The 288358-nt window shown below is 35.1% G+C and overlaps 1 protein-coding gene across 2 annotated transcripts; it reads left to right on the top strand.

The window, feature by feature from the left end:
- The first annotated feature begins 59508 nt into the window (after positions 1-59508).
- Positions 59509-258734, top strand: SGCZ (sarcoglycan zeta). Of its 2 annotated transcripts, XM_035539589.1 has the most exons (7): positions 59509-59703; positions 140759-140860; positions 188522-188609; positions 207813-207935; positions 233254-233326; positions 246714-246837; positions 258540-258734. In XM_035539589.1, exons 1-7 carry the CDS (start codon positions 59509-59511, stop codon positions 258732-258734), a joined length of 900 nt encoding a protein of 299 aa, XP_035395482.1. The 2 variants fall into 2 exon arrangements, with proteins under 2 accessions (XP_035395482.1, XP_035395491.1); XM_035539598.1 differs by lacking the exon at positions 207813-207935.
- Positions 258735-288358: the final 29624 nt, after the last annotated feature.

The following is a 288358-nucleotide window of genomic DNA, read 5'->3' as shown; positions in this document are numbered from 1 at the left end:
TTTTAATTTTTTTCAGATGTTAGCCATTCCAGTAATCAATAGTTCAGATGTCATATCTTAGTGCTTACAATGCTGTTCCATCTGCCATCTCCTTTTGCTGATTTGATATCTAAAGATAAAAGTACTGACTGTTAACTTGCTTTTCTTACTGCTAAGATTTGTGTATCATAGGCTCTTAACAGGTGTTCTTCTGGGGTGACAAACGTAGTCTCTTCATGCTTCCTACTTGCGCCATCATTCCTTTGTGTTGTTTTCAACCGCAGAGGCGGAACATCTTTTTCATGAGCTTAGGCACTTCTCCAGGTCCCAGATTGATTTCATCTTGCCTGTCTTGTCATGTTTCTGAAAGTCCCCAGTGTTGTTGTTGTCAGTTTTTAACATTGCAAGCTTTTTTTTTTTCTTTTCAGTTTTATGTTGACAAAAATGTCAGTAGGTTAAAACCAGGTACTTCACTGATGTTCTTCTGTAATGTCAACCACTAAATACAATTCAGTCTTACTCTGCCATCTCCTTTCAAGAGACATTTATTATTTGGCACAATTCTGTAATATGTTTTAGACAGTAGCTGAATGATCAGTTGTACAAACCTGTACTGTAGATATGAATGTCTATATGTTATAATATCTGGTCTTAACTAATTAAGCTAATTAAGACTTCTTAGAGGTACGTATGCTTACTGTGGAGCAGCTGACCCCTGAAGGACTTCCTTTCCCAGGTGGTCAGCATTTTTACTGGATTTATGAAATCTTCACAGTTTCATCCCTTATGGAAAATGTCTTGATCCTAGCGTGCAGCTGGTCTGCCACACAAATATTTGTAGAAGATTGAGTTAAGCATTGCTCTGTTTTAGACAAAATGAAACAGACCTGATGACAGAGAGCACTTCTTAAAAGGAGTTACTTCTGTACATGAAACAAGTTGCAGAGACCAGTAAAATTGCTTGCAGCATCTAATCCCATGCCCTAACTATATTCTAGTCATTCTCAGCATTCTACTTTTATTTTCTTTTTTCTCAAAACAATGACGTTTCATCCACAGGGCACTGATGGGCTCAATGAGGGCTGAATATGAGGACTCACAATGATAAAAGTATAAATCTTTTTGATGTTTTCAGTTAGTTTGCATCTCCAGAATCTGTAGGATTTGGGGTCTGCTAGTCATAACACAAGGAAATGGTGATTTTAGGTTCCAGTCATCTCAGGATTGCTTATGTTATTTAATTTAAGAGTTTTCAGATAAATAATCAATACTCTTTGCCAGGTGATGATTTTACTACCTATGCCTTTTTTTCTCTTGTAGATTTTAAGCTGGGATTTAGAGAAATAAAAGTTACCTATGATAGTGGATTTTTTGAATTTGAGCAGTTATCAGAGATCCAATAATCTTTAACAAATATGTGGCCATCCTAGCTTCTTTAGTGTTTTAATCAGTTGATTAAACCTCTAGTCTTTCAAATGATAGATCACTTTGGAATATTACTGTGTTCTCTGGGGGAATAAAGACCTCAATCCCTGATAAAAGAGTTCAGAATACAAGTAAAGAATAAGTTGTTTTAACTGTGTTTCAAAGAGCGGTGACTTAGGTATGGAATTAATTCTTCAAAGGCTGTTTACGGCCAATTGTAACATTTGTTTCCTCATGGTTAATATCAAATATTCTTCTATTAGAGATTTTGGCTTAAATAAATTGGTAGGATTTTGACACAATCTGAGAGTGTCTGAGGTTGCTGATTAGTGCAGTACTCAAGGGATTCTTCCTTTCAAAAACAGACCAGAGTTCCCTTCAGCTTTTGTACTCAAAATGTACTCAAAGTCATCCACCACTGTGCTACATAGCCTGTTTTAGTTTTAGTTTTAACCTTTGCTTTCTTGTTTTGTTCATAAAAAGGCTTTAAAGAGTCTTATGATCTTAGTGGAGTCAGAGTTCCCACACCACCCAACCACAGTACTGGCAGTGCCGATGGGAGGGCAGTGGCTTGTTTAATCCATGGTCCTATCCTGAAAAGCAAACTCTGGAAGCAGGATACATGTGTTGTGTAAGTATTGGGGAGGCAGAAAAGGTAATGATAATGCTTATTTCATATAGAGGGGAGTATATAACTAAAAGTAACCTGTTTGTCACAAAATGAAGGGGTTGTTTTGCTTCCTTGATCTTTGCAAAATGTCAGTCTTTCTGCAAGATGGAACTGGGGCTTGTAGTACCAACTGTTCATATGTAAAAGTTCATAACTTTTATCAGACAGTTCATAGTGGCTATAAGAGACATTGGAAGACTTTGGTGGTTTTTTTTTCTGGACTTTGGTTGTTGTTTTTTGTTTGTTTTTGTTTTGTTTGTTTATGCTTAGGAGAGTGTTTTTTACAGTCATAAAGTAGATTTCCTGTGCCTGGAAAAAGAAAGCAGAATATGCTAAGAAAGCTGTCAACATTTCTGTCTTCATTGGATTCCATGGTAAATTGTAACTTTTTTTTTAGTATCTATAATGATTGTTAATGTGAACCTTGAAGGCCAAATTTCATTCTCTATTCTGATGAGTTACAAGTGCAATGGAGGTGATGGAGTGTTGCCTGCTTACATTAGAGATGAAATTTGGCCCAGAATATGATGGAAGATAATTTTGAATATCATTTACCCAACAGCTGGTACTTAGCCTTCTCTGATTAAAATACAAACAGCAAGATTTGGTCTTCACCAAAGTCAACTGCAGTATATCTTACTCTAGTATGATTCAGAGTGGAAAGTGGTAATGCCAAATGAAAATATCCACAAAATATCTGCTAAGAAGAGTGACTAATGAAGAACACAAAATCTGCTTTTTCTCCAGAATGGTGAACACTTATTAAGTATGGATATGATGTTTAAATCAAAGCATATAAATGCTTGTTTAGGAGCTCATTTCCACAAGGTTGTGTCTTAAGTCCTTTTCATGATATACATTTGTACAGAGAAACTGTAAGCCCTGAAAATTTCACACTCATAGTATGAATTTATTTCTTTAAATACTTGGATTATAAAAGTCTGTATGTATCTGGTTCATCCTCCTCCTTCTGCAGTCAGCCCTTGTACTCTGACTAAGATTTAGGTGCTGTGACAAAGACTTGGTAACAATGTTCAGGTAATACTTGGAGTTCTTAAAAGAAATTTAAATTGTTCAAAACCAAAGGTGTACCTAAATATTTTATATAAACCACCTATTTTTCCTAAAGCTAAGTTGAAAAGCAAAGAAACAGCAGATAAAACCTAAACTGAGTAAGGATCCATTGAGAAAGGCAAAGAACATTCAGTCCCAGCCATATGCAGTTCTACATACGTGGATGAGATTAAGTTGCTCCATAAACATCACTTTTTAGATGTTCATTTTCATATGAAAATAAACCTCACTTGTTCATTTTCACTGACAGGTCTGGCTTGTTTGAGAAGCTTGTTTCCAGTGCTCAGCATATGAGCACTAAATTTATGAGTAATTGGGGCTACAGAGAGAGAAATTACTGTCTTTATTTAAAAGCAAAAATGAGAAAACATCTTATTGGGAGTAAACCAAATGAAAGCAGTAATGAAACAACCAATCATACTTCTAAAGAGGCATACTGGGTGCTGTCACATGCAGTACATTGCAAACTGGAAATGCAAAGCAGGCTTTTATATGTATCCTCATTATTTAAGGTGTGAATCATGTACATTGCCACTTCTCAGACTGAGGGTTTGAAAGTAGTAATGTGTAATTTGTTATCAGGTAGTATTCATTTTGCCATAACTGGGTGGTATTCCCAGTCTGAGAATCTTTTTATTAATACTGTGATCTTTTTCTGTATGTTTGAAGTTCCCATCTTTGCTATTTAATTACCTTCTAATTAAAATACCCATTTGAAAAGTTTATTAGGTTAAGCAGAGACAGTTAGTGAAAGGTGTATATTGTAGATTAAAACAGTGAGTCAGATGTGATGTAGAATTTAACCTGATCTATTTTGGAAGTCACTAATCAAAAGGCAGGAGTGTGAAGTGTGTTATAACCTCAATAATGACAGCCTGAATATGTATCAAACTTACAATGCAATCAGTATTTTTCAGGCTTTCCTCTGAGATTGCTTTAGGAATGGGAAGACCTAATTAGAAGGCTGCCATAGTCCTACAAAATTCCACTGATGGACTGTCAATAGGGAATACAGGGTTATCTTTTCATCAGAATGTATAAACACATTTTCAGGTTTTTTCTTTTCCTCCTGCTGCAACTGAACTTCCACCAGGACCTGGGATACCAGAAGGAATTTCTCTGTAATTTTCTTCTGTGTTGCACTCCTCTTGATATACAAATCAGTGAAAAGACACCTCAAAATATATCATTTAGCATAGAGAATGCTGCAACCACATTATTAGTGACATTAATCTTTTCTATGTTAATTAAAGATTGGTAGTTCTGTGTACGTGTGACATAGAAAATCAATAAAATGCATTATTGCTTTTTTTTCCTTTTTTTGTGGAGCCATTTTTCCTTACTTGCCAACTTCCTTACTTGCCTTACTTCCTTACTGTTTCTATGCTGAGAAGCTGATCTGTGTCTGTATGCTTACCAGGGAGCATTCATTATTTGCGAACATATTGGAGTTGAGTATTCCGGGTGTTACCACATACTGTTACAATCTTTCACATCCTGCTGAACCCAAAAGTCTAATGAATTAGGCAGGAAAGAAGCCAAAATCTAATTCAAATTTTAATGTAGTTAGTGTAGTTAAGTTATGCAAAATGGTTTTTGTTCAGTAATGAGGAATAAATAAATGGGTACCTGTGTCCTGGTCAAGTATCTTCAGTAATCTAAGAACAGTTATCGAAAACTCTTGAAATTTAAAAGTCTTGACCGTGGCATAATATCAAGTGACAATTAGTTCCGCCTTCACTTGTGGATGGAATTGTCAATGTGGTTAGCTCTCTTTACCAGCACTAACAAGAACAAAGGGAATCTACATGTGTGATTTCAGTGATATCTCAAAGAAGGCTGATCTCTGAAGAGACATCATATAAAACTCCGTAGGTCTGGTATTTTATGAAGACATCTTTTTGCCAACTGATAATCTAGCAGATGGCATGCAGACTACTTTATCTAAATGCATCATTTTTATTTGGCATGAATATCAATGTAATAATACTTTCTATTGAGTAAAAGGCACATTTCATTTAGATGGAATGTAAATCGGACATCTTTTTTTCTATATAACAGTGATAAAACACAAAAATAATGTACCGTTTTCTCTACAGAATAACGCATTGATGAAAAGTAGCCCATCTCTGGGTGGAAAGGAGATGGAACTGAAAACAAAGATCAATGAAATTAATTTGCTTTAAATTATATATTTAAAGATAAACTAAGGAAGAAGGCTGGTTATATTACAGCACATCGCTACAATGTGTGCAGAATTGTCCTTTTTTTTCAAGTCATTTAATTCATAAAGAGAAGCCTAGTTATGCTAGCACTAAATACAAGCTTACTGAAGGGCAAAACAGTTATGCAGTTTATGTTCTGAGCTATTTGGTGCCACAGTGAGAATGCTAGCAGCTGTTTTAGATTTATCTGTAGTCTAGTACAGTCACGTTGTGATGACGTCGTCGACATATGCCATCTGAGACTATTGGCTACTAACAGGGTACACTTGAAGAAATGGATATCCATAACATTTTCTTCATTTTTTTCACAGGACAAAATTTCCTCTGCTAGAATTTCAATTCTCTATACTGAGGTTAGATCGAAGACAAAGGAAACCAGTAAAATGGAAGTCTTTTACATGCTTTTTTTTCCCCCCTAATTTTTCCTTACTGTTTCTTTCAAAAGTGTGTCTCAATGATTTGTTGATCTGTGTTTGCTTGCATTCTAGTGAAAATTTTTGTGCTGACTTGTTTGTTATATTTTCTTAGAACCCATATGTGGTGTCACCTTCTGTTATATTGTTTCTGTAATCATGTAGGGCAAAATACCTTTAAGATTCCTGCTGCCAGGATAAAGTAGATCTTTTCTGAGCTAAAATCTATGCTACTGACAGTTACTTTTAAGCAACATTACTATGGTTCAAGGCTCTCCATGTTAATGTTGACTCTGCAGTTAGAGAATTCATTAGATATGCTTTATGAAATGGCATGGACTGCTTTTGTGATTCCATGCTCAGCTCTAGAGCAGAGAACAAAGTAATGTTAGCAACAAGTTTAAACAAAGCCTCATGGAGTAGATTCAAACTGAAAAGACCCTTTCAAAACAGATAGTGCATTAGGGAAGGGCTAGGTTATATGTGGAGTTTGGGTCTAAACCTGTGGTCCAGTTCAAACTTCCAGTCTTCTGCCCAAACATCTGGACATGAGTTGATGTTTGCCTCTTTGGCAAGATGTTCATTTATGATCCTGACTTTTTTTTTTTTTTAAAAAAGGACTAGGCAGTGATTTTTAATGGATTGCTTAAGGTAAAATAAGGGATTTTGTTTTCCAAATTACTGAGTCAGAGCTTTCAAAAATATTAATCCAGCAAAGTGATGCATGGACATAATTTCAAGGACATCATTGAAATGTGGTATAGGTGAACTAGTCTTGGTGTGAACATTCATCTGTAGGAAGTGTATTTAACAACTGCTAATGCTTATGTTTCCTGATAATCTCATGGCCACAACTGTGCTTGCTATTTGTGGATAAATCTTTTGGGTAACAAACCAGACTGTTTTTATCAGTGGTGGTTTAAGTGTAATGAAGAAGACTTCTGCAAAGTATCTGTATTATATACATACATGCATGTATCCATCCATATTATAGACATATATTTGTTACCTTTATGAACTATACATATAAATATATGCAAACTACATAAAACAAATACCTCTGTATGTTTTTGTTTACAACTTCAAGCTTCTTACTGAGAAGTTTCATCAGTATTTCTCAGGGTACATAAAACATTCTGTGGAATTAAAATTCTGAGACTAATAAATGGGAATATACATGTTAAACAGTGACAGTTTGGATAATGATGCTTTCTGGTCTTTAAAGTACATTTTAGTTCTGCAGCTGTCCCTAATTTCAGAACAAAACACCAAGTATCTTTACCTTTATTTTTTTTCTATATAGATTAATCATTAAGTTCAAAAGCTTCTAAAAATGTTGAGCATAAGTGTTGGTCAAACACTGTTCAGATTCATTTAAACATTGGTCTATGTTACTTGATCTTGTCTTCAGGATTGTTGTCTTCCACCTTCATGTTCGGTAATACCAGTGGGGTGCCTCAAATTCAGTTAGTTTTTATTTAATTATTTTTTGTCTTGCATACAAAATGCTCTTATGATTCATTCCAGTCTTAGTATTATATCCAAACCACTTCAAAGAGTTCATTTATTTTATGATTCTCAGATATGTGAAATAATAAGTAATTGTGTCATTGTGTCCCAGTACATTGTGTCTTTCTTATTGTTGTCAGTTTGCAAGGTCTTCAGAATATGATTTTGTCTTCAGAGTTTGTGTTACTCTGCTTTAAGTGTACTTGCAGTCAGTTGTAGTCAAGAGAATAACAGACATCAATTTTCTGCCACTAAGTTTAGACTAGTAATAGTTTGGCCTTTTAAAGAGCACAGAGAAGCAATAGATGGTTAGGAACATATGTAAGTCAGAGAGGTTTGTGGAAGTGAAAGCTGTTTCCTGCTTTGAAAATCTAGTAATTGCCTTAATGGCTAGGTGGAAAATTAGGGATGATTCAATGGAGAAGAAAAGGTGCTAAAGTGGGTAAGAAGACAGTAATAACAAAGTACAACAGGTATGGAATTGGGGATAGGCGAAGAAATTCTATGGGAATGTGTCTGTAGTTTGTTTGTTCTTTTTTTTTCCCTCCTCTACTCCAAGATAGAACCCTTTCGCATATAACACTAGTTTTTACAATGTTGAAATGGTTGCATTCAGCCATCCAGCACAATTGCTTTGTCAGTGCTAGTCACAAGTTTGTGGGAAGTAAAATATAGCACTTCTTCATCCTACTTCCATCCCTATTGGCTTGGCAGAACAACGAGCTAAACTCTTGTTCCACTATGAGTGCCCTTCAGGTGGCTAAAAAATGCTGAGTTTGATAAATGTATTTCTGCTTAAAGAGAAAAATTATAGAATAGAAATTGAGGAAGGGAAGAAGAGGATAGATGGAGAAGATAGGAATTAAAATGTACTTTTTGGAAATGCATGTATTTTGGAATATCAAAGGTGGAAACTGAAACTAGATTCATAAAGATTTTAAGTCTTCACTTACAAGCAACATATATCACTTCATAAAAGTGATGGGAGCGTGGCAGGGAGATGTGCCTTGAGCATCATTCAGTGTAATACTCTGGATCTGTACTAAGTGCATTTAATGTGTACATTAAGGCTTTATGTATTCATTTTTTTTTGTATTCATATTTTTTTAATATGTACGTTAAGGTTTTAGTCATTCACTGTGAGAATGAAATAAACTGTAAGTTTTATAGTTATGACCAACATTGTTCACACAGATGACAAATACCAAACAAACAATGAGAGGTCATGATAATCTTGGGGTGGGGGAAGGTTCTCCCTTGCCACCTACTACTGCTTTGATGTAATAGTAATATGATGACATAAAAGCATTTTTTTTGCTAAACTTCATAAAATTAAAATTTATAAGCAAATACGAATTCAGCTTTTCATGTAATTGATTTCATAGCCGTATTTCTTTCACCCCTCTCCAAATTGTTTCAATCAACACAGTGTGTTTTCCTGACTAAATTTTGAAGGTATATTGCAAGTCAGTTTTTGAAAGTAAATGCTCTAAATTTTCTCTCTATTATTTAAGTTACATGAAATACTAGATTGCTTATGGAAACCTTGTATGAAATCAAAAACTGAAAGAATTTTTAATTACTTGGTAAAGTTCAGATTGGCAGGCCACTATATACATGACTTCATCTATATTTAGATGCCATTCATGGAAAGTCAGCATAAAAAAATATATGGTTTGCTTTATGTTGTCATATAGTTACCTAATTTTGCTGTTTCATTTTCTAATGGAAACAGGTACAGGGTTACTATAAAATGGTATCTTTCATCTGGATGAAAGCTTGTATCATTCTCTGAATAACACTTAGATCTTAACTAACAGTTTGAGGAGGTTTTTTGGTATTTTGTTAAGGTGGTAAATATTTTCTTGATGGAAAAATTGAAAAATTTTAGAGCCCCCTTTTCTAAGTCCAATTAACTGCAAATATATCTGGAAAAAGTGTTCACAAGTAGTTTTATTTATTTGCATACATTTTAATGCATAGATACACACCAGACATTTAAAAATACTTTGCATTTAGATATCTATAATTACAGTCTATTTACTGGAAGACATCTTAATATTAATAAAAGTAATAGCTTCAGTGCTTCAGTCTAAAGTTTCTAAAGAGTATTTAAGCAGTTAACTTACGTTAATACTCAATTCAGTAAAAGAAAAGGTGAGGTTTTCAAATGGCAGGTATATTTGAAGAAAGCCACTGTTTTTTTGCATGCGTTGAGTGCTGTTTTATTGAAATAGTTTAGTGGTCTAATGCAACACACACACCAAAAAAAAAGTTTTCTCCACTGCTAAAGGCCTGTCAGAATAAGGACCCAGCTCTCTGACTGTGCGAGTCTTTGCGTGAGTGGTGCTGAAGCTATTAATAGCAACTGAATGATTGCATAAAAGCACTTTCTAAAAGAAAAGAGTGGAAAAATGTTTTGTGTCCTCAAACCTGTTAATATAACTGTACCTTATTACCTTCTTGCTCATTAGTGCTGATATGGCACCTTCTGATAGGCTCTCCATTCCAAAAAAAACAATAGATTTTATAGCTTAAATGAAGCCAGCAGGAGTCAATGATACCTAGCTGTTACTGTTGCTAAATGTAAAACATTAACTACACTGCCAATGATTCTTTTCTTTAAAAAAAAAAAAATCTCTGAAATATATGTTCTTTTTATTTTTTCTGGATGTAGATTTTTTTTTCTTCATAAGTGGAATTTATAGATTTTCTTACACAAAGGATGTGTTTTATTTAGCCATCACTTTGTAATTAGATTGTTGCAAAAAGGTTCTTAAAAACTGAGAGCAAAAATTCATAACCAAACCTTTTGGTAACTGCCACCAATATGAGCCTGTTCTAACCATATAGCTTATCTTTAAAAAATCTGGAATAGATTTTTCTTTAAAGAAAATATATTTCTACAAATGAAATGGTAATGATAATAGAAACATTAAAAAATATACTGAACAGTTAAATGCAAGAGCAAAATACTATAAAGAATAAGATATCCAACACCATGCTTTTGCTTTTTCTATTTTATTTTTTATTTTATAGCAAATAAAGATTCTTATATATTTACAGAGTTAGAAATAAATTTCAGAATTTTGAATGAACAATATTATCCACTTCATTTGAACACGGTGTCCAGGCTTTTTAGAGAAGTATTACTGTTCTCAAATTGGAGGTGAAGAGAAGGAAAAGTACAAACTCAAAGTCTGGAAAAGATGTTGAAGAAACAATGCACTCATTATATCAATCTTGTACTGTATCTGTCTGAAGGACCCATCTAAAAAATCAGCAAGGAAGCAGAAAAAGCTTTATGCATAAGATTAAAGATTTTATTTATCTGTTCATTTTTATGTGAACTTTTGGAGCAAAATTGTAGCTGAGTGCATGGAGGATATTTCCCTTATGATAGAAATGGATTTCCTTGTGAAAATCCAAAATAGGATTTCTACCATTTTATTTTATAAGAGGACATGGGAAGGCAAATCCTGGCTTTTGCAAGGACATAAGGCTGCAGATCTCTGGCTGGCTTCCCACAGAATCCATAGCTTGCTGGATACAGATTTTGCAGAAGTAACATTTTGGTACAGAGAGTTGTCAGTGATTTGTTTACTGTTACAGGGCAATTTAGGGTGGTCCCAGTATGTTGAAGTGTTTATAACAATGTATAGGACTGGAATTTTAATAAGAAAATTTACTTTAAATTGTAGGTCTGTTCTTGCATGTAATTAACACAATACTCAAACTGTAATCCTCATTTGTCATACAGCATTGTAGAATTAGTAATTAGGTAAATGGCAAAATAAAAAATACGGTAAACAGCTAAGAAAACAACTATAGTGGAAATGTTGAATTTCCTTTTTGTCTTACAACTTGTCAGTCCTTAAAAGAAAACAAAACAATATCTTATAACACTATTGCAGAAAATATCAATTTCATCTTCAACCAACCAACCAACCTTTGAATTGTATAGCTGTAGAAATCTTTAACACCTGAAAAACATAAAACACGTAGTCTAGGTTAGGCTTATAGAACAACATTTATTTTTAAGACAAGTCTCATTTTTGTGATTTTGTTAGCTATTTTTTGAAATTTGAGACTGGACATATCATCAGTATTTTGAAATGGGTAGGATCCAATAATCATTTTCCACATCTAGGTCATCCACAAAAGAAAATGAATCTAATGTTTGTGACAGCTGTGATGTGAATCACAGTTTTCTGACATAAGTGGTACTTTCAGATAGTTGAAAATAGTATTTTCAGTAAGTTGGTCTCAGAACTAATCTCTTTTTATGTTAATGTGTTTTAAATGAGAAACATCTATAAAACTTCAGTCTCAAAATATTAATGCTTCTGAAGGCCCAGGTATCATCATCACTAGCTTGTATTAAAATCTCTAACTTACAGGAATAGTAAGGTGTTTACACTTACAAATACTTTCTCTTTGCAACTTATAGCACATATACACAAGAGTAGGAGAAAAATTAATTGTGCTTTCTGAGAGTTCTGTAAACATTTTATTTACTGAGTCCAAAAAGCGGAAGTACTTTCTCATCTCTGCTGAATTAAAGAAAAGATTGGCTTTCATTTAGTCCCTGTCTCTAATTCTAGACAAAATGGGATCTACAATAATATTTGTTATTTTCACACACTGTCTTTTCTAAACAGATAATGCACCTATTTTTAACTGATTATTTTTTAAAAATATAAATTAAAGTAGAACTGATTTTGTGGTTTTTGATGGCGCCATCCCTAACTGTCATTGCTTTTTATTAACTTGTTATGGTACAGTTCGACGTTATGTTTTTTTGTTGCTTTTTTTTTTTTTTAGCATAGGGCTTTTGGAAAAGGTATGAGTCACATTTGATTAAAAAAGGACTCTTAAAACTATTCAGGAAAGATAATAGGTTTTAACTTTTACAAATTATTTAAATGATAGATTGGGTACATGCCTCTGAGTAATTCATAAATGAAATATTTCTGTGCTCATAGCAAACTTTATAAAGTTAATCTTTTTAAAAAATTATTCTTATTTTCATATATTGGTTTTGGATTGGAAACTACTTCAGTTTCAAAAGTAGGAGAGCATTTAATTTTTACATTAGAACTAACTTTAAAAAGTAAGACCTTGAACATGAGATTTCTTACTAAGAATTTTTGAAGTGTACTTAATAAAAGATGCAAAGCTTATGCTACCTGAATAAAACAGAATTAATGTCACCGGAAACCTTGTAGTATTAATGAGATGGTGCTTGATTTGGGTCAAATTGTGTATAATGAAACATTAAATATTGTCCTTTTTTGTCTTTAAAACAAAAGTTGATACCATTCACATCTGTCTGCAGCTTTGAAAGTACCAATTAAAACCCTTACACATGAATTATGATTTTGTTTGTTTTTCTGTTTCTCTTGAAATCATAATGTCCAGTGTCTTGATACACATAAACAAAAATTCAACAAGCAAACGGGATAGTTGTTTTTGTTGGTTATGATGATAAAAAGCATTTGAGGGAATGTAATTTGTTCATCTACAGATACAGATCTGTAGTTCTGCTTCTGCAAGTGAGAATGTATATGGAAATGGTTGATGGTTGTTCCACTGAACATCTTCTGAACCCTTGCATAAACAGTCCCAAGTAATTCTTGTCATAGTACTTGCTGTAAAATATATATATATATATAAATATATATATATATTTCCTGCAGAAATGTCATCTTTAGCTACTCAGACTCAGTTTAGGATTTGCATTTATTATGTATTATGTTTTAAATTGATCAAAGCATTTTGGCTTCTGTGTAAATTATGAATAAAGGTTAGAAGCTACAGATTGTGATCATACGAAAACAGCTGGAAGGACTAGCACAGAGAAAGTCTCCTGCATATGCTGTCAGCATGGGGACCTCTACCAGCATGCTTAGGGCCATGGAAAGATTCGTAGGAAAGTTGCTGTTTATGCAACTCAGGCTTGTTTTTTGCTATATATAGGTTTTTCATTTTGTAACAGTTTGGGTCTGTGTTTTTGATGTGGTGTCCCTGGTAACCTGAGAATTATCCCACAGTGTGGCGATGTTGTGTGTCAAAATGGTGTTTCTGCCTTTGATTTAAATTTTTCAGTGTAGTTTACTTCTCTGGATTGAGTGATGCCAAGAGAAGTCGAGCTATGTCTAGTTTAAAAGCCGTTTCCTGGTTTAAGTTAGACCCATCCTGACCTACTATATCAAGATGAGATCTCTGTAAACTAGGTAAATGCATAGATGTAGTCTTAGGCGATATAAACTCAATTTACTTCTCTAGTTCAGGCATGTGGGCTTACTATTAAACAAGTGTTTTATATTTTCCTTGCATGTATTCATTGCATTGCTGATGTTCGAGCAGATAACTGTGAAGGGTGGGAGGTAGGTGGCAGCTGAAAACTGGCAACGGCGTGATTCCCATATGAAGCGTGATGCCAGTGGTGGAGGAAGGAGCAGAGATGTGGGTAAACAGAGATCTCACCTCAGATCCACGTAATCTGTCCAGACAACTTCTGTGAAGCTGCTGGCTCTTTCAGATGTATTGGTGATTGTTTCTGTGATTTTCTTGTTCTGCTGAAAAAATGGGCTGGCTTTTTCAAGGGAAATGTAGAGTTGACATCTGCTCTGTCCTGTGACTTACAGTTCCTTTTTGTGTGGTGTTAGCATGAATTAGAAAATGTACTGTCTGATCAACACATTCAGGAAGAAAACCACAGAAAAACTATGAGAAATGTTAGTGGGTTTTGTGCAGCTGGTTCATTTTGACTCTGTAATGCAAATCAGAACCAAGTAGCAGGCTTAAAAAATGTTTTGCTTGAGAAATGTGTTCTGGAAGACTATATGCAATGCACTGTTATTGACAACAGCTCAGCTTAATAAAATATTCGATTCATTATTGATAGAGCAAATGGCATCTATTTCAGTTTCAAGCCAGTGGAAGAAATTTATCTTTCAGTAGCATCTGCATGAGTCTTATATGCAGATATCACAGGGTGGCTCGCATACACGGTCTGTTTCTCTAGAAGGTGCTAGCAACACTAAGCAACGTATAAAAGGCCATGATCAAAGACATGGATGGTAAATCCTTAAATGAGGAATATTTTCATATGTTAAGCAATAATCCTCTACCAAGTTGTGGAGAGTTGTTGGACTTGTTTTCTTCAAAATTTTCAGCTGTTGCATTGATGTCTTAAATGGAATTTATTGCAGACTCAGAAGCAAAGCAAATTTGATTTCTACTTGAATGCTTTTGAAAATATGGAAAGTTTAACGTATAATACTCCCATGCACACAGACTTTTACACTTTAATATATAAATATATATATTATATATTACTATAAATGCTGTTGTGGTCTATCTGAAGCTCTTTGCTGTACTGAAGCCTGCATAAGAAGGCTAGTCTTCTGGGAAAGCTCTTCTGTGCTCAAGACTAGTGCTATTAATTGTGAGGTTTATGCCAGTGTAGAACGAAATCTGGAATTGAGTCTTTTTTAAATCTTTATGCTCTATATTAGGGGCATTTGTAGAACTCTGGGAGAAACTGTAACAGTGAGCAGTTCCTTGAACATGATAGCTTCATGTCTTGCTACAGAAACAGATGTGTACTACTATGAAGGTCCCAAAGTATTGAAGCTAAAGTTAATGGTATTTAAGTTCAAGTTACTGAGTTCAATTTAAATGTTGGAGATAGAATTTAACTATGATATGGGAAATTAGTCAGAGTAGGAGTTAGATGGAATTGCTCGGATGAGCTCTAGTGAGGAAATTAATGATCAGAGAAAAAATGGACTTTCCTGAGAATAAAATTGGTGGTGTACAGATGTGCAAAAAAAAAAAAAAAAGATGGCCTTAACACTAAGTTAGTAGGCTTTCACTAGATGAACAGGCATGATTCTCCCTTTTTGTGCTAAAATAAGGACCATATTGTTATATAGTTGAGTGAAGACCAGGAATTATACACTGATTATTAATATGTATCTGAACTGATTCTTATAATTCTGATTTACTTGGTGAATGTGTTCCATCAGACTTTCCTGTTGAAATATCAGCTGTACTCTGAATGTCATATTATTCTTATACAAAACACAGGATTTAACAGCAAGCAATTTTGCACCCAATCACAATCATATGATCAGCTTTAAATAGTGGCAACATGTATGCTCAAGTTTGAAGAACGTTCCTAGTTTATATCCTGTTTATCAGTTTTAAAATTACTTAGGCAGCTGAAAGTTGCTACTTATTACTTCAGCATTTCTCATCATCTCAGTTGTGAAAATTTAAAAACCTCTAGTAGCATGATTTACTCTTTGCTTCTACTTGTGAACTTGGCCACTGACGTAAGTCATTTGAGTGAAGAAAAAATTACTCCAAGATTCTTAGACAGGCTAAGAATTGGGGTGCAAAAGGAATAAGAAAAATAGGGGCCTTTGTGGTCAAAAAAAGCAAAGTTTTCTGCTTTAATTAGGTTCTTATAGCTTTGCATTTCTGTGACTAAGTTTCATAGGGAGCCTGTGTTGTTATTTAAGTTTAAAAATATCTTTATTATGCAAACACTCTCATTCATGGGTGTGATTTATACAAGTTGTATAATTTGCATGGAAGTAAATTTCTAGTAATCGTATTCTTAATTATACTTTACTCTTGCCTCAGTAACTAATGATTTAATGTCCTATTGTAGTATAATTAAGTGAATTTTAAGCTTTCCTTTTAGTTTCATCAGCTGTGATATGTGTTAGTCTCCTTGTATTCATAGGTAGGTTTTCTTCAAAGTTTTCCTCTTAAAGGAGGCTTCTGAGCAAATAGTTTTGTATATGTCAATGTTTGGTTAGTCTAGTCCAAAAGTGTCTGCCTCTTTTATTTCCTAACATCCAATAGAGTTTATAACATATGGTTTTGCTGTGTCACCTATTTGTATTCTAAGAGAATTTCAGTTTAATAAGGGAGCGCAGCCTGATCATGGGCAGAATAAAAACAGATAAAATTATGCTGCTGAGTGCCACTTCAGTAGTTCAGCGTTTTTGATGGAATGCTATATATAGCAAACAGAAAAAGCAAGTCAACGTGAGTGCTAATGCATGCACTCTTACAGTAGTTTAGATAGAGAATTTTATCATCAAAACATTTGAATTAAAGGGGATAATTCTTGTACAGAAATACAATAATTCATGTCCTTGCTGCATTACTCATAGAAATTCTTCACTGTTAAGTCTGATAATATACACAGTTAAATTACAATACCTGCTTTTTTTTTTTAATTATTATTATTATTTCTGATGTTGCTGGAATAGCCCATCTGTAAATGTAGCTGAAAGAAGTTTTGCTCATCACAGAATCAATTCAGGCTACTGTTTTCTCATTCTTTAGCAGATGAACGTGAAAACCAGAAGGGAAACTTGTGCTAGCCTGTACGTTCTGTTAGTTTTAGTCTGATAGTTTTGAAATAGTAGATCAGCTAGTATGGGATATACTGGTTTTGTATGGTTATTTTTAGTGTCGTGTGTGACCAAGAGCTAGATCTACCCAATTGTCCTGCAGCAAGGTGTAATGCTAACAGTTTTGCCACTGACATTGGAAATCAAAGCCCAAATTTACCTGCTATGCCCCCTGTAGTGAGAAGGTGAGGAAAGCAGCTCAGACTGGAGCCCCAGTGTATGCACTGCTGGGCCCTGAACACAGAGTGGGAGGGTTGCCCTACCTAAATATCTATGTTTTTGTGGGAGGGTAGGGTTTCCTTTGGACCTGCTGCTTAATATGTAGCTGTAAGAGAGCCTAAATATATTTCATATTGATTCAATTTATATAGGATAAATTCATCAGAATGAAATATCAGCTCTTTGTTGTAACAAATTATGTGGTTATGTTATATTACACTTTAATGATTTCTTGATTACTCTGCTAGCTGCTTTTCCACATATTTTTCTTATTGATGTCAATCTTACCTCATTTACCCCACCATTTTCATAGAGTTTGGGCTTCTTTCCCGCTTTTGTTTTGGAATTCCCAAACCTTTCACAACTGCATCATATTACCTCTGTGTTACACCTTCGCAATCTGTATTAATGTTTTATTGTTAGTGTTTGGTACCCAGCAGCATTAATAGTATCAGTGCACATGATATTTTTTAAATTTTGTTCAATAGTGAAACGTTAAACACCTTTGCATTAACTCCTGATGTTCATATTTTCATCCTATTACCATTTTAGTAGAGGTATGTCATGCTACTGTTTTTTAAATACTTTATCATCTATATCATAGTTAACGATCTTATGCTTTCAGTCTAGTTTCAGACAAGACAGTTATGTTTTTTTTACACTTTTTCTCATAAAGATATTTAACTTATATTACAGTTTTTTTGTTCATTTGTTTGTTTTCCAAAATGGACTGTGAGTAGTTTTATCTGTATTTATAAATGTTAATAAATATGTGAATTTTCTGGACTACAACAACTTTCTGTTCATATGTGCTTAAGTAAGCGAGATAGAACATGATTGCTTGCAACTAGAAAGCAGGTAGCAGATTATATTTCCTTGATCAGTTCACCTTTGAAATAAATTATAAAATAATTTAAAAGTTTGTAAAACATGTAGTATTCCAAATTCAGTTCTGGATGATGAAGTCACATACCTGAGGACAGAATCATGAAATGCCTATATGAAAGGTTTTGAAAGGTAGTAGAACAACATTGTCTGACTCCTATGACTCATTCTTTTATTTGATGTTATAGTATGTAGCTTACAATGAAGGGTATATGGTTGTGATTCAGTTTTCTATTTAGCTTTCTTATGTTCAGATATGATTCTTCAGTTCTGCTTATGTGAGACAGGGAGACTCCGTCACAGCAGAATAACAAATTACAGCTCATACCTGCTTTCTTCAATTGCAGTAATATAATTCTGTTCTTACTGCTTGAAGTCTAGGAACAAAGTATATACCGTCGTATCAGGAAAACCTCAGAGAGTTTTAACTTGTACTCAAATGTGTAATGAAAATCTTCCAGAAGTCAACAGAAAGTCTTTTGGATAAGCCTCTGTTTTAATACCTTCATCTGCTCATGCACTTCAGGGTGCTTTTCTAGTAGGAAGCTACATCTCAGATTGACTTTTTTTTCCCCCTCTTGTCTTTAAACTGCAACAGTTGACACACTTTTGTTGGTGGATTGCACTGCTGAGTTTCTGTGGGCTTTCATCTGGTTTTGGAAAGTAAATACTTAAGGACAGTCAATTCCCACCAAATACCTATTTGCTAGAAGAACTTGGCAAGACTTACTGGTTGTCATCGTGCTGTAGTTGTTATGGGCCAAAGTAATGTTATGGCACTGGAATTAGTAAAACTGGTTGCATAATCTGGATGTCAGTAATGTTCTTAAGCTTGCATTGGTTTGCTTTCCTTTGGCATTCATGTTTGTCAGTGTAGTACCGGTCAGTAGTACGTTTTATGCAGGTATGCAACTGCTCTACCAGCATGTAAATAGCCATAGCTGTTTACATGCTCTTACCGTACCTATAAACCAGCAATGGAGATGTTCTCTGAAGAAGCATAAATTTAAACACAAGCCCCGTCATAGGCAATGAAAAACTTTAAAGGTTTCCTGCATTCGTAATGTCTGGGTTACTGAGTGAGAGCTGATGAAAACCAGGATGTACTGTGATTGCTATGGAGAGTAAGCCATGTAGTCCATGGGTCCTGCTACAGTCTTTTATAGCATCTTCTATCTTAGCTGCATTGTTCCTCACTTCTGTTTCTCAGTTCAGCAAAGCAGCATTTAGCTGGTAAAATCAGCCTCGGGCCCTTTCTGCTCCAAAACAGAGCCTGGAGGGGAAGGTGAGAGGGAAGTACTTCTCAATAAATATCTGAAATTGCATTCATCTAAGCTTAGCAGATTCATGGAAAAATTTGTATGTGAAGACCTGGATAGAATTTGCATTGTAATGCATCAGGTAATAAAAAAAGGTATTTCTACATTGCAAGATGCAATGCAGTTTCATGTTGAATTATAGCTGGCTTGATTGATAGGTGATTCAAAACTGGTGTGTTCTGAAAAAAAAATGTTTGAATGAGGAGTAACTGCAGCACAACTTCAATCAGTGATAAAGAGTTTGAAATAATAAAAATGAAAGCTTAAAGCAGGACTTGAAAAGTTTGTATGGAACATAAAGAAAAATATTCAGAACACAAATACAGTTAAAAGGACAGGAAAAATAATCATGGTGGAAAGATGACAGCTACAAGGATCTAAGAAAAACTGTCTTTAGAATCTGACAGTCTGTTCTTTTGAGATTTCCAGCACATTGTGAAAGTAAATAGCTTTGGATAGGTCTAGAAAGAATTCAGGGAAGTACCCCAACTTGTAAGAACATATAGGAACCTTTCTGGTTTTCCTGTTATTGACTCTCAGTCTGCATTATGATGGAAGAAATAAAGTAGGACAGATGTGGAAAAGGAACTTTTTCTTTATATAAGATATTTTATCCAACTATAAAAGGTTTGTAAAGGACTGAAATGTGAAGATCTCAGATATGATTAAAATGAAAAGTAGATGGCAAGTTTTTAAATAAGAATTCAAAGTCACAGCTACATTTATTCATTTATGTCTATATTCTGTATATACATTATATATACATTATATATATATACATAGTATAATATACATATTATACTATACAGTATATTATATTACAGTATATACTATTATACATATACAGTATAATATACATAGTATAATATACATTATATTGTATATACGATAGCTTTATAGGCAGTTAATGTGTACGTTATATTCATGTGTTCCTTCAGTATCCAGGAAATTCTCATTTACTAAATATATTCTGAGGTACACTGGGGCTAATCATGGCCCTTTCTGCTGTTTCAGTTAAGTCCAGTGTTCACATTCATTGCTGTAATGTCAGGCGTTTATCACCAGGTGCCTGTGCTGAGAGAAGCTTAGTTTCTCTGGACTGTTCTGTTCATATCATGGTGCTGGACAGTGAGTGGCTCTTCTAGAGGGCAGCTCATCCCAACTTAGAGCTGAATTACTGTGTCAAGGTGCTTATCTTCTGCTACTGTAATAGAAAAAGCTTTAGATAAATAGGCTGTCAATCTGGGAACTCATTTAAATGACTGAATTCCACTGCTGGGTTAGATGCGAGTGCATTTGATGTGTGTGGGAGGATTTGGGTTTGTTTGTTCACAGTAGTGCCCCCTCCCCACCACGCCAAAATATTCTGAAAAGGTCTGGCTATTCAAATGGCTGCCTGCTTATTGCATATTGTACTTAGTGTACAGTGTACTTACGCTACTTGTTGATTAGCACAAGTCCAGAATAATGGGTGAGAGGAAAAAATAAATCCTTTACCCTTTAAATTCCCATGAGAACTAAGCTCTCCTGTGCTGGTCAGGGAGCAGCTAACTGCAATACAAAGCAACAAGAATTTCAGCAGTAATTGACATATTTTCAGCTAGATAGCTGGCGATTAGTATTATTTACTTATGAGTTATAAATTTGCCTATTAATTATGTACGCAGAGAAAGCTGGATAATATTACAAGTAGGTAAAGGAAACGAATACTGAATGAAGAGTTGCCAGCTTTTAATTATGCAAATGAGCAGCACTGCGGAAGAATTATTTAGTAATCTTTTTGTGCTTAGAATTGCAAATCTATCTCTATGATTGTGCTTAGAACAAATGAAACTGGATTTGTGTAACCTCTTCTCTGTAGATCTTTTCAATTAATGAGATTGAGCAAAAGTATCAGCAGTCTTAAGAGACCATGCGGAATGTGCAGTGGGTCAGGAGAGGAGAACTGAGATACTACTGCCAATTTTCTTCTTGTAGGGGATCCTCTTATGTTGTACTATATTATTCAGGAATCAACTACTTGTTTTTTTCTGATTTGTTTGTTATATTTTTATTAAATGTTTTATTAACTTTTTATAGCTGTATGTTGTTTTTATTTTTTATTTTTATTTTATTTTTATTTTTTTCCTGCTGTAGAGCCCAGTTGGGTATCTAAGCTCTGACACTTCCCAAGCAGCAGATTCTCTTAGACTCTCTCCTGCTTTTCCAGTACTCTGAATTATTTTCCTGGGGTGCCGCTTGTTTTGCCTCATGTGTATTCTGCAGTCTGGTGCCACTCTTGCTGGCAGAGTACTTAGCACTCTGGCACTGGCTTGATGAGTAAAGAGCACTGAAAGAGCAGGCGAATTTGTAATCTCTTCACATCGCCCTAAAAATGTATTTAAGCTTCAGTAATGCCAGCAGGCGGTAGGAAATGTGTTTTTAAAATTCATTGGGGGGAAAAAAAAAAAAGAATAAAAAGCTCTGCAAAATAGTATTAAAATAGTATTATGGTATAGGGATACACAATGTATTACATGTATTTAGGAGATTGTACGCTAAATGATGACTAAATTGATCCTTCTTTCCTAACTGGGGAAAGAAATGGGAGTTAGGTGAGAGAGCGCTGTTATCCATCAGTGTCTAGTTTAATTGAGTTTTCCTGTTTTGAGTGAAAGACAACACTTAACTTTTTAAGTATAAAAAGTTACACAAAATCCTATGCAGGGGTATGTGTCTTCCCCTATATATATATATATATATATATATATATATATATATATATGTAGGTATATATATATATATATATGTATATAGGTGTATATATATATACGCCTGAGAAATAAAGGGAATCTACCAGCCACCCATAGCCAGAAATACTACTGCTTACATTTCAGTGATATATCTGTGTTACGCAAACAGGACTAATATGAGACTTTGCATAACATTGTGCAGTATTAACTTTGTGTAAGAACTTTTTTAGCTTTTTTTTTTTTTTTTTTGCTGTCTGTGGGTGGCTTAGAAATAACATCTGGAAAAGAAAAATGCATACTTCTAGAAGTGGGAAACCTGAAACTCTGAATGTGATCAGAACTGACCCTTGCCTATGGGCACTGTGCATGAGATCTGCCAAAATCTAGAAATATCTCTTCTGAATGGTAGCATTCCCCAGAATATCTTTAAAGTATCACCATTTGATATATTTTGCATTTGCGTTTTTTTGACAGTGCCGTTATATGAACAGTGATAGAAAGCACCAAGTTACAGGCTAGCCGTTGTTTTATTTGTCTTGAGCATCCAAGAAGTCTGGCTATTGAGTTGAAGTAAATAAATGAAGCTAGGTATGAAATAACATTCTAAAAGAATAGCTGTTACTGTTTTGTCTCTTGTCATTTTATTTATTTATTTATTTATTTATTTATTTTACCTAGGGTTAGAGCTAAAGGATTCCAAAATTATTAGTTCTTTAAATATTAAAGAGTTACACATCATTATATGTGGAGCTCAGTGGCAAGGTTTAGCTAATACTTACTTTTTATAAAATTATTTATCTTCAATTAGCATGGATATGAAATTTTAGATATCAAATTTCAAGTGCTAGTAGGAGAACAAGCCGTTAAGAAAAAGGGGAAAACATTTTAATAATAATAATAATAAAGTGATTCCAGGAAATAAGCAAATCTAATACCCAAACAAACCCTTTCTCAAAATAAGAGGAATTTGCAATAAAATTTCATGGAAGTCAGTATCCAACATACACTGAGCAAAATGCAACAGAAGAGACCATACATGTAGACTCACCAGATGAACTCCTTTGGTGAAGTGTTGTGTAATCTGTGTTCTTTGCTCTGAATAGTGAAGTTGTGGTGAGATAATGTTCAAAATTTCACAACTTCTAGGAATTTTTATACTCCTCAAGTAAGTTTTTTTTGTTTGTTTCAGTTAAACATTCTGCTCAGTACAAAATCATAAGGCAGATCTCATTCTTAATTCAGTTGTTTATAAGCACTACTCATTTGTTCAATAAACATGAATCAGACAGTGCAAAACACCAAAGTCTGTTTGTCTAAATTGAAAAAAAAAAACAACAAAAAAAGCATGCAAGCATTTGTTTGTATTTGCTTGCATATCCTTCTCAGAAGTTTAAGGCACTCAGTTGCTGTGGACAGCAATAAACTTATATATATTATATTTGCTATGTAAATAAATCTTTCTTGTTTGGAATATTGTTTTGTTTTGCTTCCCTGCCCTTTATTTCTCCTATCTCCTCTATACATAAATTTTGTTGCCTTAGCACTTTACACATTTAACCATTACATTTTTTCAGTCTGATGTATTTACTTCTATGTTTAAGTGCATTTACCACCTTCTGTTATTAGTGGCTTTATGGTATGCTTTTCACTGTTATCAAAGTAGTCTGAAAGTATTCCAACTTTGATTTCTACATAAGTCAAAAGTTAAAGTAAAGAAGAAAGATTGTGGTGTCTCCGTTGCGCTCCCTGGAAGCTTTGAAGGGATCTTATTCGTTTTATGGTTGGGCCACATTCAGAAACTATTCTTGCAAATGATCACTGTAACCTTGGTCTTACTCCTTTTTTTTACCCCCATTATCTAATATAACTGATTTGAGTCTCTGCTAAGTGGGAATGGCTAGTATAAATCTGAATCTGAGGTCTTGGCACCACAAACATCATCAAAAACTCTCCAACCCAAGTAGCTTGAAATTTAGATATAAGTTTTTAATTGGAGCATATATAATATAAAATTGTTTCTAATAAAAGCTATGAAACATTATAGTATTTGTAGAAACAAGAGATAGGGAAACAGACTTATCAGTTATTATAGCAGACTATCAGAAAAATCAAACATTGTTCTGAACAGGAAAGTTTATGAATACAGCAAACAGAAGATAGAGAAGTTTATTGTTGTCCACTGTTAATTTCGAATGGTTCTGCTGAGATTCTTACTAACGTAAAAGTATACGTGACTATTCACTCATTCAAGATATCTTCTGAAAACAGATTCTACTTGCTGAACAAGTAAACTGTAATGTGTTATGGGAGATTTTAATTCCTTGGTATTTTATTCATCTTTCAACATGTCTAGAAACATAAATTACGGTTTTCTTTGTGCTTTTCCTGTCAGGGCTCTAAAACCTGTCCCAAATTATTTATGTGTGCAGGCATCAACACAAACCAATAGCAAAAGTCCTGCTTGTGTTTAGCTCTGGACATGTGAGTTGAGTCTAGTGATTGGAAAAAGAATTTACCATGTTGCTAGCTCTTGCGTCCATGAAGAAATGAATATTTTTCATTGTCCCAAATACTGATAAATTTTCAATTTCATCTTCAATAGTCATTATCATTTGTTCTTGTAAATTCCAAGAAATGAAATGCTCAAGGCTGGAAAAAAACTCATTGTAATATTGATTCTGCTATATTCAGATTTAACAACTAATAAGGGCAAATTCACAGCAAATATTACTAGATTCTACATTGCTCTTGCTCTGAGGTTATTCAGCAGCAGCAGCATGTGTTTCTCTCCTTAGACTTTTGCAACAGAGGCATTGCTAGAAAAAGGCTGGTATAGCAGCAGTGTGTTCTGCTAGTTACGTGTTGATATATCTTGTTAGGATAAAGAAATGTAAGTTGGTAAAGGGTGAAGAAATAATGATTATTTGTGCTACTAAAAAGAGAAAATAGTTCTCGGTCATTAAAAATAAATTTGGGTATGTATGTTGGTATAATTCTGTCACTTCTGCTTCCCTGACTTATAGTTGGAGATACTAATTTGGAGTCAAAACAGTGAGCAATTTGGGGCATTCTTTATAATTTAGAAAGACTTTGGAAAGATGGAAAGCGCTTTTAGAAATTGTCTTTTATAATGGAGAAGTTAAAATAAGAAACTAGAATAGTTAGTGCTATTAATTAGTGCTAATAGTACAAGGAAAAATGAAGAGAGTTTCTAGGTTCAAAGGGATAGCTCTTTTTTTTATATGTACAATATGTTTTTTTCCCCAAGTGATTAAGGGCATTCTTAAAGGATACTTGTTTTGCTGCCTATCAAAGCTGTGCTTGCAGATAGTTTAAAAAGTTTCTGCTTGCCTTTGTTCATTTGGCATTTATGAATTTCTCATCTAAGCAGAAATGTATGCTTTTTTAATGAAAAGCAACAGAAATATGCCATTTTTAGAAGCTTAGCTTGAAGACCAAAACCCAAATTAAAAGTATCTCTGAATGACATAAAAAGACTTACACATAGAAATCAGCTGAAAAACACATTTCCCACAGGACTTTCAATTACACATAATCTTATCATCATGACTTTAGTGTTTATTTCACTATGCATATGCAGCTTAGCTTCGGGAATTTTTTTTCAAATATGTAAAATAAAAACCATGACTGTCTCTTATCTTTTTTTTTTCCAAAAAAATTAATGTGAATAGCATTCCAAAAAGGGTGCTGTTTATGTAGCGTTAACTGTTCCTTTCAAAGCCTTATGGCAAAAGGTAACAACTGTGGAACTTCTGAATAAATGCTAGTAGTTGTAGTTAGTAGGTGAGAAGATTGCCAAAAATAACTGAATGGATTCCTTTTCTCCCTTTCAAATTTCTATGCCTAATTTTTATCAGTTTAGTAGTCAGTATGGTAAAATCTCACATTATTTACCAGCTCCAGATATAAATAAAAATATAATGCTTTTCTTTTCTTTTTTTTTTTTTTTAATATGTGCTTGTTATTTCTGCATCTAGTCTGCAATGTATTTCAGTAAGATCTAGAACTCAGAACTCAGGCAATCCTCTTTAATTGATGTTTCTACCGGAATAATTCAAGGCTGCAGGTAATGCTAAGGAGTACAACTACAGGATCAGACCTGAATACCTTAATATGTCCTTGGCTTGCAGGTGAATTTCACTTAAAGTTCTCTCAAATTCCTTTTCAAAGTAGAGCTTGATTTTGTGGATATGGTTGAATTACTTGTCGCTGCTGTGTTGCTATTACATTTCTGAAATTTTCCAGCATGCTATTTTATAAATTTAGTTTCATATTCAACTCTTCACCACGTATTTGAGGAGCTTTAAAATGCTTTAATAATTTTGTAATTGCTAGGCTGTAATCTTCTAGAAAACATTGCTATTTCTAAGATTGTAATGAAGTAATCACTGACTTAATTGAGTAAAGATATATGTAATGCAAGTCTGTTAACTTTTTATTGCAAAAATAAACACGGACATTTGTACTTATAAGTGCTCCTGCTTATATAATTGCTTGGTCACTTCTCAAAAAAATAGTAGTGTTATAGCTGAATATCATGTTCTTTATTTAGTCAGCTAAGGTTGTGATTCATGGCTCTAAATGCCTTAAAGTGGTTTTGCTGTTCTAAAGAAACAGCAAGTTCGTGTTTTGTGTATTGTATCCTGAAACGTCTAAACAATTTTTACAACATGTGGAAACGCATGCAGTTTTCTTTTCTTGCCTGTATTATTTGCCTTTTATTCTCCTTATTGCCGTAGCAATTAGATAATAAAATGTCATGCAAAAAAAAAAATTTAATATATATATAATTTCAGGATTGGATTTTTAAGGTTTAAGAGCTCCAGTCATAATTTGCCTTGAGGAAAAGCTTGACAATTAAGAAGCAATTGCAAGCATGTTTTGTGGGTTTTGTTTTGTTTTGTTGATTTTATTTTTTTTTATTTGAAGGATTGTGGCTATTCTTAATTAAGAAAATATCAGTATTTCAAACTTCTTATTCTTCTACAAAGAAGCATAACTAAAATAAAATAAACGAGATGTAACAGATAGGTGCTTTCTTTGTTGCATGTCTACATTCTAGTCAAGAAAGCGGGGAGGGGGGGGTGGAGGGGGAGAAGGCGATTTAACTTAAAAAAAAAAAAAGCTGTCTGCTGTTGCAGGAGAGAACCCCATGGCCAGCCTATGCATCAATTCAGTTCTGAGATAGTTTAAAAAGATAGCTGTACAGGCCATTCTCCTCAGACAGTTATGAAAAGTTGTGTTAAACTAGGGAGGTATATAGCTATTTCTCTATGAGTATCTTCATAGTAATGTTATTGCAAAAATAGATATTTCTTACAGTAGGACTCTATCTAAATCTTGGATTTTGCATTCTGTTATTTGGAAAACAGTAAGCCTGCAAGAAAAATGCTCTGGAGATCTTATCAGCTGAAATAAATGAATAATACAAACATACTCTTTATAGGAACAGTCCTAAAGGTGACTTCTGGAATCTAGGGTGTTCTGAAATCATATTAATTCTGGGAAGACTTTAATAAACTCTTAAAAAGATATATTCTCCCAAAATGTTTAATTTGTCATTATATCTTATGGCATGGTTTCAGTAAATTCTGACTTTCCATATGTACATATTGTAGTGGATTAAAATAATATGTCAGTAATCTAAATTGTAATGATTTCACAGTATTTCTTTTGGTTATTTTTGACTTTTCTAAACATTTCGGAGAAATAATCCCACACGTAGAAAGATGTGCATGTTTTTATTCTGTATGTGGCAAGCTTCATAAGATTTCATAGAATAATTAAGGTTGGAAAAGACCTTCAAGTTCATCTGGTCCAACTGTCCCCCCTACCACCAATATCACCCACTAAACCATGTCCCTAAGCACCACGTCCAACCTGTCCTTAAACACCCCCAGGGACAACAACTCCACCACCTCCCTGGGCATCCCATTCCAATGCCTAGCCACTCTTTCTGAGAAGAAATGTCTCCTAATTTCCAACCTGAACCTCCTCTGATGCAACTCCAGGCCATTCCCTCTTGTCATAAAAGGAGATGTTACAAAATGATGTGGAGGATCAAAGGGCCAACTATTCTCTGGACATGAGAAAAGATGGAGAGCAGTTCAAGAAGGAAGTTTTGGCCAGGAGATAGACAGAGGAAGACAGGCTTATTATAGTGGTTGTCTGGAAGTGTTCTTAATATTGGATGGAGGGTCAAAGTCTGACAGTGTATGGCTAACAAGATAGTGCAGGACAGAGGGGTTCACACACACTGGGCACTGCCTTAACTCGTGAAACTGAGGAAGCTCCTGCAGTAATGGGAAGCATTGTCAAAAGCCAAATGGAAGAGGTTTATCACTTAGGTAAATTGGACTGAATTCCATTAAAGTCAATTTAACTGTTATTTAGAGGGCTTCTTCATGAGAGCAGTAGGAAATGGATAATACACATGTAACATCAAGTGTTTGAGGATAACGTTCTAGGAATTAACTCATTTAAGATCCCAGTCTTCAACCAATGGCTAGGTAGTGATAAAATTAAAGTATGAAATGGCACGGAACAACCAGGAGGGAGACCCAAACAGGCTGGAGATAGAGACAAAAAGAAAAAAAAAATGTGTTTCAATTTCAAGTGTTGACAAAATTGATGAGGGAAGAGGAATACCCTGTCTTTTTCGAGGATAATGACTCAACTGGCATTTGGAGGGAAGGTAGTTGGGGAAAACTAATGAAGTACAGAATATATAGGAAAGCTTAAGCCAGGAGGGTTGGTGGTGATGCATATTTAAAAATAAATGATAGAAGCTTATATAAATCCTTGTGCTTTTCCAATGGTATCATAAATAGAAACTATTCAGATATTGTAGGATCAATGCACAATCAAGAAGGCAAAGCCTAGGAAAGATAAGGTCATGGAAACAAGATACTTCTTCATCCATCTTCTCTGTGGAGAGATAGGTACTAGTGTTCAAGTTCTCCTTTATTCTCCTTTACTGACAGCAAATTAGAAAGTCTCTATCAAATCAAACTGTTTATATAAGAGTTTGTAGAACAAACTGACAAAATCAGCTATAGTGAATTAGTTACTCCTAAGAGTTATTAAGAAACACAACAGTGGAACAGATAAGTGCTAGCCAGGGTGTGTTGCCTCTTCCTTGAAACTGTGTTTGTATTAGGGGATGAGAAAGTGGCAAGTGTAATGCAGATTTTTTGAAACAGTCAAACCCCTCCAAGCAATGAGATTGAGAAATGAGGTTCTCTAGTTCAGAGAAGCTGTGGATGCGCCATCCCTGGAAGTGTTCAAGGCCAGGCTGGATGGGGCTTTGGACAACCTGGTCCGGTGGGAGGTGTCCCTGTTCGGGTAGTTGGAATTAGATGATTTTTAAGGTTCCCTCCAACCCAAACCATTCTGTGACTCTATGACTATTACTGTAACATTTCAAATAATTTCCTTTAAAACTTTAGATACATTAGTAGAAATTATAATTGAGAATGGAATTAGTGGCCTAATGTCAGGAAAAAAAAATGGTAGCATTTGTAAAAGGAGCTGATGGATACAACCTATTATAATTTTCTGAACAATTCAGTGAATATGTAGTTATGGGAGAATTTATTGACAGTTTTTGATTGACCTGGATTGCCAAAGGCTGTGCAACAATGGCTTTTGCGAGATGGAGGGACTGAAGTAAATTAGCATCCACAGGATGAGAAGAAGGGTCCTGATGTAAATTAAGACCTATTTAGAAAATGGAAAACAAAGGGATATAACAGTAAGAATAATGATAAGGTTTAAAACTGAACTAATCTGCTGATTTGTGCTGTTATTCTTTACATGTGTTTATGTTAAAGTACAGAAAATGAATTTGTGTGTGTGAAATAAGTATGTTGAGGATGCTTTTCAGGAGAGTCAGTATCTTTAGATACTGTGATATTCTTTAAATAGTATAGGACTGTTCCCCCTGTTTCATAAGTGATATACAAGAGTAAGTAAATGTAATGTCAGTGTCATCTTGAGGTTAAATAACCGATTTAAGCAAATTTTTGTTTGGGGAGGGAATGGAGTTCCATTTCAGCATACCAATCTAAAACTGTTTTCCCATAAAATATTTCACTGTTAATGTGGTGTGTGTGTGTAAAATACCTTTTTTCTCTTCAAATTTTTCTCCTCATAATCAATAATACAATATCTTTAACATTTATCTCAAGAAGTCTATGCAAAACTTAACAGTATCAAGATAGTTCCAATATAAAATTAATGGATATTAATGATTCTTATATCACTTGTTAGTATGAGTCACTTTTTCACTTGTTTCATCTGGCAATAACTTTTCCACTATTTTAGAAGGTTTTATGCCATGTGTACAGAATTTATCTCTTTCGTTAGTCCTATCCTTGTAATATTGCCACTCATCCTGATTATCACAGTAGTTCTGTTCCTTTAAGTGGCTTTTTAGGTATTTCAGAAAATTGGATAGCAGTTACGATTTTTCACTTTTTCTTTTTCCTAATGGAAATGACTTCTTCAGGCATGTTAAATCATGTCAACATTATTTTCTCTGAACATATCTAACACTGTAATTCTTGCAATTTTATGTTAGTTAAATCCATTACCAAATATTGGACTATTGGCACTTTTTGGGCAAAAGATGGAAACTGAAAAGGATTAGTTATAAGCAGAAACTTACTTTAAGGAAGGAGTAGATATATTATTCAGTCTAGCTTATTGTTGGAGAGTTGACAGATTTATTTTAAAGCTGTGATGAATATGTTTTTTTGAACTTACTGTTCTATTTGTGGAATCGACCTAAATAACTTAATGTGGAAGTATCTTATGATTTACTTCAAAACAGCTGTTGTTTATACTTTAATACCACATCTTCAGTAAAAAGCAAGTTGTAGAAAAACGTTCATGAAGGTTTTCTACAGTGTCAGAATGACACTTCCGCCTCAATATCCTTGCTAAACAATTCCCAGCATTTTTTGGCTTGTTTTGTTGTACACTGTTTTACATTAACCTGATGATTTCAGAGAAATACTGCTAATGATACCTAGATCCATTTAATTCATTTTAGCTCTTGGTTGTGAGTTCACAGTTGTGTAGGCATAGTTTAGATTGCTTTCCCTAGCTACCTTACATATATTTATCAACTCTGATGGTCATCTGAAACCATATTGCCCACACACTTGATTTGGAAAAGCTTTAAGAGTTTCCCCACAACCCAGAAGATCTTACTATCATTTGCAGATACCAACCACACAGAATACTGCCATCTCCGGATCACCGGTGAAGTCACTGAATGAAACTTATGCCAGTCCTAATCAAAAACTTGGCCTCCATCTAATGGCAGCTTAGTTTTTCTGACTCTGCTGTGGAAATTTGTTAGTGCCTTTCTGAAAATCCGAGTAGGTTTTCCCCACTGGTTCCCCTTGCGCCTGTGCTTACACATCCCTTCCTAGACATTCCATGGGTCTCTTAGCTAGGACTTCCCTCTGTAGAAGTAGTGCTGTCTCTTTCCAACATATGATGCTTGTCCATGTACCCAATGACATTTTGTGTTACAGACTATGAAGAACTTGCCAGGAATGGAAGCCATGCTCAATGGGCTGAAGTTCCTCAAATAACTTTTCAGGAAAGAAGTGAGACTCCTTTGTAGGTGGAGGTTGTACTGACAACCTGCCACAGCCATGCTGCCTCAGCTTTTAGCAATGATGCTGCAGAGCTTTGCTGGCAGTTCCATAAGTTCTGATTGGTACTCTTGGGTGAATACTACTCAGATACTTACTGACATTTAATTTATTGACCTAACAGTCTGCTTGGACTGTTAAACACCTTTTTTGAGTGGTGAGGTTGTGGAAATCTGCCTGAAATTTACTATTTTCTCTATTTATTTGCTTGTTAGGATTCTGTGAGCAGTTACTGCTTGTTTTCATCAAAATGCCAATCACACTCTTACTTAGATGTTTTCACAGAAAGGAATTAAGAAATATTAGATAAAATTGAGGACGTAATCTTACCTCAGTATATTGGAGGATATCAATAAAAATGGTGTCAGTGTGTGTACATATGTATAACAGGTTGAATAATAAAAGGAAAAATACTAGCAATAGTGAGATGTGAGATGCAGTCTTAAATATCTAAAATATAAGATGCAAGTAAGAGAGTGAACTGAATTGAAAGTATTTTCAAAAAGAGTGTCCTATGATTTTTATTTATTTTTTTTGCCGCCAAACTGCATTAGTGTTAGGACTATATGTAGTACTATGTTATGTTCCAGGTCATTGATTAGGTGGTATTAATCCAAAAACAATTCCATCTGAGGCGTGCTAGGATGAAATACCTGTGATTCATCGGATGTACAAATATTAACCAGTTCTGAACGTTGTGGAGAGAGATTTTCTTCCTACTATTATGATAAGCCAGTAATTCTCTGCTTAATGATGATTCTATTTTACTAATCCTTTCAGTGTTTGTAAGATATTACAGTTATCTGTAATGTCTGTAATTTGTAAAAAGCTTCAAACACAATCTAGTCATGCTGATCATCAAAAATAGTCTTAGTTACTCAAATCGCAGAATGCTTACCAGGATGAAGGTGCTCCACATACATTTTAATATGTTTTAAAATAGTTTTTAACTGTTTCTCTCGTATTAAGTCCTGGTTGATAATGGATGTGAATGTCCAGCTGTGTGTTTGTTTGTTTGTTGTTGTTGTTGCTTTGTTTGTTTTTAATATCATGTTCATAAGTATAGTTATGACTATAACTAGCCTTGCTAGGATTCTTCGCTAGGTAATTCTTCACTGGCAGATATTTTACCTTAAGTACGAAAATGCTGTGAACAAGTTTCCTTTTTGTGAAAGTGTGTGTGTGTGTATGTATGCATATCTTAATAGATTGTGCCTGGATGTCAGACACATGTATTCATGTTTCAGTATCAAATTTTTCACTTCACAGTGGATTTAATGTCCACTTCATCTTTTCTGTTGTTTTTCTAATTCAGATACATCAATGAGTGTTGTCTGTTTAGGAAAGCATGAAGAACAGACTGATTTGTTTATAGAAAGTGCCATGGAACTTCTGTCATTTTATGAAAATTGGAAAGCAATTTTTAAATTTTAAAATATATTTTCTCATAGTAGTTGTTTAATGAAGGAAAAAATGCAAATATTTTTCCTTTTGATGATTAATTCATTTTAATTCTATATTGCATTGAAGTTTCAAAGCTTTTTAAGATCAATGATAGGTAAAATAATCATAATTCTGAAGTTAATAATAGCAAAATTATTTAATGCTTGTTTAATAAGTGTATTTTAATCTCTGTAGCTTTTGGAAGCTCTTTGGATAAGTGCTATTCTTTCAGTCTTTCAGACATTTAAAAACATCTCATATAGGCCTAATCTTTCAGGTTATAGCCTGCACATGTGCTGTGGTTCTGTCCAGGACAAGCTTTTGCTTTTGCAAGGAGTATTATTATATCCCTGATTAAAACTTCAGTATGTTGACGTGTGTGCTAATTAGCTTAACACTCCCATTGACAAATTACAGTTTTGTAGGACCATAGGGATTTATTATGGGGAAAACCAGAGACATATGCTGTTGTTTTTTTTTTTAAATTGTGGTGATCATACTAAGGAGAAAATAGGTACAGGGCATAATGATCTACAATGCTTATTAATATGTTTTTATCTTTCTATTTAAAGTTGCAGGTTGTACAAAAAATGAAGTGGGAGAAATCATAAATTATTTCATTTTCCTTTATAGAACACCTGCTGTGTATCTTCATAAAATCTTGTACATGTCTGAAATATTAGCAGAATGAAAGTGGAACATAAATTAAAAGTTTGTCATAGCTAATGACAAGAGGTAATTTGGCTGTCAAATGCAACACAACACAATAATTCAAGCAAGCAAATACTAACCTGTCTAGAAAGAAATACATTCCCTTCCAAGTCTCTTTTCTAAGTTTACTTCAGAAGACTTATGAAGAGGAAACCTTTGGAATGCACTGAGTACCCCATGACAGAAAAATGGATGCAGCACTAAAAATACTGCTTGAAATTCTGAAGTCCCTTAATCAGGCCAGCATGTGACACACAACATCAGTCTTTGGAAAAAAAAAATCTAACCAACTGTATTAGATTTCATAGTCATTATTTAAAAACAAATGAACATGTCATCAGCAATCTGTGTGGTTTAGGGTAACTATGCATTCTTTTGTGGCTTCAGACACTAGATGACTGTTCTCACACTTACTTAAGAAAATGATTTCAAAATGCAGTCTAATTTAGAAACAACCAAAGCTCCCACTTTGGAATCTTCCTTCAAGAAGGAAATAGAGACAGGAATTATCTTCCTGAAACATTATCTTCCAGACATGGTGAAATGCAGCATTTACCAGAAATTTCTTCTAGTGATGTCTGTGTGTTTAACCTAATCTTTTACCTTCAAACATTTGAAAGCCATCTATCAGGACTTAATATATAGAATTTTAATGCAGCATGTTTATTTTGATATGATGTTTCCAGATGTTGCAGAAGGAAGAAAACTTCCAAAATATGTGATGCTCTCTTGTACCAAACATAGGGAAGATTGTGCTGCTATTTGAACAGTTTTACCAGAGGAATGAAAAGCTGTCTTGAGATTCCTCCTTTAAAATAAGGAGTGGAGGCTACTATTGCAATACGACTTATGGGATTAGGGTCACGTTTCTTCTCTTTTTTCCCACCTTGTCTTCACTTATTTTGGGCAGCATAAAGCACTCTGTCACCATGTCAGGAAGGTGATAGCAATACCTATGTAAAAAAGAATACTGTGTGAACAAAGCCCAGTTTAATGAGGAGCTTTTTAAAAGCTTCATCCACTACTATTGAGATTTCTATCCATTTTTCCCCAGTTGGTGGTTGTTGTATCTGCTATATGAAAGAGCAGGTGATAGAAAGTGAAGATTAATTGTTGTGCTATATTTCTAATGATCAACTTATATTCAGGGTAATTCTGACATACTGTGTATTTTAGAAAAAAAGATTAATAATGGAACTTGTTTTATTATGTGTCCTACAGATGGTAGTTTCAAAAGTAGCTATTAATAAAGTTCCACCATTTCTTCAGTTCAACTTGGTTTATCAGAAATTTTGGTTTTTATTTCCTCACTGGAGGGTAAATGTGTTCTCTGGGAAGCACAAGTGACATTCCATTATGACAAAAGAGTCAAATATTTTTATTTAACTACTTGAACTTACGTATATATATATATTTACATAATATATAAAATCTGTTTATAATTATTATATATAACACAGTACAGTTATAATTATATATATATAAGTTCAAGTAGTTAAATAACTATAATAAATATATACATATTAATAAATAGCATTTCTGAAAACATACAAGTGCATGTTAGAGTCCTGATCACTTAATTTGGAAGTTTTCTTGCAAAATCAAATTTTTTGAAAAACTAGAGATGGCTAATGTCTCTGAAACAGGTCTACAGATGAAGATTAGATTTTCACTTCCAGACCATTTTGAACTTTATATTTGGTTGGCAGAGCTTATTAGGGTTATAGGTATAGTAAACCAAATCTGACAAGTAATTAATTAATTTGGGGCACATTGTTCTCTTCTATTCTTCTCCTTGCTTGTTTTCACTGTTTTGGTTGTTTGTTTGTTTCTGGAAATAAGTAGGATTTTTCAGTCCAAATGACAAAAGCAATCAGAACAGCAATGTGAATAAGAAGGGATGGAGTGGGTATGTGGTGTTTAGGAGTTTAAGGAACCTCCTTTCCTCCTGCCAGTAATATGTGTTGAGATTGATCTAGTCCTTGCCTAACTGATGTCTTTCTGATCCAGAGACAGTTAGAAAATAATTGTTTGCTCTTACCCTGGGAGTCTTTATATCAAACTTGGATAGAGACTTGTAGAGACTTGCCATTTTCCTACCAAGTAAATGTAAGCTATACATTCAGATAACAAATTTTAAAATATATAGATAGATAGATAGATCATATGTATTAAAATAAAAATAATATCTATTGCAATACTATGATAATATTCAAAGGTGTTATAATAAAATAGTTACTGCACAAAAATATTGATACCTGATTTTCAAACAGCTATTGCTCATTAGTTACAAGCTCAGAAGAAATGCTTACAAAGTGTTTTTTAAATGGTGTAGAATGGTGACACATCCGTAACAATACCATTATAGTCATGTTTTTGAGATACATCTCTGAATTCAGAATTTATGTGGAGAAGATAGAAATCCATAGGTTGTAAGCTAATTAACTTCAGAAATAATAAGCTTCTTAGGAATATTTTACTCCTTTCACTTTCTTTTTTATTAGTGTTGTTACTTTTATTGCATATGTGACTCATTTTATAGCACAATAATTGAAATACAGCTGAGGTGTATTTTCCTTTTTCGACTTGTGGAGTGTCGAAAATAGACAGTGGAGGTTTTCTGTGTATGTAATGTTACAGGTAGAGTTGTGCAGATTAAGCAACTCATATGGTTTCTTTCTTTTCTGCATGGAAGCATGCTTTCCTTCCCTTCTTCCCTCCTTCCATTTTGAGTGGCAAACTGTGCATCCACAGCAATGTTTGGCCATTTAATTTCAGTCCCCTAACTGTCCTTTCTGCTGCATGGGGAAATGCAATTCTTTATTCCAAATCATCGTAAGCAGCATATGCTTTTAGTACCTTTCAGTTCTTTTCCATAGCAAGGCTCTGTCACCTGTTTTGAAAGAATAATATATGACTCAGATGAACAAATAGTACAGTGAATGAAGTTGCAGCATGAAGTCCGTGCCAACATATATAACGCCATATATTTGCAGATAATCTAACTCATTGAAGAATCTGCCTCATCATGAAGGCACTAGAAAAGAAAATAACTTTTTCAAAAAAGGGAGATTTTTAGATCAGAATATGTTATGCTTCGTCCTTACACAGAACTTGGTTTCCTAGGAGTCAAGTAGTCAGAGCATGCTGATACGTGTGACCTAGAAATGTAAATTGCAATATTAAATTCATTCCTTCTCCTGGACAGACACCCCACTTTCAGATGTATACTTGCCAGATTGCCTTCAAAGCCTGTACAGATTCCCATGGATCTCATGAAATGGTGTCATAAAAGCTTGACTATTAAAGCAAGAATGACTCTTTTTCTGTAGGTGGAATCCATTAGATATAACACAGAGGTAAAAGTTACTTGCTAACCAGTGTTGTCAGTGTTTCAGAGAGCAGAGTATTTCAGTGGTATTTTCCAATATGTTAACAGTATTTCTCATTGTTTTTTGTCTTGGCCATAGATAATTGGTAATTGAATCTAATTAGAATTAAAGGGAGAAATAAATGTTCACTTTAAGGAAAAATATTTTTAAAACTTTTTTCCGATGAAGTCAGATTGGCTCCAGACCTGGAAAGATACTATCCATCATTGAATGGATGTAAGCTTAAATTGTACTGCTTGAGATTCTCCTATACTATATAACAATAAAGACAACGAAGAAACCGGAAAGAAATAAAAAATGTATACACTGTATGAAATATATTTCTGTACAGAGGGCTCAGGGAAAAGATAACAGGTTTTTGTTGTTGTTTTTTTTTTTTTGTCTGTCTGAAATTTAAGAGCCTGCATGATAAAGTGAGAGGCTTCTTACATAAACAAGAAGATCAATCTAGACTTTCTGAGGAAAAAGAATAATGAATGATTGTGATAACTCTTCCTCTTTTTTTTTCTTTTTTTTTTGTCTGCTGGATTGATTTATGCACTATAAATGTTTGATTTCAGTCTAGATATATGAAAATGGGAGTGGCATAACATAGTATGTGTAGATTTTATTTAATTTAGCAGGAATAACATCACTAAAATTTTAGGCTGAATTATTTACAGACTGTAAAGGCCAGGAATATTGTTCTAAAACAAAGCAGTAAGCCCATCCCTGAAGTTAAATAAATAAATAAAGTCAATTTTGGATGTCTCTAGATATTATAAACAACTTGCTTACCTTTTACATGTTATAATTCCAATAGGGGTTGATTACCTATTTCTTGTAGTGTTTCAAGTAAATAAAGAAAAATTCTTATCCACTCACAGAGTCCTAAAGAAATGGGCATTACTTTTCCAGACGTCTTGCACATTTATTAAGTTCACATATGAAAAGCACAGTAATACCTTTCTGATAATGTAGATTGTAGTCTCAGGGAAAAAACAGTATGCAGATCTGACATTTCTTGGTTATATGTGCATTTGCAGTACTTATTGTCAATAAGTACTTTGTACTTATTGTACTTATTGTCAATAAGTATCATTCCAGAATGGCTCAGGTCTCCAACATAAGAAAGACAAGGACCTCTTGGAGCATGTCCAAAGGAGGGCCATCAGGCACCTCTCTTATGAAAACAGGCTGAGGAAGTTGGGTTTGTTCAGCCTGGAGACAAGAAGACTCCAGGGAGACCTTATAGTAGCTTTCTAGTACCTAAAGGGGTCCTTCTAGTACCTAAACAGATCCTACAGGAAAGCTGTGAAGGGACTCTTTACAAGGGATTGTAGTGATACAACAAGCGGTAATAGCTTTAAACTGAAAGTGGGTAGGTTTAGATTAGATATTACGAAGAAATTCTTCACTCAGAGGGTGGTGAGGCACTGGCACAGGTTGCTCAGAGGAGCTGTGGATGCCCCATCCCTGGAAGTGCTCAAGGCCAGGCTGGATGGGGCTTTGGGCAACCTGATCTCTAGTGAGAGGCATCTCTGCCCAGAACAGAGGTGTTGGAATTAGATGATCTTTAAGGTCCCTTCCACCCCAATGTGCTTGGTGTGCGAATGTGTAAGAGTTGACTGAAGATTTTCTACCTGGGTTACAGGGTTGGAGGCTTGAGATGGAAAGAAGTTTATACTTCTCAGTCAGAGTCCAAAGCACATTTTGTGCAAGGTAAGAAAGTTTGAGGAGGAAGTGCATATCATCAGACAGACATCCTAAAAAGTAGCTCTGCAATGCTTCACTACTTCAGTAGCAATTTCCAGTATGTAAAGTGAAGCTCCTCTAGCGAATTTAAAAGCAGAGTATAATAAATCACTGTTCTTCCACTAGTTAGAATCTGTGTGCAGAAGTGTTCATTGACTCTTAATACCCATTTTAGAAGCCAAAGATAATTCACATCTTATCCTTGTCCTCTTCGTCAGTCCAGTTTTCTTATTTTCTTTTTTTCTTTTTTTTTTTTAAAGAGGTATCAGAAATGCAGTAACAAAATTCCATGTTCTCTAAGGTGTAGAAATAGCGTTATTCTAAAATACTCATCTAAAATATGATGGTTTTGACTGAATTCTGAAAGTAATTGCCATTCTTGACTGTGCCAGACCCTCTTATCTCTTACATTTTGGTGTTCACCACCAGCTTTGCTTGTAATTCCACTGGTGATTTCTAAATTTTTTCCCATTAAGAACTGACTTATTGTGTCTTTTTATTTCTAAAATCCATCTTTCATTTTGAAATAAAGAATTGCTTTATGATTATTTTAGCATTCATAACACCAGGATTTGTAAAGTTCTGTAAATGCAATTTCTTTGTCTTGACTGGTATTTCTGTAAATAAATGATTGTGTACCTATTCTCTGAAGTTTTTATTGAAAATATTCAGTAAAAACAGACCCAGCAGCCTTCCATCAGGTGAGTCATATCCTTATTTAATGTTGTAACTAATCCACCCACTGTAAATTAATTTTACAAAACATTTATCAGTGCTAATGTAAATGAATCCATGCTTGCATATTGGTCTTTGTTCTGTTGTTAATTTTTAGGTTGCTATTTTCTATTTTGCATTTCATTAGAAAGGCAGCTATTCTTTGAGGCAGAGCTGAAACATGTGAAGTGTTTACATTTTACCTCTTTTTTTTCTTCAGTTATAAATACTTTCTAAACCACCCCTCTAAATTAATCAAGTATTTGCTGGTTGCCACTTCCTTACATAGGCATACTCATACATACTGTTCTTCATCAAAAGCAAAGTATATATGTAAGCTAATTTCCATAATTCCCTGAGATACATATTTCCAATGCTTGATTTGTATTTCTTCAAACTCTTAACTGTTCTTTTACCTGACTTCATAGGTTCTATTTTTCGTGATCTCTCATGAGTTATAAATTTAAAAAAAAAAAAAAAAAAAAAAAAAAAAGGCGGGAATTCAGAATCAGTGAATATTGCATTGATTACTCATTTGGACTCTTAGAGTTGCGTAAGATTGCACAATAGGTTCTTGTTCACCAAACAGATTCCTGTCTCAAATGATGTATTTATGACATGCATCGAAAAAAGTCCAACCAAATAATACCAAGGCTTAAAGAAAACATTCTATCATTGATTATTTTAGTGAGATTTTTCTTGCCAACTCTGTTTCTGTATTTATATAATACTACTTTTTTAAAATGATCCATCCTGACTAATTTTTAAAAACGTTTTTTAAAACAAGCTTATTACCTCTTATTCCAAAACTGTAGCAATATTTTAATTATTTGTTCAGGCAATTTGAGTTTACTGCAGTATAAAAATAATATATATTAATTATTAGCAGTTAGCTATTGTACAAAGGACAGCAATTTTCAGAGCACCAGCAAAGTGATGAGATTAGAGTAATGCTTCTGCATGTTCCAGTTTGTCTTCGTTAATTACCATCTTTAGTTCAGGAAATTAAATTAGCTTATTAAGAACTTTGATATATATAGAATGCTATAGTGCATATTTAAAACTTTTTGACTGTGTTTTTCACAGTTACCAGTGGCCCTTCCAGTAATGTGTTATTAGGCTAGAGCTTTTCATCTTACTCTTTCTGCAAGAAGAATAGTGAAATGTCTTAAAATATTTAATAAATTCTATTTTTGTTATTGAATCATGCTAGAAAATTCAAGATTGAAGAGATGTGTCTTAAGCTGGCAGTATGGTATGGTTTGTGATAGCCTCCAGTAGTTTATGCGGTTAGATAGTGAGGATGCTGATTCTCTAGTTGCATGTCATCCTGCTTGACAAAATACTGATTACGTCTACAGCAAAATTAGTCTTCTCAAATCTGAATGCTAGAAGTAAATAATGACCAGAATGGCTTTTAAGCTTGATTATGGGTTAGTTGAAGAGATGAGAGGTTGAAAAAAGAAAGCAATTTCAGTAGCCAGTTTATAAATGAAGCAGAAGAAAATTGTTTTCAGAAACAGTACTGCGTTAAGTCATGTTGCATGGAACTCAGACCATGGGTGATTTAGAAATGACTGTCATAATCTACCAGCAAATTATAGGCTCACCAAATATTCTGTAAGGAGATTTCTCTCATTAAACCGTTAAATTCTGAATATTTTATGGAATGCCTAAAGAAGACAAATATTTGTATTTCTGTAGCTCCCAAATGCTATTTCAGGTGCCCAAGAAAGTGGTCTCTTAACTACACAGGAAAAAGTGTGCTGGATGCATGACATTTGTCAAACACCCTATACAGTTAACCTGGACAGATGTACACTGGAGTCTTTGTGTTTCACTAAGTATACGTAGAATTGGTAAGACATGGAGGTTTATTTACCAACAACATAACGTAATTGCCAACTGCTTGTTCCAGTAGAAAACTCCTGTTTGCGTGGATTTTCTGCCTAAGAATCATGTCTGCAGTTGGCATTGCCTGTAAAATGCCTGTAATGAATCTATGTTGAAGAAAAAGATTGCTCTGAAAGAGAAGTCGCAGTTTGGAGGAGAGGGACAAAGAGCAGGATATTTAGTTTCTAAGAGGATTCTGATCAGAATCCCTAAAATATTGGGTATGACTAATGAAACCGAGTCAAGAAAGTAATTATAAGCATTTATTATTTCCAGTGTGTTTATTATGTTGTTGCAAGTATTGGCGAGCTTTGGAACCCTGAAAATGCCAGTTTCCCTGTTGCTTTTGCAGATGGGAGAAACCTTGACAGAGAAGGGAGGAGTGGAAGGTATGCATAGTGTTCCTGGTGTGTTGAGATCATTTTTTATAAAGGGATAACAGTGTCAGTAATATGCTAAAATTAGCAAGAAATTAGCTTTCCATAGACCTGGAGCTTGCTGTGGAATGTCTTTAGACCATCTAAGACCAACCATTAAATATCCCGAAGCAGGAGGTGTTCAAAGTTTGCATCATCAGAAGTTTCTGTAGAATAGGCCAATATATAGGATCTATCCACAGACAAACTGTGTTGCTCATGAAAAATGCATCAATGCAGTATGAATTTTCGTAAATGTTAGGGGCTCTATTTTTAGACTTCAGTATAAATCAGCAGCAATTCTCTTAATCCTAAATACAAAATCTAGAAATTCGTTGTAGACTATAGTCAATATTGGAAATATAGAGAAATAATTTCAGTATGCAGAATTGATTTTTTGCAAACTGACTTTATACATTGTTTATTGTTACAAGTAAGAGAGGAACTATCCTGAACATTTCTGATCAAAGGGTTGATTCACTGATGAAGGCATAGGCAAACCATAGGAAATTGTTGAAATTAGAGGTTCTTTTCTGGTCCCACCATACTACCATCATCTTGTTTCTGCCACACCTACAAAGTTTATCATTCCTATTGAGATGCTGGTGAGAATGCTCATGACTGATTTTTAATTACTGTCAAACTTAAACAAGATAAATTATCTCTGAATAAACATAAATTGTTTATTAATCTGACAGACTATCTAAAGGAAACTGGGGAGGCTTTTGCTTGTTGATAAGGCAAGTGCAATAGGGTGATAAAGGCAAACTGTTGAAGAAATAGTCTCCTCTTTATTTATTTATTTTGTATTTCCATTGTGTTGCTGCTGATTTTTGCTGACTTTGGAAGTTTCACAAATTTCCTAGATTGTGCTCTGTAAGAATTGCTTTTTGCTTTTTGACAGTCACAGCCAGTTCCTAGGGTATGCAAAGGTGTTTTGTGCTGATGCACTAGCTGGTTCCCCAGAATACACAGAGAATTAGCTTACTCTTGCCAGTTTTAATGGTGAATGTTTGGCTTCTCTCCCAGTTGCTTGTTTACTGCAAAATCTGTTGCTTCTTGATTCTCAGTTCTGTCCCTTCTCCTATTTTACTATTTGTCTTCTTTCCATGCATTCTTCCTTCACATAACTGCACTGAATGGATCATGCCAATCTTCCCTGCTGTTTGTTAAGTAGGTTTCCCCCCTCCCCTTGTTCCTTCTACCTAATTACTTACAAATTCCAGTATGAGTCACTTGTAGGGCTAGAACAGACTGCTTGAGGACATCTGCATGTTGTTCTTTTTATAGCAGTTAGTTGTCTTCCACACTAGCATCTTCAAATTTTTTCTTTTATTCCCAGTCTTTCTCTTCTTCCATCATTAAGGAATTTATCTGACATTTTGCTGTGCCTAGTCTCCCTTGAATATCCTGTTCGCGTGAACCATACTGACTAATGACATCTGAGTCCGCAGTCTCCAGCTAATCAGCGTTTCATGTTTGTCAGTTTTCCATTTTGCTGACCCTAGCTTCTTGGTGTGACAGGCAGCTGCACACTGGCTATTCATAGAGCTGGCTCAGTATATTTCCAGAGGTTTTCTCCCTTCTTTCAGTAGTGTTTGTAAGTATCTTACAAGATCAAATAGAATAGGCATTAGATGCTCCTTCAGTATCTTCTCAATACTAAAAAAAAACAACAACAAAAAACCCTTTTATTCAATCAGTCTTCTCTTCATCAAGCTATATTGAGTGGTTGTCTTTTCATGGCAGAGAGAACACATCGTATGTAGGCTGAGGCTCATTTAATCTTACTAATTTACAGGAAAGTCAGGAAAAATCTCCACCTGCATTAGACTATTAAAGGACCTAGCCCTGTTCCCTCCTGAAGAAATGAAGATGGTCAAGTGCAGTAAAGATGAGATATCTCATAAATCTCTCTCTGTATCTCTCAAAGTGCTTGAAAGAGCTAGAGGTTTTTGCCCACAGAAATTATTTGAGTTCAGTTCTGTTGTTTAGCCTGTGATGTTGTTTGCATCCTTTGGAGATTGTTTTGAAATAATAATAATAATAAAGTTTTTATTGCCATCTTCACCTGTTAATGTGCCTGGCAGATATGTGACAATGAATTACTAAATATTAAATGTCTTCATTATTTACTAAGTTTTTGGAACCCCTGTTCAATAAGGGAACAACTCTTGCATGGTTGATCTTCCATCCTCAGTACTTCAGGTGCTGTTTCACGCTAAATATGAACAGACTGTCAGGGAAAGAGTGTTTTTCTGCGTGCATTTTATGGGAGGAGAAAACACAGACAGAAAGGGAATGGACAAACTGAAAAAGTAATTAAATATAAGAATAACTAATTATAAGAATAAAATGTGAGGGGGGATCTTAAAGCATGGAAGGAAATTCTGAAGGCAAAAATGGAAATAAATTAGGGACGCTGTCATATATCATATAAATTAAAAACAGATATTTAAGTGATGAAGCAGTAATTTCATATCAGATTTCTGGTGTCTACCAAACGAGTCATCTGTTCTCTTTTGCTTTATGGTATCATCTGGAATACATGATAAAATTATAAACTCGTAACTGAAATCTGTTTTTATTTTCTGGTTGTTTCTCCAACCATTTGCATCAATGTAATTTCATTAAAATACTGTTAGAGTATTTTGAGTACCAGGTTATGTATGAGGGTTATTTCAGCACAATAGCGGTAACCAAAATATTAACATTTCTGCCGTGGTAAAACACACCCATTGGGTGCTTAAATGTTTATATTTTGTTCTTTCAGACTGGACCAGCCCCATGTTGGTAGAGGCTATAAAATAAGAGATTGATATATGTATCATATGATATATATGTATATTATCTAATTCTGGCAGCGTGATTCATCTTCTTCTATTAAGATAAATTATGCTATTCTTCTGGCAGTACTCCATCAGACAGGTGAAATGTGGCTTATATTTTTAGAGCTCTGGGTAGAGGTAAGATTTGATCCATGTTTATGTCATGTTTATGTTCTTGTAAGATTTTTGTGTATTGATATTATAATTACTATCAATTAAGAAATCTTCTGAAAGGACAGGAAATCTAATTCATATTGAATATGAGGTCACCAAATTCACATTAAGAAGAAATTGGTAAATTAAAAGCTCACGGTAACTTCAGGACACGGTATTGATGTCTTTCACCAACTTAAGTCACAGAAGAAGCTCAATAAGTACAAGTCAGACCTTAAATTCATCATCTTTTAAGGTAGTCTTATTTATCCTGCTGAGTATTTGAAAGTACAGAAAATTGACCTGGGATATTATGTGGGTTATGTGACAATGTAAACTGAAAGAGAGATTGCTCTGCATGGTACTTTGATGGTACTTTTGAAATTGATCCATTCTGGATCAAAATTATTATTGAGCATGTGTTTTAGCTGTTCTGTGGGTAAAGACAGCAGATTGGCAAAACTTGATTTTGCAATTGCCCAATAAGTTGAATGTTTCTGATGTGATATTTCGGTAGCAAAAACTATTCTTGTGATTCAAAATGATTCCGTATTTACTGGAAGATCCATAATCAAGGTATCATTCAAACCATACATCATTTGACAGTATTTCTTATTTGCTCAATTGAAGTCAGTAAAGAAGTCGTGACTTAACTGTTGGTGTTGGTGTTCACAGGAAGGGAATATTGTTTGTTCTCTTCATTTAGAAATTTGACTGTTTTGAAATGTAGTTAAGAAATAACTTTGCTCTCAGGAGACTGCAGTTTTATGTTGGACTCCTAAGAAATGCATGAAAATTTCACAGGTAAAATGGCAGGAATCTTTGGAGATACCTACCTGAATTGGCTAGAGTTGGAAAACAGACTGATAGTAATAACGATGACACCTTGCCAAGAGGAGCAGTATTAGCACTAGCATCTGCACGCAATGCCAGTTTTTACATATCACTGACATTTGGGCCATTTGTTTAGACCCTACTACACTTGCATTGCACATAGTATTCTCCTGACAAATTTCAACGATTTCAGAAGGTTGTTTGCCTCCCTGTTTTTTAACAGAAGCAGACGTGTGTTTACATGTTCTGACCTAATGGCTCTACTTCCAGAGCAAAATGGGCATACACTGCCTCAAATAGTAAGGGTTGCAGTGAATGCAAATTGAATGGTTTCTTTCTTCTGGAGTGAGACCTACTCCGTAGGATAATGTTCTCTGGAGTCTTCCCATCTATTGAGTCAAGCATGAAGTGGGCACTCGTGGAATGTTTTAATGTTTTGTCATGTGTTAGCATAATGCAAGTTTCCCTCATTCTGTATTCTTTATATGGATTTAAAATGTTTTCTTCATTTTTCCACTGTCCCCTCTTCTTGTGCTCCTGTGGTGTACCTGTTTCTTTCAGTGGTAATGCCGAGGTTAAAACTCTCTCATTGACCTTGTCTTCTCTGCTGCCTTGTTAACACTTCCACTGGCTCTTGCTTTACACCTTCAGTCCTGCCAGCACAGCTATTGCTGGAGCGCACTGTGAACCAAATCAATGAATTTAATTGGCTAAAAATGCCTCTCCAAAAAACATCAACTGTTTTTTGCTCAGAACACTTCAGTGGCATAATTGATTAGGTATGAGTAACCAAGGGAAGGAAAAAGGTCAGAAACTCCACAAACTGAAATAGGCATAAAAATCAAATGTAATGTCAAGTTTTGGCCTTGTTCCCTTCTGCTCATCTTTTCCTACTACTTCTTCAGTCTTCTTTTTATTGAAATAAATCTAAATTCTTAGGTGTGTAAACCATATTTTATCTTGTGTGGAATGAGATAAATTTACACTACTTGATATGTTCTGTATGAGCCATATTGTATCTTTATAAGGATGTTCTTTTTGATTTAATTGAAAGTACCATCTACCTGAGTAATCAGTCGTCAGGTATGCCAAAGTATAGATGCTGAGGAAGAACTATAAGAATACAGAAAATATGTTGAATATTTGTCTTAGTTGTTTCTCAGACAAATTCGGTACAGCATGTTACTATTTAAAAACATTTCAAATCACAGAGTAGTGGGAAAAATATGATTCTAATCATTACAGATTACTTATTCTTGTTAACATGCTGTGAACTTCATTGTGCAATGAATATTGCAATTAAATGTGTTAAACACAGAACAGCTGTAAATGTTCCTACTAAGTAATAGTGGTAATAGGAACAGCTCATTTGTATCCATTTTTTTGAAGTGTTAATCTTATTGGAGAATGATATTCAAGATGGAAACATTTATTGTCCTTTTATAGACAATCGTTCCAATAACTGTTTACTGAGGACTAGCATCACAGGGAGAAAATTGTGTACCTCAGCTGCTGTCCTGCCTGTGGCTGTAATGAAGTCTCTGTAGTAATCTAATTCTATCAACTTAGCAAAAAAATGGAATTTTAATTGACAAAATAAAGCAAAGCAAATTGTCAGTAAAGACATGTGGACTTAAGCTTTGTTGATGATGATGTCAAAACTTTGTTCTGGCCTAGAAGAAAAAAACAGATTCTTCTGAATTATTAAACTTCAAAAGACATAAATTATGTAATCGACTGACTTTGCGTACAGCTTTATAGAATCATAGAATATCCTGAGTTGGAAGGGACCCACAAGGATCATCAAGTCCAACTCCTATGGTGAGTTCTGTGTTATTTGCATGTTCATTCCTCTAGATTTTCTGGAGAGTGAAGGGGTTTGTTATTGTTGCTTAAGGAGCATGCTCTGAGTGTTTAGAGAAACAGAAACTCAGAGCTTTGAGTGTTTTGAGAAAATTTTAGAAACCGCACCACCATTTCTGAAAGTGGGCAGGCCAAAAATCTATGGCTGAATCAAAAAGCATCGAACTCTCAAATTAGAATCTTTAAGTCCCTCAGATTTGGCACCGTGTTCTTGCAGAATTAATCAGGTCTCCCAATGTAGTCAGTCTGGAAGTAAGTTTTTCTTGTTGGACTCTGAAGACTGAGTGACTGAAACCTCTCTTGAATCATCTTTCACTGTAATGCAGTGCTAACCTAAAAAGGTGGCCTTGTCCTAGTCAATATAGAATATGGAGTATAAAATATTTCTGAAATACTATTAGTGGCACATGAACCTTAACTGAGGGCCATACATAATGTTAGGACTTTCTACTCAGTAATCAGCACCTGAAGAAATTCATTCTAGGATTAAGGTGTTTTTTGGTGGTGTGGTTTTGTGGTGTGTTTTCTTTTTGTTGTTTTTATTTTCTGCTTGTTTATTTGTTTTTTTGGAAAGAAGTAGTCTGTGTATAAATGGACTGTATATAAATGGACACTGGACTTCATCTGGATCTGTGGATATTTGTGCGTCGTCTAGGTCCTTATAAATTACTTCCCGTACGGCTAATTCCCTCAGGTACTGAATTCCCTTCTCCATGGTGGTCCACTTGCCTGGTAGACATACAAGTTCTTCCTTGAAGGGATACCTTTCCATCACAGCTGACAGGAGACGCCTCCAGAGGCTGTGAGATCGTGCTCCATCTCCAATTGCTTTGTCAATGCTTGCATCTCTAGCAAGGGATCCCAGCTGCCTGGCTTCCCTGCCCTCTAATTCCACACCATTGGCTCCAGTGTCCCAGCACCGGAGCAGCCAGGTGACAAGCTGCTCACCTATACAGCGACCAAAATCTTTTCGCACATCTCGTAGCTCACGCTGGTATAGGGTTCGGGTAGTTACTGTTGATTTTTCGACATCCTCATCCTCCTGCACATTTGATGGCCCAGCCCCGTCTTCTCCATACCTAGACCTAGCAGAAGACTGTCTGCGTTCTAAACGACCTGAGTCTCTATACCATTTTTTCACCTTGTCTACAGGGGCAACTTGCACTGCTACAGCTCGCCTCTCCGACCCAGCTACAGGGTCTGCCACAGGGGTTGGAATATCCTCTGCAGGGGCAACTTGCACTGCTACAGCTCGTTTCTCTGACCCAGCCACAGGGTCTGCCACGGGGGTTGGAATACCCTCTGCAGGGGCAACTTGCACTGCTACGGCTTGTTTCTCTGACCCAGCCACAGGGTCTGCCACAGGGGTTGGAATACCCTCTGCAGGGACAACTTGCACTGCTACAGTTCGTTTCTCTGACCCAGCCACAGGAGTGGGAGCGGCTGCAGGAGCTGGAGCAGCTGCAGGGGCTGGAGTGGCTGCAGGAGCTGGAACCGGAACGGCTGCGGGAGCTGGAGCTGGAACGGCCACAGGGTCTGTCACTAGGTTGATAGTAGCATCAATTGCAGCTCGATAGGCACAAGCCAGACCCCAGCACGCCACAGTGATTTGTGTCACTTTGGAACTGGCAGAGTCATGACACCTTTTTTCAAGCATTCTACCAGTTTTTTTAGGATTTTGCAGTTGTTCAGGGGTGAATGTCCAAAACACTGGAGGTGCCCACTGCCCTAGAAACCTGCCCATATCCTCCCACACTCCCTGCCACTCGCAAATATCCCGCCTCAAGACAGATCTCCGGATGAGGTTCCTAAGTAGTTGTTTAACCTTAAACAAAACCTGAAGCGCATTCAGGAGATGTAACAACAAGAACATGCTGGTCTGAGTATCCCAAGGATATTCAACATCTTGGAGAGCTACCGTAACTATCTCGGGGGATAAGAGGGTGGTGAAGGAGGAAGGGAGAGTGAACAGGTAGGAAAAAATATCTTCCCCTGTCCCCTCCAGAGATTGACTCCCTGATGAAAAAAGGCAATAGGTGTAATTGCTAATAGTTTCTGAGATATGGTTTCCGAAGTATAGAGTCGACGACAGTGCTGAGTACAAATACCAGGTTAGAGTCATGACCAGATATCTCATCATTTCATAAGCCATCGTTACACCGCACAGTACCATAACAATCTTAAACCAGGGCCCGGAAAGGATAAACAGCACGACAGGGAGCACATACAGAAAGTAACTTGCTATAAAACTCAATTTGGGAAACAGGTACAGCAGACTTGAGATTAAGGCAATCAACATTGTTACTAGCAACTATTAAGCAGGTCGAATACTTATACCAATTTTGGTTTAACACACTCTGGTCAAATCTGTCGATATCTCAACCCTTTGAGCCCCACGTTGGGCACCAAATGGACTGTTGTGGTTTAGCCCGGCTGGCAGCCAAACACCACACAGCCGTTCGCTCACCCTCCCCCCTCCCTCTCCGGGATGGGGGAGAGAAACGGGAAAGTGAAGTCTGTGAGTTGAGATAAAGACAGTTTATTAAGACAGGGAAAAGAATAACAATAACAATAATAATAATAATAATAGTATTAATAGTAATAATGTGTATGAAATAAGTGATGCACAATGCAATTGCTCACCACCCGTTGACCGATGCCCAGCCTATCCCCGAGCAGCCGGCCCCCCCTCCACCCCGGCTAGCCACCCCTATATATTGTTCAGCATGACGTCAGATGGTATGGAATACCCCTTTGGCCAGTTTGGGTCAGCTGTCCTGGGTCTGTCCCCTCCCAGCTCCTGCGGCATCCCTAGCCTGCTCGCTAGCAGGACAGAGCGAGAAGCTGAAAAGTCCTTGGCTTGGTGTAAGCACTGCTCTACAACAATTAAAACATCAGCATGTTATCAGCGCTCTTCTCATCCTAATCGAAAACATAGCACCCTGCCAGCTACTAGGAGGAAAATTAACTCTGTCCTAGCTGAAACCAGGACACTCAACTAGGAGTATTATTGAACAGAAGACAGGGCATGAGCCAGCAATGTGCCCTTGCCACAAAGGCTAATGCTATCCTGGGCTGCATTAGGCAAAGTATTGCCAGCCCATTGCAGGAGGTGATTGTTCCTCTGTAGTCAGCCCTGGTGAGACCACACCTGGAGTGCTTTGTCAGCCCAGTTCTGGGCTCCTCAGTACAAGGAAGACATGGAGCTACTAGAGAAAGTCCAACAAAAGGCAATGAAAAGGATGAAGTGCATGGAGCATCTCTCATGTGAGGAAAGACTGAGAGAGCTCTGTGACTTTCTAGCCTAGAAGAGAAGGCTCAGGAGGGAACTCATCTTTCAAGTATATAAATACCTAAAGGGAGGGTGCAAGAGAACCTAGCCAGACTCTTCTCATTGGTGCCCAGGGACAGAACACGGTGCAGTGGGCACAAACTGAAACACAGGAGGTTCTGTCTGGACATCAGGAAACGCTTTTTGACCATGAGGGTGACTGAGCAATGGAACAGGTGACCAAGAGAGGTTGTAAAATCTCTGTCCTTGGAGACATTTAAAAGCTTTCTGGATGTGGTCCTGGACAGCCAGATCTAGGTGTCCCTGCTTTAGCAGTGGGGTTGACCTGATGACCTTCCTTCCAACTGTAGTGTGTCTACATGGCAAGGTTTTGGTAGCAGAGGGATATAGGGGTGGCTTCTGTGAGAAGAATCTAGAAGCTGCCCCATGTTAGGTAAGGGCCCCACTGCTGACCAGAGCCGAGCCAATAAGCGATGTTGTTTTGCGCCTCTGTGAGAGCGTATTTAAGACAGGGAAAAAAAAAAAACACTGCGCCACGCAGCAGCTGGGAGAATGAGAGGAGTGAGAAACAGCCTTGCAGGCGCCAAGGTCAGTGAGGAAGGAGGGGGAGAGGTGCTCCAGGCGCTGCAGCAGAAGTCCCCAGCGGCCTGTGGTCAGGACCATGGTGAAGCAGGCTGTCCCCCTGCAGCCCATGGAGTACCACAGTGGAGCAGGGTTCCATGCTGCAGCCCATGGAGGAGGCCACGGTGGAGCAGGTGGACCTGCACTGACAGAGGCTGTGGCCTGTGGAAGACCCCTGCCGGAGCAGATTCCGGGCCAGACCTGTAGCCCGTGGAGAGGAGACCACGCAGGAGCAGGTGACCTGGCAGGAGCTGCTGCCAGTAGGGGATCCAGGTTGGAGCAGTTTGCTCCTGAGGGATGGACCCCATGGTACGGACCCATATCTGGAGCAGTTCTTGAAGAGCTGCTGCCTGTGGGCAGCCCACGCCGGATCAGTCCAGCAAGGACTGCATCCCGTGGGAGGGACCCCACAGCACAGGGGACGAGAGTGACCGAGAAGGAGCGGCGAAGCAGTGCTATAGACTGACCATAATCCCCATTCCCCTGTTCCTCTGCGCCGCTTGGGGGGAAGAGGTGGAAGAGGGTGGATGGGGGGGAAGGTGCTTTTGGTTTCTTTCCTTTGTTCCTCGCTTCTCTAGCTTGTTAGTAATAGGCAATAAATCTTACTATCTCCCTATGCTGAGTCTGTTTTGCCCGTCACAATAATTACTGCGCGATCTCCCTGTCCTTATCTCAAACCTTGAGCCCTTTTCATCATATATTCTCCCCATTCTTCTTTGAGGAGGGGGAGTGAGAGAGCGGTTGTGGTGGAGCTCGGCTGCCGACCCAAGTAAAAGCACCACACCAACCTCAACCATTATGTGAAACTGGGACATACCCTATTGTGGGTCTCAGAAGAACCATACTCTTCAAATGCTTTTGGGTTATTTTAGCAGTTTTGGTAGTGATTGATCCTGAAGATACTAAACAGAGGGGAGGAAAAAAATGACATAGCAAAATAAAAAAACAAATGCTGACAAATGTAAAATTGTCCATCAAGGGCAATAATTACACGATTATGTTTTTCCAGTAATGTGTAAAGTAGTGATGTGGCTCTTATCATATCTAGCCAACAATTTGTGTCCCAGATGGACCATTTATACCTGGCTCAGTTGCTGACATGCTTTTGGTTGCCTTTGGAAACTCTTGAATGGCTAATATCATAAGGGTAAGACCCTGCAGGTCTTGTGTAGCCCACATACGGATGTTTTCAAAGGAAACATCTCTCCCTCCAATATTTATTTCTCTAAGAATGCAGCTGTATTACCTTGTCAGTCTATTCATAGTAGTTAGTTTGATCCCTTTTAACCCAAGATGGTTATCATCTTCTTCTATTATTTTTAGAAACCAGTTGTCGAGTACCAAACTCTTGCAGAATAGAAGAAACAAATTGGCTGCTTCATCACATTCTGGAAGTGACAGCAAGAGCTTTGTATATAGCCATTAGACATTTTAAAAGCTTTCCGAGAAAATCCATCCTTTGATTAGTAAAGCCTTTTCAAGAGATACAAGCCACTTGCTTACCACCTTCTTCTTTATTGTTATAATAAACTTCTTATTGATTATATCCTGACTCTCGATTTTAGTGTCAAGGTTCGGGTGTACACATACGAAGTACTTGAGTATTTGCTGCATAAGAAATATTGCAGTACATTTTTCACTACATACAATAAACTTCCAGATAAAATCCGTAAAGAAAAAATGGAGTAATATTTTAACTGTAAGCTTAATTAATGCTACATATTGTGTAGAAAGGAAACAAAATGCTGTAGTGTCGCACAAAAGAAGAAGTGTCTAAAGCTGGCCAGGAGCTATGTTGCTGTCAGGGTGAGTGAAAAGAGCCAGCTGGTTCTGGTAAATTTACCTATAAGATATCCTGAGCTATAGCAAGTTATGAGCACTCTGCATTTGGTACCCCTTTTTTTTTTTTCCCCCTAAATGCTGATGTGAGGAATATTCCCTGCCAGCTATATATATATTTTTTTTCTCTTCCTTAATTTGTACACATCATCTGATTGCTAATATGTTCCTTATCAGCCCACATTATGACTTGATCCAGACACTGTCAAACGATATTGGTATATTTTAAAATTTCTATATATGTTTTTCATCCTGTCTGTGAATTAAGAAAATAATGCACGGAGAATTAATCAGCAATGAAAATGTCTAGAAGTTGTGTCATGCATGTGATTGGCTACGATTAAAATAACTGAGGTAACACCAATCATACTGTTTTTTGGCTTAACTTTTCCACTATATGAGTAGTAAACAGTTTCAGACTTGTATCTGTGAAATTAGATGTTTATTTCTTAGGTTATTTTGAATATAGCTAAATCTTTGCTGTGATAATATTTTGTCAGGCTTGAAAAATGCTTGTAGCTTTAGATAAACGTTGCCATTTATAATACAAAATATATATATATATATTAAATCATTCCAAGACATTTATTTCTACAGTTATTAAGGTTATTTTATTAAATCTTGATATGCCTGTACTGGTAATTTCTGCTAATAAGACATATCAGGCCAACAAAATGGAATTCTCAAAACAATAATCATGTAAGAGAAATAATGTTTTTATTTTTTGTTTCAAATATAAATATAGTAAATAAAACATCATGTTAAAATTCTAAATATTGAATATTCTAAAAAATGTTAGAAGTTCTAAACAAAAAAAAAGAATGGAAAAGGGAAGGGAAAGTTTTGTCATTCACCGAAGTTACCTGTGAGTGTCTGATGGCATCCTGTCTCCCGTTTTAGTGGGAGTTTGTTCAAATGCCTGAATATCAATGAGCAAGTAATCAAGCTTTCAATAAAAGCAGTCTTCAATGAAAATTTCAAACCAGTTTTAATCATTGTACTGATGTTTCAAATATATTCAGTTTGGTTGTTATTTCAGTTCTACACCCTTGAGAATGCAGGCAGGCTTTATTAATCACTTTTTTTTTTAATCTGGTACTGAATAATTCTTTTCTCAAAGGTAGGAGTATGAAAGCTTTGTTAATAGGAAGGACTGTCAATTGAAATGTATTAATTGAAGCTAGCAAAAAATCTGGGTCAGATTAGAGAGAACTGTGTGTCTCTAAGCAATCTGAATTACAACATTTGCTTCAGGGATCGTGAAACGAGACCTTCAGCTTGGGCTTCTCAGAAAACTAAAAACAAGTTGGTAGAGAACAGGATCTAGAAAAACTAACTTTGGACCAGCTCTGATTGTAATGTCTCCAAATTTTCATTGCCTGAAAAGAAAAAGCACTGAAAGTAATGCCAAATGGAAGGGCAGTGGGATGAGTCTTCTTCAGTTTTTCACTGGTTTGCTTATTGTCTGTACAAGAGTTTCTTCCTCTCCTTCCTGAGCTCTTGTTTCTCTTATGTGCAATGATGCTGACAAAGATCTTGTTGATAAAGAGATTTGCCTGCTTGACACATAGATTTGGGATAGGAAAAACACAGGAGTCCCAGTCCAGTGGGACGTATGTGTATGAAAGAATTTCAGATCTGAAAAACATTGTAGTTATCCTGGCAAATCATTTATGAAGTTTCTTTCTTCTCCCATCCCCACTGAAATACCGGTCTTTTATTAGACTGCCTGACTTTCAAACAGACATAAGTCATATCAACCTCTGTATATTCTCTCTGATAACTTCTGCTGTGTCTGTTAAGTATAATCATAATCTTCTGTAGTCATCTATGTTTCTTAAAGCATGTTGTGCTTTGATCAAAGGTATTGCTCCCAGTTTGGATTTCCACCTATTTTAGCAGCTGGATGCACATGCAGAGAGGTGATCTTCCTAAGAGCTCCTCACTGTGTCATGAGGAAGCTACTGCATTAAGTTTATTTTTGTTTCTTTGTTTGTGTTTTTTTGTTTTTATTTGTCAACCACACTTGGGAAGAATTTTTTAATTGCCTTCTTATGGGGATGGTATTACCATTTGGCAACCCCATCCCTACCATTTCAGATTATCAAATCTAAATCTATCTTCTACTACTACTACTACTACTACAGCTACTACTACTGCCTATTTTTTGCTTGCTGAGCAAAATGGCAAAAAACACCTTTCAAAACATATATTTATATTCTTGGGTAACTTTTTAAAAAATTTGGGATGAATGGAATCAACAATGATTTAGTAGTTGTTGAGCTGATCCAGAAAATATATAGACAAAATGATTATATAACTTTTTTATCTTTAAAAAAAAATATTATTTTCAGAAAATTAATAAGCCAGAAGTCAAATACCCTGCCTGCATTAACAGCAAATATTGGACTGTTTCTTCGGTTAGACTAACAATCTTTTAATTAAGAACAATGATCCTTTTATTTCTTTTGCTGGTTTTGAATCTTCTTATGTGACATTTAGAAAAGAGCTGTTAGCCATTAAGACAAACTTGTGCTTGCCTAGAGGGTTATTTGCAAGTCATAATCAAGTTCTAAATGGGTTTTATAAACACTAGTTAAGTAGGTTGCTACTGTAACATTAGGAATTATTCCAACAATCTCATCCTCTGGATTTAGATTATTTGCTCATTATCCTCTCCACATCTTTTGCTATTTTTTTTGCTTTCAAAGTTTACCTCTGTAAGACGTTATGATTTTTCAAAAGACTAAAGTAAAGTTTGAAAATGTAAAATGTCTCTGCTTCATTCATTAATTGTTTTTAGGTATGAGGTATCTGTTTCTGTAGTACATAGTGGCCCCAAAATATCAATAGTGTGATCTTTTTATGTTCTAATACTGAAGAGGATCAAAAAGTATAGGAGTAGCTGGAGATTAAAATTAAAAATTCAGTTGTGACATGACTAAATAGTTTACAATGCTGTGATAATTTCCTTTGCACTGTTTATGATACTCATTCAATGTACTGTAAGAATTGATTTAATTTCTTTGTAGGTACTGAATAATGCATCCCATATTACTTTTGATTTGAATTAGAGCTCTCATTAGTTATGATACTACTGGAATTATTTTTTGTTTCTTTTAGTGTGTGTCTCTGGGTTGCTTATGATATTGTGTATATATGCATATGTGCACTATGCAGTTTACCAGTTTCAGACGCTAAGACTGAAACCTTTGTTTAATGAAGCAATTCTTTAATTATTTTTGTTTAGTTGAGATCCTCAGGCATTGTCAAAAATCCAAGTAAACAATGAACCCATGGTTCTTTTGTCATCTTGAAATAGTCGCTGGTCATTTCATATTTACTATATCTGAATAATGGGATAGCATTAAGTTTAGTACTGCAATCAGTTTTCTTAAATATTCATCTAATAATGATACCTCTTCAATAAAATCTGTCAGTCAGCCTGTTTAAAATGTGTATTTTCATAATCTATTTTGAAAATTCGATAGGATGAAATAGTCGGTTGTCAAAAGTGTGTATGTTTATATGCATTTATTTGAATGCATGTATACGTATTATTAAAGAAGTGTGTGCGTGTATATATATATATATAAAGTATATATGCACTTTATCAATCAGAACTCTAGGCTAAAACTCGTCAGATTTATTAGGTGTGACCAGTTTTTGAAAGATATTCTGTCATACTGTGTGGTTTGGCAAGGCTCATGGAGTTCGTGTTTTAAAAATATTGTAGTAACTTAACTTGCTCTTCCAGTGATCTAGAATTTCTGAAGTAAATATGATCTAATAATTTTTCAGTTACTGTGATAAAAGCGTGATACTGAATGGAAGTATTCATCAAACTTTTTGTGTGTCTGTGTCTTAGTACCTTAAACATTCCCAAGTGCTAATTCCCAGACCAAGTAGGACTTTTTTTCTCAATAATTTAAAAATTAGCTGATGAATTTTTACCTGAGTATACAATACATAGTGAGAATGCTGCCGATAATTGTGACATGGCCAGACTAATAACCCTAAAAGATAAAGCAAAAATTGCAATAATATATTTATAGTTATAGCATATGGCATATTCTTTGGGACTGCCTGTTTATTATTTAGGTATGTATTTATAGTTCTTAGAAAAAATGAAATCTTGATCCTTGGTGGTGGTAGGGATGAACTGATGTTACATGAGTTTGGACTGACAAAATAGGAAATATATTGACTTGCCTGAAGTTGGATGACAGCTAGTTGGGTGTGGTTTTATGTTGAACAGTTCTGGAAGTAAAATGTTTATTTATTTATTTATTTGTTTGTTTATTTATTGGAAAAAATATTCAACAGATTTAACAACAACAACAAAAAATGCTCGTATATGATATCAAAAGAAAAAAAAAGTTATTTCAATAGAACATGTGGACTGTATATGAATTAACCTTTATAGAAGATTTGCTCTTGTATAAAGTATCTGAGAAGAAGTTAATGGTATTCATAAGAATGGTCAGCTTCAGTTTGGGGAATTAAATTAGGGATTTAGCAGGGTTTTATTAATGTTGTTGAAACATTCTGTTTTAGGGGCAGTCCTACTTCTGGCATTCTCACAATTTGGAATTTGATTTTTTGGCTAATTTCAATGGTGTTAATCACTTTGTAAGTTACATATAAAGTTGGGTGGCAAGACAAGAAATGAAATGGTGTAAAAAAAAGGATGAATACTGTCATGATAAAGGGTAACAAGATTTTGAAGTCTGGTACCATTTTGCCTTGGGAGGACTGAGGAACGTAACTGACAAAATTCCTGTTTACTAGCTTATTTAAAACCACCTTTGTAAACTTGGTGTTCCTGGTTTGACTTACTGATGCGTATTAGTGTTATTATATGGATGTGTATTCATGACTTCTGGTTGTAAATATTCACAGGGAGTTAATTTTTGCAGTTTGTGTCTCGTTCATTAACAAGTGCGTGGGAAAACCTCTAGCAGTTGAGATGGTTACCTAAACATCTTTTAGCTTTACATTTTAAATATATACATATATACACATGTATATTTATGAAACCAACAGTTGTTTGATCCTACAAAGGGATTTAATCTTGTTCTTACTTCTTATTGAATCAATTGACTGAGTTTTGCTCAGGCTGTTCTATGATCTTTTAGTAAAATGAAAGGCAGTCTTTAAATGTAAAACTGATCATTTTATCTGATTTATTTTGTGCACGTAAGCTTATAAACCCAATGAGAGAATTTTTTTGTTGGTTTGTTTGTTGATTTTTTTCCACCCCCTGTGCACAAAGCCTATTAAATCAATGCTGTTATGGGCATATGTTTAATTTCATTTTTAATTCATGGAGAAAAGGTAATACCTCCCAGTCTAAAGGCAATGTGATATCTGAATATGAATATAAATACCTGTAAAAGAAAGTTAAGAATGTTAAAAAAAAGTCTAAAAATGTAAGATGGTTTCTTCTGAAATGCTTTAAGCATTTTTGCTCTAAATATTTAATTGTAACCTCTCTAAGAACTTTGTAAACAGTTTCTTGTTGTTCATTTGCTAGAATAACTTAAAATAGTTCAGTATAAAAACAGAAGTTATGGCCAAAATTAAAGCTTAGAAGAGTTTTCTTTTTTCTGTTTCTGTAAAATATGGTACAAATAATGGCATACTTTTGTATAAAATATAAGTGTACATATAATGGCATAAATTATTAATTTAATTTACCAAGTACAATAAAAGAGTGATAACTTCATTTTTGACATGCATTTCTAGAAACAATAGATTTTTTTTCTATTTGTATGAAATTGTTCCATGACTTATTTCTCCAAGACTTTTTTTTGTTTGTTTTTGTTAGTTTGTTTTTTCTGAATGACCTCCCCTCACAAAGAACAGTAAAATGGTTTTGGAAGTAAAATGCAGGATATGTACATGAATTACTTTATTATCTTTTAGAATTTCTTGCTGATACATTTGAAACACAAATCCAATTTGAAATATCAAACAAAAGCTTTAATTAAAAATAATACAATGAAAACCACCAGATTCTTACTAAAAGCCTAGTTAAAATAGTAATTATATGGTTTTCCCTGAATTTATGCATCCCTTCTCTGCCCATAGAAATTGATTTCTTTATGTTCTCAGATAATCTTTACATGATAAAATCTATAAGATATAGGCCTTTCAGTTTTTCGTTACTTACCCTTACATCTTTCTTTTTCAGATGACACGAGAGCAGTATATATTAGCAACACAACAGAACAGCCTTCCAAGAACTGAAAATCCTCAGTTTTACCCAGTAGGGATTTATGGATGGCGAAAGAGGTGCTTATACTTCTTTGTACTTCTCCTGTTGGTTACCATGATTGTTAACTTAGCAATGACAATATGGATTTTGAAGGTTATGAATTTCACAGTGGTAAGTATCTCAGCGGCTTTATCCTATTTCTTATACTAATAACTTGTAGTTTCAGTTCTCTTTCCTTTATCATATTATATACAAATTCTATAACTTTGGATTAGAAATGGCATATACTTCTTTGAGTGTTGCTTCATATATTTATGCTCTTTGTATATATTCTGATGTGAGTGGCCTGTGCCCTGTTTTTGTTAATATCTGCTGAAAATATACCTGTATCTTAGATTTATTTGTTTGCCCAGCTGAAAGCATAACGGCCCCAAGTGTCTCTTGGTTGCTTTTCAGCACTGATAGCAAACAGTAGGAGTATGCTATGCCTGTTTTGTATGGTATGTTTCCTCTAAAGGAGAAAACCAGGTTAGTTGGGTTCAACTTGGGATGGCTTTTTTAGTACCTGCTGTTACTGTTTCTCTAAAGCTTACTGGCCTTGATGGCCAGTAAAACTCTGTGTTTCACGTAGAACAAACAGTGCCTGTTTTGATGTTGATAAGATCAGGTAGGTGGGTATAAAATCCACAGACATTTATGAGACAGCCTCCATCTGGAAACTTTAATAGCAGCAAAGTGTTACTGAGTGTATTCCCAATGTACACGTACCTGAAAAATGTCTGTGTTCAGTAGAGGTTGTATTATCTGCCCAGCTGTTCCCAAAGCTTTGCTTGTGTAAAGGTGATTGGTGTGCTCACTAGTTGGCTGTGGTGTAGTATCTTTTTGTATATCAAAAGACAGAACACTCCTCGGATTAAAATAACAGTGGTTCTGCTCCAGTGTAATAGCACTGTAGTCTTTCTGGGTTTTGATGTATTTAATAGGGTATTTCTAATTACTAGGGTCATGGCACATTTCAATTCTCCATTAGTTTCTTGGAAATAAAAAGCAGCCAATAAAAACAGCCTTAAACACATCTGAAACTGTTCTATACTTGCCAATGCTCTCTAATACATAGTGTTACCTGAGATCATTGTCTGGTGAGACGTATTGTAGAAATACATTGCAACTTTTGAGTTGCCAACAGTGGGTAAATGTGGTATATTTGTATTTTTACAACTATATGACAATTTCATGTATTGAAGAGCTTGACAGAAGTTTTTTGTTGTTTTGTTTTTATTTTTTAGCATAATGTGCTTGCAAAATAGGACACACACACTTTTGATACTCATATTAGAAGCATATTTAGGATATCATATCTGTTGACTTGAGTAAAATGGTCTGATATTTATCCAGAAGGGAATTAACCATGGAAAATTAAAAATATTGAGAAGATGTTTAACTAGCACAGCACTTTTCTCTGGGCAAAAGATTACATTCCAATAAAATATTTGAATCTACTGCTAACAAATTTTATTTGTGTATCTCAGCAGTGGTAAGAAATCGGAAGTACAGCTTGAAATCTTTTGAATGGGAAAATACATTTGTCAAACTGTTTAAAGAGCACAAAGGAGGAATCTAGCCGTGATAAAAATAATTGTTGAAATTGAACTGCTTGACATTTTGATATTATTTTAAATTCTTTGCCATTTTTGCACCAGCCAATATTGAGCTCTTTATGAAAATAACAGTAATTGTATGAAGGGGTCATGAAAAGCCAGGTCATGGGTTTTGTCATTGCTGGCTGACAGTTGCAATGATGTTAATGTGTGAGCTGTTGACTTTCTATTTTTAACTGTACAGCTGTAGCCACTGGCCAATTGGCACAATAAAAGCCTTTCTGAGTTCAGTTCATAGATTCTCCAGTAGGGAAGTTTTCTGAATATACTGACCTTGCTTGTAAAGGTCATATTCTGAATCTGAGCTCATTATCTCACATTCTTTTTATGCACACAGAGAAATATGGTCTCCCATAAGGCCACTGATTTCATAGTAAGGCAGTCAACTAAAGTGAAACTGTCCTTAAGATATGCATATTGAAAAGCCAATCAAACAAGCAAATTAAAAAAGAAAACGATTTATTTGCAATTAGGTAAAAACATAGTACAGGCAGGTTTTGTGCAAGTCTCTTTTTCTGAGATTAGCTGGTGTAACTGGAAATAGTAGATAAACTTTTGGGCATACAGTCTCTTCTTTTAATGTACAATGGAAGAAAGAAACTTGCAGGATAAATACAAGTTAAGAGTAATTTCCCGAGTTTAATATGTATCAGTTAAACAAGCAAAACCAAAAGTAATTAGTATCAGTGTAGCAGAGGGAATATTACATGTAGGAATCAGAGATAAAGTAATCATTTTTTGAAACATATTCCCCAGCTGATCGCGTAGTGGTGCTGTCCCTTAATGTCTGGTTGAGATCTGTTCCCTCACTGTTCAGTCATCTATTTAAAAAGATGCAGTGTGAGAACTTCAATACAGAGAAGTCCCCAAACAATTCCACTGATAGATATATCTGTCTCTAACATACTATCCTATCCTGGGTTTATGCGGAAAGTAATTATTCAATTGTAGGTTATATTAGAGAAAGGTCTGACCTTGAACAAAATGTTCTGCAAATAACAGCCGTGAAACAATCCTCAGGCTAAACTCAGCATTGGAATAAAGCTCTTTCTTGTCTAACGTGCATCAAGTGGATCTACTCTGAAGTGAGTGGTAAATTTTCAACCACTATGATATATCCTTCACTAGTGGAACCATCAAAATCTCTGAATTACATGCTTGAACTTTGGACTTCATCTATTGTATTAAATTATTTCCTGAAAAATAAACAACTGCTACCCTCAAGAATGAGCTCAACTTTCCTCACAGCTCGTAAGCCTAATCTTCAAAGGAGACCTGATTCTTAGAAGAATCAAGCCAGAAACGAAAATTCATAGCTTTTCTGAGAATCAAAATCACAGACTCGAGGGATGAGAGTTTTATGGAACATTTATTATTTCCCTTCCTTGTACTAACATTGCCATGGTCCACAGGCTCCCCATGGAAATGTCTGTCTTTCACCTTCCCTCAGATTATAGTATCCTACCTCTCACTTAGTATAGGCCATGTGTGTTATTAGGTGTTTCAAGAAAGATGGGACATTCAAGTAATTATTTGGTGACAATTTACCCAGGGTAAATTATGGATATTAGGAGACATTTATTCTCAGAAAGAGTAGTCAGGCATTGGAACAGGCTGACCAGGGAAGTGGTGGAGTCACCATCCCTGGGGGTGTTCAAGGAAAGGTTGGATGTGGTGCTTGGGGACATGGTTTAGTGGGTGACATTGGTAGTAGGGTGGTGGTTGGACCAGATGATCTTAGAGGTCTTTTCCAACCCTAATGATTCTGTGATTCTAGTATGTATTAATATCCTGATTATTTCACTTATGCAGTATATATGAATTTTAAATGATAGCAATGAAATAAATATTTTTACTGTGCCTTCATTCTTGTCATATTGTCTGGTCCATAGCATAGGTAATTAGCTTATTTTTCTTAAAATATTTAATCACTTGAACATATTGTCTGATAACATTTTTTTTATTATTTTATAGAGTCTTCAAGTTACTCCAACCTCAATAGAACTATAATCTTATATTATTTACTCTTTATATAGTTGCCAGTGAATAATGTATATTGACATTCTGTCAATCTTATTTTATAAACGAGATTTTTTTCACATTTTTGTCACTAAATACCAGTGTACAAACAAGTGACTGAAAATTTTCTGTGAATATTTCAAATTACAGTTTAAAAGAGAAAGTTCAAAGTAGTCCTCTTACTGCTGTGAAGTAGCACTGTGAAATGATATTGTGACGTGGGGCAATCAGTATAGGAACTTGAGATCTTTTGGTGGGGAGTCATTTAATATGAGTGCATTTATACATTTTCTAGTATTCATGCAATTGGCATTGATATGGGTGTTTACATGATACTGGGTTATTCCATTACATGTTACATTACATGGATGTTGGGGTTTATTAAAGTTGAAAAAAGTGTAATAGTAGGAATCTCTGTTGGGTTGGCCTGTGATTCAGCCACATATGCTAGGAAATACTAGCACCAAATTGTATACTGGTTTCAGTTGTACAACTGTTTGCTTTTGTGTCTCTGTATTCTGCTTTCCTGCTAGAAATAGACGTATGAAAATATTGTTTGTTATGTTACCCATCTAAGAATGGAATCACGCAGTTCAGGTATTTTTTACTGCTGTAGTTATAGCAATGTTGTAGTCAATTTTGTCTGATGTCATGGCACACTATTTTCTATATTGTTACATGTTAAACTCCTCTTGCCAGTAGTACTGACTTCTTTTTACAATCAGGAATGAGACAACTCATCATTTGGGTTGGGAATGAGAAAACTCATCATTTGGGTTGAAATGTAAGCTATTCCTCGTGGAAACTTGAACTTCAATTTAGCTGCGAACATAAGCAGCTATTTGAATTTCCTGTCTGGAATTCATGTGCTTCATGCTCCCAGTTGATCATACTCTTCTTGTTGGCTGCCTAGCTCCAGCCCTGTGTATTTTGACAGCAGCTAGTTTGCAAGGTGGTTGAGTGCTTGCCCTACGGTACACATGCCAACACAACAAACTCTTTTTGTGTGGCGGCATATATAATAATGCAGATACATGCAACTATTAACTTGTCTCTGTTTGTATCTTTATAGATCGTCCCTATATTCTTCTAGGAATTTGACTTTTAGAGTCTTCTGGTGATACAAAAATCTATATCTGAATATTCTAATACATTTATTTCTCTAGACCAATGAACACAAGTTCATTTTCTTGTTTTTTTGGTTGCTGTGGAAGAGCAAGTTTTTAACTGCTTATGCTGTTGGGGCACATACACCCATGAACAATTTGTCCATGGCAGCTTAGCACACTTCTCTAGAATGAAAAAGCAGCTCTTAGCTAATTTTCACTGAGGTGTCACATTTGTATCAGATTGGCATTTAAAATTTATGAAGTTGTTTAATAGCTGTACTTATCTCAAAAATAATTTGTTTGGCAAATAGACAACTTCTTTCATTTTCAAAGGCAGCAGTTTGTTATTAGGTTTTGAATGAGTATTATTATGATTTAATAATATCAGTTGCTGCATATTTAATAAAAATGTTGTCATATCTGCATATTTCATTTATTTCAGTGGCAATCATTTATTGCCATTAATTTATACTGGAAGTAATCAAATTTTCAGAGGAATAAAATTTGATATCTCTTAACTGGATTGAAAACTGTTACTCTACATCTTTCAACCTTTTAGTTTTTGAGAACCTCATGTCCCATCTGGGGATGAATGCAAGAAAGCTTTTGTTTCCTTTTTGTTTGCTCTTTTTTTGTAGTGAGAATGATCCAGTCCAAAGCAGGCAATATCATTAATTATTAATGATTAAGAAACTTAGTCTAGATATCAGAGACCAATGTTCAAATTCATGCAATCTCCCATATAGATCATGTGCCAGGTAAGTGTCCTACTCAAAGGCTATTATTCCTTTTGATTGGATTCTTAATATTACTTTTTAATAGGTATATGAGCTCTGTCTTATTACCTTTTAATCTCAAACTTTAGATATCATCCCTATAAAAAGTTTTATTGAAAATTCCTATGAAATATCTATGTACTCATTAAAATATTTTCTGCTCAGAAAATATTAAAAATATTAAAAATATTTTCAACTCATATATTCAGAATATATTTTCTTATAATGCCTTTTAAGAAAAGTTCAGGAAATTGTCAGCTAGCTAAAATAAGTATCAGTTAAAAAAAAATACACGTGCACTCATTCACACAGATTCTTATTTATATAATTGACTGTTTTCATCTCCTTTTTATGTTGCACTGGAAGACAGAAACTTAAGATTCTTGAATGAACCTGTCAGCTCCATGCATGATCCAAGCACTTGCTAATAGCACGTCAGCTAAGGAATCTTGCTAGTAGTTAATTTCACTAGTACTTTTTTCACAATCCTACATTTTATTTTATTTTATTTTTAACATTTGTGTAGTAGCACACCTCTATGGAACTGGAGGCTATTTGGAAAAACTTGCATCCTCTTTTATTTGGAATGCAGTGGGTAGGAATGAATTGATTTATTTTTATCCTGTGTCACATAGTGTTTCACATAGTTGCTGTTCTGAGTACAATGATGAATTTGTTTTCAGTTGTTTCCAACCCCATTTTTCTAAATCACTTTGTATCTCATTTAGTATTTGTACCTCCTGTATTATATATCTCCTTCTGTTGATCTTATGGGGGAAAAAAATAACATTCCAGGGGCTTTGAGCAACCTGGTCTAGTGGAAGGTGTCCCTGCCCATGGTGGGGGGTTGGAACTAGATGATCTTTAAGGTCCCTTCCAACCCAAACCACCCTATGATTCTGTGGTTCTATGATCTCTTATTTGTAACATATATGCATGGCAACAGACGGCACAAACAGCCAAATGTCACATATTTGGTTAGGTATTTTACAGTGCAAGGCATCTTGCACAAAGGCAACTTCCTGTAAAAATTAGGAAGGTATTGTTTAAAACAGTACTATTTAACAGCATTTCTTATCAAATGTGAATTGCCTTGGTTTGATGTGCAGGTTTCCTTATTTATTTTGGTTGGATGAATGAAGCTTTTAAATATTTTGTCTTGTTCCTGAGATGTAGATATGTGCTCTTTAGTGTTTATTATTACAAATGATCTCTGATGGAGAACACATAGATTTCTCATTTTTATACTTGTTCAGTCATGCAGATTTAACGGCAGAAGATTAGTAAATCAAAGAATAACTACTTTGCACCCTACTTAACCGTGTAAAAATGTAATTTCTGTGTATACACAATCTACGAATGCAATAGTTTAAACAATTTCAGCATGACCTTGTATTTGCAGTTTTGGAAAATTGTAGTATCCAGAACCTTGAAAGCTTGGGGAAAACAATGGAGGGTATAAATAATGTTTACTTTCCAAAGAAGCACTGAGAATGAAAGGAGGTATTTGGGTTTACAAGGTCACTGTTTGCTCATTTGTCTCACTGCTTCAGATTTGTTTCATGAAGCGTCAGGACAGATTTGGAATATACGCATAAGAGGCATAGATTCATAATTTGTGTCTCAAACCATGTTAGCCATCTAGCGTGCCACAGGTAACTTGCCACATGTTTCAAAAAAAAGGGTGGTTGGCTACGTCTTCCTTTACTACTCACGCAGTGATTCTGATATGCATTAAACTAAGACTCATGTAACTTCTTGTAAGAGTTTTAACATCTGAAGAGAATACTGAGGGTGGCAACGGAAGGTAAAAAACAAGGCAACAGCAACTCTAAGTCTTCTGATAAGTTAGATGAGTATGAATGTTATATTTATTATATTTATTTATTTGTATTTTCAGTTTGTGGAGGTCTGCCTTATATTAAATAATAATAATTTGTTTTAGCTGAGTAAACAATGTTTACTAGACAACTTATTATTAGTCATTCACTACGTAAATAGACCAGAACAAGTATTTCAGATTTTTTTAGAAATATTTGCTTTCATGAAAATTGAATTAACTTCATTTCCATTATTGGCTTTTAGCGGTGTTCCCTTTCCACACATAATCTGGCATGACATAAATGTCTGTGGAAAGTGAGACTTTCAAGAAAATATTATACAAAGATAATTTTGAATTCTTAAAGGTTTATCCAAGAAACCAGTTTCAAGAGTTAATTAGTCCAATTCTGTTGCTTGAATAGCAGATATTTTGAAGAGAGATGTTGAAGTGTTGTGTTTATTTTTAATTGGAATAAAAAGAAAAATATATATATATATTAGGGTTCAGGAAAATTACCAACACAAAGTCATTATATGAAAAGAAATATAATCTAATGCATCAGTAATTGTGTTTGTCACAAATAGGGCAAATGTCTAGTTAGCAGTCTAGTTAATTTTATAGTTCAGGCCAAACAGTAATGTTTTGTAGTGTTATTTAGCAGTAATTAGAAAGATATGAAACCACTTGAACAAACTTTAGTTACTTAAAGACAGCAACAATCTGTATGAATAATGAAATGTGTCATGGTATCTTCTTTCTCTTGCATTATTGTTATGATTTATGTGGGTATGCAGTACAATAATAAATTACAGTCTGTGCCTGGAATCCTGTATTTATTCGTACACATCTTCCATCCTGAAATCAATAGAAATCCATATACAGAAGCAGCCTGTACTCATATCAGTGTAGCCTAAATTAGACCTAGCACATCTATAAGTTATAATAAATAAGAAATAGGAAGATAGAATATGTAGTGATATATATCTTACATGGCAGAGTATTTCCTTTTCTTTCTTATTAGTCAGGATATTGGATGTGTGGTTAGAGTCCCAGGCAGGATTAAATGATGAAATCAATTTTTTTTTAAGCAGGAGTAATACAGCAGTATGAACATTTTATCAAAAATGTGAATAATATATTTGTGTGGCCTTCAGGGGACCAATAGAAAAATTGAAAAGACCTTTACCCAAAAGATGCAATACTATTGGGGTCTGGTCATATTTTACTGTAGTGATAGATACAATCTAGAAATAAAAATCAAGAAATCTCACAAAGGCAGAATAAAAATAATATTGCCAGAGAGAACACAGAAATAGTGGAACCACAAAAAAATAGAAGTCACTGTTATTACACCATCCAAAAGGCCTAGATTGCAATAGAAATTTGGCTGACCCTTCTTGAAAAGTCCAATGATTTATTATTGCATGCAACATATTGCATACCCAGTCTGTGACATCATGCCATCATTCCAAATCAATCAGTCCAGCATCAACCATAAGAGACACAGTGCAGATTTCTTTTTACTTCGCCATGCAATTAAGTATAACAAGTTGTTCAGGATTCCTCAAAGATCTTGAGAGTTTCAAGTCTATTTATTACATCTGAAAAAAAAAAATCAGATCCACATTTTAACATATGTAATATCAGATGTGTATTTTTTATGCTAAACAGGGCCTTTTTTATTTTCTTTGTTGTCTTCAGTATACATCTCACTTAAGCCATGTTTGGAGGTCTGGGCATTCTACATAGGAATAGTAGAGGAGATGAAAATCTATTAGCTCTGTTGGATGAACATGCAATCCAAAAGATGTTTTTGCTTGAACTAATTGTTGTCAAATTATAGGTTAAGACATGCACTGTAATGCTTTACTTTATTTACCAAATGATGATGATAATTAGTGCTGAACTTGGTCTTTTACATTAGTCAATTTAAAGGAAAAATATATGATGCAAATAGTTAATAAGAAATTTGTCGGTGGATTTGTGCTCAGGGCAGATTGATGTAGGCTTATGTGTATATTCAGATCCAAAACTTATTTTTTTCTCAGGACAGACAGTTTACATTTTGAATTTCCCGGTGGTTTCATAGTTGTGGGATTTTTTTGTTGTGTTCTTTTTGCTCTTCCATAATTAAAATGCTAACTATTAAGGGAAAGAGTTGCTTTATATGCTTAGCTCTATATTATCTTACTCTGAGTTTGGGATTTTATAAATGATTTGCAAAGTGATTTCAATTACTTTATGATTTAATAACTACTTTTAGAATGATTTTATTATTATCACTACCTTGAATGTAATTTTTAATATGAATATATTAGAATGCTTATGGAGAAACAAAATGATTAGTAAAAGAGCCAGATGATTTTAAAATTAAAAAGATTAAAATTAAAAGATGCCGTAGAATTACTCAAGCTACAGTTTAGTTAGAGTTAGGGGGCACTTTTTCATGGCAACTCCAAAGTTTCAGTGGAAAGAACCTGAAAGACAGATAGCTCTTGCTTTGCTATTTTCTATTTCAGTCATTATGATCAGAGATCTAATTCTTACATGTGTTGGAAAGATAACTTCTGTAAAAATTAATTGTAGTGGGTATTGTCATTACTTCAGTTAAGAAGTAATCCTACTCTGTAACAATTAAAATTAACTGTTTCCATTGTTGCCATTTCCTGAACAGATCAATAGTGATTAATAGGGGTTGGAGACGGTAAGAATTAAAGCATAAAAGACCAGGACAGAGATCAAGCTTTCATTCTGAGCCTTTCTTACTGCTTTTAGAAATAAAGGCAATGTTAGTGTGGAAACATACAGACATTTTTACACAGTACAAGTGTAAAAAATAACCATTATCTTTTCATTTTTTTCTGGATATACTGAAAAATCCTAATAACAGGAAATAGAATGATTCTGCAAAGTCTCTTAAAAAGAATGCAGATGGATCTTCTTGCAGATGTAGATTTGTTGCTCGTCTTGAGAAATAATTTATTATGGCCTCTTAATTTGTTTTTATCAGGCCCATAAGTTAAGACCCTTGTAGGAAATATCAAAATGGGAGCACCATCCATGTCTGAGTAAACATGTAATCTCTGTCTGGTCTTTTTTGTTTGTTTTGATTCGGGGTTAATGATGTAATGGTATGTAAGCAAACTCATCTGTTTCCAGATGTCAAAGTATGCAAACCATTTCTAAATTAGGTAAACAAACTTTAGCTTTTTTTGTTGTCATCCTCTACTTAAACTATTGCCTCAGCCATTTAAAATGTAGAGTCTCCCTTCTGTCTAAAGAAATCCTATCTACAGGTCGCTGCTGGGGAAACCCCTTTGCTGTGGTTACAAAAGGGTCACACTCTTTTTGGGAGACCTAGACAGGATCTGATGGACAGACAAAAAGAGCAGAGTATGGAAACAAAGAGTCCATGGCAGATATGAAAGTTTTGGGGAATATGCCTTCTGTAAACTCCTGTCTCTTCTGATTTTTAACAGGCGTGTTCTGATCTCTAATTCTTAATATGAACTGTGGAAAAATAAACATCCTATTATGAATTGTTATCTGAGCTTTGGCCTAACTGTCAAAGGACTGCTACACTCTTGTCTTAAGATTTAATAAAGCTATAATCTATAGCTCACTGAAGGTTAACAAAGCATTTACTTTCAAGAAAATAAAATTCAATGGCAGATGAAGGGCTTTATTACTATGCAAATTAAAAAATCATTTTCACAGTCTGAAGGGAAATATTTATGGATTTCTGATTCATGCTGTGTGTGAATAAAATTATTCCAGCTACCCTAAAGTTCAAGTGAAAACTGAGTTATTTATGTAAAGCAAGAGTACAACGGAATACATGATAAGAATTTTTGACTAAATAGGCTTATAAAGGGGAAGCTGTTTAAGAATTTCAAACATTCTTAAACCATTGTTTCAATGAAAATTAAAATACAGATGTATTATACCATAGGATACAGTATCATCAGAGATTTTCAAAAGATATGAACTGAGCTGAAATATTCTAGCAGCATCCTAGTACTCATTGACAGAAAATCTGAGTTTATCTGAGTAATCCAGTCACAAATATTTCACAATACTTTGTCCTAGTGAACTGAAATTGTTTGTTGGAGCACTGCTTCAAAATTTAATAAGCTCACAATGTACAAATCATTTCTAAACACAGAAGAGGTTTCCCAAAATAATAAGTTTACATCATGTGGTCTGTCTGTCTAAAGTTTTTATTCAATAACCTTATGACTTACTGGACTTCAGAACCACTGAATACATGTAGAACACTCTGATAAAAGTTATTAGAGGTATTTCAGGAAATTTGTTCACACTTCTAAGGATATTTTTGTATGCTATAAGTGTTTTTGTTTGTGTTTTTGGATACGCAGAATCTAGGACTGTCAAGTTTCAGGTTATCAGTTAATGGCTTGGTTTACAAAAAGTGATTGTAAATCAATCTTGATGATATGTATGCTGGTTTAAAACACTGTCCTTGCAGAGCTTTGCCTGTTGTTCTTGTAAAAACATCCTCCTGTAGATATTGAATGTGACTTAAATCCTTTTTGAGCATTAGGATCTTCACAACAATTTTTTATGTTATCTATAACAGGGTAGGCTCTGCTAAATAACAGATACATGATAGATGAGTACTATCTTATAGAGGGTGTTTAAGAGCAGTATGTGATGACTCCATCTCTAAAGCTTTGAAGCTTGATTGTGAAAGTATTCATTCTCTTGAAAGTGGAGTGGTAGTAGTGCAAAGTGCAAATACATAATTTCTGTGCATGATAGTGAAGATCAGTAACTGTGCATTGGTGGTGTACTTGAGTGACAGGAATATGCCAGCTTCCTTTTTATTTACTGACAGTGTGATTGTTCTAGGTACTAATTTCAGGGGAGTCCAGTAAACTAATGTAGTCAGAAGAAAGTGTCCATAAAGTGAAGAAGCAGGTTAAATATCAGGAACAGAGACAGACATTTAGCCTGCACAAGGAATGTTCTGGGGTGGTCATTCAGGTGGCTGGAGAGAGGTTGTGAAAAATAGAAGAAAGGAATAATGTTATTCTGACAACAACATCTGTGGTTAATCTGTGGAGCACTTCAACACATGATGTAGATGCTAGAAGTTTATAAATGTTTAAGAAGTGTTTGGAAAATGCAAAGAAGAAAAATATACCAAAGGCTATCAAAGACAAAGTTAAAATCTCAGAATGGTGACAGATTTCTCAAAAATGCCATTATCTGAATATCCTGTTCTTCTGATTGGCTGTCATCTGCTTACTGCTGTCAGAAATGAAATAATGAACTAGGTAGACTTTTTGTCTCACCTAGAATGGCTGTTCTTAAATTTTTCTGAAAGCCACACTGAGGTAGTTCTCAGCTTATGCAGTGTACTGATAAAGCAAAGATTTGTATTGTGCAGTGCAATACGTTATGGCGTGAAAAAAATTAATAATTTAATGGTCACATTTTGGCAAGAGTACTGCGTGGTTTAGTCCCTATCCCTGATCTGGCATGGAATTATTTGGGATCTTTACTTTCTGCCATAGAGAGGAAAAAAAAAAAAATTAAATGACAGGCTGGGGTGCACAGCCAAACAAAGCTAAATCAAAGTGTTAGATTTGGATCCCTAACTTAAAGTACCATAAAAATGTGACTGTGCTTATGAATTACACCCAATCTATGTCTGGCTTGTTATCATTCTGTAAAAAGGTAAATAAGATAAATTCTGAAGGACTGATAAAAACAATACCAGTTTTTGGAATAACTGTATATGAATCAGTTTGGGGTATTTTCATAGTTTAAATTTTGAGTTTTTTTTTCACCTCAGATTTATAAATGTAAGTATGTTTCTATTGGATGTATAATTTTTGAAAAATAGTTCAAAATCTATAATGTACTGTCTTGACTAGAAAGCATCAGTCAGTTGTTTAGCAATTTTTGCCTTTGGCTTCAGATACCTTAGGCAACGCATTGTACACTTGTTCATTTTTCATTTGAGGTTTTATAGATGTTCTTTTATAAATAAGTGTTATAAATGTTTTAATTTTACGAAATTGGATTTAAAAATCCCATTCAAATTTACCATTGTTTGTTTGTTTTTTGTTCCTCTATCTCTATATATTATAACACGTTAGAGAAGCAAAAGCACAGTTCAGATATCTCTCTATCTTTTAAGAATTAATTATGGGTCTGTTACTTTCTGGTGTATAAACTCTTATAAGTGTATAAAATTATATATTTTCTGGTATATAACCTCTCTATGTGTGTGCATGCCCTTTCTGTTTTCATGAGTGTATGAAACATACATGTGTACATATAGATATATATACACACACATATGTGAATCATAATCTTTCTTTCCTGGCTGCATTTTAAAATGTATCTGTTGATGACAAGAAAAGAAAGGACTAACCTAATGTTAAGAGTTATGAGATCAAAAAGTTGCATTAAAGGAAAAAAAAATTATTTCTGATGTTTAAACAAAGGGGGGCTCTTAGCTAATAGCTAATAGAAATAGCCCCAGGCAGACATATATCCTGTAATGCAAAACAAGACTTATTTTTAAAACTACTAAAATTAAAATCATGACAGGTCTAGAGAATATGGTATACTGAAGTGTTCTAGTCTAGCTGGAATACTTAGCTGTGAATGTTAATGATTTATTTTTTCAAAATGAATGTGATTGGAAAACTCGTGAATATTTAAAAACTAGATAATGAAATAACATTAATATATTTAGTAAAATTTTAGAGCATTTTAGTCCACTGAAAAAGTAACATGAACCAATGGGTCAATTAAAGTACCTAGAAAGTGGTATGAACCTAGAGAGGTTCATTTCATTCTCATCCACATTAAATCATTGTTTTCTCTTTCATACTATTTAAGTAAAAAAAAAAAAAAAAAAAAGAATGTCCTTTGAGTGGTGAGGTAAAATAAGTATTTTTTGTTAATTACGAAGTTGTATTATAGAACAGTGAAAAGCTGATTTTGAATTTTGGTAACAAGCAGCTTTGCTGGCTTTCTAGAAACACCTGATTCTTGGTTATTTTTTATGGATTTTGTCATACTCTTTAGTTATACTCTGTCTTTAAAGGAATAAATATTGTAACTTTTTTTTTTCTGGTAGTAATGAACATTATGGAAACAAACTTTTCTTAATAAGAAGTCTTGGAAAGGAAAAGAAAGAAAAATGGTACAAGAAATGAGGAAAAAAAACTGGGGGAGAGAACAAACAATAAGATAGGAAAAAAATAGAAAAGGAAGGCGCTAAAAGGAGAGCGAACTCTGTAACTGTATTTCTTGTTCTTTCAAAAGCTCTCATGTAGGACTATGCCTCGTTATGTTGTCACCTGAAATAAAAATAAAACTGGGTTTTTGAAATGGTTCTGGCATTTTATTCATACAGAATTATACCAAATATACTTTATTATGTTTCATTAGAAATAGCCACTTGTTTAAACTCTCTCTGAAAGCCTCTCCTATAGGAAATAAAAGTATATTCTTAGCAGTTATGATTACCCTTCATGTCACTATCAGATAAATTTGAATATGCTTAGCAATGCCAGTACTGCATTGTATGAGTTTTCACAATGCCTGCATGTTTTAACAAAGAAGCATGAAATGTATGATGCATTCATTTTTATACAATTTATAGGTTTAAATATATCTTGAAATATTTAAGTATGCTAAAAGAGCTTGAAATATCTAGAAGCCATTCGTTAGTTGTTCCTTTATTACTTTGTCCAATTAATGAAGGGCTATAAATTTTACATTAATTTAGAAATGCATTTGGCCTCTAACCATTATGATCTTTCAAGATGTGATGGTGACATAAAATAAAAACAATTGCTGGATGCTTGAACGATTTTAGAAATATTTATTACTCACTATAAAACTGTCTCTAAACTCTATAATGATGCTATAAAAATTACACTACCAAGGGAGAAAGGTCTTTAGTAAGGACTGGATTCAGGCTGATAGCAAGGCAGAAAAAAAGAAGGAGAATGCAATGTGAGTCTCGAAAGTGAGCAGATTTAAAAGGAAAACGGAGAAAAGAGAAAATAAAATAAAATGATCTCTTCAATATAAATTAAGTTGAAAGTTTCTAGGGGTTGATCTGAGGTTCATTAGCTGGGTATAGCTAGCTAAACAGACTCTAAGGAGAATAATTGGTGAGACAAAACACAGGTAAAGGTTGATAGATTAGCACAGAATTATTGAAGCTGACAGCCCTCTGTTTTCCTGAGAAATGTTTGTGCGAAGTTAGGAACAGATGTTGAACAATATGGCACATGTGATTTCATGCTGTTTATGCAAGCTGACCCCTGGCATTCTGTCTGAGGTCAAAAGATTTCCAAAATCTCAGTCAGCAGGAACAACAAACACATAGGTTGATGGCTGAAATCAGATGTATGTCTTGCCTTTCAGCACACGTCTGACGATTACGTATTTCAAATAAAATCTAAGGCTCACTAGAGAACACCTGAAATGCTAGGTGTTGTATGATTTTTCTGGGTTCTAAGGGTATGCTGGGTTTGCTGGGTATACATTGTATAATCTGTACTTATTTATCACTCTCCTTATTTGATTATTCAGAGTAGAAACTATTATTGCAAGTTATTCTTATTATGGAGAATTCATTTCAACAACACAATTTGTAATGCGCAGTTTAGGTGAGGACATACTGAAATAAATTGGTAGAGTTAGCTAGAAATGCATTTGTTACCTGAAGCGCTATAATTTTTTTTTTTTATATTAAGTAGGGAATATAATTCATACAAATAAAGATGCAATTTTAATTTAAATCATAAATAATTGTTTTCTTTGTCCAAATAATTTACATACATATTTTTAACGTTTAAATGTTTAAGTACTGTTATTCAACCAATCCCAGTGTGTTCTAGTATCTGGCAGTTAACAGAGACATTTGTCTGTAGCTACTTTATTGAATGTACTTTTGTTACAAGTATTGAGGAAGACAGCAGAGAACTATTCAAAACCCCTGTTCCTTGCTGGCCTTCACTAAAGCTAACATTGCCGGGATAAATTACTGTATAACATATTTCTCACCTTTGGATCAGACAAAAGTGCAGCATCTTCTGCCAACAGCAAATAGTGGATGGGTAGGAAAGAATGGAGAACAGGACAAGCTTATAGTCGTGCTTCCCCAGTGCTCTCCATGTTACAGATGGGAGGTTCAGAGATTTTAAGTGAAAGGTGATAACATTGTGTTAAGAAGCAGTAGATGAAGTTGGGGAAGAATTACAAGGGTTTAAGATCATCATCCTTAGTGAAGTAGAAGGCAGAAAAATTTGGCTCTAGTCCCTTTCTTCACAAAATTTAGCATTTTTGGATCCTAAAATACCAAGAAAAATACAAGAGCAAAAAGGGAAAAATAACATGCCTTGAAAAATGATGTCATTTGTGTAATGGCAGACAGATAATGTGATGGTAGATGATGGTGAAACTGGGAAAGTCATTTGCAGAGTTGTAGAATGACTGCTTTAATCCTCAACTTTCCTTAAAAGGGTGATTTATTCATACAGTGCATTATGTTAAAGGACATACAGTATTTATTATGCTATAAAGCATCACAGAGAGGAAACAATAGAAGTTGTCAACAAAGCTGTGCTTGTTCTTAATATTGTGACATTCCAGTTAACCCTATGAGCTACATAAAAAGCTCTCTTGGGCTGCTGGTCTGGTTAACCAGACCAGCAGCCTAGCATGCAAGACAGGTGCTAGAAAGCAGGCCACCAGGAGAATGAGAACTCTTAAGAAGCAAAGGAGGTAGCAGATGAAGCTTTACCAGGTGAAGCAATGACATTACCTTTTGATTTTTTGTTGTTGCTTGTTTTGTTTTCCCATTTTAATGACATTGTGTAAATAGACCTAAGCAATATTATTGTCATGGGAAATGTTTTTCTTGGGCTTTCTCAGCCAATCATATATTAAGCAAGCAAGGGAAGTCTGTGAAATAGAGCAATTATGAAATAATTATGAAATGATTATGAAATATTTGATGTATTTTTATTTACAGTGTATGTTTGTCCATATTTGCAGTACTGATTCCTAAGAAACAAAGACTCTGATCATATATTCTAGGGATTATACATCTGTTTCTTTAACAGTGGAACTGATTGACCGGTTCCAAGGAGTAGTCACAAAAATTATTCAGTTCCTAAAGATTCTGTGAAAATAAGGAGGCCTACAGACAAGAGACCCTATAAATATCTCAAGTAAAGGGGCAGATTTTAAAATCAGATCTTCAGTGACAGAGCTCACTTTAATAGTTGTGGAAAAAATCACTTTGGAGAGAGCCCTTCCATATGCTTGAACAACATGGAAGAGCTCCAGTCACTTGGATTTGTTTAACACCAAAATAAAGCATCAGTGAGACACCGGCTGCAGGATACCTGGAATTACGAGTCCAGTACTTACAGAGTTACTTTGCTCTATATCTTCCTCATTACCATTGTTTCCTCATCACTATGTATCATGATGAACTACCTTTATAATACAGTCTTTATTAAGCAGGGAGAAATAAAGGGTTGTATGTAAAAGATACTGTAAATTGGCCAGACTAAATTTGAATTGATTGTTAAACACAGGTTGACAGAGGATGTCTGAGAGTGAAAGAAGAAGAGGCAGGCCCAGGTTTACATCCTTCAGACTTTCCCAGGAGAGTATAGGAACTGAAAGTAATGATGGTGATTTGCCTCAGAATCCGAAAGTTAGAGAAGAGAGGTGAGATGGCATCAAGGTTCTGTGATTTTGTTGGGATGATATCCATGGCAGTTTTGGTTTTTTGTTTGCTTGTTTTTAAAAATATTTATTGGTTTCCCTAGCGGAAGAAAGGAAGTTTTCAGAAAGGAAAATATATTTCCCCGTTATGCAGGTAGAATACTGTATAATTAATGCCATTCTTATGCACACAATAGACTATGTAAAATACATTTTACAGTTATCACAGGGAAGGTATGCTTGTCACATAATCTCCATGTTTCAAAACAAATTGATATAGACAATAAAGAGCAGAAATTTTCAGTTATTGGTTGGACAACATTTGTCACAAAATAGTGTTCCATTTCAGACCTTGTTTCAGATCTGTAATTCTGAAGGGAAACTCACATAATGAATTCAGCAAACAATTCTTGGAACTAAAACTGGCAGCAACAAAAGATGCAGAAAGAATGAGATCAGTTTAAATACTGGGTTTATGACATTAGAATTTTTCTCACACCTCTCTCTCAGATCACCCATAATTTCCATAGATAATAACTATCCTTCTCTTTCTTGCAGTTCCTCCAAAGCAAATGACTCTTATTCCCTTGCTAATATCTCTTCTGCTCCACAGGTACTAACCATGCTTGTCTGTCACATTATCTAGCTGATCAACATCATTATGGTTCAGTCAAAGCCAACTGAATTTCTGTTTCCTTGTGCTTCAGGTCTGAGTAAGCGTGTGAATTTATCCCTTTAACTATACCAGTTGGGCGAATAAGTGATATTATTTTTTCCTATAAACTTTGTTTTCTGCTTTCCAGCTATTTACTTCTGGTATTTCTTTTATGCCATGGGGGAAAGAACTACATTCCCACTACATGGTTCTGTCCCTTCAACACTGTAGGCTGCCTGCCTGTGCAGTTCTGACTTCAGAGTCTGTTCATTACATAGGTGAGCAGAACAAGGAACTGCAAGGAACTATAAAAAAAAATTAAATCTTTTAATTGTTGTACATGTATAAATCTATTTTTCTCCTGTCAGTTCATTTTCCCCATGGCAAAGGGCTGGGTAGCAGAAATAGCAGGAACCAGTAGAGCTGCTGCTGCAGATTTCATGGCATTGAGACCACATCTTGACCCAGGACAAGTCAGTGCTGCATGCAGCTCCCATCGCCCAGGCTGTGGGCTGCTATTGCCATCTCCTGGCTTTCATGTTTTCCCCTTTCACTCTCCTCCCCCCCTCTGTTTTTTGTTTGTTTGTTTGTTTGTTTTTCTGTTTGCTTTCTACAACTTCCTGAAGAGGGGAAGCAGAGAGGGAGGTGCTGGCCGCTGCTCCCTGGGAACCAGTAAGGACATGCAAGAACAGCAGAGCATTGCACCAGGGAAGGTTCAGACTGGACATCAGGAAACATTTCTTTACTGTGAGGGTGGTCAAATCTTTGAACAGGCTTCTTGGAGAGGTACGGATGTCCCTGCTTGTCAGTGTTCAAGACTTTTGGACAATGCCCTCATGAATATGCTCTAATTTTTGGTCATCCCCGCAGAGGTCCGGCAGTTGGAGTGGCTGTTCACTTTGACCTTCCAGCCAAACTATTCTATTTTGTAGGGTCTGACAGAAACCTTGACTGGTGTTTTGGTGCTCCCTCAGTTCAAGTAATAATACAGAATTCTGGACGAGTTATGGGCTTTGTCTGTGGCCATCACAATGAACAGATTTCATGATTACAGTCAGCATTGTATAGCACTGTTTATGTCTTTGATTAGAGGATATATATTTTAAAAGTTTGGGGTCAAATAAGCTATTTCAGACTTAATATAAGCTTTGCAGAAAGGCCACGGCCTCAGCTTTTATTCATTCCCTTCGTCAGTAAGGACTGAGTGCACATTCAGAAGGGCAGAACTGAACACCATGTATTTCATTAGGCACATCACCTTCCCTAAGGTGTGTTAAAGAGTTCTCATTTATGTTAAATCACCACAAAAATCTGTTCCATAGGAACCTATTGGCAGCTCCTTGTGAACTCAGCAACTACAGGATTCTCTTTGCAAAAGAAGTAACTTTTTACTGTAGACAAATAAGGGCAAATCAAATGCACTGACTCTTCATTTATCTCTCTTCTGGATCTGAGAAGACATTACATAGTCTTTATTATCTGCTTTAGAAGTGAAGTAGTAGAGATTTAAAGAAATCTTGCAATAACTGCATAATGCAGTTAAACCTAGGTAGGGCAGGCTTTCTACAATGAAGTCTAAGATATGTTGAAAAATAGTGCCATAATATTAGATCTATTTGGTACTCTCATATGAGAAGATAAATTCAAATAGTGAAATATATCATAATAGCATAAACTATTACAGAGATAAGTGTGGTAGTTTCAGTGGTTGTTCCATAAAACAACTTCTGAGACAGAGTCAGGTCTAATTGTGCCAAAACCTCCAGCAGCTCAATTGGTATCATATAGGCGTAGTGCAACTTAGTTTTGCCAAATATTATTTGTATAGGGATACACATGAATTACATTTCTTGAAAAAGAGCCAAGTGTAATGTATGGACTAAACATTCATGGCACTTAACACACAGGCTCTAGAAATGAAATATAGTACTTCTTGATTTGTTGAATTCTTCGTTATTTGTGCCACAACTATTCAGTAGGTATGAAAGCAATAAGGAATGAATGGGCTTGTTGTTTGTTAGCAGCAAAGTTTCAAAGCCACCATGTTACCACTCTGCAGTTTCCTTTTTAGGCTATTTTGTGAAATTAAGCTGCTCATTTGCAACTCTGAAAGCTGCTTTGGGACACTAATTCTGCTGCAGAAGGAGCAGTATTCTTTTTATAGGATTTATTTTGAAGAAGCTTTTTCATAGGATTCTGCCATATCTGTATTTTTCTTTCCACACAGGCCTGCTCGTTCACTTGCAATTAACCCTTAATAAGATGTGGGGTGCTCCATTTCTCTATAAACTGCAAGGAATTATGAGTCTGCAAAAGGAATTGTGTGATGTGGGGTTCTCTTCAAATGCCTTCAGCTTGGCACTACCCTGAAATGGAATATGTGAGGCAGGATCTGTAGCTTTGTATAGAACATGTTTGTATTCAAAACACCGTATGGCTTCAGTGAAAAGCCATAGAAAAGGTGAAAAGTCAAAAAGCCAAAAAAAAAAAAAAAAGAGGAATCTACAAAACCATGTAATATGCATTTTTTCAGTCAATCATTAATAGGCAATAGAACACAATCAGGAACTTGCTTCAGAAGTTATAAACAATACAATGATATTGCATGGCTTGAAAATGATTTATTTACATTTCTTGATAAAGCATTGCATTTTGGTATGGCAACAGTGGTTTCCCTAAAAATAATTTGTAAAGTTACCTTGAATAACAAATTAGTGACTTCAATATACGTGGTGGTGGTAGGATTTATTTCTTTGAGCACTGCAGAGTTACCTTGATGTAGATTTATAGAACTGTGCTTTTGTGCTTTCTGGAAGCTTTGCAAAAATCTATACTGAATTAAAGAACATGTTCTGAAACTTTCTGTGGAATGAGAAATTTACTCTGATGCCTTTCATGGAATTATTTCAGCTTTTATAAAGTTAGAATTCAGAATAATTAAACTACAAATGTAGGTGAAGTTGGAAGATGAAAAGAAAGGGACTTTTAGTTAATTGTTTTAGTTGAAATTCTTTTATTCGGTCCAATGGGAACTTTGCTTCAGTTTTTTACGATTTTGCAGTAATGGCTTTTCAGCTTAAGCAATTTATATAGCAATTGTCTAATAATGGTGGAGAATTAACTCCTAATTAAACAGTCAAAAATAGTGATGCAAGATGTGGTAAAATAATAAGGGTCTTAAGGAGAAATAACACCGTCCTTTGTTTTAGAGTGCTGTTCAATTACTTCTTTTGTTGTAAAAATACCTAACATTTCCGGTGCTATTTTACTGTTTAACAGGCCACGTCCATGTCCATTTGGCAGTAATTGCATGATTTATTGAGAACTCTGCACTTTAAAACCCTAAAATTTAAAAGCATATGTGAATGAACAGAACTTGCACTTAGAGTTTTACACTGTGCCTAAACAGCAGCTGATTGGAAAATATTAAATATCATTCACTCAGTGAATATATGCTATGTATTTGAGTATCAAATATGTATTTGTATGTATTTGAGTATCAAATTTTGTTTCAAATTGCGTTCTTCTTTGCTCTGATTGACCCTTTCTCCACTTACATTTAAACCATGACATGGAATAGGATTAAGTATTAAAAAGTCGGAAGATTTTCTATACTTACAGAGCACTGCAATTTTTCAAGTGCATTAACCAGTGTGTGAGCAATCTGTGGACATTCTTCATGAATATCCTTGATGATTTTTTCTGAACATTCACAAAATGCTAATTAATATTAACCAAAATTCATCAGGATGTAAAATCCAACGAGGTAAGATGGCCTCTTTCACCACATTAAAATTGAATGATTATTTTTTGTTTTGTTGTAGTTTTGAGAGAGTTCTTGTTCATTGAAAAAGTTCAATGACATTTGTCACTGGTATTTCCCTTTCAGAAGGATTAAATCTCTACTCATTAGATTAATAATTATGTACAGGTCATAAATGGCATGTAATAGCAAACATATAATAATTTACAAATCTCTACCACTACTTTATATACACTCAAATACATGTTTAGATACACCTAAAGTAATAAATTAGTAGACTTGTTTATACTGTCTGAATTAATAGTATGCCTGTACAACTCTGCAGGTACACCAGCACAGTACAGACCTAAGAAAAGGAAAACTATAGAACATCCCTGCATGTCTGTTCAGGCAATGTTTATTACTGGACTCTCAGATGTAATTATGCACCACTTCATGAGTCTATTGATAGGACAAGGAGTAACGTTTTTAAAGTAAAAGAGGTGAGATTTAGATGAGATGTTAGGAGGAAATTCTTCACTCAGAGGGTGGTGAGGCACTGGAGCAGGTTTACAGGTTGCCCAGAGAAGCTGTGGATGCCCCATCCAAGTGTTCAAGGCCAGGCCAGATGGGGCTTTGGGCAACCTGGTGTAGTGGGAGGTGTCCCTGCTCATGGCAGGGAGACTAGAACTAGGTCCCTTCCAACCCAAACCATTCTGTGATTCTATGATTCATCAACAACAGTGACTCCAAACAGGTTTGGGCTCAATGGACTCAATTTGTTTAGTCCATTATATTGTGTTGTCTCTCAAACTATGAGCTGTTGGGATAATCTTGACTGTGAGAGAAATATAATCTAAGAAAACAACTGCATGCATGTTTTAGATGTAAACCATGTGTTTTAGGCAATACATGAGCTCATGCTGTCACAATGTGAATAACAGAAGATTGTTAGAGTTTCAGTGTAACTGCTATCAGACAAAAAGTTTGGGATTAGTTGATTTTGATATTGAGTGAAACAATGTGCTCTTTAGTCATACCGTATTGCTTGTCAGAGTCTTTCTTTCACTTGTCTGTATGTTTCCTCCCTGATTGTTCCTGTGATATTGGTGGTTTGGCCAATTTCCCATCCATTTTCCAGTTCATACAGTCAACACATCCTTACTTTGGCTACCACGATACAATGGGAGACAGTATCCAAAAGCTTTGCTAAGATCGAGATAAATGACATCAACTACAGAACAAGTCATTTGATTATAGAAACAGTTGCTTTGGTAAAGTGTGATTTGTCAAAAATCATGTTTTTGTTCTCTTTGTCCGTTAGCTGGAATATTTAATATAGTGTCAGTTATAAATGAGTTTAACACATTATTAACACAAATTCAAAATATATTAAAAAAAAAAACAAAACAGATTTAAGATTAAATCTTTCAACAGATAGAACACTTTGCTTTGCAGTGAAATAAATTGTTCTTACTGTTGCTTTTGACATTTTAATGAGCTACATTTATATTCACCCTCTGCAGGAGCTGGGATTGGAGGAATAGATTACAAGCAAATGAGAAGGAAAGTAATGTGTTAATTATTAATGTCTCTATGATGCTTGGTAATTCTTAAATTAATAAAGTAGCCTCAGGGAAGCCCCTTGATACTAAATTTTAAACTCAGTTTGAGAGGAATAATAGAGTGGACCATGGAAGCACTTGAAATGAATTACCAGAAAGATAGCAGATTAGCAGCCTCTAAACTTTTCCCTATATAGATTCAATCATTTGTTAAGCAACAAGTACAATACATCTTCAGAGTGATTGATATATCACATGATATAGCCCATACACTAAGGAAATACATAGGAGGTCAAAGGATTACTGTGTTATATTCAAAGTGCAAAGAAATTCAGGGAAATGGAAGTCTCCTGATCTGCTGAAAAAAGAATAATCAACTATAGTCTTAAATTTCTACCTCTGGAAACATTTCATTATGAGCTTTTACAGCACTCTGGATTTCTCTGGAGTCATTTTACTTTGGATAAATCAGAGACTAGTCAACCATTCAGAAAAAAAAAATGAAGTAAATGGCTGGTCATATTCTTTTTACTTGGAAAATGTCAGCAATACTGGTTTCAGATGTCATTACAGCATTAAAGTAAGAGAAAAAAAAAGGGGGTGGGGAGTTATCTGCCTCCCTCCCCTGCCCCTCCCAGTTGTTACAAATTAGATGTTAATGGTAATAAAGGAAAGGCTTTAAGGCTTTTCAACCTCTGGTTATAAATATTTCTACCAATAATATAAGAAAATACATATTTTCTTTAAAAGTGGCTGAAGTGACTGTGTGAATTTACATATAAAGAGAGCATAAAACTTACAAAACAAATTTGGGACTTTTTTTTTGTCATAAAACAAATGTGAAAGGTCAAAAGAAACAGTGAATGCAACTTAAGTATTGTTAGTATTTATTAATTAGCTGTAAGTGAAGCCTGTGGTCACTTACTTTGGTAATACCTTACTCTGAAATTTAGGGAAAAAAGATGCAGGACACTATATATGACTAGATCATAGAAGAAAGCACGTCACACAAAATAACTCTGTATTTTAGGAACATAAATTTCTATAAGTGCCTTAGCTAAGACTTCTGCAGTGGACAATGTAAGTAACTGCCTGTGCCTGGTTTCTGTAACTATTTCCTTGCAAATTATTTTCATTTCAGACAGATTTGTTTCCATTCAACATCATCTATGTTGTTTTGTTGTTAGTATTTTAACAATGTGCATCATAAAACCAAAATTAGAAAAGGTATTTCTTGCTTTAAAAGAAATCACAAGCTTAACTGCTTGTGCAGCTCAAAAGCTTGATGACGTAAACCAAACTTGTCTTACACACAGATATGGCATACTTGTCTTCTATGAAGATACGAGTATATTTTAAAATTTGATCGTTATCTGCTGAGATATTACCATACTTTAAAAATACTGTAGCAGACAATAGTCCTATTTCAGGATAATCTTCCAGTGATGCAGATCTCTGTTAGTAGAGCTGCAGTTTTCTGCTAAGATAGTGGTACATTCAATAACTCTGCTAGAGAAATTAATCTTAATTTATATTTCATGGGCCAGATTTCAGAAATTGATAATATAAACTTAGTGTTATTTAAGTGGCATATCAGCTGTGTGCTTTTGTGGCTTAATTCTGTAGCGGCCTCTATCTTTACAGAATACTGGTATGGTGTAATACTAACACAGAGGTAAATACACTGGAGAATGGGTAACCGAAGCTGTAAGGGCACTGTGAGATGCAGTGCATGCTCGCCAGGTTATGTGACTGGGAGATCTGCCATGCTGCTGCATGCTGCTTCTCCACTCTCGATCCCAGTGCAGCTGCGTCTGGCATGAATTGTTATTAGACTAGTCTACTTTTGTACGTGTCTTTTGTTGTTTGCTAGAAACATCTGAAAAACAGAGCATGAGTAGTGACAGAGTTATTTAGAACAGTTTAGGGGGAGGGAGGAAATTGCCAAGTGGCTTCCTCCCTCTGAGGGAGGAAGAAAGGTCATGAAGAGATTTGGAATAGGCTCCTGTTTTGGTCCTAACCTTAAATCTAACCAGTCTTGTTTTCTTATGAATAAGTAAATAAATCCTATTAATCAGTGCCGTGGCTTTGTCATCAGGTAAAATCTTCTTCTCCTTCTTTCACTTAACCTCTTCCATTGCTGCAGTGTAGAGGGGACACTTGAATGTGTGTATTTATGTGTTTGTGGGAGATCTAACCTTGCTGTAACCTCTTTTGCCTAAAAGCAGCAGGGGCAGCTTGTCAGTCCTCCAGCCAGTCTCAGGGACAATCTACACCTCTCCGTTCCTCTCCTGGACTTTCTCCTTCTTGGAATAAGTAAGCTACCTTTTTCCCTTCTGTATTTAAGGGGAACTATCTGAGAGGAATTAGATGGACCATAAGGAGAGGGAATGAAGTGTAACTGCAGAGCGGGAGAGCAAAGGTGTCTATGGACACAAGGGAGTTGATAGGTAGCGCAGAGATCTGTGGAGCTGGAAGGGAAGGTAAAACGGTAGTGGGTGGGGACAAAGAGTCACTAACTACCCACCTAGGCCCCCAGTAGACTTCACAGTTCCCACAAACTCCATTTTTTTCTCCATTGGTTTCACCACCCATGAGTAACTGATAGAACCTTTTTTCTCTGGTTACTACTGCATTTCAAAGCTGTGAAGATGATACTGCTTTACTGCTTGTTATATTTTCTAACATGAATTGTTATTAAAGGTTATTAAAAGTATTTTAAAGGTTATTAAAATGTTAAGATAGTTCTTCCTATTATATTTTGTGCCACAAAAGGTTATTGTACTGGTACAGGATTTTCCTCTGTTTTCAGAGTAATGAGTTCATTATTTTCTGCCTCAGAATAGAAGTACCTCTCATTTGGTAACTTGTACAAAACAACTAAATATCTAGAAGTATTTGGGTTAAAATGCCATCTGTAAATTAGAAGCAAGCACAGTCTTTGTCAGTGAGTTGTGAAGAATATCACTGCTGTCCCCTTCCCCCTCCCCCCCCCCCCCCCCCCCCAAAAAAAAAGATATACAGGTGAGATTGAAACTTAATTATACAAAAAAGGTGAAATTATATAGGGTGATTAGAGAGTGCTAAATATAGTATAATCAATTACATCAGTCAATTACTAGTAAGTTTCCAACAAAAATTGGAAAATAAAATAACATTTCTAGCTAGTATTGTTAAAAGAAAAAAAAAATTTTTAAAATATATAAAAGCAAAAAAAATGGGAAGGCTAGAAATGAGTGATATTTCCAGTTTCAATTCTTCCTTATTCTTTTAGAAATATATAAATAGCCATCCTGCCTCTTCTTTACCTTGGCAGATGCTACAGTAGCAACATATGATTCTAGTGCAATTGCTAAGGGAAAAAAAAAAAAAAAGATAGTTACAGACCAACTGTATCTTGAAGTGTTAAATTCTGCCCTAAATAAGACCCTTTTCTCTTCCTTATGGGTTTGTCTGTCACTAATCCTAAAAGTGAAATGTATTAGTTTAAAATGCAGTGCTATTTTAATGTTAAGTCAAATATTCATTAAGTTCTAGTTGACCTGAACAGGAGACAGAAAGTGCTATCCACCACTGGAAACAAACAATATTTAATCTAGCAGTTGCAGAATCATTATGATAGTTTCTCAGGTGACAGCAGTAGAAATAAGTTAAATTGGAATTGCAGCATTATAAAATGGTGTTTTAGCTGTTATTGTGTAGATTATTGTAGTTCAGATTGCTGATCAAAGAATGAAGAATTAAGAATAGACTGTATAATAAGGAAATGTGCATATTGTTAAGGTTGCTTTAGCATGAACGAGTGACCAAGGTTTCATTAACGCTGCGGTTTCAATCATTGGGTTAACATTGGGCAGTAACATAATGCAGTGCAATTCACCTCATTACTCCCGGGTAAGCCACACTAGTTAAAATCATGGAAAAACTAATCTATGTAAGTGGGAGACAATACTAGTGGCAATTACTGCATCAAGAACCTAAGAGAAATTTTAAAAACAAATTGCAGGGAAAGATTGGTTTAGATTTCAGGTAGAATAAAGGTATCTTGTGTTCAGAATAGATGAGGAAAAGTGGATAGAACAAATACTTAATCTTGAATGAATGACCTTAACAGATTTTTTTTTCTGTCATCAAATAAATTTTGAATACAGCCACCAATTTACAGTATCACCCTACAGAGATTCGTGTAGCTACAAAAGGATCATAAATGGTAGGATGAAATATTTGGCGACTGTATAGCATTCATTAGTCTTTGAGCTGAACAAATCCAGGCTGAGTGCAAGAAAACAAGAGATAGAAGTTATGACACGAACCAGGTTCTCTGGTATTTTATAGAAATTAATGGAAATACTGTAAATATTTCAGTCTTTAAGCACACTTGCACTGCACTAAAGATTGGTGTAGGAGGTAGTTTGCTATATCATTGCAAAATAAATATAACTTCCATGAATTAGATAGCTTTAGACATTAAAGCCACGCAAATGTATCTGTTACTTAGAAATTCTCGTTAAATGAAAAATGAAAAAATATTCAGTATTCTTATGGAAGAATATACATTGTCACAATGTTGCTTTAGGCAGAAATTCTCCATAATTTTCCAAGGCAACATTGGTGTTAACGGGCTGATTGTAAAAATTCTGATGGAGACCTTCTTAGAATAGTAATTTTCTCTATCATTTAGATTTCATCAGGAATTTTTTAATGTTTGTATGTGTGTGAGAGAGTGAAAAATCAATGTTTTTGAAGAAATGCATCAGTTTTGACTGTTCCCTCATGTTAAGAGCTGAATTTCTAGATTCTCATTTTCAAAACTAGTTGGAGTCCAGTGGTCCTAAGTACCCTTTAGAGCAGCTACTGCAGAGCTCACCTGGGATGTGCTAGAGAATAGCTGTAGTGTTTTTTTTCCACAGGTGTGTGGAGTATGGATCTGTGTGGCCCACCACCAGCATTACTACCACGGTATGCAGGTGGAGAGCAGTGTGCAGACATCCCTGGTTATGTTGGTGGCATGCGGGTGATGCAACTCAGTAATTTTTCCTTTAAACTGTACTCATATGTACTCTTTATTAGTACTGGTGTTAGACAATTATTCTGGTGTTACCTACAGGCATTTTGCAGCGTATGTGTGAGTCTCTTTAGAACACTTTTTGATGAATTTACGAGGTTTTGATAGTACTAACACATATCAACGTGAACTGATATCATATTCACAGAACTGTTTTCGAAGGGACTGCATTTCAATTCAATAGCAGTAAGTAGATGTTGCACGTGTACGTAGATTTTGTGATACCCAGTGCACTCACTTCCTTGATAGCTCTTAATCATTGCTAAATAGCTTTGGAATTTCATTGGTTTACAGAATAGTTAGATGTAATTCAGGTATGTAACCAAACTAAATATGTTTATTTAGTTTATTTGATATTATTTATAACCATCTAACTTGTTTTGCTTTTGCTTTAATTAATGCTTTGTTATTTTTTTCCCAAATTTTCCATTTTTTCCTCCAGTGCCCTCAAATTAAATGGTTAGAAACTGTGTGTTCTGTTTCCTATAAAAATATAGATAACTCACAATATACATATGCGTGTTTGCTGTATTTGCTGTGATTATGGAAATAGTTTGCATACATATTTGCTGAACTTAAAGATCAAAAAATATATGAATATGGAAGGGTAAGAAAGAAAGATGATTATAATTAAAAAAAAAAAACATTTATTTTTTAAAGCAAAAGTGTTGACGTTTACTCTGGTAGTTTTAAATGATGTAATAAATTATAAACTAGCAACAGATTTTTTCTTTAATTTTATTTCATGAATACTTTTCCTGAATCATGTTAGCATATTTTTAAAAAATAAGAAACTCACACATCTTTTACAGTGATTATTGCAAAAACTGTAGAGAAATATAAAAAGCCATGCAGTGTGTCTAGCGTTTTCATTAATGTGCCTGGTCCCGTTCTGTTATATATAACCTGGTTCTTTATTCTGCTGATCAGCATTGAAGATGTACATCATAAAACTGTTATGATAATACACTTGTTAGTGTCAGCATTTCTGCCTCATGTCGCTCAGTTCGGTCATCTAGGATAATCATATGTCATTGTGTACTATGTCTATAGGAATAGAAAGAGTATGTCCAAAAATTATAATCAAATTTTCAAAGGCTTATTGAAGTAACAGTGTTCTTGTGCACTTCCCATTTGGATCTTAATTTAGGATAGTGCTTTAGTGCCTCAGTTTAAGTTTGGGAAAGCTTGTATTGTCGTGTCTTTTTTTTTTCACAATTTAACAATTTATTTTTTGCTGAATTGGAAATGTATTTTAAAAATTTTGTCTTTAATTTACACCACTCTCAAAAGTATGAGAGTACACTATAGGTCAGTTTATGACCACAGTTATATTCACCATATTTTGAAAGACACATTTAAGCATAAGCTTTATTTTAAACAAGAAAGTATATCTGCTGAACCTATTGATTTCGAAGATTTGGTGCCTGAATTTTCTAATAAAACAGGTTGTGTTCAGCATTATGGTTCCTGTTCACTTAGTGGGTCTCTTTTATGAAACAGCACGGTAGTTTTAAAATCTCTGAATATTTTTCTGTAGTTACAAAATCAAGTGTCGTCTAAAAATAAAAAGTTGTGGTCCATTGTGTCACATACTATGTTTCACTGTTTTTCTGCCCCCTTGAGAAACTTGTATATCAATTCAAATAAACTTTTAGAAGGTTCAGACTTTTTTGCTGATCTTACAACAAACTTATTTTCTTATTTTCAGTATTCTGTTTAGTAAAAGAAAATTAAATTAAATAAATAAATTCACAGGGACCTACTTTATGTGCCTGTGGTATTCCTAAAGGAACATAGTGCAGGTTTCACAAAACAGTCTGGACTGTTTCTGTACATGGATTACTGATATTAGGGAAAAAATTTGTAACTTAAAGGCTTAATAACCTTGAACAAATTTGTCTGAGTCAGGAAGTCCCAATTTTGGATGTTCAATAATCAGCAACAAAATGACCAAGCTGGGACATGGTATCTTGAAAACGTGGTAAAACCTAATAGTGCCATGCCTTCTGTGAAACAGCAACACCTTGAAGAATTTTGTTAAGTCCAATACAAATGACTACAGAAGTCTACAGTCTCTGAATCATTTCAATATGAAATGCAACAAATATCAGTATTTATCTTAAACACATAGATCACGGTTTTCTGCCACACAACTACTTGCTAAAACAAAATCTCAAAGCTAATGCATTACTGAACAGTCTGTATTTGGCTATGTAGTTACCTCATATACTCTTGGTCCCAGAACTATTTAGTCATGCCAACATTCGTTCTCTTCCTGGTATGAAAGTTTCTGGAACATTTGGATTTACTAATATTCACAGCATCAGAGGTTTGAGCACCATACTTCTAGGTTGTTATCTCAAACTGTTATCTGTCCACTGTGCTTTTTTGTTTGCAAGACTTTTTTTTTTTCCCTAAAAAGTCTCATAATGTGTTGGTGAATTTATACCCTTGAGATACACTCCAGATGTTTTACAGGAGCAAAATTATGCTACCTGAGGTTCCTCCATGTTGGCATCCCAGAAGTCCACCTCAATCAGCTAACGCATCTGCTCTCTCAAGTTATGTATGACAGGATGCATGTGAAGAATGAATACAGATTTTACTCTGTTCCTATGATGAACTGGAAGTTGATCAGGTTCTACCCCTAGGCTCAATATAATTATCCCAGTGGTCCCAAAATACTTGCATTACCTCAATGCAAACTCACCTTAATCCACCAAGACATAGTTTCCGCTCCCTTTTCATAGCAGATTTTTCCTTATTTTTATCAATAAAAGAAAACCAATTTTAGTCTATGTGTCTGACTCTGGCCATATATGGCCCTTTAGAAAGGAGCCTATTTTATAGCAAAGGATCTATAATTAACTGAGCATCTATTTCTATTTGTTGTTAGATGTCTTTATGCCCCACGGTTTCAAAGCTCATTGCAGGAGAATGCAGACATCTTCTGCCCCTTTTAGTAACATGCTAGTAACAGTCTGCAAGACAGCAGTGTGTCAAGCATTTTATCTAAGCTTTGTGGTTAGATCAGATATTTTCATTTGATTACTGTGTTGAAACCTGCCTCCCACCAAGTATATTTCTCAGCTGTCACCTAAGTGGGGATTAACAATGACATATCAGGAAAAAAAAAAACATATCCTGCAAGACATGATTTCTGAGTATCATTGAGTAAAGCCTCTGACTCATTTTCTGAGTTCTTCCTCTTCCAAATCCTCATCATCAATGTGCTTAGAGTTGTGAAGACACGGGTAGAATCTGAGTAAAAAACTTTTTTATGCCTTCTTGTAGGGCACATTCACATCCCCAGCAAATTCCGGTATTCTGTAACTCAATATAGATTCACATATACAGTTGGACTTACCTTTTAACCTACATTTTCTTTCTAAAGCTTGCTAGAAGTCTAACAGCCTCAACAATGAACTATTAAAAAATCAATATTTCCCCATCTTGCAGCATACAGATGTGCTGTGATGAGCTCTGCAGCATTCATTAGAAGACCTTTTCGTGAAGGGATACAATGACATTTTGTACACAGCTATGTAGAAGTCTGTCTGGATGAAGTAACCTTTGCTTTCTTTGAAATGAATAATGATGGTTATTTTAAGAGGTCTGGAAAAGGGTATAATACCTGCTTGGGTTCTTGTCTAATAACCTTTGTACAATGCTGTGTTCTTTCCATCATGAAAGACACTGGTGATTGATACAGTCATACAAGAAAGAAAAATAACCCCCATCCTTCCTAGCACAGGCAAACTGTATCAAGGAGCTTAATGAGTTTTAACTTCATAGCTTTATTTGCGAGAAAGCAAAGCCAATCCCAAGCTATATTATTACTGAGATAAAGAACCATGTTTAAATTGTTGCAGGTTAATCTAGTGTAAAGCTATCTTAGATGAAAAAGTAGTAGTTCTAAACCTATTTTGAAAATGATGTTATGATAGTAGCGTATGGAAATTTTCATTTAGTATGGGTGTACAGAAAGCCTTAGAAAATGTTGATTATGTTTTCTCAATTCACTATGGAAAATTTGGCATAATATTTTAATTCCCTAGTAGCTTACACCAGTAACAATGTCTTTCAAGTTTTTCTCATCTGTATTTCAAGTTTTTCTCAGCTCTGTGGTCACTGCTGATGGTGCTGCCCCTTCCTACATTCCTAATATATCAAAATATCAATAATGTTCTGAATTATTTGTAGAGCTATGATAAATATCCCCACTGAATTCAGAAAAAAAAAATCTTAATCTGAAATAAAAAGTTTGATGTCATTAGAAGGTTTACTTAGGTTCAAAATGGAAGACATAAATGCTGATCTTTCAGCCTCTTTCATCTTTCAATGATGCACAGCTGATGAAATCGTTTGGCCTTTCCTTAAATTCCAGAGATTTATACGTTGTCAGTTAAGGTTAATAATTATATAAATTAGAGGGAAACATTTTCTCAAAAATGTTCTATGACCATTTTTTTGAAGGATACCACTATACGGGAATTAAAGAATAAACTGCATCATTTATTTTCAGAAAAGGGAAAAAAAAAAAAAGTTTGCAGGGTTTTTAACCTTTTGTGCATCAAACCTGCATTTTGTGCATCAGTGAAAAGAAATGTTTTTGAATTTACTTAGGAAATTAATACAGCCCAGATTATATGTTTGGGTACACTGGGAATTAAAATTGTGTCTGTAGAAAAAACAAAAAGACTGATGGACATATCAAAAGAAAGGAAACTCAGAAACCTGGCAAGCAGTTGCTGTACATAATCAACAAAAAGTAAGCTGCTCTTGTTGTGGTCTGGTAGATAAAGCCAGCACATAGCGACATACCATATAAAAAAAAATGAATAAATTCTGGAATATGGTCTTTGCTATACAAGCTACCAAAACTAGATATAATTATGTAAGTCTGAAATAGAATATATAAAGTTCAGGAAATGTGTTCTGATCTTATTAAGGGTACTTTTCCCAGCCACCACCAGCACTTTATCTTTGAGAGCTTGTACTTAAGAACAAGTCATCTCTAAAACGGAAAAGTTAAAGACCACATTTCTATTTTGGAGATAGTTGGTGATATGATAAATTAAGGGGATTCCAAGGTAATAGAGATGTATTTAATTTACATTGGTTTTTATTTCAGTGTATTCAGGGCTGTTACATTATTTTGTGGACATAACTGCACTCACACATCAAAATCCACTACAGAAAATAACTGTTTAAATGCATTAGTCACACCACACTGATGCACAGACCTTCAGTTTCTGAAAGACTTCATTTTTTTGCTACGGTTTAACTACAAATGGCCTTACATGATGAGGTGCTATAGGAATCTGACTGGGGATGGAGTCTTACAAGACTGTCTGCTTCTTTTTTGTGATCAGACAGGGATGAGGGAAGAGAGTGAGTGGAGTCTTGTTATTAGCCCACTGAATGTGTCAGACATTGCTAGGCAGGAAGAGGTCTGGAAGGGAATGCTGTGTGCCCTTTGCTGGAGATTTCAGTGCATGGTTATGTGGCCATGAAGTATCCAGAACAGCAAAACCTAGACCAAATTGATAGGTTGTGTCTATTCCATCCTGTAACTTATGCATTGCAGTTTAAGATTACACTGGAGAAGCAATCTTGATTCTTAACAGAAAATAGCAATCCATTACTGTCTAAATCCAAATCTGTCTGTCCTTGGAGAGAGTAAACACACACTGCCCCTTATGACAAGGATATATTCATTTACAATTTAGGAAAATAATAACTATTTCCTGCTGCCAAGAATACTTTAGTTATTTATTTATTTACTTACTAACTGCACTCTAGTGTAGATGTGATTTTCCACACTGCCCTTCAGTCATTATTCCCACAGCATGTGTGTGAATATTCATGATTCTACTCTTTTCTAGATGTTCTTTGATAAAACCAGTGTCTGGCATTGAAAGGATGATAAAATCAGCAACCTTCCTGAGTGGGTAATGTTACTGCCCAGCAAAAGCTGAGGGACTGGACTTTGTCAGCAGGGATACTTCTTCTAGTCATATATCCAACCAAATCCACAACCCAAAGAGTTGTGGTGAATGGAGTCAAATCCAGTTGGAGGCCGGTCACTAGTGGAGTCCCCCAGGGCTCAGTACTGGGGCCAGTCCTCTTCAATATCTTTATCGATGATCTGGATGAGGGGATTGAGTGCACCCTCAGTAAGTTTGCAGACGACACCAAGTTAGGTGCGTGTGTCGACCTGTTCGAGGGTAGGAAGGCTCTGCAGGAGGATCTGGATAGGCTGGACCGATGGGCTGAGGCCAACCGTATGAAGTTCAACAAGGCCAAGTGCCGGGTCCTGCACCTGAGGCGTAACAACCCCAAGCAGAGCTACAGGCTGGGAGATGAGTGGTTGGAAAACTGCCTGGCAGAGAAGGACCCGGGAGTGCTGGTTGATAGTTGGCTGAATATGAGCCAGCAGTGTGCTCAGATGGCCAAGAAGGCCAACAGCATCCTGGCTTGTATAAGAAGCAGCGTGGCCAGTAGGTCTAGGGAAGTGATTGTCCCCCTGTACTCGGCTCTGGTGAGGCCGTACCTTGAGTACTGTGTTCAGTTTTGGGCCCCTCACTACAAGAAGGACATCGAGGTGCTCGAGAGAGTCCAGAGGAGGGCAATGAGGCTGGTGAGGGGTCTAGAGAACAAGTCTTATGAAGAGCGGCTGAGGGAGCTGGGATTGTTCAGCCTGGAGAAGAGGAGGCTCAGGGGCGACCTTATCGCTCTCTACAGGTACCTTAAAGGAGGCTTTAGCGGGGTGGGGTTTGGTCTATTCTCCCACGTGCCTGGTGACAGGACAAGGGGGAATGGGCTAAAGTTGCGCCGGGGGAGGTTTAGGTTGGATATTAGGAAGAACTTCTTTACTGAAAGGGTTGTTAGGCATTGGAATAGGCTGCCCAGGGAAGTGGTTGAGTCACCATCCCTGGAGGTCTTTAAGAGATGTTTAGATGTTGAGCTTAGTGATATGGTTTAGTGGAGGACTTGTTAGTATTAGGTAAGAGGTTGGACTAGGTGATCTTGGAGGTCTCTTCCAACCCAGACGATTCTGTGATTCTGTAATTCTGTGATCCTGTAATTCTGTGATCCCTGTTTTGAGTCACGACTCATGTTCTGTCAGCAGGTAACAGTATTCAGGTTAAAATAAATAAAAATTTGATTAGAACAGAATACTGTTATTGTATGTGTCTATCCTCAGATGGTGATTTAAGGATTAAATACTGGGCTTTTACAATCCTCTCTGATTGTGGCATCTACATTGTTTTGATAATGATCATGTTTGTGAAGTCTTAAGATTTTTACAGATAAGATTTTGAATATAGTAGAATTACAACTATTGGAATAGTCTGATGACTGTATGAGTTATATTTTATTTTCTTTTGATGATTGACTCAATTCACACAGATTAGTGCTTGTGTAAACTAGAAATGTAACAGCAAAAGAGAACAGAATACAGACACTATGGTATAATTTGCCTCTGCTGTTTTATTTGCATCCCCTTTATATTCTAAAACATTAGCATCTGGTATGTGACCACATACCGAAGTTGTGTATTGATAATGTAAGTAGGCCATACTTGAAAGGAAAATAAAAAATGAAAAACAAAAAACACAACTGACAAATATATTTCATTGTTCACCCGAGTACTATTATATCCTATTATATCCCAAACTTTAAAGCATAGGCTGCACTTGTGTGTATGGAAAGCTGTTTTCTGACTTTTCCGGAATGACACAGATGATAATTTCAGCTAGTCTTTCCTGCTGGTACTAGAGAATTGGCATTGTATAGTCCTTTGCTATCTTAGGTAATATGCCTCAGCAATGGATTCAGTACTAGTGACTACTCACAAGATGTGCTTGGCAGCCATATACTCCAGATGGTGAACTAAAAAAAATCTGCCTTTCTACAGCAGCAGTAGCATCTGGGTTTGTGGCTGCCTTTCTTGTTGATCTCTGCTCAACCTACTGGGCTCATTTTCTTCTTTTATAACATCACAGATATCAAATTGCTCGTAAGAAAGGCTCCTTTTAGGATGCATTTTCTTTTAATGAGAAAAGATTAACTTTTCTGATCACCTTGATAAAGTTACAAGTTTGCTTCTGGAAGAAGCAGAATATGAGCCCTGTTTTTACTGTCATGAATCATATTTACCATGGACTAAATATCCATTAGTGGTTAGAGTACAGTAGATGCTTCATTAGAAAAGACTCCAGTTTTCATGTGGTTTGAGAATTAAGCAGTGTAAGTGGGAATGATCTGGAGATAATCTTCAGCAGATTCACACCTGAAATAAAACTGTAAATTTAAATCTACACATTTACTTGTTATAGAGGCCTGCAAGAAGTTTAGAAAATCAGTATCAAGCTAGTTAAGGAATCTAAAAGGCAAAAGTTCTGTAGAGAAACTTGAAGTGCACGAATTTAGAGTGAAGAACACTTGTCAAATGTACTGATAGGTCCACTCTATAACAGAAGAGATTGATTGGGATGAAAATAAAGCAACTTTCTCTGTGATAACGAGATGAACCTCTGACACTAGTCATTGTTTCACATCAGAGTGAAACCTAGTTCTGTCATCACTGTTTTTTGTAGGAGAAAAAAAAATTTGTTGGTGTTTGACAATGTCTAGAAGGATGGAACATGTTGGTCATTCCTTTATCTTTGGTAAAAATCATGTGTGGAAAATACGCTCATTTGTCTCTGAACTTGAGGTAATCCCTGCTGCTTTAGTATTCCCCCCTAAAATGTTTGTTCGAACAGGAATGTAGATTCCAATAAATGCCTAGTATTTACAGGTTTAATGGCTATAGTGTGCCTTCATGAGTGAGTTTGGAGGAGTTTGGAGTTTTGAGTTAAGGACTAAAACAGTGGGCTTAACTTAAAAAGTTAAGGCTGTCTACAGCCTTACATGTATGCACCAGGTCAGTTCTCCCCTAAGACTAATTGTGTAACTGATGCTGGTTTGGTGTAACTGTAAGATGAGAACAGGATATAGCCTGACGGTAGGGTCATACACCATGCAGATGTGTATGTGAACCCATGCAAAGAGGCAATGAGGACTTCTATCTTCCACTCCTGAACACTTCATTGGTAGTTTAGATGTGTCCATGGTTTAAGAAAATATTACAGGCAAAAGACATTTCAAGCAAGCAGGATATTCAAACTTTTTTTTTTTTCTTTATTAAAGCAAGCATGATATCTTATTATCAATTTAACCAATCATCAACTCTGGAGGTTTGAGTATAAAATTCTCCTTTCATTAGAGAAAGTGAGAGTCTTGCCATTAGTCTCACTGGAACAAGAGTTTTACTGACAAATTTTTATGAAAGGAGCCTGACAAATCAAGGTCCTAGGATCCCTAGTTTAAATTAAAGCCCAAATTGAACTTTGAAGTAGGATTTCTCCTGCCTGTTTCATAGACAGAACTGATTGGTTGAGATTAGTTGTTTACGTGCTCCTCTATAATAACTCATGGAAAAAGGTCCAACCATAAATGTCATTATTTGTAATACTTCCAAAGTGATAACTTTTGCAGCCTCATTTGTCAGGTAGAAGCTCACATTTTTTATGTGTGATTGGTTTGAAAATCCTGTCTTTGATAATGGCTCTCTGAAAAAACATAAACCATTTCTGTTAACAAACATCCTAGATTGCCTTGGTCTTGTCCAACTGTTTGCTTATTGTAGGTTTAAGTAATTGTGCATTCTGCAAGCAACAGAAGAATAATTCCTGTAAGTATTTGACTTCACAGTAAATTTATCTGTTTCTCATTTATGTTATGTATTGTATGTATTGTAGTGGCTCAAATACTCTTTTTTTTGAAAAAAAAAGTGGTTTTGTTTGTTTGTTTTTTAGTTTTGTCCATGAGATTATATCTCACCGACTAAGGTAGAACAATAGGAGTTTCTTAATTTTATTGAAAAGTAACACATATAGCTTACATAAATTGATGCTGAAGTAATAATAAATGCTTCAGAACCTTTGCAACCCACAATATAATTATAATTATTTAAAAGCCAGTCCCTAAAGATTGTGCTTTATGGCCACCTGTAATTTAAAATATTCAGTTGTACTAAAGAACTCTTTATGTGGTAACAACTTCATATCTTCGAACAATGAAGGCAAGATTTTTTAAGATATTTTTCTCCTCCAAATGATCCATGTTAATACTAACATGATCACTACGTAACATGGATGACCCTGTCTCCATCCTGTCCTAATATTCTTCTTCAGCATTTCATCAGTGTAAAAGGGAATAATGCACAATATGCATACTTGCTCTGCTGAATAATGCTTCTAGAAACTACAAAAACAGGTAAAATGGGAAATGAATAATGTTACACCATTCTGTTTGTAATGGCACATGACCCTCAGGAAATCTACTCACCTCCCATATGTACAGATATAAATTGGGGTAAGACCTGCTATTTCAATCTGACAAATAAATTGGTGACGGTAAGATAGCCCAATTCAGGACTGGAAAATGGGAGTCATGATACAGAAACATGGAAGTGGTGTATATGCATTTCAAGTTTGTATATGGATTTCCATACTTAGGCTGCAGAAAAGAGAAGAACAAATGGGGTGCTAAGAGGAGAGTATGTATCTGTGTGTTTGTATCTGGTTTGCCATGACAGGGTTTTTCAGTGTAACACAGATGAACATACTTACCCTAAATAAACACAACTGTGTTTAGCACAAAAGATATATGTATATATACGTGTGTGTTGCAATGCCTCACATTTTGCCCATTCAATAGAACAAAGAAAGCTGGGGTTATTACAAAAAAGGGCAGGATGACTTCTGGAATAATATATATTGAAATGCAGGTTGTGTGTTTATAATTGCTGTTATTGTTGAAGGCCCCCATGTCTCTCCCAGAGAGCTGGTAGTCTTTGTCAAAAGCAATATGTCTCCTAACAAAAGAAAGATAATGGAGGAAATACCCTCTTCATTTTATATATGAAATGAGACACAAGAAAATGTTGGTCTACCTAATCTTACAGTAGCAGCCTGAGGCACAGCTGGGAAGAGCAGGTGAAGACTTTGTCCTATGTTACTTATTTGCCTCATCAGGAAAAACGTCAGGGTTTCCCGAAGGGAACCTGAAATTATCAACAGTACCACCAAACCTCTGTGAATGTTTCTGAGAAACATGCATGCCACTTGGCAGCAGAAATGCAGTTAAGGTCATTTTCTTATTTCTCCAATAGCTGTTTATACATGTTATTTGTATAAACTTGATAGCACTGGTTAATATGCTGGTGCAAACTTTTTTATTGCATTGCTGAAACCTATCAAACATTGCTATGTAATATAGACAAACTTACTGAAACCGCTTTCTCAGTGGAAGACTGTGTCCAGTCACACAGAAAGAAAGTTTTATTTTCAACCAGAGTAGTCCCCTAATCTAGCTCAGACACAGCCTACAGAAGTGCTAGCATGGCACAAGGAGGAAGCCAGGTACCCATTGCCTAGAGGAAGGGTGAACAGATGCCCTTCTCAGCAGCAGCCTACAATTAAATTGGCTTAAACTGGTTTTTTTTTCAACACAATTTCACAAAAGGAGAAAGAAATAGCAACAGCAAGTAAAACATCAAGAAAGGAAATAAAATGCTCATGTTAACCCCCCAGAGAAAAGAAACTGGGACCTCTTGTATCACCAGTAAGACAGAAGTGGTAGATTTATTTCCATGTTAACTCCGTTCCCATTCATATTAATTCCTTTTGTGCAGCACGAACTAGTCTTAAAATGAATTTTGGCTAAACCGAGATCAGAATTGCATCCAAATATACTATTTTACTCAGAGGATTTGACAACCAATAGGGAGCAGAAAAACTCTGCAGGCTGTAGAAGAAAGCAAGAAAGTGCAGTCTATGACTGTGCTCCTTGACTTTCTACCCCTGCTTTGGGAAGGGTCTTCTTCACAGATAGTTTTCTCACATTCTGCCCATGCTGATTTGCTTTGCTTAATGTCTGCATGTACAGGTTTTGTAAGCTGATCCTTCAATTTGCATTCCAATTGTCCAATTTAACTGTGGTAAGGGGAGATATGGCAAAAAGCACTGAGCAGTGCAACAATTCAATTAGTCATGAGTTTGGTTTTAGTGCTTCATTTTTGCGGATAGTTAGTAGATTATCGTAAGCACCATGTTATTATTGATTTCATTTTAAATTTGATTTTTGTAGTCTTTTTTTGCTTTTTACTTTTAATTTAATTTTTAGGATAGTAGAATAATGCATCTCTAAACAGGGCTCCACCATTTAAGATTCTCAGATTTTCACTGAATCTATTTAAAAGGAGTAGCCACAGCCACATCTACTTACAAATCCCCTCCAAAGGACTTATCTTTGTTGACCACAATAGAATTCACCAAGTACTGTTTAAATTAAATTCAGCTTCATAAAAATTCAAGTGCAATTAGCTGTCTTACTAGTTTCTGACAACATAAACTTTTTTTGTTACGAGCATCAGCCATGCTTTTTAGGGTGGAATACTTTTTTTTCGATTATGGGTTCAGAGTATCTCATGTTTTATACAATATCAGTCCTTCGCAAAAGAGTCACTTGGAAAATAACCAAAAATATTAGCAGATGTATATTCTATGGATATTTTGAACTTAGTATTTTATGAGTTTAGATGCTGGTTGTTAATTTTTCTGTGATGCTTTTTTAGGGCGCCCTGAACTTAGGGGAGGGTAAAAGTACACATTTTCTAAAGCTGCACTCAAGTTGTCATTGTGAAATACTGTTTGCACCTGTAATAAATGTTCACAGAGAAAATATTTTATTGTCTGGAGGAAGAAAAAGGAAAAAGAATTACTGTCATATCTTCATATTGTCCGTGATTCTTTATCATTTTTTTCATGGCTTTTGTTTTGTTTTGTTTTTATATGGCAAAAATCACGAGAAAACTATGCTAACTGAACCTGATTTTGTATATTGAGAGGGAGTCAAACTACTGTAACTATCACTTGCCAGATGTAATCATAAAAAAGGTGAGGGTTGCTTTGAGACATTTTTACCAGAGCATCATCGCTGAAGAAATGATATTGCCTGAACAAGTGTGCAGATCAAGGAGATTCAGCTCATGCTGTGACTGTAGGGAAGGAGTTATATATATTCTCCTTCTTCTTTGAGTTACAGAACAAAGCTACATTTTGCCATTGTCTCAAGGAGTTAACGATGTACTGGTGTCTTAAAATGACATAAATACTGCAACATCTTGAAGTAACAAATGTTAATATCACTGTCGGCTGTGTGTATATTGCTAAGTTTAAGAGGATCATAGAACCACCACTGTCCTAGAGGACAAGTAGCATAGATTAACTACATCTGTAGTGCCTAGTGTTTGACTTGCCTCTGATTTGGATCCCATATGGTCCCTCTTGGTCAAAAATATTATCACTGTTTTTAGTTTTCAGTTCTAATGTTCTGAAATAATGTACTCCATTGATAAGTTTTGCATAGTACAGAAATGAAGCAATTGCATATCTTGAGATTTAACAAAAAAGCATGTTGAGTTTGAGGTTGCAGGGTTTGTTTGACTGTGCTGAAGTACTGTGAGTAAAATGAGGACACAAACGTGATTCAGCCTTGTCCGTGCTGCCTACAGCAATGGCCCATGATGTGTGTGCTTCTGTTCTGTCACCCTGCTTTTGTAGTTGTATGAAAAACTTCAGAAAAATTGCCAGGAGGCATTGACATTTCTGCCTTTTTTTTTTTTTTTTTTTTTTGTCTTATAGTATATCTGTCTTAACATTTCACAGTCTTACTGCTATTACCAGGACTCATTGAAGACCCGTCTTCAGGATTTTAATTCAAGATATAGTTGGAAGTTTTAAAATAGTATTTTTCTTACCTCTACACAGGTGTGTTTCATATAGCTTGGAATCTCAGCTTCAATTGTGAGTTACATTGATTTGTTGGGTTTAATTAGAAATGGGTATTTTATGGTACAAAAATCATATTTTCTTTCAATTTCTTTCTTTGTGTACCATGATGAATCTCCTCAACCCAACAAATGATTAAAGAATTATGTACAAAGTATGCTGTAGTGAGTATTCTGGATTAATTTAACTGACCGGTTTGTAGGCTATTCATCGGTTTAGCATTGTGTGGATCAGAAAATAGTGGCTAAACAATTTATTTTATGTGCATACACAATATATGTACAAAATAGACGTAGGCCCTGTTTCTAAAATTGCACCCAGTCAATATTATTTTTTGCAATTTATTGCCATGAAACCACACCTTCTTTCTCACTCTATTTCTTCTACAATGTCTTTTCTGTCTTCTGTTTTTAAAACCTCATAGCTTAGAATTGGTGACTGCATGGAGCTTCCATTTTGGTCAACAAAATCTTTGCTGACCAAAAAGTGTGTCTCTTTTGTAAACCTGTTCTTCAATGCATCCATTAGAATATAAATATCCAATTTTACACACTATTCTGTGAATATAGTTATTTTATATCATTCTTCCTACAAATGAACCTACAAAAAATGGGATTATTGCTTAGAAAGGTGTGGTTCTTCTCAGCTCCTAAAATGGCCATCAGCCAATATATCTCCACTGAAAACAATGAAGAGGTATTTCACGGCTACGTCTTTTTAATCTTTGTCTTTCCTGTTGTGTTCATTTGCAAACACCAAAAATAGTGTTACTTTCTGTGTATGTGCAGCAACTATCAGAATCATTCTAACGTGATTGTTAACATGTTACTCTCTAAGGAGTATTAAAAGAAAAAAATATGCATGGGGAAATTAATTCATCACACAGCTGGTAAAAGAACCACTGTGCTCATTTAGTCTTAATTCTTTTGTAATATGAACCAAGAAAGTACATAGATATTTTCTGTATTGTATCTTGCTTTTATATTTATTTCCTAGGTACTAAAATTTCTACACTGAACAACATTGTTATAGAATTTTTCTTCCACATACTGGGAGTTATTTTTCAGATTGTGCCTTCTTAACTTTGAATCCTGTCTGTAACTTTAAAGATGGAGCTCCTTGAATCTTTAAAAGTAAAGTTTTGCAGTATTTTTCCAGTCATTTAATAGTTTGTGTCACTTCTATAAACTTTTCTTCAATTTAGCAATGTATTTCATGTGTTTCTATTGACCTTTATTCTTTGAATTTCATATAAAGAAAAAAAAAAAACATACTCTAGCTCTCAGAATGTGGCAGGTACCTATCTTTTATTCCACCATGACTCAGATGAAAGTTTTCATTTTTGAGGTGAAAGTTTTGCAGAAACTTTTATTTCACTATAAAGACATATTTTGTTGGAAATAATATCAGATATGAAAAATTCTGTAATATCATTTGTTTCCCTAACACTCCCTTACTAGTGAAATACTCTTAATTTGAAACCTGTAGTCAAATACTCAGTTCTAAAAAGTGGTTAGTATAATCAAAATAGTGAAAGCCTAATATGCTATAATTTATTCTGATAAATTAATTGCTGATTAATTATCAATTACATTACCAGCATTTACAGAAGTCTTATTTTAAATGCCCCCAATTCCTACTTACTCCTCTTGTATTTTGCTTCATGTAAAAATTAAAACTTGTAAATTAAGTAGTTTTCATCAAACTACATCTGCATAAGAGCTTGCAGAAATTACTTATGTCATTGATTTCTCCCTTAAGATGGATCAGATTAATTTTATCTCATTGAAATATCTTGATATCCCATCTCTGTTGCCTCCTCCAAATCATTGGTAAAGATACTAAACACATGAGTTCCCTGTCGTACTCCAGTAGCCACTAGCCTCTTGTTAGAGGACAACGACCATTGACCACAGTTAAAGTGAATCCAATCATCCAACCAACTTTTATTCATATAGTTATCCACCCATCCAGACCATAATGTCCTCATTTGGTTACAGGAATATTCTGGAAGAAAGTTTCAAAAGCCTTGCTAAAGTCAAGGTAAATGTTACCCACTGTTCTCTCCTTGTCCACAAATCCAATAATTTTATCACAGAAAGCAGTTGGGCTGGTTATGCAATCTTTGATAAATCCAAGATGACTTTTCCAGTCATGTTCTTTTTCATTATTTGTCCAGAAGTGTATTTAAAGGGGATTTGTAAAAAGGTTTCTTCAGGGATCAAAGTGAGGCTGTCTGGTCAGCAGGTCCTTGGATTGTCCTTTTGACTCTTTTTAAAGATGATTGCAACGTGTCTTTCTCCAGTTGTTGAGCTCCTTCCCCATGGAGGGAGGTCTTACAGGTACATCAGCCAGTTTTCTCAACACCCTCAGATTCAGCCCATTGGGTCCTACTGATTGGGTCCTGTTGACTTGTAAGATTTGAATTCCCTCAGTTGGTCCCTGCATCAGTCCTCATTCACTGCTGGTATCTCTCTTCTTAAAACACTTTGTTCAAGCATGGAGGCCTGGGAGACCTAGCAGGTGAGGATCAGGTCTCCCCTTTGTGTAACACTTACTTGATGTTAACATGGAATATGCAGCATCACATTATATGTAATATTTAATATATCTAAGATCTCAGGTAAAATGAATTGTCTTCTATCACATCTTTTTTTCATTCTTTCTTTTTTTTTCTCTTTCTCTGTATTGCCAGTATTTGTAAAACAGCATCAATCTTCTGTTTAACATTTACTGTTAAAATCTGGCATTCTGCAACAATGAGAAATCCCAGTTTTAGTGGTTGGATTCTTTGAAATTTTGATGTAGCTGATGGGTAAATAACTTGACGAGTAGAATTTAAGCTAAATTGGAATACACTAGTATTATTTGTAGGATTGGGCTTTGAGAAATAAAAGAAGAAAATGTGTTCCTGTTTTATTTCTTTTTTTCTTCTCCTTTCTTTCCCCTATGTTAACAAAGTAAATTCTCATTGGAACCCTACTGTTAGTGATTGCCAATTACCTGCAACTGCAGGAGCACTGGTAAAGCATTGCCTTAATTAGGGAGGCCTAAAAATGCCCTTGAGAACTAAGCAAGCATAAATGTAGCTGAAAGGTTTTGTTCCTTCTTGACAGGCATCAAACTGTGTGCAGAAACCACTGATGGGTGTTCTTAGAAATACCTTTGCTAGGTTGCTGTCAATGTGCTGTTATTCAAGTTAGGTAAATTCACCATCTTGATATCAAGAAAAAATGTTTATGATATATCTATATACTATTACTGTTTTTGTAGCGCTAGGCAGATATGCAAGGAATCATTCAGAATTACTTGCTGCAGTTTGTTTATTATTCTGTGTCTCTCAAACTCACGGTAAGACTTCTCAAAATATAAGTTTTAGAAAATATTTTTTGATTTCTGAAAATTGAATTTGTTTCTATATGTGTAAGAATTCTGTGGTTCTAGGAGGAGTGAAGTGAAGTGGTTTTGGAGCAGTGGAGGGTGCCAGCCAGATTTTAGGGGGGAAAAAAAAAAAAACAGTGCCTTACTCACTATATCATAAAATAAGAGTCTCCAACTCTGGTCAGAAACAACAACAAAAAAAAATCTAAGAAAAAACATGAGGACAGAAACATCTGCAGAAATTCCATTTCATCAAAACAGTACGTATTGCCATCTCATTTGTTTAGAATTAACTCTAACAAAAAAGCTACCTGGTGAGCTTTTTTCCTAAGACTTCTGTGGACGTTCTGTATGAGCTGAGATAAATAACTACGGACTAAATTATTCCTGCTGCTTGTCAAGGAGTTAGGAACAATTAATGCTCTTTGTTCTCTTATACAGTACAATATGTGTTATTTGTATTTTAGTAGGTCGTCTGAGCAACCAAGGTTTACCTCCTCTACTAAATTCTGAAAGAAGTCATACATATAAGAAGAGGGCCTGGATGCCATCTTGTTTCTTGGGGATAGGAGGAGTATTTTCCTCATGAGGACATCTTAATTTGTAGTTCTGGATTTTTTCTTTTGAAGTGAATTCATAACTGGGAATTCCTATTGAAATAATGATGGCTTTTCACATGCAGATGAATGACAGAAGAGCAACCTTCCCTAGAAGTAAGAATACAAGGGATTAGTTTCAGACTAAAAATTTCTAATTGGTCATTTTGATGAGGTTTCAAGTTTAAACAAAACTTTCCGTGTCAATATTAGTGGTATATTTTTATTGTTTTCAGACTGTAATGTTAATATTTTTATTTTTTCACCCTTGGTTTGGTCTTGATTACAGTGTATGAATCTAAACTTTCCTTGAAGTTGACCATTATTGTGACAAAACATTACAGCAAAACGTTTCCAAGCCTTTGTTTTTCTTCTTAGTTTTATCCAACCCTTCCAAGGTATCCCCCCCCATTTATGGTAGTCTTTCATTTTTTAAAGAATTCTGTATGCAGCTTCAACATTGTTGTGAAAAGTTCACTAGGGCAATATTTTTGAATTTCATGTCATCTTTGGAAGAAATGTACTTTTACTACATTTTTGGAGAAATAAGAGGAAAGTTGAAGTCTTGACATCTGGGTTTACTCGTACTCGATGGCTTCATGGCCACTGTGGACAGCAATGTTGTGAAGGGATAGAAAAGTCACTTCTTGTGGTGTTTTTTCATCGTTGTTTTGTTTTCCATATCTACCTATGAAATTATGTGAAGTATTGCTTTATGCAAATGTCTGTACTTTGCAAGTAGTTGAGTGGTGACTGAATTGGAGGGAAATCTGGTAAAGATCCTCATAAGGCTCATTTTCTTGGGGGGAAGGTGTGTTCTCATGCATGCAGTTCTTCTTTACTTTATTCTGCAAGAGGATTGTATTTGAAAATTTGTATATATCATGATAACTATGGGAAATAGTAATGTTTTTGTAGTAAGCTTTGGGAAGTGAAGCTGGGATAAAACAAAGAGCTGTAAAAGAGAACCGTTCGTACAGATTGCTCACGGGAAGAATAGGTATATGGTCTTGGTGTAAATTTTGCATAATGCAGTTGAATGTAATCAGGAAATGTTCACACTGAGTATTTAATTAGACTCTAGGTGATCAATCTTGGTAGGGACTTTGTTAATTATCAAGTGGTGGAGTTGCTGAGAAAGTCAAAGTAATGTTTCAGAGGACTGTACTTTACTGAGGATTTTGGATGTGTGAGGAGAAGTGTTTGAAGTGATAAATGTTAAAGAAGGGGGATGGAATAGGAAAAGGTCTAATAAATTGTTTGAAGTTAATAATGATTCCTTCCCAGGTACCAGAAATAATGGATGGAGGTACAGAGGTAAGAATGACTGGAGCCACAGCCTACAGTAATCTCTATAAACTGTAATTGATTATCTAAGAATATAATATATTTCCATGAGGGCAAGAATATAGAGGTTAAAGCTAAATATACAACTTAATACAAGAAAGGCTTTCAGTGAGCAGAAGCAGTGTCAAAAAAAGCCCCAGCTCTCCTTAAGAGGCAATGTTAGTTCTGAATTAAAACAGTAGGAATATTCTTTTCCAATTTTTCTTTCCCTATAGTACTCACTGCTGTGTTAAGTTTGAATTTTATAGATCTGCAAATACTCATGTAGATCAAAATGTGTGTAAACTTTCTCCCAAAAAGCGTTATGTTGTACTCACTGCAAGAGGGGGGTGGAAGAAAGGCTGTAAAACCAGCATCTCTGTGTCTGTTTCTCTCTCTATCCAAAGATGTATGGCATGTCTTTAATTTATATTCTTTCTCTGGGAAAATTCTGTTAACTTCTGGCATTTCTCTGCCATTCCAGCATTTTCTGGGATTTGTTATTTATAGCATCTATGATTCGTCCGTTTCCTGTTCTCATAGGTAATATGCTTAATCAGACCTCCTCTCATTTCTGAAACAAAAGAACTATATCTTCCTGGACTCTGACAGAAAAACCTTCCTATCCACTGAAATCTCTTCCTAATCAACTACAGTTATTATGGCATCCTACTTGTTGTTATTCCATTGGATCTTTTCTTTATTTCCTCAAATACCGAATTCTGGCCCTTTCAGTCCTTCGCAAGTCATCCTTTCCTTTCTGTGTCAGCAGTAGCACATTATCACCTTAATAACTGCTAGTTTTATCAGCACTTCTAACAAATGTCTGAGTGTATTTCCTCCTGCTCCCTGTGATCCTCCTTCTGAAAGGAACGCGATCCTGAAATTCAGTGGGAAACCCATTATTCTGTTGGATGGCCTGCTCTCTGCTACAATGCATAAGGGGAAAAGGACACAACTGGATGATGCTGAGTACAGAAACTTAAGGGATTGTTGTTAAAGCGGCTTTGTAATCAGATATATTTGAATATCTAAATTAATGTATTTTAAACAATCTATAATTCTTGTGTATATGTAAACTCAAGCTTTTATTAATGCTTCTGTAGTTTTCTTACTCATTTCTTGTAGTTATACTCGTTATCCAATGTCTACTACTTATTATATTACAAACTTTTTTGTTATGTATCCCACGGGGTTTGTACAACACTAAGCACAGTTGGACTTCTAGCAGGTAACACAAGTAACATACCAAACATTGTAGTATATTAATACAGACATGGGAGTAAGATCTTTTCTTTGAAGCACTTATGCAGATAATCTGTTTTAAAGAGTCCATGCTTTGGCATATATTCTTCTAATCTCAGAATACTTAGGCTATAACTCAAATTATTTTAATTGATGTTTAATATGTATGTGTTTTTGAATGCATTATGTATTACACATTTCGTTGGGAAAAAAGGATATCAATTTCATTAAGAAAAGCCAAAGTTAATACAAAAATATCTAATGTGGAATGTATGGTTTAACTTCAGTGGCTCTTTTCAGAAGATGGGGGTCCACACGTTCTGATCTACACACAACAGAGACAGCTGTGTACTCTGCGGAATGGAAATATATCAGTGTGTAGATTATCCATAGACATGATGGACCTGCACTATCTGCTTTGTGAAAGAAAAATATTGTCATGGAGCTGTGAGTGGGAAACTGCCTTCTTAAATGCTGAAGTTTTTCTTTCTTTGAATGGCATCTGCAAGACTTCATCTCCTTACCGTCCTGCTTCCTAAGCCATTATTTTACAAGGATTAATCTAATTGATAGTCACAGTGCAAGAGAGAAATCACCTTCAGGAATGTTTAAATGAGGGTTATAAAGTTCTGGTGGGGATGGACTTCACTGTTCCTAAGTCAAGAGCTGCCTGTAATTTCCATGAACTCTGACATGAAGTGTGGTACGTTTTAGCTGACAACATAGACAAGTATGTTGTATAGCTTTTGGTTTGGTGGTTTTTATGTAGGTGGTTTTTATAACTTAGGTATTTGAGATACAGATTCTAAAAACAACAACAAAAACTCTCAAGAATAATTAAACAAAACAATATTTTCTGTATCTCAGAAAAATCATTATCAGGTTATCTGCTGTTTTAGTCTGTACCATCCCACTTGCTTACTGTGATGAGCCAGTTTGTTCTCATTTTTTTGTGTGTGTGATGGCTTTTTTTTGTTCGGTTGGTTGGTTTTTGAGGTTTTGGTGAAGAAAAGGAGAAAATAGTTGCTAAGTGTCTCTTGGGCAAAGTTCTGGTTGTGTTTTCTAGTGTTGTGTTGAATGAGAAGGAGAGGAGGGTAACTCAAAGGTTGCATTTGGTATGTCTGACTTGTTTCTGTTAATGACATCCAAGGGTTCAAAAATAAGCAGTGGCAGTCAGCTTTTTGTTTTTGTTTGATAGTTTCCACTATTTAAATTTAAAACAACAACAACTAAACAACATGATTCAATCTATTTTTAATGAGAAAGCAGAGGTAACTCGTTCTAAGAGTTACCATCACTCAATAATACGCATCCATATGTCAAATTTACCATTTAATTTCTCACATTTATATACATAATCCCCAGTTCTACTGAAAATAAGGAATGTAAGCAGTGCCTCTGATCAGAGCCTTACAATGGAAGTTCTTTGTAACTGCACCTTCTGTCAAAAACACAGGGCCTAGAAATTATTTAGAGTATTGAATGCCTTTATAGGATGAAGGGTTACAAAGAAGCTCAGTAGTCACTTCTCAAAAATTTTGCGTGTTGCTAATATTTCACATTGTAATGATCTGGCTCAGGAATGTTTGAACGTTGGGAGACATTAAAAACAAAACAGAAAATAGATCATCAGTTCTCACTTAAATATGTTTGAAGTTGCTAGTTCAGTGGCAATTCTTTTCAAGCTTTTACTATTTTTCACAGCCAAGAAACCAGTGCTCTCTGAAAGCCAGTGGAAATGTTGCACAGAGGGAGTGTGAAGCTCACTGTAGTGGGAGAACTTAAAATGTCCTAGCAAAGGAGCAATGCCAAAATATTATAGAAAGCTTATAACTATTACAGAAAAATAGAATTGGGGGTGGGAGGGGTGTGTAACTGTTTGAAATGTAACCAATAAATAACTAATAATTAAAACTGGTTTGCTAAATCAAAATTACTGCTAGGCTATAGTGAAGAAAAACCTATTTGCATCCAAAGCAAAATGCTTCAAATAACTTCAGTGGTGCCCTAACTCACATAATTTCTTATGAGAACTTGATCTTCCCGGGTTTGTAAGGATTGCTTTAGGAAAGATTTTGCTAAACTGTCATACCATCTGTCCTCAAGGGCTCTGCATATATGGCTAATATTTTTTCTGCTGTTTGTCTGAGAAAACATTCTGTTCCTCTTTGAGGCTGTGATGAAAGAAACTTGTTAGGGTGTTTGTTGTTGTTTTTTTTCCCCTGCAAATTGATTTTTCAACTTTCCAGAGTGATGTTCTTTTGTGGTACATTGGTGACATAAGCTATGATGATTTTATGTATATGATACTCAACATTCCCAATGTTTTTCCATACCAAGATCAATTGAAAGGTAGACCAGCAACAGCCCTAGAGGGGAGGCAAGCCACAGGGAGTGACAATTAAACCAAGAAGAACTCTTAAGAATGAAACCAAAAAATAATAATAATATGAAGGGCAGTATGGAGAATAGAAGGAAGGAAGAAAAAAAAATAGCCAAAAGAACAGTCTATTTTTATTTATTTTAATGAGATTTAGACTTCTCAGCTCCAGAGTAATTCTGAAAGTGAAACCCAGCACTTCCAGGTCATCCAGACACACTGGCTGTAGTTTCTTTTACTTACAAGCATTTTATAAGTAAACATTTTTTCTTAATGTCTTTTTTTTTTTTTTCACCTCTTGGTGTACTGGATACTTCACTCCCTCTGAATTTTGAAATGGCTGTTAAATGTCATTTTATGAAATTAAATTATGAAAAACCTAAGCATTGAGATTTTTTTTCCTAGCTATTTCAGTGTCATAATGACAAACATTTTTTGAAGATTATCAGGTGAACTCGGGAACAGAAAAGACTTTCCCTTTGAAGTATTTTGGTAACCAGAAGTAACATTCTCAGTCGCTGTCTCCAAAACCGGCATAACTGTAGTTTGCAGATATCGTTCCCACTTTCCCTAGCAGTAATTTTTAATTATATTTTTTAATTATATTTACTAGGTTATTGAATGAGAATTTTAAATAGAGTAGAATGAGTTTTTTTTGCAATTGCAAGCACATTTATTGAGATGAAATTTATTTTAATACCTTGAATAATTTTTCCACTTTTATGAAGTGACCCCAGTGTCATGACCTCATATGTTTGCAAATGAAGCAGTGTATCCAGAGGGTAAGAATGATGTTTATTGTGTTTCAGCAAGTTTATAAGGGGATATTTAAAATTGAAACCTGGTATCTGTAATTTCTTTGAAGTTGACCTAAGTGTAAAATTTCTAGTGGTTCTTAGATGCCAGCCTCAGCAGCTGAGTAAAGTAGTGGAAATGAGAGCGCAGTATCATCTAACAGTTAATCTAATTTAGCAGACTGTCAATAACAGAGATGATCCTATTTTCTCCTTATCCTAAACTGTGTCTTCCAACAGCTATATATCAGATGTAGTTATAGCAGCTTGCAGGATCTACTCATTCATCCAGTGAAAAACTTTGGGGCAGATTGGGAAGGGAACAGAGGGAAGGATGCTTAACACACCTTTTTTAATTTTTATATCCAGAAGAAAAAAAAAGTTGGTAATGAATGAGCTAAATTAAAATATAACTAGTTTAATATATAATCTAGTTTAACTGTTTACTGTTATGCACTAAATGCACTGCTCTAGAGGATCTGAACAATCATTTGATGACCTAAAGTCTAAGGAGGAGATGAGAAAGTGCAGTCTTTACTTCATTCTATATGGACACAGACCAGCTAACTGCAGTGGGAGCTCTGATCTATGAGACAGAGGATATTAGACAGATCCACTTTAAGCTTCAAACTTGCAAGTGCTCCTGGATTGTGTGGTGGTCAGGTTACTTTGCAGAACTCCTCGGATAATGGCAAAGATAGGAAAATATTCCCAAGTTCCACATGTGCAGAAAAAATGAGGGCTTTAAGTCCTTTCAGAGCTTTAAATGTTTCTTTAGAATATGAAGAAAAAGATTCAAAGTTATCTTTATATATTCTGAAATTTTTTATTGTCTAACTATGGTAATTGATAAAGTAATGTTTCAGATACTACTTCCATAATCTGACTAAAGTTACTATTTTTTAAGAATGAAAACAAACCAGTGGAAGTTCTTTTGTTTTCCATTCCCCATTCTTTTGGTGAAGGTATCCTTTTATGTGTATTATCTATATTCATAACATGTTAGATGTTGTGAACTTCTGAAAACTTGAGGCCAGCACTTAGTCATTAAGAAGCTATGGTTTTAGAATTTATCAGGAAGGTTTTGAAAATCTGGAGAATGCTATTATCCTACTCCAACCATCTGTACCCTGCAAATATTCCATGAAGCTATTTCCACTACATCTTAAAAGTAAATTATTGGAGAAATAGATCATATCATGGAATAGCTTCCTTATGAGGAATGGCTCTCAAACTTGGAAAAAGAAATAACAAGCTATAAAGTTAGGAGGGGAAACGTTAAACACATTACTCCAAATTGCTTTTAAACACACTTGAACTGTGAAGATCTCAGTTGGGCGAATCTAATGTATAGATACATCACAGAAAGGCTATACCAAGTAATGAAAGATATATCCATCAGAGATCATTAAATGCAGTGATCAAGATCTCACCTCAGAGTCTTTAGAGCCGGGAAAATAGCATTCTGTACTTGTCCTATTTTATTCTTTCCCTAATCAAGTGGTACTGACAGCTGGCAGGACAGGATGTGCTGCTTGACAGACCTTTGGTCTGTCTCGGTACAGCAGTTCTTGAATTCTTAAAATTTATTGATGAGAGCATTATAATGGTAACGCTGTCTTTCTGTGTTTCCAGAGTTGATTGAGTCCTTTGAGGGGACTTCTACTTTGGTTTGATAAATCCATGCTTTTAAACGAAGCCCATGCACCCGTAACTGAATGTGTCCCTTTTGCTGGGGGTGTTACCCAGAAATGTTTCTAGCTTTCAGGTTGTGAGTTTGTTTTAATCTTTCTGAAGCTTTTTGTCTCTGGTACGTCTTAGAGTGTATCAAAGAAATACATGCAGCCTGCAATACTTGCCAGTGACCTTCTTTATGGACATTTTGGAAGAAGCTACAAACCAAATTGCTCTGGCCATATAAGGCCACTTCTGCCACATACATTTATTAAGGATTGACAGAAAACAGTGTCTGAGAACAGTTTTCAGCCACCCAAACAATTTCTGCAACTTGCAGCTCTGTCTATCCCCCACCCTCTCACCAAGGATTGGATCTTCTGTCTATATTGAATCTTCTGTACTGCGTATGTACCATAGACCTGTAATGTGAGCAAAGGAGTCCTTGTGTTCAGATTTTTCTCTGTGCTTGTAGCAAGCTGTTTGGGCTATTCATCTGGAAGTACTGGAGATCACTGGAACACACAGATTATATTTTTAGCTTAGCTGTTATGACACATTATTTTTAACTATTGGGGTGTGAGATAATGTCAGAACAGGATTCTACCCTCCAGGGTATCATGTATCACATTACTGATAAGCCCTTCACCTACAGAAATATCAGCTATTTGAGAGTGACGTGATCTTTCTCCTTAGTCCCTGGCACAAAAAAGTAAAACTAGTGTTTATAATAATAATAGAACTATCAAAAATGGGGGGTGGTGGAAGGCGTGAGGTGAACCTTTTAAAAACCTCTTGATTTTTGTTTCAGATGAGAGAATATTCTGAAATGACACATTTCCATTTGTTAGGTATGCCTGGTTTCCATCCAACTTTTTATTTATATAAATATATATCATACAGTTGTTTGGAGCTTTTGCTTCTTAATTTTGTTATAGTTATATGCATTAGGCATTGAAGAGAAAACATTGGAAAGTAGTGTAAGTATGCAGTGTTTGTGTTTTCCAGACTTTAGGAAAGTTACAGCGATGTAATACAAACAGAACAGTGTAATTGGTTTACCAAATCAAAATACTTTTTATTTTTCAATCTTTTTTTTACTGCAATGAAAACTTCATCAAATTCTATTTCACCATTTTTTCCTACTTTTGAGAAGATAGAAGTGGAAATATTGTGTTAGTCTAATTTAAAGTAGCTTCAATAGAAAAAGGGAGACTTTTTTTTTTTTTTTGAGTTATGATCTGTACATATTTGTGCATGAGAGCATTAACATTCTGTTCTCTTTTGTTTGGGTCACAGTAATGATCCCTGAACTCAGCCAAGCACAGGATCTTCTCCTCCCCTACATCTATGGTTGGCCTTGTGCTGTAGGGAAAACTGAAAAGAGGCTTTGCCAAGGCATTACCACAGTTATTCTCTGGCCATGCATCTAGAATTCATAACAGAGACCGGATAAATGTGAGGGCTCTGCTTCCATGTGCTTGGGCACTTAAATTTTATCAAGAGAATGCTCTTTAAAGCTTTGTGTTGCATCTTTGCTGCATCCACAGATCTAAGCTACCTTCTGACCATAGGGTTTCAGAACATTGTTTCTCTGTTGGAATAGATATTTGAGACAAAATTTCATCTGCATTTGCATCCTTCTTAGAACCTTTTTCAATTAGGTTACATACTGTTTGATAACGTAATATTAGTGGTTAATGTACTTTAAAGCTTTTGACATAATTTTATGTCATCCTTTCTATTTCAATATATTTTGAAATAGTAAGGAACATTTACAAGTTTAAAAACTGGCTTACTACTTGAGGAGCATAAATGGGTGTTATCACCTCTCAGCTGATTTCATAATCAATGTTTTTTATCAGTGATCTGACATTGATACCAGAGGTTATTATTCAAAGGTTGATAGCTGCACACAGAGCATAATAAAAATATTGGAGTATGACAAATACCGAGGATGACAAATCACTAATAGTAAATTACAACACAATATAGATCAAATGTATTAAAAAAAAAAAAAAGTCATAAAAAGTACTTAAACTAATTTAGCTAGGGATAGAAACCATTGTCCATGCAGCAGTGTGAGGGATGTTATCTTGAAGGAAAGCCTTTAGAAAAGAGTTACAAATCATAATGGATAACCTGAGCTAGCAGATTAAGACAATACATGCTATCCTGGGATATATTTAAAACAAACAAACAAAATCCCTGACTTTCATTTGGGATAGGTGTCCTGACAGGAATACTGTGGCTTTTATTGCACTTCTACTCCTAAAAGAAGAACAATAAGTTGAAAAGAACTTTAAAGTGCAACTGTGTACACGCACAGTGGTTTGAAAATGTGTTTTAAAATGAATTTCTTAAGGAGCTCAATTTGTTTCTTGTATTAAAGGGGGACACTTCTTTGCTCTTTAGATCTACCTTCAAACTTACTGAAGTTTGTGAGATAATTCTCCATCTTGTCAAGAAAGAAAATGCCCTTAGAAGTCCTTATGCGAGACTGATGCAAGTTCTTTCAACAAGGAAAAGACTTCCTATACGTCTGTAAATACACTGGCTATGCCAACCCTGAAAGTTTTATTTTTCAATTGAGAAGCTTGCCATTTAAAATTCTTTGAGCTCTCAGTCTGTGTCAAAAGTTTTTATTGCAAAAAAACTTTCCTGTCTTTGTTTTTAATTGCCTCAATTTTCTCTTAACCATGACCCCATTTAAAAAACAGTGTCAGTTATGAAAATTGTTTACCTTTCCTTCGGGTGCAAAGGAGTAAGTTTCTCCAGATCTGAAATGCAGGTACCGCTCCCCAGCTGAAATCATTGCCGTGAACTCCTTAGCTTGTAGTGCTCTATTAAGTGACATAATTTAAGCACATGCTTTACATGGCACAACTCCTTAAAATGCATAATATTGAAGAATCAGACATTATTTTAAAATGAATCTACAGCCATCATGTTGTACTGCCTATGCAGTTGCAGCCCCTACTCTTCTGCCTACAACGTCCTGTAAATCTATGAAATAACATACTTTTCTATAAGCATAGTTCGTGATCAGTTTATTTCCTAATTTGTGTTCCGCTTACCACTAAACCTGCTGTGTTACATTATGTGCAGTGCTACCATTAGATTTTATAGGACGCTTAGGTGCAACTATTCACCCAGATTCAGTCTCCTCACATATTTTTCTCTTCGCAGTTATTTCTATACAGGAAATAAAATGGAAATAAAGGAAATAAAAAATAAAGGAAATAAAAAGTTAATTTAAAAAAATTAAGATCAGGTATACTTATAGAAATAAGCAAAACGTGGTAATAATGTAATAACTGTGATGAGTTCTTTGGACTACTACTACTTTTTTTTTTTTTTTACAACTATCTTTTCCCAGGATTTCTAGGTTTAAAAATAAAATCTAGATTATAAATTCTGCTAAAGCTAAATGTTACTTGATAGTTTTTTGGGTTTTTTTGTCTGATTATACTTCTGCTTATTTAAAGAGAAGAACACCCTCTAAAATTATTTAAACTTTAACCTGACACCTGGCCTAATGTACATACCAGACTGATTTTTTTTTTTTCAGTCTCTACCTATACTGGTTTAGAATGTCAAATAGCTTAGGAAACCATTAATTTTATTTAAAGTAACATCATTCCTTTATCTATAAAAATAATTCTGATGCCTTGTCATCTTGATGGAAAAGGTTTGGGTTTTGTTCATTTTTTTTCCCTGTTTTTGTGGGGTAGTGTTGTTTTTATGTCTTGACTATACTTTGAAGCATGCTGTGTGTTTCAGTGCAAAAAGTTCCAAAACAGTTGGTGGTGATTCCTGTTTGCTACAAAATGTACTCCAAAATTACGACTGTAAAGTTGCTCATAAAAGATGCTCTCTGTAAATTGCAAATATCTAATCTTGATGCAAAGCTTGTTGAATTACCTAGTGAATAGGTAGCATACTTAAACTGAACAGCACAAAGCATTTCTAGTAAGCTCATATAATGCGATGGGTTTAAACTGGAAAAATACCCAACTGGAAGATTTATGACACATTAAGTTTCAAAGGATATACATCAAAGGAGACTTTGGGTCCTTATTTTACATTTTAAGAATTGAGTTGGCTTTACTCTCTAAATAATTAATACCACTAAGAATTTAACATCTAAAATGTTAAATAACACTTGGCGGTAGTAATGTATTGTTTTGGAGCTAAAAGCATGTTATTCTAGCAACTGGACTTCAAAAGGCATAGTAGAATAAATTGTATCATCACTCGGTCTATTATTATGGGAAAAAGTGACAGATCAAACTCCGGGGTCTCATCACATAGGTGCTTCTGTGTTGTCAGCCTTCTAAAAGGTAAAGGCTGCTTCACACCTGCCTTCTGTTTGTGTGAGTCTTCCCAATGTTCAAAGCCTGATCCAGGTACACCAATGAACTGCCTTGCCCTGCAGACTGGCAAGTGGCCAGTACCAAATGCTTCACAGGATGCATTCAGGAAGCCTGTTAATGAATACTCAGTTATTGAAATCCTAACTCTGACTTTTTTTCTTCAAATCTCTGTTACTTAATGACTGGCTTTTCTTCTGAATCACAGGGATTTAGTACTGTATTGTGGCATTTTGTTGTGCAGATAAAATTAAAGCTTGAAGAAAAATGTTTGCTTTTGCTTCTGACTTTCATTTTCATATCAGGAGACAGCTATTTGTGGCTCTTACTTTTTTTATGCTCTAGTTCTAGCTTTCATCTCTGCCATGTTTCACCTTACTCATGTCATCGCTAAATATTTTTTTCAACCTTTCTTTACATGCAAGGTTTTCATTTCTTTAGTCATTCTTTGTCCGGTTTCTGAACTTGTTCCACTTCTGCATTATTTTAATCTCACAGGGAGCAACGCTTTTCAAAAGGTTATACCTCTTCTGTAGTAGTAAATGGATACAGATACTTCCAATGGAATTCTTGGTTACAAGGACACAGAAATATTGGTAGAAGGGACCTCTGGAAGTCCTGTAGCCCAGCCGCTGCGTAAAGTGTCATGAACACCAGACAGGTTCAGCTGGTGTCCTGACAACCTCCAAGGGTGAAGCTGCTGTAGTCACTCAGTATCACATTTCCACATTGTCCTCCTCTCATAGAAAAATACATTTTTGTGATGTTCAGCCTGGGGCTCACAGGTTGTAATTTGTGGTGATGAATGTTTGTTATGCTGCTATTGCTGAAGCTCCACATCTTCATAACTGCTCCCTGGGGAGTTAAAATCTGTGTTATATCTCTCCTTAGCCATCTCTTCACCAGACTGAACAGTTTCAGCTCCCTCAACATTATTTTATAAATCCTATGCTCTGGGCTCCTGACCATGTTAGCAGCCCTATACAGGATTTTATTTGGTTTTAAGCATCAGTCTTGATCTGGTGCAAATATACAGAACAAAACTGACCATATATTCCAGATGTGGGTTTGTCAGGACCAAATAGAGGGGACTAGGAGATTCCTTCAGTCTGCTGGTGGCCTTCTTGCTATTATCGCACCATGTGCATTTGCTTTATCCACAGAGAGAGCATGCTGTTTGCTCATACTCAACCTGCTGTAACCCCCAGTCCTTTTCAGCACAGCTGGTAGGTACTCATAGGTAAACACCTAAGGTGTAGGAGCACCAGCCTGTGCTCATGCATTGTTATTCTTACCCAGGGCATAACTACATGTGTCTCAGCATGAACTGTGAGATTTATGTTGTCCCCATCAACAAGTTTCCTAAGTAAGCCCTGCTGTTCAGTATTATAAACTTCTCCTCCTCATTTAGCATCATCTGCAGATTTGCTGTGGGTGTGTTCTGTCTTCTCATCCAGCTCTTGACCAAAACTTTGAGCAGTATGGGACTCAACAGTGCCTGGGGCACTCTGTTTGGAGCTGGCTACAATCTGTACAGCAAACTTCTGCCTACTTCCCAGGTGGCCCAACTAACAGCATCTTCTTGTTGTTCGTGCTTTCTCTGTTCATACAGGAGAGCACTGTGGGAAACAGTGTCAAAAGTAGTTTCCAACATTATCTTTGTCTCCCCACGTTAAGGGTTTTTCTTTCTTAATTCAAAGTAGATGTCCTAATTGCAAAACTGTTAACTTCAAGTAGAGATCTTAGTGTTTTCTTCTCTTTTTCTGAAGTTAAACTCTCAGTTTCTAAATAGTTTCAGTCAGGGCTTAATTTTTTCAGTCAGAATAGGGATGAACCAGGTAAGCATATATCTTTAGCAAAATGCATTGAAGGTGATAAATGCATATGTGTGTATTAGAATTTAATGCTTTAGACAAGCTTGTCAAAATTTTGATATCAAAAGTGATGAAGCAGTGGAGGGGAAATAATTCTGAATGAAGCTGAGTTCTGAAGCTGGAGGCAGCATACACTGCAAGAAAAAGAGGGCTGTGTTATCAAAGCTTTATTCTGTAACATACACATTTCCTTATAAAAGTCTCTTGCTGACCACTTTGAGCATAGAGACTTCTAATACCCAGGCAGTTGCATTTACTGAACTATTTCTGCAAGTATATATGTCTCAGAGGTATTATTAGCCACCCTGAAATTACCTTCTGCTCTTACTGTTTGTGTAAAGTTGACTGAAGTGTTTTCCTCGGGAGTATGGAGATTGAGTATAGCTCATTATTATAACAGACTTCATGTTAATTGTTACATTAGGCTCTATAAGCTAGGTAATTGTTGTAGAGTGCTCTATGTTTTAAGCTGCTATTAACATCAACCAAAAATAATCTAACAAAATATTCCAAACATGCATTAATATAAAAGAAAGTGTTATGATGGAATTAATAATGACTACTGTGTAACATATAGGATTTATTTAATTATTGTTTTCATAAGAGGCATAATATGAGCCTCATTTCTGGTACAGATAGGGATAAGGACTATTTCAAAGCAAAATAAAAAACCCTTTGCTTAAAATTCCATTGATTATCTTCAAAGATAGTAAGGAGAAACACAAGCATAAGGTCTCCTGGAGACCCTTACATGTAAGAGGCCTCGAATATAACCAAAGTCAATCCAACCAGAGTTTGGAAACCTGATAAGTTTAATCAGTATCAAGATCATTGCTAAACAAGAATGAGGGATGAAAATCGTATCATATAGTGCAGGAACAAGTGGTGTGTCTTCCAAGTTACAGCTCAATGAAAAGAGTTACAGTAATGAAGCTACAATATTGAGAGGACATGCACTAGCATCAGAAAATCATGCTGAGATAAATATGGGTAAGAATCAGAGACCTAACAGGTTGGACTCCATCTTATATACTCATTTCTAGGATCTAAGGATCTATTTTTTGGTATCGGCCACTTCCTAATCACATCTATTATAAAGCTATGGAGATGCATTGTAACTTGCTTGATAAAACTAAATATCATGACTGTGTGGCATTACATAATTTGCACATAAATACAATAACAGGCATTGGCAGAAACTGGGGAAGGCAACTGCTTTCCGATCCCATTGCTTTAAGCATCTTAAAAAATACCCTTAGTTTTTTCCCCCATTTCTATTTCAATGGATTTTTCAATCAGGTTTTGAAGCTTCAGACACAAATGACTTAAGGCTTTCCCTTTTTGCAGGTACTATTTTAAAACCACAAAGAATATAAGGAAAATATTTAAACTATTTTTTACAATTCTTTTTATCTCATATTCTTTGCTTTTTGAAGTCAGAGGGTGGGGAATGGAATATGCTTCTGTCCTGCTTTGCAGCTAGAATTTGGAGAAGTGTCACAACCCTGGGTCAGGAAGAAAATTGGTGTGTGCTTGTTTTGTGTCATCATGATATTATATCTACAAATGCAGTATTCACTCCTATTATTTTTTTCCAGTTTGTTCTAGTTTTGGCTGGGATAGAGTTAATTTTTTTCCTACTAGCTGGTATGGTGCTGTGTTTTGGATTTGGGATGAGAACAATGCTGATGACACACCAATGGTTCAGTTGTTGCAGAGCAGTGCTTACACCAAGGCAGGAACTTTTCAGCCTCCCTTGTTTCCCTGACAGCGAGGAGGCTGGGGGTGTACCAGGAGCTGGGAGGGGACACAGCCAGGACAGCTGGCCCAGGCTGGCCAGAGGGATGTCCCACACTGCACAGCCTCATGGTGAACAATAACCTGGGGGGGTTGGCTGGGGAGCAGCTGCTGCTGCTGCTCAGGGATGGTCTTGGCATTGGTCAGAGAGTGGTGAGCAGTTGCATTGTGCATCACTTGTTTTGTATATCCGTTTATCATCGTTATTATTGTTGTTATTTTCCATTCCTTTTCTGTCCTATTAAACAATCTTTATCTCAACCCAGGAGTTTTACCCTTTTTTATGATTCTCTCCCCCATCCCACTGAGGGGGAGTGAGAAAACTGCTATGTGGTCCTTAGCTGCCAGCTGGGTTGAACCTGAACACAGTTTCAGTTTTATTTTCAGGGAAATATATTTTAAGAACAGCAGGGCTATGCCGACTCCTTACAGATTTGATGTAATATATAAGCAAATAATAACTCTGAACCATACTGTTCTCCTTTTATTCCCAGAATGGGAGGAAGAGGGAGACAAAGCTATTTTTATTCTTTTGTGTGTGCCAGTGTTATGTATAGTAATATTTATGACCTTGTCATATTAATCATTCCTAAAACCATACCTTCACCCCCTTCTCGGTATTTCTAGTTAATCATTAGCATGTAGTGCCATTAAAAAGCCATTAATTTTGACGTATGCTGATGCCAATACGCAATTAAATTAATCTAATAAAACAACATATAATCTATTTCAAACGTATGTGATAAATTTAGCTTGTACCAAGAGGAATAATAAAACAGATGAACTTGACAAAAATTTTTAGTTATTTAAAGCTGGAGGCTGTCTGGTATACCAATGTAGAAGAAAGCAAGTTTGGCATACAATGTATAGGTTAACACCCTTTTTTATTATTCTTGTTTTGGTCAAATTTCTTAGACGTGTAAACATAGATTCTAATCTCAGAATGCTAACGCACATATTTCAACTCTGACTCTAAAGATAAAACATCGGATTTATTTTATTTTTTTTTTTCTGAGAAATGTGGTAAAACTGTACATGTTAGAGATCAGAGGACAAAAGAGCAGTCAGGTTTCTGGTAGCTTGTTGTTTGTTTTAACATAGTGTTTTATTTACTACAGAAATACATTAATATTTTGGGTTTTGTTTTGCTGGGTAATTTGATTTCTATCCCCCCCCCCCCCTCAGTGCAGTCTAGTGATGAATTAATTCATCACATAATTGCTAAATACATTCTTGAAATCTACTGTGGATTCTTGGTTACAAGAAAACTTTTGCCTATATAGGGCACTTCAGCTAATGCAGCTGTCTTCCTACAGCGGGTGTTGTGTTATAATGCAGATACTCAGCACTTGGTGATTGTATCTGTCAGAGTTATGCTTATGAGACTAGCTAATGAAAAATGCAATTAAAATCTGAAAATACCTTCTGGAAAGGGTGAATGGGATTTGCCTTTCTGAAACTCTGTCTTCTTGATATAACTGAGTTCATTTAACCCTGTATGGCATCAAAAGTTAGGAGCTTGGAGATAAAATACTTTGGTTGTGAGATTTAGGTTTAACGATGTTTCATTTTTCTCCTCCTTCTCATTGTTACAGAAATTGTTTATGCTGGAGATAGGGATTAATGTGGTACTGAATGTTTGAAAAATCTGGATTTGTAAAGGTACATTTAGGAGCATAAGGTTAGGATACTTTTAAGTCTGCATATGGTGTCTTATCAGACCAGATAGGATATAATGTTTACAGCCTTTACACCCATATTTTGGAAAATAAGTTTGCATTAATTTTTTTATCATTGTTTGTTTATTTTGATACACTGGAAAATACTACCAACAGCAATAATGGGTTGTCATTATATGGCTCTTGTTCACTGGATGGGGAAAAAAAAAAAAAAAAAAAAAGACCAAGCGTTAGATTTTGTCCTTTGTTGTGTTTGTTCAACTTTATTGTAAATCTGGAGCTTTATTAGTATATTAAAACTCAGGGATGAGGAAATGTATTATGTATACATGCTAAAATGCTGTGTACAGTAGACCTGTTGGCAAAAATCTCAATACCTTTCATCTGACCCAAGATTTCCCTTATCTTAGGTGATAGAAGACTCAATTTCTTTGTATGCACTTCATGCTAGTCCAGTATATTTCAACTCTGAGTCCTTGTAAAGATGTTCTGTTCTGTTTTTTTAATATAAGAAATTGAGAGAAATGTCTTAGCTTTTGAAGTTATGAAAAGAGTATGTAGAAAACATCTTATGTCTGTCAGGGTGATGAGACAATGGCAGAGTTTGCCCAGGAATCCCCTTCCTTGGAGACAGTCAGTGCCCAACTGAATGCAGCCCTGAGTTTGCCTTGTCCAGGAGCAAGACAAACTCCAGAGGTGCTTTCCAACTGCAATGACTGTGTGTTTCTGTTGCTTTCTTAATTGATTGAAAGAAATCTTAGATACAGTTTTCAAGATGGATTTCAAAAAAATAAGGTAGAGGTTAGAAATAAAATTTAAGATTTAGGGATTAAATTTAAGAGAAAGAAATGCTATAATAATTATGATCTCTTTCAATCTAAAATGGACCTCAGTTAAAGGAGAATAACTTGTAGTTTAGGTTGGATTTGTACTATAGGAATATTTTTACTACTTTAATAATGAATCTCACAGTATTCACTGTCACAATAGTGCATGAGGAAGTTATTTTATCACTGGTGATGATTCAAAACACCAAGTAAGGAAAATCAGACAGCAGAGGGAAGTAAAAGTTACTCAGTTTGTCTATACTCTTTCCTTGTAGTACATTCTTTTTTACTTTTGAAAAAAAAAAATATATATATATATATTTGCTGTAGTTTTACATGTGTTTTTCGGTGTAAAACACATCACAGCAAGGGAAGAATAATGTTTGTGTAGAGATGGTTTATATAATTATTCTTCTATATTTTTTCCCTGCTTTCTACTGACTCTTAACTTTGAGGAAATGTTTGTTGCTAGTTACTTAAAATTCCTGGAAAAATTGACTCTCTAAGTGCACTTACTTTGGAAGTAGAAGAGAACGTCTGTACTGAGATTTCCTTCTCTCCCCTCCATTTTTTTTTCCTTTTTCTTTTCCCATCAACCTATTTCTGATGTTGCGAGTGTATTTCCATATGGATTGCAAATACATCAGTCCAAAAACTTGTACATCCCAAAAAATGGGTTGTTTCATCTTCACTAAAACCAGAAATTTTTGATACTCCGTATACATGCAGATAGGTTTGAAATATAAATATAATCAACAAAAAGATTACAGATCTGATTTCTGCCTATGAAGTGAATTTAGAGAGAATTTATCATTTGTTCTGTTCTAAAATGTGATGCAGTAATTGCGAAGAAGTTCTTCCTTTAACTTACTATTTTTTAACTTGGTATTATTTTTTTTCCTCTTGCTACATTGTTCTGCCCTACCAAAATTTGTATTACCAAAATGTGGGTATTAAATCACGGAATAATTGTATGATCTGAGATCAGTCTTTCTTACCTGTGGACATAAAGAATGCTACTAGTAGTGAAATTGAGAAATTTCATGAGACTTGTAAGTGAAAAGAAACAACCCAATAAATGAATATATTTCTTTAACATTTCAAAGCCATACAGATTGTTTAGTGTTAAGGATCTTCTCTTTATGGTTAGTCTGTGCCTGTTACACTGAAGTATTTTTCCTTGGAAGCAACTAAGATACTCAGCCTTGACAAATATACCTGTGAGTGCTTTTTCTTTTAAATTAAGATACATCTGGGATGATATGCCTTGGAAAATAGGTATGAAAGGGTGAGGTTTAGACACTTGAGAAGTAAAAGTGACTTGATATATGTTTCTCTCCGTTTTGTATTTTTCTTTAGTGAATCATTAGACGCAGAATGCTTGCCTAGAGTTTCAGGAAGTGATAAGGGTGATAGGTTCATTGTAAAATATTTTTTATATTTCTTTATTTCACTAGAGCAAAATTCCCTCATGTTACATATAGTGAAGATCATATATTTAAGACTTGAAAGATTTGGGATTACTTTATTGTACTATAGCACTCTTTTTTTTTAATTTATTTTTTCCCCTCATACCTTTCATTTTCTTAGTGTATCTTCTCAGTACGTTGAGGAAACCTCTGTACACAGAAAATACAGTTAGAAATGACCACAAGAGCACATAGTCTGACCTCCTTGTAAACAGCTGAGTTTCTTTGACAGTGGTTTTAAAAAAAATAAATAAAAATGACAAGACAGATGACTGAACTGTCACTGTAGTGAAGGATAATGACAGATCAAAGGAAATATGTGATGGTTCACATTGAAGAGCGAGTATGCAAAGAATAAAATTTCTCAAATATTTTTCTCAAAAAAAATGTGGAGAAAAATCAGTGTTTTTTTTTTTTAACTTCCCCTGCCCAACCCAACCTTCTCTTTCTTCATTCCCAAGCCCCATTCAACATCTGGAATTGAATATATTTTTGTTAAGGTGAAGAGGGCAATACCTTCACTATTTTCCTTCCTCAAATGCTATAGTACATCCTATCTCTGCTGGTGGGAGGGGCTTTCCAGTAAAAATCTCCTTTAACTCTCTCCTGGTTTCTTACTGTTTTGGCTTAGCACCAGCAGGCAGCTCAGCACCACACCGCTGCTCACTCACTCTCCCCAGGTGGAAGGGGAAGAGAATCAGAAGGGTAAAAGTGCAAGAACTTGTGGGCTGAGATAAGGACAGTTCACTAGGGAAAGCAAAAACCATACGCAAAAGCAAAGCAAGAGAGGGAATCCATTCACTGCTTCCCATCAGCAGGCAGGCGTTCAGCCACTTCCAGGACAGCAGGGCTCATCACATGTAATGGTTTCTTGGGAAGACAAATGCCATCACTACCAATGTCCCCCCTTTCTCCTTTACCCCAGCTATTATTTCTGAGCATAATGCCATATGGCATGGGATGTCCATTTGGCCAGTTTGGGTCACCTGTCCTGTTTCTGTCCCCTCCCAGTTGCATCCCCAGCCCCCTCGCTGACTGGTCAGCACGAGAAGCTGAAAAGTCCTTGATTTAGTGTAAACACACTGCTCTGCAACAAGTGAAACATCAGTGTGTTATCATTAAAAATATGAAACACAGCACTGTGTCAGCCTCTATGAAGAAAATGAACTCTACCCAGCCAAAATCACAACACTTCTTTTGATCTCTCTAATGGTCTGTGCTTATATGCATTTTTCTAATTGGTGGATCGTCATTAAAGAATCCAATTTTCTTGCTAAAACTTGCATTTGTCCTGAATCTGTGTTCTCTGGATAGACTGTGCTGTGTTTGCTTAGCAGAACTCATCTGTCAAAACCTGTCACTACTCTCAGGAGAGTAGTACATCTCAACTCTTTTTAGTTTTCGCTCTGCGGTCTGTTGTTAGCCCAGTTTTTCAGGACCTTCTTTCCTGTATCTTCCATCCTCTATATAAACAAGGATCATGCTCACCCTTCTGTGCATCATGAAGAATATGAGTGAATGAATTTATTACAGTTTTGATCTGAATAATCAATCGCATGTGTAATTGCTCTACAGAATACCTTATGTATGTATTCTCAAATTGCCTGTTTGCACAATATTAATCACATTGATTCCAGTACTCAACTAATTCTTCAACAAAAGGGGAAAAAACAAACAAAAAAAAAATATGGGTAATGTTAGTTATGCAGACAAAGAACAAGTACTTTGTGTTTTTGCAATTTTGTCAGTGTTTCACCGCTCGTTGAGACAGTGATTTTATTATATTACTGAAACAGTTTAGGCAAAACATTTGTGTAGGGTCTTAAACCAACTAAGTGTACATGCATTTTGGTGATCAATGAAATAGGCAATAAATGTGGAAACTGACATCATATAATAAATACAATAATACTGTTTGTATTCAAAGGCTATGTTAGGACAAATTATGATTCTTAACGTAGCTAAAAGGGCAATCACTGAAATTTAACTCAGAGATACTATACTCTTCATCCCTTAAAAGCTTCCTTTGTTGTCATTGTTTTTAATTTTTTCTTATTTTTTTTTTTAGTTAAAAGCTGTCTGGGAAAATATGCAGAGATATGCAAAAATATGCACTTTGATTTTTGTAAGATAGTGTTTGAAAACAATTTCCAATTCTCTAGAAATAAGCTCAGTAAAACATAAACATGATTTTTTTTTTCTGCAGAAAAATATCATAATGCCAATCGATTCTACTGGGTCATTTATTTATTTTTAGTATGTGTGTCTTAGATACTTGCACCATGGGCTTAAAAGAGGCTTCAATGCATTTTGTACAAAGGTTTCAACAAAAAAGGCACAAATCCAGTTCTGCAGCTTGTGAAGATATGTACTTTTTTTAATAGTCTTTGCATGGAAATCTTAAAATAATTGTAGACAATGACAGGAAGAGATTTCCAAAAGCTACTTGTTTTGCCTCTGCTACAATATGGCTTTAACTGTTCATCATTCTTCAGAGATGTGTATCCAAAAAGTTCATAAAAATCTTCATGGATAGGTATTACAAAACCATGCAAAATCTTTCTGTTCTAGTTCTTAGAGTCAAAATGCTCTACTAATAACAACCTGATTCTCAGTTTCCTCAGTTTAGGTTCATTGTTTATTATCTAATTATCAGTGGACACAAAGAAAGTGTTTTCATATTTTAAGATTATTATTGTGTGTGCCTCTTTAATTTCTCTTCTCGAGTGTGAACAACACCATCAAGTTTTAACATGTTTAACATGTAACTGCATTTTCCATTGTTGTGTCTCTTTCATTGCTTTGCACCTCACTGATCTCATGGGCATCTTCTAGCTGCCTACAAATTATTTTATTATCTACTCTGGTATAGATTTCACGGTATTTTAAGAGTTCAAAGTAAGTTGATCCTTTTGCCATTATTTTGTCTTCTAAAAGATAGATACCAATTCTGCCTTTCTAGTTTTCACCTTTGCAGTTTGCTCTCATCCATCCTTTACAAAGACTTTGTGCATGTATACTGCGTAACTGGGAGACACAGTAAAAACTAATGTGGTAAAATATGACTGGCTCAGTAGAAAATAGCAATTTGTGCAAGGGACCCAACAGCTACAATATAGGTATGCATATTTGTTTATTATTAATTTGGTCTCCTGAACCAAACATCCCTGATACACATGTAGTTCAAAGATAGTCAAAAGAAAGCTATCTTACAAACTCTTCCTTTTAGGATTGTAGGCTGCTCGATGTTGATTCAGCAAGCTCCAGAGCATCTGCTCATCCATTTTGTGGAGATGATAGTAGCACAACGGTGTTCTCATGCCTTCAGTGATTCTGGCATCTCAGATCTTTATTTCTATGAAGAAGAGGCAAGGTAGATGAGAGAGGATATTGCACGGTTTGGATGGATGGAAATGAAAATTCCTGGGGAAGACTGTCAGGAGATGGAGAATTTACAGAAGCAAGAGAGCATAGCTGAAACCCTTGACTATGAGCTGTCACTATGGCTGCTGATGCGATGAAGTTGAATCTTCTGTGAGACTAAATAAGTTGATTCTGCCATTGGGAAGGAAAGATGGAAAATGGTGTCAGTATTTATTTAAAAAAAAAAAAAAAAAGATGAGAATTCAGAAAAGTACTGATGAAAGGATATAGTAGTAGAAAGAGGAAAAAGAAAAGTATATTGAACTATAGCTGGTCTTTGTGTAATACAAAGGAATTAAATCAGTGAGGAGCTGGGAGCATCTACGTGAGCTGTCTACTGAGCTCGAGACCTTTGGTATTTCAAGTAGTACGAGAAGCAGAAGAACATGCGAGTTCTCTGTGGTTTGAGAGTATTCTGATGGTGCATGTGCACTTGTTACTTGCTGTGGGACTTGCTTGTGCTGCAGATCACGCATTGATTGGGACCTTTCTGTTCCTTTTAGAGACTGTTGCTGCACTTTGAACAGAACTTCTGGTTTAATTTCGTCCAAAAGGAATTCCCTTCACATGCAGAAAAACTGTCCCACAGTCTGAGCCAACATGGAGTAAGTGGGGAAATGAGGGATTGCCGCACTCGACTGCTTTGAGCTATGTCAGTATTGTAGACACGTTAGCTAATCATTTATGGCTTGCAGATTTTGGCTACCACAGGATAAAATTCAGTTTACTCAGCTCATTTGAAAATACCTAGCTTATACAAGTATTCTTAAACACTTTCATCCCTTCAGCCCTTCCCCTGCAGGATCTTAATCTTTATCGTTTTATCAAAGGTGCTCCAATTAAAACAGGGAACCAATTATGTTGACCTTTTGACAGAAGGAGAAAATTGAAAAAGAAAAGGGAAAAAAAATCAAAAATGTTGATATTCTTGGGTATTTATAAGGAGCTTTTCTTCTCGTTTGGGTAAATGGGTTCATTAAGGAGCTACCATTCTAATTCCTTTTTCCCCTTAGGCAAGTCTCCCAGGAGATCTTCTGAGAGTTCTCTTACTGAAGTTTGCCTTCTTGAAATAGATTGCCTTTAGTTTGAGTTATTTTCTACCTAATCTAACTTCCAAGAATTCTGTCCTTTTGTGAGCAATCTCAAATACATTACCTCTTAATCTTCACTTTCTTAGCTGTTTCTTTTCTATTAATTAGGGACTGGTTCAGTACCTCGTTGTTCTTTTCATGGAAGTGTTTCAGGAGTTTCTTGATCAGGCTGTCTACTGCTTTATTTGGAAACAGTGTCAATATCCTATATTGTCACTGAGGACAATAGTGCTCTGGACTACTTTTCACATATATTTATCATCCATTTGGTCCTTCCGGTCTGGGAGGGAAATTATAAAGTCACACTAAAATTGACATATTTTTTTTTATAATTATTATTATTTATAACCATTTGCAGTCTTTTAAAGGCAGGAAGACGGAACTTATGATCTGAACCTCAGAACAAAGGCATTCATCCAAGCTCCCTTACTGCTTGTTCTCAACAAGATGAATAATATGAATTTGAATTCTTGAATCTACTTCTCTCCATAGATTTTTTTATTATTTCTGTTATTAAAAATGAGGTGCATTAATTAATAATCAGATGGCTGGTGAATATTAATATAGTTGAGTTTTAAATATAGTTAGACTTCAGAGAAGGACAGTAGGTAGTTGTGGTTCTCATTATTCATGGTGTGGCTGCTTTTTCGCCAGTGCTGGGGTAGGTTCCTCATTTGTTTTTAGTGACAGGCTGCTTCCCTAATCAGCTGCTTCTCTGGAGGGTGTCCAGTTTGTTCTCCGTGACTGGTACCTCTGCATTCCCTTCCAGCTGGCTGCGTTCTTTTTCACTGGAGATCTTCGTGCCTGGCACATTACTGATGTCCTTTTGATCATTTGGGATTCTTGGCTTCATCATTTTGCTTATAGATCTCCTACCAGTTTCCTAAAGTATATTTGCAGGGATTGTTTCATTCCTGGTATCTGTTTTTAGGAGTGCATAGGTCTATGTTCCTTCAGAGCATAGACTGTGGGTTCAGTCTGGCTTCCAGGTTCCTGTATGGACACAGCTTCAGATAGTCACTCTGTATCCACCCAGTGTCCTTATAGCTAACCACTGAGAAAGATATAATGACAGTGATAACTCTGATGCTGTGCTTTTAAAGGACTGAATTGTGGTACTAAACTATGCTTCTTACTATGCTTCTTATGCCTTCTCCAGTCATTCTCTTAAATTGCCCTGTTACAAAAGTCAGTGGGATGCTGAACTGTTAATTCACAGATACGTAGCTTTCATGGTCCTTCAGTGATCAGGAGTTTAGCCATACCACAGGAAGTTTGTGATGCATGAGAATGCACTATAATCCCTCAAAATGAGGCAGTAATTTATGTATTTATTTATTGACTTGTCTTGAAATTATTTTCTTTACAGGACTTCCCCCACTTGGCACCAGAGTTGATAGCTCAGCATGGCAAAAAACTTTGAGAAGCTATTTGCAAGGATATGTGGTAGATCTGTTGATTGTTGTGGGTATAATACATTTCAAAAAAAAAAAAAAAAGGTAGCGTTAGTTGTGATTTTTAATACTTTTGTATTAAAGAGAAGAACTTGAAGCTATCAGTTATGAGTGTTCTCATGAGCAGGCGGTTAGATAAAAGGAAAGTTATTTTCAAGCAACTTTGTGGCATTTATTGCACTTTCATTTCCTTTGCCCTGATAGCAAGAGATGGATCTCTGCAGCAAGCTACTTTGCTCTTAGTCTCATTTATTTTATTGAGCGTATCAGTAGAGCAAGGTGTTGCGTGTTGAAAGATGTGTGGTAGATGTTTTGGAAAATATGCAGTATTTGTATTGGAATACAAAGTATTGTTTATAAACTTAGACACTACGAAGATTGCAATGTTAGATAGTTATATTTCTTGAAAAGTAAAATTCTGAAACTGCCAAATTTATGCAACATTTTTTTTCTCACTGAAAAATAAATTCTGCAATGATAGTAAAAGGTTGTTTAGCCTGACTTGAAAATTGATTACTTCTGATTGCTTTTTTCTATATTGTGAGTGAAGAAGCAGTATAATAGCTACTACTTACTGATTTTTTTTTTACTTTTTTTTTTTTCCAACAAGAAAAGCATACTTGATGAACATAAGTGCCAGTCCAGGGAATTACTGAAGGATGTGCTGGACTATAGGCACTTTGATACCTTAGCTGTATTTGCACATAAGTTCATTGTAATTTAGGCTTATGCTTAAGTAGTTTCTGAAGAAAAAGAATACAGAGTAACAGTACAAGAAAATTATCTAAGATAACACAGGGTAAGAAAGGACCTTTTGGATCATTTCACCTAGCTGATACCTTAAGGAATGCTGAGATGAATGCATCCTCTTAACATTGTTAAATTGTATCTTAAAATTTCTGAGGTGGCTTACCTAGCTATTCTCAACAGATGGATTTCTTTGGGTTCTACAATCTGAATCAGAGAATATTTTAAATCTAGGTCTAAGATCTACAGACAAGACTCCTAACTTGAAAGGTTTATCTTAAAATAGTACTCAGTCTCTTCTGCTGAAGCCACATGGATTTTCTGGTAAAATTGAAAGTTCTGTTGAGATTAAAAAAAAAAAAAAAAATCATGGTATTAATGGTATGGACTTGTGAAATTACTTCTTTATTTTCCAATAAAATTGTCATTATTTATGCAAGCTGGATTGTCAGCTGAGAAGAAGGCAATCATTAGATTAATGTGGTATCTACATTTATCGTTTCTAGTTGAGTCAAGCTAAGGAGAAAAAACAAGTTGGCCTTATGAGATACAGGGTAAATACTCTGAGTACAAAAAGGAGTTGTTTTCCAGTGGGTTTGTGAAATACAATCTTCCAATTCATTCATTCTGATAGAAGGTATCTGATTCCAAAAACATCATAAATCAATAATAGAACAATATTGCAAAAAAAAACAGGTATGCTGGAATAAATATGTGAGGTAATGGTTCTCTGCTTAGCTACATTAAGTTCCTATGTTCATATGCTGTGGTTGTTCTGGTTGTTTTATTCTACTAAAACGTGGATGAACTAAAGGCAGATGGAGCAACAGGAGGCATTAAGGCTGAAAAGGACATACAAGGAGCTGCAATGGACCTTGATTATTTAGTCTAAGCAATAATCTGAAGGGTTAAATAGAAGTAAAGTGGTTGCATTACAGCATTGGAGGCTCAGGTTATGGGTTAAGAAAATATTTCAAAACGCAAAGATAGCTTAGAAAGTACAATATACCTAATATATATATATATATATAAATATATATATAAATATATAAAAATATACCTAAAATACCTAAAGAAGGTATACAATCTGTCTTTAAGGAAAAGAAAAAAAGAAAACCCAAGCCATTATTTCAGGAGTAGTTAAGGTATAGTTGATTTTTCAGTAGTGCAAGACAGTAATAGCCTTTTGCAAAACCTTTCAGCTAAGTCCACTACTTAATTCAGTACATGATTTGTAATGTTCTGAATGGGAATAAATGCTGCTGAAAAGGTTACTGAATGTCCTTTCTTTCTTTGCTGCCCCAATTCTTCCAGTTCTGTGATGCACAGTCCAGAATTGTTTGGAAGCTACGTAAGTGGAAGTGAAACGAACTAAACATGTACTAGGGATGGGTGAATATTTTGTCATAGCTTTGTTTCATAGAAAACAAGGTTGAAATACTTAGTTTAAAAAAAAAAAATCTTTGCAAGAAACAGTATTCTTTAGTTATAAATCAAAATATATAGATGTTGAGGAACTGGCTCATTCTCTAAGTTCAGTTGCCTTGAATGATTATTCTTTTCTTCTGATTAGCCAGTCTCTTTTGAAACAGTTCTGAAGTATTTTTAGGTTTAAATGAGCATGAGCACATTTGAGTTTGAGTAAACATGAGTTTAGTGGCACAAATGTTGAAAGTTTGCTTGTGTCAGACGGCGAAAGGGCAAGTGCAAAAATAAGAAACCCATGAGATTCCATCAATACACAATCTGTTTTGTGTATGTGACTGAATTGTAATGCATTTCCACCCAAACCATACATTATATTTTTAGTTCTCAAGTTATCATTAGTTTACTATCAGTCTAGCATTAGCTTAGTGTAAGGTCTGGAATATAAGAGAAGAGTAAGTGCTAAAAATCCTTTGTAGAGACTCCTAGAGAAGTGCAAGAGCCTCTGGTCTAGCATTTTAATTGTAAGCCTCATGCATACAAACAAACTTTAGGAGTGTACAAATTTCAAATTGTTTCATAAAAGTAAATGTTTGTCAACAAAGATGACCTCTATTATGCAAATAGCACATTTGTTTATTGTCCTCCAATGTCAGCATGCTAGGCAATGTGTAGCTTTTCATTGCTGTTTCTGAAGTCAAGCAACCACTTAGTTGAGAGAAAAAAAGGAAGAAAAAAAAAAGGATAATATGTGATTACACTTTCAGTATGACTAAATTAGCTTCTTCAGGATATGGTGTTGAAATTACAACCAAGCCTCAAAGGCATGGAAGGAGGCTGAATAACTGTGCAATTTATGTAGACTAAATAAACACATGCATACACACACATCCAATAATTTATTATTAGTCTAATTAAACCATTAGCAGTCTTGTCAAAACAGTATTAGTCCAGCTAGAGTAATACCCAAAACATGCAATTATTAAAGCTTGTTCACAGTAATACAATTAAAACTGACACCCACTTCTGCTATCCAGTCCTTATGCTGGTGTTTGGTTCACCCTTCCTGTGTATAGTAATGAGTCATTCTCATTCTTCAGCAGAAGCAGTATGGTGTTGGTGGTGGGGCTTTCTTCCACCTTGCCCTTGGGTCCATCTTCTATTTCTACATTTGCTGACATAATTCAATTGCTTCATTATTTTTGGTTTTATTTTTTTCTATAGTGCTCAATAAACTGTGTTTTAGCCAAGTGATGAACTACTCAGCTCACTGGGATTGGTACAGTTTAAATATGTTTTCCAGATTGGAAGTTAGTTTAAAATGATTTATAGTATATATATTACTTGAACAACTTCATACGTAGAAAGGAAGAGGGAAAAGATGACAAGTAGAGGAAATAATGCTTCCGGATTTACCACATCTCAGTGTTTACCTCTGGAAGAAAGACAGACCTTCTTCATCTGTTTTATGTTCCCAGCCCATTTGCCTACCTTTACCTAGTTTCTGGTGTTCTGTAACCAACTCTACATAGTCCTGAAACCTTTCTAGCTCTTACTTGCTAATTTTGCCAGTGATTACAGTGGGAAAACAAACAACCAAACAAAAATGCCATTCCCTGACCCTATTTTATGCTTCTATTCTATCTACATAATTTTAAGGAGTGCACAGCGTTTTCCGACTTGTTAAAGATTGATGCTATGAGTTTGAGTTGGGATGGAAATGGCTTTATGTTAGTCTGACTACAGATTAGCTCAATCATAGAATTTTCATTTTGGTGACAGAGCTGTGCTGGCTACGGGAGTCATTGAGAAAATTGTTTCATTTCACTGCTGTCTTCATGGGTTTGCAGCAGTGTGTGGGAACACCACAAAACACCAGACCCTTCGTGTTACTTTTCACTTCAGCGGTATTACTTCACTTCAGCTGCAAGTGAAGATAAAAGGGTTAGGAGTTTCAAAGCCAAAAGAGCTGCAAAATGAGATGACATTCCATGTCAGCCTTAGATGATTAAAAGGTTTTGGGTGATTTGGGGCTTTTTAATACTTTGCCTATTTTGGAAAATAGTTTAGATGGCATAAAAATCTTGGTAGACTCATTCTGGCACGTTGACGTAACAAAACATTAAAGAAAATAATAAAACAGAGAATATGCTTCCAAATAAAGAAAAGAATGTTTCATGTCCAAAAGTTTTAGCGATGTTGGCTTTCTGCTTTGCTTTTTGTTTGTTTGTCTTTTATACTGATCGGTCTAGACTTCACATCCTTCTCACCACATAGTTTCTATCAAAACTATTAGATTCTACTTGATTTTCAACAGGCCTGAAAATCTTAAATACTCGAAATGTTGGATGCATAGAGGGAGAAAAATGGCATCATTAGATCCTATATTTCTCTGTATTCTTTAAGAACATACAGTTCATAATGTATTGTTAAAAAAAAAATGTAGGAAGATTGTACCTTAATCTGGAATACACTGTGAGGACAGATCATGGGGATTTCTGTCTTTTTCATATGATATCAAAGGACACATTAATGTACAAAAGAAAAGTGACATAGCTATCCAGGCCAGAGAATAAAATCAACTTTTTTAGCAAGTGAGATGCATTTGATCCTATTAACTGGTCTAGAGAGGTGTTTTCTATTCGTATAAGCACATATAGACTTTTATTTTCAAGTTTACTTTCATAACTGAAGAATCCAGGCTGTGCTTTACATGGTTAAAAATCATAAGGGCACCATCTATTCAGGATATTCTATTTCCACTTAGGTTGCATAGTAGTCTGACTTTTATTCCTTTTTAACAGCTTTTCCAGTTAAAATCTCATTGTCAGTACTGCCTTCCCACAGATTGTATAGGTTTTTTTCCTCAGTCAATATGTATCCCTCAAACATTGTTGCACTGTACTGTAGTAATTTCTTCCTCAACTCTTCCTGGATGATATCTACTCCTGGCTGTCATTTACACAGTCTTGGTTATTATTTTCAGCAGATGGATGAAGACAGATATTTCCATCAATCCAGGTTTTTGCCATTCCAGTGTTTTTTCCCGGATATTTTGCTATCAGTTTACAGTTACTGACATTCACAGTTACCTTTCCTTGCAAGCTAGGAAAATCCCCTCTGTTTTCACTGCTGATGCCTCCACCCTTTTTCTGTTTGTTTTTTTGTTTGTTTGTTACAGGAATGTAGCTGACTATATTTTTTCTTTATACATCCATGTCCATGCCCAAACAGCAAATTTACTCCAGCTGGAATTGTGCTCCAGCTCTGTTTATGGAATACAGCCTTTTGTGTGTGTGTGAACACAATACAAATAATTTTCTTTGTCATCTTCCTCCTAATCTTTCATGTTTCTCTTCCGTTTTATCCACAACGTGTCTGCTAGTGTCCTTATCTTCCCAGTTATCCCCATCATGCTGTCTGCCCCTCCACATTATCTGTTTTTTGCACCATCACAGCAAATCCAGTTTTCTTTTTCCCCTTTCAGTATCTCACTGTTTACAATGTTTCAGCCACCTTTCTTATAATCTCACCCTCTTTTTTTTCTTTTTCCTATTTGCATAACACATTCATACACTTAATGTTCATCTGTGCTATTTCATAGCACTGCAACCATAACATCTAGATTCCTTCTCAAATTTAGCCTCCTCCTGCAAGCATTGAACATGTATTAATTTGTTAGGACTTTGGGTTTAAGTACTTTGTTTAAATACTATACCTTTTTTTACCCTTTCTCCATGTTTTGTGCAGTGCTTCCCTCTTTAGACTGTGAGCTTTTGGAGACAGAATCTGGATTTAAAAGATCTCTACATTATGAGAGTCCTTTGGTGCCTACTGACTATCCGTTTCATTTGAGATGCATGATAAATTACTACCGGAGGGTCTATCAGAACTCTGTTCTTGACTCAATGAGAGTTTTAATTCCTTAACTGCAGTATCACACTCTCCTACTTGTTCTCTCCAAGCCAGGAATATTGAATTCTCTGATCTTTAGTAGTAGTATTTTGTGCCTGGCAGTTACAGACATTCTACATAACCAGATGTAGTAACATATTGAATTTGACTTTTACGTTATAAAATGTGTTTATATCTGAATCAATAAATCGGTATCTATTTCATTCTGAGTATATATTCACTGCCAAACATGTAACATGATTGTTGTCTTTTCTCAGGTTACTTTATCCTATTACTATTTTGTATGCTATTCCTATAGCACATATAAAAAAAATGGGATTGTTGAAATTTGGAATTAATGGGCATTAGTGCGGATTGTGCATGGAAAAGCAATGTATGATATCTTTACCTTACTTTCTTCTCAGAAAAAGCCACCACTGTTTCATATCCCACTCTGTTATAAAAACTCAGGTATTTGTAAGCTTCCTACATAAAATCATTTTTATAGAGATCTCTTATTTTATTTTATTTTTTTAAGCCAAAAAAGCATCTTTTTTTTTTTTAACTATCATTTCTTTAAGGAGCATTATTTGATAATTTAGTTGTCATAGTTTGATACAATAGCATTTTTGCCAACAAAAGTAAAGCAGTTCTTGGCTTAACATAATCTTTAGCAAAGCTTATAATTGATTATACGGACTCTTGGAGCTAAATTTCTGCTAAGTTTAAATTTTTCTGCTAAACATTTGCTAAATTTCTCTTGGTACCACAACAGTTTAACAAGTACATTCTGTAGCCTTAGCAGTAGCTTTTGTTATTCTATATTTTGTTTACTTTGGAAAGTTCTATTTATTTTATTACTCGGCTAGTTTCTGGCTGTGTAGTCGGACATATAGGCTCATGCTTTCATAACTGACATGTGAAGGCATGATTTCTGAAAGTATGTTCTTTACATATCTATCATAGCTTGCAAAATAGTCTCACGCTCTGTCCTCATTGTGTTTGGGAAATTATATCAGCTGAATTGCATTGCATAAAATGCAAATTATTTCTTCTCTTAAAGTACTAACATCAGAGTTCTACTTCAGATACTGTGGTATCTATCAAATACCTGCCATGTTGGCATCATTATTTGCTTTAGACAGGGAATAGCTATAGTGGCTACAGTATCTTTGAAAAGTATAAATGTGTTTAATTCAGTGCCCTCTTACAGCTTCAGCTATAGCAGCTGGGGACACTGCCATCCGTCTGCGTAGGACCACCCAGCAGGTGGAGGTTACTAGTTTCGCAATTCAGCCAGCAGTGCAGAAATGCAAGTTCTCACTGTTCTGCTGCAATAGAGCTAGTAATTTCTTCTAAGCATTTAATCAGCAATTAGGTTACTTTTGCTAATTTTGCACTTAAGTAGATCAAGTTGAATTCCACTGGCTGCACATCTTCTGTCAGGAATATAGTAATAGACCTCTAGAGATAATAAGTTTTGAATCTCTCAGTGTGCAAAGTGATCCTGTCCCTAAGTACCAAGCAAGTTTCATTGCTTGTCCAGTAAGAATATGCTATTCTTATATGTATATATTTTAGTAAGCGTTGGATCATTTAGTTGCCTTGTTTCATCCAGCCTTTTGCAGTAGCCCTTTTTTAATTTCCATCTAGATCAAAACAAACAGCATTTTGAAGTTCTTTTCACCAGCAACACACTTTTAGTAATCATGTTTACTAAATAAAAGCTACTAATAAAAAGAAACCTTTTTCTTTCTTCCTCCAGGATATTTTCTTGTGTACATTTTTTCAAAGTATAGCAACGACATAGTGTTTTTCTAATACTACACTACATATAATCAATTGCTTTAGGAAATACTACATTCAGTCTTAAAAATAATCAATTGCTTTGCTTAGAAGATGTAATTCAAAATCTAGCTTAACCTCCACAATAAAGGTCACTTATGATCTACTTTTGTACCCTTGCATTAGGTCCAGCCAAGGAATAATGTGTGCAGTTCACCGCCAGGGTGCACAGTTAAATACCACAGTACTAGGTGAAGCTTTGCCAGTAAGTCATTTTGTCTTGCTCCTGTCAAAATGAACAGGAGGACTGGGGACAGTGGAAACTTGAGCAGAAACTGACTTCACGTGAACTTTTTCATAGGCCCATTGAAATTCCGTTCCTAGACACAGGATGGTAGTGTTTCAGAAAAGCAAAAGAAATACATTGTAGAGAGAGAGTTCAGAGTATTTTTGTACGGCAAATCTTCAGAGGTCCAAAAACATAATAATAAAGGGGTAATCTTATATTGGACTAGACTTTTGTGTATAATTGTATCTGTCTCCATTTTACTCAAAACTGGTTGCCTGGACTCTCTAGGTGTCTTCAGTCATACTTGAGTTTGCCAGCATCACAACCCTTGCTATGCTTTGGCTATTAATCATGAAAAAGCATTTATTTTCATGAAAAATGTGCTTCTGGGTCATTGTTTGATGATAAAATAAAACTTAGACCTTTCATTATTGTTTTTTCCATTTTTGTAAATCTGACAGTCCTTCCTGTTATCATATGGCTGTACAAGTTTACTCTTCTGTATTTTGTGGGAGTTCCCTTTCACTTCACCATTTGTATTCTAGCACTCATTACTTTATATTAGGTCAGATACTGTATTCCTTTTACCTTGTTCTGGATAAGGTTATTTCATAAAGTGAAATGTATATATATTATTGATTGTAGGATGGAATGGGAAATTTGAGAGTCACTAAAAAAGGAATACGACTTGAAGGAATATCTGAATTTCTACTTCCACTATACGTGAAAGAAATCAATTCCCGAAAGGTAGGTGGTTTTTTTTTTTTCTTTTTTCCCCCCTTAATTTACAACTAATATAAATGAGTCTCTTCAGCCGCAAACTACAAAGTTTCACTCTTACACCTCCTAAATTAGTGATCAGTAGATGTTTGCTTTGAGAATACCTTAACAGTGAAAACTTCCTTCATGTCAAAACCATTTTTTCCCCTGTAACCTTGCCTGCCTGAATAAAAGAAATGCCTTATCCTTAAGAAATGAGACTTAAAGACTGTATATGTTATACTTGAAATGACCATGGCATTGTGAATGGAGCATTTGACTCTTCATCTGACGTGAAGTCAAGAAATACAAGATTGCTTGTGTGCGCAAAATATAGTGAAATAATGAAGGATTAGCTAGGGTGATTTTCCCTCCCTCCCCAGTTAAGTACAAGCAATCTTGTTAAGCTGTATAACATCTCTATCATATAATTTTTCAAAGCAAACCATTTTTAATATTGTTTAAATGCAATTGTTTTATCATTTAGCACCAGGGTATTACAGAGGAAAAAAGAGAATCAAAATATTATGCATTCAGAAATTCAGTGTAGTTCATTTTGACTGAGTAGTTTGGACTCATTTGTGCTGTATATATAACATCTCCAATGCAGTAAAAGTAATTTTGAAATAATCAAAATCTCTTAAATTCTTTTTACCATACAAATGTTAATCTGTGATCAGAGAGGAATGTTACAATGGTTTTCAGTCAACCAGGTGCAAAGAACTTTAATATGCATAGAGCAAAAGTTGACAAGAATGAAAACATATTTACCCTAAGTGTCTTTATGGAAAATTCTTCCTTTAGAATTTGTTGATATCTGTCTTCTGTGTGTATAAGAAATGTCTCAAGTACATTCATAAATGAGATCATGAGTTTCCCATCTCTCTTAATTAGTTCATTCTCACGTTAATAGATGTGTGAGATGAATGGCAAGTCTCTTGGTCCTTTTTTTTTCTATAAAACTACTATCTTTCAATATTTAACAGAGAAGCAATATTGTTCTAGGTAATGAAAAAATCTTTAATATTTAATTAGTGTATTCCCCAATGATGTTGAATTTTGATCGCTTTTTAAACATATGTTCTTTGACTTTTCAACTCACCATACATCCAATCTGTTGCAAAATCTTGTGTATAATGTTTATATTACAGTAGCAGCTAAAAATATTCATTACTAGCTAAGGTAAATCTATATTTAAAAAAAAATTCAATACATTTATTTCTAAATAGATGCAAATATCATACCTTTGATATTGACTAGAATGCTGCAAAAACAAATCTACTATTACCAAAACCCAACAACCAACAAAACAGTCAATGCATAAGTGCATAAATGACTTTTTAAGTAGCAAACACTTCTGCCAGGTCAATCAATAAGACCAGATTCTGCCTCCTGAAATAGGAAAGGCATCTACAAAGGGGAACTTTAGCCGTATTATTTTTTCCTAGACCACTTTGCCATGAAAAGGCACTAGTACCTCTAAAGTAATTTATATAATCTTCTAATATTTCCTTTATAGTTTTGAAGTTATAGGATTCTTTAAATCAACTAGAATATTTTGTGTCTTATCTATTTCTAAATAAATAAAATACTTTAAGGTTGCTGTTAGAGCTTCATATCAAGTACAACAGATCCTTTTAAAAGCAGGCCTAAAGCATGAGCTTGTTTAATATGAATATTCCAATCTGTAGACTTTGTGAAATCTCTGTAAAATTCCCAGGCTGTATAACCTGTATCCGCACCCTTCAGGGAAGCATACCATTTTCCTGGAGATTGCAGAATATTATTCATGGTTTGTGCTTTTTTCCTAGTTCCTTTCTACAAGTGGATGGTGTCTATTATTGTTCCATGTCCAGGACGTGAGAGTTATGATTTGGGATGTTTGCTTGCACAGGGCTTCATATTGTAGAACATTGGTTCTTAAGAAATAAAGGTGAAAATTTCTGTTTCACACAGATTCAAGTAGGGTCCTAGCTTCACTCAGAACTGCTAAAAAAATATATATATATATATATAAGAAAAATGCATGCAAATGTAAGTACTATAAAGGAGCAGAACCCAAGGTGTAACAGTAACCTAACACAAGGTCACTTTAGTCCTGTGAGGCTCATGAAAACAGATTTTAAGTGCCCTCAAAGCAACAGAGTAGATCATTAGCTAGACAAAATATTTTAACTAAAACATTTTTGGTTTTGCAGATCTACTGATACCTATCTACTAACATTAAAGCATTCATTATCTAGCTAAAAAAGTAGTATGTATGTGGACTTGGCTCTCATCTCGCAGCACTCCCAGATGCACATCCCAGCCCTTTGCAAGCTTGTTCAGTAATTCTTGTGCTAACGTTTCATTAACTTGTGGTGTATGTTAATGTGAATGGCACGAGGGAATGATGAAAACAACCCTGGAGCTCTGTTAAGCTTTAAGGCAGGGGTTTGCAGCATCTCTGCATGGCGTGTCCCCAGGTATATGGCATCTGCATGTGACATTAGCTCTTTTGTCACTTACAGAATTGAACTTGGTGCTGTAGAAATCTAAGTGTGAGCCACGTTTCTGAGCTCTCATTATAGTCAGTAGAGACCTGGTCAATACAGACAGTGGGCTCTGAAGAAAGCACCAGCTGTTAGTACTTAATTTGGGTGTGGTACGAGGGTGGGGATTGCTTCCTCTCTTCCCCCTCTTTCCATAGAAGTACTAATGATTGAAGTTTGATGCATACAGGAATTAAAATGTACCATGCAATCCAAAACACATTTAAAACTCTATATTTGCTGTCTTTTACATGCATATTTTATTTATTTTCTGAAAGGAGAATTTGCTCTTTAAGTAAATTTACTTATTTCCCTTTAAAAGAGTGGAGACAATGAACTGACATCACTCGATTAAATCCTGAGACAAGCTGTAGTGTGTTTAATAAGGTTTTTGTGGAACAGGTGTATTTCCTCTGCATCAGCAGCATGGTTTGTTGAATGCCCCACCCGAGAGCTTTGTGTAGGGCTGTCAGCCCTACAGGTCAAGGCTTCACCACTTTCCCATCACACAGTACATAGCAGAGCTAGGTGGGAAGACCAGTGATGTTATCAGCAGGATGCAGCAGAAGATGCACTACGTTGTGACTAAGAGGTATGAGCAGAGTTTTTGTGCTTATACAGGAGCTGATAAAATTTTAGTTAGCTAGATTTGGAGTTGATAAAACATGTTTACTGATAGCACAGGGTTCACTTCTGATTCTGATAGTGAACTACTTCTGATACGAGACCTGGAGCAGTCTGTTGGGTAGCTAGGCTGAACTGAGCTCTTGGTTGCCACAGTTTCGATATTAAGGGTGACTAGGTATAATACCGTAAAGCTCGCATGTGCCTACACATGTTGAAATCAGTGCTTTTGTCTGCGGCATGCCTGGATCCTGAAATAGGATTGTTTATGCAAGGTTGAATGCAAACCTGAAAGTCCTCTTTAACAAAAGAGCTGTATTGAACTTTGTATATAGGTTGAACAATTGCCTTTTGTCTCGTGAATGTTTCATTGTGTTCTGGTTTAACCCTGTCAGGCAGCTGAACTCTGCCACAACCACTCTCTCACTCCCACTCCTCAAAGGGAAAGAAAGGGAGAGAAAATATGATGAAAAGGTCTCAGGGGTTGAGGTTAGGACAGGGAGATCACTCAACAGTTATCATCATGGGCAAAACAGACTCAGCATAGGGAGAATAATATAATTTACTGCTTCTCACTAGCAGACTAGAACGCTGAGAAACTAAAAGCAAATTAAAACATGTTCCCCCATATACCTTCTTCTACCTCTTCCTCGCAAGCAGCACAGGGGAATGGGGGCTGCGGTCAGTCCCTGACGCTTCGTCTCTGCCACTTCTTCATGATCACTCTGCCCCTGCCCCACATGGGGTCCCTCCCACCTTGGGGGTCTGCAGGGCTGGTTCTCACTCCCCTCTTCCAGCTGCTCTTCTGCAGCATTTATTTTTTTTTTCCTTTCTGAAATCAGCTCTCCTGGAGGCCCAACCAGCATCAGTCACTGGCTCGGCTCTGGCCAGCAGCGGGTCCCTTTGGAGCTGGCTGGAGCTGGCTCTGATCTGACATGGGGTAGCTGCTGGGCTCTGCTCACAGAGGCCACCCCTGCAGCCCTCTGCTTCCAAACCCCTGCCAAGTAAAGTCAATGCACATTGAAATCCTGAATATTAAAGATAGATGCTAAAATAGTTGGAGTTAAGTCAACTGGAAAACAGATATGTATGAATTCTTAAAAATAAATCAATCAAAACGTATAATTTATAATATTTCTAACTTTGTGATATTATCTCCCACCATTATACAACTTTTGATTGAGAAGTAGTAATGACAACTTCATGTCTGTGGTTAACCGAATATACATTCAGGTTTTGGCTGTAGAATTTATACAGATTAGAAGACTGCTCAGAGCATGCTGTTTCCCTAACCTTGGTCCTTTTGGTTAGCCATTTCCGCTACATTTTACCACTGTGCTTTCTATGGACACCAAGAGTGTGTTTGTGTATGTCGGGTCATGAAAAAGAAAGACTGAAATATTCTACACAAAATTTCATGTTTTCACCAAAATAAATCTGTAGCTTCAAAAAATTACTTAACTGCATGTCAGAACCTGAGTTGTTAAGGGCTCATTTGATCCTGAGATGACTTCTTTATAACCCTGGAACAAGAGTACACATACTCTGTTGTTGAATTTTACTGGTTCTAGACTTCTGGTCAAATTACCAGGCTGAAAGCAGACATTAAGGCAGTGTTGTATTTTCCATTTTTATGTCTCTTGCATTGGTTTGGTGCAAAGAAACAACGCAAACTAAGTTCTAAGGTAATTAATTAGATGTATGATGTCAAATAACACACAATGCAATAACCTGAATTACTACAATATTTCTGTTCTTCAGTATTGAATTTCTTTATCATCCTGCTAATGTATCCATGCTACTGCATTTGTGAACGGAAACAATAAAAGCAGTTCATGGTGCACTCTTCAGAATGCATTCTTGGCTTCACTGATCTTTTTCATTCACACATACGGTACTTAAATGTTGAAGAAAATCAAATTTTCTCTTCATTAAATAGTCTCCCTTACAAATAAGGCAAGTAATTTATTGCCCATCAAACTAGGGGCGTACTAGTGGAGTACTGTTTGTTGGTTTGTTTTTTTTTTTTTCAATACAATTAACAAGGTTAAAAGTTGTTTCCTGAGTTTGTTTTCAACATATACCCCTAGAGAACACAATTTAATGATTTAGTTAAAAGTCATTAGAAAAAAATCTATTAAATGAGAAACATGAAATGAATATAAACTAACCAAACACACAAAACTCTGAGAACTCCCTGTATGTCTTATATTTTTAAATATTTGATTTCCTTGTAACTAAGAAAAACAAATGTTTCAACAGATATGTTGAAATTTTAGGGAGACTTCAAAGCAAAACTTTAAGGTATTCATTCTCTAGATTTTCACTCATGAATCTGAAGATCCCTATAAATATTTAGAGATTTTAATTTATTTTTTTTAAACCTGAAGCAATCTTAACAAGAGCTATTTTAATGTATCTTCATATTTTTTCCACTCTCCCTCAGTGCATAACCATTAACATTGAACTAACATTTTTGACTTCCAGCCAGCACAGAACACATACTTAAGTTTGTTTTGGGGCCTTAGATGCCTTTGCAAGAACCCTGAATTCTCTTTCTGATGTGAGAGTTAATTTCGGGTCTTTGGGCTGACGTCCTAATGGCCTCTCTTGTCCACTGAATGATGATTTTGCAACTCACATAGTGATGATGAGTACTGTAGTCACAGTAAAAGTTCCCCTTCCATATTTTGTCCAGACCTTTTATTTGACTTGAAATATTTTAACACTTATTTTCTAAGTTTTTCTTTGCTTTAGGGTACCCTGAAGGCAGTTCATTCTGGCTGTACAGAAATGCTGTTTCAGGTTAGTTTAAGAGCAAAATACTTGGTTATCAAAGGAAACCTTTCTCCTTTCAGCAGCTGGTTTTAGGCTCTCACTAATAGCTAAGTTGTTGACCTGTAGAAACCATGAATTTTCTTCCAGAGTATCCATATGCATCTTAAATGGGTGTATGTCCTGAACTGTCTTAACAGGCTATAACTAGATTTATACATACAGAAACAGTCAAGTATTTCTGATGACTGTGACTAATGAGGTGATGGCTTTATTTCAAAATGCCATATCCTAGATGAATATTTAGCAAGACATCCAGCATTTGTAAAACTTAGCTGAAATTCCATCCAGTGTGTGTCGAAGTTGAATATCAGCAAAATGATTATGAACAGGCGATCAATGTAGTTTGTAGACTAAGTACTGCTTTCCAAAAGTGTAACACATACGTGACTTATCTAAGATTCTTTAAAGTTACACAGTTGTTAGCTTCTTTCTCATTCTTTTTTATCTATGTAATTACACTAGTCATGAGTTAATATGTCCGAGTTACTGAACTTGACTGTGCTGATAGCTCAATTAGAAATACATTTTTAACTTAATTTTTTTGGCTTTACTGCAGTTGGGTTCATAGAAATCCCAAGTAAAGTGATATTTTAATAATTTTGGGGGGTATTAGAAATGCTAGAAGCCTTCTGTTCTCCAGGCTGAACAACCCCGTCTCCCTCAGCCTGTCTTCATAGGAGAGGTGCTCCAGCATTCTTTTTCTTTCCAGATTGTACAAGCCTAGACTGAAGGGAGCTCCAGATACTTTCTCACAAAAATCATGTAGAGGAGAATAATCACTTCCCTCTACCTGCTGGCTATGCTGTGTCTAATGTAGCTCAAAATGCCATTAATCTTCATTGCCACAGGTGTTCCACTAATGGTTTGTATTTAATTCGTTCACCAGCACTCCCACCCCATCTTCTCTTCAAGATCCTTTGCTATAAAGCTGCTTTGGTCCCCAGCCTGTATACATACATAAGTTATTCTATCCCCGGTACAGGACTTTGCATTTGACTCTGAGCTTCTCTCTCCAATGTGGTTACAAAGAAGCATTTTAGGAGATCGCATCAAAAGCCTTGCTGAAGCTGAGGAAAGACAATGGTCTATTGAGCCAGTCATCTTGTTACACATTTGTTTTTTCCCAAACACCTTATTTTCCTTTGCTTTGTAGTGATTTTCAGGGATCTTCTCCATAGTCTTTCCCTTAACTGAGATGAGGCTGTCTGGGCTATAGTTACCCAAGTCACCCATCTTGTTCTTCCTGAATAGGAGTCTGATATTTCTGGTTTTGCAGTCATCAGAATTATCTGCAAAACTTCAAAGATAATAGCATGTTAAACATTGATGACAAGCACCATGAGATATGCGCCTTCTGGTCTAGAGGACTAGCTAGTGTTAAGTTCAGTTTGGTTAAATTGTCAAGCTGGAAAAGATGTTCATAATCTGTTGTGAAGTCCTGCAAGGATCTTGTATTTGTTGATTTGGGGTTTCAAGAGGAGGAACAGGTTCCCCCAGCCTGTGCCCGAGCATGTTCTTCTGAAAAATCAAGGCTTTTTTTTTTTTTTTTTTTTTAAACTATATATAGCCTCTTTTCTGCTCTATCAGATGCTCTGTTGCCATGCAGTAAAAGTAGTTTGAGTCCTGCAGCCCTACTACTACTGAGATATATAGATATCAGGGAAACCCCAATTATGAGATGTTGCTGACCACCATCAAAAAACCAGAAAGATACCTAAGAATCTGCCACCAGTATGAAGTGCAATGCTTGTTTCTGCAGTTAAATGTCACATATCTCTGATAAAATCTGAAATCCTCACCCTTTCTTTTTTTTTTTTTTTTGATACCTACTCTTAAGCATTGCCCTTGGGATCACGCACCTGTCACTGAAAATAAAGTCATTATTATGGCATAAAGGGCTCCTTAACTCATTTTGGCTCTCAACATGATGTAGTTCCAATGTACTGAAAACGCAGTGTCAGTTTATTGGCTATGAACAAGATATAAGGGTTTCTTTAATCACAAGCTTTGCCAAGGGACAAGTCACTCATATTTGTTGGTGGTCTCTGTAGGGACTGCCACTCTGAAATTAAGTTGGCTGTACTCACTCTTCACTGACAGCTGGTAAGACCTTCATGATTCATGATTTTGCCCTTGATTTGCTATACTTCACTGAAACCTGTCTGGGGGTCATCCAATTGTGCAAGTCTGTCTTTTGAACACATCATTCTTTCATGTCAGCCTGGACTCCTCTTTTTATTACTGTGATTTGTTGTTCATTGAAGGAGAATGTCTGCTTGTTATACTGAAAATTCTGATTTAATATTACCCGAGCTCTTTATTTTCATTGATTACAACTCATGAATAAAGTCAAGAGTGACTGTATCTACCAAATTGTATACCACCTTGAAGAACTGAGTTTGATTTGGGAGCAATTCTTCAGACAGAAGTGGGAAGTTAATTAAGTAGAAACTGTTGCTTTTTGTTTGTTTGTTTTTCTTGGTGGTGTTATTGTTTTCGGTATCAATTGCATCTTCAGTTTTAAAGTACTTCCTTGGTGTAATGAATCTATGTTCCACTGGGGAAAATTTCACTGAAACTGCGATATTTCAGTTTGGTGATCATCATATCCTGTATCTGATCCTAACAGTCATTCAAACTGATTTTGCTTTGAGCTGTTTTAACTCTGTAGGGCTTCTGAAACTGAGAAATGACTTCTTGGTTGTTTTTTGTTGTTGTTGTCATGTGTTTCCCCCCTCTACCACCCCCCCCCCCAAAAAAAAAAAAAACTTCAAAGTAATAACATTGGAATTTACAGAGGCTAAGCAATTCCTTAAAAATAATTCATATTTAAAATAAAGTACAATTAGTATTTCCATAGACAGTATTATCCAAACTAGGAATATAAAAAGCAGATGTCTTGTAAAAGACTGGAAAAGAAGAAAAAATACATCTTTATCTCTTTATGCAAGTATTTATGCATGTTTCTAGGGGGACACAATATTTATCCTTCCCATGTAATTTTGTAAACTTCAGGTAAGCCTTTTTTTGCTCCTCTGCAGAAACCCTAGAGCTATAGATGCCCAGATGATTTAAAAAAATAAAAAATAAAAAAATAAAAGGCGGGGGGGAAATAGATGTTAGGGGAAAAAACATCCTTGTAAGCCATTAAGTACAAAGTACATAATTTATTTCCCTCAAAATACTGCCATCTGTTAGCCCTGGTGTGGGGACTACTGAATTTCTTACAAGTCATGCTGTGCCCTTATTTGTAGTCTTTTGGTATGCAAAGACAAATTTTTTCCAAAGATCATTGTAAGCAGTGTGCTTTTAAAGTTAGGAGGAGACTTAACTCACATTCAAAGACTTGGTGTGTTAACAACAAAGCGCTCTGAAATAAAACTGTGCATCTAATACTGTTGGGAGCTGTCAGCATGGAGTTATGAAGGAGAAATCATACCTGACCAACCTGACAGCTTCCTACAACAAGCTTTCTACAGCAATGAGTGTGGTGGATGAGAACAGTTAATGTTGATTATATTGCCTTTAACAAGGCTTTTGACCCTGTCTCCTATCACATCCTCTAGGGATGAAGTACACATCAAATAAGAGGACAGCGAGGGAGGCTGGAAACTGAATTGCTGAGCTTGAAATGTTGTGCTTAGTGGCACAAAGCTCAAATGGAGGCCAGTCACTTGTGGTGTACTCCTGGCGTTGATACTGGGGCCAGCAGTGTTTAACGTCTTCATTAATGACCTGGACCTGGAACATTTTCTGTTGAGAAATACAATGTATTCTGCTATACTGCCCACTACATGATAATAGAGAAAATTAATGAGTATTCAGAAGTTTAAGATGGAGGAAATGAGAATGTGTCTTACCTTGACTACTTGTAGTGAAATTCTGAGTACAAGTTATAGTATAATCATCACATCTACTTTGACATTCCCTGATTAGGACACTGTTCCTCTCTTACAGGAATGAAGTGCTTTTTCCTCCGCAGCCTCTGATAGCTGACTACTACTGGCAGACATCACAAGAATGGTGTTTATAATACTGTCTATCTCCTGGAGAGAGCTTTTTGTTTTCTCACTATTCAGTGAGAACCAAGTTGTTTTTTACTGCTTTCAAAATCTACAAGATTCATTCATTTTCCTGTTTTGTTTTTTTTTTCTTTTTTTTCCCCTACATATGAGTGGGCACATCTTATATATTTATGCGCAATGCTTTAAAATTACTGGTCAGTCTTAAGAATTGGAGCCTTTATTCAAGATACTAAGTGTGCTTTTTGAGTTTATACTATACAATCTTTTCTTGTAATAAGAAACAGATCATGGTATAAACCTCCAGTTTCTGAAACAACTTGTCACCAGCAATGAAATTTTCTGCTTTGAGAATGCTCTTACAGAGTATATTTGTTTATTTTTTACTATTCCATGAAGGAGGTTCCCATCCATCTCATACTGTGATTTAAACTTCAGACTCCTTCTATATTTCTGAAATCCCTACCTCGATGACTTGTTTTTTTTTGTTTTGTGTTTTAACGTTGCCAAATCAATTTCTCAGAAAAACTGTTAAGCTGCCATCCATTTTAGGAAGCAGTGTGACTGCAGCATTACCTATAAAGAGGGAGTATCAAATTAAAATAATGTATGGAAGATAAATAAGTACAAGTACTACTTTTTTTTTTTTTTTTTAAAAAAAGTAATAAAGAATTACTAAAATATTTGCAGGTACAACTAACATTTTAAATCAAAAATTATTGTTTCCCGTTTTCCTTATGGTAGGCAGTGCAAGAAATATAGCAGTAATAGCAGTATGTTGTTAATTCAATCCATCTTTAAAAAAAAAAAAAAGTTGATGGAGTAATAATTTTTCTTTTTAGATGTAAAATATGTATGTCCCACTTTTCACCATCTTATGCGTTATGCCTTGAAATCTTTTCTAAGATTGTTACTCAAAAGCAGTTCTGAATTTATTATTTAAGTAAAATGGAAGCGCTGGTTACTTCAGAAGAGGTATAGTGTTTTGACAGTGCCCTGCATCCAGAAGAGATAACAAATAGTACTAAGATTACTTGAAAATATTACTGGCTTGAAGAGCATTTTCATGATACTAACTGGACAAACCAAAACAATTTTACATCTTTTCATTACAAACGTTGTGCTCTAGAAAAGCAAGCATAATGTTGTTACCTGTATTACATTTTAAAAGTCAGCTATAGCAGGAATATACACACTAGCCCATATATGTATGATCCCTTTTTATAATAAAATAGACTTTAAAAACTCAGCAGTGATCAGACTGTGCTTTATTTGAAAAAGCTTAGAATTAAACCTAACCAATAAATAAATAAATAAAATAGGGTTGTAACTAGGTATGTTTCAAGGATATATCTCAAGTTATAGAAAAGATCTCAAACTAAACAAGCAAACAAAAACTAGTGCATTGACATATGAGATAAACTAAGGGCAAGAATTTTTTTTTAGAAATTCAGTAATAAATACTGGAAAGAACTTTAGAAAATAGATGTTAGAATTTTATAATTTATGAGTGGGATTGGGGTAAAGAAAACTCACAAGGAAAGCAGAAGTCTTATAACAGAAGCAGCTGAGCAAGTTAGCATCCTGTACTGGAATTGGTAATTACAGTTTCAGCATTAAAATTGTACAAAAAACATCTGGGGATTTACAGTAAAGTTGGCTCTTGGGCTTCAGCCAGAGGCTCATTTGTTTCTTCAGCTGAATTCAAATCAGTCATTCTGCTAAGAAAGTAACTGCAGTTCACAAGGTTTGTTAATTTAGGGTGGCAATCTGTCGTGCACAATTCTGCCAACAGCTACTACAGTATGCTCCTGCGGAAGTCTTTGCAAGTATGAATGATAATTGCAGTAGCATGGGTGTAGGCTAGTGATGGTGAAATGTTTGCTGGTCTGGAGCCTAATTAATTTTTAAAAACACGAAGTTATTATATGTCATTTTCGTTAGTAAAAGTGAAATCTCCATTGGTACTAAACTTGGCACTCCAATAGTGATCTACATGAAAACTGCCACAGTAATTTTTAGCAGAAAGGAAAACTGAAGTTTATACTAAGAGGATAGAATGAGTAGAAAAATATTTTTTTTCTCTTGCTAGAATCAAGGTATAAATAAAAGATCTCTTAAAATGGTTTGGGCAAAGTTTATTTTTGTCTCTGAGTTTCTCCATTGGTATCCATCAGCTCGGAATCTTCCTGTAAATCAAATCTGTGGTGTCTCTGAGTAAGATAAATAACTACAGAATCCCTAAAGACAAGTCCTTGATACTTGTCTTGTCATTTTAATAAAATGTAGGCACTTTGGAATGCCTGCTCCTGGCAGGCTGATCCAAAACACTTGACACAGAAAACCTGGAAAGGGGATCTTTTTCTTTTTCTTTTTCTTTTTTTTTTTTTGTGGGAGCATGTACTGTATGTTCTACAAGTAGAAAATCGGGTTTTAGAAATATTTTAGCAAAAATATCACTACGACTATCTAAATCCGGGATACTACAGCACATTCTTTTAGGATGCAGGTGCTCTTCTGTTGGTAAGATATACTCTGGTAGCACGTGCCAGTGTTTTGCAACACTGATTTGCATTGAATTAGGATACTAATTTTTGGAGTAGCTTGATTAATTAACATCAATAAGGGCAATATAATGTTGTTTTTGGTGAGGAAAATTGTATGTCAGTGTACAAATTGGTAGAACTCCTGTATTGCACAGGTGAGGCAGAGGGACTACCTGAAAGCTGCTGATACAAGGACAAAGTGTATCTTCTTTGTCTTACATTAATGGGTGTTGATTGAGTAGTAGGAAGAAATGAAGTTAAGTGCATGGAAAAAAAATAAACAGTATGTTAGGGGTAAGTAGTGTTTGTCCTTAACTGTGGAACTTGCTGTTCATTTCTTTTTCTCCAAGTTTTCCTCCCATTAGTTGAAAAAGAATAGCTTGAAATGCTTCAGAAGTTTTTACGTACGCAAAACAAACAGAAAATTAATATGAACATCTGAACTGTTTTCAGTAGAGTATGCTAAAGGACATGTTTATACCCTCCCAAATGGAAAACTACATTTTTTCTTAGCTTTGTACTTTTTTCTTAGTTTCAAGGCCTTTATCAACTACTCTTTGCAGTAGTAGAGGAGCATTAAGAAAACTATTTCAGTCTACAAATACAATCAGTGCTAGTATCTCTGTATTTCTGGCTTATTTTTTCTGTACCTTTCTAAGGTTTCTGCTGTTTATTTGTCTGGGATTTTAACTGTGGATTTCAGCAATTTGGTGTAATTGCCAGTCGAAATATTGGAAGAGACACCTGGTGAGCATGGCATAGATGCTTTGTGTGAATTCAGTAGCCTAAATCAATAACTACTACTATGTAGAACTTTTTGTCATGTGCATAAGTAACAGGAACAATAACAGGAATAAATCTGATTTTCACCTATAGTTTACCATTCAGATGACAGTATCTGTGTACAACCATATTAATGGATCTCTACAGTCTTCAGTTTAGAGGCTGTGTGTTTCATCCATATCCCTCTCTCTTAGTGCAGTCAGAACCAGGTGGGCACCAACCACCTCCTTATCTCCCATGTATCTCAATTTCTACACAAGAAACACCTTAGGACAGAGAACAGCTATCTGATATGCATGACAGTTGGGTCAGGATCACAAGGTATGCTGCATATTTCAAAAGGAGTTGCAGATACATCCAGCATAATATACCCTTGCTTCTAAAATTCCTCCTATTTAATAAACTGAGTACTAACTTGGAACAAACACAGGAACTGAAGTAAATAAACACAAACCAAGCCTTACCTGTGTGTGATTCCAAACTGGAATCTAAAATATGCCTCAACTCTAGCCTAAAAAGACCTTCCTGTCTGGGAAGAGTCCAAAAGCCCTTCAGTTCTCTTATGGCAATGATGGAGGTTATTCTTTATGAGACACTTGTTACAAACCATCTGAGATTATCAATTTCTTCTGTGTGGATTTCTGTCTAAAAAAATAAGAGACATTCAGTTGCACACTTGGGTCAAATTTCAATTCGTTAACAAAACTTTTGCTTTCACATCAATTTTAGCAGACTAATCCTAGATTAAATAATTAAAAGTATTAAGCATATGAATGTTTCCCATTTTAGTTATATGAAGGTCAGTAGACACTTCCACCCTTATTTTGATGTTCTGCCATCTGTGATTTTTATAGTTTTGTTGTAGTATTTTAATAATAATTTAAAAATGAAATAGAAGATTTTATTTTTTTTAATTATTTTTAACAGGTCAGGTAAACATTTACTCTTGAATATAAATGGCAGTGAATTACTACTTTCCTGTAGCAGGGCACATATAGTATCTCAAAATTTAGTGTTTATCTTGCAGTTCTTTTCAAGTGTGATTCTAGCTCTTTAAAACAGAATATTATCTAATCCATATCATCCCATATAGCATTTCAGTTTGCATCAAGAGGTGTACTTTTGAAATGCATCTCCTGAGGCTCTTCTATTACTGTCCTTTGGTACACATTATGGCATGGTCTGGCACATGCAAACTCTACTCCATTTGTGCAAAAGTTAACTGGAATATGCTGACCTACCCCACCTCAGAAAACATAAGTAGTATGAACATTAGGTCCTCAGCAGCAAAAGTTTCATTCTAGAAGCCTGTTCTAATTGCATCCTGCTCACATAGGTATAAAAAAATTCTTTCTTTGCTAAGTTATTACTGTAGTCTTAAGCAGAAGACCAGAAGACTTGATTAATATTTTCAGCTGCGACCTGGACTACGCACTCCCTCACAGACACTTTGGATAGTTATCTGTGATTTAAAAAAAAAAAAAAAAAAAAGGTAACTGTTAAAGAAATCTCTGAAGACTGAAATTTCCAAACTAGAAACGTTACTGGTTTACTTATCCTGAGAATAAATAATAAAAATAATAAAAACTTTTCAGTTTTGACTTCTAAAAGTTCATTAGTTTCTTAAAGCTCTTAATTACAGTAGACTTTGAGCATCTGTTCTTCTTGCTTGTAATCCTATTTTGCTTGTCTGTACAAATAAGAAACTATTTTAAGTAAGGTTCAGTGGGCAGAGAATTTGCATAGAATTAGAATCTATTTATCCATATGTGTATGGTTGTTCACAAATTTCCACAGAAATACCTTTTCTTTGTTGTTCAGCTTTCTAAAGAATTTTGTCCTTTGGGTTTTTTTTTTGTTACATGGTGTGGGTTGTTTTTTGTTGTTGTTGTTATTGTTGTTATTCAGCCCTTTTAGGATCTTCAGGTGTCTAACATCTCTTTAAGAAATAAGCTTTAGAGTTTATTTTACAATTCAATGTTGACCCAGCCATTCAAAAGTGGTGATTTTCCCACTCTATTTAGCATTGGTGTGGCCTCATCTTTAATATTGTGTGCAATTCTGGGCTCCACAAAGGATGGGAAAGTCCTTGAAAGCATCCAGAGGAGGGCCACAAAGCTGGCAGAAGGGCTGGAAGGCACATCGTGTGAGAGGCTGAGGACACTTGGATTGTCCTTTCTGGATAAAAGGATTCTGAGAGGTGACCTCACAGTTCTCTGCAACGTCCTGAGGAAGGGAAGGGGAGAGGGAGGTGCTGGCCTCTGATCCCTGGGAACTGATGACAGGATGCATGGGAATGGCACAAAGCTGAGCCAGGGGAGGGTCAGACTGGACATTAGGAACAATTTCTTCACTGTGAGGGTGGTCAGACACTGGAACAGGCTTCGTAGAGAGGTGGTTGATGCTCCACGCCTGTCAGTGTTCAAGAGATTTTTGGATAATGCCTTCATGAATATGCTTTAACTTTTGCTTAGCTGTGAAGAAGTGAGGGACTTGGACTAGATCTTAGTAGGTCCTTTCCAACTGAATTATTCTATTTTGTTCTGTTCTAATGTCTCAGGATCAGAATATCTTGGGAAATTTTTATTATTTTCACTGTACTTACAAGATAAACATTTGTTTCAGTGATGAATACAATTGTCTTTTTCAATCAACTTAGTGGTTTTCCTTGAGTAAACTATTTACTACATGGTTCATCTTACACAATAGACCGTAGACACAAGACCTTACTGCCTATTATACGTTTAACCAATCTTCATTCAATATCTTGGAAGAATCTTTGGTAATTTAATGCTGTACTAAAATGTTTTTATATTTAACACACAAAATTGCCATTCTAAACAGCATGTTACTTTGTCATAAATTGTGAATGAAATTGTGTTAATAAAAATAAATCATTATTGAACAAAGCTGGGGATTTCAACAATTATCTGCCTAGCCTTTTGCATGTTTTGGTCTTCCAATCTAAGGAAAGAGTAAAGGGTAAGGTTGTTAAGACTCTTTGACAGTAAACAAATTAATCTTATTTAGACTGAGGTAAGCCCTTAAAGATAAGAGATTTCTCAGAAGAATATTGTGCACCTACAGCCTTTGTGTTTCCTGCTGCTTTTGAGACCAGGGGGTACTATTTCTATGAGTTATGTGAATGCTTAGAATTTAGACTTTTATTATCTTTATACTATTTGGGTTTGTATTAAGATGGATACAAAGGTTAGGAAAAGCAGAACCAGAATTGTGTTTTTTTTTTTATTTCTGAAAGTTGATAGCTTTTTTCAGGATTTCAGACAAGACAGCTTCTGCACATTAATTTCTTGCCTGTAAAACAGGGATAACATCTTTCCCATCTAGGAAGGTTGTAAGGCTAGATACTTCAAGATTTTGTGTGCTGTTAGATGATGTGAGCAAATAAGAACATCAGGCACAGTAGTATTAGTACAATGTACAGAAGTCTCGTATTAGTATGGAGTATTTATATCAAGCATACTGAGTTTATCTATTAATGTTCAATGCCATCAGTTACTGTTATTATTTTGTTTCCTGTCTAGAAGATCAAACTTATAAACACCATCCTAAGCTTATCCTTCTATTATAATTTATTTCCTGTCTGTTTTGAGACTGATGATCTATAAATTGCTTGTGAGAAGTGATTTGGTTTTTTTTCTAATCACAAGCTATAAAGAGTAGAATCTAGCATTATTTTGTTGTCTTACTAAAACAATTTTGCTAATGAGACTACCAATACAGTTTCCCTACTAAGAAATGAAACCAATAATGATGTTACTCCTGATTGGGAAAGAAAGATAAACAGCTTTGTTAAAAGTTGTTTCTAGCAAACGTCTTCATCTTTTGAGATGCTTCACAAGCAGGAGCACTAACACTAGTAATAGAGCAAATGAAAGTAAACAGCAGCTCTGTCAAGGTAAGATAGAAAAACAGGAAGATTCAATCCATCCTGCTTGTCTTAAATGTGTCATTCCACTGCAGTACAAGTGAATTTTGACTCTCAGTGAATATATTTATAGCATCTTAAATACCATACTTTTTACAAAAAAATATATTAGAAATGCAATGTTATCACATCTATTAACATTTCATAGGTGTGATGTTTCCAACAGCTTTTGTTTGCTGTGTTTTCCTTTCAAAAGTGAAAAAAAGTCTGGGCAAGACAACAGTATTCAAAGGGTAGCATTTTCTGAACAATTGAAGGTGTCATTGATTTAGTGGAGCTAAGTCATTGACTTTTGAATTGCCTTCCCCTCTCTGTAGAATATTATTTTTTCTTCATCCTCTGTGAGAATTAATCTTTATCCTCCACAAAGATTAACATAAAACTTTTTGAATCTCTGTGTGCCTGTACTTGTGTTTTTGTTTAAAAGAGGGAGAAGAACATGAGTCTCATCGAGTACATAAAGCTGTGGGAGGTTAATATTCAAGTCTCTGATCTTAGTCAAGGTGAACTAAGTCAAGAGGACTTCATTTACTAAGCTGATGGGTTTGTTTGTTTGTTTGTTTCTGGAAAAGATTTTCTGGTTTTGATTTTAAACTTTGTCTTGCAAAATTTCATCTAATTTCATGTAATAGTTCCTAACTAGTTTGTTTCCACACATCTCTGATATTTCCAGAATTAGTGAGGAAGACCTTCTTGGTCTGCATGCTTTTAAAGCACAGCAAAAGCTAGCAAGCAGTTTCTAAGAGAGCTTGTGAAGTTTAGAAATGGTCATTTTGGAAATATTTCCTGCTTAAAGTGTTTGAACTTCGACCTGTTTGCTTGGCAGCAGATGCAGCAGGCAAGGCTCAGGTAAAAATTCTATACACTGGAAAAGTACTTGCACCTTTGAGCTTTATTTTGCCTTTTGGAATTGCAGAACTTGGCAAATAGTGCTTTATGGTGTAGGTGAAAATCTTGGTCTGAAAGATACAGGACTACAGGCTGCTGGCTGGCCTTTGGATCCAGACTCATCTTGAGGATGGCCACCTTTTTTCTGGCTCTAGGATCCCAAGATGTCTAGAGTGTTTTAGATTTAGCTCTTTTACATTTGCTGGACCACCATTGCAAATATTTTATTTCTTCAAAAATTTTAATGTTTTTGAAGATGAGCCAATTTGTAGTATAGGCATATTGTTCCTTAGCCAGAGGGGAAGACCGGGTCCAGGAAATTATTTTCATTTATTATTCTCAACAAAAAGAAGCATACATAATGTAATGGCATACAGGCCAAGGATGCAATTAAATAATATCCACACAATTTCAAGCAGATACAGGGTTGGACATGAAACATTCAACATAACTTGTGTTTTAAAAGAGGGCTCATTCAGAGGCAGAAGTATCTTAGCTCTGATTCCACAGTGTGCATGCAGACACAAGTGTAAGTGGTATAAAACCATCAATATAAATGTATGTATATATTTTTGAGTGACTTTTGTGGCTCAAGTCAAGCAAATGAGTGATTACTTCAAAGAAATCTGTAAAGATAAATTTCCCATAAGGGATCAGCTGAGATATTTAATTGCAATAGCAATGCATGTTGTTTTGTTTGTTTTTTCATGCAAAATTAATTATTTGTGCCCAATGTTCCATCTCTTTCAACAGCCACAGTACTGTATGGTCATCTCTCAGACTTCAGATAGTTTTCACTCCCCCTCTCTTCTTATGTAAATTATAAATTATTCTCAGAAGCTCCTGCCTTTACTGTCTTACAGGAAATTCTAGTCATGACTCTTAGTAATTTCCCCCCTTCCCTGCTCCATTAGGACATATTAAAGAGGCAGTTAAAAGAAAAGGAAATCATATGCAAAGCCTGAGCTATTAGTTTTACACCAGCTGAATGACGTTAATTGAATTGAAATAGCCCAGAAAATCGGCCAAATTTAAGTAAAAATATTTTAGAAAAACTGTACCAAACCTGAGCTGTTACTATCATTGGGCAGATGAATACACTGAAAATATTGCTAAATAGAGACCTGGCCATTTTCTGTATCAAAAATATAAAGTAGGTAAACCTACTTTTGTGAAATCTCTGGGAGCTTGATTTCTCTTGAACCAAATAATTCCATTTAAATAGATAAAATGACAATATTTACACGTCGTTAAGTCCCGATGTGAATTCTGAGAGATCTGTGGTAAATGTTGTCAGTTTAAGACTACAGAAATGCATTTATTACTAGGATGTATCATGTTGCAAGCAAGACCGGTGAGATTTTCTAAATTACAAGGGTCTGCAGAAGTTAACTGTAGTTGTGTTTGCATTCCCAATATACAAGAGATTGGAATTAAAAATCAGTTTTTTAGAAGGTAAATCCTAAACAAGAATCTTTTCTATCATATACGTTTTTCAGCTCGGAGTAAAAAATAAAAATAATAATAAAAAAATGGAAAAAGACATTCTTGGTGGCATTTGTGAGGTGTTAATTGGTTGTTTGCTTGCTTTTGGTGAAGAGTAGAACTGCAGTATTCTTTATCAGTAGAGTTGTTAACTCCATAATTTTTCATGGATTTTAGGAAAAGGACACCTCTGTGAAGAAAGCACGAAATAATGGATAAGGCTTATAGAGTTTTGCCAAAATACAAAGGCTGTTAAGTAATTAGTTTTTGAGCTAATTGCATTACAGATTAGCATTGCTTCTTCATCAGTAAATGTAAATTAGTAATTTTCCCTAGATGTAAGGTAAGACTAGCGTATATTAATCTTTTTAGACTTAACTTTTTAAAAGTATCAGATGGAAGATGCCAAATTAATGCTCATTATAATATTCACTGGCAATGCCCTTGAGCAGAACAATTACCATTGTAGTTAATGCTAGTAACTGGATCAGCTGTTGTAGTTTTCTGTTTCTGGAATTGTCCAACACAGAAACCTTGAGAATGAACCACAAAAGTATGCATGATATTTAATTATTATGCTCCTTCAGTCCTCCCAATTTCTTCCACTTAATGACTGATTCAGAACCCACAATAAAAAGATTTAGATAGCTTGGGATTTTGTTGTTGTTGTGGGTTTGTTTGTTTGTTTGTTTGTTTGTTAAATGCATTATCTATTGTAGCAGTAGGTGTTCTGTTTCTTTGTGATAATGTCTAATCCCCTCTTAAACTACGTAGTCTTCTCTGTATCCATCAGGTCAATTATTTTACTTGTTTTTAAAAAAAGGTTCAAATTTGTTGATATTATGCTTTATTAGTTATCTCTAGTGAATTTATTAGGACAGAAAGGAAAGAGAAGTCCTAATTTTCAATATATTATGCATTACAGCCGTGGTCTTGTTTTCAGTTAAATCAACATCTAAACTCTCAATGGTCTATCTGAATTTAGCTCCTGTCAGAAGAACGTACATTCAAATCACCAGTTTAATTTTTACATGTTCTTAGCTAATATCCTTGTTTTGAAATTTCGTGATTCCTGTATAAGCCTGTGTTTTTATCAGAGTTTTCACACAATGCAACTGAAGAGGTATCAACTCCAAAGCCTACAAACAGCAATACAAACATTTAAATTTTCACTTATCTTTTCTGTTGTTGGTTTATTTTGGACAAATGTTTCTGTTGAAGCATTCCAAATGTATCTCCAACAGTACAGATAAAAAACACAATTATCAGTTAGCCAGCAGGTCCAATCTCCAACTTTTTGGTGTTTTACATCAGTGACGTAAGTAATTTGACATAAAAGTTTATAAACTGAAAAGTTGAAAGGCCATTGACACCCTAAAATACTTTTTATTTATCAGCCTAATAACTCAAAAGAACACTTAGTTGAGTTTAATGTAAATGGAATTCATAACAAGGTCGTTTTTAATTATACGATAAATGCAGTGAGATTTCACCTGTTGTGCAAAAGTGCGTTTGTAACCAGGAGCCTTTACTAATAGCACAGGTTCATCAGACTATGTTGGGCTCTACTTAGATTCTTAGTAATTTTATGTTGAATGTTATCTGAAACAAAATCAATAGCTACTAGACTTTTAAAGATTTAATGAACTGTAAAAGCAGTGCCCTTTAGACATGCTAGTCCTTTCGGGACACATTTGTGCATGGTTTTTACCTAAACTGCAGACAAACTTTGATTTGAAATACATTTAAGCTGGTATTTTGAGAAGGGTTGAAATATGTGTCTAGACCTGTCTCTGATTTACATAACTTAAGTCCACTATCTCTGCTATCTTATTCAATTACTCTGTATTTATGCAAATATATTTTAGTATAGCAGTGAGTAAATTAGTGAGTCACTGTATTCACAGCAGTCTGCACATTGCATACCTAGTCTTTAGAGCTTCTTCTATTATTTTTTATCTGTGTTTATGAAGGGTAAGGGAAGCAATCAAACAGCTGTGAAGATAAATTGGTCTATTTGACATGGAAGAAATGCTTTGAAACATTTTGTGGTATTTCAAAGCTGGCGCAAATAGTGTTTTAATATAGGTATCTTGTAGATCCTCAACACCTTACTCCTGATTGTCTTAATGGAATCAGAAAACATCACATTCTGTTGTGAAAACTGTAGTCTATTAACATTTACCTGCAGGTAATTAAAGTTGTGTGCCTTTGGTTCACTTGTAAAAGTCTTTATAGTATTTTATTAATATGACTGATAACAGTGGAAGTCTGGATTTTTGTACTCAAAGAGTATGTTTTTTTCAGACAAAATTTCCCAGAAATACTTATCTTCAATTGATGTTATGAGATATTTTCAACTTCTAATATCTCTCAACAGCATATAGTACTGTGCAACTTAGGCACTTTATTTTTCTACCCACATCTGCTACTGCTTCTGCCTTACCTGTCCAACAACCAATAATAACTTGAGTTTGTGTAATTTATGATCTGTGTAACAACATTTTTCTTTCTTTACTGGCTTTCACATATAATAATTAGTGTGAAACACATGGTGTGTGTGTTTTTTGCTGTTGTTGTTATTTTGTTGTTTGTTTTTTTTCAACTGACGTATCTATAGTATTTTTCTGGTACTGCTTAGTTTATCCTTTTGAGTTCAGTCCTGCCCCTGTTACACTAAGCCTTTTTCTTTTAAGGTTGTCCTATATACGAATCTCTTTTAAAGAATTAAAAGAAGAAAAGGAAATTTAACTGTGATAGATATGGTATTACACAGTATTAATGGTAGTGACAGATTTAGTTGCTTGGTGACTATCTGTTTCCTCTTTGAGTTGTTTACTTGTTTTGAAGTTCTTCTAAAACTCATAATTGAAACACATTTTTCTTCACACTGGAAAAAATCCAACTTCTCTGTGGTTAAAATATGCTTGTTCTGAAGAGCAAAGGAAACCTTGTTTGTGTTCTCAATTTGTTTTAATTGAGAAACCCTAACACCCCACCACCCCATGGCTGGGTCTGTTTAACTTTGTGTATGTACTTAGATATTCCTGGGGAACAGGAGGAACAGTGATTAAGAGCCCATGAACGTAATATTAGGACCAATGATTGGAGTTCTCGCCTGGAAGAGTAGTACCTCAGTTCCAGGTCACAATCCCATTAAGATTTTGTAGATTTATCATAGAATTTGAAATGTTTTTAGCCACCTTAACATTTCCTAAGGTAAAATTGCCCAACTCTTACTCAGTACGTTAGAGTAAATGCCTTTCTGTACATTTCATTCATCAAAACTTGATTCTTAATCCCTGGATTATGAAGGATGTATAGGGCTGACTCATTCTTACTTCAGACACAGTTCCCAGATTATTTAAAGTGCTTCTTCACATCATTAAAAATCATTTCCACTTTCTCATCTGCATGGTGTACTCTTTCTTTATATAGCGTGTGCTCCGAATGATGCTAAACCTCTCTAGTCTCAGAAACTGCTACCAAGCGCAGAGTGCTGCTGTGTTTCAGGCTGGAGAGACTTGGTTTATATTTGTTCTCCTGACTGTGGAAAACAGTAGTTTAACTGAGTCAGGCTGTCTCTCCATTTTTCCCAAATCAGGGGTGTGGAGGGAAGGCAGAGAGGAAAATACAGGGTGGGAAGAGGCTTTGCCCTTTTTCTCTAAGAGTTCATACAAACCCTTATGTTGCCATTGAAATTATCAAGTACAGTTTCCAGTCTTTGCTAGGGAAGAAAAATAATCAAGAATGTCTAATCATAACCTTAAACTAACATAATAGAAGCCCCCCAATGGGATATTCTTACCACAGGAAAATATTGCTTTCTCTTAAAACCCTGCAAAGAGTGTTAGTCTGTCTCAAGCAGTATTGCTTTGTGACTGCATCAGTTGCTCACAACAGTATGGTATCCTCTGAAGTAAAAGGAAGGTATACCTTTCAACATTTACCAAAAAAAAAAGAAACATGGATCCTAAATGCAACAGTCTTCTAGTGCAGTTTTCATATATTATATTCATATACTTCCTAATAATGATACCAATAAGTATTATGTAAGAAATGATTATTTTAGTGGACTGCAAAAGTAAAAAGGAAGTTGGTTTAAACTTGAACAAGGCATGCTAATTTGGTGATATCATAATTTCCTGACTTTACAATGTTATCAGTATTTCATTTCTTTAGTTCCATTTCCAAGTTAAAAGAAGCAAAATGAGCAAAGAGCTTTGTACATTTCATTATACAAAGACATACTTATCTTAGCAAGGTCACTGTGAGGGGTAGAGCTCAGGTTCCAAGTTCAATTCCTACCACATGAGCAAAATGATTAAATGATAGATTTAATAAGCTTTTTACATCTCTATAGGCCTGCCAGTAGACACAGGTAGCAAGAGTTGTATGTCAGTGTGTTTTCTAGTAGTTTGATGAGAGCGGTAGCATCACTGCTATCTAGGCTCTAGAATACCTGGTTCTATTTCACATTTTGGAGGGAATGTGTTCCAGAGGTCCGAGATCAGTCTTCTCTTATCTCACTTCTTTGAAACACCAGCTTGCTTTTCAGGTCTGGTTTATCATCCATCCTTGCAGCAGAATTCATCCCCAGCCAGGGCAGCCTCTACAGTTGATGCTAGTTTTGTATTCAAGTTCTGTACTTCTATTATATCTAGTTCTTACTAATTTTTAAAAGGAGTTGTGTATTTTCTCTCATTAAGCAACCAAACAATAATGCTTCTTTTGTAATCTTGATTTGAGCAGCAGCTTTTTTCTTGACCTGTACTCATGGACAATTTTAACAGAGGCAGACATGTTTAGAGTGGTCCCTTCTCTTACTGCTTATGAGCATCTTTCAAAACTGGAAAAACTGTCTATCCCTTCCCAACTGTCTGCTAATACCATCAAAATATATGATCAATGCACAGGCAATTTAGGTACCTTGTGTTCACATCCTTCACAGAAGAACATCTGTGAATGGCAGTGCTTCTCTTCCTCCAGGGATCATAGAAAATTTTCTAGTCAACACTGGCTAGATGTGTCGGTGTTTTGTGCTCACAATGAAAAGGGTATATGTTTAACAAACACTGCTAAGCTTAAAAGCTTTTTTGGGTGTTTGTGTACACCCCAGAACTGGAAGTGCATGTGCCTGGTTTGCTACAATTTTAATCAAAACTTTTTATCTAGCTGCTTCTCAAAAAGAGGATATTCAGTGGTGACTAAGTGTAGGGATGTTACTGTTACATATCTTACATGTTGATCACAGTTTTCAAATTTGTCTGGGTAAAACAGACTGTAGACTGTGTTACTCAAAAACATATGGACACTGAGCCATAATAGTTTGGAAAATGTACATTGATTTAGATAGAAATCTGCTGAGAATTGAAATATGCTTTCCTAGATACAGTAACTAAGAAGAAATGATTATGTAGACTAAGGCTGCAGCCTTTAAATAAAATTCTTTATAAAAAGAAAACTATGAGGTTAATCATTTGAAGCTTGAAATCAGACCTAAGGAGAGAGAATGATGTAATGCCCATGGTGGTCTTTATCATTTCAGCTTCTTCCGTTTTCTTTTCTGATTCTCTTCTGTGCTTGCAGAGTGAAGACTTAGAAGTCTACTAAACTGACTTCTTTCAGGGAGTTCTAGTGACCTCTGTGAAGCCAGCTTTTTGTACTCTGTGGTGCTCCATGATCATTAATCACTTAAGCAGCTTTCAAGAGACCTGCTTTGTTCTATATACAGGTTCCATCTGGCTGCACATAACAAAAATCTTCATAGAAGTCCTCTGAGACAATTCTTCTGAGAAGCCAAAGGATTGGAATCTTCACTATTTCAATCCTATATTGTTCCTAATCCATATTTTATGCACTGTAACTCAAGCTTGTCTTGGAAGTAAAGATAAAGACTGAACAGGCATCACAATGACATATTTTGCAAAATGCCATTCCTCCAGGTTAGTGCACACATCTATTGGAGGAGATCCCAAGCCATAGAGCAAACCCACAAATGCCCTCAATGGGGCATTAATTCTTTCTGAATAGATACTGAGAAAGAATAACATGAAACTAGTTCATCTATGCTTTCCCCCTGGTTTTGGCCATTTATTTGATTAAATAAAATAAAGAGAAAAGAAAACTTGCCTATTGTATTGATCACAACAGTATCTGAAGTTTACTGGATCCTTGCAGTGTAAGCTTGTTTACTCTTTCTTACACATCAGTGCTGTCACATATTTATAACTACAGTGCTTTTACCAAAGGAAGAAGTTTATGCAGTCCATGGCCACAAAAGTGCCTCCTTGTTGCTTCTTAAGAGCATCTACCCATGATTGCCCTGATTTTCACAATGCAACCAAACAGTAAATCCATAGCAGACCACACTTCTTTGTTTCCAGGACCATAGAATCATGGATTCTAGACAAGTAAAGCTTCTCAGTTTTCTTCAACAGAAACTTTGTGAGTACGACTGATAACTGGATTACTTTTTTTCTCAAAAAAAAAAAAAAAAAAGAAAGAAAAAGTAATCTGTAATGGAATAAATAAATAATATATTAATTAATACACTGAATGGCACTGGAACAAAATAAATGCTTTCTTAGTTATGTTGAAGAGGTGAAAAAGATGAGTAAAGCTTGTTCAATCCTGGACTTTCTCATATTTCAGATTAATGAATTCAATTGTTGGTTGTGCAGTCCTCAACTATGATTTTATAATATTGAGAGTAGTGATCTTTGATTCTGCTAGAATATACTAAAGCAATCAGGTTTCTTCCATTGGTCTGGGGTTTTGTTTATTTTGTTTTGTTCTGTTACTTTTTTTTTTTACTATGATCAAATTTCTGAAATGCATACATACATACATCTATGTTGCCAGACAAAGTAACAGGAGCAGAAAACCAAATGCTTTGAATCTTCATGGCTTTATTTTATAATCTGAATTGCTGTGTCTTTTTTTCCAGAGAGCAGAACCCTAAGCGTTAGGTAGAACAATTATGGTAGAACCACACTTGGTATTTGTAGCTACAACCTTTAAATCTTACAGTCACTTTGAAAACCAAGCTTGATGAAAACCAAAGTTCATGATAGCATGTGGCCATGACTTTCAAAGAGACTATTTGGTCTTTGCTATTTTTTAATCAATATTAGTATTGTAGTTAATAGGCATACTAATTAACATTACTGATACTAATTATAATTTTGTAAGCATGGTTTAGAACACTAAATTAAATAGCAAGATGATTAGGTATGAAGAACAATAAAAAGGGACTCCTCTGAATGTCAGACCTTAAATTGTTACTGTTAGGCTTACACCAATTAACTAGGAATTAACTCAAATCTCTATGTTATACATACATTCATTCTTTGTGATTATTTAATGTAAGAAAGCAAGAAAAAATGGAATTAGTGAACCTTTAAAAATCTTGTTTTGTTTTTTTTTTCAAATGGAGTTAGAAAGCCAGTCTTAAGCATGTGCAACAGCCATGTATCTAGTGGAAACTTGTAGTGCACTGCAGGTTTGGTCTTGGAAGGAGAGAGGAATTTTGTGTTTTCTGTAGTATGCAGTGCTTAAATACAGTTTGTCTGCGTAGTATCTTTATGAGATTATATGAGATTATGTTGCACTTGTCATAGATATTACCAGCTGGAGGCCTGGGGACATGACACAGTGAAACTTAGAAATAACTCTGATTCTTGTATTATGGAATTACAGTTCCTGTCCTTCCACAAGGAAGTGTTGTTTTATTTTATTTTTGAGTTGCACAGCATCGTCATTATCTTCCTGTTTGTAGCCTGGATAGTATGGGTGATGGGAAGTGAGAGAGACATATAAATTCCTTCGAGCTAAAAAGTTAATTAGATCATATCTCCTACTTGGTTCTAGCTATGAAGAAACTACAAAAAACTGTGGCAGTATTGACACAATCAACACATCTGCATGTTGATTTTACTGTTATTGTGGGTTGGTGTTAGGAATCATCACAAGTTAACAAATACCATTTTAACATTTTTTTTTTTTTTGGTCAGGACAGAGGTGCCTAGATGTTCAGTTCAGATAAGATAGTATCACTTTTCCATACAGAAAAGATTAAAACTTTCAATATCTAAATAATTTTTGGCAAAAAACAAAAAAAAAACAAACAAACAAAAAAAAAAACAAAGCACTAAAGATCTGTGAGGTACCGGGGGGATCAGTTACCAGGGGTTAAATATATTTCAAATTAAACTTCATATAAGACTTCTTGGTGTTTTTTCTTGCACCTCACCTTTAAATTATTAGATGAGTTTGAATACAGATTGTCAAGGCTTGCATGTTTTAATCTGTTTGTTACCAGTTTAAGAATAGAACTGTATTTTATGTGCTAACCATTCCAATAGAAACCCAACTTGGCTACTTTAGAACAAATGACTTTTCCCTCAGTTTCTTCTAGTTCTTGTTTTCCTGGTAATTCATGGTGGTTTATCCCCGCTTACAGCAGCACATCAATAAATCAGGTGGAAGAAAAAAAAGTCTGAACATAACCAGTCTTGCAGACCCTGTTATCTTTCCTCACTCTCTGTGGTGCCTTCAGCTTTGGTTCCAGTCTTTCTTCTTTTGTTATCTTTCTCTGTTCTAAAAATCATGGACATTTCACAGCAAGAGGAAAAGCCCATTTAAATCTCAGTTGGAGGTTCACTGCTGGAAAACTAGTTGCAACAAATCCCTGTATAGCCTTTTTTTTTTTTTTCAAAGATGACTCGAAGAAGTTTGTGTGAAACTTTCTATATTTTAATTAAGTTTATACTTTGTGCACTTTTTTTATTTTAATCAATTTGTGAGAAAGATATATAAAGCAAAATTCTGTGCTTTACTACTTGCACAAAAAAAAAAAAAAACACTATATAGTGTGTATAAATATGTTTTGGAGCTACCTTAGTACCCCAGTGTTTTTGGTAAGTCTGCACAGATCATGTCTCTCAGTACTGACTTTAAGATTTAAGCTTTAACATTAATACAATTTGTTTGCTGTAGGTCACTCTTTAATACATTCTAAATATTTGGGTGGTGGTAGTGGTGATATTTATTCCAAGTGGTCTAAGTGGAAGAAAACAGATTTTAAAAATACTGTTCAGAAGTTTTTACTTTGTTGGATTGTTACATGCTTTGTTTTCACAGCAGAAAGATCATGAGAAATTGATAATATTCTTCATCAATCAAATAAGATTAAATTGAACACTAATATACGGTGCATTAATGAACTTTACCACATTAGATAGTATTTTGAAATAAATAAAGTAAGAATATGACTCGAGATTTTCACAGAATTTCCCTTCAAGCACATTTGTAATGTAACATCAGCAGGGAAGAAGGCCATCTGTCCATGAGTTTTTCTGTAAGGATATTCAGATTTATTTGGAAAACAATCAAAACATTGTAGACCTCCTTGTAGAGGCTGGCAAATATGTGGTATAAAATGGAGTCATTTAACAGATTTAAGGATTTTGTGCAATTCAAGAGACTGAAATAATGGGGAAGGCAACTGCCTCAGCAGTTAAATTGAGTCTATGCCCTGTCCTCATCAAATAATAATAATGGTAATACTTGATAGCTCTTTAAATGTTAATATGTACAGTAAACACTAAACTAAGGTAATATCAGCTGCTGCAATTACTTCTGGAGTTCTTCATTTGCATAGTCTGAAATGCCGAGAAAGGATGCAGAATTTTTTTCTTCTATGCGTTACCTTGATGCTTTCTGTCCTGTATTTCCTGAAATGTGTAATGTGCTCTCTCCCTAAAGACTTGTATAAGTGGTACCTGTAGTTAGTATATTGAAACTTGAAGTTACATTAAGGATGAATTTGGACTGTAAAACAGATTCAGATACCTTGCGTAGTTACTGTGAATACAACAATCTTATTAAATGCACAAAGAGATTTTTCCTTAAGTAAGAATTTCACAATCAATTTATTTATGTGATGAAGAGGTATTCAACTTGACAGCCATAGATTCTCTCATCTGATGGCCTCTTGGAGTTTATCACTAACTCACCAATCCTTGAAAGTATAAAAGAATGTTACACATTGCTGCTAATATAACTAAGGTCACTATATGTAAGGAAATCTTACAGATTTTGATTCTGCATATACTTTATTTTCATATATTTGAAATTAGTTCTATCAGAAGTCTGTGCCTATATTGATATTTTAATAAATATTATTTTTGTTAGTGGGTAGAGCATGGTATTTTACCTAAAGGATGGATGAGGGAGAGAAACCAATCCAGAAATTACTGTCTTAGGGCTTTGTGGTCTACATTATGTTGGAAGACAGATTAATTATTGTTCTGATCTGAAATTCTACGAATATAGCAATTCAAATTTTTCATCTCTTGTCAAAGAGATGAGATATTCATTTCATGAATATGATTGGACTGCAGCATTTCTCAGACTGTTGAGTGAAATTGCTTTCCCTCCTTAATTATTTCTGGCTTACAAATGCAGTGTTTTTCTTGGATAGCCTTGGTGATATGAACTGTCATGACATACAGGAAGAAAGGCTACATTATGTAAGATTTAATTTTCATCTCTGGATTATATAGAACTTCATAGTTTGACAACAATGTTATGTATTGTGCTCAAAAGGTGAGGATAAACCAATTTAAAATTAATGCAATATGTTCCTTGAGGATAAAAGGAAGGGAAGCTGCAATCTGTTGCTGTGGTTTCAAATGCAAGACCCTGTAGGGCAAATTCAATTCATCAACAATATCATAAAATCCAAAATTGTTTTGGAAAGGTCTGGGCCTAACAGAAGAGTTTTCAAACAATAAGCACATGAATAAGTTACCTTTAGCTGGTGATACATTAGAGATGTATCACACTGAACGCAAGTTGAAGAATACCTCTTAAAAAGGAACAACTCTAGATGAAGACTAAACCAGATTTTTCAAGGAGAGAAATTTTAAGAAAATGTATTTTTCAGATTGTGTTTAACCTCTCACGATGTCACACACTATAAAAGAAAAGAAAAAACAACAACAAAAAAAATGGACTACAAATGAGGAATTCTTAACATTTCAGTTATATTTATTGCATAACCCAAAGATACATTCAAAGTATGGCATATACAAGAAACATGAGTACTAAAGCGCTGTGAAATAGCCTTAACACATGCACTTTAAGCTATAATGGCATGTAAGCTCAGTGATTCATAGTTGAAGGGACAGGACCACCTATGTGGATTCAAGGTACTCAGTGCAACAGAAAGTAGCAGTTTGTTTACCTTAGGAATTTTGTTTGTTTGTTTGTTTTGGGGTTTTGTGTATGTGTGCATGTATGTTTTGTTTTGTTTTTCTCTAAGAGAAGAGAAGCAAGGCAGGAGGGTCAGGAGACAATTCAACACTTACAATAAATTTTTAAACAGATCGGTCATACAGAAAATTATTTCCATTTTTAAATGATAAAAAAATTGAATTTCCACATAACTTTGTTGTTTCTGATAATGTTTCATGTTGTAAAAAATCAGTTTTGAGTCCCATATTAGATGATCCTATGTGTTACAGATGAAATACATGTATTACTTCATTACAATAGGTATAGAAAGAAACAAGCTCTTGAATGCTATAAAAGATATCAATCATAGGAATTGGTGCATTTAGTATTAATCTTGGTTTTGCTTTGCTGAATAGATCAGCTCTTACACTGACAATGACATTTGGGTTTTTATACATCCAAAGTTTGTATCTTTAAAAAACAATTCCTGACAGCTAGCCGTGTGATAAAGCCTGGATTTGTCTTGAGAAAGAATGCTTGAAAGTGATTTATTGGCCAAAGTAATTTTCTACTAAATTGTAGCAATTAGAATAAATAAGAATTGTCAGTATGCCATACAATTTTGTCTTAGCTTTTGAAATCCATGTACAGGTGGGCATACAGAACAGCTGAAGCAATGGCAGCTCAGGGACACTTGTCTGAAATGAGTTTCATTATTATCTCCCTATCAATGATGAAATGATTTTAATAATTCAGAAATGTTTCTGTGAGCCCTGACACTTAGTAAATTGTAAACAAATGTGAGCAATTTTCAGTACTACAAGAGTGAGGCGGAGTTCCTTATACGTGACCATTACATTTTATACATGTGCTAGATTAGTCAGTAGCTGGACAAATGGAGAAAGAGCTGTCCTCAGTAGGTCCAAAGGGACCCTGTGCACCTATGCCTCTGGGAACTGTGGGAGCCTGAAATGCTGCCAGAATAGGTGGACACTTTTGTGTGTCCTTGGAATGATTCTTAAAGGCAGCATAGATCTAGCCCAAAAGACCGTTGGAGAAGTTACCAGAAATTCTGGAATTTGTTCAGATTTCCATTAAGTCCACGTATCTGTGTCTGCAGCCTTATCCACTCTGTCTTTTTTCTCAAATGCAAGAGGCTTCTGATTTTAAAGACAAATATGTGTTCTCTGGTATCATTACCTAAAAGTTCTAAATGAGCTAAACACAGTCATTCGTCAAATCACTGAAGTGTCAGTCATGCTTTGAGGTAATATTTGGTTGCAGTTTTAACTCTTCTGCTGTTTTAAAGTGGGCATGAATTCCTTTATCCCTAACATCAACAAAGCAATCAGTGTTTTTTTCTTCCACTTTCAGAGATGATAAATTATATTCTAATTATAATCTATGTCACAGAACTGAATGAAACATTTTAAGTTATAAGCAGTCAATCTCTTGGCATTTCTCATTCAAGCAGTCTGAGCTCACTAAATTAACTTAAACTTTAGTAATCCATTGTTACTGTTACTGTTAAACTGATGACTTACGTTTTCTGAATGGGAACTGTAAAATTCATTATGTGATTTGGGACTTTATTTCTAAATTCTTTGAAATTTCCATACCATTTATCATCATGCTACAACACTTGAAGAAAGTTTACATCTAATTCATTCAGTCCTGATGAGTTATGGCTTTGGAAAAGCTTCCAGATACAAGGAATCACTGGTAGTATGGTAGAATTGAATAAATCCAGATCAATCTCTATTCATAAAAGAATACCAGTAGACATTTAATACAATACATTAAGAAAAAGATATGAGACAATAAAAGATAGATGTTTCATCCTTAAAAGGATAATATGGCATTTCTGGCATCTTCTTACAAAGTTAAAGTAAAGCTGAAATAGTTGATAAAAGACAATTGTGTAAAAGAAGGTAAACTAGCTACACGGTTTAGATTTCAATCCTCTTCCCTGTGGAAATCTGTTTTAAAATCATTTCAGATAAAACCTCTTGCATTAATATCTAATAAAATCTGTGTTAGGTCCTGGCTACACTGGAAGTGAATTCTTTTGAGTGTAGCACCTCAGCAATTGAAAAAAATGTTGAAAGTAACATCTGAAAAGTCTGAAAACCTTCAATTTTCTGTGTAAAAAAAACCACCACCAAGAAACACCTAGGTAATAAGTTTGTTGGTGTTTTGGATGGCATTTGGGATTGGGTGCTCTGTTTTTTCTCTCCTGCAGCAAACTTCATCTAGAAGATGAGTTTGTTTTTTGTTTCTTTGCCTTTACTTTACAATAACGTTTCCTAAGTGCTGGTACTGAACTGACAGTAGAGGACATTGATTTAAATGGTGAATGAACTAGAGAGGGTCACTGTAGACAATGCATCATTTTCCGCAAAGAAGCAGCAGACTTCCATGACTACAAAGGCCCTCACCTTGACAGTGAAGTTTCTTGGCAAGTTCTCTGCCCACCTCATGGGAACCGATAGCTTAGTCACCAGGATGAGTGATTAAGGGGGTAAAAAGGGACAAAGTATTTGACATATTTAACCTGTTTTAGGACTCTTCAGCAAAGGGTGCTCGATTGTGTAAATCATATTAAACCAGGAAAAAAATTCCTGGGAGACTGAAATAAATATGGGAACCTACCCTGGAAATATGCAGTGTGACCTTGTAGCTTAGCTTTTCAAGAGAAAATGCTGATAGAGAAATGTATGTGGGACTTAGAGTGTTTCCCAGGTTCTGGGTTTTGGTCTTATCCATTCTTGATTTTACACTGGCATGAAAGCCAGATACACTGCATCTGCCCCTCGTTGGTCTTCCTTCAGTTGAGCAGATTCAGATGCCTGGGCTAGGGAAGATTTGGCTGCCTCTAATGGTTCCTTGCAAAAAGAAACAAGGCTATGATGCCTTCTTCCATGTAAATCACCTGCCATATTGTGTATACATAACATAAGAAAGGTTCGTACTCCCAAACAGGATGCTAAAAGATGGCAAGATTGAAATCTATAACCTTGTCTCTGACTGCTTGTTCAGGAATTAGCTGGGGCATTGGTTAAAAGCAGGATGGTATCAAAACATCTGAAGAGAGGATTATACAGGAGAGCATTTAACTTCTTTATGTTTTGATTTGTGTCAACTTTCTATTTTGGAAACCTTTGTTGACAGGATGTTGTTCTGAAAATACAACCTTCCTGGTTTTGAAATTATCATTTCATTATTCATTATCATGTATAGATACACCATACAAAAATAAAACAGAAATATTAATAACAATAATGAAATTGAAACTCTCCTCCCTACTTCTATATTAAAATGAAAACAATATGAAAGTCTGTTTCATGTGATGCAGTGGGAAGAACATGAGTTTTGAAAATTTCCATTTTCCTCTGTGTAAACTTTGATTAGTGTTGTTGTGTTTCCACTGCCAGCAGTCATTTTGCATGATGTATGATACATGGGGATGATAATGTAGGTTGTGGTTAGGTCTACCTTGCCTTTTGCATACTTGAAAAAATAAAATAATTGAACTTTTCTCACAATAAGCTACACAAATGCTGACTCAGGGTAAAAATGTTCCAAGCTAGAATTCTTCCTTTCCCCTAAGGACATTTAGTACTTCGGAAGTACTGACCTAGAAAGAGCACAATGTTAAAACGTAGTTTTATGACATACCCAGTAAAGAGAAACTGATGGATGGCTGACATTCAAAGACTTTGGCTAAGGTAGGACTATTTGCTGATGACTGTACAGGAAACAAATTAGATTAAATTAGAGCTCAGGAAAATGAGAAATACAACTGTGTTTCATCATAGCTTTTGTAATTGTATTGGATGAAAAAAGATCCACTAGCTAATATTAGCGAGATGAAACAAAAATAATTCTGTTGTGTTTCCCACATCTGATGCATTGTTCCACGTGTTTTATTTTTGATTACAGAGAGATGAAAGCATTGTATTTTTATAGTTGTTAGCACAGTTACTGAAGTTAATGAATAAGAGATCTGAAGATAACATTTTTTTTTTCAGGAATATCAAGACCATATTGCAACGTATTTTTTCGATTCATTGCCAGGCTATTAGAATAATCAAAGTAATTCTAAAGATATATGCATGGATATTATATATGTTTTCATTCAAAGGTCTTCTGGTGCAAGCTGATACATACGTTATACCATCTCTATATAAAAGGATATTTTTCACCACTCTCTGAAACCTAACCACCCTGGATAAAAGATGAATAATTTTAAAATATAATGCAAATATATAGCATATTCAGAGGATGAAGATTGAGCAATTCAGATTTTCTGACTAGAGGGTTACAGGTTAGCTGAAATACAGCTAAAACTAGCTGAAATTTATTTTTATATTGACATTTAAGCAGAGAACAGAACATTTTCTTCTTTTTGTTTGTTTATTTGTTGTTTTGCTATGGCATTGGCATAGCGCAACAGCAAGGATGAGTAAAAGAAAAACTTGAAATACTAGGTATGTGTCAGTTTGTTAGGATTCTCTTTAAAAGAGGTAAAGTTTGCCAGCACTGGCAAACCAGTTGTTCCAAATAATTTTTTTTTATTTATTTATTTAAAAAAGGAAGAATATTCAACTTTAGAGTATAAATCAGTTACAAAACTTGCATTTACATAGCTCTCCACTTTATTGCCTGGCAATCTCACATATTCAGGGTGCTAACAATCTGCATAATTCCCCATGGCAAAATGGATAAACTTAAAAACAAAATAAAGGTGCTCTTTAGGGGAGGAATTATCACGCAGCCAGTTACCAATTAAGAGGCAGTCAAAATAGGTTACAACAGGACTACTGAGTTTGACTGACATGGCAGTTTTCCTTATAAAGATTCTGCTGCAGTTTAGACAGCTCAAAAGTGTTTGCAGTTCACAAGGGAAAATTTATTTTTTGCACATAGTTGCATTTTGTGGGGGTTATAAGGTCTTAACTATAAATGTCACCGTGATGTAAACATGAGAATTATCATGACTTAAATTGATGTTGTATATTGTTATCTGAAATGAAAATGGAATTCTTTAAATCAATTCTTGTTGGCATCTGCTACTTTGAATACTTACTACCTGAAGTTGGTTTAAATCCTTACTGACTGTGACAAATTCATTTCTGAATGAAAGATCAGATTCTCAACAGAGGTCAGATTCTCAACAAACAAAAGTTCTAATCTACTTTCTCCTACTTTGCCATAAATCATTTGGAGAGAAACAGTGTAAATGCTGGAAGACTGACACTGTGGTTTCATGTCAGATCTTTTGACAAAGAAATATTTCTATAGTCTCAAACAGATTAAAAAGTCTTTGTTCATTGCTACCAAAATAAAATAAAATAAAAATAGAAAAGATCTGGGTAACCAGTTTAAACTATTGTTGGTCACTATTATTTGGCTTGTTTTTATTTGGTAAGCCAGATCATTTAAGTGATGGGATGAAGGTTGGAGTATTTTGTTGTTTTCTTTTTTCTTTGCTGAGAAGCAAAAGATAATGTCAAACTGTATCCTGAGTGAAGGTAAACACTATTCCTTTCATTGCTCTTGGACTTGGAGAAACTGAAAATACAGTCTTACATTGCCGAAACCAGCGCTAGGAAATATTCAGTATATGGCCTTTATTTTCATTTTCAGGCCATGTCTTTCTGTTTTTGTTTCCTTTTACTTTTTCAGCTGCATAAATAATAGATTCTGAAATATTTTCATTTTTTAATGTTTTTAGTTATATTTAAGTTTCTGAAGAGTACTTCGATCTTTATTTATTACCTATATATCATCCTCCTCTAAGTATATTTTGTCCCTAAAATTCTAGAGACTTGACATTCTTGTCAATAATTTTGTCAAAAGAGGAGTCACTAAGCCACTTCTGCACATCAAATATCCTATGGGAGCCTGTTACTAAGAGAAAGCAGAAGGAAATGTTTTGTCTGAGAAGGATTGATGTGATCAGCTCTTAGAATGTAGATCAGTTGACAGATTTTTTTGTTTCTTTGTTTCAGTGTCAAACAACTTAAAAAAAAACTGACAAACTAGTATATTTTTTCACTGCATTTTAGGATCAGATGGGAAGATGCATTGATTTAATTACAATGCTAAGGGTAGGAATTTTATTAATTTTATATTTATTTAAATCTGAATTAGTACACTAATATCTTTGCATAGTTCTTGAACAGCTAAGTTCTTATAACAAATTTTGTAGATTTTATTTTAATTATAGCCTTGAGTTTAAAGGATAAAATGTGTAAAATCATTGGTTTTCAGTGAACAAGAAGGTCCAGAATCCTGGTACTGCTGACTAGATTCAAGAAAGAAAAAAAGATGCTGGCCAGCCTCTTTCTGAAAAATTACATTGTTATCTATTTTAATTTATTATAATGTTGCATATACAGGTTTTTGAATAAGTTTGGACACCTTTACATCACTTTCATATATTCATATGCTCAGAAAGTTCTAAACTTAAGAATTCATAGGAGTCATTCTGTGGAAGCACAAACCAAATCTAATTTTTGTTAATAACCTTTTCTCAAAAATCAAATCTCAAAACACACAATAGAACTTTTTTTCACTGCCATTTAGGATAAATATGGCGGGGGGGGGAGGAAGATCTTATTACATTTTTTAGAGTCTTAAGTTTTGCTGAAAATAATTAAGGTGCACCAGAAATATTTTACAGAGATTTTGGTAAGGTTATAAAATAATAATATTATAATAGAAACTTAAGTGTAATGGTTTGTACTGACAATTGCTGTAGTATTGAGATACAGAATTGCCTAGAGCTGTTTGGCCATCCCTCTATCTTTAGTAGAGCTTGACTATTTGCCTGAAACACATAACAATAAAACCACCATAGGGCTAGGACTAATAACAAAAGGCTGAAAAGAATCTTACTTTTTTGTATGCCTGCATGTACATTGTCTTTCTTATGCAGAAGTACTCAAACACCATGCATTAAGTTTAACAATGTTGATAAGGAAATATACTCATTTTTAATTTCCCATATTGCTTTACATTTTTGAATTTAATAGAAATTCACTCTTTAGAACTTTACTGATTAATTCTGCAGGTTGAACAAATGATCCAGGTCTGTCACATTTCTCATGCTGTTTTAATCTAAATGTCAGTGTGGAAAGCTGCAAAGTCACAGAACAGTATTTGTTATGGAAATTTGTAGTAGAAAAGTATCTAGTATGGAAAAGTTAGCCAGTTACAGAAACAGAAATAAATTCACAATAGTTTGAGTGTAGAAAGACAAATAGTTAATTATATCTTTGGAAAAGATCTGTGGTATTAAAAGGTGGCAATTATCTATGACTGCAAACTTCACACTGGTGCTGTTGCCACTGAAAAATAATATGCTTCCCTGAAGGGACATCTGCTGTCTCTTTCACTGAACCATAATCCTCTACACAGAATTTTCTGTCCTCTGTTTTGACCTTGAGAACAGGGCAGGTGACTGCTTTTAGTCAGTGATTGGCAAGTCTCAAAGCAGATTTTCTAACAGAAAAGCAATTTATTGAACCACCAAGTCATGTCCTACAATGAAGATGGGGGTGAATATCTTCTTTCCACAGATGACAAATTTTAGAGGAGACATGCAACAAATTCTGAGCTCAGATACAGGCCAAGTTTGTGTCATAGCAATGGCAAAGTTTCTTATTAAGTCTTTTGCAAGGTTAAAGAGTGTACAAGAGCAAAACCTGAGTTAATACTTTTCAGGGTCACTTTCTAAATGCTGGTGTGTCAGAACCAAAGGCTGATGCCTGCCTGATGTGTAGGGGATATTTTCTTAAGCTTGAAATACTCTTTTGCTACCCATCTCGTTCAAGTTGATGCAGTTTTTTGTATTGATTCTTTGTAACATATAGTGATAAAAAATACATGTTTTATTTAAAAAAAAAAAAAAACATATTTCAGTTGAAGATCTTGTTCTGGTTCTACCTGAAGAACTGGAAAGCAAAGAGTATGTTGCTTATTAGCTGCTTGCATACCTATTCAAAAACTGAGGAGACTGTACCAACCAAATATGTATCAGTCACCTTAATTCCCTTTTATGTGAACAATCTTTACTAATAGAGGATTTTAATGCTCTTTTCTGGCTAACAGAGTATGAGATAACCACACCCTCCTCCCTCAGATGGGAAGAAAACTTGTCAGCATGTGTCATCTCCCCTCAGAAATTCAGCCCTAGTCATAGAGTCAGGAATAGTATGTGGTAGAGAAAGGAAGAGGTACATCACCCAAGGAAGCTTAATGAACAAGTGAAAAGGTTTAAAAAAAAAAAAAAAAAAAAAAGACAGTGATCCTTTCTTATGAGAAGATAGGGAACTGGTCCTGAAGAAAGACTGGACCGGCTGTACAAATTGTGGACAGGTGTAGGTCCTGGTTCCATAATTAAAGCAGAAGAGTTACAAATCAGCTTCTCCTGCTTAAAGCCAAAGACTACGTGGAAAGTTATGTGGTTGTTATAGCTAGATACCCCGAAGGGACTGTTCTCAATAATACCACAGATGCTACCCTCATGAAAGAAATGCTGCAAAGACATTTTTGGATGGAATCCCCATGCTTTACAGTTGATAAAATACATGCAGAGACCATTGCCGTAAATGCTGATGTCTTCAGCCCTGGCTATGGCAATAAAAATGTTTTCTGAAAATGTAGAGAAATACTCTTTTCATAATAGATATTACTAGAGATAATCGGTGGATTATCTGTAATTCCTGTCATTGCCACTCTTATTTGGTTTTCTTTCTGATGCCTTGAGCAAAGCCTCATGATAAGCATCCATAGAATTGATAATGCTTGCATCAAGCAAGTGCAATAATGAAGCCTGAAAGCATCTAACAATTGCTGTGATAAGCAACAGGTGCATGCAGGGGAAGGCTCAATGAAGTAGCAATATTCCTTTTTTTTTTGTTGGTGGTGGGGTTTTTTTTTGTTTGTTTTGTTTTGTTTTGTTTGGTAGTGTGTATCAGAGTTCATTTGAGATGTGTGCGCTTCTGGTTATTTAATCAAGGACAGTAGAGAGAGCTAGCATTGCAGAAAGCATTGTCAAGTTAATTAAGATCCAACAGTCACTGATTCTTCTCGAAGGAAGGCTTATCAGGAACTCTCAGCATTGTAGAGAAAAATATAGCTAAGTGAAGAAAAACAAAATACAGAGAAACAGTTCTGACTTGGTGTTGAAGCTGACACTAATGCTAGTAGTATCATTTAGTCATATTAGATAATTTAATCATAGGTTACAGCCACGTTAACTTTCTATAAAACATTGTTTAATATTCATCTAAAATATTCTAAGCATTTTTAAATTAATGGATAGTCTTGTCTTTTGTGTCATATTTTTATTTAGCATATTATTTTCAATATTCACTTTTTAATATTTTTATTAATAGCAAGTCTTCCTTTGCTGCTTTGTCTTAGCTGTACTATTCATTTCAGATCTCTGCTACTTATGTAATTCTGAAATTCTATTTTGTACATTAAATTGCCCTTGGAATTTTTTATCCTTCTTAAGCTTTAGACTTTGAAAAGTTATATCATATAAATCACACCGAAATAAAAACTTGTGATGGAAATATTACTTCCATATAGTCCTTTGCTGGATATCTGAAAGGTGCCACAAAAATGGAACCCAGAACCTACTCATATGTTGGAGAGTTCACATTTTTCAGAACTTTCATGTCAGATTTCCCAGAGGTTTAGTTGAGCATAATGAACTAGGTTTAATTTGGTTATTTTTCATTTTAGATTGGGGATAGCATTTGATTTTATGCAACTATATATTAGCATATAAATTGACATGTTTCCTGTTATGCATCAAGTAAGGAGGGGTTGACACTTACTTTCTTCAGTCGTAGACATCTCAGGAGCTGGAATTCTGCTAAAAGAATTACGTATGTCCAGGTTATCAGACCCTGACTACAACATGATTTATTTTCTATCAGCTAGTGAGTCTAAAATAAATGCAATTTGAATTCTTATAGAGCCATGGTGGGATATAACATGGAAATGTCTGAATATGCCTTGATTTATATATTTTTTCCTGTAATATTTTCAACCTTTTCCTGGACTTAATTGCTAGTATCCTTCAAGTTCTAACACTTTAAGGTAAGAAGGCATGAGAAACACACTATTGTTGCACTGTAACAGAATATCATGGTTTACACCAAACAGGAACTGAAAGACTGCTTTCCAATGTTAAAATAATATAATGGACTGTTCGATTTCTGTTGGATTTAACCTTCATGTCAAAAATTCATTCAGTAACTGATATACCTACACAGCAAAAATATGACGGTTTGCAAGGAGTGATGTACAGTCACTCTACCCTTACTGTTTTGGCTTTAGATTTTAAGATTTGCATTGGTTTCCTACATTTGCCAAAATTAAAATTTTCTGGGTGCTTTTCAGCTCAGTAATACACAATTTCACTTGCTGTGTCACAAGCTTAATGACTATGGAGTGAGCTTTCGGCACTTTACAAATGTACTTGGAGAAAGCTTGTTGTCTTGTTTCATTTTTAGTTGGGACATTTATACTTAAAGTCCATTCAAAATTTTGTTTGATGATTCCATCAATTCGAGAAAAGTTGCATCTTTTATCTGCTATTTGAATATCTGCTTCTGCTTTATCACTAAGTTTTTCTATGCATGACTGAGTTCTGCCATAATAAAAATTTCATGGTGCATTATATGAGGAAGTAAAACAAGGAGGTTATTTCTGTCTGGAGGTTATAGCAATGATTGCTGTGCATCTACCAGTGCATGCAGCTCTCCAGAGTGCTGCATATGATTCTCATTCTATTACTATACCTATCAGGTTTGCAGCATCATGAAGCTACAGGTCAGAAACCCAATGAGCACTTTTGATTTATGGTAGGAATGTGTGGTAAAGTTGATAAGGAAGCAGATTAGCAAAAGCATTGCCATAGTGTTGCAGTTTTCCAGACTTTGTTAGAATTTTAAGGAATTCAAAATATCAGAAGAAAAACTTGAGACTGAAATCAAACTGAGCGGAAAACTTTGGCTATTCCACTTCAGAAAAGTAAGTAACAAGAAGGGGAGAAACTGGAGGAGATGATGTAGAACAGGTTTTCACTGGAACAGGTTGACCAGAGAAACTGTGGATGCCCCATCCCTTAAAGTGTTCAAGGTCAGAGTGGATGGCCTTGGGCAACCTGACCTAGTGGGCAGCATCCCTTCCCATGACAGGGGGGTTGGAACTAGACAATCCTTAAGAGTCCTTTCCAACACAAGCCACTCTATCATTCTACGTGTAGGGCAGTTTTAAGAAAGAACTGACTTAAAGGTTAGGAATCTTTCTCTTTTATAAGATATTGAGGTTCTGTAAGGTTTTGATTGAGTTTAACTTAGTATGTCATGGAAAGTTGCCCATCTTGCATATTCAACTTGAATGGCTGAACCTAAAGGCTGATCAAAGGCAGAAAAATTAGATCTTTTGAGGTGACAACTGCCTTTAGCATATAAGAAAGCTGACATGGAAACAGGGCAGAGATCAGGAACTGAAGTAATATCCTTTGATGAACAAAAATTAACTAGAAAGTATGTTTCTTGAACATTGTCAATACCTAAACATGTGATATTTCCTTTGGTATCAACTAGGCTGTGTTTTATTTTTTCCCAAACTATTTGCTTATGTTTTGTTTACATGCCATCCATAGCTTTACATTTCTTTCGTGAGTCAATTAAGTGAGGTCTTTGTCCTTCCTTGATTTGGAAAACTAGATAGAATTTGTATCTCACTGAAAATACTACATTAACATTTAAGGGAACACTTATGAAATAGGTTTTGATATAAAATCTACAATCTACAACTCAATTTACTGGTGCATTATTTAAAAAAAAAAATATATGACCATTTATTTCCTCTTCTTTCATTGATGACTATTATACATCATTCAAACTTGCCATAGGAGAATGAAGCAAATTGACCTAATAGTTGCCTTGAGTACTTTTCCAACACCCCCCTCCCCCCCAAATCTGCACTATCAGAGTTAAAAACAAAACAAGGCAAAACTGATTTTCAATAAAGTTTAGCCATACCTGGAGTGTTCCCTTAGAGCACAAATCCAAAGGTTAATTATGATTTTGCAATCACTTTCTCAGTTCTGAGTGTAATTAGGGGTTAAATTTTGACTCCCAGATCAGAAAGGACAAAAAGGCATGAATGAAGACCATACGATTACATTTAGAATTTTATTTTGGGAATGCAAGAATACAGGAAATCCATAAAATATCTGAAGTATCTAATCTAACTGCGTCATACCTATATAAATTCTGCTCATTTTGGAATCGTCCAGGAATTACTTGGACAATATCTTATTTACTTTCACCTGTTTGAGGTACCAATCTTTTTAGTACCTTACTCTCCTGACACTTTTGAAAAATTGTTAAGAATATTCTTGAGAATATTTTTGGAAATATTGAATATCAGTAAATAAGAATGTTGGGAGTATTCTTGGAAATAATTGATTTGAAGTACTCAAGATCTCAGAAATTGTTGGCATTTGTAGGTTTGGTCTTTTCAAACCTTCCTTATTGAAGTTCCTTCATGTTTGTTTAATGCTAATGATTAAGTTAGTGTTAACAAGTTTGGCTCTGGGTTTCCTAGCCTTATCTGTCTGTTTTCTTACTCCCTGGAGTTTTTTATTTCACCTTGGTTACCACTTTCGCATTTGCAAGGAAGGGAGATAAGAAACATGCTGCTGTTCATTTTCTGGATTCTGGACAACTGGTAAACAGCTAAGGAATGATCTCTCCAGCCCCTCACAGCTTCTTTGCTCTGGTTTCTTTTTGACTGACACCAAGTCTTTCATATTCTCCTTCTAAACTCTTGCAGTAAATTCTAATTCGAATAGAATAGTTTCAGTTGGAAGGCACCTCTGAAGACTCTGAAGACTCCAGACTACTTGCTCCAAGACAATCTTCTTGCTTTTTATCCCTGATCTGCCTGAACTGCAGTCTGCAGTCCTCCATGTAGCTCATCCTGGATATTATCTCTAAGCATGTGGAGGAAAAGAAGGTGATAAGGAGTAGTAGCCATGGTTTCACCAAAGGGAAATCATCATTAACCAGTCTGTTAACCTTCTGGGTTATAACGGGCTGGGTAGATGAGGGGAAGAGCAGTGGATGTTGTCTACCTTGATTTCAACCAAGGCTTTTGACACTGTATCCCATAACATCCTCATAGAGCTCAAGAAGTGTAGGTTAGATGAGTGGACAGTGAGGTGGATGAGAGCTGGCTGAACTCAGAGGGTTGTGATCAATAGCACAGTCTAGTTGGAGGCTCTAGCTAGTGGTGTTCCCCAGAAGTCGGTACTGGGTCAAGTCATGTTCATCAGTGACCTGTATGAACATATAGAGTGTACCCTCAGCAAGTTTGCTGATGATACAAAACTGGTAGGACTGACTGTTACACCAGAAGGCTGTGCTGCCATTCAGAGAGACCTGTACAGGCTGGAGAGATGGGCAGAGAGGAACCTAAGTTCAGCAAAGGCAAGTGGGTCCTGCACCTGTGGTGGAATAACCCCATGCCCCAGCCATTGGTATGCATGAGGAATACTTACAAAATCATCTTGCAGACAGTATGACTTGTTCCACTTGAAGATTTTCATTGGCTTTGCAAAATACATAAGACCCCATGTAGTTGGGCAACAGAAACCTGTTTTTAGTTTTCTTTTTCTTTTGCATTCTTATTAACTTAGCATCAGGAAATAATATTAGGTGAAGAAGACCTTCTTCAAGGATATTCCTTCAAGTTGCTCACAACTTTTACAGTGTATGCATACAAGTATATTCTAAATATGTAGCATAAGTCTGTTCCCAATATTCATAACACTGAGCTCAAGAAATTAATGGAACTCATTTAGTAGCACCACGTTTCTTTATTGTATGTAAGATAATATGTTCTCTAAGTTCACCTCTATAAGCAAAGATATCATACACAGCTGTATAATTGCCAGCGATGGAAGTAATAGGTATTTGCCCTATTGTTATGTGTTGTTGGTTTTTTTTGTTTGTTTGTTTTGGGTTTTTTTTGGGGGTGTTATATAGAGCTTTTTTCATTAAGTAAATACATGAAATTATTTACTAATATACCAATATGTTTTTTATACTTTATCAGCCTAGGAAATTATATGAAGAAAGTAACTAAGCATATTCCTAGGCTTGTCTATCTTCAGAACAAATCTTTACCCACGGTATTAGTGTTTATATATTCATCAAAACATTGTTTTAAATTTCTAATTTATAGGAAAAAAAAAAAGTGTGATGACAAACTTCTAACTTCATACCAATATCTGAATGTAAAGTATTTTGTGGATTATCAAGTCCATTACACTGCAAGCTGAAGTTCACATCAAAAGAACTCCAGATCTAGTGACCCAGAGCTACAATTATCCAACATTTTTATGCTATAGATATCTGTTAATTTGCGTTCATATAGCTGACACTCATGTCACTTTATAGTCATCTTGCAGATCTGTAATTCCACTGATTTTAGCTAAGTCTTCTCCGAGTTGCTAACTCCTCTGAGTAGACTGCCTTTGAATACATTGAACATTTCTGTCTCTAGGCTTTTCATGTGAAAATAGACGTGCAGGTAAATGCTGTAGATAAAATGCTGGACAGCTTAAATTGATAGGAGTTTTGATACTAGTTTTATTTGGTCCAGAATGTAAGCTTGCAGCTATATATTTTTCATCCAGGAACTAAGGAATGTAGAGTTAAATTCTTGACTTTTTCATTCTTTTTTTTTTTTTTTTTAAATAAGACAAGGAAAGGAGAAGAAAGAATGCTTGATTCACCTAATTTTTCATTATCCTGTCCTTGAGAATTTGATACCTGAGGTCTTTACAATTAGAGCCTGAGCACAAGAAACCTGAGAGGCAGCCTGAGAATCATGTTAAGTATTTTCCAAAGGTGAAAGGAAAGACGATTTTAGGTCACGCAGTGAGTATGGTTTGGAAGTGTATGTTACCAAACCCTTAACTGAGAAAGCAAAAATAAGTTTGGGAGTACCTTACTAAAGGTGAGATTATTCTGAGAAGCATCTTCTTCAAGTACTGAAGAGTGAAAAATGAAAAGGGCTCCTTAAAATATATTTTGGCCATGCAGCTTTCTGTCAGGACAGCTGACTTTCCCAGAGCAGCAGTTGTTTGGACTAATGATCTTCAAAGGACCATACGGAAAGTGGAAATCAAATCAAGTGTTGAGAAAAAGGTCCTAAGCAGCTGCTTTTGTTGCCTAAAGCTCCCTTGATTGCATCACATGCTTAGCTCAAACCAGTCACACTGAACACAGTATCTCACTGATAATTACAGCTCTTTATCTAGAAAGATGGACAAGTCAAGTAGCGATGTTCATCTGCCAGATTCCATGATGCAGAGCTAATTGGGACATGAGAGTGGTCATAGGGTCCAGTGGGAGATGAAGCACACCTGAACTCTTAGAAATTAGCTCAGAAAAATTTCAGACTTTCCAGGGAACTGAGTACTATTTAAGGGTAATAATCATTGTGAAAACATCTGGGAAGAGTGTTTCTTGCAGAGCAAATACCTAGATTCAAAAGAAAGGATTACATGAGTAGAAGTTTTAAGTGCAAACCTAATGCATCACCCAGTTAAAAATAAATCTTTTTATATGGCTCCTTAACTCCTTTCTCCCTCTTCTTAAAAACCTTTCAAGAACAGGAAGAACTGCTTTGTCAAGTACACACTCACAAAAGAAGTCCATCTAACCTAATAGGTTCAATCCAGGGATGACCAGCAATAGATACCCAAGGAAGTATCTATGAACAAAAGGATTATATAATAATCCTCAAAAATATTTTCCTAACCTCTAGTCATTTCTAGCTAAGGCTCAGCTAAACCCAACTGTTTCTGTCAGATGTCTTACTGCTATTGGATAAACTTTTCTTACATCGGTTGCTTCATAGCCTTTCCTGCAGGTTTTGTGGGATGTGGAGAAGTTGCAGCCCCCCCTACCTATTCTGGAATACATATAACTGAGCTGAAACAAAACTACTGCAAATCAGGATTGAAGAATTTTTAATATAGCACTATGTCCAAGTAAACAGGTATAAGCGAAAACTAGAAAAAAAAAAATGTCTCAAAAAAGGTCTTAGAAGGCACAGTCACCTTCAAAAAAGCAGAAGAAAACAAATGGTGTGTTATATGACCTCCTCATCTAGCGGTCTCCTTCTTTGCTTTTTAAGAATATTGGTAACAATACTTGTTACCTTCACAGAGATGCATGGCGTATTCAGAAAAGTTTTAGCAAATGCAATCCAAATAATACAGGTTGTACAGATTAATATAATTATGTAGAATAGCATTGATTAGGTTGTTAGAAAAGTATCCATAATCAATATATGGAAAAGGATAATGAAACAGGTTTGTGTTAGGGTTTTTTGAATTTTTAACTTTGTAATAACCTCGGGAAATAAAGTTTAGTGTATATAAATTAAGTTCAACTCTGATTTCTAAAGTAGGGATTCTATGCACTAAAGGTTTAGGCTTAAAAATAGTATTTTTGTTATTCTTTTATACAAAAAATTTGATTTGAAAAATACTTTACAAAATTATAAAAAAAAAAAAAAACTATTATATTTGATACAACTCCCCTCTCAGCATGCATGTTTATATTTAGCTCTAACGTAATTCTACCTCATTTTTTTCTCTCATTTATTGTCTTATACATGTTTCCCAGGATAGCCCACTGGTCTTACAGTCTGACAGAAATGTAACAGTGAATGCGAGAAATCACATGGGACAGTTAACTGGACAACTGACAGTAGGTGAGTGTTCTTTATTGACTGTTATGTGCATCAGTTTAGATTTATGAATAGTTTAATTAATATAGAAAATAAAACACTGAAAAGTCAGAAAAATTCTCGTCACTGTACTGCAAAAAAAAAAACAAGACACACAGTGGATCATAAAAGCATAATTCAGCAGTAGCTGAAGGCAGAGAAAATAGGAATGGCCCCAAGTAGTTAAAACATAGCTTAGTGAAAAAAAGATTACTTTTGAGACAGCTGTAACAAAACAAACAAAAAAAATCTGCAAAACATGTTTCAAAAACAATTTCAGAGGGGAAATAACCATCATTTTCTTACAAGTTCTGTCAGTCTTCCATTATTTCAGTGGAAATTAGTTTGTCCCCGTTACTCTTGTAATGTATTTAGATCAGCATATATTAAAAATCAGTTGGAGTAACAGAATGTAAAAAACAAACAAACAAACAAACTCAAATACTTCTGTAGTCACCACAAACTTTAAATAGAAATTGATCGTACTGCCTGTCATTCATTAAAAGGTGTCTGATATTTTGCAAAATATTACCAAATCAACATTCCAAATGAAGTAGAGGAAAAAAAAATACCTATCTCTTCACCTGTAGGCTCTTTGCCTTGATTCTTCTTTTCGTGTATTTGTTCCCTGTGTTTATTACTTCTAATACATTATAAACACTTTTTATCACAAATCATATTTAGTGTGTTAGTGAATATGTATTACTAATGAAGTAATATTTTGTTTATATTTTCATTAGTATAACGGTAATGAAGATGTTTGTTGCTTTTCAAGAATACTGGCTGAAAAAATTGGTACTAACTAATGTTCTAGATTTGATAGAAAACAATACATTTTGACTGGGAATGGGGTGAAATATATACAAACACATATGTACAAATTTCAGAAGACAGGCCCTTAGACTCCACATCTTTTCTTTTCACATTACTTCTGGGTTAAACTCTGTTTATCCACTCTTTTTCCTAATGTGCTAAGGATATACTGACAAAATAGTTTTAAATTAAACTGTAGTTGTATTGACACTGAGATTTCATACTGGCTGGAGACTGTGGCTTCAAGTTGTAAAAAATCTTTGGCAAGTGCACAAAGAGTGACACATCATCTGCACTGATTTTCCTGAATGAGCATATCAAATGAGTGTGCAAAGGTAATCAGAATTGCTAGCAGATGCAGATGAGGAAGATTAAGCAAACACCTGTTCCAGCCATATTGCTCTTGCCCGGGTTTTATGGAACACAGTTCTGTTTCATCTAGTAGCTGTAATACTAAAACCTTCCAATTCAGCTGCTAATTGTTAAAAAGATGAGTTGCCTATGGTAGACATTCAGATTGGCTGAAATATATAAGAAACTCTTATGGCTGGCACCATTCTTGCTAAGTAAATCTAGCACTGAAAACATGAGTGTGTCTAGGCTGGCCTACTTAAGATGTTGTACTAGAGGCTAATATTATAAAAACACGAAGTCCTGAAGAAAATGTGTTCTTATGTTACAGTCATTAGAATGAATACCTGTAAGCTTCTTAGGGAGTTTGTAGCTGGTGCAGTGTCTGCAGAGCAGGAGTTTGATAAATTGTAATATTGTATTTATGTTCTTTCTTATCTTCCTATTTTTTTCATAATGCCTATATGGCCTTTACTTATATTTATATAAAAATACTTATTTCTTTTATGTCAGTTCTTCATGGAATATTGAATGCATATTAAAATATATCTTATGTTGATACTTATAATTTAATGTTTCTTAGTCTAGGCACTCAGAGTACAATCAGTGAAAGCCTGAACATTCTACTATTGGAAATCAAAGAAATTAATGGGCAGTTAAAATTCAAAATGTATTGTTCTTACATTCCATTCCAAAATCATCTGTTGTGTAAGTAGACTAGAGACAGACAAAATCTTGATTTTTTTTTTTGTCTAGGTAAAAGCATAAAAGCATATGCTGAGAGAAGGGGAGGGGACTTGTCTATAACGGGTTTGCTGACATCAGAAAATGTGTTAAAATGTTCTGGGAAGTCCCTGCCTTCTTCAGAACTGCTCTTTGCCCCTCAACTGATGTTGCATGTTGAATCAGCTCTTTGTGTGAAAGGGGTGAAAATAAACAGCAGAGGAAGCAGCGGGGAGAAATATTTCAGTACTAACAAACCAACAACAACAAAAAAAGATGATCTAGTAAACAACTTTGAAATGTTGCTGTGTTAATTTCTTTTAAAAAGTTGGAGAAATAATAAAAATTACAAGAAAGATTGCAAATTTGTATGTATGGTAGGATCATTCTGAAAGGACACCTATGCATTCAGGTGGATAACAATGCACCTCCTATACATGTGATGTCATTGACATTTTATGTGTATTTCAACTGATATAAGTGATGTTAAAACGCAGTAAGTAGCCTAGTCTCTTGTGTTTGAGGTTAAAATTGCTGGTCATGTCAACTTTTAGGAAAATGAAAAATGTCTGTTGTATTTGGAATTCGGCAATGGAAGTTAAGTGAATGTAAAGCCTGGGCTGGGGTGGGAGCAGTGAAGAAGGAGAGGAAGTCACCACTATAGCAATGCTTTCAGTTGGGATCTACACAGACTGAGTTAGAAATGCAGCTTTGTCCTCAGGTCTTGTTGTGACATATGGTCAGGAAACTGCCAAGTTTGTATGTGGATCTCCAAAAGGACTCCGCAGCCATCAATTTTTAGACATGCCATTAAATACCAACAGACCAGATGTAGTACAGACAGAAAGGATATCTCCAGAATAAAGATTTAAAGATGATCATGCATTGATCTGTGTATCTAAGATAAGGAGAAATAATCAGACCTCCCAACCTTTCTTTAGGAAAACCCTCTGCATTATGCATTCTACTAGGTTACCTTGACACAACCTTTTCACTCTGTTCAATCAATGTTTGCATAGTTTAAAGCAATATGGAAAAACATCTACTTATTTTCTTCCTGTCATAGAAATGCAAAATAGCTATTCACATCAAACCAGAAATCTGTTATCTCCATAATGTCTGCACAAATCTTCTTCCTGTCTTTCAGTGAAGGACATAAGGTTGACAAGTGCTAAAGGGATCAAAATTAAATATGGCTGAAAGGAGACGTTTGAAGCCCACATGTGTACTCACTGTAGCTTCATCTTTGGCTTTGATTATTACTTTGTCAACTTTTTTCATTTTTTTTGCAAACTTTTTTTTTTCTGCAATAATTTCTTCTGACATGCATTTCTACTATTGCTTTACTGTTTTCTATTTATAAAGATCCCTGGGGATATCTGAAACCTTTTTAGAGTATGATGAACAGATAAACGAGCTCATCATTTTTGCTAAGCTTTGGCCTCTTTAAGACAGAATCATAACTCATGAGCTTCAGAGCTGTGCAAGTCAGTTTTAGAAAGCTCCTGATCCAGTAGCTCTACTTATTGAGATTTCTACATCCACACAAATTGTGAAAAAATATTTGATTACCAATGAATGTTATATCACACTTCTTTAGTTACTTTTTTCAAAATAACAGGTGGATGTATACTTTTCAATAACCAGCTCTGGTAATGATCGTTAATAGTACTAAAAGATAAATCTTTTCAAAAAATTGTCAAAGTTGATGACACTTTCCATCCATTTACCACAGAATTTGTGCTGTGTATTCAAGATTTCTTTTTCTTTAAAATGTCCTTGCTTGCTTGCTCTGTTCCACCAAGAGTACGTGGCATATTGGGCAGAAATTATTGGGCATTGAAAACAATGGGTGTGTAACTTCATGGGCGTGGAAATAGTCCCTTTCATCATCCTTATCTAAAGGCCAAGTCACCTGTGCCTTTATCTTACCTATTTCTTACCAGGTAGCACATCCCAATACCCCTTCAATTTCAAAGTGTTTGAAATAACTCATTATCTGAGTATTGCCTGTGATGTTCCCTTTGCAAACACCTCAGTCCATTTGATAGTAGTTGTTTCTTGTCATCAAAGAAGATCTGAAACAAGAGAAAACATCTCAAGTATCTTGCTTTTAGAATTGCCTGTGGCAGAGCTTGTCTGACTATAATAACGCATGCGCACAATTGGTTCTAAATCTTAGGTGTATATTGTCAGACCTTTACTTATTTAAGTTTATTATGAACTTGAACTAAGTGTCTATTAAGGCAGTTGAAGTAATAACGTACTTAAGCAACAGTGAAAGGGGAATACTGCTTCTTTATTTTTTAATCTTGCTTGCATAGTTGGGAGCCTCAAATGCAAGGTCTCCTTCTCAGCTAAGCATTGCAACAGCAAAGTAGGCTCAGAATGGTTCTACACATACACCCTTTTTCACAGTAGAAAATGGAAAAAGGTCTCAACTCCTCTCTTATCTATGTGGTTGTTTTTATATCAGTGATGGTAGAGTGCTGGGGAGAGAAGGAGTGATGTTGTTTTTCAGCCCCTCATTAGCTGCATCTACCTCTCAAATGGGCAAATAGGGATCAGAATTTATTTGTGAAAAACAAGTAAAATCAAGTCTTTCTCCTTTCCCTTAAAGGGAAGTTTGCCTACCTGTCGTCCCAAAACAAAAGTGAGTTTTCAGAAATCTAAAATACCTTAAACTTTCCACTAGTAACATTTTCACATTAAAAAAAATGTTCTGGTAACCACTGTGGTGCAGTAGGATTATGTATTAAAACGTATTACAAAAACAAAATTGGCAAAATGAGTTATCCATTTCTCATGACTCTCTTAATTTATATTCCTTAACTAAAATAGACTGGAAAAAATATATTGGTCTTTAAAACTATTTTAAAAGGTGGAAATCAGGTTTGTAGCCAACCTTTTGCAGTGATGTACAAACAAGAGTATTTGATACTGAACTTCAGACTGAATATGTAATAGTTTAAAGTGTTCATTTTGGAGATTGTATCATTACTCAGGCTCTTCTCTTTGTAGTTGCAAGGGTTTTTAACTTTCAATTTTATTCTCTCTCCCTTTTCTAATCCAAGAAAATGAACACAAAATCCATAATTCCTGTGCTAAATTATTTGCATTGCTTACAATTGTTCAGTTATTTTTGCACTGTAAATTGAATTTTCTGTTGAAAGTTACTGTCTAGTGTTTTCCCTTGTTTTACCTGTTGATTCAGAGAATATTTAGATAATTTACACAGCTTATTATTATTAACTTCAAATATATAAGTTCTGAAGTATAGTGTTTCTTAACAAAGTAAGAGCCGGTATAGAATGTATAGTATTTATATCCCTATACTTTCTAGGTATAGGAATTTTCAGGAGGAGAAAATATAACTCATCTACTATTGTTAGATCTTTTCAGATGAGGTAAATGCGAGATAACTTGTGCTTGTTTTTAATACAAGTTAGCTACCTTATACTTACTGCAGGGTTAAAGGACCTCTTTCATCTGAGGGAATTAGCGCAGAAGGTAGGAAAAGCATTGCCTGAGAGGCCATATGGCCTTAAGTCTCCTCCTGGAACAGCATGCGAGAAGAGCCAGGAGCTAGTCAAAAACTGAGCCATGTTGCTCATAACAGTGGAAATGTCCAGCTGGAATCCAGCTCTCATCCCTTCTCATAATTTACAGGGCAATGTGACGTTGTCTCTGTTTCTGTCTAATCCCTGGAAAAGTCTTATTACAAGCCATCTGGGCTATAACAAGTTTTGCAATAGTAGCTCACATAAAATATGTTCAGATATACTCTTAATGACTTTGGCTAAGCTATTACAAAAATATACTCGCATTGATTAATTATCTTGAAGTGTGGTATTAGGAAAATAATAAGCTCTGAAAACTGGTAAAAACTTCAGCCTCTTTGCCAGCACTTTGATTGGTTTGCCAAAGTAGCCTTTTAAAAATTAACATGTTATTTATTTGAAATTCATCCATATTCTGCATTTATCTGTTTAAGTCATCTTGCAATAATATGAAGCCTCTTGACTTGTTTGTTTTGATTCGGCATCAAAAGGCAATAATAATTAATGGACTAGTAAAAAAAAAAAAAAAAAAAAAGCAACAGTTGCAAACAACTCTTTTCAAGTTTTTATTTCCGTTTCAGTTCTAAGTTAGTTACATCACTCTCTGCATTAATCTACTCATGTAAATTCGACATTCAGTAGTGGTGAACTTAGGCTTTTGTGGCTAGACCTTGCATTAACTGATTGGAAAATAATGCTTTTTAATACATACATTACATAATTAAGTCAGGAAAATATTAAATACACAATATCATCAGCTATCCATAGTCTACTTTGTGCCTGAGTAACAAGATCTCTTTGAAAATGAGGTATTTTACATGTTATTTTACAATTCTTTTAGTCATTTAGGTAAATTTTCAATTTCTAAGTAATATCTTTTATGTCATTGTGATTCTTTTGTTATATGATGTGCAGACAAAACACTATATTGCTGTATAATATTTGAAAACCCTATGGCGTGAAATTTATCTTACATCTCCCTTTTGAATCGCCTGTTGAAAACCATGCTATCAAAAAAATAGTAAGCTATTTCTCTGTCATTCATTAGGACCAAATAGTAATCTTTTTTTGGTAGGCATGGCCATTATTTAACTTAAAAGATCCTTCCTGAAATACAAGACCGTACAGTGTCAGTTGATATGGCAAGAATTCAAAGTTTCCCTATGAACACAAATGCAAGCAGTAGTAAGACAATAATTAAATTCTGTGCAATTTCTGCTTGGCTATTTCAGGGTTGAAAGTGTGTGTTCGTTATTGGTTCAAAACAGACTATAGCAAAGAAGGTCTACTCTATCGATATAAGATCCCCTGCTTTAACTTTTTTTCCTTTTTTTTTTTACTAGCAGATTCTACAAAATCTTCTTCAAGTCTAAAAAATAATTACTTTTTTTGTTTGTTTGTTTTTGTTAAAATACTCAGGCTGTAAAACTTCAGGAACTAAAAGTTTTCCACATTCGAGTTTTGATCCAACTTTTCCTCTTTTCTTTTTCTTTCCCTCTGATCTCAGGAAGTCTGTTTCTTCCTAGCATACAAGGTACAGCTTGTGTTAGTTTGTATCTGAAGCTGTATTGATCAAATGTGTAGAACATCTTTTGCTATCTGTAACTGACCAAACAAAAAAAAAAGAAAAACATGCATTGTACTTTTACACTAGTCTGATACTCCTCTATATAATATTTGTAGCATAGACAAAATAAATGCAGGTTATTTCCTCTCTCTTTTTCTAAGCTTATTCATCACCTGTGTTCGGAATTTTGAGGTCAAATAGCTGTTTTTCAATGTATTTTTCTTTCAGTAATCTAGATTTGATATGAAAAGGACAAGCACATGGAGGAAAAGATGCCTTCCCAAAGTTGAGATAAGTTCCTAAAGTTCAGGCTTCAGAAAGCCTTCAAGTTGTATGCAGCTCCTGGGCTGGTTGCATTCCTTTTTTTCTTCTGCAGCTATTTCAGTTTCTCATATATCTTCGCTATAAATCTTGAAGGAAAACTTCAGGTCCCAGCAGCTGGTGATCAATGCTGGGTACGCAGAGGGCTGGCTGCACGCAGCTTTCCTGCAGGCTCGCCTCTGCAAAAGCAGCAGTCATGGGCCTCTTTCTTTCCTCATCAGAGGGCAACGGTTGATCTTCTGCACCCACTGTCACTTTAGAGATGGTAGGAAAAGGATGAAAGGGAACAGTTAGTGATTTTCTGACAGTGGTGCTAGAGGGGAAGCAAGAGCATGAAGGCTGTCCAGTGCACTAGGTGTGAGCCCTTAATGTTTCATCCCAGACTTAACTCTAAGGCTTGCTTTGACTCTGGGGCATCTGTAGTGAAACTGGATATAAGCTGACATGGATTTCAATTATCAACAGTTACTTCAGCGATGCTGCATCAGTCCTCCGCTCACCTTTCCTCTTTATAGGCTTTTATTTGTTGTGGTTTAACCCAGCAGGCAGCTCAGGCCCACGCTACTTCTCGCTCACTCTCCCCAGGTGGAAGGGGGAGAGAATCAGAAAGGTAAAAGTTCAAGAACTCATGGGTTGAGATAAGGACAGTTCACTAGGGAAAGCAAAAACTGTGCACGCAAGCAAAGCGAGACAAGGAATCCATTCACTGCTTCCCATCAGCAGGCAGGCGTTCAGCCACTTCCAGGACAGCAGGGCTCATCACACGTAATGGTTTCTTGGGAAGACGAACACCATCACTCCAAACATCCTCCCCTTCCTCTTTACCCAAGCTGTTGTTGCTGAGCATGATGCTGTATGGCACGGAACATCTTTGGAGAGTCTGTCCTGGCTGTGTCCCCTCCCAGCTGCACCCCCAGTCTCTTCACTTGCAGGGCAGCACAAGAAGCTGAAAAGTCCTTGGCTCCACGTAAGCGCTGCTCTGTGACAACTAAAACATTAGTGTGTTATCACCACTTTTTTCATCAAAAATCCAAAACACAGCGTTATGTGAGCCTCTATGAAGAAAATTAACTTTATCCCAGACAAAACCATGACATTTTTTACCTGATTATATTTTAAATCCAAGTCTGAATAATTCCACTGTTTCCAGATATTTGGCACTGATAATTAGGAAAAAGGATATTTTGTCTCAGTTCTCAAATATCTAATCCTCAGTATTAAAAAGAAAAAAAAGAAATTTTATGTATGATACCAGAGGATAGGCAACTCTAAGCAGGGGTTTGGTTTAATTGTAGAGGTAGAGTCTTTGAGGGAAAATGTCATTAATGGTTTGCATGGTGGTACAGAAGTGCTACTGTTTAAATATTAATCCATTGCCATCTGTCTTGCTGTTGTTACCCATGCACGGTTGGCCAATATAGACAGCATATCTACAGCCCAAATGTTCAAAGCAGGAAAAAGTGATTTCCTTTTGTAGGAGAGAAATCCCCAAAGTCAAAGAAATAGACATTATTTGGAGATATCTAAACAGGTTTTGAAGAATACAACATACATCTTCAAAAGATGGCACTAATTCTTTGACCTTAGTATTATTAACTGCTAAAGTTTCATTTAACTGCAAAAGCATGTGCTGTGCATGTGTCATGACATTCACAAGACTGCTGCTGTGTGCTAAGCATTATTAAATTACCTACAGCATCTGGCCCTTTAACAAGTCCCTGACAGGACATCAAGATTTTATTTTTACTTCTTTTTTTTTTTTTTTGTCCCCACCCTCCGATGTTCAGACAGATCATTAATATTGGTAAGATTCTATTAATCCACTAGGAGTGACTTAGGTGAAGGACAAAAGAAGGACAAATAAATGTGAAGCTCTTTTAAACTTAACCGGGAAAATAATTTTAAAAAAACAGAATAGTGAGATCTTTCTGATGCTCTCCTTTACTTCAGTGCTACAGAAAACACTTCAAAGAAGAAAGTAAATAGCATGCTGGTCTTGTTAAAGATGTTGAGGTAATAGCAAAGAGTTTTATCAAAAATGTGGGTGAGAATTAATTTCCTTCAGGACTTGGATTCTTTATTCAACTATCTTTAAAAAGTCTGATTTTTAGCAATTTTCTTACTGAGTCAGCTATGGGAAAATAGCCTTAATTTCTATATTTGAAAGAGATTTATGCAAGTAGATAGTCAAGCCTGGAAATGTTTGTCTGGTCTTTCTGGTTTGTTTTTTCATGAAAATAATTTGTCCATACAAAATCACAAACCTCTGAGATATAAAGTCCTAGTTTATATTTCTTAAATGCCTAGTATAAAAGAAAAAAGAACAACTTATTTGCTAGAATTTGCCCTAAGCTATCTCTGGACTATCAGAAACTGCAAGTCACTATTATGTTATAACTAGCATGTGTTTTTAGATCACTGTTTTAACTCACTTTTCATTTAGAGTTTACAAATAAAATATTTTTATAATTACATTTTATTTATTTATTTATGTCTAAAAATATCCAGTTCCAAAACCAACTTAAGTATAACATTGAAAATGAAATATCACATTGGAAAATATCAGTTAATGTCCATGGCTAGATCATGGCTGTTTTGTTGTGCTTATTAATCAAGATAATTATGTTTATTTGCCTTTTAATAATTTTGCTTCCATTCAGAACGTTATGGAATTTCAAATTCTGTCTTATGCCAGATTTTTAATTGTGCCATCTGTAGATGGGCAGAGGTATCTTGATGTAATGTCTCAGGCACATAAAGGACTTTCAAATATATATTTAATATTGTTGGTTTTTTTTAATTTCTATAATAAAGGTTATTCTTATGGTGATAAATATTGCAGTTGCAGCTGAATGACGAACAGATGGCACTGAATGAATGATTGGTTGAATATTTTAAAATTTCTACTAGATTTCTTCCTGTAAGGAAAAGCATTCCATAAATCTGAAATTAATTAGTGACCTGGAATAGTTATCCGTTCTTGAATCACTAACATCAGTTACAGATCAAAATATTATGGAGTGAGCATTTAAAAAAATAAAATTAAATTAAGGACTACATTGCCCTTAAAAGAAGTTATTCTAACTTTAGAGTCCCAAGACTTCATGGGTTTCCATTTGTGAAGATTAGGACAGATGGTCTGTTTTGAGAAACTGTTCTGTTGCTCCTATCTCCCATGGGTTACCAAGGCACCTGGACTCAGTCCAGGTCAGTCAGTCACTGAAAGCTTCCTACCCCTTTTGCTTCTGGAAACAAGTGATTTTTTGTTAGGGAAGAGGATGGAGAGTGGTTGTGACAATGACCTGTCTTTTAAGAACCAAAGGGAAGTCTGCTAATCCTCTGTCTCTAATTTGGTCTTTCCTGGGTCTTTGCTTGCTTGTGTGTGTGTCTGTGTGTTTTTGGTTTTGTTTGTTTGTTGTAGAATTTATGTATGAAGCCAGATGCTAACTTACCACATCTGTTTTTCTCTGTGGTGGAGTGATTCTACTTGGCTTGTCATATTACCAAAGCTTTTCCTTTCAGGAAGTCCCTGAAAAAAAGTCCAGTTATGCTGCAGGTTTTACCTCCAAGTTCATAGAACCATCCACATTTCCTTTTAGAGTTAGATTTCCTTCCTTCAAAATTATACATTCCTTTGAGGACACTTCGGAGTTTCCAATGATGCTAAAGTCCCATTGTCATAAGATCCTAGTCTTATGACAGTCTTAGAAAGCTATGAATATAGCCTATAGCCTTTCTAAGTGGTATATGTGAAAGGTAGACTACCTAGGAGTGATTCAAATCACAGATGAAGGCACAGAATTTAAGTGTAGCAGGGTAGGAATCTGAGGTAGATGTGATGTAGATGTCTTCATCAGTGGATTGCATCTTCTGTGTGCTACAAGTCAGTAGTGAGCACCATCAAGAACCTTAATCAAAAGAGACACTTTCAGAAACTAAAAGCATAAATCTGCTTTTATCCTGCTTCTGCAGCGTGCCTGGCCCTTGTCCCGCTGCCAAGGGCAAGGAGACAGGTAATTTTCTAAAGTGATATTGTAAAAACTGGGGTGTATCCTGAGAGCTAGGCTGAGCCCTCGTCACCCTATACTATAGTGCATAGTGGATGCTAGTTGTTCTGATGTCTGCAAATTGCAGATCTTGTTTCATTCTTGTTTCTGCTATTTAATTTACATTTAGAAACCTTTTTAAAGTTATAATTCAGTGCATTGTAAATGATACCATAGACTATTTCCTTGTCACAACCAGTTATGTCTAAAGTTCATGAAAAACTAGTAAAAGCATCTGAAAAAAACAATTTATATCCTTTTAATAAAATCCAAAGAAAAAAAATGAAATGAAGAAATATTGAAAAATAACCTCTGTATAGTAAGTGTAAATCAAGTGTACAAATAAAATTTAAAAATTAGCTTCTAATTTATGCTAACAAACTACAAAAAAATGTTTACCTAAAAATAAGAAAAAAAAATCAGAGTAAGTATGTCTAACACTTAAAGAGAATAGTACCAGTAAGTAAGATGAAACTGAAATACTTTTCTTTTTAAATTTTCACAAAGCAAGATACATAAGAGTTAGTGACAAAAAAAAGTCACAAGGTAAAAATCAAGAAAAGGTAAAGAACCCTTAGGTAACATGAGTATATTTCACTTTATTCAATATAAATTCCAGTGAAATTCACCTCAGAATGCTAAAACAGGCAAAGGTATTTGCATGATTAGCAATTATTTTAGGGGATGTGGTTGACAGATAAGATCTCAGGGGATACGAAGAGCTCAAACATCAGATCTGTTTTTAAGAAAAGAGAAAACCAAGGTTGTAGAGACTTAAAAATAAGTGATTTTCTATAGAATATCTGAAGTTAATTCTATATCTTAGCATCTTCAATAGAAAAATCAGACTAAAATTACCTAAAGAAAATACATTACTAGAAATAGAAAGTTTTAGAGAGGAACAAATAACCTTATAATCTACAATATGTTGTATTTTCCAAGGACAAATGCAACATTATTGTTTTGTCTCAGAGTTTGATCTATAAAATGAGGAAGTTTCATACTCCCCTTACTGTCTTATGCTTGCTCATGCTATTTGATTTGAATGTGATCTTCATTATCACAAAAAAAGACTCCTGTACAATGGAGGAGAACATATGTAGAAAAGATAATGCAATAAACAATAATAATGTAATAAACAATAACATATTGGGTTTTAGTTTGTTAATTTGAATTTAGTTTGTTTAATTGATATTTAAATGTATTTAATAACTTAATTTTAAATTCAGTAATTTCTATATATGTATTATTTAGTTTTAACATTTTTATAATTTTATATATATAACGTGTACTGTTTATATATGCTTATAATGTATTTATATGAGAGAAATCAGTTAGATAGGAAACTCACTAATCTCCCCAAAAGTCTCTGTTTAACTATCAAGCTCATGTTTGAATATACTAAACTTGCTAAGGTTATAAATAGAGCAAAACATACATATTCCTGGCATATCTTCCTTAGACTTGCTTAGCCTTCTTATCTAAGGACCTGTATAAGTTTTCAGGATAGTATAGCTACAGTTGCAACCTCTCAGCTCAGTCACAGGAGCAGATGAGGCATGTGCTCTTAGCCATTACAGAAGAGGAAAAAAAAAAAAAAAAAAGAAAACTGTTAACTTAAAGCTCAAGCAACCATAAAGAAGCACATTTTACTTTAATCCATATAGTTGAAGAAAAACCTGTGGGCAACTGTATCAGGTCATGTCATCAGGTTTAGCAATGTAATTTCTGAAAATATCCGACAGAATATAACATGATAAGGATAGTAGGGGGAAAAGCACAGTTTGTTCTTGTGTAGATGTGGCCTCATATAGAAGTAGCACACAGATGCTGTCTGCTGCAACTTTTATATGACTTTCATACATAATTTCATACCTGCAGATCCAGTCCCAACGTGCACCAGGAAAGCAGGCTGCAGGAAGGATTTTTTGCAAAGGTGACAATTTATATATGTCTTTTGATGAAGCTCATAGAGGGAAAATCTGTCTGGGAGGCCAGAATTTTCATGTGAGCTTTCATTTGACTGAGTCCTAAGCTTTATATTACTAGTCTTTTAGGGGTACCAATGGGTCTGTAGAACATGAAGAAGGAAGAACCATGCTACCACCATACTGTGGTTCTACTTAGTTTTCTTCATTTATATACATTTCTTACATAAATGTGGGGAGGGGATTGTCCCTATGCCAGTAGTTTAGGTTGACAAAAGGTATTATTCATTATAGTCTGTCTCTAAAAAAGACAACCAGTATGTGCGTTATTACTTCTGGCCTAGCACTTGTTCACGTTTCCCTTGTCTGAGCAGGGGAAAACCTAAAAAGTCAACCTTTCATAAGAGCAATAGCCTGCTGACACCTCCATAGCAGGGCCAGGAACAACTGACAGTGTCATTTAGGTTTTTTCAAAGGGTCACTTTCACCCTTTTTTGATATAGCAAAGATGGTCTCTTCCCTTTCTTAGCAAACAGAACACGGAATAAGTTCTCATTGCCGTGAATGTTTGCTTGTGCAGATCTCTTGCTCTCAGCTGAAAGCTCCCTTTATTCAAATTCCTCAATGCTTTTATTCAGCTGGTGTGATTCCTTCATTTGCATTATTGCATTTGCATTCACTGAAAAATATCTGAGACCTCTGGTGGCCAAAATAGTATGATATCTAGTATTCCTATGAATATTAACAGAATTTTATCTATGTGTATATTTCAAAAATATTGGTTTTAGACCCAGCTGGCGGTTGAATCTTTAATAAAAAAGGTTTCTCTATTCTATCTCCAATCTCAAAAGCATCAACACATTTTCATAAAACTGCCTTACTGTGTCATCCAAAAATATCCTGTATTTAATAAATGTTTAAATAACCCATTTTTCATTGAAGAATCAGAAGACAGTACATTGAATTTCATTGTTTTGCATTTACAAAGATCATAAACTCATGGTAATTAGCTTTGAATTCTAGGCTCTGTATTTAATTTTATGTGGTTGAATTTTATCTATTTCTGTATCTGAATTTGTTGTCTGTCTGGTGGACAAGGAAGGTGATTTAGAAACCAGACACTACTGCTAGTGTTCATCTACATCTGATGTAAACACACAGAATGTCTTTATCAACAGAAGAGAAAAAATACAACTTTTAATGTATTTAATATTATCTAAAGGTAAATGCTGGAAGGAGGCCAAATGTATCACATGCTCAAATGTCTGTTTCTCCCTTGGCTGTTACGTGAATCTCATTAAGTAACTACATGTAGATCTCTACAATTACATGAGTTGTATCGCACTCAGTGAAATCACAGACTGCTTCCACTCACCAGGCCTTAGGTTTTTTAACACTGATGATCTAAAGGTTATTTTTCCATGAATATGATGATCCTGGTCCAGAAAGCCTCACAGCACCCATTTGTCTCTTTGTCAGCTGGCTGAATAACTGGATCTGATCAGCAGCTCCAGTTTGGATAGCCTTGCATTCGGCAATACATGCGTTCTTTGATCACATTTGTTTATTACACATGATAGGATAACTCTCCATCTATGTACTCCCTGAAGTTAATTTTAATTAATATGTTCATTTAAAGATGGTGGCAACTACAATCTACTTTTTTCTGCCAAACGTTCTTTTCAGACATTTTCTTCTTTCCCCCATGATTGCTAATATTAAGGCTGTTTTGCAACTGTTTTCAGGACCTCAAAATTAAGCAAAATTAATGGCAGGGCATACTGTGATGTCTTACTAAATGTATAAATAATTTGTATGTTAATTCATATTTCAAAGAACCATTGCATTGCACAAAGTTGATAGTTACTTTTCCTCATACATTTCAGTTTCATCTTATGTTTCAGTAAGTTGGGAATGAATGGAAATGCAATGTAGATGGCTGGAAACAGACCACAAGATAAAGCAAAGAAAATGTTAGCTTTACACTTTACTGTTTTTAACATTTCTACTATTTTAAATCTTGGTGTTGAGAGTGGGAATGAAGTGTTTTGCTGCTGAGAAAGGTGGAACATATTCTTCTTAGATCTTCTTGGAATATAGATGTAATGTCCCAAATGTTTTGTTTTGTTTTGTGCTAAATGAGAAATATTCCCATAGAATCATAGAATGGTTTGGGTTGGAAGGGACCTTAAAGTTCCACCCCCCTGCCATGGACAGGGACTCCCACCAGACCAGGTTGCCCAAAGCCCCATCCAGCCTGGCCTTTGAACACTGCCAGGAATGGGGCATCCACAACTTCTCTGGACAACCTGTGCCAGTGCCTCACCACTCTCTGAGTAAAGAATCTGTTCCTAAGCTCTTTTAGTTTAAAATGATATTCTTATATATTCAGACATTCTTAAAAAATTGAAACTAAGTCTAAAATAATGTTTGGGTGGAAACCATGGGTGCAATTAGGAAAATTATGGGTTTTAGTTTGTCTGTCTTGTCCCTACAATTCTGACTTTCTACATCACTTTTCATGTTTACAAGTATCATACAAGTATTGTTATTTCTGCTACATAATTTTATGGAAAACTGGAAGGGAAAAACTACTCTGAAACTAGTAGAAAACTCTGAAACTACTCTGAAACTAGTGTGGAAACTACTCTGAAAAAAGAAAAAAAAAAAAAAAAAAGAACCCCAAACCTGGATGTTCTTGCCCACAGCACAAAACATGATACAGTGCATTGTTAATCAAAATATGCATAACCACAAAATTTATGAAGAAGTTCAACTCTGCCAGTAGAGGAAAACTGAACTGGCCAGCAAGCTGTAATGACTGTACATGCTCTCCAAGCAGTGAAAGAAACCACTGTGTGCTACCCAGGATGAACAGCAATTTCCACAACAACAACAACAAACCACCTGTCTATGCATAAACCAACAACCATTTATACTTCCATTGCATAATTATAGTTTTATACAAATCAAGTTTTCAACCTGATCAGAATTAAATCATATTTGGTAAATGGAGTATTTATCCTTCAGCCTTTAAAGTCAGATTTTAATAATCATATCTAAACTCTAAGCTGGCTAAATTCTTGGTAGTACTTATTATAATTCCCAATGCAGGTCGTAATTTGTTTTTTCCTGAATAATAATAAAGTCATACAAGTCATATTTGACTTTAAAAAGCAAAATTTTTAAAGCATGCATTCTTCATGGTTGTTATTATGGTATTATTTAATAAATAATCAAGCTAGATACTATACAAATTCAAAATAGACAGTTTCTGCCTTGAAATTTAATCTTCATTCATATTAATCTGTGTTACAGTAATATAATTCTCTGTATCTATGTTGTATGTGCTGCCCAACATTTTCCTTTAACATATATTCACTGTAGTCTAGTTCAAATGAATAATTTTATATTTTGTACCACTTTTACCAGTTTAATAATAGTTTCAATTATGCAACTGCTGTGCAACAAGCACGTATTATAAACAATCATTAGTATCTACAGTGTATGGATGAATATGAAATGTATGTGCTTCATCCATATGCTTTAAATGAATGGAATTTTAAAGATTCTTAATTTAATTCAGCATTATACAAATGAAAATACAAGTATGTAATTTTTCTGGACACAAGAGGACAAGAAAATATTCTATGGTCTTGCCTTCATCCTGATTAAAGCTATAGAGAAGTTGACTGCATCTTTAGTGTAAAGTACATTTATCCTCAGCATAGCCAGTAAGTTTTTTGGATGGCCATGTGTTTGATAGAAATTACCTTTCCAAACATAATTTAGAAGTCAGATTTTTTTGCATGTTTCCCTGGACTGACATATTCATTATCAAAGCAGATAAAATATTCTGGATTAGTTAAAAACAAGCATGCAGAGTGGATAGTCTGATTGCTCTACAAGTTTGAGCGAAAAATTTCAGGTTTGCTTTCTTAATGCACAGAGAGATGATTCTTCATTTTGTTAATACTACTATTAAAGATTCAGACATTTTGTGAGGCACGAATGTTTGTAGACTGTTTTTGCGACACAGCAATTTGCATTACAGCTGAGAAGATAATATACTAATACATTGCACATGCAACTGCTTACTCATATTTCAACCGGGAAATGAAAATGTTATGAAACAGAATTCTATTTTGATAGCATTGATTACTCTGTAGGCAGTTTAACTTTTCTAAACCATTTTCATAATATTTACATCAGGTTCCACATCAAAGAGACTGTCTTAACATGTATTAATTTTTTGTTAGAAATCTCTCAAGTGGCTTGACACTAACCACTGTTTCAGTGATAAGTAATACTGAGTGATGCACCATTAAGACGTGACTGCAACATAAAGTAAAAGCCGCTTTTGTATAGCATAAAAAAAAGTAGAATTAGTCTTGTAATTGTAGTTTGAACTAGCTGCATTATAGGGCTACTTATATGCAATGTGATGCCGAAGAGGTACAAATGCCAAGCAGCTGAAATATATTCATTTCTTAGTAGAAGGAATTGTTTGTGTTTGTTTTTTTTTTTGTTGTTGTTGTTGTTTATATATATAGCCAATCCTGCAAATTAAGGTCTGCTACTGCAGTTCCTCATCCAAAGTTAGTTATCACAATTATTTTATTTCTTATATATTTTGATATTGAACATTTACATATTAAACTGAAAACTTCCTCATTATGAAAGTAAACCTATGAGCCAGTTCGATAGACTGAAATGACATACATGGATATCTTTGTCTACAACATCTTCTGCATAATTTTCACACATCGGTGCTGATGGGTTGTTCCAGGTGTACATTAGAAATCTAATTAGGGATTGCGGAAAAAATGTCAGGTAAGTATTCCCTGAAATTCTGAAATTTGCCTTACAGGTATATACTGTTCCTCACTTTTTAACAAAATTTTCAGAATGAAGTTTTTGCTTTCAGTGATTAATAAAATTAAATAATAATAATTAAAAAAATAATAACAGGCAAAACACTGAAGAATAAGGATAAAGCGTGTAAACTGCAAATATAGTAAACTTAACAGTTTGGTATCTTCAAATTTTCTTTATTGCACTTGTAGATGCAGTCCCATAGATCTGTTTGATTTCATAATTATTTTAGATTTTTGGAGCTTTGAGACATATGGTACTTATATTTCATAACGTGAGATGAATTGTGGTCTGATTTTTGTTGGTTTTTTTTTTGTTTTGTTTTTGTTTTTGTTATTTTTGCTGTTCAAGTTAGCAATAGAACTGGATGAAAAATACCATTATCTGCTGGATTGAGTATTTGATTTTCATGGAGTAGGCTCCTATATTTTTTTTTCCCGTTGGCCAGAAGCTCCACTTTAAGCTGAACAAAGCCGAGAAAGCTCTGTCTGAAATGACATTTCATCAAGCACGCAGAGTATGCTCTTAAGTATGTTCTAAATTGTACTGTTCTAAACACCAGCGCTGTTTAACATCTTTGTCAGTGACACGGACAGTGGGATCAAGTGTACCATCAGCAAGTTTGCCAACAACACCAAGCTGAGTAGTGTGGCTGACACGCTGGAGGGAAGAGATGCCATCCAGAGCAACCTGTTGGAGCAGGTCCAGAGGACAGCCATGAGGATGATAGCGTAGATGTTTTCAACAGTTATTTAAAATTTTAACCTGATGTGCAATAGTGAAATAATCACTCCATAAAATCATTTAATATTATTTTATAATACAAACTATCTACCAGACTTATACATAAGACCACTATTTGATAAAATCCCCTTAAGCCTCTTGTACTCCATGCGTTTAGGGTACCCCATGCATACTGATAAATTCTTGATGAATTCTCTTTTTTTTTTTTTTTTTTCTTTTTTACAAATTATCTCAGATGAAACATTCACCCTTTATTTCAGGAGCTGATGCTGTGGAGGCCCAGTGTAAAAGGTTTGAAGTGAGGTCAAGTGAAGGTGGAAGAGTGTTGTTTTCTGCAGATGAAGATGAGATTGTCATTGGAGCTGACAGACTGAAAGTAACAGGTAAGGTAATTGTATGGTATTTAAATGAATGTTAGCATTTTCCTTTCCTCACCTTAGTAATAATTAATCTATCGGTCATCTGCAAATATTTTCATCCTCTGGAGAGAAGAATATCTTATCATCAGTGAGATTACTTGACCAACCAAAAGATATTGCATAATCTAAAAACGAAATTGCTGTAAGGACAGATTTGAACTTAAACTCCACAAGACCACCTGTGGAGGACCACCCATTACCCATAACACAGTGATTTGCTTTTTATTTGTTACAGTTAGTAAAGCATTGTTTTGTGGTAGTTATACCATTTGCTTAGGTAACATGGCTTCACAATGATAAAAATTGTTGTTATATACCATGACTCTTGGTTTTTCTGTATTCAAAGTATCAGGTCTAACTTTTGTGTGAATTAAGGATGTAATTTTACTTTAGGAGGCTCAGCTGAATTGTAGTAAGTAGAAGTCTTTTCTTGACTTCAACATTTGTTCAATAGAACAAGAAATACAATTCTTATTGTAATATGCATACGTATATATGTATCAGTAACCCATTTGATATTAGAAATGTGTTAACTTATGAAAACAAAAATCATCTATATTTGCTTTAGATAAATATTTAAACTTTGATTAACAAAATCTTACCTGAACTTGGGCTGGACTTGAGCTATCTACTCACAGTCTAGAATGAGATTCAAAATTTAAATTTGCTTCATCATTGATGGATGTGTAGCTTTAAGTGAAGTCTGTATTTGGGTATGCCTGAACCTCGGAATTTGAAATATGAGCCTACTAATTTGAAAGTTCAATTGTGTAGAAAGTACAAGATGATTCTGTTTTGGTTTTTTTTGGTGATTAAGATAAGATCCCTTTTTGGTCTGTAAAACTATGATATACATTACTAGCAAGTATAAGCATTTAAAAAAATTATTAGGTAGTTCTACTTTAATGTAACACTGGATAAAGCATTAAAATACAGCAGGAAATTCAGGGTCGAGCTGAGACTGAACTTTTTTTATAGGCCTCAGAATAAATAAGATTGTTGCTTGCCAGAATTTGTGGATTACTTTTCTTACCCTTTCATTCCTGTCTGATCTCTGTTTATCTCTGTAGCCAAACAATCTTTTTAATACTGCTAAACTAAAAGAAATGACATTCACGAGCAGGCAGTTTAGTGAGGCTGCAGTATTCAATACAGTGATTTTCATCTATTTACTAAATTTGGTTTTAGGAGAAGCAGAAATTGATGTTTTATTGACTCAGCATTTTTTTCATAGATAGTAATTTTACAATAATTTGTTTCATAATAAAACATAAGAGAATAACTACGGTAACATGAGAAGAAGTAACGTGAGTCATACTGGAACCCTACTAGGGCTCAAACTTGATCAGAGTATTAAGTTCTGAGAAAGTTAATCTTAAACATACAGTTGACACGGGGGATTCCAAAGTGTCTGCAATAAGTTACAAATTAAAACATCTTACAAATGGCACAGAGGATTAGATTTCCTGACATTAAGAAATATGATCGTATGTTGTAGATATCATGGCAATTTTTTTTACTCAGACTTCAAAACCAAAGCACTGCTCAACTGTGTTTAACTTCAGCGGCCATAGTTAAGTACCCACAGCACCTGCTGACTTCAGTGGTATTAGAAAGCAGAAGAAATAATGAAAATTTGTTTTGTGATGCTTGATATGGCATATAAGATTTTTCCTTGTGAAAAGAACAGGGTTTCCTCCTTAATTCTAGAATTACACCTGACCGTATGTATGTTTATATTAAGCACAAAATAAAAATAATAAAAAAAAATGTCTAGGAAAGTCTAAGTTAATGTTGCTTTCATATAACCATCTGAGTTTCAGGGATTGCTGTATACCAGTTGACTCCCACCAAAGAATCTTAGTACTAGAGTTGTTTGTACAAATAATTGATTTTCACTTTGTAGTTACGAAGAAAAATAAACAAACGTTAGGATTAGTTATTTTAGGGTTATAAAAATGTAGGCATAGACATTAATTTCTTTCTCACAAGAAAAGAGAAAAAACGGGAAAGAGAAAACAAAAGATTTAGGCAGCAATTAAATATCACAAAGAAAATTGGCCATTGCATATTGAAAGATTTACTAGTTCCTAAGTATTTTCATTTAGGTCAGGGAGTTAAATACAAATTATATGTCATTTAAATAGCCTAATGTCCAATATTTATGGCATTTTCTTCAGAAAAATATGTTAAGGTATTTTGTAATTGCAGTTTGAAAGAGTAATTTATTTTTTAAAGTCTCTTGAAAATTATTGCCTTCTTATGTATTTAAAAATAGTTTAATGAAGTTAGGATCATTCTTTCATATCTCTGGATAATCATCTTGATGTCTTAAAATCAGATTTCATCAGTAAACTATCTCATAATTAGGCTACAAAAAGTTAGTTTCAAAATTTTATGCTTTAGATCCATAGAGCCCAGTTTACGTTAGCCCTTCCATCATCTTGTAAGAGAAAAAAAATATTCTACAGAAGGGAAGAGTATTAGATAAATAAGCATTTCTGAAAGGCTTACACAGAAATCTCTCATAGCCCAATTTCTGTATCCCTAAAATGCCTTTTTCAGCAGAAGTACTAATCTCCAGCCAAATATTAAAGCTGTAATGAGCTGTAAAACGCTTTACTGTTTACTTCAGTCTAAAGCTGAAATTACTTAAAATGGATTTCCAGGAGGAGACTAGAAGTTATATGATGCATGCAATCTCAATAAAGTTATTTAAAAAACATCTCCCAGAGGGGTAAAATAAAAATCTTATCTTCATGGAAAGATAAAATAGCAAAACCTTTATTTCTAATTCTTTGAATTCTGTCCAAAGATTGTGTGATACCTTTACATTCTTCAGCAAATACATGAAAGATGATGAGTCCCTGTGACTTGCATCAATCAGACTGCATTACTCTATATGATGATATGACTGATGAAATGTGGCAAGGCATCATAATGTCAAATATCAATGAGATTTTATTTTAGTGCATTTTTCTCAAGTGTGTGTTTTGATAATCATGGCACCTTGGGCTGAATATAGGAAGAGATGTGGAATAACAGAGAAAACAAAATATGTGTATCAGAAAGCAAAAACAAGCTGTGCTTATTTGGGGATAAAACTATCACATATAGTACTACAATGAAAACTTGACTTTATTTTCTTGCCTAGCTGTGAAATGTGTCTCTTTGGAAACACTTCACTGTGAGTGGGTCTAATAAATGATGCATTTTGATAATTAATTTTCATAAGCATGCCCATTCTATGGGCATTTATAAACTACTATGGCAATGTCAGACTTCTCAATTTAGAAAGATGCTTTTGTATTGCACTGCTCTAAAAAAATAATGTTTCATTAAGGCAGTATAAGAAATTCTTGATTAATAAGTAAATGAAGGATTAAATTTACAGCTCATTATTTTTGTAGTATTTTTGTTTTTGTCAATTTTCATACAGTCAGTCTATTCCAGCAAGAAGGATACAGAAGAAATAAGCTAGTAATACAGATACAAATATATTTCCAAGATAAGAAAAATACAGTCAGGAATAGTACTTTTATTTTGTTTAAGAGACGTTGCAGCAATTTATATCTTCCTTAATTATCTCTTTCAAATTAGGCATTTGGCTGATTGAATTTAGATTTCTGCTTATTCTTCCTTTTATCAGTAATTTTACTTTTTTCTTTTATCTGTTAGCTTTTTTTCTACTTTATCGTTCAAGGAAAGCAGAAAGACAGTTCATTACTTAAGCATATTACACATTACTTAAGTAATTACAGCAAATCTAAAGGTTCAGCTTTTCCTTTTTGGTATCAAACTGTAGACCATCATTGAAACAACAATTTTGCTTCAAATGGTGGTCATTAGTAACCTTGTGAATAAAACATTTTAAAGGCTACCTATCCAAAGTTTTTCTACGTGGCAGTGGTTTTGGACTGATTCTAACAGTTTTACCTTAACAGTAATTACCAGGGGGAATAAGAGGCTACAAAAGTAAACTGAAATCAATATTCCAATTGAAGAAGAAATAATAATTTCTTCTTACAGAAGAAAGAATAATTCTTAGAAGTTCAATCTCAAATTCCAACCCCCACATAAAAGAATTATTTGTGTGATATCACAAACTTCTATGATCTTTTTACTTTGAATTCTGAAAATTTAACCACATTCTTTTCAAATTTTCTACAAAGATGTTTTTGGGCCTGTCTAATTCTGCTTTTCCTTATAACGATACAACTTTTGAAAGCTCTTCTCATTGAAAAAGGGAAGAGAAAGATGTGATGAAATAAGCACATTGGCAAAGAGCAGGGAGATAAGCAGGAATAAGTGGCTAAGTTTCTAGTGGATTCCCAGGTTCCTTTCTGCACCTTTGTCTATCCCTTATTTATTGCCCTATCCAAATGAAAGGACAATGTCTACAGCTTTTTAGAGTCATCTTCACTCCCTCTGGAATTACAGAGCAAGAGTATCTCTTCGACTTCTGTTACCTTAATCTTAATGCAAAATTTTCTGCCCTAGCTATCTATTTCATATTTCTCTTAATTGCAGTGCAATCTTTTTTATATGTCGTTCTTGCAGAAGTTGAAAACACTGGATTGGTGACACAGGTGGGAATACAAGCGTATATTGAGACTTGGCTGTATGTCTGGCACAGTACTTGTGAGGAAACAGATTAAGAAGGCTTAGCTCAATACACATATTTCTGAGACATTGTTAATAAAGAAGGATGTAATTATTTCTATAAAATCTTTCACTTTATGTGTGTTAGTACAGTTTGTCTTCCACCTCTTTTTTAACCAAAACTGAGTTAGCAGCTGTGTATTCTAGGCAAAACACATTTTGGGGCAAACAAAATGAATTTTTTGTCTTCTGACTTTTGAGGTGGTTTGCTAACTTAAGGCTAAAAACACGTTATCAGAACCTTTAATTTTATGTATTTTTACAACTGTGATTTTATCTCTAACCCTTCTTCCAATACTCTTTAGCAATATGGAAACTTGATTTCTTACAGGTATAAATCAGTTGCACTTGCACATGTTGCTTTTCTATTAATGTTTTTTAAAAGTCAAGGCAAAAATGGATTTACAGAATAAGCAAGGTCTTCATTGGAAGCCATTGCTGTTCTGCAGTCAAATCCAGTTGTGTTTTCTAGAGGCCACAAACAAACTATCACTTTTTCTAAATAACACAGTCTAGATCGTTTGGGAAATGTTATTAACTTTTATGGAGAAATAGTTTATTTTGTTTTCTATTACTTTCTGAACTGCTGGCTTATTTTCCTTCATCTCTTGTTGCTGCTTATCTGAGTAGTGTGATCTGTTTTAGCACAGAACCTCAAGTCGTTCCTGGATAAAGCTGAATTTTATTACAATGATGATTAATATTTTATCAGTAACATTTTTCCTCTAAAAAGAAAGAAGAAGCTAACTAAATCTTGTCAGTTAATGTTTTACCAAGCTTTTAGTAATAGCTCTATAGAGTACAACTGTTTCCATTATTTATTGAAACACCAAACTTTTCAGATATTTGTAGCTCCATGTCTGTATTGTGTGAGCTGATATAACTACCTGAAGAGTGAGAATTGTAATTGCATTGAGGCTTGTGCATGGTTGAAAAAGTTTGCAGACCATTGTGACCTCATATGAGCCTTGTCAAATAGCGAAGTTATGTAGAAAGATGGAAGTAAGAGAAAGACGGGAGGAGGCATACTTCAGTTTTTATGGAAACCATCTGAGATTAATAGTAGGGCATATGCAGGTTTAATCTATTTTGACACCAGTGTAGTGTCAGGGAAAAATCTATGAAATGCTGCAAATAATTTTCATTGCACTTTTTTTTATTTACATTACAGTTTATAAACATTAAAGTTTGTAATTATAAGAGATTCAGCATGGCTTTGATCAAATCTATATACTCCATTGGATTAAAGATCAAAGCCTTGATGTATCAAGGAAAACTTCAGAATATACCTCCATACTTACATTCTAATAATATTCTAATAATATCTGGAATTAACATGCAGATAAGTGTATCACTACCTCAGTTTTGATTTTAAGATTATGTTGTAGGACTGTGAGTCTGCAGGCAACTGAAATATAGAAGGGTCTTCCAGAGTAGTTAAAATGAAATGATAAAGTAGAAATATGGCTTATAGCTATAAAAAGGAAATATGACAGAAATATGAGGAAATATATATGAATTACAAATTAGGTTGGAAGGGTAGAAATAAAATATTTATAACAAGTACTGAAATGTAGAAAAATAAATGCTTATTTGATGTACGTTGTTATGACAGTAGACATATATCTAGTTCCGTCAGAGGCTGGCCAGAAATTTTGGTATGAAAGAGAAAGATCTTGGATTTGCCATGTTCAGCTGGTAGATAGTCGTTCAGGACAGATGGAGCTTGTAGTATGAATTTAAACAAGATGAAGAGAAACACTAAATCACTTTAAGCTTGCCTACACAGCCAAATTGTAAGTGACCATAGTAAAACTATTGTATTTGATGTTGCAGTAAAAACTTAAACCTTTAAGTAGATATGCCAGACTCTCAGGATCCTGACAACTGAATAAACTAATATTCTTACATCAGCATCTGTCTAACAAAAATGCATTACATATATAGAACTTCTATTTCCCCAGTTATGAGCATAATAATGTGTACCCCAAAATGTACTGAGTGAATAAGATTTCAGATACGCCTATTTAGATATCAAAGAATCACTTCAGGTCCAGACTTTTCTGTGTGAGAGATCAGATTGAAAGGTGTTGTTATTGCAGGAATCTGAACACTTGGCAACAGAGCAACCTTTCAGGGCATTCCTTTCAAGGAGCAACTGTAGAGTTGATTTCAAGCAGATGTATGTGAATGCCAAAACTGAAAGTTTTGTAGGCAAGTTAAAAGTGGTGAAACTAAATAAATAAATTACTTACCCAGGACATTGCCCAGATACATTTCTATCTTCTTGTTGAACATAGAATGCATTCCCAGCCAGCTCAGATTGCAATCAGTATGTGCTTACATCAGCTTGCAGGTGCATATGTAGATCGTTGGAGATCTGCAGTTATCTAAGGATAATGGCAATTTGTTTGCAAGAAAAAGATTTTGACTTTTGTCAGTTTAAGAAAAACATGCTAAGGAACATAGTGACTGGACTTAATAAAAGAAGTTTCTCTGCAAAGGACATAGACCCAAAAGGAGATAAATGTGCAGACAGCTCTGTGGACCTGGCAGCCCAAGAAAATAGAGTCACTTTGCTACAGCCATTCTACTGAGAAATTTTCAAGAAGGTTGTGCTCTATTGATGGAAATAGCATATACTCAGGTACAAGAATGGAAAAGATTAAAAACAAAACAAAACAGAAAAACAATACTCTCCTGATGTTTAGGTAGAGGAAAATCATCCCCTACCTGGCTACCCGGAGAGTCAATTTTTCTGTAACCTGTTCTTTCTGAATGGCTCTCCTTCCATCCTTCCATATTCATCTTTTTTTGGGGGTGGGGTGGGGTGTGGGAGTGGGGAGAGGAGATATTATCAGTTATTAAAAGAAATCTGGACTATCACCTGTTTCATTCAAAACTGCTGGCAGAACGTAGCCAGCAGCTTCCCTAAGTTAGTGAAGAGACTATTTGCTCTGATCGAGTACAGGAATACAGTTCAATATTGATCAAAAGACTGATTCTAACTTCCAGATTGAATCTGTCTTCTGGTTAAACCTTTGACATCAAGCTTAAGGTATTGGATATTTGTTGCCAATCTAAGAATGAAGATTATTAGGGAAAACTTCCAATAGGTGTAACCATATCCCCAGTCATATTGCACATTCCCTGTTAAATGACTGTGCCAGAGTTCAGAGATGTAATTTACAGCAATTCCAGTTTTCATGGATCTGAATGGCATGATAACAGGCAAGTCTACATGGTCTATATAAGTGTTAGAGTCCAGTAGAAAATTGTCCCATTATTAGTAAACTGAAATCATTCTTAAACCAGACCAAACCAACTAATTTTGAAACAAACACTAAACATTCAGAAAGGTTTGATAAAGGAACTGGATATGAATTGGATTCAGATTTTGTAGTAAAATTCCAACTCTAAAAACCTGAGTTAAACTTGACACTTGCATGCCCTCAAGCTTTGGTAGATTTGAAAATGCACATTTAAATTAGAGCAGTCAGACCCATCTCTATTTTTAAAATATAGCTACTCACAGGAGGGAAAGGTGAATCATAAAGGAGCTCCTGCATTCTCACTTTCTTTTTTTTGCCTTAAAATACTTTCTTGTGATTTATTACTGCCTGGAAAAAAAAAAAAAAAAAAAAAGAAAAAAAAAAAGGAATGTTGAACATAAGGGTCAGGCTGCAAAGCACTACAGGATTTAGGTTCAACAAAAAGGGTATTTGGAGACAGTATAATAATGATAGTGCAGACCAAAAATACCTTGCTTTGTCCTGGAACAGTATTCTAGTTAAATGCTGGGAAGATGAGCTCATTTAAATTTCAATTTTGTGAAGCTTTTGAAACAAGAGGAATGCTATTACATTTTAGGAAATATTGCTAGCATCTGACTTGTTCCAAAAAATACACAGTAGTTCCTCTTATTGTGCTTCATGTAATACATGTCAGAATTGCACGTTGTTTTCTCTGAATCCTATGTGAAGCCACTATAGAGTGGTGTTGTTTTTTGGTTTTTTTTTTTTTGGGGGGGGAGGGGGAAGAAGGGGCTTATCTAAATGGCAAAATTTTTACCCAACATTCAGTATGAGCTAATGTATTTAGTAGGCATAAATTGCATGGTGCAATTATATGAGGATATGTCATAACAAATACTATACTTCCAAAACATATTTCAATGAACTAAATTTAGGTAGAAAACAACTGAAAGAATAAATATAGATCTTTAAGCTGATTCTAAAACAGAGACATAAATATAGATTATTGGGAGTGTTTTGTTGTTGAATAAGCATATGTTTCTGCCTTCAACGTTTAACTGTATTTTTTACCTTAAATGTTCAAAACATGACATACTACAGGGTGATCTTTGTCTGCTGTAACTTTTTCTCTCTTCTTTCTCTATATATGTACAAACAATGATTCCAATAAAATGAATAAATGAAAACTATGTATATATATATATACATTTTTCTGATATGGAAAAGCTGCAAAGGGTGAATTGTTAGCGGCATAGTCTGTAATTTGTATTTCTGACTTTGGATGTGACACATTGCATCATATTATTGAAGTATTCACAGGAAGGTACTATTTGAATCCATGGCAATCACAATTCGAAACAAAGCTTTACTCAGATGAGAAGTTAGCACTTTTCCACCAGTAACACTTTGGACTTCACTATTATCCATAGATATTTATAATCCAGGTATGCAGGCAGAGCTTTGAAAAATGTAGATTCAAATTATTTTTGCTCTGCAATACATCTCAAAGCTTATTCATAGCAAATTCCTATAAGCTTGGAATAATTTCACTCATAGGAAGCCATTCCAGAAAAATAAAATCAAATCTCCTGTAAAAATATGGCCTGCAGCCTTCAGCCTACATTGAGACTGTAAATTCCTGTCCTCGTTGTGGCTAATGACAAGTTTACATTTCACAGTGTCTGACAGCATTAAATTCAGCACACCAAGACACAAACATAATAAGCCATCATTTTGGCTATAGTGAAATATCATCAATGTATATAAGCCTTTGAATAAATATTAGAATTAAAAGTATATAACAACATGAGTTTGCACAAAGTGCAGAAAGTACTAAAGTGCATAAGTATGTATAAAGATTAAGTGTAGACAGAATTATAGATAAACGTGTATAAGGATTCAGAATGGGTAATGTAAATTCCAGAAAGAAGACTAGCAAAAATCAACATAAATAAATAAAAGTATATGTAATAGGAATCATCTCATAAAAGCAAAACCCTCAATATTTAAGCAGAAATGGATGCATCTAAAGAATGTATAACTGCTCTGCGGTTCAGAGTGCGCATGGAGTTAGACCTCATGGGTAATGATGAAAGGGCAAAGAACATATGTGGTAATATTGACAAGCACATGAAAAAAAGATTGTACAGGTGAAACTTTTTTTTTATAAATGGAAAAAAAAAATCTAATGCACAGGATCTGGTGATAGCATTTTGGAATGCTTGGGGGCCTCTTGTCTGCTTTAACTACTGAGACGTCCATCTTTTAGGAAAAATTGTAGGTAAAAATGCAGGCTATATAAAAGATTTATGGATTATAAGGATGACACAGTCTTGAAAAAGTAATGTAAGAAGTGTACCTAATCCGTGGGAAGGAAAATTGTGGTAGGGCAGCCACCGTGTTATGAGAACATCCCCTCTTTGAAAGTTACAGGAAAACACAATGACAAAGCAAAATCAAATTGACTTCCGGTGGTCAGTTTTGAAATTGCAGAGAATTCGTAAGACTCACAGGAATCCTCAAAAAAAGTTAGGAAGAAGAATTGAGAACATCATGTGGTGCAAGAAAGTCAAATATCATGCTGGAGTGTATAAACAAGACTAAAGCCTGCAGATTTGCTTACTTCTACACTGGCAAGGTCCTATCCAAAGCATTTTGTCCAGTTTGGCATAACCATTGTTCAGTAAATAACTGGACAAAATCCAGAGCCATGACATTGATTAGTTGTTGATGTTGCTGTTCAGCTTGAAGAAAAGAGTATCAAAGGGAATATGATAACAGTCTTGAGGCCTTGAGAATCAGCCTATTGAAAAACAAGGAATCCTCTCTATCTGTAAAAATAAAAGTCTTTTTAATGGAAAAAATAGTGAAACACTGGAGTAATTTAGCTGTAGAGAATGTAGAATTTCATCATTTTGTTCCACATAATTATGCCAACAGCTGTTGAGGATGAGATGGTTGTTCCTGATTTAGTTTTGAACTTAATGATCACAGCAAAGAATGAGCCTTAGAGGAGATCAGATTTTTATTATTATTATTTTTTATCTCCAGTAACAAACCAGCTAATAAGAATTCAATAAAATTCCTTCTTTGTAAACTTAGCAGCAGTGTCCTACTCTTTGCAGCTATTACTAGCACACTTCTCACAAGTCTCTGCCTGTTTAAATCTTCTTTGTGTTAATTTTAAATGTTGCATGTAGTTCTGCAATCCACATAGAATCTTTTAATTGTGAATAATTTTAAATGCTTCATATTATTTATTATCCCATTTTAATACATCATGACTAATGTTTTGGGCTTTGCTGAGGTCTTATTTATCAGAACAAACTAAAGGAATGCTACCTCCCACTTGAATTTATTCAGGAATTAAAAAAAGTTCCCTTGCATTAAAAAACAGGAATATTTTTGTGGGATAATAATTTAAAGTTGATATATGGAGTGTCCATATTATTTACTAACAATTTATAGAAAATGTGAAATTAGTAGATTATGTGAGCTTTTATTGTGAAACAGTGAGTGTTGCAGACAATTTAGCAAGGTCATTTAGGTTTCAGTAATGTCTAGAAGATGGCAGTATAGCAATATACTGCTGTTCTACCTACAACACTCATAGAAGAGTCAGAATTTTGGCAGAAATTTACACTAGAATAATTCTAACTAACATGTTAGTTTTATTTATACTCCTTAAGGTTTTTTATATTTAATAAAACATTTGGTATGAAAAAATCAAGCTGGTAGTATACAAAAAAAAGATCAATATATGCATTTGCGCCCAGCTCTACCCATTTCTCTCTCTATTAATCATTCATGAAGTCTATAAATTACAAAGCACTCATTTTAACTTTTGCATGTATTTTTGTTCAAACTAACTGTAATTTCCTTTATTCTATTTTGCAATGTAAAAGAAAAAGAATAGCAAATAATTCTATTAATTTCTTAAGATTTTCCTTGTCGTTAATTAGAGCAATACTGATGTCTCTTTGTAAATTCTTAGTAAGTCATAGCATAATGGGTTACTCTGAGAGAGCTGGGGTAGCTCTACTGCTATAGAAGGAAGGTTATGTGCTCTGCACCAAGGTCCAGCAAGTATTGTTTGTACAGCCAGCACCTACTTTCTTGGATTTCCCTGCTGCCTTTCAGCATATGAGACAGAGACAGGCTTTCAGCGACAGACAAGAAGCTTACCAACTCCAATGTCTGCACCACTTCATCTAGGCTTAACACCGTTGCTCTGCCTTGTTCCAATGAAGTCCTCCAGCGTTCCCATCCCACCCACAAGTCTATTGACTATTTGACAAGTCTATTCAGTCTATCGTCTATTATCAGTCTACTGACAGCTTGACTATTTCTGTTACTTACAGCTTTATTTCTTTACTTTGTGAATGCTTTCGTTTGTTAGAAGAGCTGTCATTAAGATGAACACAAGTCTCTCAGATAGAATAGAACTTCATTACCTACTACCATTACTATTACAAACTCTTCCATCAGCCAAACCAGGTTTTCACAGCAGGCACTGCTCCAGTGGCAAGCCTCCTCTTTCTGATTCCTGATCATCAGACAAGCATCTTAAGGTAAGCCTAAACAGTATACTGTACATGGTTACAATTAAGTTTTCCCCTTGCTTGAAGTCTAACGGCACCATCCAGCATATACGGTCTTGAAACTGGAAATTGCATTGGTGTTGCCCCTGAATGGAGTTTCCAGATCAGACCAAGCATCTTTCTTGGAGAACCCCTTTCAATTGCTTTAGACCTCAGCTGATCAGTTCTGTTAAGGAATTCATCTCTTTATTCTTCTTTCCTCTTTCTTATAATTTAATTCCTAGATTTGAGTGTTACTTGGTTATTTAGGCTGCGATAAGATGAACACAACAGTGACAATAATTTTATAGTCATGGGACTGATCTAAGAAACCCTGACAGCATAGCTTCTTTCTTTAAATGTATGAGTAACACCAGGCTCAAACAATTTCCTAACAATAGAAGTAATATACTTTTTTAAAGTTATGTTAAGCAGTTCCACTGTAGAAATGCGTGAGTTTTCCATTGTGAAACATGTAAACATAGTGCATTTCTCTAGTTTTTAATTCTTGTTTGAATTTCAGTAAATAATTCATTATGGTGCTTTGGTCGTGATTACTTTGTTGTGACTTGTTAGGATTTGAAATCCAAGGTATTTTGACATGCATTAGAAGTATGTTTGTTTCGTTATTGGATAAGCTTAATCCTTGGAATTTAGTTGCCCATGCAAAACCTGTAATTAAAATACCAAGATGTATTTTACCGTACTCATTTTCAAAACATTGTGATAGCAAACATTCTTTTCAGTAAATTCATTCTATAGAAATTTTTTATCAAAGCAAATATAAAACTTCTCCATCCTTGCAAACCCCCATCAAGTGGAAGGAACCTGGAGCTTGACATCAGTTTAGGGCTTTCCTTTTAATTGTTTAGAAACAAGAATGAGCCCTGAACAAATAAATTAAATTGACTCCTAAGATCACCAAAGCTTTGTACTTAGACTGGACTCATCAGTTAAGTAGTCAGTATTTCTGCAGTCTTTTTTTTCTTTTCTTTTTTTTTCTTTTTTTTTGTAGCAACTATGAATGACACAGGTTGTTATAAATTTTTCTCACTTATGGTATGTCATTTTAATTATCTCACTGATATGAGCACATTTACCTTTTCCAGAACTCCATTGTCTATCCTTTGGATTTGAATCTGCAAGACTAATAGCAAAGCATTCTGACACTAATCCTACAATGCATGTGTGATAGAATTTTGGTCCTGTGAGTTGTACCACTGAAGCCAAAACACAACGAGGAACATTGAAAGACTGGAGTAATAAGTAGCCATTAGGATCTTGGATCATGGCTGAGATTTTATTGAGTCACTTGGTTTTCCTTCTGCAGTAGTTATCATTCCCATTCTTTTTACATTTATAAATAATTTTAAAAGGACCTCTTCCTATTAAGTATTTAAATTCCCTGCAGATAATTTGTCTTTTACTTTTCTTCTGTGCTTATAAATGAATCTAGTAGCATATATTTTATGCTTGATATATTTCTAAAATACATTCTCATTCATTTCATTGTCCATCGTTTCTAATTTTTATTATTTTTTTCCAAAAGGTTTTCTTTTTAAAATTGTAACTTCATATTGTACAACTGTGCATAACACACACACTCATGCACACACAAATGTCTTCCAGTTCTTCCAGACAGTCTTATTTCTTTACAAATTCCAAAATGTCATTTAGCTCAAGTGGAGACTTTTCCCTTAAGACTTTTCCCATCCTCGTTCTAAGTTCAAGTGTGATAGAAGTGACAGGCAAGTACTGTAGCTTACATCGCTTACAGTGTAACTAGAAATACTGCTCTTTTCATGTCCTTTTTCTGCATCACTTTCTGCAAAGAAAGTGTTATAGTTGTCAAAGGTCTAGATACAGTACATGTAAAGCTTTCAAAGTACCAGGATACCACATGCCAAGACACAAGATGTATCCAACGTCAACAAAGCAAAATACTAGTGGTAGCAGAAGGCTAGATTCACTTGAAAATTTCTTTTCCTAGTTTATGGTCAAAAGCACGAGTTGGAGTTGGTAGTTTCATCTGAAAGTCTTTTCTCATTAAACATCAAAGGGAAACACTTTTTCTTGAAATATTTATTTTCATATCAAGCAAACCAGCTGCATTATTTTTGCTATTTTTATCTTAGCAGAATTACCCAATGATGGACGATTTTTTAAATGTGTTTTTACACTCAGTGTGGAGTAGAGAAAACCCAGTAGATAAAGCATACTGTGCAGAAAGAATATTTATCAACGAGTTTGTTTCATGTTTGAGCTGTCAGGATTGTTTTCAGGCTTTTTATAGTTGCAGGTTTTTTTCTTCTCACTGTAATTCTTGGTCTTGCCTACCCAGTTTATATTTAGATTTAGGATGAAAGCTAAAAATCAATTAGAGCTTCTGAACTTAAACTTTTAATGAATTTTTTTTTCCTTATGACAGCAAAACTAAAAGTTTCTCAGAACAATTTCATTATGGGAAAGTATTTATGTGAAAAAATAGTATAGAAGAGGAACTTTCAATACAAAACAAGGAAAGGGGCAGAGGGAGTACCCTGCTGAAAAGAAAAAAAATCAACAACACTATTTACTATGCTAAGATGTCTGAAGGGCAGAGTGAGAGTAAAGGACCAGGAAGATTGAATCTAAAGGAAATAAATTTATTTGGAAGGTTTAAGAATATACGAACAGAGGTCTTTCCAAATGAGGATCTTATCAGTGAGAGCTGGAAGACTGGATTGCTAATCGTTATCGTTATAATAATTAACTGACTAATGCAGGAAAATAACTCTTAGACATGGTCTGAAGAACATGCAAATTAAGAAAGGATTTCTTTTTGTTTCTTAACATGGTCTTTTGTTCATAGTTGGACATAGGAAATATGATATTTCTGTAATTTTAACTTAAAAAAGCTAAAGCAAAAAAAGTGATTTCAAGATAGCTGTCAAACTGCCTGACATTCTGTTCCCCAGACCTGACAGTCCTGGTGGTACCTGGTGTTCAGTATTCTATTCTGAAAGCACCTGAATATAATGCAGCTTGGTTTCTAAGAGGACATGAACAACAGGTTTCTCTGGTAGCTGGCCACACAGATTTTTGATGCAGAAGTAAAGCCTTTCTGTGCTTTTTGCCAGATATTCCTTAGCAGCAAGGCAATTAAAAATGCTTAAGCCTTCTGGTGAATTTGTGATAGGTGTATTGCAGAGTGATTTTTGAGTCTCTTTTCACTCACTAACAGTAAAAGAGCAAACACTAGACTAGGGTTATGCCACAAGAGTCATGGCATAGTTTGGCTGTTTTGAGGCTTGCCGGGTAATCTGAATTGTGGTTGTAATTGGATTCCTGATACTGCTCCTTGGTGAATGTTGAGACCAGCACTGACAAATTACTCTGTGACAAGTTCAGTCCAGTCTTGAAAATGGAGTGGTAGACCTAGCAGTAAGTTACTTCCATAAACCCTCTTCCCACAGCCTCTGTAAGGAGCACGGCGACTCTCTTGTGGTTCTTGCCTGCAAAAATGTTTGTGTCTTACTTTGAGAAAAGATGTTTATTTTGGCCAGCTTTAGCATAATGCAACAAGCTATAATGTCTTGTCCTTTACTTGCAGAAAGCATGCTGTCTTTCTGGTGATTAATAAAGATCATACATAGGCCCATGTTTGCTAACATGGCCGTTGCTGATATACAGTCATTGCAGTTAAGAGGTGAAATACATCTGCATCCATTTTGTTGCTAAATTAAAAGGTTTGCTTAACTGCTATGTGAACATGAAGGTGAGAATATTCTTAAAAGACAAAAGTATTGTTGTGCATTCACCATCTCCCTCGTAGCTACGGAATTTCTGTTTAAAATTGCAGTAAAGACATTTGCCATTTTGCACTGTAGGAATGCCAGGCTGTAATGTGCTATATTCAACTGAGTACTTTACTAGAGAGGAACCCAGATAATTAATAAAGTGTGTGGGGGGGGGGGGGGAAAGGCAGTTGTAATAGGCGATAAATAAGATAAGCAGTGGCAATATCAAATAGAAACTTCATAACAACCTGACGTTATAGCTTCATTTTATTTCTCATATTCTCATATTTGGGGGGGGGGGGGGGGGGGGGGGATGACTTTCAGTAATTGGAGGTACTAACACTTTTGTTTCAATTTGGTTTAACAGGCACAAAATGCATTATATAAATGTATGTCCATTTCAGCATTATAAAAATGTGTGAGGTTTCTTCTCATGTTTTATTTTTTTCATGAATTCAAAAATATTTAAAGGCATTTCTACAGTGACTTTTTTAATGCATACTATATACTTGTATATGATAGACTTTTTCTGTGTGTGTTAGTGCCCTCTAGAGGGTAAACAAATGCATTTATCTGAATATTTGATTATAATTTATCAATGGCATCCTAATTGCTATACAGTAAAAATGATATAATAGATCTATTTTTAAAATCTCGATAATAGTCCTACTGTTTTGTGGTTTCCTTTTGCATAAATAAAACCCAAGTAAACTGTAAAAATGCAGCAGTAATTATCACATAATCATAACAATTCTTCATTATGCTGCAGCGATGGTAGAGAACAGAAGCAAATGCATATTATTGCAAGTAAGCTTTCTTTGAAAATGTTCTTCCTCAGCACATTTTCTATATTCTTGTATCAAATCTTTGTCACAAGTAGAAAACTGGTGATGTTGTAGTCACACTCACATTCTGCAACATTGATTCCAAAATCTTGAGATTGGGTTTTTGAAATCCCAGTATAGAACATAAAATCTCACTTGTTAGTAGATAGTGCTAATATTTCATAAAAGCAGAATTATCATGGAAGGTAGAAACACTGAGAAATACAGAAATCTTACAGATACTAGGATCATATCATTGAAGTATTTGACATTGTGATATCTGCTGTCTTTGAAATTCTGTTAACTTCTCACAGGAAGGCAGACAGGAAATAGAATATGGAATTCACATTCCAGCTTTTAGTAACACCATGTACCAATATCATCAGAGCCTACCTTGGCAATCAGTTCTAGGTCCTCAGACAAAAAAGCAGCAGATATTTGTGATCTCACCATAAAGTCTAGATGCAGATCTAATTGCAAAGATCTAATTGCCACATGGCAATCCAGGTTGTGTCCTTTCCCAGATAAATAGGCTAAGATGAGTTGTCCACACAGTAAAAATGTCCTTGTATCTGAAAAAGCATTGATTTATGACTTGGGATATTCCATCTGTCAGCTTCACAGGTGTTGATCAGGTTCTTTTCATATATGTCTCTTTTCATATTTCCTAAAGAGATTATTGATATATATTTGACAAAGCCAATAATCAAAATACTAAAAATGTGAAGTGAGTACAGCTCTGTAATCCATCTACCTGAAAACAAAGATCGTTTTACATCTTGAATTTTCTCTGATAGCTGTATTCCTTTGAAACATTGAAACTATCTATCTTGAAATTAGGTTTTCCTTCAGGTTAAACTAAGAATTTCAAATTTGCTTTGCAGATCTTAAGAGCTTCCAGAAATAGCACCATTTCTCTCTGCAAACTGAGAGAAGACAGACACCAGACAAAACTTTCTAGTTCAAAAGTTCCGTGACAAAATGCCAAAAGTGAAAACAGTCATGATCATTGGCACATACACTGACATAATGCACATAATTTTTCTGGAGTAGAAAATGGTGGTAAAACAATCACCTGAAAGGTCGTTGTCATTTTGTACACTTTTTGCATGCAAAGAGATAAGAAAGGATGGAGGCAGGCAAAGTCTGGGAACACAGAATAAACTCATAAGTTTGATAATATTTTTTCACCCAGTTAAAATTATTAAATATCTGAGATATAATTTTACATATCCTGAAATCAGAAAGAACCAGTGATTATGCAAGATAAGAAGAATTACATTTAAAAAATAAAGCAGATGATTCACAATCCTTGCATGTAAGGATCTATAACTCTAAACATTGGAGGAGGTAAGCTTGCTCCTGTAATAGAAAGTATGATATCCAAACAAGCTGAAAATTACATGTCCCTACAAAACAACCAAATTTAGGCTTTGAAGTTCTTAAAACAATTTCTAATCCTTTATCCAACAGCTGGGAGTTTTGCAGTTGATTTTGAGTGTTTAATAAAATCATAATTATTTTTGATTACAAAATTGGTTATATAATTGCAGATATATGTGCCGTCCTAACATATATTTGTGATGACTTCAAAATTCATTAAGTGCATCTTCAGCTTGTCTTGAATACCATATATTGCATAAAGCAGTTGCCACTAAAATAGAATCATAGAATCACAGAATCATTAAGGTTGGAAAAGACCTCCCAGATCATCTGGTCCAATCATCCCCCTACAACCAATGTCAGCCACTAAACCATGTCCCTAAGTGTCAAGTCCAACCTTTCCTTAAACACCCTATATATCTGTATAAGCACCCCATCAATCAGTTCTAACACTAAGGGTGACTTAGATGACTTCTGATATAGTTAAAGTGAGATTTCCAACCAAGCTTTTCCAATGTAGATATAATTCAGGTGTCTCAACTGATGATCGAATGTTAAAAGCAAAAGCTTAATTAGGTTGGGAAAATTGGTGCTCTAGTCTCAGTTCAGTATCAGTAGTTAACTAAACCTTAGAGATACCATTTTCTCATTTTTGGCTATAGACAAAATATAAATCATTTCTACTCATAAGTTAGGCAACTAATGAGATGTTTAGAATTAGCAGAGGAACTCCTGATAAATTCCTCTGAGCTTTGTACTTTTCAAAATCAAACCATTTAATTATGGAATATCTAACTGAAGGGCAAATATCCTTTCCTTTTGTAAAAACCTAATCATGAATTATTTTCTTTTAGATCTTTTTGAATCAAATTGTGTAGACATTCCTGGCTGGGTTATATAGGTGAGCACCAAAACATCAGAGAACTTTCAAGTTCAAAGTGGGAGATTATCACTGGTTGCTTTTGAAACTAGGTGAGAAATAGTGTTCTTATTTTCACATTTTCCCTTGTGAGATTCCCAAGTTTTTCCACAGCATTCTGTACAAATGCAAGACACTTTACTTGTAGTAAAAAATAATATGAAATGATAAGGTAGTTCAGTTAGTCTTGAAGTTTAAGCCTTCATTTTGTACTTGGGAGATGCAAGTTCATGTCCCATTCTTTCACATCCTAGCTGAGTACCCTGGTTATCAAGCTACTGACTGTTCGATTGTCCTCTCTTTCTTTGAGTCATTAATTTTTCATCAAGGAAACAGCTATTCTAATTTGTAACTGAATTAAGTACTCATTATAGTATAAGTCTGGGTTTTCCAAATACTAGGGTTGTCTTCTAAAACCAAGCGGAAATACAGTCTCCCTTTTTGATCTATTAATTACAAAAATAATACAATTAAAATTCAATTTTTGAATGTTGACAAGGACATTTTCTACTCTGTTTCCCACTATTGTGAACCCTGAATTATCTACACCATTTTACAAGAAGAAAAAAAAATAATAATACAGACTATCATTGATATTTAGGAAATAACGTTGTTTTGTTATTTTTTTTTAGCAGTTATTCGCTGTGAAATTTAAATGTAAGGCTTAAATCTATTCATATATATATATATAGCTTTTGTAGCTTTTCAGGAGGACTGTATCAATTCAAGCAGAAAATTGTTGTTAATCATTTTTATTTTCATATTTATCTCTGATTTGTACTCTATGGGAAAAAAGTCGATGTCATGAAAATTATTATTTTTTAAAACTTGTTATTTGTAAAACCCTTATGTTTTTCAATTTCATTTCAGTTTTGAAGAAATACTCAGTTTTAATTTTAATTCTTAGCAGTTTTATTTTATAATGACTTTTTTTATCCAAGAAGTAGTATTTAGAATATTCTTATGCAATTATGTTACTCCTATGATCAGTTCAAATTTTTTTTTCAAATTGATTCACTTTTTCAGCATAGTAAACTATGCAAAACATAAATTTTGCATATGAACCTATAAGCAAGTAAATGTTAGAGTTAACAAATACATAGGCATAATCCAGTTTTATTTGCTTTGCAACATCTACCTAGGAGGAGTCTTAACTGCACACCATTATTAAACAGTGTATCAAATGTTTGTACTCTATACAAGTTACCATGACTTGAGAAGATAAATACTGTTTGTTGCAACTTTTCAAGTATTTGCTGGAGTTTGGATTTGCTTTGATCAAAATTTATTGCACTGAAGATACAGAATTTTAATTTATCAAGGAAGTCAGTCACATTTCTTACCAAAATGAAAGGCTTAGGACAAGTCTTTACTCTAGTAATGTTGCCATGTAAAAAATATGCATCAAACATTTGTCATGTTCAAGGTCTTTGAGTAGTGAATCTAAATCATTCATTTCAGAAATTACTTTTAAATAATGACTTATCTCTGAAGCCTTCAATGCTCATGTTTTAGTCTACATATAAACAGCTGTATCTAGTCGAGACATACTACAGCTTCCTGCCTGTATTATGACTCGTATGTGGCCATATCAATACCATAAATTCGAATTTTAGCCTTAGTCAGTTTTGCTGCTGAGAGACTCTGCAAGATTGAAATCCCAACAATCAGGCCAATGTGTTTCCACAAAATAACCTAACTTCTTTAATTTTAGTTCTGTATTCCTCCCTAGGAAAAATCCAGTTTCATCATGCTTTTTTAATACAAGTATCTAGCTAAATTACATTTCCAACCCCCCCCCCCTTTTTTTTTTTTTTTTTTTAAATTAAAAGCCTTGAAGAGCTGCACAATCAATGTGTGGTCCAGAAGCTGCATTCTGACTCCTTTAGGTCTCTAATCTGCCCAAGATAATTTATAATAACTGGGCTGTTAATAAATAAGTATTTTCTGTGGTCTTTCTATGATCATTGATATGTCTAGACAAATACCTCTGTGGTTTTTTTTCGGTCTGGCAGTGGTCAACATTTCCAAGGTCTTAGTGTTGAACAGTGGCTATCTAATCCCACAAAGACACTTTTAGCTATGTGCACATGGTGAAAGAATTAAGTACTGAGGGTTTTTTAATAGGAATTAAACTCTTAGAATAAAAAGTCTATGTTTTCAAGGTCTCTGCAGTGGTAAAGCAATCTTGATTAATTACTCATATTTCTCTGTGAAATCTTTGGATGCTTTAACTTAATAATGAATTTACAATGAGTTAAATGGCAAGCCTCAAAAATGATAAAAAATTTACAAATTCTTCTTTAAACACTGTAACTCGGAGGACAAATTGGCATTACAGCCTAATACTTGCATAATCGTAGTACTTCATCATATTGTTACTTGACATTTCTAAAAAGCCTAGGGAAAGATCAAGACAATAAGATTCAACTGTGCCTGTGATGCTGCAGTGCTACATAATTTGTGCACATCAAAATGCTACGCAAATCCATTGTCAGTGCATTTGAGGTGATGTTCTTGCAAGAAGAATGTGAGTGGGATAATGCTAATATATGGTTGATTTTTCTCAGCAAAATAATTTATTAGTTTTTGATTCTTGGCTTATCAACTCTTCAGCTTGTATTGTTTTTGCAATATGCTCAGGTGCTGGTCATTTTATTCCAGTCAGTTATTAAGTCACTAAAAAGTACCATTGTTGTTCTGTGAGCTAACTCATAAATCAAGAAACGATCATTTGCTTGTTAGATAAATGACAAAATTTCTTCAGCGTGCACATACGTAACTGAATATAATCCAGTACCAAGTATCAACATTGTGTTTCCATTGATTTTATGAAACTCATCATTTCCCAAAGGCTGAATTTCAGTAACCAGTAAATGGAGCAGAAATGAGTAGTTTACATTGGTCTCTCTGAATTCTGAATACACATGTAGTTTCAGTTTTGGTGGAAATGTGTGACTATTGCTTGGGCTGAAAGGATTACTTTGATCTGCTTTGTGTCAAAAAAGTGTATTTTAGATGTCTGGTGTTTGTAAATCTGCTATGCATAAATAGGTTTCTCTATAAATACACTTCTGGCCTTTTTGCCTGACTGATGTTACTTCCTGAGATTTATCCAGCAAACTCTATAGAGACTGTTGTTCTTTGACCAAGACTTTGTCTTCACAGATGCTTCTTCCTTAGTGAAGTCTTTACTTAACTCATTCTTTTCCACTGGAAGCTGGAGGTGGGAGTAATTTTATTCAGTTACACTTACACTTTTGATTTTACATCCTTTACACGTACTCACTGCCCTTGCTATTTTATTTCCTCTGAAAGGTTCACTTTCTATAGCTATCCATTCTAACTCATGTTCCTTTGAATTCAGTTCCCTAACTACTTTCTTTTGAGCTGTACTTGAAAGGGCTTGAAGGTTCAAGTCTTTTTTCTTTTCTTTTTTTTTTCTTTGTCTCTGTCTAGAATTCCAGTCATCTCAAAGTAGGTCTTGGTTACAATTCTGTAAGTCAGGGACTACAATTATTACATCCTTGTCTTATTTCTGTAAAAAATAAACATTTTAATATTGAAAGTGATTAAATACCTACAATACATATCTTTCATTAAAAAATCATGCTATTCATTTTGAATCCTGATTTTTATTGTTATATATATATTATGCACAAAAAAAGTTTTTCTAGCACCATTTCCTAAGCAGTACAGAACATGATCTAACTTCTCATCAAAGCAATACAAAGTTGCTACATAATAAATTAAAAAATAATACCTTCCTGTAGCTTCTCTTCTGTTTTGTATTTTTAAACAATGCTTAACAAGCTTACATGTCTCCCTTTTTCTATGTAGTTTCTTTCCATTTTTTTTGATCCTGTTAATTTACTGCTTGAAACATGTCAGTAAATTCTGTTTGGTTGATCTTTCTCACTTTCCTTTCTAAATATGAGAGAATTATATATGCCTGCTTTTCTTACAGTGTAAAGTGAAAGGGAGATGTTCTTCCTTGTTATTTTTTTGATAGCATGTTTTTTGAGCATAAAGTGTTTACCACAAAAGCTGTTATACCTGCAGTTTTGGGTGAGTGGAGAAAAAAACATACATCTTCAAGTAGCAAAAGAAACACATCTGGTTTGGTTTGAATTTTAATCATATTTAACTATATCAGATTAACTCTGCCTGCTTAGATTTTCAGTCTGTTTGAACAAGATAGTCTTTCTGTCCAAATTTCAGTTTTGTAAGGGAGAAAACATCCTCTAATTTTTTTAAGAAATGCTCCTGAAAATAGGAGATGTTAACACTGGCTTAGAACCAGCTGTCATTTATCTTCTATTATCAGTCTTTCCCTAATATTATCTTTGGCACTTCTGATTGATTTAGTGTCTGACCCATCACTATACTAATGTTTTATGCATCTTTGCATTAATTCTGCTCTTCCAAACATTACAGCTGTGGTCTTCTCATAAGATTGATATTCTGCGCAGTTTTTTGCGTCTTCATATCCCATTTCCACCTTCAAAAATACAAAGAACCCTTGGACTTGAAAATATTTAAATCTGCTGATTATAGAGGTGAATGTGATCTGCAAGTACCCTCTGATGAACAGTATTCAGGTCCACTGGGATTTTTTGCATGCCATTATGGATGGGGGCAAGATTTCAGTTTGGAGTGACAGAAATTAAGGCTATACAGTCATGCTACTCCTAGTCCTTAAAGGTAGCAGAATTGCAAGGGAACATCAGGTTTAAAAAGCAGATCCTACACAGCACCTCTGTGAATACTTTTAGGTGTAAAGATGTGCTTCTTTTTCTTGCCTGTGGTTCTCCATAACATTTGAAAGCCTAACAGCAGAGGTAGACTATTTCTGTCCATAAAATGGAAATTGAGTGATATAAATGGCTGTTATGTGTTCAGTCTTTGTGTCTGAGAGTTAAGAGAAATACTGATTTTATAGTGCTGTTCCCTATGTGTCAGTTTCTTGAGTATTCTATTATTTTAACAAAAAACTTGCTGTAATCATATGTATACTATTTTTTTTCTCTTAAAAAATCATTACATTTAAAAATGAATTGTGTGGAAATTTGCCTTTTTCCAAATAACTTCAGTGAATATTTCTCAGAGCCCTAAATTTTTCATCAAAAAGCATTTTTTTCAATGAAAAGTCTCAGTCATTAAACTACAAATGTGAACTTTTCATATGCAGCTTGGGTCTGGTTATAGAAATTAAAAGTCAGTAGAGAATAACTTCAGTCTTAGGAAATAGGAACCCATTTTTCTCTGTTTGGATTTTGAGTGGTAGGTGGTACTCATCCCCTACCAGCACACACACTAAAAAAGGACATTCCAAATAAGTCTCTTTGAAAAGCATTGTTGTCAAAGGGCTGATGGAAGGAGGCTCAGGAACTCTTGGAGATTTAGGCTAGCAACTTCAGATGGAAGACTGATATTTCAAAACTTTTGGAAGCTTGAGATCTCAATTTAAGTAATCAAAATGGCCATCAGTCAAAATGAGTAGGTACTTTTAAAATGTGTTTTTGTTAGTGTATTTTTTTTTCAAACAAAATTATGATATTCTTTTTCTTATCAGAAAAGCAATCCATCTGCAGTGTTAAAATGAGTGTTCAAGCAAGTCAGCACTGAAAAGTTTGGTTGTATAAATGTTTTCAGATATTTATGTGAAATTCACCTACTGATAAGCGGTAGTCTAATGTCTCAAGTGATCTGTCCAGATTTTGACATAGAAATGCTAGCGTAAATATGAAGAAACACTGATAGGCATTAACAAAGGACTCAATCAGATATTTTACCCTAAAAATGTCAATTTGTGATCATACATTTCAATGTGTTTTTATTTTTCAAAGTAATTTTACTGTATTTTATTTATGTATTTTAGGCACGGAAGGGGCAGTGTTTGGGCACTCTGTGGAGACACCCCATATCAGAGCAGAACCTTCCCAAGATCTCAAGTAGGTGTTGTTCAAAGAATTGTTTTAAAATCAAGTATTCTCAAAGTGAATTAAGTCTTGATTAAAAGCAAATAGTAGATATCACTGTCTGCTTAATGACTCTTACATATCCAAACCATGGGTAAACTCCAATTTGTTCTAACTAGTCAAAAAAAATCTATAAACTTCTATCACACAAAGTGTAAAATACCTTACTTCTTGGAAAGACTCGCTTCCTGTAGCAGAATACTTGAGAAATATACTTTCACCAGTGTTCAGAATAGGAACATATGGAACATTTTTAGGATTAATTGACTACAGCACTGTTTAATTGCATCTGATGCAGATTTTGTTTTCCTATGAGCTGTTATTGAATATACATATATATATGTATAAACATTTTTTTAAGTGGTGTTTCTGGGTTGTTGGTTTTTGAATACTCCATGCATACACTTCAAAATTTCATTATCAAGTGAGTCTACCTTTGCAAATGTAAAAAAATACAGAGTTTGCTGTCCATATTCACAAAAGTAGAGGAATAAATAAATAGTAACATATCAAGTCTTAAACTTACTAGATTTTGTAGACCAAGAAAGATGCAATTTAGCAAAATATACAGTGAAAGCTTTTTCTTGCATGTGCCCCAGTAAATACTGATCTGTAGTCTACATGGATGGATAATTAGTATATATGACTATCACAGAAAATCAAAGGTCTTCTCTTGTGTTTCTCTCACCAGAAGTGTGCTGTACCTGCCTAGCAGTGTTTACAGTGAATTGCTGCAGGAAAATATTGCTTAAATGTCCTTCCTGATATTTGCAAAGGTATTTAAGATAATAGACCAGTAAGGATTATTGCAGAAATCATGTGCAGGAAGTTGTCCATGCAAACAAAATTTTCGAGAGGCCCAAAACTTTGAGAAAGAGGCTGGAACTTGTCTCACTTAAAAGAATGTGGAGACCATTCTTTGTCTAATTATTTCTAATATTTAAATAATGGTATAAAAATGCAAAAGTATGGTAAAACAGATTAGCCTGTGTCTTCAGGATTGACTTCACTAGTGTTAAAATCACCTCATGTTGCTTGTGCAACTTATATTTCAGACGTTCACCTCTCCTGTCTTTTGGCTTTATTCATTACCATGATGCCCATTGCTGCTGAATGTTTTCCAACTCCACGATTCCTTCAGCTCATTTTTCCAAGGAGAACTTAATTAATGAGAATTCTACTGAATCTTCATTCAGCTTTCTGCCTTCTCACTAATAATGAACTTGTTAAAAATTTTATATTAAAAAAAAAAAATGAAACAACAACACTTATGTTTGGTCAAGCAGCATTAGTTTATGTGTAAGTGATTTTATTCTTACTATATTTCATCTATATTGTATTCTGGAAGTTTTTGTACATAAGTGCTGCTATGTGTTTGGATTTGGTGATGCTCCTTTTTTAAAATTCTCAACTTTTTATCTTTAAAATTGATGACATCTACTGCTAGGACATACATTTCTTGGCTTTGGCATGAATCTTTCTAGAAGGTAACCTGCAGTCACTTTATGTAACTTTAAAGAACTGTAAATAATAGCAGCTTTCTTTGATTGTTTCTGACCGTAAAATGCACTTCAGCACTCAGACCATATATATCCCTATGAAAATTCTTGTTCTTACTTCAAATGATAAAAAAAAAAAAATTGTTTTGTTTTTTTTTTAAGGTTCAAGCCTTGCATTAATTTTACACCAAAATAAAATGGCTTTTTTGCTAATTTTAAACGTGTTATCAGCAAGCAATAATTTACCATTAAATTGATTGCCGAATATGCTGAAACTAATCTGTCATCAACCTAAATATGACATATCCCAGTGGTCTACCCCTATCACAGAAACAAAAAAATGTCAGGGTCCATGTTCTGGCCTATGGCCCAGCTAATACAAGAATGTTGATATTGTAAAATTATTTTTTATATATATATTATATTTATATATATAATATATATATATATATTATTTTTATATATATATTAATCAGAAAAAAAAAAGATGTTGGAAAATAGTCATATGTAAAACAATTTACTGCTGAATTTAAAAAGTGGAATTTTGACCACCTTGATTATTAAGAATAAAACTGAAGTATAAAATTGGGACAAAGACACACACAAGTTTCATAGTGGTTGAGGTGAAAGCCCTGGAATTTTAGGCCAATCTGTTCTGGACAGGGAGCCAGAAAGAAAAAGATTCTTATTACCTTCAAATTTCTACAGCTCTGCCTCTCCTATCCCTCCTTGTTCTATATCTAGAATTTGAGGTCTTCAGACAGAGAACCATTTGAAATATTTTGTATTAAAAATACCTTGTGTAAAAAGGAAATCTATGTGCCCAGCCACTTTGGTCATAACTTTCTCCTATCTTACATTTCCAAATAATAACTAGCAAGATTTTGCTTTCAGAAAATGTTTTATACAATCCTTTGTGAAAGCTGGTAAGCCCTTTTGTATCAAAACCTAAAACATAATTAAATCTGACCTTCATTAGGTGGGATAAGCAACATAAGAGAATCATGCCTTAGAATCAGGAAAATGAATTATATCTTAATAATTTAATCTTCATATTTCTCTTGCTAACTTTTCTCACAAGAACACTGTTAGGAAAACTAAACTGTCAATATGATAGGTCCCCAAATATTGGTTTTAGGCTTATAGTACATTAAAACATGGTGCAGTAAGAGGTAATATCTATGCACAAAAGAGTCAGGCAGTAGTTAACTGCTGATAGCTTTGCCCTGAATAACCTCCTTAATAAGGGGGTAAATTACTTTGTTGTTGTTCTCTGGGGATAACTGCTAGATCAGATTTAATAGTTTTTCTTCTCTTCTCTGTCAAGCCTCTGATACCATTGACTATCAGCTAATCCTGCAAGCTAATGCTGGGCATAATGAGGTGCAAATTGACCAAGCAGCAAGGAAGCACCCAAGCTACTAGGATCCTATTTTAGGACAAGAACTAAAAACACACAGATCTTGAACCAGGGGTCTGTTTCAGTTGCCTGATGATTTGTAAGGGTCCTCTTTTTTTTTTTTTTTTTTGCCATTTTAGGGGTAGTTTACTAATAGGACGAAGTATCGGTTCTGTAAAAACCGGAAGCCAGAGAATACATCAGAAAGGAATTTTGACAATAAATTGAGAGCAGGCTGAGAGTAACAAAAGAATAGGGTCTCTGCTCATCTATTTTACCCAGAAATCAAATAATAAATCAAACTTTTTCGAAAGAAAAGATGAGGTACTGTGAAAAAGCCAAACTTTATTCCTATGTTATTTTTAAGGACCTCAGGTTCTAGCTACTTTCTCAATATTTGTTTGTAATAATTACTATTTATGTTTTCAGATTTTGTGTTTGGTGTTCAAATAGTTATTTCAGTATTTGGGTGTGTGTATTGCAGAAATATACATTTGCTTATTTGTAAACAGCAGTTGCCTAGCTGTTGAAAACACACATTTTTTTTCACGTACATGTTCATACAAAAATAGAGGTGGTTGTAGTACCAATTTAAAAATTGACAGAATATAAACTTATTTATATATGTATATATTTATATGCTTTTATATTTATGTATAAAACCCAAAATATATTGAAATAAAAAGCAAGAAATCAAGTAAGTAAAAGGTTCTAATTACTATGCAGACAGAATAGGCTCTTAAACCAGAAGAATAATTTGCTTTAGTGTTCAGTGAGGATGATTATATTTGACATAGGAGAGGGGAAAAGGCTCTAATGGAAACTGGAATATGAAGCAAGAAAGTATTGCTGTCATTATAGATAGCAAAATTCATTGAGTTTCATGTGATTAATATAGAATGCTGGATAATCTCTATCCCTTATTTTTGCATGAACTAGACATGAAAATAAGGTCAAGTAGCCAAAATTTATAAAGTTTTCAAATTGGAAAACAGATACTGTGGGACTGATGGATTAGTAAGGGTAGCACTTGTAGTGAAATGGATGGAAAAAATAGGCTAAAAGAGTAATCTAGAAGGTTAGACCTTTTAGACTCACTAGCATGAAATGCTTTTTAATATTATTTTGAAGGATTCTTTAAAGAGAAGAATTAGTAACAGCTTGAACATAAGTAAAAATTGGGGGGAAATATAAGGTGGGTATGTTGTGCCAATCCAAAGAAATATTTTTCCCTTGATAAGATACCTTTGTGCAAACATAAATTAGGTAAATCATCCTACCACATTCTAAGTAAAGAATTTAATATAGTGCCATATCTAATTAGAAATAAAAAGACAGGACAGAAGAGCACATTTAAAGAAATTTTAAGTGGTATATAGTAGGGATGTATTGTTCAAATCCTTCCTTCAGCCTGGTGGGAGATTTCAAGGATTGTTTCTTCAGGACTGATCTTATTTCCAAATTTAATTAACTGTCTTTTTGCTAAAAGGAGGTACATAGACAAGCACTGACAATCAGAAGATCTTGAGCGCTAGGACAAGAATACAATGAAACTCAACAGTATGATTGTGAGTATTAGATGCAGTGTTAGATAGAAATACCCATTCTACCTCTCACATGCAGGAGTTTCTGAAATAGCCTTTCAAAAGGAACTAAAATTATTTATTATCAGCAACCGGATTGTGTTTGCTTTATGATTATGCCATGCCATGGTTGCAGGGACACACAGATAGGCTCTGAGCATAGCTGTTTTGGGGCTAACAGGGTTATGAGTAAAAAATAATATGCTATGAATCCTATCTCAAAACCCATATAAAGCTTGGAGCAACAGGAAGTATTCACTCAGTGCTGAATTAATGAGCAACAAGGCAACTTTACAGTCTGGAGATCAGCATGAAGGCAGCTGAGGATTTCCATTTACAGCTCAGATCTGACAGTCGCTGTGGCCAGCCGAGACACCTGAAGTCCCAAAGCTCTCAGCTCCCAGGAGGCTCGTTGCATTTAGAGATGCCCCAGGGCTGTTTTACCACTTGCAGGCCCAAGCTGCCATCATGTGTTCAGGAAACTCTAGTTCCATGTCGTTCCAGCCTAGGACTAGTAATGAAAGCACATGCTTTGTTCAAGTATTAATTTTCAGAGATATGCCAAGTAGAAGTGTTGTGCTAATTTTTAAATGGAAATGGAACAATGGTCATTAATGTCAAGGGGCTGATGCTAGTAAGGCCAGAACTTGTTTCTGAAATGGTTTGGACTCCGTACCAGATGCTATCTTGCCCCACCATACCTACATACTCTTGCATACCTTGCAGCAGTTCTTCTGATTTGATAAACTACTTCTATTCCATAAACCTTGTACTATACATCATTAAGGCCAAGTACCGCTGCTGTACCAGCAATAATATTTTCATTTCCTGTCTTCCTTATGATTTTAAGTGAATAGGCTTACTATTGCAATAATAAAAAGGGCTATTTATATTTTTTCATTTGGGCAAAATTTCATTTCCTTAGTCTTTTCTTATAATATTTTTTTCACCAGAGACTTTTTCACTCTGTTTTTTTTCACCTTCCCAACAGTATCTCCATTCTTCATGCCACTCTTTAGCCACTTTCCCCAAAACCAAGATTTCTTAATTTTGTTGTCTTTCCTCTGTCCTCATCTCCCTGATAATTTATGAATCAGCTAAGTAGTTTTCTCTGTATTTGATGTAAAGGCAAGTCTCAAAGATCCTAAGTTCCTAAGTGATTTCTTCAAACCAGCACCTAACTAAAGGAGAGATGCTAACATGCTTTAATAAGAAAAATCAGCTGATATTATCCATTATTTCCTGCTGCCAGTTTGTGCATTTGTATACACAGGGCTCCAGACTGCCCTTAACTTCTGACATTTCTTGCTTCATGGTCAGGTCATGGTCATGGTACACAGAGCAGTAATGTGGATGTAGGTACAGAGGGTATGGTTTGAGTTCTTGTCCATATTAGAGTGAGACAAAGGATCAGAAGACCATACAGGCTGGTTATAAGAAAAGGAAGGTCCTGAGAATGAGGAACTGTGTGGTGGATAGTTACAGGGGCTACAATTTATAAGACTGTAAGTTCTGCAAACAGCTCCTATTGCCTATGTCCATAATCATACAGAGGACTTCAGAGGTAGACTAAGCTGTAGAAAAGAATTAAGGATTTTTTCTTATCCTGCAGGCTTCATTCTATCTTTGGTTGTATTGGAAGACAGAATTCACTGCCAAAAAGAAAGAAAAAAGCTATTTGCCTTCATAGTGTAAAACACCTAGTCTATTTTGAATAGCTGAAGCTAAAAGTAATCTCTCTGATTCTTTCTGAAATGATACTTGCCCTAAAAAAGTGACAAAGTAAACTCACCAAATCTTTTGTGAATTCCTATATTTTTTTCTTAGCTGGAGTGTTTTGTTCTTGGGCTGTTCAAGCACAGTCCAAGAACTAGCCACTGGAGAGTGCAATCCAAGCTTTCTGCTGTGCATAATCGGCAAAGGTTGAAACTGACTTGACAAAGGAATTTCAGCAGAATAATTTTTCATGTGAGATGCAGTTTCATCAAGATGTGAAACAGAGCTATGTCCAGTTTACCTCAGCTAAAATATACCCACTTCTATCGGCTTAAGGCTTTGGGGGGAATAATAAAAATACTACTCAATAAATAAGGATGGTCTGGGTTGTCACTTCCAAATCATATGTCAGCCAGTGCTCATGTGTTTCCAGTTGTTCCAATAGCCGTGTTTGTTTTTTTCAGCCTCTCCCAGGCTCTTTATGTTCAGGTCTTACTCTTGACAGCTACTTGAGAATTATCTGTGGGCATGTTGTTCTATCTCCTTCTGACAAGATTGATTTCTATTTTAAGAAAATATATTCTGAAAGACAACTCAGGTAATGAGACTATTTCTGGAAAGAAAATAAACTTCATGTAATAATGTTTAAACACAGGGGCAGCAGAATGGCAGGGCACACGTAGAAGGGATTTCAGCTCAGAACAAAATCAAAGATTATGGGAAGGAGAATGCCTTGGGTGGAGTAGAGATAGCTCTAAAATGCCAGGGCTATGAGGAGTCCTTTTCTCATGTATTTGCTTAAGGAATTATCGAGGCTTGTCTCATATGCAGATCTTTGTCCTACAGCCTAAAAATTTAGACTGTCAAGCATGTTGTGGTATTTCTCTAAGAAATGAAAGCTCACATTCTAATCCTTACATTTCAGCTAATTGTCTGGGTTTTCAAAAGTTTGAGTTTTAGTGAACTCTGGAATGCATGAATTTTTAGTGCCAAAGATTCTAGTTAGGTTTTTATTTTGTAATGTTTTAATATCACTTCTGATTTTGATACGTTCCCTATCTTTAGCTCTTCTGGCTATGGCCTCACCCACTTTAAGAAACAAGCGTGCATTAAGTTCTCTTTAACTTTCCTCGCATCACCTGTTTATGTTGTCAAGCTCTTGCTTTAAACATTTGCTCTCTCTAACCCTCCTTACCTTTCCTTGATGCTGCTTTACTTTTTCTAGTCCTTTAATAACATCACTGAAAAAGACTTTTCAATGCCATTTTATTCGTTTCTTTTCCTCCTTGGTAACTAATATTTTTATATTCTCAGATGCGATTCTGCATTTGCCTGTGTCAGGAAATTGTTTTTCTGATTTATCTATGTCACATAAAATTAAAATACTCTGTTATTTTGGGTGTTGCTGTGATGATGCAGGATCACTGAACTGAAACCAGTGCCATGTACAGGGCAATTAGAACTCGGATTTGAGCCCAGTGTGGTGATTTCTGGGCTGAGAATTTCAGGAGCTATAATAAGGTCATGCTGACACATGCCACAGTCAGTGACATGCAAAGCAGAGACATAACATCAAATGTTTACTGAATGCTGTTTTTATTTAAATCAAGAAGGTTTCTTCTTTATAAGTGTATTGTTCATGAGTTGTTAGATATTGAAAAAAAAACGTATGTTGGTATTTACTGGTTTGTGCTGTTACCTACTCCATAAAACATTTTTATTTAAGGCTCTTGCTGTGGAGTCACAAAATACACAGAGCCAAATTGTACCCTTAAAGGTTAGTTTCCCAGATAAAGAGAGCTTCACATGAAGATATGAGAATTTCGCCTTCTGATAAAGGATATCTGATGATCAGTGAACAATATTAAAGACTCCTGAGACCTGTACATCTTCCATCGCATTTCAATAAAAACCTTGATTCCTTCCTGAAAATACAAACATTTGGTTAAAAACATTGGAATGCAACAAGCTTCTGAAAAAATAGCTCTTCTAGCAGTGAATCACATGCTCTTTGTGGAGGAAGTAAATGTATCAAAAATATTTTTAATCATGTATAAACATGGTAAAAAGGGCATATATATATAATCTTGTAAATAGTATGAGTTTGAAATGAATGAATAAAAATCTTATTTTAATAGCATTTCCATTGTGATGTCAAATGCCACTAATCAAGGATTCTCTGATTGAATAGTTTCAATATCTAATAAAAAAGGGCTTCTAATTTTTTTGTCATCATGATCATAAAAGTCCCTGGTTATCCTTTGCATACATTCTTGGAGTATGCAGCACACTTTCCAGAAAATGGACTGACTGAAAATCCTAATTTTATGCAACACCCTCAATGTTCAGTGGACAGGGTGTCTTGGTCTTACTAAAGGACTCTTTTTGGCTTCAAAGTTTCCTTGAGCATTAGGACAGCCAGACATTCTTTTCATAATAATAATAATAAATTTTTTTAAAAAGTATTTAAAATTGTTTGAGGCCTCTGGAGAACTGCATTTTCAAAATTATTTTGTAAAAAAATCTTAATTCTAATTTGGAACAAAAAAAATTCATGGAGAAAAGGATTCTGTGCTGTTTTGGGGTCTGGAGTGTTCTTTTACAAATAAGAAGCAGGAAGAGGGATAGATAGAGGTTTGGATCAACATTCTTGATGTCCTCTCTCTGCAGCACGTCCCACAATCCACCACAGCTCTTTACCTACAGTCCACAAGACTACAAGACTAGTCTCACAGTTATTTTAATTGAGAGAAATCTACAAAAGAGTTATCAAGTCACTGTGTGGATTTTCCACCTTTTTATATTTGAAAAAAACTTTTTTTTTCTTTTTAAATGTTAGGATTCCTATGCTAACTGAAAAACAAACCAATAAACGAAAAAAAAAGTCAAAACACCAAGGTATGTTGGCAAGTTCATCATATGTAAAAGTTAAATATTTCGAAGTATTGATATATTTCTTGACCCTTAAATGTCAAGATATAAGTATAGAGGAAATGGGCACCTGCTTTATATGTTCATTCTCTAGTTGGCAGCATAGTTTTTAATCCTCCTTTTTGATTATAAATTCTGGATTGCTAGAGGTTCATATTAGTCATTTTAATAAATAGCATGGACTGGATAGACATGAAACAAATAAATTATTTACATTTGCACAGGGGAATCTTCTCTTGCCTTCTATTTTAGGAAATACCTTTTGCTAGCCAACAGAGAAAAATTAACATAGATTAATTATATCCCCTGTGACTTTGAGGGATGTGCAAGACGTAAATCTAAAATATTTCTTAAAACCCAAAGTGATTTTTTTTTAATTATTTTTCTCTAATACAATCTAGGTCATCTTGTAAACAGAAATTAACAAATGAAAAATAAATGTTTTTGCATTTCTGATGAGAAATATTTTAATACCTTCAAAGCAATATATTCAAAATATTTGAAAAGTTTCATTTTTTTAGCAATAATACTTTAATGAATTCAACTCAAATTCATACAGCTTTGATCCTCTGAAATTCATCTTTCTTCACAAATTAACCATTGATAATTAAAAAGAAAAAAGCCCTTCTCCACTCTGGATAGATCTGTATGCATCACATTGAATTGACAGATAATTGACAGATTATATTATTTTAAACCTTGTATTAAAATTCTTTTAATCTTTCCTAGTGTTATAGTTTCTGTTTAATAATAACACTAGTTACTTCTCCATCATAGCTATTTGTTGTTTTGGGAAGAAATATTGTATGAATAGGATTCACTTGCAGAAGTAAATGCCACTGTGACAGGCCATCAGTAAATCTGAAAGGAAAGCAAATTCTTGGTATGCTATTCTAATAATGCACTTTTTCTTGGAGGGATGAATATCAGATGAATGCAGAGTGTTAAAATAAGTTTTTAGTAGAGATTAAAGCTTTCAGAAATATGACAAAAATATTATAAAGAAGCCGCATATCAAATATAATTTATCTCAAGACATTGAGGAAATAATTTCTCAGCATATAGGCTTTTGCATTTCCAGTAGCACACTGTACATTGCACAACTAAGTCACTTTTCAGATGTAGATCATCTGAAGAATAATGACAAGAAAAAAACATTAGTAACTGTAAAACAGATGCAGGTGCTCAGTTTTACTAATAGATGAGTAGTGTTTTTAAAATTACTTTTCTGATCATCAGCCATTCACTGACATTTCTACCACTTTATTTGATTTCAGGAAATTGCTAAAAAATCCTGCCTGAAAAAGAAACATCTTCTCTGGAGTATCTATAAGTCTGATATAAACAACAACCTCTCAATTTCAGAAATTAATTTTCCAAATGTCTTCATTTTAGACAAATTGGAAGTCATTTAAGTTAATGTAGTTCATGAAAAACAACGATGAAACCAGAGGAAACAACTCAACTATACACTGTTGTGTTTTGAAAAGAAAAAAAAAGTTTATTATTCAAACAAAATTATAGCTTCTTGAATGACATTCCGAAATGGATTTTTATTGTCCTCCTGCTGGAAAATTTCTGTCAGGTCTAAGAATGATTTTGATGTTATGAAAACAGAAATATTTATGGCATAAATTCGATGTAATAAATGTAGCTAAAGAGCAGTTTTATCCTCATTATTACAAACTGGGAGCCAAAACTGGGAAATATTAAGAATTTGGGAAATTAGTTCATAAATCACAAAAATACATTGCTGAAAATTATGGAATAGAAGTATCTAATCATTTATTATTTATGCAATTCAATTTCCTTTGAAAATTTAATTTCCTTGAAATTAAAGGTAGAGCTTCATGAAGCCAACACAGTACTTTCAAAAACCTAAACATTCTGCAAGGAAAGGCACAGTATCTAAATGCCTGTTTTGTTGTTCTTGTTTTGTTTTGTTTTGTTTGTTTTTGTTTTCTTTTTGTTTATTTGTTTGTCTTTTTCATTAGAGTGCTAAATTACTCTAGGTTTACTGAAGTAGGATCTGTGCAGTTCAAAATTGTATGCTGACCGGATTGCATTGACTAAATTCTCATGGAACAAACTTACCAGCTTTCTCTATTGCGCTCACCCTTTCAGCAAAGTTCGAACTCACATTTTAGACACACCACAACAAAACAATGCTTGTTGCATAATATGCAATTTGTACATAATTAAGTGTTCTTGATTTATGGCCATGGTAAAAAATCAGAGCTGATAACAGGAAATCAGATGTGCAGTTCTGTTTCTCTGTATTGGAGTTATTTGTTATTCTGTAAGGGGCAGCATTCTGTAATACTTTCCACAGAAACCAAATGAAAACTAAGCTCTCTCTTTGAATGTTATTTTGTTGTTGTTGTTGTTGTTTTGTTTGCTTCCAGTGTATGCATTTGTTTTCTAAAAGATTTAGGAAATTCCTAATTAATTAATTAACTTATTAATTAATTAATTCTGCTGTCTTATAGCCATCAGAAGTTCACATTAGACCCCCACCTGAAAAACACTGATGTTCATGGTTAAATAATTTATTATATTTCAATTCTTCACTGGCATAAAGAAGCACAAAAAGCTTCTATTAACTTCTCCCCACGCAGTGTCAAAAAAAAAAAAAAAAAAAAGGAAAGAAAAGAAAAAGGCTTAACGTACAAAATACAGATTTTTCTACTGCTCCTATGTATGTGTATCCTATGTATGCTTTTATTTTTTTATATAGGTACCCACAATTAATGTTCTGCTCTTATGTGAACTTTGCTTTTAATAGTCTCATTCAGTGCCACCAAATAATTTTTCCTTTTTTTAATCCCATTGAGTGTGAGTGACATGTAGCAAACAGAAATATTTCACAGACACCATCTTGGTGATTTACTTTTCATGCAAATGGGGCATTTTGGTTTCAAAATGATCCATGACTATTCTGTACAATTCTAAAAAAAAATCTGTAATTGAAAGACACTGAAATTCTGTTGGGCCGTTGCCTGATAGAGCTTTCATTTGGCTTTTCAGTAGTAAATTCTTTGTTAAACTATTCATATCTATAACATACCTAGTACCTCATTTTATTTTTGGATGGATCTGACCTAATGTTAAAAATACAATTTGTTAAAGAGCGAAATACACTGTTTTCTTCAAGCTGCTTATCCTACCTATTTCTATTATGAATATATTTTATCTTACAAAAAGTCTTTGTTCAGGTAAAGTGGAATTGTGTTCTGTCATTATATTACTGAGATAGAAATAGATTAAAAGATTCATCTCATTCTTAACATAGCAGTGCAATAAGTCTATGTCTGAACCCAACCAGAATCCAAATTTTTGGTTCCTAGTTCAATACATCTGATCATCTTTCCCGTTCATTGTGTGAGTGCTACTACTATCAAAACCTTGCAGTGGTATTTCTAATTCAAGAGAAATCTATAGCATACTGAGAGATAATGTAGCTGTGAAGGTATCATAATTATGCACTAAGCTTGATTGAGAATCTTGAGTACAGAGTACAGAAAGAAAAGGAAAGCATGACAGGAATAGAGCAATAGTTGCACTGAGGAAAGATACCAAGACCCAGTGATATGCATCTTGACCCTATTATATCAGGGTTAAATAGCATAATGAGTATTTTGCAGATCAGAAAAAGAGCTTAAAAAAAAAAAAAAAAGCAATAGAGGCATAACAGTTTTTCCCTTTTCTTCATATGTAATGATGCTATGCCTCCCTGAAATATAAATACACGTGTGAAGGCAAAGTCATTCTATTCGGTATTACATTATTATTTAAAACTTTTTAAGTGTTTTGTTTTATTTTTATTTAGCTGAACACTTGCCACCTGTCACTAAGCAGACTATAGTTATTAAACTGACATTACGGTAGCACTCACATTGACACATGGAATCTTAAGTACCTATACTTCAGTATTAGTACAGTCAACTAAATTACGTACTAATACGTGCAAACATCACCAAGCAAACAGCCTTATATCAGTATATGCCTGAATGCTGTCCTAAATAGGAATAGATTTTAACACAGATTTAGTTTTCAATTCTCTGGGCTATAGAGAACAGTGAGAGAATTACATGTAAAATAACTGACTTCTCTACCTTTCAAAATACATTTCTATTTACAAGCATTGTGAAACTGTAGTTTTTAGGGCCAGTTGTTTTTTTCAGTGGTTTGATTCAGTGCATTTTTTCTCAATGGTTGTTTTTGTCTTTCAGACTTGAATCTCCCACTAGATCCTTGGTGATGGAAGCACCCAGGGGAGTGCAAGTCAATGCAGCTGCAGGAGACTTAAAGGCCACGTGTAGGAAAGAACTGCACTTACAGTCTACAGAAGGGGAGGTAAGCTCAGCTGGCTGAAAAATGTTCTCCGTCGTCTCTGCCAAGCATAATACAAATAATGGAAGGGTAGTTTATTCAGCAGCACAGTAAACATCACAAAGAATGTTCTGCATTTGCCTACATTAAAATCATTTTGGTTTGGCATGTTCAGTTACTATTACTTATTTGCTTTTTGTAAATATTTGATTCATTAAATTTCATTCACATTGAAAAAAGTTAAATAGATATAGATAAAAATATTTTTTACTATATCAGTCAAGAAAAAGGCTACCCAGTCCTCCAGCTTGTCCCTGGGACAGAGATCACTAAGTGTTGGTGGTAAAATGTTATTTTGAATGAATCTGACAAAGAGAGAGAAGTTTGGATTAATTTGTTCTAATACCTTATTAAACTATGATACAGTGTTTCAACAAATCTGCTCTACATGCTGCTTATGTATTCTTTAACTGTTAATATATCTGAAAGAGAAAGAGTACTTCAATGGACTGTTCACTGTATGGTTTCATCAGTATCAGGATCAACTTGACAAAAGATTTTGTTATAGATTCCTCATGTGTAAACCTATATGAAATCATGAAAACACTGTTGAATTGTGTCACTGTTTTGTTTGCCAATCCATGAATGGCAGAAATGCAGGAAACATGACTCGTATGAGTCCTTTCATCTTCATTCCTTAAAATGATATAAAGACTAAGAAGAAAAAAAAAAAAAGAAATAAAAAAACACCTGTGCAAGTCTATTAAAGGTTCCCAGTTTCTTTTTAGACACTTTGGAAAAATATATAAATTTTTATTGTTCTCAGTGAAACTTGCCAGGTTACTGCACTTTTGGAAAATTGGATGTTTAATGTAAATATCTAACTGTGAATGGAGTTCTTTAGAAATTTTTTGCTTTTTGTTTTCGTATTTTGTATTTTCTACCAAATGTTCCCAGATGCTTTACAAGCTACCCAAATAAGCCTCAACAAACAAAAAGAGCATTCACATCTGTGACGGATAATCCCCTGCAATGCACACTCTTTGCATTGCAGTGTAAACAGGAACATTTTTGCCAATATGCTGCATCAAAGACCTACTTTGATAACAGTTTTCTATTGATGCAAGTACCTGTCCTGCATAATTAAAGCACAATATTTTCCTAATTGACAGTCTCAAATACTTATATATCAAATGCTATATTAAAATACCATATGCTGCATCTTATTTCTGAGTTGCTATAAGAGCTCTTCGCACAATCCCTTATCTTTACTTACCACCTCTTTAAATAGGAAGTCTCTGTTACTGTTTCCTAAAGTAGCCAAGCTATCATTAAGGAGAACCAAACTCTCTCTCATTGTTAAATTGAGGAAGAAAATTTGATTAAATAAAGGGAAAGTCCTCCTTCACCCTTGTGTTTTCTGTGCACAGTTTTATTGCAGGGGTTCCAGCTTCGCATTCCTCTCCATAAATCCATACCTGGCCCAACCTAGTATGTTTCCTACATTAATTACATTAATTACAAATTTTGTTCACATAGACTTTTTCTAGAATCGATTTCTTTGTTCTTTCTCTTCATGATTCTATGATATTTCCCTTCAGAAAAGTAATACTCAAATGAAAAAGAAAATAACCAGAAAGAAAGACTTTTACTTTCAATTTCCCATGATCTCTGAAGCAATGGTTGTATCTTTAATGTCTTGGTTTAGCACCATGGATCTCTATGTTGCTTTGTACAAACATTTAATCTGGAGATTCATCAGGTATTTTTGCCTGTATCAAAGCTCTGAGTGTATTGCATGACTTCTGATTTTTCTTAAGTATTTACTACAACTCACTGAAAATGTATTTGGAAATAGTGTCCTTTGACCTCAGTTAGTCTTTAACAATAGAAATCCAAGAAAAGTTAAAATGACTATGTTCTGACTGTATTTGTATTATCAAGAACTGGAATTCAGTTAAGTATTAAATTCTTTATGGAAAAAATAATGATAGTATAAAGCAGGCTTTGCTGAACTTCATATTAAAAATATTTTTTATATTCCTGGACATGGTAAGACTGTATATCTATGTGATTTCCAGCATACATGTTAGATTGATAGATTTGAGAAAAGCTACCAACCTTTCCACACCCTTTTCCAGGTAGTTTTTGTCTGAACACACGTATCTGAGAAAGTTCAAGGTGTCTGACTATCTCTTCAGTACTGACAGTTCCAGCAAGATCTTTAAAAGAACAGTCCCCTAAGGAGAGAAATTCCATCCTGAGATCTTACCAATGCCTTCATAGTCTACTGTTTTACCTCTTAACCTGGAGAGGGTCAGAGGAAATTGCAGAAACACTGTGGAAGGCATGTGATAAGCTTCCACAACATCACTGATTGTGCAAGGTTACCTTAACCACTTTAGGGTATTACAGCCTGGTGTGAGGAACCTTGTGTAAAAATCTGATGGACAAATGTCTATAACAACGTACTGATTGGAGTCAATGCTTGAAGTCCAACAGATAACATCACAGATTGGTAGGCAATGTGGAAAAAAATGTAAGGACTTTACCATATCCAATTATTAAGAAAACATTCTAAAACAAAACAAGGTATCTGTGTCAAAAAATAACCTTCATTTTAGCCTGAAAATGTATGCGTTATCAGTTAGGTTTCTTTCATGAAGGAATGAATGTTGTCTTTGTGAACTGGATCTGGATAAATGAACCATATTTGTGCTAAGATACTTTTTCTACTAGAAAAAATACATTTTTGTATTATTTCCATACTAGTCAAATACTTTAACTTTTCCAAGCTTATTCAATAAGGCATCAGATACACGAACTGATATTTTCCTTCTATAGCATAATTATTACCCTATCATGCCAGGAAATATTTATGTCAAATCTGGAATCAATCAATTTTAGCCATGTAGAAGAACATTATGAATTTACTTTGGATTAATCTATGAAACATATATTTTCCTTTTACTTAAGAATAACTTCAGAATATTTTTTTGAAGAACATAAATATTTACAAAATAATTTTCCTGTAGCTTTATTTCTCATGCAGTATAATCTTTGGCCTCCCACATCACAAACTGAAAGCCTGTGAAAGCATTCTCAGTTCTGCTGCTTGATACATTTTCTTTTTATTTACTGCAGTATTATAATAATCCTTTTAGTCATATTATGCATTATAATGCATGATCTCAGACTGAATACTGGGGGCTGTAATTTCTATTCAGATTCTGCTGCCCTTTATAAAGCTCTTGAGCTGCACCCTTGCGAGTCAAGGCATCAGCAGAATCCTTTGATTCAATTATAGCTTGGCATTTAATTGTGAACTATGTATTATTCTATAAATAAACCATAACCAATGGTTTAAAGCAGCAATCATTTACAAGCAAAATGCAATGTAAAGCTCCAGGCTCTAGCTGAATCTATTGGTTCACATAAGAAGAAAAAGAACATTTATTGTCTGGAAATTCAGTATAATGACTGCTAGTTGACTACTGCTTCTTTCACATATAAACACATTGTAAAAGTACAGATCAATTTTAAATTCTGTAGATACTAGATTTTGCTCAACATAAAAATCTGCAGAGCTGTACCTGAAATACATTATGATGTAATGACGACATGCTTAAATGATCATATGATGCTGTTCGCTGATTGGTCCAGCTACTAATTTTAAGGGTTTTTAAATACATCACCCTTTGAAAGCAAAGGCTGTTAACTAGCCTCAGCTCTTCTGAGGGTTGTGCAGCTGCTATGTGGTTTTGCAAACAGTTTCCAGGTAAACTAAGCTCTGAATTTTCACCACATCCCATTGATTAGCAAAGACCAAGTAAATAAAAGGAGAAAGATGTACTGAGGTTTCTCATTTTTTTATAAACATATTCGTATTAGTAACCCTGTCTGTGACTTTCCTCCTATTTACTTCTTTATCCTCTTTTATTTCTCTGTCAGATTGCACTCGTTCATTGCATGGTTTGTGGATGATATTTGGTTGCTTCTAGCATAATGAGAGTGATCCCTCGGCAAGGCTTATAGCTGTCACGTTAAAGTGAGCAATACTCTTTAACAGAAAAAGTTTACACAAAATCAGTGTACTGGACAAGAGAGAAACCAAGTTTATATTAACCATTTGAGTGCCACTCTAGCATGCACCCATGATTCTTTTGTAGGGGCAACAAACACGTTAATACTAGCTTTCACTATATAATCCTATCCTGTTCTTTTAAGTCCAAAAGATATATTTAATACAGAGATTAACATTTAACAAAAGTTAAATCTTCACTTTTAAATCCAGCCAACAGTACTGTTTTAAAGCTTTGGTTTGGGTGTTTTTCAGTTCTAAAACAGAAAATATATATATATTTAATTAACTAAATAAACTGAAATGGAATTACCTTTCTGCAAGCCATTTGCCATGAATATGGAGGAATGACCAATCAACAGCAACAACATTTCCCAAATTGGTTCAGTTCAGCTGAGTTATATTTGCAAAAACAAATTTAAGTGCTTTATATGGATGAAGTAAGTACAATAAGAAATAAGCAATGGTATGCTGTAGAGCTTGAAGATCCAGTTAATTCATAAAAAATGTCTAGCAATTGTGCTGCATTTTGTTTTCAAAGTCCTTTTTTTGTTAGTATTAACCAGTTAACTTGTGACAGCTGTCTGCAAGGAAAGTGATTAGTGAAAAGAAAATTCTCTGTATTTTTTAATAATTAATTTCTATGGAAAGGAGGGTTTTAAGACTTCTATAAAGCTATTTTGACAGGTATTTAAAAATATTAAGATGGCATGTTATTTTTAAACAATATTTAAAAGTTTTTTATGTTTAAGTAAATTTGCGGTAAAAAACTTCATGTTGAAATCTATAATCAAAATGTTCTGAAACTACAAAACCAAATGTGTTTTAATTAACATCACCCATTTTGAACTGCTTGTCCACAAGCAAATTTAGAAGACCAACACCACAAGCAATTTTATTAGAAAGAGAAAAAGTAACAATGAATAATTTATTTTATAAATGAAACATTTTCCCATGAATATGACATTTTAATCTAGTTCTGATTTGCATGGTAATTAATTAATAAGATTTTGTACTCAGTAAACTGAGCACAAATATTCCAAATACATGTCTTTCTCTTTCTGCTTTGGGTATATAAATCACAAAGAAGTCACATCTGTCCCACATAAATCATATAGAAGTCACATCTGTCACATTTAATGAAATTGCAAAGACTTCTAACATCATTTAGATTTTGATTCTGTGAATTGTTGCATATGAGACAATCATTGACATACCATAAGTGCTGGAGCTTGTAAACTTCTACTGGTCACCATTCACAACAACCCCATTTAATCACCCTTGAAACTGAAAGAATAAATATACTGGAAAGTTTCTGCTTCTGTAGCCACCAATATAAATTGTAGTGGAGTTATAACTCAAATGATGCAATATACGCAAAACATAAATTCTTCCATTCTCAGAGCAGCTATTATACAATAGTACATTTAACATATATATGCATTAGTTTTCAAATCACTTGCAGTTGGCAGTGATTCCAGGAATACTATCAAGTAGGGAACTGGAGCAGCGTTAACAAAAGATGGCTCTGTCGAGGTGTGTCATGTATAATCTTGAGACAGAGAACATTCACTACACCAGACCACACTTTGGCCTAAAGCTCTCCTTTGTCTTCTGGTCAACTGATCATACTTCTGTAGAGAATGCATTTTCAATAAATGGGTTGTACTAGATCTTTTGGCCTTCTCTGAATATTTAGTACATCCAGTTTCATAGTAGTCATCACATTCATTTCAGTGTTTACCTGTTCCATAATAGAATTAATTGTTAAGACAGTTCATTGTTAATATATGGTTCCAGATATTGTGCCAGCATATGTTTAGACTTAACAGTATATATGCTATCAAGTTAATATTTTAATTTTCCATTAAAAATATTTGTTTCTTTTTCTCAAAGTTCTCTTTCAGATTTAATGGAAGGTACTTTAGGTGAATTATTTTTAAACAAATGTCAAAAACACAGGTAACTGTTAGAACAAATGGCCAATATGAACTAAAGTACTGCAGTTTATCCTGCACTTCATCTTCAGCTTGAATTTGAAAACATATCAGCAAATGAAAAATAAGTAGTTAGGAGTCTAGTGACCCAATCTATATAATGATATTTCTATGTATGCTTCCAATAGCATATGCAGAAGAGCAAAAAGACTAGACAAAAATCTTGCGTTGTTGTAATTCAAATTAATTCTGAAGAGCCTAATAGAATCCAAATGGTTTATGTAGTGAGATCTTATTGCACTGTCTCTTCATACTGGATGATGAACACCAACCTTTCAGCTTTCCTTCTTTCACATTTCCCCCAGTTTCCTGCCATTTCTTACCCACACTAGCTCTCAGTATGCCTTGCAGCTCTCTAACATTATCTGTCTAGTCTGACCATACTTAAATACAGAATTTTTTTCAGTATTTATAAATCTTAGCTCTTTAATTTGGGTGTACTTAAGCTATCATCTCCTCTGTTGTGAGGATGGGACCTCCTCTGTTGTGAGGTGAGGACCAGGGAGGTGATTGTTCCCCCATGCTCTGCTCTGGTGAGGCTGCACCTCAAGGACTGTGTTCAGTTTTGGGCCCCTCAAGACAAGAAGGACATTGAGGCCCTGGAGCGTGTCCAGAGAAGGGCTACGAAGCTGGTGAAGGGCCTGGAACACAAGTCCTCTGAGGAGCGGCTGAGGGAACTGGGGTTGTTTAGTCTGGAGAAGAGGAGGCTCAGGGGAGGCCTTATTGCTCTCTACAGCTACCTGAAAGGAAGTTGTGGGGAGCTGGGGGTTGGCCTCTTCTCACTGGTAACTAGCAATAGGACTAGAGAGAATGGCCTCAAGTTGCACCAGGGGAGGTTTAGGTTGGAAATTAGAGGACATTTCTTCTCAGAAAGAGTAGTCACGCATTGGAATGGGTTGCCCAGGGAGGTGGTGGAGTCACTGTCCCCAGGGATGTTTAAGAAAGGGTTGGATGTGATATTTAGAGATATGTCTTTGTGGGTAATATTGGTGGCAGGGGGACAGTTGGACCAGATGATCTTAAAGGTCTTTTCCAACCTTTATGATTCGATGATATAGTCAAGGACCCAGTGGAGAACTTTTATAAGATGTGGCTTGTATGAATATTGGATTCTTTACCTCATGCCTATATTGTGCCTGCTGAAAGTTCTCTCCTTCAATTATTTTATTTTTATTTTTTTGGTAGATATCTATATTTTCTGACTTGTCTTCCTCTCCTTCTCCTTGTCATTGTTCAGATAGGTTAACAGCACAGCCTGATGAGCAGATGACTTCCAAATCTCAGTTAATAAATACCACAGTCATCTTTGAAGTTCTAAACACTTGCACAAGGCACAGGCTAGGGCTAAGTAGATTTGCCAGGTTAGTTAGTTAGTCTTTGACATTTCTTTGAAGATACATATGCTTGCAGTCTTTTACATGTTCATATCTGCCAGTCAATAGCATTATCATTGCAGAGGCTTCTGCTAATTTGTAGAAATTACTGATTGCAAGCATTCTAAGTAGAGAAACCAAACAGTTGTACATCCTTTGCCATTTCATATAATACATCTTGATACCTTGCTACAACTGTCAACTCTTTTTCCAAAATACAGAACAGGAAATACTAAAATAATCTGATGAATATTTCATTCTAACTTCCTTAGAAATAGAAATAAATAGGTTCATTCTTCTGCTTCTTTCTCAACATCTTTGTTTCTCACATACATTACTCCTACGGGCCTGATGAAAATCAAAGCCTGTGTGTAAAATGTGCAAGATGAAATTCCTCAAGATTCATATTAGATAGCATAAAATACATGTAAAAAGAGTACAGTTTTTCCATTCCTTTCACACACACTATAGCCGTATTCTGTTCACTATTTTAGTTAATCAGAAATCAGGTCTATTTAAAACAAGTATAATACTAACATCTTTTTCTCATTCTTAAGATACACAAAATAAAGCAGGGATTTAGGATTTCTAAAACTAAAGTATACAGGGGGAATGATCCTGCTAAATGCTCAGCTTTCTGATATGAAACAGCATTTCTCAGAATAGCTGCTGCCTTTTCCATTTTGTACTTTCTCAATCAGTCTCCCACAATGTTTCAAGAATGGATAAAAGTTTTGGTTTTATCCTTTCATATTTATCTGCTGAGGTGTGAGAATCTCAGGAAGAGCATGACGGGTTGGCATAGCCTTGATGTATATGAAGTATTACATAGCTTATCTCCTACCTTTCACAGCACAAAAGATTAGAGAAACACCATGTATACAGGCACTTCCCTTAGCTACTAGCAACAGTGTTCCCTGGGAACGTAACACTCATCATTTTTTTGTCTTGCCACTTCCCTTCTCTTCAAACACCTCATAACAGCAGGCAGAAAAGGGTATGTAGCATAAGTTTTTCTGATGTTGGAAGACATTTCATCCATGAATTTCAGTTTTTAGCAAAAGATAGAAGGAGAGAGGCTATATCCTCAAACATGGACATCTGAAATTCCTTATATAGTGGGCTTCTATGCTGAAATATTTGGATCCCTCCTTAACTAATAGATAGCAATGTCACATCTGCAAATTTAGTCTTTTATTTTAGTCTTTTATCTGTAAATTTAGTATTTTAACATTGATCTTTTAACCTTGACTGCATATGTACACAGTAGGTTTTAATGCTGCCTTTTAGCCACCTTTATTAACCCTCTTCATCTTGGGCTTTCCCAGGGATTTGCTATAGGAGTCTGTTTAAATTGCACAGCCTTCCCAGCTTTCTGCAAAGGCACGGGGCTTGTCAGACTCACTGCAGCAGATACACCCTCACAAGAAGTCACATCAGTTTCTCTCAGATGTTGTGGGATGCTTGCTGGGACAAGATCTTTAAGATACCACTCAAGATTATGGCAGCAGAAAAATCTGAATTTCATCTGTACCACAGTGTGTAATTTGAAAGCACCAATAGAAATGCATGCACAGCTATGCTTGAAAATATAATTTAAATTAAGGAGCAAAATAACTGAGCACTGTATTGCAATGCACAATGGAGCAAGGTCCACTGGATTAAAGCCTTAGAGCAGTACAGTACAGAACATCTGTAATTAGGGGTTGCAGAATTGTAGCTGTCCTGATGTAAGAAAACATATAAGATTAATGAGTTCATAGAATAAAAGATAATAAAGTTCAAAGTGACTGAAAGATTTTGATCTTCTAGCCTGTTCTCTGGCATAACGTCCTCTCTTTTTTTTTTTTTTTGAATAAATTCATTTGAATCAAGACACGTCTTTTAGAACTCATTTAATTTAGATTTATATATTCCTCAAGCACCATGTTATCACATATATAATGTTCTAATATCTTGGTTTTTTTTCTTTTTTCACTTCACAAAAAAAAAAATAATAATAATCTTTTGCTTGCCTTCCATGATATTCTAAGTATATTAGGATTTACTGCAAATCAATGTTAAAAGTCCAAAAGGCTACTCAAGATTATTTTTTTAGAACTATTTGTAAAAGTTATCAAAAGCTGCTGATAAAAAGTATATGCCATTACTGGCTCCTGTTTAATATCCGTTTGAGTTACTGCTGAATTTGAAAGTATTTTATCGTGTTCTGACATCAGTGTTTGGTCTTTCTCCAAGTACAAAACCATGCTCTGAACACTATTCAGTATAAAAGATATGCTTATACTTACACTGAGCTTACACCGAAGAGTGTTACTGGGTTTTTATTCAATACTCTTGGTAACTCCGCTATTGCTATGATAATAGTGGACTTGTTAACATTTCTTTTATTCCTGGTATGAGAATTGAAAGAGTACTTTTTATTTTCTGTAACTCCACTTGACTGACAATTATGTCTTTTGTTTCCTTGTCACATTTTACCAATTCCTAGTTTCTCGTTTGCTTTCAAATTCTTTGTTTTGCCCATCTGTTATTTTCTTATTACGCTTGCTATAGTTACTTTCACATTTGCTCCTAGCAGAGCTGAATGTTCTTCATAGCAATCTTCTTCTGGGTTGTAATTCCAGTAGGACAATATTAAATTGTTCCCGATGCTGTCCACAGTTCTTCCATCTAAATTATTTCTGCTGGGCTTTTTGACTCCTAATTATTTCAGGTTTATGAAATTGGACTTTAAAAGCAACAGTGAGTGTATGCATTCCGTAGTCATATAAATTACAGAACAAAGATATCAGTTTGCTGTACTTCAGTATTGTAATCAATTCCTCTGTCAGTCAGGATAAGAATTAAGAAAGGCATCGTGCCAAGCAGTTGTCACCTGTGCCTCATAGATTCTTCCTTCTAGTGTAAATTCCCAGCAATGACAGCATCTTCCTCTGGGGGCAGGAGGCCTTGAAGGAGTTTATATTGTTTTCAGCTACTTTGAGCTTGTCATTTACAGTGCTTCTGCTGTGAATGGTAACATGAGTGTGCACCAGTCATTCTGTAGAATTTTATCCAGCTTCCTCTCCTCAAATTGTTCCCAGCCTGCTGTCCTTCACTTCTCTCCAGCAGGGGTTCAGTAGCGCTTCTGCAATGTTTTCCTGCCATATACCACTGGTTTTATTATAAAATAATGTTTGTTTCCTGTTGGAAACAGCAATGCATGTCATATCATTCCAGGTTTTTCACATGCACTGCCAACAGTGTGATATAATGGTGTCAAGTTGGCTTTGTTGATTTTCAACACCTTCAGTAGCAAATATTTAAGCAATTCACCTTTTCCTGTTTCATACTGTTATATGCAGGCTTCAAGCCATTTTATTTTGGTTCATAGTCTGTACCTGAGGTAATGACTGATTTGACTTTGGCTCTCATTTACTCCTTACATAAATAAAAAATGAACTTTAAGCAGCTGGAAGCTTATGTGTTTGTGCCAGTGGAGAACATGCATTTTTTGTGCTTTACTTATCTGATTTCATAATGATGTTTGTTCAAGACCCTGAAAATGTAACATATGTGTAAATATTACAGAACTCAATACAGATAGATGAAAATTACTGGTGTTTACAGTTTAATACTGTCTCTTGTTATTTCTAATGGAAGGAGATTAAAAAAAAACAGCAACAACATTTTTTAATCATATGCAATGTTCAGAAACAAATGGGAATAGCTTGATGACCTTCTTAATAAGACTTTAACCTGAAATCTTTTTTCCTCCTAATTTAGGTCAAATAAGCTCTTTATTTTGTGTGTATGACTATGCACCCTTATTTAATTATTCTCAGAATGTAGCTATTGTTAAGCCCCTACAGTTTAGCACAGTTCAGCACATATTTCCTGCTGCTTACAGGAACACACTGGGGAATGTGCTTTAATATCACTTCACACTTATTAAAATACAAACTCTTCCAGAGCAAGGATGTGCTACTGCCATGAATGAATAAATTTTAATCATAAAATGCACAAGTGAGAATTTAACCTGTTCAAGAATATTTTCTAAATGGTTTTGTATGACACTACTTGTATCTGAATAAACATGTTGGGTGAAATATTTGCATATACCGAAGTAGTGAGTATTAATGTGTATACAACTACACTGTTGAAAAACAACAAATATTGACAGCTTATGTATTTGTAAAATGCTGTGACCCTGCCTCAAAGTAAATTCTTTAAAATATATGTCGTGATGCTGAAAGAAATTTACTTATTCCTTTCTTTTCTTTCCTCTTGTAGATATTTTTAAATGCAGATACTATTCGCCTGGGAAATCTACCAGTGGGCTCCTTTTCCTCCTCTTCACCTAGCTCTTCAGCTCCTCGCCAGACTATCTATGAGCTCTGCGCCTGCCCCAATGGTAAACTTTATCTGTCCCCAGCAGGAGCAGGCTCCACATGTCAATCCAGTAGCAACATCTGCTTGTGGAGCTAGAAGGACTCCAATTTCTCCTCACACCAGAATAGCCTTTTGTTACTACCCCTCTGCTTCACAGTTCTGCTCGGTTTCCCTTGTGACAAGTTCGACGCTTCAAATGGCCTGCAGAGCAACTTCTTCCAGTGTAAGCAGGAATACAGCGCTGCCTTCTCTTGTGGTTTGTGTTACCACTCAACGTAGAGATGGGAGTGAGATATTCAGAAATCAATGTATTCTTCATCAGGAAACCTGGAACATAATATCACCTTTTGTCCAAAAGGGAGAATAACACAGGTGCCTTTGCTACATGAAGTGAAGCACATAGTTTTAGATTTTTGCAGGACCTGGATATGAACTGCACATATATATATACAGTACATAAACGAATTTGCCCAGAATCTGATGGTGAAATGAATTGGTTACCCCTGTATGATAAATAACTTTACTGTCTGAAAGCACAATTTTCCATTCATCTTTTTGGATGTAAACTTTTATCCCTGAATTTTAAAATTTTGAAGCATTGTGTGATGCTTGCTTTACTAAACAATTAAATTCAGTAAATGGTTTTTAACACAAAAAGAGACAGAATCCCTCCGTGAGTTTGGTTTCTTTAAAAGTGTGTTGTTACTCTTTGTCTACTAAGTCTAGGGTTTTGTACACTAGGTAAATTTTGAAAGTGCTCAGCAATATTACCTTTCAGAGTTAAAAAGATACCTGCTCTTGTTTGTCAGATCTGAATGGCCTTACATATTAATTTTGTGGCTACTGCATGTGAAGTGATTGCTTTCAGTAGAACATACAGTTTCTGGAAAAGAGCAGGGTAAAGAAGGAAATACTGTTGATGTGGTTTTTGATCAGTGTGTTGCTCTTCACAAGGTAATTATAATTGGCAAATGCAAAAAAAAAAAATCTTCAAAGGTACATCTTTTCCATTTTCTAGCTATGTCTAACTGCTGCCGTTTGAACACAGTACAAACATTAGTACTAATGCAGTGTGTAAAGCTGAGAAGCAGTGCACTAACAACTGGTACCACATTCATATTCATTATTCTCTTTTGTTTACCATCCGCCGCTAAGGTTTTCAAAGTAATAGTAATAAATATATATAAACACGCATTACATGACATTCAGTATTAAAATGTACATTGATATTATGCTGACTTCATCAGGTCTGTGTTTAAATTACACAGCCCCATTTGCACTCTGAGCTCACTGCTGACTTCCTTTTCTGACAAGTTTGATGCGGGATTTCTTTCTTGTATCAATGTTCACACTTGTTTAGTTTGTTTGGTAATTGAAATCTTACAAGAAAGCTTTGGTATGCTGCTAGTAGGCTTATCACAACATTGATTAACAAGAGTATCTTGAAACTTGCAGAACCCAGGAATGTAAAACAGTATAAAAATGTTTCCCATTGTGGAAGATGGCTTGATTACATAAGGTAAGTGTGCTTTTTAATACTATTCTTTAAAATACGTCATCTACCATGTAGCTTTAGAGGCTTCTGAATGTAAGACCATCGATGTAATGACAGCTTTTGCAAGGTAACTCTGAAGTCAGGGCAAACAGTGCAAGGTGGGTATTTCTACACAGCTTTTTTTTTTTTCTTTTGAGAAAAAAGAAAAAGAGCAAACTAATACTGTGATTACCTTTCTATTTTATTACCACCTCATAAGGTTGATTTTGTTCTCACTTCAGGTGAAATTCACTCCTGTGCAGAAGACCAGCACAAGACGTGTCCACGGCTTGACTGGTGCTTGCCTTTCCATTGGGCCTGTTCAGAGGTGTGAATTTCACTCTGTAGCGAGAATACTCTACTTGCTGTTTCTACCAGATAAAATAATAATAATAATAATTAATAATAATAATAATAATAATAATTTCTCTCTTCAAAAGAAGGCTATTAGGAAATAATTCATTATTTCTTTGAGAATTGTATTCTTTCACCGGGAAAAAAAAAACAGTATTAGAAAATATTTCAAGAAAATGTATTAGAAGCCTGGGGATTCTTAGTAAGAGGGACAGAAACAGATACAAATGACAATGGTGATAATAAGACATTTGAAAGTGTATCCATACAATATACCCTTAAAACTATAAGGAAATAGATGCCTTTGGTGCGAGAGCACAAGAAAAAAAGGATCAATCATATTCCAGGTGTACAATATATAGATCTGTATGAGGATATACCTACATGTATTCATTATCTGTGCACACCTACAGACACTGGTTGCTTCAGTGATGAACAGAGTATAATGACTAATCTATTCAGTGAATTACATTTTGCCTTCTTACAAATCATACACAAGTAGACTAAGATTTTTTTTTCTCCCCACTAAACCTACATGATTTGTCATGCATTTTCCATTGAGCAATTCTTATTTGTTTGCTCTTTACCTTATAACTTACCTGTAGTACAGTCAAAAAAGGTTTCTGCCTTCTTTCTGGATAGACCCATGCTTTATAAATTTTCCACAAATTTCTACAAGTCATGTAGAAAAATAAAACATATCTTTTGTAACAACTCATGTTAACAACAAGGCTGAAATAATTTACTGCTTTGTATGAGGAAAACTCAGAGCAGATGCGCAGATGGTACTTTGAACTTAAGAAAACCAAGCCAGTAAGTCCACAAAGCTCTGCACTGTCAGGATTTTCTTGCTTGGAATCATTGCAGTCTGCTTGGTAGTATTATACCAATATTAGTGCAAGTAAAAATAGAGCGTATTTAGGAACCTTAGCAACCTATGACATAGATAGACATGTCCACCACATAAACAGTTCTCATAATGTCTTAATATTTTGGTGAGTTTCAGAACACCTATATTTTACTTTAAATCTACTGTAAGCTATAAGAAGGGGAAAAGAAAAGCTCACTTTTCATTTTAAAGGACATTTCTAGCCCACATGATTTTGAGTATAGGAAAAGTGATTTCAGTGCATCTAGAGAACTACAAACATCAGAACATCAAATATCTATAAGCAGTGTCATCATTTCTGAGTGGAAGGAGAAACAGATCTGGTATTTTTTAGTGTTTGGAGCTGGCAATAGTAGAGCTCTTTGATTCATAGCATGGTCCAAAAAGTGACATAGTCCAACCACGTCGTTTCAGATGGAGGGAAACTAGAAGATGTCAGTACAAATGCCATGGTAAAACATGGAGCCAAAACGTAACTATTTCAGTGCTGGTGTTTTAATGCTGAGGCATAAAATAAAGGCCATTCTGTGCAGAGCTATAGGAAATTTCTGGATACTTTTTGTCACATTCCTCATAGATTCCAGGCCCTGTCTCCAAGTTATTTCAGTCTTTGTTGTCCATGTATAATATCTAACATTCTGGTTATGATTAAGCCCCAGCTGAAGTATCTCTAATTAGAGTGCTTATCTGAATGAAAATTTTGATCACTTATTTCAGAAAAGAGATGTCACTTCTTTTTATGGCTAAGGTAAGAGCTTCCCCATTAACAAATCACTCTGTTGTGACAATTGTAGAGAAAGATTGAAGACCTTAAGGTGTTTTTAAGCATCAATATTAGTGCACTTAAAAAAAAAAAACAGTGGCTAAAAATGTCCCTTTGAGGCTCTTTCTAGTATATGAATACATGTATCAAATAAAGCTTCTTTTTGTACCCAAATATTTGTTTGGGAACCACTAAGATGATGTTGCAGCTGTTTGGCTTTTTCAGAGCTATCTCTATGGCAACAGCAAAATATATGAAAAGACCTTATTAAATACATGTATTTAATATATACAATAGATTTATCTTCTGTAAAAACTGTCATGATATCCATGTCATAGGATACTGTCTCTTTCTTGTTTAAAAAAGAAAAATAAAAACATCAGCCAACCTCTCTGAGCACTGTTAGCTGTATCGTTTTATACTGCAGTTCATTCATTGGTTAAGTGATAAGACCAAAGACTGACACTTCTACTTTATCTAACACTATGACACTGCTGCTTCTACTAATTCTGTTGGAATGAAGAGATGACAAGTTGTAATTACAACATGAAATTGTAACATAGTTTAGATTTGTGCAGCATTTTGAGCTGTAGATTTTTCACTTTTTTCCAGTATTTTTGTTTGTTTGTTTTGTTTGTGTGTGTGTTTTGTTTGTTTGTTTGTTTGTCAGCATGGTGTAATTATGTTACTGTTCATACATACCAGGATCTTTCATTGTTCATAAAAAAAGCAGAGCATGTATTCCAAAATGTGCCAAGACATTGCTTGTTTCAACTGAAGTTATACTGTTTTGCTTGCAAAACAGTGGCTTGACTGGATAACGCAATTCACTTAAAAAACATTTTAGATACAGAGGGCTATTAAGTCTGGGTCGAAGATAGAACTACACATGTCTAGAAGAATTTTACAAATGATGTTTAAGATATTTGGTAACTAACACCATGTATTATTTGTTGGTTTTTGTTTGTTTGTTTTAGATTCTAAACTATTGTCTAATTAAAAAAAAGCAAAACACTATGGAATTACTATCAGCTGATTCACTGTAATGCATATGTAAGCTGGATCTAAGGTTAAGTGTCATATTGTTTCAATCAGTACTCAGTAAAGGTCTGCTAACCATTTTTGTTTTGTAACTTTCATGCTAATGATTTCCTTGTGTATATAATATATAAAAAGATGGGAACTATTTTCTTACACATACTATGCAATATGTTTGTAAAACTGCAATATTACCAAAATTACAAAAGCTGTGCTTTTGTACTCTGTTGCTTTATGTAAAACAAATCTTTTTTCTATTTAACAGATTGTCTGTCTTATAATTGTAGATGACATTATTCAAAAGCAGTACACTGAAACTTTAAGATTTTTTATTTCATTTTCCTTGGATTTTTTATTTTATGCTAATAATAGCAAGGTTTTGGAAGTTGGAAATCATTTTTCCTTTGAAAGATAGAAATTTTACAGCATGTAATTAACATAGTCCATTTGAAATCTCTCCCGTATTTCTTTCATTTGATTGTAGCATTTTCACCTGGTGCTACTATATAACGATAAATAAATGTGATCTATAAAATAGGAAACATAATCAGAACTCATTTCAAGAATAATCGAATGGAAAACTTTCTAAGAGTGAGAGGAAGATGTAGGATAGCTGATGAAAAAGTGTTAGTTTTTCTGTATATTTATATTTATTTTTTGCATTTTTCTATCTACATTAGCTGTATGGTAATGGCTTTCTTTTAAAGTTTTTCTCCTCACACACAATATTTATTTTATTAAAGTTTTATTGCAAAAGTATTTTTGAAAACAGAAATGTAGACTTGTGTGAAGAAAACCAAAATTTAAAGACATATAGGTTTTATTTCTGCATCAGCTTTACTAAAGTTAAGACTTAGAGTCCTGCATCTCATGTACTGTAAAAGTATATTACACTGCTCAAGTTCCTTTGTACCCTGCCAGAATAAACATAAGCTGTATGTTTAAACTGCACCAATTTACAAGCCACTTGGCAATTACACAGTCACGTAAAAGGTCTTGTAGTGATCTCGTCAATGTGAACAAATCCTATCTACATTTAAATTGGATAGTGTGATTCTGCTAACCATGTAGCCTTGCACGTATCTCTGGCAAAAAGCAGAGTAGGCATGTGGGTGGGTGGTTTGCACTAAGCTACTTGATGCCATGTTGTGATTTTAGCAATATCCACAGTAGCCAAACAATAGCTAGCTGATAATGCCTAAAAAATTGTATTTTCTGTACAAGAGCAGTGGTATAGACCTATGCAGGTCCTGGTAAGCCTCATGTGACTAATACACAATAGCTGATACAGCAAGAAAAATTACTCTTAGCCATTTTATTCAGGATTGGACAAGCCCAATCCAGGAAGAGCTAAATGACACACACACACACACACACAAATAATGTAAGGTTTACTGAAAATAAATAAATAAATAAATAAACATTATGTTGATTCAACACAGTCCATATTAAGACTACAATTTAACACAATTTAATTTTTTGTGTAAAAATTGGGTCTCCTTTGGAACTTTGATCTTTAACCAATACATTTCTTATACAGGCCAGAACCAGGACAAGTTTTGGAACAGCCAAGGAAAAAGCATATATTCTATGCTTGGTCTGATTCAAGTCACTGTTACATATACTACCAATAAGCCGAACCTAGTTATCTGAGGGAAAAAAAAATGGAACAAGAAAGTTTCCCTCAGTTTTGAGAAAACTTAAATCTTTTAAGGGCATCTTTTAAGTTGACCCTCTGAAGAAATGTCCTGCTCTTCCAATTTCTCTAGTTCTAAAGTGTTTAAGTACTTAGGCCATTTATGTTATCAAAAAAGTCTGGCCTTTGGCTTAGCCAAGTTCACTGAATGCATGACTTGATCTGAGAAGAAATGGTGCCTTTTTATCACGTGTATACCTCTGTGTTGGTGAGACCTCTGAGGGAGAAATTCAGCTTCCAGCATAATCTAGAGCATATTAAAGACTAGGATTTATGCATAAGAGAATCATTCCTTAAAATCAGATATCATATTTTCTGTGCTTTATGGTACTTTGGGAGCTTGCATAGTCATTCTTCAACCCTGAGAGATCTTCATTCTAGCACAATAACCTATTTCTGAGTATTCTGTTTCAGAACTGTTCCAAAAAATGCATTATTGTTTTCTTTCCGGGTGATATTTATTCAGTTTTCTTACCTAAAATTCTGCAGCAGTTAGTGAAAGCAAAATCCTCCCCCTTGGCCGCCACCGACTCATACCTTTTCAGCTGAGCTCCAGCAGTTCCCCTTAGCCTCCTTCTTTCTTCCCAAACCACAAAAGGATAGGCACCAGAAAGGATTTTGCTAAGTCTCTTTATCAGGTTCCTGTGTAACTTACTGGAACTGTATCAAAGGGGAAATTTATATGAAATAGGAAGATTATTTGCTTAGTGTAAACATAAGTTATATAAGAAGGAAACAAACACAGGTAAATATCAATTTGAGCTCAACTTACTAGACTGAACAGTGAAAGATTTGGGATTATGAAGTCCTTAGTATTTCATTTTATTTTATTTCAAATAACATTTATCATTTAATGAATGTATTTAAAATACCATAAAAGAAATATGCAAACCATTCTATCCTATTAACTTTTTCATTTTTTGAAAATACAATAGAGAAGTAATCACTGAACTCATTGTTTTTCCCTCTCTACTAATGTATTCATTTACTTCAACAAATTTAAGTGAATAAACACAACCTAAAATGTTACATAGTGAAAATCCATCTATTAAAAAAAATACTAAAACCAGAAGATATTGTTCTTATAGGTCATGGGTGACATTCTCATTCATCCTAGGTTCTTTTACAACAGCATGCTTTTCTGTTGTTTTGTATGATCTTTGGGAGATTGGGAGCCCCTGATGATGAAGGAAATACAGTGTCTATGTAGTAGCAGAACCAGCTGTGGTAGCATCTCCCACGCTTATGATGGCACTGAACAAAATGTGGGAGCACGTGCACTTATGTGAGCAGGGAGGGCCTCCTAGGTTTAGCTTTGTGAAGTCAACAGTCAGGATGCTTTCCAGCCCTGTGCTCACCAGGGTGAATAAGAGATGGCATTGCAATGACTTGGGACAGACAGGCAGCGTTGTATTTGTTCTGCATAGGAATGGTAGAACAGTGATACACATGTAGTGAAGCCAAACTGCCCAAGTTGCAACAGTACAAAACAGAAATATAATTGAAAACTGGATTATTTTGTTTAGGTGAAAAAGCAGTCACTAGACTTCCCTAGGCGTAATAATAACTCAGAAAAATGGACAGAAAGTCAGGCAGAGGTGAATCATTTTTATGTCTTTATATCCATGGAACTTTCCCTTTACTTTCTTTTTAAAAACACCATTGGAAAGGAGAAAAGCATAAAAAGGTATAAATTTTGTACTTCTCAAATAGAAGGTGACAGTGAACTCTCTGTGTATAAGTGTCTGTGGTTATGGCAGAAAGAGCTGAAAATAGCCCAGTATATGAAGGTGTATTCAGACACCATTAAAGGGAATAGGAACACTGACAAATTCCATGTCTTTAGATTAAGCTTTAAATGTTCGTTAAAGCTTGTGCAGAAAAAAAAAAAAAAAAAAAAAAAAAAACGTTCCATGATTTTTTATACTGCATTTCTAAAAGATGCCATTAACGTTAATATGATTTTCCCTCTGAATATTGTTCCTACTTCTAGCTGCAAGTGCTACATTGACTCCCACACATGGAGAGCTCTAAACTGAGTGTGTAGTCTTCATTCATTTGTTAAAATCAAATTAACAAATTATAAGATGTCCAAGACAAATCATAAAAGGAAATGAAAAAAAAAAAAAAACAGACAAGGAGCATGGAAAGAGAATAAAGGTGTGTGCAAAAGAGACAGAGAACAGAGTGGTATTAGAAGACATTTACAATTTAAAGGAGAAAATAATAATTTGGTGTTAAAATTTCTCTTTATCTCTGACCTAGACAACTATGTCATGCCCTAAGCACGAGCAAAGCTTCAGGATACCATTGATTCAGAAATCATTTCCAAGACCAAAAATTTGCTATTCATAACAGACAATACCACCAAACCTCTGTTGCTACTCTGGCCATGATGAGAGGCACAGCTTTGGACCCTGTATGGAAGCTATGTAGAGGATAGAAGGCTGTATGTACAAAAAGACAGTCCTGGGCAGAGAAGGTAGTCACCGAGGCATACATTAGCCTAAAGCAGTGCAAAAGGAAAACAACTGGAGCAAGAGTTAGGAAATGGAGACCTGTCTGATGAATATTTATTTATTTATTTATTTAGAGGTAAGAATCTGGACTCTAGGATGTTTTTTCTATTAGACTTTTTTTTTTTTTTAACAGCATCTAGAGGCAAGTGTTGATTTCTACTGAGATCTGTTTCACAGCAGACAAGAAATGCATATGCGTAGCTATAAATATATAAGAATTATGCCTACTTTGAAAGCATTTTAGCGACAACAGCAGCTTTCTTTTGTTATGGAATTCAGACCCACCAGCTAAAGAACTGGGCTGCTGAAAGGTTTTGTTTGTAATTTTTTTGTTGTTGTTGTTGACCCAGTACTTTTATACCTACACACATGACATTTCACAACTCTAAAGCCCAAATGAGTCCTCTTACAGCACTTTGTAAGGAAATAGTTTATCTCTCTAGTTATGAGTTAGATCATATACAGTGCAAATTTTACATATGAGTATCTATTCTCCATGATGACTATTGCCACCTCGTCTTCATGTGTCCTAGTATCAACTGCTAGATTATGGTAGACCTACTAAAATTCTGATATTAAACTACTGTTACTTCTAGTTTTTGGGGGGAAAGTCTAGGACACTGTACTAGCCCCTTCTTTGATAATAACCATCTCTTCTCATGCATGTTAGCATACACTTGTGAGCAAGTCACCACATGATTAACCAGATTACTGGAGCCACTTCCTAGAATGATTTGGTTATTTACCTCCAGTTTCCAAAATCTTGCATGGCTTTAATATAATGTGGGTTTTATCTTTTTGTTTAACTATAGTACATTACGTACTTTTTAAGAGATTTAAATTATATATCTAAACCACAAAACTTTATTAATGGCCATATGTTTCTGAGAACTGAAAGGGAAAAATACATTTAAATCATATTGTCTCACATTTTATAGAACAGTATAATTTCAGTTGATTTAGGCAATTTTCCTATCTATTTTTAGGACACCTAACAAGCAAACATTTAATTAAATTTGACACTGTATGGTTTGCCAAACAAATACCACTTCAGTTAGACTATTGTGATGACAAAGTATTTACATTCCAAAGAAAAATTTCTAAATGGTGTATTATTCCCTTTTAGAAGTATATAATGTATTATCATGTTGTGACATATGACAAGTTAAGTTATATCAATTTTTAAATAAATGTAAATAAAAATCTTTAGTATAAACTTCTGTGAAATGTGCACCCTCAATTTATTGAACTTTTCTATTAACATAGTTTATCCAGAAGTTACATTAAGCTACATGCTAAGCTATGTACATACTTTTCATGTTTTATGTTGCTTTCCATTCTTTCACATATCCTTTGTAAGAGTGGGTTATGCTTGTTAATGTTTGCAGTATTTTTGTGTGCAAACTTCATATATTTTTTGCTCTAGTACTTAATGCAGTGTCAATTTATCCTTTGGATTTATTTATCCTGAACACTAATTTGTCACTACACTTAACATTTAGGTTAAGCTCCCTCAAAGCTTTGCATATGTATTTAACTAGAATATGTGAGTCCCTCCAGTAAGCTTAATGGAACTTCTGAAGTTTGAAGTTGGGAGCATGATAAAATTTTTTTCTTGATCGGTCTTGATAAATCAAGCACAGTAAGGCAATACCATGCAGCACTAAAAATTACTTACTATAAAATAGCAAAGGTGAAAAACTCTTCTGAATATTACACAGTGCTTCACTTTTGCTTAGTTTAGTTGAGTAAAGCCACTCTTCAGAAGATACATTAATCAATATTTCCTTTTTCAGATGTTTGATTTCAGCACACTGTTTGTCTGCATCATACCCATTTTTACTTTTGATTTGAATTATATCAGCATCTATTATGTTGAAAGTGTTCTGTGCAAGTCCTAAAAAACCCTGCTGACTTTATATGAACATACTCTATTGTGTCTTTGAGGATAAGTGCCATCAATCAGCAAAGTGAATCAGTGGCATTTGGCTATGTTTCACATATACAGATCTAGAAATTTTCTGTATTTGAAATCTGAAAACATGGATAGAACCTTTATCCTGTACAAAAAGGGTAAAGGCGGCTTGATTCACAGATCATCTGCCAGTGCAGTTTGTTCATGCTGATGGTCTCATGCCAAAATTGTCTTCCCAGCTCCATTGGATAGTGTGAATGCACATCATCAGGCAATGAGCACCCCTTAACTCCGCATGCTAGGCTGAAGAAAATCAATTTGAATTCTCAAAAGATGAAGGTAGTACAGATGGCCACTGTATGTTGCCAGCTGTTCCACAACACTGGAGTCTTCGAGAGGGATTTAAAAAACAAACAAGAAATTGGTTTGTAAATTGTAGCAAGCTATTGAGCTGCATCGCTGCCCTATTTATTATCACGGGACACTGAAGAGCTCAGACAAGTGGAGAAAAGAGTTTTCTTCACACCTGCAATAATCAGTAATCACGGTATGGTGGAAGGGAGAAGAGGATGTAAATACCAAGTTTCACAGCCTTGCCGCCATGAAAATGTCAGCTCTATAATATAAGATTTCATATGGAAAGATCTGGCTATCAGCTGTGTAAGAATTGACTATATCTTGTCAGCTGTACTGCAGGGATAACAATTTTCTGAACAAAACTTTGGTTATGTGTTTTCAATCATGTTAATTACTCTGCTTGTGCCTTCTCTTTTTCTGCTCTTTAGTCTAGTAACTCCTTAGGACTCTTTCTTTACGAGTCTGTTGTAAATACTAATATTGTGAAAGTTCTGCAGGCTAATGGGCTTACCTTGTCAAGTTTAGTAGAAACAGTGCACAGAAGTAAAGCTTCATTTTACAAGCCAAATTTAAAGGTCTTGCCATAATTCTGAATCAAATGATCCTAACCACCCCCTGAATGAAATACCTTAGATATCACACCGAGTAGTTTTCCTGTTAGCATTTCCATTGCTAACAGAGCTCTGTGGACTCTGGAGAACCAATGCCCAAGTCTAGATCAGACCAATCTCTGATAGTGGCAGCAGGGGATGGTATTTAGGGACAGCATATGAGTGCCCAAGTTACACAGCACCTTCCCCACAGACTCCCCTAGTAGCCACAGTTGTATTCCCCACCCGTACCTATAGTGTCTGTTCATGGCTCTGTTGTCTGTGAGTTTCTCTAATTCTTTTGCAAAGCTGCTGGCACGGCTGCCTTTTTTTGGCAGCAAGTTCCTAACATTCATCACCTGCTGCTTAGAGAAGTGTTTTCTTTCATCACCTTTAAACTGATCTACAGATAATTTCATAGAGGGCCCCTAATTTTGATATTGTGGGATTTGATGAAGAATAGCTCTGCAGCCACTTTATCCACCACCTCCATGATACCACAGAGGTTAAACACATCCCCTTGAAGCTTTTCCAAAGGTTCTTCAAAGTCAAGAGTCTTAATCTTCTCCTCAGTTTCTTCTTATAACTCTCCAGAACTCTCAGATAAATCCCATCCAGTCCTGGTCACTTGCTAACACCTAATTTATTGGGTCTAATCCTTCTTCTACATTTACTCCCCAGTGACCTAGCCCTTATGACTTAACTGCTACAGAGAATGTACTCACTGCGTGTAGGACCCTGGTACCATCAGCAGTTAAGGTCTTTCTGTCTCTAACCTTTGTGCTGGGCTTGTGGCCCTGGTGAAGAAGCACTTGTAAATTTTGCCCTTGCTCTCGTTTGACATTGCACACGCCAGTTGGCCTGTCTGGCTGGCAGGCTGGTTTGTCTACTCTATTTATTGTGAATTTGATGTTTATTCCCTCCTGACCTTTCAGAGACACATTGAACATTAACCGCATCCTCTCAGGGGTCACATCAGTCTGAACCAGGTGCTCTTATGTGCCTGTTGGCTTTCACCCAGCTCCTAGCATAAATACTGTTCTACAACCTTTTTAATTTTCAGTGCCAGCAGACTGGCTCTATTTCGATTAAAGTACAGTCTTAATAGGACCACTGAGGGTTTTTTAAATCTATTACCCTCAAAGTGTTGGTGCAAAGGGTACATGTGTTCCTCCGGCATTGTTCATCTCTCCTGACAGCAAGGGTCATGCATGCTCCGAGGTCCCAGAGGTTCTGCAGAAGCTTGTAGCCACTCTTCTCAAAGCACATGAATCAAGTTTTGCTGGAAATCTAGAATAATATGGACTTAGAACACTGTTCAGAGCGTTTGCTCTCTTTTTCCAAACCTGCTGAATGCTGAAGCAGCATTTTGAGTTTTGTTTGACCATTTTGTAGTTTAGCAAAATCTGGTTTAAAATAACTTCTGATAACTTCCTCCTTTCTTAGTAATTACTTTTCTAATTTTAGTCTGCTTATCCTCATATTCTTAAAATGTTTATGGCAATAAAAATGACAATCATAAAAGCTGTCACATATATTGAGTTGGCATATAAATTATGTTCCTTTCTGAACAGTCAGCAAGTTAAGACAATTTTTTTTTCTGGTGTGGGGATGAAGGGGAGTTTAAAAAAAAAATGATGCATTTAGAGGACATTAAATGACATTTAGGGAATATTAGAGGAAATTTTGCATTCCAGGCAGCTTGATGAACTTCTCATTTTCCAAGTGCCTGACAAAGCACTCATACCAGGATCGCTCATGGTTTCCAGCCCATTGGTCTTGTGGAAGGTTTTTCTCCCCGACTAAATTGGTCTCCCCACCAATCCAGCAAAGGTTTCTAACTGTTGCCAGGCCAACCTATCTACTCACTCAGCCAATCCTATAGAGGTCAAAGGGTATTTAAAGGGCTCTATACGAGCCCAGGAGGAGCAGCTGTGTGCTTGTTTGGTGATCAGTGCTTGGAGGTGCTGCAGCTGGTGGCTCCTTCCTCCTGCTGGACTTTTGGTTTCATGATTAGATGCTGGTCTAGCTCCTGATCCAGTCCAGGCTCTTATGCTGGCTTTTACTGTATTGGAGCTGACTTTTGAAGCAGGTGTCCCATTCCTCATGAAGAGAAGCCTTGTGTTGTTGGTGCCCAGGCCGTGACGCAGTACAGCATGGTAAGTACTAATGAATTGTTGAAATTCATTGTAAGTTGTTGCAATGCACTGCTTAGTATTTACTGCACATAAAAAAAATAAGCCATTTACAAATTTGGGGTTTTGTATTATTATTTCATATATATATATATATATATATATATATACACAAATATATATATTTTTTTTTCATATATATATGTGTATATATATTTATATATTTACATTTTTGTGGCCCATTATCTTCCCTGCAGTGCTTTAGAGCTATAGGCTTATGAACAGTTCAAAATTATATCTTGCAAAATCTAGAGGAAAACTAGATGAAATTAAAACTCTGCAGTAAATTGAGTCATCTGACTTTTGAAAGAAGAATATTGTTTTTAAAGGGGGTGAACCTGATTCCTCTTGTGCTTTAAAAACAGAAAACCAAGGTCGGTAACTTTTCAATTGGCAAATTAACAACTTGTAATGCATTAGTTACTTTAATAACAGTAAAAGCTTATAGTATCTTTAGAACTGTATTTTAATATCCTATGCAACTAGATTCTAATGCAGAAGCTCTTCTTTCTCCTTTGTGCTTGGTTAGCAACTTTTGTCATGGATTGTAAGAGTCAAATATTTATTTTTTTAAGTGTGGATGATTTTTTTTCCTTTCAATCTCTATCTTATTTTATATGAGAACTACGGGCATTATTTTCAACCCATGATAAACAAACCTGAAAAGTTAATTATTATATAATGATAATATAGCTATTATTATATGCCAGACCCTTATGCTGAGATATGCTTTCATAATTTATCCTGACTTCTGGGGCCATGTTATTTTTCTTCATTGAGGAAAACTTTATTAGAAAAGACTTTAAAAACTTCAAAAACTTCTTGTTACTGGTGTACTTAAAGAACATCTGTGGTAGTTGACTTTTCTTCTATATATTTATATAAATATAAAAAATAACTTGATAAATGACTGGATTATTTCCTCACCACAAGATAAATTTGTAAAATGCAAGGGGGTGATAATCCAATGAAAATTATCTCCGGGTTTAGTGATATGAAGGAAAGTGCAGGTATGGTCAAAGAAAGTAAAATACAATAATAAAACTCACTACATGCATAAGTGTTTATGCCACAGGCAAAGGCTCACACGCAAATTCTTCATACCCATGTACTCAGCGTTTTATATGATACTACCATTCGATAGTTATTTATTCTCCACAAAATATATGTGGCCTTAATTGCAATATTACTGACACCCCCCTTCAGTAATTAGATATAAAAATTTACAGTGTAGCACATCATTATTATTATGTAGCACAGCATTACATGTGGTACTTGGCTTTTATGAACTTGGTAAGGGACTTATAATTGTATTTAGCCTGACTGAACTATTTAGAGTTTGTGCTAACGAAGTTTGTAAATGAAGACAGTATTGTAGTTATGCTTACCATTATTTATGAGATTCAATGTCTTCAGAAGTCTTAAATTTTATTTTCAATAATTATGATGAGTAGATATCAAAAATATAGCGATTACAGCTTAACAGGTGTCAGCTAATACTGTGCTTGAGCGCTGTAAATAGCCCAAGGAGTATATTCATGTCTAATTGTCTACACTCCAGAGTACAACAGCTGCCACTTGTAGCAGATGTATCATCTGACTGACGATATTCTCCAATGTGTTGACAGGCTCTTCTGGTGTAGCTGATTATATATGATCGTATTTGGCATAGCTGCATACCCTTAATAGACACTTATCTTTGTTCACTGAACATTAGAATACTTTAGTCAGGTGTTTATTATGCCAGCAATAGTGGAGTATCAGCCAAAAAAATTGATTAAGATAGCTGTTTACCGGACTATGGAAAATGAATCGGCGACCTTAACAAACTAGTGTCCACATAGCAAAATATTCAAGAGTGGGTGGAAACAGCAGCCTCTGCAAGAAACCTTTACACAGAGAACAGAGTCTCTTCTAATCCATAAGGGTGATCCCACTGCACTGCTGCTACCTGTGCAGTTTAGTATATTAAGGTATCAATTCCTACAAAGTTCTCTTCAGCATGACCGCATTTGACAGACATTCATTTCCCAGGTCTTTAGTATGGCTGCATTCACAGACAAAATGAAAAACAGAAAATCAAAAGTGAAAAAGCTATGTAGTAGGTATCAAGTCTAATTTTATTATACTTGAAGAGTATCTTGTGCCCAAGGAAAGAAAGACCCTATAAAACTACTTGAAGCATTGACTGATTAATGAAAAAAGATACTAGGATCCAAAACTTCGAGGATGAGTCAGACTGAGGCTTGGGAACAGGATGACAAATAATTGCCAACAGCTTTGTGACTTGTAAAAATGAATATTTGTGAATTTCATATAATTCTCACGTTTTGGTTCATATTCTTGATTTTTCCTGTCAAGTTAATCACCTATCACTTCCTGGAGGAATGATTAGAAGACTTCAAGTGATTTAACTAACATAGGTCTGACTTTTTTCTTCCACCCTTTCTCTTCATCTGTCTTTCTTTCAGAGCTGAAGTTTCACTTTTATTAGTTACTGTAAATAGTTTATTTAGATACTCAAACTTGATTTTTTTTTCTTCTCATCTTCATGCCAGAACTCCATCTTTAAAAGCAATCTAAAAGAGGCTATATAATATTGACGCTAGCAATCTAATGAGGAAGGAAGTTCATTCATGGAAACTGCTACAAAATGAAATCTAAGTAATGGACTGTGAAGTCAGATGAACCACTCTCTTTGTGCTAGGAGTCAAAAGGCAAGTAAGGCTGCAAAGACTGCATATATTAGACAAGAAAATGCTATACAGAAGTATGTTTCCTACACAGGGAAAGGATAGCTGAAGAGCCAATAGAAGAACTAGCTGATGAGAAATTAAGATATATCTTGTTTGGTATAAATTTATTGTTGGTAATCTGACTGGAGAGCAGAAGGGCTTTGAGTCTAATATGGATGTCCTCAAAATAGGAATGGAGTAAGAAAAGTATACAAACCAAGGAGGGGGCATTAGTGTTGTGATTGACTTCAGTATTTCCTCTTTATTTTTCTAATGCCTTTTTTTGACTTTATTTACACGTCCAGTTCAGCTCTTCTCCCAGCAGTATTAAAGAAGAAAATAGCATACTCATAGATTTTCTGTCTGCAAACTGTGTCTTCCACAAAACTAAGTGGTTGTGTGTTATGCTTTGAGTTTCCAGCATGATGTCTTATGTTAATCAGAATGTTATCGTACTCATAAGACAAAAGAAACAATGTCCTGTGATATTAGTCACAGTTTGAGGAGAGCATGAGGAATCCATTTGGGCATGACCATTCCTCTGAACTCTGGTGATAGTGTTAGGCTGACAGCCACCTGTGGGCATGATTCCTCATGTAGGCTGTGAGACAGACTCTAGTCATTGGTGTCAGTGGTAGCTTTTGCAGGCTATTTGAATTTGCTGCATGCTTGACATGAGACCATTTGATTGCTTGGTAGCAAGTCTTAGGCAGTTCCCACAGTTTCTTCCTTCACAGAGCTTTGAAAGAAAGAACTTGGACAGTAAAGGATATGACAACATAGTGCTGAGTATCAGAAAACAAAGAACTTTGGTCATATAAATAGATTTAAAGAAAGGAAGTCCCAGCCAAGGAATGGTGAGCTCTTCTACTGCTGCTATTGTGGCAGGAGGCTTTTTTTCCCTCATAAGAAGAAAACTAATTTAGGAAAACAAGCTTCAAGGTATAGCAATGTCAATGTAAATTCAGCATCTGTTGGTGAGTCAGGATACTGTACACGCAAATTTGAAGGAGACACATCTATGATACTAATTCAAATAAGTGTCACTGTTAAACATGTTTCTTGAATTGTTCATATAAAGCTACAAGTGATGTTTATTCAATTGTATAAATATTTTAACCTCTTAGATTTCTCCTTGCCTTTAAGATAGTAAGAGGAGCTGATGCAAATGATCTTCAGGTCCAAGCACAAAAGTTATCATTTTATCCTGGACACTATCCTGCCTCTGAGGCAACTGAGCTGGCTTCAGCAAGGTGAATGACAGGGCCCACAAAGAAAAGAAAGAATTGTCCAAATGCACGTCTGCATTTAAAAGTACAGGCACGGTACTGTAGATTCTATTTTCTTGCAAGTAGTTGATGTAGCTTGAGCATAGGTGGTGAAAGCAATTAGACTATAGGAGAGACATTATCATGCTATCTGATACTTTAGCATCCAGGAAGGAGCTTCCAGAGATTGTTATTGTTCAACAACTGTATAGTGTTTGGGTTTTAGTTCTACTCACTTAATGAGTGGAATGAAAAGTAAAGTAGGTCCAGGACAGAATCACAGAATCAAAGGGGCTGAAAGGGACCACGAAAGATCATTGGGTCCAAACCCCCTGCCAAAGCAGGTTCCTTAGAGCAGGATATTTAGTTTTCGCTAGAATACTGCACCAGAAGGAAAATGATCAAATCACTCCGAGTTGACAAAGTCAAAAAATGGTCTGAATGAAGAAATAATTGAATGATCATATTTGATACCAGAGTAATTTGTGGGAAAATTGATTTTGGAACCTGTGGTAGGTAAGAAAAATGTAATTGTTTGCAGCTGTCTCTGGTAGGTGTCCAGGATAGATCTCATGCCATGCAGTCTCTTTTCCTGATTCCCCAGGAAAGATTAAGGTATTGCCTTAAAATAAATGAAAGATATGGGACAGAGATAGAACTTCTAGTGTCAGCCACTAAAGAGGTAACAATAGATAACAAAGCAGCAGGATTTTGGAAGTGAGCTACTGAGAACTGATAAATCCTTCTCCACTGGAGAGTGATTAATTGTAGCATCATGGCCTGCACTGTGTGAACTCTCAGATGACTAGAGTTAATAAAGTTGAAGTTGTATCAAGTTACAAGTATTTGCATCTTGCTCATCCTGAAGGACGTGGAGTTCTCTGTTGAACAGGTACAGTAGTAAGCATGAAGATTATATGGGAAAACTCTTAAATCAAACCTTTACTTCAGCCTACCTTTGAATGTATTCACAGATGGTACATTATATAAAAATAAAAAATAAAAAAACAGCCTGCTGTCTGTTTTTCTTGTATTTAAATGCCTGTTACATTTTGTCTCGCTGGGGGATCTCTCCTGTTAATTCATATCAATTTCACTGTCTATCCAAAATGTTCTACTTCCTTATGACTTTATTCCTTAACAACCTTTCTGACTGCTGCATTAACCCTCTGTAATTTCTCCAAATCCTTTTTACAGACCTTCACCTTTGAAGCTCTTGATCCACTTTGTTTCCAGTGTCTTGTTTTCCCTTGTGTTCCTTGTCTTTCCATGCTCTAACAGATACAAACTTGGTCATCCTACACTGGTCTATCACTTCCACTCTCCTTCCCAATAAAGCTATTTTTGTTGTTTTGTTTTTCTTTCCATTTCAGGTCTTACAATATCCCTGCTATTGTGATATTTGGGAATTCACCAAGTTGAGAGTCACAGTCAGAGAGAGACTAGTAACCAATTTCTGGATTACTACTTCCAAGGGAATCTTAGATGCCGTTCTGAAATGCTGTGTAAGGAATACATGCAACTTAACTTCACGCTCAAATTTCTTTTCAGATATCACTGGTTTTAATTGCACAATACTATGTTCCTAAATCTAAAATTGAATTTTTAAGGAAGAAAATGATTATTAAGGATGTTAGAAAGGAGAACTTAAAGGTGTCTATATCTTTCTTTTGGCAGTTGTCGTTCTTTGTCCCAGTACTTCAGAGTCTTTTAGAAAGTATTTGGGAGTTTTATGATCCCTGATCCATGCTGCCAAATGCTTATTGCCAAATGCTTATTACCAAATGTTGTAGAAAGATAATGTGACCTTTAGAATTTTTTGTTGGCAGAGAAGATAAATTAACTCTTATAACTTACATAGCCAGAAGAAATAGCCATTATCTACTTTCTGTCTGGAAGCATATCGGAACGTCTTGCCCAAGTTGATTCCTGTTCCAGTAAGCTATGTCTCTTTTGGAGGGGGAGAGGACCTATTCTGATTTCAAATCTGTTCCTATCACAGTGCATAGGAAATGTTTGCCAGTGTGTAATGAATATTTACACTAAAAATGTACCTTGTTTCTAGTCCGCATTGTTTTAGTACCACCTCTTTCTTTGAATCTTGACTGCTAGTCAAAAGCATCATTTTGACCAGTTTTCATTTTCAATAAATATGCTGTCACATTGTGATTACTTCAGGTAATGATTAGGTTGTCATTCTTCCACCTTTTTGTTTAAACAACTGATGTCTAGTGAGATTTTCCTATTTTCCCCACCAATCTTGTATCCCTCATTTGTTTCTTATCTAAAGATTCCTCTATCATACATATAACTGTGGGAAGTTGGTGTTTATTCTGTCACCAGCAAAAGACATAATAGAAAATTTCAGGCTTTTATGTAAGATGGCTGAGACCTTCCTGGAAGTCCTAAGATGGCTCCAGGTCTGCCCTGGGGAGATAGATATGTACGAGAGTCTTGACACAACAGCACTGGTGTTATGGCTATAATTTGGCATTTGTTATCTGAATTTTACATCCAGGAATATTCACTAATCAGCATTGTAAGTCCTAATCACCATATCCTGTCCAGATTCACTACTCCTTTCCCCCATTCTGGTCTTAAAGGTATTACTTTGAATTTTCTGTGTAAAACATATATTTGCATGGCTTCAAGATACCAAATTATTCAGATGGCAGTGTAATTTTTTGATGAGAAACCTTCAGACAGAAGAGCTGTGTCACCATACCTTCACAGACAAGTTTATTTTTCTTTTGCTCTTAAACATGTGACCATAAAGGAGAAGTTTAGAATTAGTTCTTCAGGAAGGCTACTGAAGACAAATGTTCCCACCTCCATTACTTTGCAGGTCTTCTCATTTTGTACTACAAATACCGTGTTTACTGCAAAGTGCACGAAGCATTTAAAGCTGTCTCATGACAAGAAAAAAATCTATACCCTTTCTATGAGAGTGCTTCTCACTCTCTTCATATATTGACTGTTACTGCACACTTATGCTTGGTTTCTCACACAACTTTATCTTCTCTTGAGAGAGAAACCTGAGAGGTTCTGTCACACCTGATTCAGAGCTGTGATTGTTCTGGTCTATGGTTTACACCCATTCTAGATATGTATGATGAAGAGACCAAGCTTTCATCACTTCATGGTTCTGGCTTTGTCCTTTAATAGTTATATGTGAATATATTCATATTTTTATGATTTTTTGCATCCCACCTGTTTTGGGAAGCTGAGGTATCTGAATGTATTCACACTGTAAGCATCCTGAAGTATTTGACAATATGCAGTATTCATAAACTCGATTCAGAGCAGCTCAGATATGCCACAGCATGGTAGTTAAACCTTTTGTCTGAAGGAGATGTACTCACCAGCATGATATCCTTTTGAGACATGCAGGTCAGGCTACATGTGCACTTGTATTATTAAGTTGCTTTTCACTCTTAATCCATTTCCTATGCAAGCCTCCAGTCTTTGTGCCCAGCCTTCATACTCAGATTATATTTTTTAAAAATTAACATCCTATTTGAACGTATGCTTTCAAAAACAATTATCTTTTAATTTGTTTAAAGCCTCCTGCCTGCTTCTGGAATTGTATAAATAATAGAGGGGTGTAACTCTTAACTGAAATTGTTAGCTTATAGGGAAATTTGTTCCTTTGAGATATGCCAAGTGGTAGGGGCAAATATGAAGGAAAACAGAGGCTTTTCTATGACAGCAGGCAACTTTCCTTTTGTGGAAGCTTTTTAGCTAAACTGACAATCTCCCTGAACATGGAGAAGAAAGTCAAAAAAAAAAAAAAAAGGTCACTTGAAAACTATTGGAAGAACTGGGACATTCAAAAGGTCCCTCTTCAGTCAAGAGGGACACTTAGAAGAAAATCATCATGCTCTGTTACCCTGTGTTTGCCTGTCACAGCACAGCAACAGTGAGAGAGCACCCTGGTGGATAGTTTTAGATAAGTATTGATAGAAATGCTTAGTAAAAACTGGCAAAGGTAAAATACTTCTGGCTCAGCAACCTTAGTGAAGAGTGCAGACATGGAATAAACTTGCAGAGGAACCCAAAATAAACAAGAGAAAAGGGTTTTTGGTGAGAAGGGGTTGGTTGAAATATGAAGAGGGCTGTGTTCAGCTGTTCTGGAAACTAGAGCGCCACAATGTGGGCTGTCAGAATGTGACAAGAAGGTCATTTGGATGTTTTTTTTTTTTTTTAATGGAAGGCACAGTAATGCAATACAACCTTTAGCATTTGACATAGGCGTCTTTCATCATGGAGAATTCCATCTGGATCAGCATTCTACATCCACAACAAAAACTTCACACCAAGCAACGATTGCAGAGATTTTTTTTTTATTTTACAGTTTTCTGCACTTCAGCTTTTCGAGCAACACAGACTGTTGCAGTCCTTGTGTGCATGTGATAATACCTCTGCCTTTGATAGCACCGCCATGTGCAACCTTTCCTGCAGCAATGTGACCACTTTGGTCAAGCTTCTGTACACAGGAGCTCAGGGCTCACTGGATTTGGAAACTGATCTAGTTTAAAAATCCTATTTCACCTCTACAAGCAAGCTAGTCAAGGTGTACCATGGTCCAGGAAGTTAGTTCTAGTTTTCCATCAAATATCCTCCCAGAGGATATCCAGACAGAGGAGTCTCTGAAGGCATGCATCAAACATTTACAAACATGAGGAAAGATCAGAGATTGGCCAGACTATCCTAGATTACAGTAGGTTTACTGGAAGAGGAAATAGAGCAAACTCTAACCTTAGCGTTGACCTCAAGTCTCTCACTAGGCTTAACTCTATGCCATGTGCCATGGTGAATTAGGTTCTCATCACCATTCGGGAATCAACAGAGGATTTTTTTTTTAGATAAGTAGTCATCTGTAAGAATAGAGATACTTGTCTTCATGAACTACAAAAAAGCCAACATTAGACAGACCTGTGCAGTCAACGTATCAGTAAACAAGGGAATGTTGCAATCTTAAAGCTCTGTCTGATTTGATGCCATACATTTAAAATACTTCCCCTTGAAGCATCTTCAGTTGCATGCACCAAGTCTACTGTCCAGATTCTACTATCCCAGAGTGGGGGAAAGAAAGAAAGAAACTAGTAATATTTTATGTATTTATAGAAGCATATTTAAATGTTATTAAACAAAAATGTTAGACTTGCACAGAATCTCAAGATTAATTGATTTTCAAGTTTGTGCATGTGATGTCAGATCTCAGACTAGAATGAATAGCCAGTCAATGCATTGGAAATCAGAAAGGCTGCATGGTGACCAGGGTGTGTTTTTTCTATTTGAAATAACAGACCAAGAAAATGTGGATTGAAACACCACAGAAAGAACCATTCTTCTGGCTGGAAAAACTCAGTCCAGTTCTAAATGGCTTGTAATTTGTGCTCATATATTTTCATCAAAGAATTTCCTTACTATTGTCAATTACACTTGACAAGCTGCACTGGAAAAACACAAGTACGTTTACCGTATAGCAAGATGACAGTGCAAATCCCCAGAGCAGTAGCACCTCCTCACAGAGTTATTCATTCTAGATGGTTTCACAGGACTTTTAAAGCTTTCCTTAATGGTGTATTGCCTGCATTAGTTTCATGTCAGAATATTCAAAACCATCCTGTCCATCTTATTGAGGCAACAACACATCCCTTTCAGCAGAGCTTTCATTGTGCAATACATTGCACGTAGTAGCAACCACAGAAATATTTCCCCTGTTGAGATCATGAACCTTCACTACATGCTGTTCAACCATCCAATTTTCTGCTGTCTGACCAGCTCACACCCTAGGGTGTACCTGCTGAGGACCTGAGGGGAATTTTTAATGTAACTCGCAGAAAATGCCTGCATGTCACAGATTGACATCACAGATCTGTGCACGTAGCGAGGCATTAAGATGCCGGTTTGCTGTGAAGAGTTTTTCAGAAATCATTTACAGGGACCGTTGATCTTTGCGTACTGTCATCCTGCTCCTTGCTGTCCCCTGCTATTTGTCTTGCTGTGAGTGTGGGCTTTCAAGTACAAAGTATTTTGTCTCTTTTGAGCAGGCTCAGGAGTGCTGAAACTGTTTGTTCAGAGTCCAGGGTTTTGAATTCAAGCTTGAAATGTGGGATATGAAAAAAAAAAAAAAAGAGAGAGAGACCTGAGTGGAGGAAAATGACTATGGGATTATGACATCCCATTTCTTCTGCCAAAGAGTTGTTACAACATACCTTAGTGGTCCATAGTCTCTTGTGGAAATCTCCCCCATGCAGCATCTGGACTGCAGAGGTCGTAAGTCACAAGGTAAAGTACCAAAAGGAGCTACCCAAGGTAAATCCTAAGACTTCTATAGGGAAACAAACCTTTCCGGATGGTGAACAGCACCCAGCTGGCAGCAACTCTGCTGTCCACAGAAGAGCTAGCTTGTGCAGAGATACCACCACTGCCTCACACTGATGCAGGTGGACTGTAGGGCCTTCACTGTGCCATGGTACCTCTTCTTGCACTGAAATTGTTAGGAGTGCTGTCTGGGCAGGGGCAGAGCTATGTGAATGCAGACTGCTTGGCACAGTTCTGCTGGGGGGAAGTTTGCTGGCAGGGTATTTCCCAGCAGAGCTTCATGGTTTATGTAAGGTTTTAATCTTGTTCCTTCCAAATAGTCTCATGTCCCTTGCCTTGGTCTATCTACACTTTGTGGATGTTTTTAGCTGTTCAGAATTCCAATATTTGTAGGTCAGGGACCTTCTTTTTTTGAACTTGCCAAATGGTTTTTTAAAAGAGCGATTTTCCTCTGCTGAATACTGATGTTCCTACTCATCTCCCTTCTGAAGCAGATCCTGGGAGTTTCACCAGCCTGACTGAGTGTCTCTAGGCTGCCTGGCTTCCTAGCTGGTTGGATAAACAGTTATTTGGATCACTGAAAGAACCTGCTCCCCATGCAGCCCACCTGATGGACCGCAGGCTGAGCTGCTTTCTTTTCAGATCTCTTTGCTGGGGGGGAATAGCAAGTTGCTCATTTTCCCTAGGCAGCCAGCACTGCTGCTGGCTGTGTCCCTCATTTGCATGAGGAAGGTTCGGGTGTTTTCTCAGCTGCTGGGCTCAAAGACCTGCCTGCTGGAGGTAGGTGATGCATTCCATTTGTTGAATCCATTCATGGAACCTTCCTCGGGCCCTGGGGCTACCCTGGAAGCCAGGTAGCCTGGCTGGTGGCCACCCAGCTGGAGGGCTTGATGCCCAAGCTGATGGTTGCCAAGGGCTTGGCTGAAGAACTTGGCTTTAATGAACTTGGTGCCTGCTTGGTGTGTGAGCTGTCTGGGCACGCCACCTTTAGGTTTCAAGGACGCATTTCTGGTTTTATTCTCTTGCATGTCATAAGGAATCACTCCAATTACTTCTGTTCTCTGTTGATCTGCTAAAATTGAAATTGCTTTGCCAAGGCAGTTCATTAAGTTCTGTACTTTTTGTATTTCACTTGTTGTACAAATAGCACTGGGGAACAGTGAAGGCTGTGTTTTAGCTCTAGCCTTCAATTCTGGCTGCAAATGGGGGAAAGCACCACAATGCAGGTGTCAGGTGTTTTTTTCAGATTGTGCTTGTGGCAGGACTATGTGAGCTGACCAAACAGACACAATTTTTTTTTTTACTAGTAGCAAAGATGATACAAAGGATAATTTTACTATTTTACTTGTTTTGCTCTTTTGTGATGTAGTTTTTTAAGTGATAGTATTTGTTATTGCTCTGTATATATGATGACTAAGTAAAAAGTTGATTATAAAAAAGTGCACTCTTGGTAGATATAAGTGATAAATCTGAAAGTACTTGAAGAAAATGCACTTTTCATTTATAGTTTTAGCCATAATGTTACTTTGTCTCTAATATCTCTAATTACATACTTCGGTAGATAGATCTATCCTTATAGTAAAGATACAGGAAGCTGCTGTAACTTTGAGTTCCTAAATATCTGGATACAAATAATATCTATCTACATATAGATAATAAACGTGGAGGTACACAAACAATCAGGTCTTCAGATGTGGTAAATCATGTAGCATATGATCTAAATCGAAGAGCCATGTGTTGTACATGGACATATATACCTATATCTGCTAAGTAGAGCAGAAAGGCATGTTTTTATTTTTGATATTTTCTTAGTTATTTTCTCACCTGAAATTTCAATTGACAATGTTTTGAAAATTTGAGTTCAGGAAGAGAGAAATCAGCATATGGCCACCAGCTATTTTTATAATGTGATTTTTTTATGACATGTACAATACATAGTAGATGATGTCATTTGGTTTGAAACTATTTTTGTATTTCCTTTTGTTTTTTTTTTTCTAGGTATTTTCTCTTCAGCTTCCATAACCAAGATAGAAATTAATGAAAAAGGTACAGCACTAGGACAATCGATAGCAGCCATATTTCTTCAAAGGACTTAATTTTCTGTTTTTCATGTTTCTCAAATAGCTTTTCTGCTGCACAACAGGGGAATGTGCCAAACCACTTGAAACTTAATGGTAAATGTATTTTTCAGATAATCAGAATTCCAAACAAATGCTTTTACCCATCAGATCATTCACTTCCCACGATAAATCTTTACAGCATATGTATAATCCTTCAAATTACTTTTTAATCTCTTATGTAGGCTGAGATTTAATTTTTTTTTTATCAGGATGGGTAATTTTTTGCACTTTACACATTTCTGGGAGATATTCTTAAAATTATAGAGGAGATTCTTTCCTGCAAATCTTTTTCAGTTGATATAAAGAATATGTATTAAATCTACTCATGAGGTAGTTTCTTCATTTATGTTCAGAATCAATTATCAGTGCTGAGTGTTTATAAACAGTAATTGTTGAGGTTGCATATGAATCAAACTAAGTGATTAATTAAACATTTTAAACCAAATTGCAAATGCTCATTACTTTTTAGTATTTTTCCATATTTTACCTCTTATTTATTGCTTGGGCCATATGGTCAGCACTGACAAAGCCTCAGTTTTAATTCTGTATTCATTTTGGGGTGAAGCATTTAAAGAACGATACGCATTTGGAGTGAGTCAACAAGAGAGTAACAAAAATGGGATGTTATCTACAAAATAGCACACATACAGAAGAGACTTTAGCTTACAAAAACAAGAAAAGCTGGGGGGTGGAGTGGGGGAGGAAGGTTTAGGGAACCAAAATAAATAAAACCAAGGAGGAAGGTGGTAGCAGTTTTTCTTTATTTAAAAGGCTGCTATGGAGTGGAGAGAGTGAGTCTGTTCTTCATATAAGCTTAACGGAGGAATAGGAAAAAATAGGGTTTGAATTCTAATGGAAAAAATAGTTTTGGAAATTACGGAAAATTTTTTAACTTATGACCTGAGCAGGTTATCAAGTCTCCATAACTGGTGGTGTTTTAAAACGATTTAATGATCAGGAGTTAGAGTAGATAACTTTTGTTCTCCTTCAGCTCAGTGATACTGTATGAAGTGTTGGAAAATTGAAAAATCGTTGTTCTCATAGTTATTGATAAAAATATGCAATACAACAGATATTTGTAAGTCCTATAAAAAGTAGTATTGAAAGATTCCTCAGACAAAGTGATGCTTTGAAATTGCTCCTCAACAAACTCTTACATATGAACTTTCTGTCATCAAGTTAGAACATTTCAGCATACTTCGCCATTAGGCGTCCAATTTGTGAGTATTTGCCTACCTATTACTAGTGTTGGTGATTTTTTCCCTGTAGGAAAATGGCATTATACTTCTAATCAGCATTTGGAAGAATGTTCCAGTTTTGAGGCAGAAACGTGGGAGATTCACAGGTATAAAGCCATCTGAGCAGCTCCAGTTACTTAACTCCAGACTTACCTTCTTGATGCTATCATGAGGAATGTAATATGAAGTGTGATGACACAGAATGCAAGATGTGGCACTTCATACAGTTATGTGAAATTATCAGGAGACTGGAAATTGAGACATTGAGGGTGAATGAAATGAAAGGCAATGCCAGCTTTGGTACATATCTGGCAGAATGATTTGGGACCAGTGATTCCAACAAAAGTTCAACCTTTCCTTTTTGGGCATGTTCAGATCAGTGTCTTTGATTTTTGTGTTAATACATATGTAAATGCATTCTGGTCCCCACAGTGTATCCAGTCCTTTTTCTGTAGGTTTTCTAGATTGTAGATGCTCTTTTCAGAGACAATCCTGAGGGCTAATCCTAGTACAGCTGAACCATTCTTTATTCCTGACAAACAGCTAACAAAGAGGCATTTTTAACAGAATTTTGTACAGAGCTCAAAGCAACTAGAAGCAAAAATAGAACAAAATAACTGCAAAACTGAAAAGCATTCAGGGAACATAAGTCTTCCTCAAGGAAGAAGATTTTTGTGTGTGAGTCTTGCTTCACTAGGCTTTTTCAAATTAGATAGTTTACCACTGTGTAGTGAACCTAGCAGAGAATGACAGTTCCTCATTTCAGGAACATTGGACCTTTAGAAGCCTACAATAATATTTCTGGTCCCTTTGGATTAATGAAAAAATATTCAGAATAGGAAACCTTTATCTTTTTGTTTGCACCGATCTTTTGCAAACTACAGTTGTTAAAACTTTGGAAAAAAATAGGTTAAGGTTGGTGCAGCAATTCCAGTTAATTCAGTGTTTCATCAACTGCTTAAAAATTAAAGGTGACACAGAAATAGCTTCAACTATTCTTAGACACTTGTTTCCCTACTTTTTCTCCAGGGTCCAACAGACGGCTCAAAACAGGTAAATCTTCATTAGTTTCTTACATTGAATAATAAGTTCATATATTTTGAATTTGCCTGCTACCTTTTGAAATCATTTTTCATTAAGAATATAATAGTATTCACATCTTCATTAGATTCATTTTTTTACTTGGATTAAAATGGATGCTTGAGCCCTTTCTTTCTAATATAAACAAATTTTGCTGTAGAGTCACTTGCAGCTATCTTTTGGGCATTTGTTAAACAAGCGTAGAAAGGTGGCTACACTGTGGAGAAAAAGAAAGAAAATGTGTTTCCAAAAGCAACTGGAGCAGCTTGTTACTGGCTTCTTATAAAAGCTTGGGTGCTTTTACATTGTTGTTGTTGTGTTATACTACTGCAAAGATAAAATGAAAATACAGTTAAAATGAGTGACTCATTTTAAATGTGCATCACTTGCAATTTTAACCTAGTTTTACAGGAACTGTCTTGTAAGTGTAACACAAATGCAGCTAGTACATCTGAGTATCTTTTCTTCACTTGCTTCCAGGCTCTCTACTTCTTCAAAAAGGTAAAATGTTCCTGATACAGGACTTCTCTTCAAAAAGATCAAATATGGAAAAGCATATTTTAGACAAGCATTGTTGAAAACCTTTGGCAAGAAAAAGTTTTAATCTTAGCCCTAGGGGTAGATTTTAATAGATTGGGATGAAATCCAACCAAAATTAGCATTTATTTTGTATGATTAAATTCTGATCACAGTTTATAGAAATATATTTGAGAGGTTATTTATGATCCTCTTAATTAAGGGAGAAGGTAAAAAAGTAACCTCAGAGGGAAGACTGTATGTCCTCTAATGTCCTAAAAGGTCCTTTAAACTGGGAAATCTCCAGAGATTATAAACTGAAGTAGCAAAATCTGAGTTTTATGTAGAATTTTTTCAATATTTCCCTTCCATTCTTTCCATTGAATGTTTTCACAGATAAAACATAATGAAAATGTATATTAGTATCTTCAGTTTCTGCCTTTCATCATTGCACCTGTAATTGCTGAATGCAGTTAGTTTATAAAGTCTTGTAAGTCAAGAGGGACTTAAAAGAACTTGAACTTTTGTACAAAGCTTAATATCTATGTCTTTGACATTGTCAAGGGAAATGTCAAGTCTTTAT

The sequence above is a fragment of the Cygnus atratus genome, chromosome 4 (genome assembly GCF_013377495.2).
Source record: "Cygnus atratus isolate AKBS03 ecotype Queensland, Australia chromosome 4, CAtr_DNAZoo_HiC_assembly, whole genome shotgun sequence".
Lineage (NCBI taxonomy): Eukaryota > Metazoa > Chordata > Aves > Anseriformes > Anatidae > Cygnus > Cygnus atratus.
The sequence above is the reverse complement of the archived record's forward strand: the minus strand, read 5'-3'. Positions and strand labels throughout refer to the sequence as shown.

Excerpts from the sequence above, each read along its gene's own strand:
- SGCZ (XM_035539589.1), top strand. The coding sequence starts at position 59,509 with ATGACACGAGAGCAGTATATATTAGCAACACAACAGAACAGCCTTCCA. Across the intron at positions 188,610-207,812 it reads AACTGGACAACTGACAGTAG|GAGCTGATGCTGTGGAGGCC; the intron begins GTGAGTGTTCTT and ends CCTTTATTTCAG. Across the intron at positions 233,327-246,713 it reads GAACCTTCCCAAGATCTCAA|ACTTGAATCTCCCACTAGAT; the intron begins GTAGGTGTTGTT and ends TTTGTCTTTCAG.